We start from the raw sequence: 258,624 nt of genomic DNA, 5'->3' as shown, positions 1-258,624 counted from the left end.
CCACAATAATACTGAAAATTTGTTTTTGGGGTGTTTTTTTACAACATTTTCAGATAGCTTTATAAAATTTTTGCCAGTAATTTGTGTTTATTTGATAGTTATACAGACATAGATTAAGGAGACAGTTGTATTTTGGGGTTCAACCCAGATCAGTGAGAGGTTGTGTCATCACCTGCCCTGTAGCTCTGGGTGTCTTAAATGCACTGCTGCTGTGGTTCACAACCCGGACACCAAAAGCAAGCAAACAAGCATGCAGTTCCCTGAATATCTGTGTATGGTGCAGCCCTGATTCAGCTGTCTAACTCTCACTCACAGCCTGCCTACAACACAACACAACAGCCCCAGACTGCTCTCTTGCTGCCTTAGCTACTGCTTGCAAGGTAATCACAACACACCCACTCCCAAATTTCTCTAAAATCATCTGCCCTGAAGAGTCCAGCTCTCTCTTGGAACACTCAGAGAAGTAATAAGGTGTATTGCTCCTTAGAAGAAACCACTGCAGCGCAGCTTATTGCTTTAGCTGGAGTTAACAATTCCTTCAATTCAAAGAAAACAGTGTGTTGGTATTTTGGTTGAAGAAATGTGTTCATTTGAAGAGCAAGAATGATGGTTCCAGTGTTGGTATTCCAGTGTTGCCAATGCTCATGATTTTGTCATGAGTCTCCTGATAATTATTGTTTTCCTTAAAGTCCCAGCTTCTGGAGTCAAGTGGAGATGTGATGATTTCAGCCTTCATTCTTAAAGAAAAAGTAAGTTTCTAGCTATTGTGGTTGTGCAAAAGGCTTCAAAACATGGCCCTCCTCAGTGCACCCTAAAAGCTCAAAAAGCAGAAGGCAAATAAAAAAACACCTACTCTATTATTTTTACATAATCTCATGATTTTAAAGCCAATCTCATGATTTTTGGTGATCCTGACTCATGCTTTTTTAACATTTGGGGTTGGCAATATTGTGGTTCTGAAAACAGCAGGGCTCCCACGGGAGATTTGTTGTGAAGGAGGTGCCAGGAAGCCCTAGGGAAGATTGTTACAAGTCCAGGATCTGCATGACTGCAGCTTTGTTTCCCCGTGGAGCATAGTGCAGGAGGCAATTTACCAATACCATTTGCTTTTCCAATGATGATAGCCATCACACATGATATACCATGATCTCCAATGTCAGATGCATAGAACATGCAAATGCACCTAGCATTCTCTGAAAAGCTGCAGTAAGATAATCATTTTCAAAAGTATTTTAAAGACTTTCTTTTCCAAGCAGAATCTTTGTGCAGACTGATTTGACAATTAACATGAAATGGGCGATGAACCCAGACCGACTTACTTGTTCTACAATGTATGTGTCGGATACTTAGGATATTAGTCACTTATGCTTTTAAGAAATAAGCACAGGGACACAAAAGTTGAGGGAGACACAGATGGACTCTCATGTAAGATATGCCATTACAGGAAATGGAAAGAGGCCAAAGTTTGAGAGCTTCCTCCCCTTTTCCCCCCACATCAGCATTTGTCAAGGTGAAAGGAAGCTGTAACAGCAAAGAACATCATGCTTTTTATCACACCCAGGTCTTTTTATAATGTTAATGTTTAATAGGGTGTTTCCATGCTTTATATGTTTCAGATAACAATGCATGTGCTGGTAGGCATCACTATAGGTTGTAATTCAGCGGCAAAGTCTTGTGATGCATATGAGCTGCTTGAGGTTCAATCTCCTGGTTTATTATGTTATCAGGACTCATTGATTGAATTACAACCCTATAATAGCTCGCTTCCTCTGCATTATCCTACTATTATTGTAGCTGTTATTACCCTATCTCTGTGTCCTTCTCAGGGCAAGCACACAGAAATTAGAGAAGTGTGGATGTTTAATTTATTGGCCCAGTTTCTAAGAGAAATGCATGGATCATTTCTCTGAGCTGCAGATAAAATGTCATGTGTCTACACAATAACATTGGGTCACCTGGGGTTGATTCTCCCCTCAGCTTGTGATGGTGGGAGGGGGGGAAAGAAGCTTTGTAGAGTGAGGAGCAATGTGTTAGGATTCCCTCGGCAACCTTTTGACTCAGCTTACACAGAGCACCTTGTCCAATTCTGGAAGAACGCTTCATCCAGCTCTCTGGGATCCAAAAAACTCAGTTCAACTCCAGCTTGTCACTCAGGTTACTCTACGAGGCAAGTGACAGCTCTCCAGTCCCAGATACAGGGGGTTTAGGTATGGGCTGATACCACAATTCCAATTCATGTCACACATTACACAGTTTATATTCATCTTTCCTACTACTAACTAACATCTATACTTCTTGAATTTAAGGACCTATTGCTTTACAGATTGCGGAGGGCCAGTTACTTTACAGATTGCGTAAGGCAAGCTTATCAGTTCAGGTTGCTTCTGTCTACTTTGTTGGCTATAAACATACCCACAATATTTAATTTTGTTAGCTTCTGCCTCCTTTATTTACTATAAACATAATCACAATAGTTACTTGTTCAGGCTTTTCTTGTCTTAACGTGGGCCACTCCACAGTGCTTACTCCCCAATCCTAGGCAGGGATGCCCCCAAGAATCGATATAGCATGAGTTCAGGGGCAGCAGATCAGAGGTGAAGGTGTGTGGAGGTATGACATTAACACCATTTAAAAAAATGAATGGTCTCCAGGCTAAAGTTCTCACATAATCATTTCCCGCTGTCTGAACTTGTCCAAGGATCATGCAGTAGGTTCTCAAGCCAGTGAGAGTTTTGCCTGAGAAAGGTTTTGGCTCTGTGTAATTAAAGAATGAAACTGTAGTGGTTAAGAATCAGGTAGTATCCCTATAAATAGTCTGGGAACCCATAGTGGGCCTCTTTGTCTTCTATTACAGAAGCCACCAGAACTCTACCAGGGCAGTAGCTGGGCCTTGTATGTTTGTGTATAATTAGTAAACATAGTTCTTTGGAACCCAACTTTGTCCATGTGGTTTCCTCATGTTCTTAATATTGTGTAGAGAGCAAAGAGACAACAATTAAAAGGATCTATTAGCACACATCTTCATGCCATCATGGGCCAAGTCTATACTGGGGAGCAGCACCTGTCAGAAAAGGGTGCTCTTGGGAAGGTCCATTAAAGGAAATGAACTCAGGACAGTGCTTGCATAATTGCTTGACAAATCTTCAGAGTGATTTTCCCATCCATCCAAAAATACCTCTTCTTTTCGCTCACCTGACCAGTGTCTACACTTCCCAGTGTTATTCCCTTTTCCTGTAAAACCCCTTTGATAATAAGCATCTAAAAGCAGATGGGGATGTGCGGGCGCCTTTGTTAATTTAGTTAGAGATTATTGATTCAAGCTGCCTTTGGCTGATGTACTTTTATTATTATTAATAAATGATCAGCATTTTCCCATCCAAGCTGCTCACACCCAGAGGCCTCCAAGGGCCCTAGCAAAAGTATTATTAAAACTAAAGATTTCTACAGGGCTCCACTACAGCACGGCCTAATAATCAAAGAGAGTCTGCAGCTGACGTGAAAAATACCCCGATTTGGAGAGTATTTTATATAAAACCAGATCGGTTCCAGCCTTGGCAATAGTTAAAATTCATGGCACTCAGGGCTGTTTTGTAACAATCTGGTTTGCAGAATGCATTATGTTTCCGATGTGGTTAAGAGCTAGATTCACACCGGTGGCCACAAAGGAGTGGAAGTTGCTCCTTTGTGAGCCCATATAGGGTGCTGCGCCAGAGGGGAGCATGAACCTCACTCCCTTGCCTATTCTCTGGGAACGTATCTGGGGATTGTGGCTCCACACAGGCTGAGGCTGCCTGTGAGATGCACTGAGCCAGCTCATCATCCACTCAGCTTGGATCTGACTCCTTCCTGGCCAGGTCTGCCGTGTCTAGGGACTGCACCAGCCAGCCACAGGACTCATACAACAGCAAGTGTTGCAGGTGGCTCTTATTGCTGCATCCCGCTTCTTGAGTCCAAAGCAGACTGTGAAGAGTTACAAAGGCAGCTCACGTGACTGGGCCACAAAAGGGCAGATGAAATTCAATGTTGATAAATGCAAAGTAATGCACACTGGAAAACATTATCCCAACTATACATACAAAATGATGGGGTCTAAATTAGCTGTTGCCACTCAAGAAAGAGATCTTGGACTCACTGTGGATAATTCTCTGAACACATCCACTCGATGTGCAGCAGCAGTCAAAAAGCAAACAGACTGTTCGGAACCATTAGGAAAAGGATAGATAATATGACAGAAAATATCATAATGCCACTATAGAAATCCATGGTACATGCATGAATACAGTGTGCAGATCTGGTCACCCCATCTCAAAAAATATATATTGGAATTGGAAAAGGCACAGAGAAAAGCAGCAAAAGTAATTAGGGATCTGGAATAGCTTCTATATATGGAGAGATTTAAAAAACTGGGACTGTTCAGCTCAGAAAAGAGACCACTAAGGGGGAATATGATAGAGGTCTATAAAATCATGAATGGAGTGGAAAAAGTGAATAAGGAAGTGTTATTTACCCCTTTCCATAGCACAAGAACCAGGGGTCACCCAATGAAATTAATAGGCAACAGGTTTAAAAGAAACAAAAGAAAATACTACTTCACACAACACAGAGTCGATCTCTGGAACTCATTGCCAGGGGATATTATGAAGGCCAAAACTATAACTGCAGTCAGAAAAGAATTAGATACATTCATGGAGGATAGGTTATTAGCCAGGATGGTCAGGGATGCAACCCCATGCACTAGGAGTCCTAAATCTCTAACTGCCAGAAGCTGGGAGTGGACAGAGGATAAATCACTCGATAATTGTCCTGTTCTGTTCATTCCATCTGAAGCACCTGGCATTGGCCACTGTCAGAAGACAGGATACTGAGCTAGATGGACCATTGGTCTGACCCAATATGGCCGTTCTTATGTTCTTCCACTTTATTTTCTGCTTGTAGTCAGGGATCAGAGTAACCCAGGGGCAAATCCAGCACCAGGCACTTCCCACCCCTGTTGTGGGCCCAATACTTCAATGACAGCAGGATCCGGCCCTTACTCTCCTGAGCACTCAAACACATTGCTGAGGATATTCACCTGAAAATAACCCCGTGCTCATGTGTTGAGGATGAAATAGGAGCTCTGGCTTGATAATACCCAGGATAATCCATGTTTCAAACAGGGCTTTTGCTGACCGTTTCCTCACAAAATCTGATCTGACTGTAAATAAACAAAGGCCTGAATCCCTCTCATTATGAAAGAGCTCCATCCCCAGAGGGTGTGTCTGGGTAATAAGGGGATCTCTATAAAGGAAGTACCAAGATGCCCAAGATCCTCACATATTTGTTCACCTCTGTGCCGTACCTTGGTCTAAGTATGGCCATCCTGAAGGTTTTGCTGCAGTACCTGAACACCAGCTCACTGCTCTGTTTGGCAGGAGGGCTGGTGGCTCTCATTTATTTTTTGATCAGCTCTAAAAAGTCAATTTGCAGTTTGCCACCGGGGCCACCTCCCATTCCTCTCATCGGGAACTTGAATGTGGTGGATCTGAAAAAGCCGTTTCAGTCGCTGATGGAGGTAGGCTAGAAATGACAGAATAGACACGCTGAGCTTTGCAATATTTGATGATTGGGAACTGAAAGGAAATCTAGTGAATGAGGGTACTGTTGTATCTACGTTGTGCCATTGTGTGGAAACAAAAATGAACAAATTTAAGTTTTTTATCGATAGATATACCCCCAACACCTACATCTATGCTCCAGTCAGAGCCATATGAGTGGACCTGGAGCATGTGACAATTCCATTTACTCCAACAAGATTCTGTGTGGGTGTAAGGTACATCTCTGTAGATTTGATTGCAGGATCAGGATCACATACAAAATAGACACAGCTGTACCTCCTTTTTAAAAAAGATATAACCCCAGACAAGGTACAGAAAAGGGCAACAAAAATGATTAGGGGTATGGAAAAGCTTCCATATGAGGAGAAATTAATAAGACTGGGATTTTCAGCTGGGAAAAGAGATGACTAAGGGGGATATGATAGGGGTCTATAGAATCATGACTGGTGTGGAGAAAGTAAATAAGGAAGTGTTAGTTACTCCTTCTCATAACACAAGAACTAAGGGTCACCCAATGAAATTAATAGGCAGCAGGTTTAAAACAAACAAAAGGAAGTATTTCTTCACACGACGCACAGTCAACCTGCGGAATTCTTTGCCAGAGGATGTTGTGAAGGCCAAGACTATAACAGGGTTCAAAAAAGAACTAGATAAGTTCATGGAGGATACGTCCACCAATAGCTATTAATCAGGACAGGCAGGGATTGCTGTATGCCAGAAGCTGAGAATGGCCAATGGGATGGATCACTTGATAATTTACCTGTTCTGTTCATTTCCTCTGAAACATCAGCATTGGCCACTGTTGGAAGACAGGATACTGGGCTAGATGAACCATTGGTCTGACCCAGTCTGGCTGTTCTTAAACATAGACAGACTTGCTCATTTTTACATTATTTCCAGTGTTAGATATTTATTGCTAGGGCAAGTGCAAACTCATCTCTTCCCCTGAGCCAGTGTTATTTAAATAGGGCTGGAAGGAAACAAGAAATCTGCTTGCAAAACACTGAAAGAGAGAAGGAGGGGGGAGGGGAAGAGGGGACGGACGGACGGACACACACTCAACCCTGGAATAGCCAATAGTTAGGGTACTCACCTCAGATGTGGGAAAGCAGCTTCAACGCCCCTGTTCTGAATCAGGTAGGAGTCTTCCTCTCCTTCCATTGACTAATTCCCAACCAGGTTTATATTTAAGATTCTTGTTCATGATTTTAATTTCATCCCATTTGGGCAGTTACTTGGACACCTTTTTTTCTACAGGAAAAAGAAAAGCTTAAATATATTTAAATGTGATCGTTTCCTCGTTTCATGAAATGACAGCTGTGTTCACAGCAAGGGCTGGGAACAATTCAAATTCATTTCAAAGCCGTTGTGAAACCCACAGCATGCTGACCCATTTTGCTCAAGCCACCAAGCGGTTTTCCTTCTTTCAAATCTGCCACATGGAATATGAATGTGCAGCGACTACAAATCAGATTTGATGCCAAGGAATACTCATGCAAAGAAGTAACTGAAGGAAAGTTGGGAAATTACCATGATTGCCTACTTGTGGTGTGGTGCTGCGTTGTACAGTTTGCAATTCTGCTAGGCAGCAAAGAATCTCCCAAACTGTCAAACCGTCATGAGACAAAAACAAAATTCAATTTGTCTTGCATAATAACAGGTGCCTCTTGTGATCTGAAATGCAATTTACAATGCATTGCAAATCGTCACCTGGGCACATATGAAACAAGATTAAATTTGGAGCAGATGACTGACAGTATGTTTAAAATAGATATAAAATTCTGAGAGAACCATTAGATTGTCAAAGCTGCTCTGGTGCGTAACAGATTCATTCTTAGCTTGCTATTAAAGCCCAGAGCTCCTGTGACATTGTCTAAGAGTATATGTCCTGTCTGATGGACAACCAATAATCCTAGATGTGACTGAAACACTAGCCTCCTCCAATGACTGGAGAGACAAGTGCCAAAAAAAATTTTTTTTTTCTGGAATTGTTTCTTGCAATGGTTGTGGATTGCTCTCAAATGGTATTTTAATGCTTTACACACAAGCCCATTGGTAATGAGTAAGTTGTTATAAGTTGACAGGACCCCGAGCAGTTCATCTTCCACTATAGCATTTTACAATGGTCACTGTGTGCAAGCTGCAATGCTTCGGACTGTTATTGTAGAACACCGTAGCCCTAAAATGACATCTCTCACCAAGTCCTTCTCGTCTAACATGAACAGCCTAATGAAAACCGTGGGCTTTGTCGGCTGAGTAAGGCAAACAGGACATGGTCCTCCAACAGGAGCAGAGACATTAGCACGGGCTGCTAATATAATAATAAATATCTATTTGTCAATTAAAAACTTGGCCCGAATCCCAACCTATGACTGAGCTGTGGACGGTCAATGCAGCTCAAAAAAGGGTTGCAAAGATGGCTTCAAACCATGTTTATGCCACCAAACCTTGGGGCTGGACCAGTACCTGACATAAATTAGAGCAGACGTGGGTTTTGCTCTAAGGTATGCCTCGTTGCACATAGGTTGTTCTGTCCATTGGGTATTGCCAGGTCATGGGATGTCTTGGCCAGGTTCCCTTCCTGCCATTATTTATTATTTGCATTGCAGTAGCACTTAGAGGCTCCAATTAGGAGCCCTGTATCTTAAGGAGTGAACCCACATAAAGAAGACACAGTCCCTGCCCCAAACAGCTTGGGCCCAGGTCCTCAAAGGTATTTAGGCCCCTAAATCCCATTGAAATCAGCCCTGATCAGCTGTAACAAAGGCACAGTCCCCTGTAGTTGCGGAGTCTGACAACACCTCTTTTGTAGAGAAGAGGCACTGGAATTTTTATCCATTGGATGATCCAATTAAGCTAAACATTCTTGGAGGCTTTTAGAATGAGCACAAGAAACGCCTCAAGGCGTCTGTGGCTTGCGGTCTCCTCTGCAGAAAATATTTAAAAGCTAGAAGGAAAAACATGTTCATTTTGCAGTGACTGGGTAAATTCTTCACATACAGTGCCAGATTATGCGTGTAGCCAAGCAGATGCTGTGTGTGCTACTGTATACAATGGTTAATCGTCTGGTTAATTCAGTGGGAGTAACACACCTAAGTGCTTTTGAAAATCCCCCCAGGTGCCTCTGCAAGTGTAGGCCCCTAAATACCTGTAAAAATCTGTCCCTGAATACCTCCCATTCCTACCGAAGACATTGCAAAGTCCTAGAGAAGTCAATGGGAGTTAAAGGTGCTCACAGAACTGAACTCTTTGTGATCTTATTGGGCCGGATTCTGACCTCAGATCTACATAAAGCTGTTCTTATTCCATGGGTGAATTCTGAGGACAGAACGCGGCCCACTGGGTGTGACTGGTGAACCAGCCTTAGAAGATTGTGGGGTTATTATATTTCTATGAGCCAAAGGCAGTGGCTCAAACAGTGTGTACACAGATGATAGCACACAGTTAGCGACAGCCCAGATCCAGACCTGATTCTGAATTAACATATTTACTTACATGTTGAAGCTCTCTGAGAAGTATGGCAACATATTCACTGTGCATTTTGGACCCAGAAAAGCAGTGGTGCTGGCTGGTTATGAGATCATTAAGGATGCCCTTTTAAATCATGCTGAAGAATTTGGAGACAGGGCAGAAATACCTATATTTAGGAAGACAACACAAGGAAATGGTAAACAAGCTTTTGTTTTGTTTTTTAAATTGATCATAATTAGTGCTTTCTTATGAAAAGGAAAAATCATCCTGTTCCTACACATTTTCATATATAGAATACTTTGAAAATACATCGCAGTTTTCATACAAGGAAGTAAATGTACTTTACAAGCATTCATTAATCAAACTCATAACCAGTGTTTTCACCTGTATTTTAGGTATAGCTTTCAGTCACGGAGAGTCATGGAAAACAATGCGAAGATTCACCTTATCTACCCTACGGGATTGTGGGGTTGGAAAGAAAACCATTGAAGTGCGAATTCTTGATGAGCTAAATTGTCTCATTAACTATTTTGAATCCCACCAGGGTGAGTGTTACGAATTTCATCCTAAAACAGACAGTTAAGCCCCAGGTCAGAAAGGTACTTTAGCATGACCCCAACTTTAAGCATGTGGTGTCAATGGGATTTCTCATGTGCTTAAAGTGAGGTGCATACTTAAGTACTTTGCTGAATTGAGCCTGTAAGCATCTCAAAAGATAGCCCTGGATATTACTGGATGGTGAATTTGTTTAGCTTTAAGAGTTAAGGACAACATTTTCAAAGGAAACCATAACCAAGCATCTGATTTTGTGTTCACACTCACTTGTATGTGCAATTTTGCAAACCATTACCTCAGAATGTGCAATAACTTAGTCAACTACTCTAGAGAAAACAAAATCTAGATATTTCCACCTGAGAGAGAGAGAGAATGCACTTCTGTATGGCAGACAGAAACTGACATTTTCTGCACATGAATTGTTTTAAACACAGGGAAACCCTTTGATACAAAGATGATACTGAACAGTGCTGTGTCCAATGTCATATGCTCAGTATTGTTCGGTGAGAGATTTGACTATGAAGATCCCATATTTCTAACTTTGCTGAAGTTGTTAAGTGAAAATACCAAACTGCTGGGTTCTCCTATGGTGCAGGTAATTATTTTTAATTCAGGGGGTTTATTAACACATTGCCACTCTTAGGCCTAACTGCTGGATTTAATAGCTAGAAATGAACAGGGGATGGGATAGGTTGTATGGAGAGGGAGCAGTCATCATAACCAAGCAGCGATGACCAGAGGAATTCTTTAGAATAGAGCCGTTGCAGACAGAATGCCTCATCTGTCATTGTGAGACCAGGCTCTACAGAGACACAGAGTTCTCCTTTAAGAAGAAATAGCATAGTCCTAACTCCTCATCCCTCCAACCCTTCGGGCTTCTACTGCTGGTGCTCCAGGAGTGCTCACCTCAGCATTCTGGCTGCCTCTTCCAGATGGAAAAGAGGCTCCCTGCACCCTCCTCCCAGACCAACCAAGAATCTGGTGCCTTGAATCCAATGCAGAATCACCACCGATTTTCTCACCTCAAGCCATCCTGCTGCATCAGCTGCTTTTGCTGGGACTTTCAGTTGCCCCATTTGTTCTCCCTGCCTCCTGCACCCTGTTCCCTGGGATGGGATGGGGCTGAGCTGTATGCTGGACATTTAGCTGGTGTGAAGGATGCTGGTGATCTCTGATTCCAACAGGGCAGGTACTCTTTGGTCTGGTTCTATGCTCAGATCCGCACCCTCCATGTTGTTGGCCCTGGGTGTCCAAGGCAGGCAGCGGCAGAGTGAGTGTGTTTCCGGTTTAATTCCTTCTGCTGCAGACATAAGGATGTTCCCTGAAAAGGAGACAGCAGATTAATGGGGAACTTGATTGAGATGGACCAACTCGTGAAGTGACAAGGGGCCTTTCCCCAACTCACAACAAGTGACATTCATTCTACCCACATAAAGACCCAGCAATTGAAGGGCAAGAGGCAAAATAGACCCCCCACAACCTGTGGTCTGCCCCTGAGGCTGCTACCTCCAGCCAGTGGAGGTCACTTATACCCTTTGTGCTACTCGGGTGGGGAATCAGAGCCATTGCCTCCTCATCAGACAGATCCCATGCCTCGGATCACAGGGCCACCAGTGCTGGCCCGCCTGAGACCAGTGTGAAGAGCCTTCACCCATCCCCACCAATGGGGTCAAACCTTAAGCCAGACCTCTGCACCAGGGTGAATTTCACCTAAGACGACACACTCAGAGAAACGGAAAAGCGGTAAAATAAAAGGAAAAGCTTCTCTATGCAGCACATAATCAAACTGAGTGATCTGCTGTCTGAGAGGGACTGAGAGCAAAGTGGAGGGCTGAAATAGAAAAGGCATGGCCGCTTTATAACCACTGATGATAGTTTGGATTGTTCAAGCTAAGGCATGTATGCAGTGACCGTCCAATCTTGAGGCTTCAGGCATCAGTAGTTCACATGTGGTGGGGGGAGGGGTGAATCAGGAAAGAATTGCTTATCAAAACTGTTACACAGATTAGCTAAGTACACCTTGGGCGTTCTTCTCCACGCTCGGAGAGAATCAAACTCTGGTCATTGCTGGACCCCACTAAGGTACAAATGGTGTGACATGGAACGCCGACTCCACCCCCTCTTTAAAGATGTCAAATGGGTTCACCACAATGCCAGCGAACAGTAATCCTTCTGTTTTCCCCAGTTATATAATTTCTACCCGTCTCTTGGATTTCTGTTCGGCGCCCCGAAGACCGTGTTACGAAACGTAGACGAGCTGAACGTTTTTCTGGAAAAGTTCTTTAAGGAACACAAGCAGGAGTTTAATGAAAGCAACTTAACAGGTTTTGTCGATGCATTTCTGATGAAGCAGCAGCAGGTACGTTAAAGCTAAGTCTCAGCTTAACTTGCATCTTTCCGTTCTGTTAGCTTTCACTTCGTTTATTAATGCTGAACATCTGGCAAGGAATGGGATGTGTAAAGACACAGCTTTGAGATGATCTGAATACACTAGAGCAGGGCTAGAGTCTGCCACCCATGCTCACACTGAGTAGTACATTAGTCCATGAGCAGGCTTATTGAAATCACTGATGAAGTGACCTAATTAGCAGAATAGTCACATTGAAATGAGTGGGACTAGTGGGGAAGTAATTTATAACTGAATATGAGTAAGAGTTGCCGAATTCTAATCCTTATAGCTAACAGTTTGATGTTTCTGTGATATCCTTTATTGAGATCACTGGGGGTCCACTAATTGTTTAGTATGACAACACAAGCACTCCTTGTGTACTTGCAGCTTGACCAGTTCTTTTATATTCCAAGGTGCTTGGTCTACAATATACCCCTTTCATTCCCTAAAACTAAAATAACTAAAGAGGTAAACTCATAATAATGTATATATCCGTGCAAAGCTGGGACACAGATGAAAAAAATACAAAAGCAAAAGTCATCTGTGCAATTTGCTGTAGAACTAATGCTCATGTATTGTGTTTTTTGAAGGAGTCGAAAAACTCTCACACACACTTTCACAATGAGAATCTGCTGTTCTCAACACTGGATCTCTTTGCTGCTGGCACTGAGACTACCTCTACCACTGTCCGCTGGGGTCTTCTTCTGATGATGAAATACCCAGAGATTCAGAGTAAGGCTAAGAATTAATCACTTACAAAATTCTGTTAAATATCTAATCAAGCCTTCAGTTACAGAAGGGAGTCAGCAGGGTTCCCATATAGTTGAGACTGGATTAAATAATATTAAATGTCCTAACTTAGAAAACAACTAATGGCTTGATAAAGAGGTTTCATTCAGCTAAGCTTAACTGAAATGCACAAGCAAACAAGAGGCTGAATTACATACAGTTCTGTTCAGTGACCATAACACCCCACCCATCCAAACTCTCTTAAAAGCTATCAGGTTACAGCAACACAACAAACTCATTGGTTTCCCATCTCCTCTGAGAGATGGTGGGCTGGATTCTGCTCTGACTTCCACTGACGACTATGGAGTTACACTGGTGTGAGAACAAAATCAGGCCTGGAATTTACCATGATACCCCCTAACTCTGCGTTGGCACACTAACAGCTCTGAAAGAAGCATGTCATCTACTGACCCACCTGCACTAATTTCTGCAGCATGCAGATTTTTCTCTTGAGGGGGGGCCATCCAAATCCTGGCTAAACCCAATCCTATTGATATTGCAAGGTAAAGTGAGATCACAGCAGGTGGTAACGTGTCCTCATCATTCCTGGAAAACTGGAATCCTCCTTTTCTCTTTTCAAGGAAGGGTTCAGGAAGAAATGGATCAGGTCATTGAACCAGGACAAATGCCCAAATTGGAGGACCGGAAAAAAATGCCTTACACTGATGCAGTGATACATGAAATACAAAGGTTCTCCAATATTATCCCAATGAGTGTATCACGTTCAACGTCCACCAATGTACATTTCAGAGGTTATGTGATCCCAAAGGTAAGTTTTGAGGTTGGTAACTGAAACGGCAAAACATTTATGCAGGTTTGTGAAAAACTAGTAAGAATCTAAATTTAAGAAGTTCTGGTGTTCAGTCTTTCAGCATTTAATCCCTCCCTCTCCCATCTGTGCTACATCCAGAACGGGTGGTTACTGCTATGGACCAGATTCTACTCTCACTTATAGCCACATACATCCAGAGAAACTGGACTGCAGTCAGTGAAGTTACTCTGAGTTTACACCTGCTTATCTGGGCATAGAACGTTTGCTGGGTCTTTGTCTGGAGAGTGAATGAAAACATTTAGGAAAGAAATCATTTTTTATTTTATGAGGTAAGGAGGGAGAAGTGGAATATTAACAGGTCTCAGTATCAAAAAACATGTATTCTGCACACTAAACATCCACAGATAATGCTCATAGCTTCCTGTTCTGATGTTTATTTCTATGCACTTGAATCTGACAGATTAAATATTCCACAGAGCAGGGAAATATCCTGTTGATCTAGTTACTCCTGCTCAGTGCTATTTGCTTCTTACATGAAAGAGCGAGTCGAATTTGTGAGAGTGACCACCTCAGACCATTTACTGCTGCACCTGCCAGTTTCTCTTATTCCTTCCAGGGAACAGAAGTGATTCCTCTGCTGACCTCAATTTTGAAAGACAAATCGTACTGGGAAACACCAGATCAGTTCAATCCTTCCCACTTCCTTGACGCTGACGGGAGCTTTACTAGGAAGGAGGCATTTATACCATTCTCCATAGGTAACGACAACTTCCTGCTCAGTCTGTTTTTATGCTAATTGTACAGCACCTATTGACTCTAGTGGGAGCTGTGGGTGCTCAGAACCTCTGAAAAATCAGGCCAAATTTGTCTGAAACCGAGCGCCCAAAATTGAGACTCTCCAGATTAAATGGTACTTTGGGAAACTTGGGTATAAATCATCCACAGCACATGGGTAGACAATGACATTGCTTTGTCTGCAGTCTTCCAGACACTGTACAACAGTCACAGATGCTCACAATCTTCTGAATGGGCAGAATAAATAACCCTTTAAATATCTAGATTGTGTGGTGGGGGGGGTGTCTGCTGGCTCCTGTGGCTGTGGTTACAGATTGTATGTACATTTCAAAAGATCTCAGACAAAGGCACTGACCAAACTATGCATTGCTGACTCTAGTCCCACATACCTCCATGTTGGTTAATTTTACAGGACGAAGGGCTTGTGTTGGAGAAGGACTCGCCAAAATGGAACTTTTCCTCTTCTTTGCCGGTTTGCTCCGAAAATTTCTTTTCCAGCCCCCTCCAGGGGTGGCTAAGTCAGATCTAGATCTCACTGCTGACGTTGGCTTTACCTTAAGCCCAATGCCTCATCTGATTTGTGCTGTGCTCCGTAAATAACTGAAATGTCACTGAATGCAATAAAAATGGTCAATGGCTGATGTCTGAATCTGAATCTTTGATTGCAATCACGCCACAAGAAGAAAAAAAAGATTGTTAGTGGAGGGGAAAGAGTGATTTATCGTACGACGGCTTATCCTCTAACGTGCCAGAACTGCCGTGTTACACCAACAGGGGGTGCTATTTTGCAGCTGCAGACTCAGTCAGAGTAGAGGTAGAAAAGACTGAGGGCCAGATTGTTCCTGTACACACAGCATGGTAGGGTTCAATCAGTCTCTCCCTCTTGCCAACCTTGTTTAGGGCCAAGGTCACTCACGGTGCCTGTACTTGGCGCTGATCCTTCTGTGTGCCACTGGGGCCATGGCCCAACCTTCCCATCCCCCCACAACTCTGGGTTAGCTCACAAGCTGGTTAGGCACACGGTGGGAACCTGCTGCATCTTTCTTATAACCAGTGCAGCCTGCATGCTTCCCCTACTCACTTGCTAGCTCAGGGAGGATGGAGCTGAGGATCTGGCCCCGTTGGCCTTTTGGAGAAGGAGAACATGAGCAAATGCTGATTGGGGAGCAGTGCCCAGCCTGGAGATGGCAGTGTGAAGATAGACATGAAAGCAGGAAGGTCTGTAGGAAACACAGGGAGTTACTAAGATTAAAAGGAGTACGCTAATAAAGCAGCCCTTCTGGTCTCTACAAAATGAAAGCCAGTTGCTCCATCAAATGCCAATCATTTTCCAGCACCCCTGTCTGTAACAATGGGAAATACTAATGGACTAACTGAAATAACTGGAAGTGTCCAGTTAGCTCCTTTCTGCAGATAGAACTTGCTGCAGGCTGGAAAGATGTGCTGGTTACCCACAAGCATTCAAACCATCAGTCATGGTTGTGCCAAGAACTCTCACTTTTGTTTTAAAGAACTTTCCATCCGATTGTAAATGGTGCCTCCATAATTGGTTTTTTTTTTAAGCCCAAGCTCCTGGAGTCCTGTGATTACTTGAGAATCTCAAGCTTCCATTTAAAAAAAAAAAGTTTGTAGCTTTCAGGATTGTACAGACAAGCCTAAAAATGTGGACCTAGTACATGCTAAAGACGTGGAAACCAGAAGGCAAATAAAACAAAGCCAGCATTTTATGTTTTAACCTTGCGATTTTCAAGGCAATCTCATTATTTTGGAGGCCTGATTCATGATTTTTGAATGCATAGAGTCAGCAACATTGAAACAAAGCACACAAAGACTCTATACATCTCAAGTGTACCTGTCTCCACTGACTTCATTCCATTCCTTTCATGCCGTTACTTCCACTAAGGTCAGATGTGTCCCCTCTCCTTCATATCATTCTTTCCAAGAACTCTCCTGGGTGTCTGCAAAGTACAACTGGGTATCAGAACCAAAGCCAAAAGACATCACCAACTAATAGAACTTGGAAACAATGGGATCCGTTGTTGGAATGGTACCTACACACTGGCAGTAATCAATGGCATTTTTAATCCAAGGAATGACATTTTTGTGAGCATTCGCTGCAGAGGAAACCGGTATGGACTGATTGTCTCGTCAGACTCTACCTCTGGTCTTTCAGAGCACATAGCAGAAGTGTCGCCCTGATTAGAACCCGTCACTCATGGCTCCATTGGAGCATAGCCAACATGTAACGAGAAATATTTGATGGGTTTAAAAACCTTCTTGAGACATTTTGGGTCAGACTTTCAGCTGTGCCTCAGCTTGTTCTTCCTTTGCGCAGGCACAATCTTGCATTTCTGTTTCTCTGTTAGTCCCAGCTGCACTGGTTTCACATGCGGTTATTACTATGATCTGCTCAGTGTGGGTACAATTTTCAAAACCAGCTAAGTGGCTGCATCCCATTTTCAAACGTGACTGAGGCACTTGGCTCCTAGATTGCATCTGAAAACTGGGGCTTATGGGCTTTTGAAAATTCTGTCCTTTCTGGACAAGATGCTTAGCCCATGCTCCAAGGAGTTCAATGTTTACTCTGTCTCCGAATAGTTCCTATTTCAACACTAAGCAGTAAAGTCTCCAGGAAGAGCAACGTTATAGTGTCTGGTTTCCAGTTTACCAGACAATGAGCTTGACTTTGTTTGATGTCAAGCAAATGCAACTGCCATTGACTCCAATGGAAGCTACAGGCCCTCAGCACCTCTCAGGATCAAGATATAAGGTAGCAAGAATTGGGGCCAAATTCTGATGCATGCAAAAGGTGCAATGGCCCCTCAAGCAGGGATCCAGGTATGCTGCAAAAGCAGTGTCAATATAGGCCCATTTTCTATCCACCAGACACCTCCTCCTACCCACACACATGACCTCTGTGTAATCTATCCTACTAAGAGAAGGACTTTGTTTTGACAAATAGACACCCCTTCAGAAATACTATGCTTAGCTCAAAGGAAATAATGTAATCTGAAATCAGAAAATTGCAAGTGAAAAGGCAATTATTGCAGATCTTCTCTGTTATTTATCAATCATCACCTTTAAATGTCTCTCCTATCACAAGAATATGTAAATTCAATTCATATATACATGGTTTAATCATGTAATGATCCTGGGAACTTGGCAACGGTATAATAGTGATGCCACACCTGGTCTCACCCTCCCACTGCGTAACAAGGATTAGAAAGATTAACAGTATTTAGAGCTCAGCTCCTGGTGAAGTAGAGGATACATTTATATGCGCTGGCCGTTCTCAATAAGATACAACAGTGTGATTGGTAATAGAAGGCCTGTGCAAACTGCATAGACCAGCCCTAGTCTGATTTGCCTCTACTGCCAGTGTAAGAAAGAGAGGAGAATCAGGCCCAAAGGCCTTAAGAAAAATAAATGGTATCTGTATATTGAGAGCCCAATGAAGAATGCATATGCCATGATCATTGGACAGTCTTGCACAAGAGACACTAGCTGCCCCAGGCAGTCACAGTGTCAGAGTGCATATGGTCGAATGAGCCTCCAAAATATTTCCTTGGAAAAGTTTGTGTCGTGTGATATCAGAGACAACAGAACTGGGCAATGCTCTGACGTCCGACAGACACTGAAACCCGCCATGCCCAGAACCAGCCAAATCCACATGTTTGGAAAGTTGTTTTTTGGTCAGTCAGGCTGGAACCGTGGCTGTGGAGTTATCAGGGATCTGGATATGCACAGCAGTCAAGTTGTTTGGGTACCTAGATCTATACATGGGGTGTCATACTTCTTGGGCATTTGGATTCGTGCAGTGGCTGCCAGGTAGTTTGGGAATCTGGATTGGGACTCAACAACATGTGAGAGTTCAGATTTGCACTAGAAGGCTTGAGCATTTGCTTTTCTTGGGTTGAGCTCTTTGTGTGCACAAGTAGGGGAGCACGTACCAAGCGGCATGGCAGGGTAACACGTAGCAGACGCATTATCTAGACAGGAATTTCTTGTCATCACAACCACCTCCTGTAACCTTGTCATATCAAAGCATCACACCCAAGGGCCTCTTTCCCAAAGAGATCTTTTCTACGGCCATTTGAAACTATTTCTGAAAAGTCCCTTTTTATTGTTTAAACATTTAACAAAGTTAGGGCAAAATGCCAGGCAGTGGGTGGCAGCACATAGCTCCATAGGCTGTGGGGTGTGACAAAGCACGAAAAAACCTGCAGGACAACACAGATTATACTGGCTTGATGTGTTAGGAGTACATTTGACTGTTTCTTTCTGAAGGGAACAACATGCTTGCTTGGTGGATGGCAGCGTATGCGGCTGGTGGAAGAATGCATACAAGCCTTCTGTCTCATACTGCACCCTTTCTCTCAAAACATGTCCCGGGTGGTCATAGAAGCATAGTCCAAAGCGCCACAACAGCAAATTTGGCACATTCCCTGTGTACCATGTCAGGAAGCCATCAGGATTTCCGCTTCGTGTGCATTGTGCCAGCAAAGATTTTTGCACCTCTTTACACCCTTGCACAAGCAGGATTTAGTCTTATAACACATTTTTAAACCAGGACTTTCCATGAGTGAATGACCACTATAGGCAGTTTTATAAAAATTGCTTCCAGACCTACAAGTATCGTATAACCAAAAATTTAGTTTGCATTCTTGGAAGGGCTAAAAAGCACAATGAATTTCAGTGTTCCTACAAAACCCAATAATAATGCTGCATATTTTTGAGCCCCATCTACTAGTACCTAATCTAATTATTTCCATATGTACAGTTATAGAGCACATGTGTAACATGGATGTACGGGAAGCTGCAGAGCATTTTTTGGAAATGAATGTAAAAAACCCAGAAATGTTCACGCTCAAACATGACTGCCAGGTCTGAAGTTTGGCTGACTGCAAATCAGAGTTCTTCTTTCAATCCCATAAGGAATATGGGGTATCAGTAAACTCAGTTCAGATGCTGCAGATTCATGTCAAATTGTTCTATGCCCTGCCATCATTTTAGAATGCTGGTGGACATGCAAAGAATTTTCATGCAGGGCAAATGTTGCCAAACTAATGAAGCAATTGCTTTTGTAATGTCAAGGATTAACTATTCCGTGTCTTAAGTTGCTGTCATCCTTGGGAAGATCTCAGTTAAAGACTACTGCTTTTAGTTTACTCTTTCCACAAAATCCTCCCTCTATATCACTTCCACTCTTTACTGGTAAAGCTATATACTGACAACACATGAAGGCGACTTACTGAAGGGTAAGATTACATCATATTTAAGGCTATTGATTTATAACCAAATTTTCAACTATCATGCACTAATGCACTTGCAAAATTTGCTAGTACACACATTTGTACTCAGACATGAATTTGTGAGTGCAAACAAGTATTTTTGCAAGCAAAATAGGAAGTGGTGCACAACGACTTGCTTCGTCCACACAGTTGCACAATTATTTCTGAAACTTCTCAGCTACATGCACAAAGCTTTACAGGCTCAGAGAAGTTCAAGAGCAACATTTATAGAAGATCCACTTGAAAATGTGACCCATAATATCATAATTCTCCATATTTCATTAAAATCAGCAGAAAAAGCATTGGTAAGATTGCAGATTTTAGCACACTTCTCTGAGCCAGCTGTTCAGGCTCCGTAGTGTTTTACATTCACTTTGCACAGGCAAAAATGACTGTAGAAGGTGCAAAGCAGAGCAGAAATGGGCCCAGAGTTTCTACCTGAACAAATGGGAGAAGCATAATGAGCCACTACACGCTTTTACTGAGGTGGGCATGGTAACCGTTTGCACGAACGGGGCCTGAAGCATTATAGCCAAGTGCCAGTCATTGTCTATTCCAAAGGCTGGATCAACCACTCTGACCTTGAGCTCCAGTGACTATTTCTTAAAGGGTCCTGTGGTTATGGCACAAATCTGGACATCAGAAGTGTTAGGGTTTGATTCCACACTAGGAAAATGGCCTGATGCTGACAGTACTTGTCAATGACAAATCCTTTTGTCCCGCTTTCAACAGGCATTGAAAATGGTCTGTCCACACTAGGGCATTTTGATCCCACCTTCACTAGAAGCTACGCCATTCTCAATCCAGATGAGGATGCCTCACTGCTGACAATTCAACAGGCCATTGTCCTAGGGTAGACAGACCCCTGGGTTCTATTTGTGTCTCTGCAACTGACTTACTGTGTGCCCTTGGGCAAGTTACTTCACTTTTCTGAGTTTCTGTTTCTTCATCTGTAAAAAGGGGATAATGGTACTCCCTATCTCATTGAGGTGTTTGGTGGGTTATATCACTGCTAATAAAGTGCTTTGAGATCCTCAGGTGGTAGGTGCTCTAGGGATGCAAAGCACTATCATCAGACACACACATTCTTGCACACACTTACACAGGTTTGAAACCCGAAACCCTCTTTATTTCTGGACAGATGTTGCAAACTGCTTAGACCACATTCTCCAAGGTGTTTAAGGAGGGTGGAGTTTACAATATTTACTTAGGTATTTTGCAAACCCTGATAAGAATAGAATACTTGTGGCAATCGCAAAGAGCAAATATAACCCCCATGACTAGGCTCTGAACAGTGCCACCACCACGGTTGTTTGTTTTTATTGCTCCTAGCCCAAAAACCAGATTACAACTAGAAAAAATGGCTTTTTTAATTCCATTTATTTCTGATCCTGCATTAATTTGTCTGCTGTGTGCACTGCTTTTATTAGGTGCATTTTATTTTTCAACTGGCTTTAAAAATTCACCTTTTAAATTGCCTCCTGGTCCACCTCCTCTTCCGATCATTGGTAACCTGCATTTGCTGGATATTAGAAGGCAAGATAAATCACTTATGAAGGTAGGAAAAAAACAAACAAACAAACCAACCCCTCATGCATTTTATGACTACCTCAGCTAAATCAGTGAAAAGACTTTGTTGTTGTTTATTAATCTGAACTAAATTTCAGAGCTGTAAAAATTGTACTGTAATTTTGTCTCAAGCTTCTTCTAGCTTCTGTCTATGTAGAGGCAGTGTCATTTCTGATCAACCACTAAAAGAGGGCCCCTGGGTAATGTGAGATTTTTTTTAATGTAAACTTGATAAGGTACAAGAAGTATATAGGGCTTATAGGATTTTAAATCTGAATTTGACAGCTCCAATACCCAGCAGACTTTTAGTGTCTTAGCAAATAACAAACATGAAAAAGAAAATCCCCAGGAAGATATAAGAGGAGTTCACTATAAAGAGTCCAACAGCCACATAATAGAGGGTTAAATACAGATGTTCTTAAGCCGCTGTTACTCTATTCCTAAACAGGCAAATTCCTATTGAAATCAATGGAGCAAGAGTAAAACAGGGTGGAACAGCTGTCAAGTAGCAGGAATAAATACCCTGTACCTCGTCTGTTAACTTGTAATTTAAAAAGTGATAATTGTTTAAGGAGATAAGCAGGTCTTATCTGCAAGATGATGTTGATAAGGAGCCTGTCGGGTTAGTGTCATTCCAGGAGCTTTGCTTTTCCTTACCCAAAGAGGAAAGTTTTGCAAAACTTCACCCTGGATGTCCAAGGATGTTTCCTTTCTGCCCATCCAGTTCTGCCTTGGATCTGTTTCTGCCAGTGATTAATAAACAGAGCAACAAGTATTTGGGATCCCAGTGCATGAGTAAGGCTCGGTGATACAGTAATAGTAATGGCAGAGATGCACCCCGTGCATAGTGTCTACTGGTTACTAACATGGGCTATATCCTGAGTGCATTGACCTCACGCAGAGGGGCTTGCAGGGGTCGGATGGGCTGGGATCCTCCCTTCCCAGGGCACAAATGCAACGGTGCTCTAGCTGCCATTGTAACTAGTGGGCTGCGGATGAGGCTGCACCCTGCCATCTAAGTTTAGGGTACAGGGAGTGAACTTGTGTCACGGCCACACATTTCCGTGTCTCCAATCCCTGTCTCGGTGCTGGCTAGAAGCACTGGCGCAGCAACTTCATGTGCGAACTGTGCTTAAAGCCTTCCACAATCGCGTTCTTGGGGGTGGGAGTCAGAATACACCCCATGTGCTTAGACCCCACTTTCTCCCTTACCATTTGAAATGGTTTGATATGCTTCACGGCATGAAAAATGAAGTTTCTTTGCAGGGATCACATTTTCAATGCAAGGCACAGATCAGCATGTGTGCACATGCCACCCTCATGAAACAGGGATCCTCCCCCCAGGGTGTTATGCGACATGCAGAGTGTCTATGGGAGTCGTTAGCTAACATGTTTCTTTACCAAAACATGGAATCTGCTCCCAGCACAGCTGCTCTGTGGACATACTTATGAAATTAGAAAAACCAGGTGGGTGAGGCCAACTTACCTTATTGACCCAGCTTTGGAGCTGCACAGAGCTCTTCTTCAGGTCTGGGAAACGTTGGAGTGTCACAGCCAAATACAAGATTGAACAGATAGCTTAGCATAAGTCGTTAGCACATCTTCATTCGAGGTGAAGTGGCCCGTTAACACCTCTGCAGTCATGGGACAAGAAGGGGAGGCAGGGGTGATGGGTTACGGATTGTTGTAATAAGCCATAAATCCAGTGCCTTTGTTAAGACCATGATTTTTAGTGTCTAGCAACATTATGGATTCAAAAGGCTTGTCTTTGGAAGGTGTTGCGCAGGTTTCCTTTGGGGATGAGGACTAACAGGTCAGATAGAGAGTGAGAGTTTTGTGAAAAGTGTTCAGCTGCAGGTGATAGGGAGTTTTGTCTTTTATCATTTCCCTGTGTGAGTTCTCAAGAACAAAACCAGACTATTCGCTTCCTGGAGGAGACCTGAGTCTATTCTCTTGTGGCACTGAGCCTAAGCCCACAGTGTAAGTGTCTTTATCAGACTATCCTTTTAATGACTGTATTTCAGTTACCTGTCATTGAGCTTTTTTTTTCTTTCTAACTGCCCAAAATTGTTACTGGAGCAAGAACAGACATCAGTGACTTTGTAGATTTTCATTAGCTACCTTAAGAGAAATGCAAAGAGTAAACAAAGTGCATAAATACTGGGGATTTAAATAGGATTTATGAATATCTCCTTTTTAACATTCAAATGTATGTAAAAGTATGAGTTTGTTTACAATAAACGGGGCCAGATTTCCTGGTCTGAATGCCACAGAGCTAGAGAATGGGCATAGAAGAGGATCAACGGGTCAGCTCCACAGGAAGAGGTTTGTGCTGAATTCATACATATGCTAGTCAGAGTAGTGCTAGAAACAAACACACCAGCATGTGAGATTGGCATCCCTTTGTCTGCGAGAGATGGTGGAAATTGCAGCCTATGATACAGATGCTTTGCAATGTCTCATGTGACTAAATAGCCCAATCTGAGATTTGCATAATCTTTGGCAGTTGTTGCAAACATGTGTCTTCATTGGAGCTGCTTGCTTCCTATAAGCTCTTTTCTACACCAGCATAAGCCTTGGTTAAGAGGAAATAAGTGGCTTGTTAATGTGCTCTCTCCATTGCTGGCACTAACACCTTGCCTCTTTTTCAGCTAGCAGAAAAATATGGGCCAGTGTACACCCTCCACTTTGGGTTCCAGAAAGCTGTTGTACTGACTGGATATGAAGCCGTGAAGGAGGCGCTTGTGAACTTCACCGATGAATTTGTAGACAGACCACCTATCCCGATATTTGAACAAATCCAGCATGGAAATGGTACTAGCCACTGGAGACCCGAGTGTTTCAAAAGTGCCCCACATTGGCCTAACTCTGCTGCAGGTGCCATCAGTGCCTGAGCACTTTTGGAAGTCCTGCCCCAGTCTGTATTTGCTCTTCCAGTCTATTTACAATTGTTCACAGCTCTTTTCACTGGCGGTAATTACTTTGGCAAACAATTTTGTGGCCAGGTAACATCCTGAACTTTAAAAGGTGAGGGCGGAAGAAGTTTAAAGGCACAACGGCAGCTATGTGACTAGCTCCCATAGGCAGCCGATGTGAGTTAGGCGCCTCACTGCCATTAGTGCATTTTAAAATCTGTCCCTCCCCCCCAAGATATCAGTCTATGAGAAATAATCCATACTGGATTTGGTACTCAGGTATTTTGCCTCTCTTGCCAGTTGGTGCTACCATTTTGGATGTATTTATTCCAGAAAGTCCTGCCTCCAAAAATGGCCCTTTGTGGAACAATATATTACAGGTTCATGTGTTATGGGGTTCATGGGTTCATGTGTTATGGGGTTATGGGCTGAATCTTTGATCCCTTCCCTTAAACAGCTCCATCATTTCCCAAAAGCAGCATCTCCATCCCCATATCCACAAACGGCTTAGAAAACATTGTATCTTGTTCCTCCCTTTGTTTCTTCCACTCTTTTGCTCAAAAGTTAACTAGGCGCTCCAGCATCAAGTATCACACAGTGCTCCTTGATTACAATAAGTGATAGTCAAAGCCACTGACCCAGCCATGCTCTGAGAGCTGACCTCAGCGCTACAAACCGACAAATCAATGGAAGGAAAAAAAGAATTGGTCAGAGTCAGTATATCTGTAACATTGATATAATGTCGGGGAGAGGAAGGGGTGCTGGTAATGCAGCAGAAAATCTTTCACATTTAGCTCCTAGGTCAATTCTAATCCTGACCAGCAGCTGTACGACTGGATGGCTTTTAGTGATCTGGGTGAAATGAGTTTCCCAGGGGGATGCCGTATCACAAAAGCCATCACCGACACCAGCACTGACCATCTTGTTGGTAACCTCAGCACAGATGCCAAGGATTCAATAAAGGCTTGGACACCGCGCTGTCCCTTGACCACTAGAGGTGATGTCAGATTTTGGGCTTTTGCTTCTGCTGCCCTTTCAGCACCTGTTGAATGGACCAACGGAGAATTTAGGTCCCCAGGGCGGTTAGTCTGGCACCTTACAGCAGAACTAAAGTCTCACAAAAAATGTATTAAAAAACCTGAGAACGCTAAATGCCTGCTTGCCTCCCACATGAGAGTGTGATGGCAAAGGCTGAACTGGGAGGCAAGGTATTTCCATGAAGTAAAGGTGGCTGGGGTTGCTGGACTGAGCTAGGAGGACAGAAATGAATAGCAGATGGGATAATAGGACAGGAAGGAGAAATGGAAAGAGAGAAATTGTGGAGATCTTCTCATATTCTTTTGAGTAGAGTAGGAGCCCACTGAATTCTACATTCTCAGCAATCACATGTACCTCACATATACCTCAGGTGTATTCTTTTCTAATGGATTGCTGTGGAGAACAACACGAAGATTCACAGTATCGAGCATGCGCAATCTTGGAATGGGGAAGAAACTGATAGAGGAAAGAATTCTTGAAGAGCTTCATTTACTTGCTGAGATGATCAAATCTTTCAAAGGTGAGCTGGGGCGTGTTAAGGTTAAATATTACATTGCTCATATTTTTCAAGCACTGCTGTAAGCACTAGTCAGTTGCGTGGCTGTTACATGACACTTACGCTTTTGTTCGTTCCTATTACAGGTGAGCCGTTTAGCCTCAAGTCATTTAATGCTGCTCCAACCAACATCACCTTTCTTATGCTGTTCAGGGACCGGTTTGACTACAAAGACCCAACCTTTGTCACTCTGTTAAGACTCATAGATGAAGTCATGGTTCTTCTTGGATCTCCATTCTTGCATGTAAGTAACTCTTGAAGTGTATTTTGAGTCATACAGGCTCCCTGATCCAGCACAGCAGATCTCACCCCTTTAAGAACTAGCACATCCCACCTAAAATGCAACAGTACTTGGTGTGCAACCTTCATAATTATAATCAGTGTAGTTTAAATGGAGTCTGATCCTCATACTGTATTTTAAACCAAGCTATATACTTTGTAATTGCCACCCATCTACCGCTATTTACAAACCATTGGTCTAGCAGACTGAACAAAAAGATTGTGAGTTAGGAATAACCTTGTTATCCAGGGTTGGATTCACTCTGAGAAAGGACAGGAAGCAGCACTGCAAGTTTCCCCAACTCTCAGCCAATGTGCTTCAACCGTGATATGGGAGGTAACCCTTCTAGTCCCAAGAATGGAGTTCAGGCTCTGTGTCCACTTGGCTTCAAGGCTGAGATTACCAGTGAGCGTGGAAAATGGCATCAGCTGCATTCATGGATTTTGTAACATGTCCACAAGTTTGAAACTCCAAGCACATTTTGTGTGATGACTATTTTCCAGATGAATTAGTGACCTGTACAGAAATATACTTACTAAACAGAGGTTATCTACATTGCATCTGTAACAAGAAAAACCTGTTTGAGTGGAGGAAATCCACTAGTTGGTTTATAGCTCCAAGACAGTGTCACAAATCCACAGTTTTCCTGAGTGTTGTAATTTCCATTTGGATCATTAATTCAACTGGAAAAAAATCACATTTCACTAGACAGCTCCCTCTGTTGTTCATGTGAGGATGGCCACATGCAGGCTTTCCTTCCAGCCACTTCATGGCATATATCACACTAGGAAACTAAGGTGATAGAGTAGCAGTATCTTAGTACGAACTGCTATCACAGTAATCTACTAGCATCAGCTAAGGTGATAGGTAATAGTGCAGAATAGGATATATTGTGTCATGTAAGAAGCTTACTAACATGCTAGTTTCGTGCAGTGATATATGAATAACTGGTGCCTGAGGCTACAACCTACTAGTTCTTGATTTATTCTCTTTAGCACAGACAAGAGCAACAGTTTTGTTACTAGGCTACTGATAGCCTCTATGATATACAGAGTAGCCCCACTGAGAGTTGCTATCCAGTGTGGATCTGAGATGAGATTTACGCTATAAGTATTTTAGCCCTGTATTGAATGTTGGGTTTTTTCTCCCAAATTTGAGATTTTATCTTTTTAATTTATTCTATTTATTCTGAAATGTCATTTCATTGTGCATGAGCGTGCAGCCTTCTCCCGCCTCATTCGTATTTTCTAATCATAGTTTGCGTTCAGAGACTATGTGTATGTCAAACATGCCTCATAGGAGAAAGCTAGGAAAATTATACTATATGCCAAGCCATTGGACCCAGTTGGTTCTTCAACAGTGACATAGGTAAAATTCCCCGTGATTCAGATAGAAGGGCTTGGGGGTAGGTGGAAGGGTTGGCCTGACTCAGAAGTGTAGAATCAGGCCACAAAAAGAGCAGGTTTACAAACAAACTAAGGGCTAGATTCTGTCCCTGGATCGACACGGGTGGATTCCTGGGTCCATGCAGAGTCCTAGTGAAGTCAATGGTGTGCTGCAAAAATGCTGTCTGCCTGTATAACAGCAGTCATTGGCTGCAGGGATTGAACCCATGACCTCAAAGCATGAGCCTCTACTAGCTGAGCTGAAAGGTATACCTCTATTAACCAAGACAGCAGCAGGCTGATCAACCTCGATATTGTGGCCCAACCACCACTAGATGAAGACAAAGCACCATGCTGAGTTGGTCTGGCTTCGGCCCTTCCGGAAGAACATAAGAACGGCCATACTGGGTCAGATCATCTAGCTCAGTATCGTGTCTTCCGACAGTGCCCAGTTCCAACTGCAGCCACCTTACGTTGCAGGATCTGGGTCAAAATCACTAATACAAACTGCTAATCAAACAGAGTAAAAACCCTGCTTATATACACCCAAATTTAGGAAGCACTGTTCTACCTTTAAATGCATTTATGTCCCCCCCAGCATTCTTAACTCAATTACCCAGTGCTATCAGATTTCAACTGTAATATTACAGCTTAAATGTAAATTTAAGTTTGAATGAGATGGCTAGACACTTGAACAGAAGAACTGAATGAGCTGCACCTGATATTAATTGCTATGAAGTGTGTTTGCACTGCTATAAAAATGAACTTACAGGGCTAAGCCAAATGCTGTTGTCTTCACAGATCATTTCACACACACCCTTCATTTCACTCCTTCAGTTATGGAGGTCTTGGATGCACTCCCAATCTAAGTTGCCACTATCTTCCCGCCCTGCTTAGAAATGTCTTCAATAATTTATTCTCTGAGGCTTTGAGTCAGCAAAGCACTTAATCATGTGCCTAGCCCCACTGAAACCAAAGGACTAGATTTTGTGGCACAAAGTGGACTTAAGGTGGCCAGAGGAGAATTTCCTATGTGCAAAGGAACTCTCAGATGGCTTAGCCATCTCCTGCACCATCCTACCCACAGTCCAGCATAGGGGAAATAGGGTCAACATATCAGGGCATCTTGGGGGGGATGGGCAGGCATGGTGGAGGAGTACTCTGCTACATCCAATTCATATCTAGCATAAGGTTTCCGAGGGACCCTTCCCCAGTGGTGTAAATTAGAGCTGCTTCCTTTCAGCTTTAACTTGTTCTGAGACCTGGTGCTCAGAATCAGGACATAATTGGCTCCCTTGTGGTCCCATCCCAGATGCAGTAGAGAATCTGCCCCAAAGGGACCACTCATATACTTATAGCTAGGCATGCGTTTAAGAACCTCGCTGAATCAGGGCCTGAAAGGTAAGGCCCAGCCCTACCTTAGAATCTGCTAGCTTCACCCATGTGGAATCCCAGTGATATGAGATGTCCTGGTTACAGTTACAAACCTCTACTGGACAATGTTACAGATCTCTAACGATGGGCTGTCCCAGCACCCTTGTGCGTGATTCTTTCTGTATCTTAGCACTTTGGGTTTAACACATCTTTTTTTTTTCCTCATTAGTTTTTTAATTTCTACCCATTCCTTGGATTATTTCTCAAAACCCACAAGATTTTACTTAAAAAAATAGAAGATGTGCGCATCATTTTAAGGAATTACATCAAGATCAGCAGACAAGATATCAACGAGAACTCACTGAGCTACATTGATGCATTAGTGTTCAAGCAACAAGAGGTATATGACTGAGCTGATCCATTTTACAATTTACTCTGAGGTTTTCAGCAGAAACACTTAACAGGATTCTGATCTCAGCCACATCAACTTAACCCTCCTGAAGTAAATGCAGTTATCCAGATGTAACTGAGATCAAACTCTGATCCCTTACTTTTGCAATAAATCATCTAATGAATGTTTCACCAAAATTGGATGTGAAAAAGACGTCACCACACTTTTGAAACATCATCTCACTTTATAATGTATGGTCAACTGTTTTTTCCTATAGAAAAATCAATGGGGCTTCATAAAGGATGAATCTGACTCTCTCAGTTAATAAAGAAACCAATCATTGATCTCATTGTTCTAAGAGGAATAATACACTCAAAGGAAGTCGGTTGTTATAGCACAGCTACATGTCCTGGCCCTGCATTATTCCTTCCATCCGGCCACTCTGATTTCTAAGACAGATTGATCTCAGTGTAATATGAAAACAAAAAAACATTTAGGCTTTAAGTTTTTCTTCTTTCAAACAGAGCTGGGCTACGTATGCATATTGGACCTCCTAGCCACTCATACTGACCTGGGTTCAAGGATCAACATGGTCCAAATGTCTGGTAGGGAGAATGGTCACAAAAAAATCTTTGCATACGTTCCAACCCATTCCAACTGGGCAGGTAGAGTGGGGCCCTTCAGGAGGTGTTTCTTGGAGGTTTGAAATAGTTGAACGCAAACCTCCAGCTGCACACAGAAGGGATAGTTATTTCCAGTCACTGCAAATTGAACTGCATCCAAAGCGGAGCTCAGCCCTGCTTCAGATTAGAGATGGACCCTGAACCAATCACTTGTGTTAAAACACCTCTAGCTTCTGGGGAAGTTCAGCTCTCCATTCAGATCTACACTCTGTGGCTTAGACCCAACTCTGCACTTGACTCTGAAATCCTCTCCTGGCTTCTCCTTGGCCCACAAACCTAGAAGAATGCCTGGAAATGTGATGGATGATTTCCCAAGCTTACTCTATTCTAATGTTGCCTCGGTCAGAGTGAAGAAGAGCCCTTTCAACACTAACTCAAACTTGTGTGTTTAAAGGAGACAAACAAGAAAGACAGCCTGTTTCATGATGAAAACTTAATAGCATCTATACTCGACCTGGTCATGGCTGGAACTGAGACAACTGCCACAACATTGCAATGGGCCATCCTACTGATGATGAAATATCCAGAGATCCAAAGTGAGCCATTCTGTGATTTCACTCTTTGTCCGTGTCTAGTTTTAATAAGAACGTCAAGCTAAGCTTCTGATGTGTAGATGCAAATGTGGTTTTTGACACTAAAGCTGCATCCCATCTCTTTATTATTATTTATTATTTGTATTGCAGTAACATGTCGGAGCCCCAGTCATGGATCAGGACCCCAATGTGCCAGGCACTGTATGAACACACAACAAAAAGATTGTCCCTGATCCAGAGAGTTTACAATCTAAGTTGATTAAGGCTCATTTCTGCCTTCCAAAAACTGAATTTTTCTATTTCCTGGAGGGAGCTCCATAGAGAAGGATTGTGTGGGTAGAATGATAGAAAACAAAACAAAACACGCATGCCTGAAATACAGAGAGATTTGAGGTGACTGAGGAAGCCAGGTTTAGGGTTTGCAAACTTTCTTTGTTTTTTTGCCAAAGCAAATTCAAAATGGGAGGCGAGAGCTCTTCCAATGGGATACATTTGTGTTTGCTTCTATTTTTTAGGGAAGGTACAAAAGGAGATCAGGACAGTTGTCCAACCAGGAAGTCAGGCCACTTATGAAGACCGGAAAAACATGCCATTTACAAATGCGGTGATACACGAAGTGCAGAGATTCATCACCCTACTGCCACATGTTCCACGGTGCACATCTGTTGACACACATTTCAGAGGCTACTTCCTCCCGAAGGTATGTATCGATAACAACACGGTCCTCCCTTTGCCAACAGCAATGAATGGATACTTAGATGCTAAGGGCCAGATTCTTCCATCCTCCCGTGAGCAGTTCTTCACTCCAAGAGCAGCTCTGTTTAATTCAGTGGGGCTGTTCGCGTAGTGAGATGCTCTGAAAGGCTGGGATGCGGGATCTGGCCCCATGTTCGCAGTTTCTGAGGCTGGGGATTTAGCCATCTCCCACTGGCTAACGGCTCTATGCTGCCTTGAAAATCTCAGCCTTTATCTACAGTGCTCTGAATGTAAGGATTCAAACTACCTATGCAAATGCACCTGGTAGAAACCAGAATTAAAGATGGACCTTGGCACAGCCAGCAGGTCAAATCCAGGTTCCAGGGAAGTCAATAGCAAGAGTCACATTTACTTCAGTAAGGCCAAGGTTTGGGTTACAGGAAGAAGCAAAGCTTAAACAGCAGGGTGGAGACTGACAGAGAGATCAGTGGAATTTAAGCATCTTTTTGGACCAAATCCTCCAGCCCTTTCTTGCCTCAGTCACCAGCACTCACGCAGATACAACATCCCTGCCCGTGTGAGCATGGCATTGGCAGCATCATGTCCTACTCTGGATGTGGTTATTATTATTCTTCATTATTGCCATTTTGGTAGCACCCAGGAGCCCCAGTCAAGCGCCTGTCGTGCTAGGTGCTGTACAAACACTGAACAAAAGGACGCTGTTTGCCCCAAAGAGCATCAAGCAATGCACCCCAAGGAGAATTCTTCATGATCGGAGTGTCAGTTCAATTAGAGGTTTCTTTTTGCTTTTGGATGTATAGGGGCTTGTAGAACCAAACCCCGTTTTAGTTTGTGCCACGTTGTATTCCAGGGAATAACTGTGATTCCTTCGCTCACCTCGGTGCTGCTGGATAAAACACAGTGGGAGACCCCGAATGAGTTTAACCCCGGCCATTTTCTTGATGCTGATGGGAATTTTATAAAGAAAGACGCTTTTCTGCCATTCTCCACAGGTAAATAAGGAACAGAGGGTTCTCAGGATCTGGGAGGGTCAGGACCTTTGTCCTAGGAAACAGGGCATTGATCAGGAGAGAGCTATTTCAAGATTTCAAAAAGGACCAAGCAAACCTAATACTCAGCCAATGAATCTGCAGCAGAACTGACTGATCTCAGGGCATAAGCCTTCCCTCTAAGAAAAGGGATCAGTTCCCAACGGATACAAAGGTAAGGAAAGAAAAGGAAGGGTATCGGCTCCAAAAGAACAGGAAGCCCAAAAGGTGCCAAGGATAGGCTAGCCAAAATAAACAGGACTTGAAGGGTACCCTAAACCAGATACACGAGACTGTACCATTGACTGACTGTGTGACCCTGACACATCACTGAAACCTTTTCGGATTTCAATTTCTTCATCTGCAAAATACAGTCAATAATACTCTGTTACAAGGCGTTGGGGAGGCTTAGGTGAAAGACGCTAAACAGAAGGGTAAAATACTGACCTAGTCCACCCCCTCACCGCATGCATGCACACAGCCAGGGTGGAATAAAACAAACAAACAACCCGTTTTAAGATTTGAAATTAAATTTTGAGGGCAAGGAATGCGGCAAGGTATTAAGAAATTTCCTGTGAAATTCCATCCTAATCCCTCTTTAGTGAAGAGGTGTCATCTAACCAGTCTCTCTGCTGTGACACAGCAATAAATGTTCCCAAATGCTGTTTATTTCCAAAGCTGCCTGCTTCCTGGCCTGCACGTGCTGTTATCCAGCAGGGTGCATTACAAGCGGGCACAGCTGCAAAGAGAAGCTTTACTGGGAGTTTTACAAATCCCAGCACTGCAGGAATCCTAAAGTATTGTAGGGGGAGATTTCCTGCAGAATCTCTCAAATCCTGCCTTGTAACCCTACACTTTACAGCTGCCTCTGTAAAAAGTCAGCCCTGGGAGCTGGGTTTCTGGAGTCCAGCTGTGATTCTGGACCCTGCTCTCCAGCATGGAATTTGCTGCTATAGCACTGCATCAGCCGTAAGTTTGTATTTTTGACGCAAAAATCATCAGCAGTGATTTTTTGTCAGAAGCCACAGTCTCACTTTCCCCTGATTTCTTCATGAGATCATCTTTCAGAGACTGTCTTTCTGGGGCAGAGAATCCAGCTGAAAAAGGAAGGCCGGCAAGAACAAAAGACAGTCACCAAAGTGGAACTGGTTAAGTGATAACCTACAAGTCTTCAAACCATGCCACCTTTGAGAAAGGGAACATTTCTCTGGCAGGTTGAGTTTTAAGAGAAAGGGGTTGTTGGAAAGGGCTCAGGGGGTCAGGATAAATCCGTGGATGATGTCTGTGGACTACTGTTGCATCTCGAGATCTCATCCTAGATCCAGAACTCCATTGTATCAGGTGATGTACAAATACACAGCGAGAAACAGTCCCTGTCCTGTAAAGCTCACAATCTAAACAGGCAAGACAGACACAATGTGGCAGGGGAACAGACGCACAGAGGAAGTGACATCATACCCAGGGTCACACAACAATTCAGGGGCTGAATTCAGATCTTTAGTTATGTCCTAGCCACTAGACCACATAGCCTGCTAGGAAAGAGGGTGCATAATAAATGTATATATTACATAGCCTGGCAATTTGCCATTGGATATCACCTCCTTGCTATGTGAATGTGCCTGACAAAGGAATCAACATGCATATTGCGGCAACATGAGCTACTGGCATAATCATCTGACTACAACACAGATTATTTTGCTGAAACTATATGTCAGTTCAATTGGCTACAATGGTACATGGAGATTGATTTCCATTACTGCTCCTAATAGATCACTTGATAATTGTAACATTAAGATACATCACCTCTGTAACTATTTCTCTGAGAGTTAAATCAATTTAATTATGACATTGCAGGGCGCAGGAATTGCATTGGAGAAAGTCTGGCCAAGATGGAGCTATTTCTGTTCTTTGTAGGGTTGCTGCAGATGTTTACTTTCCAACCCCCTCCAGGGGTCACAGAATCCGACTTGGATCTTGCCGTTCCTCAGACTACTTTCACATTAAGACCACAACCTCAGACAGTCTGTGCTGTTCTGTGTGAATAAGCAGGACAGTATTAGGGAATCATTCCTTTGTATTGACTTTGAGTGCACAGGACATTTCTTCTGGGTGCAGCAGACAGAAGCCAGAACCTTGGCGAAACGGTCAATGTGTTTCAGATGAGATAGCTATTGCATTACATGCACTGCAATCACTTCATATTCTGCGTCTCATAGACTTTAAGGCCTAAAGGGACCATCATGATCATCTGTCCCAGTGGTTCTCAACCCGCAGCCCAAATGGCCCAAGCGGCACACAGCTGTGGCCCATGTGACATCCTCAGGGCCATACAGGTAGTATATATAATGTGTGGATGTGGCCTACATAACACAGAGAGAGCTGCATATGTGACCCACATTGGTAAATAGGTTGACTACCACTGATCCAGTCTGACCTTCTGCTCATTGCAGGCCATGGAACCTCACCCACCCATTCCTGTAATAGACCCACAACTTCTATAATGTATAGGCTCCTGCACTTATGGAATGAGCTGTGTTCTGAATAAGAATATTATGGGAATCTGACTGTAAAAGCAACCTCTCTCATGAAGACTAGAACACCATTTATCTGTAATAGGCAGAAATGCTGTAAGGGCCTCACACTAGAGCCATCCAATAGGGTCCAGTGAACTTCTTCAAGGTGTCTGTAGCCATCCATAACTTCTACCCAAATTCTCCTAGGTTACCCTCCCAGATATGTGCTCGTATTTGCCTATTAACTACTATCGCCGCATATCCATTATTACATCAGCTCTCAATGTATATGTTTCTTTTTATTTGGTCACCCAATAAAGTTTTAACCCCAGAAGTATATGTACATTGCGTATGTGATGCTAGGCCAGAAAAAGACAAGCAACTTTACAAATTGCATGGCCCAAATCTGACCTTTAAAGATATATTACAGGAAAATACAATGGTAGTGAGGGTCATTCCTCATAAGTAGACTAGAGCTTTGATATGCAAGTGTATTGTTGGTAGTTATTTGATGTTCTTTACATATCTCTTGTTAGAGGTTAGCAGTGTAGATAAATTGCTTTCCTGTCTATCACTGTTCTATTGATTTAGAGTTCAAAAGGAACATATGAACATTTAGATGGAACTTTGAATGTAACAATACTATTGATTGTATTTCTCTTTGAAGTTTAACTAGTAAATATCTGTAAACAGTTGTAAGTGGCCAATTACCTTATGTTAATGTAGCTACTGGTGTGCACAGGACATAGGAGATGATACTTCAGAGTACCAAGTAATCATCTAATAATTGTTCAAAGACACACTTTCTGTCAATAAAATATTGGCCAGTCTGCATGAATCTATAAAAGACTCTAGTGGACTGATCCTTTTTACCTCAAATCTGTCCAAGCTTGTCAGGGAAAGTCTGAATCGCAAGATTGAGATCCCAGCACCAGCCTGGAATCACCCTGCTAATTCTCATGGGAGAATTTGAACAAACGCTGCACATGGAGTATTTAGCCTTCATTTCTCTGGACTGGATTTCTGACAAAGCAGCTCTAAAGAAGGATTGAAGACCTCCAAGCTGTTTGGGTAATTTCAGAGACTTTGCAATTCAGTTATCATCTCTATTTTGAAACTGATCTAAGAGCGTTATTTTCATCTGTGTATGTTTTTAACCATACTATTTTTAACCATTTAACCAATTTTAACCATTACTCTCTTTCTTTTTTTAATAAATGTTTGCTTAGTTAATAAGCATTGGCTTTAAACATACATTTGGGTAAGATCTGAACTATTCATTGACCTGTTTGGTAATGTGTCCAATCCTTTGGGATTGGTAGAACTTTTTTACGTATGATGGATAAAGATTTTCAGTAATCCCCATTATATTTGACTTGGCTGTCTGGGTGCTAGCCAAAGGGCTGGATAGTTTTAAGGGAACTGTGTTTTGTCTACTGAATGAGCAGTGAGGTCATCAGAACCTGTTTGTTGCTGGCTTGGTATATCTTATGGAAGAAAAACCACCAGTTTTTAGGGCTTTGCCTTCCCCATTCTTTGCAATTTGCCCTGTGTAAGCTATCTCAATAAGGCTCCCCTGGAGGCCAACGTCACAGCATATAATGTACAGAACTGAAGTCGTTTAAACAGGAGGCAGAAAATTGCTTGGAGCCTAGCCTAAGGGAAAGGGATTTGTCCTATTAAATAGAGCCACACTAACAACCCAAGTAATTACCCCAGGTCCTGGGCAAGCTTGTACAGCCCATGCGGCCGTGGGGTCATCGCTACCAGGATCCAAGCAAGGTAGATTAAAGCTATACAAACTACAACCACACCCTGTGATTGCAGTGTACACACATCTTCAGATTCACAGATTTGACCTTTAGGATCATCTCGTCTGACCCACGTAAGAGATGCCAGAGAATTTCAGCCAGTGTTCCTGCACGAAGCCCATTCTTCTGGCTGAACTAAAGTATATCTTTGGGAGAGGCATCCACTGATGTCCAGTGTTCAGTAGGATGCCCCCAGCATTCTGCACCAAGAGTGAGCATGCTAGGACTGAATCGCTTTTCCCTTTCACATACCCCAACATAAATTCTCCCTCCCACTCCTGATGAGGGACTTTCCTTCCTCTGAATACATACAGGCCCCTCTTGTACCCTGCCTAAAACCTCACCCCCCGCAGGCCCTGAAAGAAAAAACCTTTCTTCCCAAAAAGACGAACAGCCTCCTGCTTCCCATCAAACTTTTGCTGTTCCTGAAGATGCCTCCCTCCTTGGATCTGCAGTGGGTTCTGTGCCAGTCGCTCTCAGCTGTTAGCAGCTGCTCCTGGCCTGCACCACTTCTCCTGGGCTCGTGGGAGGTGTCAGAAGGAGACGGTCCCTGGTAGACATCAGGTCGAGGGAGAGAGGCCAGGTGTTCTTGAAAGAAGGTAGCCAAGTTAGGTCAGGAATCACTCAAGCCAAGTCCTAACCCATCCCTGTCCCCTCAGCTTCCACAACGGCTCCCTCCCTCCCTGCCATAGCGTGACGGCACTGTTTAGTGACATCCCCCAAAACCCACGCTGAAATCCTGGCCCCATTGACGTCTATGGGAGTTTTTGTCATTGATGTCAGTGGGTCAAGATTTCACCCCTGGAATTTAGTCAGTTTCCAAGTGACATCCATCTAGGGATGCACGGGTCTCCAAAGGGTGAAGAGACAACACTGTTTAGTGGCTAGAGCAAGAGATTGGGATTCAAAAGACCTGGGTTTTTTTCCCAGCCAATTCGTGATGTGAGACTGGTCACGGAAAGGCTCCGTGACTCATTTTTGCCATCTATAAAATACTTACCTACCTTCCCAGGGTGTTATGAGGCTTTATTTGTTCTCGTCTGCAAAGCGCTTTGGGAGCCTTGGGTTGGAAAGTGAAACGATTATTTCTCTCTCCTATCCTGAACAACAGCTTTCACGTTCTGCGGAAGCCAAGGCATCGCCTCCCACGCTTGTGCCTTCTGATGGGGAGAGAGGAGTCTGGTGAGATCAGCTGTTTGTAGAAATGTTGCAGATTAGGTGATGCAAATACATCAGAAATGAGTGAGATGGAATATTACTCAGAGCCAGCAGATCAGCTGCTTGTGTCAGGGGCAGAGAACAGGCTCTGACTGACAATTTTTTAAAAAATGCGTCACACTTCTTATGCTTGTCCCTGCATCAGCATATGGGTAGAATAGATCACTACAGCACTCAGCGAATCTGACAGCTGGGTACATCTCTGCATGAAAGAAAGACTCCTCCTGTGTATCTGTCCATCCAAATTATGGAAAAACATTGACTCTGACTCAGCTATAGATCTGACAGAAAACACCTGCTCATGAGACTTTGAAGTGGGTATAAATACAATCTCCACATTCTTCAAGGAACTTCAAATTTTCATCTCCACCTGCAAAGTTTGTTGGTCAGAGGCTTGTGCCCTGCTTTGCAATAAAACATTTCTAGGGAATATAGTTAATCTATTCCTCCCTTTTTGGCCACAAGATGGCACCAATATCCTATCACGACATCGACTAAGAGAGTCCAGTCTTGTAGTCCTTACTCAGGCAAAACTCCCATTGAGTTCTGCAAATAAGGCTTTTATAAGGACTGCAGGACTAAACCCACAGGGTTTTAGGCATCCTTTGAAACAAAGCATATACAAATTAGTTTACATGAGAGGAAGGGTAAGAACACAAAGTCATATGTCCTATTTTATCAATAACCAGGAAAAACTCAGACATTACTCAGTAGGCAGGATCCTTTACTTCTTTGTCTTATAAATCGACCACCAACAGGAGAACTCCTGTCCCAAGGAATTTGCAATCCATGGGCTAGACTGTGGAGCCTTTCCTCACCCTGGTGAATATTTATTTGCACGAGTAGACCCACTGACTCCTCTATGGCTTGCACAACCTAGCACTGAGTGAGAAGAGAGCAACAGCGGATGATGTGGGCCAAGGGATGAAAAAGATCTGCGAGGTCATCTCCCCTAAACCCTTGCATGAAACAGAATTTAAAAAAAAAAAATTGTTGTGCATTGGAACACTCGCAATTTTGAAATTTCCGACATTTTCTTTCGGAAAAACTGAAAATTACATTTTTCCAAAGGAAATTGATGAGGCTTCCTGAGCAGTCTGGATCTCTGGCTTCCTGCCTGAGTGGCTACCAAGAAGGTAGTAGCCTCGAAGCCCTGACAACCCCAGCTTAGGCTGAGCTGCGAGGCTCTGTGGCAGGGAAGCTGGAAGCCCTGTTCAAGATGTTGAGTGCACAAATATTTGGCAATAGTGGATATTGAGGAATAATATACTTTAATGTGTTACTAGCAGTGGGAAATAGTAAATATTTGAGAATAACACAATATTTGTGTCTGTGTCACTCCTTACTCCAAATAAAGGAATAACCCAGAGCTGGGTTCCCATTCTTTCCCAGTCACTTAGAAACCAGGACAACATTTTGTGCCATATATTTGATATATAAAGAAAATTAGTGAATGCCCTGATATTTTCAGTAATTATCTTGCTGGGATTTTCAATGGGAACTGGGCACCTACCTGTCTGAAGTTCCTTTGAAAATCCTAGTCTGTGTTGTCAAATACATGTTATACATACCCAGTATTTGCAAGGTGTAGACTGAAACTGCCCATGTGCACCTATGGTTTGTTGGAGGATCTGGTTTCTTTTTCGTGGAGCTAGTGGAAACGTTCTATGCAATCTAAGATAAAACAATAAAAAAAAAAAAAAGATTTTTTTTAGTAGTGTCTCCAGGTTATTCACTTTGAGGTCGTGATCCAGCCTCAGCGGCTAAGTGCAAACCAGATTCTGTGACCTCAGGCAGGGGCTGAAATGGAAACTTCTGGAGCAAGCCTGGGCAGAGCAGAAATAACTCCATCTCGGCCAGGCCCACTCCAATGCAATTCCATTATCTGGTAACCATGCAGAAGTGTCTTTTATAAACAACCAAACAGTGCATCTGGGGGTCTTCCCATGTGCCACTCTAGCCAGGTTACTGCTTCCAGGACTGGATAACTGAAATCAAAGCACTGCTCCCTAGTGGAGGGGCCATATTATCTCTAATGTTGAAAGTAATGAAAGGCATGTAAATGCAGGACATTTCCAAACTCTGGTGCTGACGTGAGGCTCCTAAATCCCTATTTAGGCCCCTAGCTATCTAAGGCAGTGGCATAGCTCCTGGTGCCATAGTAGCTGAGTGCCTCACAATCTTTAGGCAGATTCCTCCTCACAACGCCGCAAGAGGTAGGGCAATGCTGTTATCTCCTCGTACAAAAGGGGAACTGAGACCATGTGACTTGCCTGCAGTCACACACACAGTCTAGGGTGGAGCAGGGAACTGTACCCAGGTCTCGCGAGTCCCACGCCGGCACCTCAGCGCTGAACCACCCTTCCTCTCTTGAGCAAAAGTGCCCTGATGTTTAGAGAGGCTGAGCCCTCCCAGCTCTGCTGACATCACTACATAAGTCCTACAGGATCAAGTGCATTGCTGTTCTCGCGAAGGGGGATCTGGGGATTTGTATTTAACTATGACAGGAATTTGCTGTGAATATCTCTAAATTATTTCTAATATAAATATATGGCTCCTTCTTAACATAGGGCCTGATCCTGCCAGAGAGGGTACCTCTCCCTGAAGGGTCAGGCCCTTTTAGTTACCTGTGGAGAAAGACAGGAAAGCTTCTGTCTTTACAAACTTCCCATCATCAAGAAAGTGACTGGGGCTAAACTCATTCAGTGTCTCCCATGGCATTTTATCCAGCAGCATCAAGGTGAATGAAGGAATCATGGTTGTTCCCTGGGAGAAAACACATTGTTGATTAGCAGGTGTCAGACTCACCAACTTCAGTTATCTTCGCACATACAACAAAATAACACCGCCCCCTCCCCCAACAAACTCTACCAAGCTGCAGGCAAACCTTTACCACTGAATTATAAGCTCCTGGAGACAAGGGCTCTGGGACATGACACACCCTTGACTTAGTGGCAAAAACATTCTGCTCCACTGAGAAGCTTTCTAATTCACTGGGGTTATTGACATTAATGTGTTATTATCAGATGTATTATTATTTATTACTTATTCTGCAGTGGCATCTAGAAGCTCCAGTCATAGGCCACGATTCCACTATGCTAGGTGCTGTACAAACACTGAACAAAAAGATGGTCCCAGCCCCCAAAGAGCATACAATCCAAGTGTAAGACAAGACAGAGGTAGGCAGGGGAGCACTAGGAAACAATGAGACAATATTGGTGAGCATGGTAGGCCAGGGAGTGGTCTCAGCACCCCAGCAGCCCAAACTTCGTCAAGATTTTTGTAAGCATCACGGCGAAGGAGCATTTTAAGGAGGGCTCTGAAGAAAGACAATGACGTAGCCTTGTAGATGTTTATGCAGAGCGCCACCCAGGCTTGAAGGGCATTAAACAAATAACGGAAGGTTACTGGAGGAAAGAAAGGAGCACTCATGTCACACAAAATCAAGATGTTGAGAACAAAATTAATCAAGACACAAAAGAGCATGAAGAGAAGAAATTCTTTAATTGCCTACACTAACGCTAGGAGGCTGGCTAATAAACAAGAGGAAATGGAATTGCTCACACATTCTGAAGGCTCTGTTTCTGTGTTCTTCGCAGAATCCTTTGCTCAAGCAACCTTCACCTCCCCCCCAGCACTGATACATCGTCTTCATCATGTGGCCTGATGGTCCTCCCTCCAGTTCCCATGATTACTTCTCTTCAAAGGCAGCAAGGCAGGGACCTGCGGCTCATCCCATCTGCAAGGCAGGCTCCACAGACCTCTTCATTGGACTTCATGATTCCCTGTACAAATGCAGTGGTATTCTGGGATGGCCCCAGAACTCACTTCCCTGAATGCACACCCTACTTCTGAAATGTGTGTGCAGGCAGCGAAATTGCCCTTCCCGCCCAGGGCCAGAGAAGGAAAGATCCAGTCATGGTGATGAGTGGCAGTAGAGAACCCTAAAACAGATGAGAATGGGTTTCATGCCCTCAGCTCTATGGATATATTTTCACATGGTCAGTGTTGCGAGAACAGCAACTAAAGTGACACAAGACAGATTTTGTAGGTAGGCAGCATTCCCATGGTCATGTCAAGACCTAATATCGTATTTTCTTTTCAAAGCAAAATTACGAAGGGATCAAAGATTAAAACCAAACAGGCTCACTTGGAGTCTCTGGATATTTCAGCATCAGTAGGATGACCCCCAGCAAGGTTGTGGAAGTCATCTCAGTTCCAGCCTTGAGGAGGTCAAGCATGGACGCCAGCATGTCTGCATAATGTTAATAAGGTTTGGTTTTTGTCTCCTTTAAAATAAAAACAGCAGCAGTTATTGTAAAAAAGGCAGAAAGTGGTACAGCAGGGGCACACCTGCACTTCCGTTGGACAGTCAGAACTAGAACTGTGTGAGCATGGGAAATGGCATACAGTCTGCCATGTTTTACAGGTCTCGCCAAGGGCTCTGGATTTATGAGACAAAGGTCGCTGTAGCCGGGAGGGGTGGTCCCCCTCTGAGGAGGAGCCAGAGAGGGAAAAGCCCAGATGCTGCTCCCCGCTTCCAGGGGCACGTCCACAGTTGCCTAATGAAAGCCACTGGAGAACATTAAAGACAGACGCGCGCGCACACACACACACCAAAATTTTTCTGACAAAACTTTTTTTTATGGAAAATTCAGTTTTTGATGAAATGAAGTATTTTTGTGAAGAGCGTTAGCTCTCCTGGTGCACCTTGGCCACATGATTGCTATGATGTACTGCCTCCCTTCACCCAAGAGGGGAGACCATGGGAGATGTAGTCCAATCAGGAAACCCAGCCTATGGTGGAGAATGAAAGCCTTGAGTGCTTAAACTACAACTCCCATGAGGCATTGCAGTGGTCTTTCAGAATTGAAATATTTCGGTGTTTGGCCAAATATTTTGATCTTTGATTTTCACCAACAAACTTACATTTTCAGCAGAAAAAACATCAATTTTCCAACCAGCTCTGATACACACATATAGCATTCTCTGTCTTGACTCGGCCCAACCCTTGTATCAACCATATGCTACAAGGTTTAGATCTGTCTCTAATTACTGTAGAAGCTGGGAGGTAGGAGGGAGTTTGTCATTGGTGTACCAGGGGTCTCGGGTGCCTAGGGGCCAAACCTGCATTTGTGTCCCCCTGCCTCATGCACCCCCCCTGTGCAGGGCAGGTGGGGTCCCAGCGCTGCCCCTCAGCTGCCCCAGACGGGGGGTGTCTGTATCTGAGGGAGGGGTGCAAATGCAGGCTTGGCTCCACCGCACTCCCACGTTTACCTGCCGTGCGGCGCCCGCCTCTCCCGCTCCAGCCCCGCAGCCCAGTTTGGATGGGGGCGGCCATACCCCCTGGCGTGGGGGGAGGGTGGCCCTTCATGACGTGGAGGGGGGGCGCACAGGAGCAGGAGCAGCCACTGCTTAGCCTCCTGTGTCCCCCGCCGGTCGTGAAGGGCCGGCACCCAGGGGCCTGGCCTCACCCTAGGCCCACCACTGGGTCTTGTTGTCCATCAGTGTTAGTGTAAAGAGCTGGGATATGTCAGGACAGAGAATGTTATGCAGGAATTGCAACAAGGCAGGGGGTGAGTAGTAGTGGATGGCTAGCGTGATGTGTGCATGTATCGCTACCCACTGCTGGATAAAACTAGAAAGCAGTGTGTTATAGGCCCTGTGCTGCTAACAGCTAAAGGAGTTTCTTATGTAGCTCAAGCAGCTTAGGCCCTGTGTGACTTTTGGATCAGGAGGACCTGTGTCTTATTTCTGTTGCTCCTATGAAGTTCCAAGTGACCATAGTGGGCGGCATAGTTACACTGTGAAGTTCCTAAAGGTGGCCACAGATGTTTTGGTTCTGCTGATCTTTGCTCTATATTTCTGGACTGTAATTGAGGGTTTCCTGTATTCTCATGAAATCATTATCTGCTGATAAAAGCACTAAGTGCAAGTAAATATGTTCTCATGAGCCAGTATAATAAGGCACTTTCATCTCTGTGTAACTATTAAACTGATCTCTATTCCAGTGTCCTTACACAGGTATGTGATGGTCTTTAATGCATGGAAAAAACGACATGCATTGTCTCTGCCTCTCCAATAATAAAGGATACCATCTGAGGACAAGTTTTGTACAGTTATGTCACATGGCATAGTAAATTCTTTGGGTCAGGTTATCCAATTTCATGCTTTTCCTGCAGTGCCAAATTTTAACAGCTTGCAAAGATATCTGCTGGTTGTGAAAGAAATTTAGGTAATGTTTAATTATTTTTATATATACCTCAGTAGGACATACTCATTAGATAAACTACCCTCCGAGTCTGCATATGACATGTTAATGGAGTAGTAAAACACCTACTGTTTGATTACTTAATGCATCGATGTAGCTCCTTAAATTGTTTTCATTAATATCTTGTCTGCTTGTCTTGATGTATTTCCTACAGACCACACATATCTCTTCTACTTTTCTGCATATCATCTTGTGGGGTTTGAAAAGAAATCTAAGGAATGGTAGATATTAAATAACTAAAAACAAAACAAGATCAAAACAGAAATTAGATGTGCCAATTATACTGTAAAACTAAAGTGTGCTGATAGAGAAACCATTCGTATGGCCGTCAAAATGACACATTACTGAAGTTTTGTCTGTTTTGGTAACTCAGACTTTCCATGTATAAAGTTTCTCCTCCTAGTAAAGAATCTCTAGAGAAATGAATGACTTGTCGAGACATAGACTATAAACATTAATTTAAAAATACAATTAAGGGAAAGTGACAGAGAAACTGGTGAAACAATGAAATTACATTTTAAAAGCGGTAATAAAACAAAATGATAAAGCATCGCACTTTATCAGGGAACCCCACACAAAAATATCTTAATAGCCAAATGTTATGTTTTAAAGTTGTTAGATCATCATTTTTAACTTTCACTTGAATTATAAATCAATTACACTCAATTAATCAGAAACATTACATTTCGCCTCACAAGAAACGGTTACGTTTTATACACCATATGGCTATATTATAATAAACCAGGCTCCAAATAAAAATCACAAAGCTCTTGAGCTACCCTTTGCTGACTGGTTATCATTTTTGCTGTTTGCTGCAGAATCCAAGCCTGTGGTAAACAAAAAACAAATCCAACAAAAATGGAAGTTTCTAATCTTTTATGCTGCAACAAACTTTCATACACAAAATGCTCTAACACCATGTTTGATATGGTGAATCTGTGTGTCATTCTGCAGAGCTCTCCAAAAGAAAAGAATACACCTCCAGGAGCGATCCCATGTCATACACTCAGCAGGACTTCTACAATAATATTTATAACATAATCCAGTTAGCTGGAGTGTTTTACCAAGAAACTCATTACAGTAACATCCTTGGGAAATAAATTGAGAGTTATAAAGAGGAGTTGTATCAATAATAATAATAATCTTTATGCTTTTATTATAGGTGGAGCCGATAGCCCTGCCTATAGGTGAGATTGACACCTGACACTTTTCATTATAAGGCCCTCTTTTCAGTTCCTTATAACTTTGCTAACCATTTCAGGCTGAAATTTTCCTTGCTGCGTGACTGCGTCAGGCTGAATTTCTTTTGTGAAAGTTTTAGATTCAACAGTTCAGATGTTTCAGAGAACAAGATACGGGGAAAATGCGTTGTTTTGTCATGTTAAAAAAAATCTTATAACTGTTTGAGGAATTTTAGCACCTCCATGCTTTCGAACGTAGGCCTGACATCTGGCAGTGGAGCTGCCCTTCTAGCAGCGGGTCGGGGTGCCTTTTGCTGTCCCCATTAAAATATCCCCAAATTTGGCCTACGTGCAGCCCCTTCAACATGCTCCAGCACCTCACAGTTCCTACCTATGACAGGACTGTGCATGAGCCAACCTCATAGACCAAACGAGCATGCTCCAACTCAGGTCTTGAGCCGGACTTCCCCTGCAATTGCTTCTCCTAATTGTCAGAGGCTGATGTGCTGCCAAAGACGTGAACTGAGAGGAAGGAGACTCTCTTTCCTGGGCTCTTAATGCTCCCGGTTCTGGCACCCAGGCAGTTTGGAGGAGGAGGAGGAACCAGCTTGATTGAAATGCAGCCGGAGACATTCAAAGTTCGCATGTTTAAAAGCAGGCTGGGAAGGTGGCATACTGAACTTCTCGTAAGATGACCATAGAATCATGGAAATCAGAAATGGAGAAGACCTATGTATTAGGTTATCAAATCTGTCTCAGTGCAGGATTGTTCCTTCCAGTGTTTTCTTTCCTGCTTTCCCCAATCTAGTTTCAGGCAATATATTGCTTTTTTAACGTTCACTTCAATGACAAGCCGGAAACCCGCTTACAGAAGTAATTGTTTAAAGTGCAAACAGTTAAGCACTGCTGCAGTGCTGCTTATTTCATGATTTTATTGTGAGTCTTGCAATATTTAGCGTTTTTCTTAAAGCCCCAGCTGCTGGAATGACCAGACTGAATGCGAATTTCAGCTTTATTTATTGTTTTAAAAGTACGTTTCTAGCCCTCATGAGTGCCGAGAAACTCTTGAAAATGCGACGCGGGTGCATCAAACCCAAAAGGCAAATAAAAAAGCCTCCAAAATGTATTATGGCTTAAAAATAATGTTTTAAAAAAATCTCATGATTTTTGGGGAGCTGACTGATGATTTTTAAATGTTTGGGGCTGGCAACACTAATTCAGACAATACATTTTAGCAAAAATCTCAACTTCCTTTCACACCTCTAGTACTGTCACCATGCTGGATGTGACGGAATAGCTGTATAAGTGGCCTGTCTGTAATGCTTACAAGTCCTTTTTTTTTTTTTTACTGCTTTACAGCCACTCAGCTGTAAGGTCATAGCCTTCTGTAGCCCAAACTGGAGTGAGAACACTGGGCCATATTCTTCTGAAAGGTGGAAGAGGTGGGCTTTGAATGTCAACAGTGGAAGCAGCATGGTTTAGCCACGTAGGGACCAGACAATCTGGCTCAGGAGCCTCTGTAGACCCACTCATATTCTGACATATCCAGATAGCATGATCCGGTGTGTTCAAACAGGCCAAGCCCACCAAGACAGTTGCAATACAAATGACAATCTGTGCTTCTTTAGCAGGCGGACAGGACAGCTGTAGACTAAGGACTGCTGAATTAGTAGAGCTGTAGTACCCCAGACTACCACAAGAGGATGCAAGAGAGCCAACTCTATGCTAATTTATTACAATAAAAGAGTTAAGTGTAAGCATGGCTACAGTGATGCAGATTTTTAATATAACTCAGCAATGACTTACACACGCTAAAGCAGGCATAACACATTAAATACTCTTCTGAGGCCATATAAGGAAATCGACAACAAGCATCTATTATTCACAGTAATAAACTGAATTTCCCAGCCCATCTGAACAGCAGAGGGGTGTGCGTGTCTATTGTTAAGCAATAAAATTTGGTATGCCTCAGTGAGGCTTACGATCCTAGTAGTGAGAGTTCTCTGGAAGGTAACTGGGAGGCTCACAGGCCTGATCCCATTATGCCTTACAATGATGTAAATAATGAATTAAGTCAATGGAATTACATCAGTGTAAAACTAGAGAGAGACCAGAATTAAGCTTTGGACATCTTGTGAGAAGAGACCAAAATCTAGCAATCTGATCCATCTAAGGCCTGCTCTACGCTGAGAGCACGTCTCTATGATACCTTGGTGCTTGGCATGCTGGGGTGTGCATCTCCGAACTGTCCGTGGGGACCCTGCCCGTGCGCACTGCAAGTTCTCTAACAGTTACTGTGTGTGGCTCACTGGAACATGGTAGATTTACACCCTTGCTTGCCGCATGATCACTCACTGTTGTCTAGACATGCTCTGAGATTTTAGCCACCAGTGCAGCTGTCCCAGTGCAAGCTTGCAGCGTAGATACGGTTCACACCGGTGCAGTGCGTTTGGCACTAGTTCAGCATGCCAGAACCTGGCTACACATGGCACTGAAACTTTCATTTACATTATAACAAAAGCAGCTCCCGGGGAAATTATTACAGCCATTTGGTGAAAATAAAATTGCAGCTGATGTCTCATCTACTGTAGCGTGTGGGTTTTTAAAAACTTTCATGATGAAATCCCTTAGGGGATTTTCTACTTCATATCAATTATTTGCTCATGCCTTAAAAGGCTTCTGGCAACACAGCTGTCACATCGCTTTTCAAATGCCAGAACCCCGGTATAAAATGTATTGCGTGAACTGTAATGAAAAGGAAATATCATGTGTGAAAAGAGTCTGTCTGTGAAAGTGTAAGCGCTCATATACAATTATGTGCATTAACTGACGAAGGGCGTAGTTCTGACACCTTTTCTCATGCTGAGTAATTCCTTACTACACGAGTAGATGCAAACATTTCTGGAGGACTGCTGACAGAGTAAAGCACTTCACAACAAGAGTAAAGATAGCAGAATTGTCCCCTTAGGTTCTGATCCTGCAAAAGACTTACGCACGTACTAAACTTTAAGCATACAAGTAGTCCCATTGATACAGGACAACTCATGTGCTTACAGTTAAGCATGTGTGTAAGTCTTTGTAGAATTGGGGCCCCAAAAATTACCAGAAGAATTTGAAACCTTTAAAACTTATTACATTTTTTAAAACCACATTTTGGCACTGCTTGGTCACTTTTCAATTGCACCAACTGATAGAATTTTAAATCAGTAAATGTTTATATTTAAAGTAAGATACATTTAAATACATTAATTATCCTATCTTCATTAGAGATTCATTGTGCCTTTTAATATCCAGCAAATGCAGGCTACCAATGATCAGAAGAAGAGGTGGACCAGGAGGCAAACTTAAAGTCAGTTGAAAAATAGACTGCAGCTAATGAAAGCCGCACACCCAGCAAATAATGGCAGATCAAAAAGCAGTGCCACTGGAAGACCCATGATTAGCTGCTGGTTAGCTTTGGTGAGAGCAACCAGAAAAGCTGGTTGAACAGTTCATAGAAAGTGGATTTTGTATTTGTTCAAGATTATTGATGTCAAGTTTTTGCACTTTATCTTAAATTAGGAAAAGCTTTGCACGACACGTAAAATTTACACTCCTCCCCTCTTCACACGCCAAGATCGTGAGCTAACTTAGCAAGTTGCAAAAAGTAAAGTCCGAACACAACCAAAGGAGGCTTAAAACTACAAACTCACAGAATGGAGATATGGGAAAGGCCTACTTTATTCCCAGAGTCTAGTGAAGAATTATTCTGTCTGCTCTACACTTCAATAAATTGTCCAACATCTGTGATTCTACTTTTCCCCCCCCCGACTCTCACACAGTCTAAAAAGGAGATATTTCCTGATGGGAACCTAAAGTTTCCATGCTCATTTTCATCCCATTACATCTAATTGGTCTTTTCCTGAGCCATAAACAATTCTTTCCTTAATGTGAATTCACCTCTACACACCTTCATCCATAGGTTCAACACACGCTCTACAAACATTAGCCACACAACGGCCCTGAGAAGTAGGTAGGCATAATTAATTTGTTCTACTACTCACAGGAGAAGACCGAGGGTATGTTTATACTGCAATTAGACACCCATGGCTTGCCTGTGTCAGCTGCCTCTGGGTCTTGGGGCTCAGACTAAGGAGCTGTTTAATTGCGGCGTAGATGTTTGGGCTTGGGCTGGAGTCTGAGCTCTGGGACCCCGTGAGGTGGGAGGGCCTTCAGGTCTGAAGAAGAGCTCCATGTAGCTGGAAAGCTTGTCTTGCTCACCAGTTTTACTGGACAGAAGTTGGTCCAATAAAAGTTATTACCTCACCCACATTGTCTCGCTAAACTATATAAAGGGATACTACCCTGGTCCTATACCCCACCTTTTAAACATGTGTGTGGGAAAATACCGTTTGCCACCTTTCGATGGCTTTCTACAAGACAAATATTGTGCATCACTCTATTATGACGTAATGAAACTATGTCAGCCTAGAAGATACTTTGGGATGGTTCCAAGGTCCTGCACACTTTGCTATTACATCATGGGGCTTGTCCTTAAAATCAGGACCATCCCCCATAAATCAGGCTGACTGGTGACAAGTAGTGTGGAATCTCAGGGCAGAGGTCTGTAAACCCCGTTTCTTTCAGACGTAATACTGCTTTGAAATATCACATCATGAACCCATTCCACCCGTGTTATAAATGACAGTGTTTTCTAGTGGTTAGAGCAGGAGACTACGAAGCTGAACATTTGGGTTCCAGTCCTCACTTGGACAATGACTCTATATGTGACTTTGAGTGATTCACATCAGCACTCTGTACTGTACTGCTCTGGGAATGAATCAGGGTTGTGTAGTGAATGAGGAGATTGTGTTGTCTGTAGGACCCCTGCCTAGTTCGGGGCTTGACACAACTCCCATTCAACTGATTCAAAGGTGCTTTGAGATCTACAAAGGAAACACTCACTGTAAGTGAATAAGTAATAATTGTCATTTCACAGCATTCGAGTTGCCAAGATCAGTAGGTTGAGAAATGCCAACTTTAGACTGAAAGCGTGTTTCTAATTATTAAATGGGAGGGACTAAGGGAGCAATCAGATTAACTAACAACGGTGCCAACCAATAGTCAACCATCTGTCAACCTATTACCCTCACTGGCTTCTCCCATAGCCATATGCACTAGGAGAACAGACTGATCACTACCCACAGAATAAAATAACCCATGGAAAAGAGAAAGCTGAGCAAAGATCAGAACACCTCCTTCAACTGGCGTTTAAATACATTTTCACTTAGGGATTTAAGTTAAATGTTAAATCAGAGAAAATTAATCTTTACCTGGAAGTCAATGACTCTCATGAAAAATTAAACATTGGCAATTACTTTAGTGCCAGGCCTTTTACAGAGATGCTGGGAATGTCACAGAAGGTGAGGTATAGAAAGATGAGTCTGTAAAATGCCAGACACGTTGGATCAAATCCAGCCCAGGACACAAATGGCGGGAAGTCATTATCATCTGACAGCCATTCCATGACCCGTGTGTCGTGAGCATGGAGATCTTAGCTTAGCTCCCTAGAACCAGCTGCTGTTGGCAGTAATTGTCTCAGCAGGGCTTATGGGACAACAGAAATTGATCTACTTTCTCTCATCCCTTGGGATTTTCCCTCTAGGTCCGTTGGCAGGGAAGCTTGCACTGCTGCATTTTGCACTGCATCCTATGCATAAATCAACCTCCGGTAGCATTCCTCTGGCAATTCTTGGGAGCACTCAATCCATACCAAACACGTAAAATAATCACCCAGACAATAACCCAGACAAGGCAGGAACTGAGAGTTCACATGAGCAGGCGTTTTAGTTGCACAGCGGATGCTGTCTAGGTACTCAGAGGAGTCCATGCAGTACACAATTGTTTCTTTGCTGGGAGTGTGTGTTTCCCCCACATTTACAGCATTTTGCAAATGCTGCCTTTTTTAGGCTCTCCCTGGCTTTGCATAAATCTTTAGAAATCAATATAAAATTGAATTTCACATCAAGAGGAAAATGAACTAGGGGACAGAAGCCCCCATTAGAAATCAAGCTCTTCCTCATCTTTTTTTTGGGTCATATAATTTGTATAGATTTCCTTGAAGTGAGGACAAAGACTGTATCCAGGGGGGAGTCATATTGCATCCCCTTCCCTAACAGACCTGCTCATCTGCTTCCAATCTGATGCTGCTTTGGCTCAGAAACGGGAGCCAGCAGATGTGTGGTTACTTTACAGACCCGGGTCTCAGAAGCGCGCTTCTCATTTTGAACTCCCTCCAAAGGCTTCTGAATCCCTCCTAATCCTGAGGCTGAGCGTCTCCTTCTGCCATTGTCCCCACCAGCTCTCTCCAGGCCAATCCCACCTGGAGGGCATTTTGAGCGGGAATCAACATATGCATTTTAAATAAACTTCATCTTGTCTTCTGCACCTCTGCCCATCTGCCAAGCCCCAAAGCCTCCACCCCACTTTTTATCTGGAGTTTAATTATGAATAAATACCACATATTGAAAACAAACATCTTTCTGGCAGGAGATTTCTACTCCAATTAACCCTCCCCAAATTCCTCAGCCTCCCTGTGCTGATCTCCTCTCTGCACCCACTCCTGAGAGCCATCTTCTCCCGATGGCACTGTATTCGCCTGTGTAGTAAGCTCCTTGGGGCAGAGACGCTGGCTTATCAGTAAGCTTGGTTGCCATCTATGGAATTATAAAAACAACATTTCCAGCACCAGTCGTCCAAAGATTTCAAATCATGTTATCAATTTGTCCTCAAGACCTCCCCAGCAACCAGGCTGTTATACTCCTGTCATACAGGAGGAAGCTGAGACAGACAGAGTTACACCCAAGGCACTCAAGAAAGCACAGGCAAAGTCAGGAACAGCACCCAGGGCTCCTGTCCCCATAGTCCCCTGCTGTTTGGTAGCTGAGTTACTAGATCTGCACTCAAAAATCCATTCCTAGAAGGCCGGAGGTGTTTGCCTTGCTATGTTAGCTTACAAGACGGTAGAGACAATGGTGTCAGGCCTATAGGCAAGGCAAGCCCTGGGTTTTAGGGGGCCCTGTGCAAACTGGGACACACAGCACTCTTCTTTCCCACTTGGGTGTGCGCTTCCCTCTTTCCACACGCCCACTGCTAAGTGAACTCAAGGCTGTTGAGGGGTATAGAGGGAAGCTTGTACTCCAAGAGGGCAGTAAGTGAAGCAGGAAATGGGCTAGTGCATAAGCTAGCTTGTAGTACTAGTATCAAACTGCAGCTAGACAAGGAAGGAGCTGGGGGAAGGGGGTGAGGGAGTAAAAGGCCAATGTGATGTGGGTGGTCTATTGGAACTTTGAATGCTGGCACAATCAGCTGTTTGGTGGTTGGGCGCGGTGCCACTGGGCAGCCGCCACTGCTTATAGGTTTCCAAATAAAACATTCAAGACCATTTATGTTTATTTTTCTTTTGAACTATGTTTTGAGTGTTATTTTGAACAGCCCTTTGAGCAACGTGAGCACACTTGGGGCCTTCTTTCGGAGCCTTAATTAACACTCGCCATCAGCTGGGACACAAACAAGCATAGAAAAGTTGTTTCATCACCCTTAACGTCTCTCACTGTAGCTAGAGAGGGGCCCAACCCCAAATTTCGGATTCCTCAAAGAAGTTCTGATGCAAAGTTTGTAGGCTCAGATTCCATCTTTTATTGAAATTAGGTAGCTACCGCAGCACACGCAGGGCTAAAGTACTTTTTATTATGGAAATCCGTAGATGCATTCCACTCTTTAAAAAAGCAATGACTTCTTGCTAATAGAACTGATGCCATACTGGGGACTCTTCTCTGAAAATAGGGCTCAGGGTCCTGAATTATTATTGACAGGGTTTGGTGGGGGTTTTAGTTTTGATTTGAGAATTGGTTGCCAATAGTTAACTAAAAGAAAATTGAAGCTCTAGGGCCAGATTTTCAAAGGTGTTTAGGCACACAAAGATGCAGATAGGTGCTTTATGAGGAATTAACATATGCAGGCCCATGGGAGCTAGGCATCCAGGCACTTTTGAAAATCCCAGTAGGCACTCATCTGCATTCCTAGGCACCTAATTAACTCTAAGCGCTTTAACGGTTTAAGTTGCAGACTAGTTCTTCAGTTTCCTTGTAATGTTTTCCAGAACTAAACCATCATTTTCTTTAGCATAATCTCTCTCTGAGTCCCATGCTCCGCCAGTCAGCTCAGCCTTTTTTGTTGTCCTTGAGTGATGGCACATTATTCTTTATTTAAACACAAAGTGCACGCCAGTAAGGAGGATGTTATTGTCTCCATTTTACAAATGGGGATTTTCAGAAAGAAAGGTGAAGTGACTAGTCCAAGACCACTCAAATCAGGATTAGACTCAGGATGCCTTCTAATAGACACAATATAAAACTAGATGGTATTGTAAAATCACCAACTAGGACTGATGTCCAAATGTCCCCAGGAGATAATAGTACAAGCTAAACTGTTATGAATAGGTACATTTTGCCAACTGGGAAGAAAATTAAACATGTCCTGGAGTCACTAAACTATTCCATGTGTCAATATCCCTGAAACTGGACAGATTACATGCCAATGAGAATACAGAAGAGAGCACTATTTTCCCTTTTTATCTCAGAAAGATTAATTTTTAATCAATGTCTTCAAGTTAAACTGTATCAAACTTAGCAAGCCAAATAAACAGTGGGTACAATTACCAAGTCCAAAGCAAGAAAACAAGGGGTTTACCTGCCTTTCCATAGAATCCTAACAATTTCCAAAATTTCTCCCCTCTTCAATGTGCTTTTAGGTTCTACCTTAGCCTTCAGGAAACAGGCGATAAATCAAACGTTTGCTTCATAAAGCGTTAGCTTGCAAAAACTGAAACGGTCACAGAATGCATGAGCTTGGTCTGGGCAAAAACTGTGGATTAATGCTTGCTCATGTGGTAACAATATTATTAGCCTCACAAAATTCAGAGACATTTCAGAATTTTTCTGTAGAATTTTGCAAGTTGTGTCATTTTACTGTTTTCACCAGGGAACACACATTTTTCTGAACTGGTCAAAATAGAAGAGGTGAAAGTTTTGCCTGTGAAGAATAGCTTTTTGACATCATACCAATGGTTAATATTTTCACACAAATATACCAATGTCTTTAAAATATGGTGAAATGTGGCATATTTTCACCAGGAATCAGAATCTTTTTGCACCACTCTATAGCCTTTAAATCAGGAGATGATAGGAAATGAATCTAGAAAACAATCATTGTACAGTACACAGTGTAGTTTTAAGTTTCTGACAAAATAAATCTATTTGTCTGAATAAAGTTTTACAAATCATTGTTAAAGTGTTTGTATTTTTATAATGCAGAGCCATTTTATAAACACCGTAAAATATTCTAAGCAGAAATTACTTGGTCATTATCACACTTCTTGAGTGATGGCCATTCACAACCAGAGTGGGACAAAACTACATAATTTAGCCTGAATATTACCCCAAATCCATGAGCCACTGGGTGTCACTCCCATATCACTACTGAATTATTCAGTGGTAGATACAAGACGCATGTCTTGCAGCAAGCACCTCTTAATTCTAAAATTGATGAAATCCTGAACACTTAGGCTGTGTGTAGTTACCTACAGATATTCCCTTTTTCCTCATCCTGTTTACCCAGGCCTCTTCTGAATGGGGTGATTTTGAGAGAAAAGCTGAGTTCATAAAACGTTGAATCCTGGGATGAAAAGCTACTTTAGGGCATGTGTCCTCAACTTCCATTTGGCCTGATTCTGTTCCTACTGATGGCAGTAGCAATTTTGCCACTAGTTTAAATGTGAGTGAGAGTAATTCCACTGACTTCAACAGGAGGTCAGGACATGCAGCACTTTGCAGGAGGCACTATTAAAAAACGCTGGCTTCAATAACATTAACTTACTTTTCCAAATCTTGGGTTCAGAAAGGGCCCTCTGGCGAAATGAAATGGACTGACCGCTTTGTTCACGTGCATATTTACACCTTTTAATATTTTTGGTATGCACAATGCACAGGTTAGCTGGTGTGGTGGAACTCTGCCGAGGATATTCAGTGACTATGGCTAAAGTGGGTGTTCTTTATTCATGTGAAGATTTGATCCATAATTTGTGGTATTATCGTTCTTTCTTAGCCACACAAGAGCAGGTGGTTAGGTATCTTAAACTCCCATAAAAGGTAATTGCTTTCTAACGGCTACTCATATAAGTGATTGGGGCATTAACTGTGCACTTTCTGCAGAGGGACATGCAGCTGAATTTCAAATTCCAGTTTCCCTTTTGAAGTTTACTCTGACTATCGTGACTTTTCACGATCAGAATGTGGTTTAGCTACTCTTTGATACTGAGTCTATGTACAGCATGTAAAAATACATGAACATAGAGCTGGGACAAACCAAAAGGAACGGACTGTGGCATTGTTGGCTACTCTAGTTTAAAAGAGGAACAGGCCACGTGGCTGAAATGTCCCTTGGCACAACTGGATTCCCCACTGCATTCTGGCAATTTATCTAATGCTTTCATTTATGTTTGATTGCTCCATCCCACAGGGCTGTGAATTACTTGGATTTCATGATTTGGTTAAAATGCCAACATGTTTTCAATTCCCAGCTTCAAGTCTGTGGTACGTTAGAAGAAAGGATACTTTTTAGAATACAATGTTTTATAAACATTTGGTTTGATGACTATCATGACAGCATCACTTTGAGCCTCTTTAAACATAGTAATCACAAAGTATTTTGAATAGTAGCCTACAGCTACTGAATAATCTTTAGTCTCAGAATAGAAGCAAACCTCCTCATCTTCTGTCATGGCCTTTTGGGCATTCTGAGGTTACGGTGGTTCCTTCTGGTTTCCTTTTCTGTATTTAGCAGGCATGTCTCATCTGGATGCCCAGTCTTTGGTCTGAGTGCCAATCCGCCATCTTATTCTGCAAGGAAAAGAGTCAAAAGGCCAAAATATTAATGGGGAAGCTCCCAGGAGGATAGGTTTTACATCTTTGCATTTACATTTTTAATAAGGCAGCGTGGTCTAGAAGACAGAGAAGCTGGGAAGTAGAAGTTGGGTGACCTTGGCAAATCTTAACTTCTTTCCCTCTCTGTAAAATAGGGATAATAAGATACAACTTCCCATGTAAGGCTTGGTAAACTCCTCAGACGAATGGTGACAAGTACTAATAATTATTATTATGGAGATCACAGATATTCATACTTAGCTTAGCTATACTGTCCTTCTTTCATGCCTGCAATTTTCACTGATGTTAACGGAAGTGACATATTAATGGGAGAACAGGCCCTCTAGGGCACCCTTCTTATCACATCTAAGCACCCTTGAATCAAAAACAGGAAGAAACAAGCAGCCCAGACAGAGAGAAAGCCAGAAGTAAAGGATGTATTACAAGACAAAAGCCACAGTCCTCAGGCCAGATGCCCCAGCAGGAGTCAACTTCCAGTTAGAGCAAAGAAGGGAATGAAAAGGGATAACAAATACAAAAAGGAAAATCTGTGGGGGGTGGCTCCAAAAAAGAGAACCCTTCAATACACACCAGAATTTTGCCTCTCTTATTTACTGACAAGGGGCTCGATCTTGCAAGGTAGCCTGTTGGCCCCCGTACAGCAAAGCGTAAGCACAGGCTTAACCTCAAACACATGCACAGTCCCATTGAAATCATGTTGAAGGGCATTGCTGTTCAGGCCAGACTGCTTGGCACCTTGTGGAATTGAGCCTCCACAGACCTCTTATCACATCACTCCTTGTTCTTGGCTATGCCACGGATGCTGGCCTCAATGCTGTATTTGTCCTCTCCTCCCACAACATCACCTTTGCACTATTCCACACTGCCCTCCCCTACCACTGTGCACATAACTCCTTTCTGGAGCTCTTCTGCAAAGCCACTCCTCTCTGCACCTTCAAACCTCTGCGAACACTACAACACACTTGCCAGTCAGTCTTCTGCTTATTCATTCTAGCCATTTATTTCATTTATTAATACTATTTCTGTGCTTCTTCATGCCATGTGCCAGCCTTGCTGAATAACCACATATCTTACTAATGTTGCCACATTCTATTGTCACCTTGCATCCTATCAAGAATTAGCATGTAAACTCCTTGGGGCAGGGACCTTATGCTATATTCATTTTGAGACGTGCCTAAGGACCAAGAGCAGACACCATCGGCCAATCAGATTTGTTGTCCAGGGCAATTGGGTGAGAGATGACCTGTCAAATTCTTAAGGCTTGGATTTCCAAGAATTTTAGATACTAAATCTAAAGAATTATATGAATTACATGCTTAGAATAATGACAGCCAGAGTGCAGGCACAGCCAGCTTGCCTCCTCGTATCTGAAAGAGAGATTGAGCAGCTTTCTGAAACAGTTACAGTTTCAAGGGAAGCCCAGTTTGGATTAGCACATTACAATAGTACAATCTGGCTGTGACAAAAGGTATGGATGATTAAGGGGAGGGTTGCGTCCGAGAGCAATGGCAGGATTTCCTAGATAAGTCAGTTGGGACATCTGTCTCCTCAAAGACCATTTTTAATTTCCAATTATTAAAACGTTGTCCTAAAATGTTGCAACACATTCTAATTTAGGAAACAGCAGGAGGTAATCCAATTTAATGCTTCATCATTTAGGTATCTTGGGAGCAAAACTTCCACAGGAACAACAAATATCCTCCTGTAGTTGACCAAACTGGAAAGATTTTTCTGCTCTCGGGGGGGAGAAAGAGCATCAGCAGCTTGCCACCCAGTAACAGGGATTGCATGCTATAGATGCTATTTTCAACCCAGCATCACAGCAGTTCAACATTGCAGTGAAGTCTGCACCATATTAATAGGTGCAAGTGAACCAGGTATTATTCCCTATTACCTGCATTTGATCACCTGACACCAAGAACTAACGTTAGATTCCAGAGAACCTTCTCGAAAACATTCCTGCAGAGAGAAATTCAAAAGCTCTCAGCCCTACAGCAGGTCAAAAGTTTAATTTGACTATTGAGCAATTCTGTGAGGAAACCAAGATCCACTGCCAATGTAATGATGCAACCAAGGTTGATTGATATAATCTATTGCATCAAACACAGTTCTACTAAAAAGAAAACATCAGCACGAACAGACCAGATGAGAAATATTCCAGTGAAATATTTTTCAAGAGCTTTTGTCATGTTATCATTATTTTTGTGTTTAAACAGGAGCCTTCTGTAGTACTTCAGCAGGAACTGGCACCTGCCATCTCTTACAGAACGTTCTCTTCCATTGTGATAAGTAAAGAAAACCCAGCTACTCTGTGTTATCTGGGCAATCCAATAAAATCCACTATTTTCTCATGAAACAATATCAGTGATGTATTGCTGATGTCAGTGATGTATTGCTGATCTCTTTGCATTAGCAGTTTTGGTTTTTGCTTTGTTCAAAGACAGCTGAAATAATATGCAAATGAATTTAGACAACAAAGTGGGGGTGCCCTGAAGATAATAGAAGAAAGCCATTTAACATTTTCTATGGCTCAGCCAATCTCTGTAAACAATTGTCAAAATAACTATAGTTTTCATAGCCTATTCTACACCAGAGCCTGTTTTTTAAAAATAATAAAGTAACATGATTTAATAAAATGCCAAGTATTATTTCGTGACAAACTGCTGCATAGATGGTCACTTTTTGTCTAATTTTTTATATAACGATCACAAAGATTTGAAATCCAAACAGCGATCCAGGCTATTTTGAGACTGAGGCCAACACCTGCATTTAATGCTAAGATTTTCTCTAACTTTGATGAATGGTTTTCATCCTGGTTTTCTATGTTAATTCACTTAGCTAAACTTTTCCACATATTAATTAGGATTAACTGTAATTTGCTTAGGAACTTCTCCTGCAGGAAGGAAAGCAAGGACACAGAGCAATCCATAGTGTAACATTTGTAATGCAATCATCTGTTTATTGAAGATTTTTCATCGTTTTGATACAAAAAGCGCATTGTGAAAAAACCCCAACCCTTAAAATTAAAAAGTTTTTAAAGAGTTTTTCTTCTGTTAGACACAAGAAAAAACAAAGTTTTTATTTGTAACAGGCAATGAAAGCTACAAAGAGGATTTTATTAGAGGCAACTGACTAACATTTGGTTGCATTTATGCAATGGGCTTCACCACTTGACAACCGACCACAAGCTGAGTTCTATGATCCGAGTCAAAGGCATGCACTCCGACAAAGCTCCTCTGGACAGCCAGAGCATTTTGTTTGAGTGAGGACTGCAGATTTGGAGTTGATAGCATCTAGGTGTGTTGTGATTGGAACAAGAGCATGGTGACTTGTGGAAGAGTCTCAAAGGAAAATTTCCCGTCTCCACACTTTCTAATGGTTTACCTTTGTACCCATCCAGAGAAGACAAATCTGAAAGTAAACAGATCTCACCTCAATGTGGTCTCCTCTTTTTCCAATACCAGAGCTTATCTTCTAGCACCAGCTCTTTCTCCACCCGTAAGTCATCCATGATCTCCTTGGGCTGGCTCGTCACATGACCATTGGGAAGGTGGCTTATCTCAGCTGGGCTGGCAGCTCCACTTCTGGCAGCAGGGCACAGTCCACAGGTATGATGGAGTCTGTGGATTAAGGAATTATGCTCCCACAGAGCACAGTGAAACTGGAGTTTCACTTCGGTTTGAACCAATGCAAATCCAGAGCAAATCCACTGAATTAAATTAAATTACTCTAGGTTCTAGTCCAAAGAAGGAAGATAGTCCAATGGTTAGGGCTCCAGCCTAGAACTGGGAGCAGGGAATTGAACCCCACTCTCCCACCACAAATTTCCTTTGTGATTTTGGAGAAGTCACTTAGCTTCTCTGTGCCTCAGTTTCCCACCTGTACAATGAGGATAAGAGCACTTCCCTATCTCACAGATGTATAGCAAGGATAAATATATTCAAGACTGCATGGTGCTCAGATTCTGTGGTTATGTGGGCCATATAAGTACCTTAGATGATACTCTACTACAACGGGAAGCAGAATCTGGATGATGGATAAGAAGTACTCACAGATGACAGCTGATACCTGCAAAGTGCTTTGAACATGTAAATACATTGCAAGAGCTAAATATTATTGCTATAGTTTGGTTAATGTTACTGTCAAAGTGAATAAATACCTCTGCATTCTTCCCCTTTGGGCTGAGATGTCATGCAGGAGATAAGTCGGCTTTGTGCTTCTATCAAGGCTTAGACACGAATTAAAGTTTTTCACATGTATTCCACCTGTTTCACAATGCTTTGTATGCAAGATTCTATACAAAAAGGAACAGTGCTGTTTTTAGTTGTTTAGGCCCTAAGAGGGAACTGCGGACAGAGTTCAAAGAAGTTACAGATTTGTTCCTCTCTGCATACCACAGAGTACAATTCAACCAGGACAAAAACCTGTCTCATGTAATATGGAGACTTTTTTTTAAAGAGACATTATGGCAACCAAGAGTCATGACAGATGGCCTTAACCATAAACATGCAATTTCAGGTTATATCCCTTATCCTCATTCCTGCCATCAAGCATGTTTGATGCCCATACGTCATTTCTTGGCTCCCAGAAATCATGTCTATGTGTAGCACGTAATTGTGCCCACTCACAGGCTGAATGGTCCATTTTAACAGGGCAAAGGCAACAAATAAATAGGGATGCAGGTGGGCATCTTTTAGCATTCTCCAAGACCCTCCTCTTCTGCAGGTTGTTTGCACCTATTCATGCACCCTGAGAACCCGCCCAATAGCAGGCTTAGTTTTGACTATGGGCACACAGCATGAGCGCCAGTTTTGTCCTAGCCACTTTTAGCCTGTGGACAGAAATAGTTTGAAACAACTGGTTGTGACTAGCAGCAGCCCAAGCCTGAAAATGGGCATTAGATTCAAGCAAGAGACATGGCTTGTTCTGCTTAAGAGTTCTGAGTTCTTGCTATTGTGACTCACGGAATTCCCCATAGATGGATGGCCCAGTTCACTCTGCCGTTCAGTAAGCAGTACTGTATCACCGTACTGTGTTGTGGCAATTTCATGGCACTTAAGGAGGTCTGGCTGATTCAAAGGATGCTACCAAAGACCTAGAGCTCCACTAGAATAGTGTAGACAAACATCCAGTTTCAAAGTATTGCTTTGGTTCCAGACCAGCCCGATTGCAGATGATTATTTCAACAGTGCCACAGGTGTACATGGACACTTACAGTCAAACCACAGACAGCTTTCCGCCTTAAGAAGCTTAAGAATTTTATTTGGACATAGCACAGTGAGAGATGACATACACAGGGTTGAAAAAGGTCGGTGGATACGAAAGGTGACCATTACAACAATAAAAGATCATGTGATATTTTACTTACCCGTAAATCTGATGCTTCATTTAAAAAACTCTAATTTGTGTAATTATGGGGAGATCCCTCAAGGTTAGGTTGCTTCACATTTTCCATTATAAAAGATTGTTTATTTGAGAAACACTCACCCCCCCATTGTTTACAGTGGTCTTTGAAATTCAGCAGGAAGTGGGGGCACTTGCCCCAGGCAGTGTACCAGTGTCCTAGAGGGAGGTCATGGGACACTGGGGCCATGTCGACATCTTGAAGGTGGAAAATACAGAGCTTCACTGATTAAAAATGTTTGCGATCTGTTTTACTCAGTGGGAAAAATAGTATGTGATCAGTAACGTGCACAAATTTGACACTGGAGGGTTTTTTTAATGGCTGTTGCTCTGTTCTATTCTATTCTATTAATGGTGGGTGCAAGGAAGATTAATAATTTCTAAAGTAACTGACAAGATATGAGATCATATTATGTCCACCCTTCTTTAAAATTAATCTAATACCAATAAAACAGACCTATCCTGCAATGGATAAAAAATAAACAAGAATTCAACATCTACAATCTCTGCTTCCTAAATGAGGATGGAGAATCCATTTCCTCGGTAATTTTACAACTCTGGCAACAAATTAAAAGTGAGGGCAGACACTAGATAACGAAGATGCACAACACACAGCAAAGATCATCCAAATTAAAGAGAACTCTTCTACATTGTCAAATTTTTAGTAATTAGTCTCATCATTAGAGGCACATCTCCAGCTGTAAGCAATTTTGAGTAATTAATGTTTTTATATTTTGCATGAAAAGCACTGACTTCAGCATTTTCCTAGCACACGAATTCTCCTAGTCAGAGCCACACACTGCAGATTAATTCACTTGAAAGACAATTAGACTAAGCAGAAGAAGATGTAATTTGTCAGTCTGTACAAACTATTACTTTTAGCCTTGGATTTGATTTTTATTAACAATACAATTGGCTGATTTTAATAGAGGCAGACACATGATTTTGTCAATTCATATGAACACATTTGCTGAATACCTAAGCCACAAGTGCTATAAAATATTTGAAAATTTTAAAACAACTAAACAGACAAAAAAGCTAAACAAGTGACAAATCTTAACTCCCTGGCAAAGGCGAGAATGATTACAGGATTTTAATTAAAGTATAGACTTTAGAACTTAAAATATCAACGAGGAGGCCTTGCTATCTGTATTAAACAAATATTAAAAATAGTGAATTGTGCAGGAAGTTGGAGCATGACTTAGTGGTTAGCGCATGGGATTGCAAGTCAGAAGTTCTGAGTTCTGTTGCCAGATCAACCACTAACTTTCCACAGGACCTTAGGCAAGCTCGTTGGCTCAGATCCTCAAAGGTATTAAGGCCCTTAACGCTGAGCTTCTGAGTCTGAGACTGCTCATCTGTAAAATGGGGCTACCAACATATACCTCCCTTCCTATGGGTATTCTGAAGATTACTTGTTCGCACATCAGTGTGAGATTCTCCAGTGAAAGGGTCTGTAGAAGTGCAAAGTATTATTAAGAGATTCAAAGACCACAATTTGTCCTTTCCTGTTTTAATTGCAATGTTAGACATAAGATGGAATATAGAATACTTCACTGGGGAATTCAGAGCCCTGGTAACTTTAAGCTAACAGATACACAGTAGCAATACAATAATGAAGTTTTAGGTGCCTGTTATCTAATAATTGCTAGTGTTGGGGATTGACTTGGAAGATGCCAGTATAAAAGAGGGGAAAGGGAAGAATGAGATCTGGTGGAGATGAATATTTCTGCTCTCATATGAGGCTATATCAGTTGTTTCAACATCACCATTGGTTTGACGAGAACCCAGAAAACACTTTCCCCCACTCTCCTAAGCCTTCAAAATTAGCCACACTGATTAATCTAACAACAACAACAAAAAATGACATGCCTGATTCAGAAGAGCGTTAATCACCGGTTCTTTCTCATCTTTCTCTGCTGAAGTATGTGGTACCTTGGTGTTGGCTGCATGAATAGCCAAGTCTTTAGAATTCAGTCAACCCCATCATAAAAGGGGCATGTTTCCTGCCCTGAGCCAACCCTACTGTTATTTACCCAGCCCTTATTACCTAACAGAACTGTTAGTTCCTTAAGTTTCTTGTGTCACCACCTGCTGTTCTGAACCCCATCTCAGCCAGTTGCTTTTCCTCTCAGTCATTTACTAAAATTTTGTGAATGACTTAATTCAGTTGACTGTGGATCTCCTCGCCTTCTAGACAGCCAACAGTGCTCACACATCAGCCTCAGGCCAGCTGGCAGCACATGCGTATGATGGCCTCCTCTGAGACATAAATGATAGAATTAGATTAAGCAGAACAAGCAGATCGCTTTGAAAATTGCTCACAGCGGTGCTTCTAAATGCATGCAGAACTATTAGTATAACGAAATGACTTCCACCCAACTTGACCCTTCCGAAAGCAAGTAGATAAAACAGGCCACCTAAGCACTGCTTGGTGACTTGGGATATGGTAGTAGCAGGACTATGTGTACCGCTAGGGACATTCCACCAGCAGGTTTGGCCCATATTGGAATTGTATTGGTCAAGACGCGGACAGTGCTGGACAACACCATAGTTGGCCTTCCTCAAAACAAGTCTTAGAGAATGGTTGTTAATGCCTGTGTGCTTTTAGGAGCACTTTTGCATTTGGATGCGAGGTGTGTTACAGGCATGATGAGGAAACAGATTTCTGTAGTGTAGTTAAGGAATACATTTTCCCCAAGCGTCTAAGTGATTTGAGAGAATAAATCTTCAATAAGTTTCAATGAGACTTAGTCTCCTACGTGCCTAAGTCACTTTTGAAAATGGGACTTTCACTCCACCCAATCTGCTTGTCTGCATTTCCCCTCTGTAACCAGGCCTGTCTCCATGTCTTTTTTTCATGCCACGAGGCCCCTGTACTTTCATTTACCTAATTGGCCATGCAGCCATTCATCTACAGGTAGGCCCTTTTCAAGACTCCGTCACATCATATCCATCTACAGGTGAAAGGGCTCTTAAGAAACAGATGGAAATGAGGGACCTCTCACCCTTATGGGGGCGGGAGGAAATCTTGTGACTCTGTTAGGGTCAGGAGAATTAAGTGAAACAAGGGAGAACCTATGTTCTAAACCAGAGACTGATAAAAAACAAGCCTAAAAGGATTTCTGCTAAATTCAAAGTAGTTTGCCTATCTACTCATGCAAACGGAACTGCTCCTTTACATATTAGCACAGAAAACACAGATCATTATTTAATATTCTGAATGCTACTGTAAATATAGTCCATGTGATGTTACAGCCTTCACATAATCTTGGATGATAATCTACACTGATTACACCAGTGCACATCTGACAAGGCAAAACAAGCATTTAGGAGATGAGGATATCTTGAGCTTCCCATTTTATTTTCCAACAGAACTACATTTTGGGGTGAAAGCATGGAACCCTTCAGGTTTTTTTGTTTTTTTATTTTAATTTTAATCAGCTGCTGCTTATGCTTGTAATAAAAAAAATTGAGAAAGGACACTTAAATGAGAAGTGAATGGGACAAATGCAAAAAAGGAGGAAATGAAAGAAAAGAATAGAGATGAATGTATGGCAAGAAGGGGAAAAATGAGAAAGAATGAGAAGGAAGACAGATAGCACAACTGGTAAGTAAGAAAATGTTGATAAGCAACATGTGTCTTCTCATTGTTGCTGCTCTGGGGACCACTACAGGCACTCTCTGTTGTTTTGTTCTCTCTCTTTATTATACCTTGGCTCATCCATTATATTAAATTCCATTATAGTTACAATATTAGAACAGCATATGTTAGATCACTCAAAATGTTTAGCTCCTAACATAATTGTCTTAAAGAGGTCATTATAAAAGCATAAGCTGCTTTTATAATTATTATGTATTTCATTATCCTTTCAAGAGTTACAACAATTCACGTATGTGTAGGTTGTCAAAATCCAGCCAAATGCTGTAATTACAAAACCTTTTGAGAATCAGGTCATGAGTGTTGGCTGGGGAAAGTGCTCAATCAGTATTGTTATCAAAGTGAGAGCTCAAACTTTTGAGTAATTAATGTCCTTGTTTTTTGCATGAAGGTCTGGTCTTCAGCATTCTCCTAGGATACAAATGTCCCCTAGTTGAAGCAACTGAACACAGATTAACTCAACTGGAAGACAGTTACAAGAGAAAGATGAAGATGTAATTTGTCAGGCTGTACATAAAATGTTATAACACAGCACTTCCTGTGATGGATAGCATCTTATTAAAGGTATGATTGGCTGATTTCACAATGGACATCTGATTTGCACTATTCACATCTGTACATTATTTGAATACCTAGCTATTGCCATAAAGCACGTGAAAACTTTAAATATCAAAAAGAAAACTAACAAAGCTGACAATCTCCAGATCTTTGCTTAAACTGCTAATAAGCAAATGTGTTATAAACCCCATGTTCGACAGACTGAAAATGATCTTTCCCAAATCCAAATGACATGCTGCTAAAGCTGAGAGTGATAGATTACAGCTGGCTGAACAAGCACTGTGCTTTACATTCACTCTTAAAACAACCCTTTGTGAAAGAACCTCCAAGCTTTCTGTTGGTTGTTTTGCTTTTATTAGGAGACAAAAAGCTCCTCTGATCAGTTCATAGCAATTACATGTTGGTATTGAAGAACTAAAGTGAGACGGATGTTTTCACTCATTTCCAAGAGATGTAATAAAGTTATTTGACAGAGCCAAAATAGAATGTTTAATAATGGGCAAACACCATGGTTTGTTTTGATTTCAGTCTCCTTATAAACTGTTTAATGATTGACTGAAATAATATTGTACAATAAGCAATGGAAACATGAAATCTTATCATAATTACAATTCTTAATGAAAATACAACTGTATATTTACATACATTTTAAAAGTTATTTGTTACATTTCACCAGCTCTCCATACAGTGCTAGAGACAGACTAATCTAGAAATCTAATGACAAGATTTACATGCTTTCATGATAATAGCTGTAGAACTTTTCGTATTCTCTCACACTTCTCCAACAGACCTGGATCTTCTGTATCAGAATTGTCATACTCTTTCATAAGAGCTTCAGCTTTCTGCATGGTTACATCTCGCGCGCTGCCTTTAAGCCCCTCCAGATAATCCAATAAAACAGAGAAATATTCATCTGGAACCTTTTAAGAAAAGAGACATTGACAATTAAAGTATGTGATGGGAGAAAATCTCCATTGACAATTAAAGTCAAATGATGGCACTAGGATGAATAAATACCAGGCTGAGTCAGACAATTACCAGGAATACATGGTTATCAGATTCAAGCAATTCTCAGGTGAAGTGGGGATATTTATTGACAGTGTGTTAATCATTGTGCGAGACAATCATCACAGGTTTGCTCTGTGCTCAGATCTATATAGGTTTTAGGATAAAACTCTAAGCAAAGTGCAATCACAACAGAAGCTGAAATGCCAATTAGTACATCCCTCCACTTACTGACCAACATCTTAACCCTATAAAAGCTGTTGAAGGAGAAAACAGTGGACCAAATTCTATCCTTGGATACATGAGTGCAAGTTCTACTGAATTCAGTGAGAGTTGCAGGCACATATCTGAGGAAAGAATTTGGCCAAAGAGCTCAGTATGTCTAATAATAGCAACTCTCTTCCCTCCGTGCCCAAAATGACCTGAGCTGCCGGGAAGGACTACCACTCACTGTCAAACAATGGATTGTAACTTTGACAGAATCACCATACAAGGGGCTAACGTTTAGTTTGAAAAACAACAGATAAATTCAGACATATGGAAACCATTCTTAGATCACAGTGTATCAGACTCCGATAGAATCATATAACTAAAACATGCTTAATGTGAAATACTGTAATCATGTCCAAGCACCCCATCTGTTTTTTCTCCTTTCACTTCCCTTCTCATTAGTTAGTTAGTAATAGGTTACATTTTAGCTTCATCAGATAGGATATAAAACTGTTATAAACAATAAACTGTATTTACATTACTGAAAATCCAATAAAAACATTTTAGAATGTTCAACATTTTAAACCATAAAGTAATGTATTTTCAAAAATATCATATAACCTGATCTTCTACAAAGCATTTCTTAATTTTATGTACAATTTTTATGACAGCAATCCCTGTTATTAATAAAGTATTTTTCCTGTGATTCAGAAGAAGCTAAAATGACCCAGTTCTGCAAATATTTATGCACATGTTTAACTTTACACAGATGACTTCAACAGGACTACTCGATATGTATAAAATGAAGCACATGCACAAGTGTTTGAAGGATCAGGACCTTAATTAACAAAGGAGTGTATGCTTTTATTCTACCTGAGAAGTACATTTTTACAGAAGAAAGAATTTTAACAGATAATTAATTTTATAAGTTATTTCTGCATTGTCATCAAGCACAGTAACTTCGCTGATTGAAAGTTTTATCATTCCCAATACACTGAGAAAATGACACTCCTACAATGTAAATTAAGAGTAATACAGAACATTAAACCAAAAGCAAAGTCTTTATTTAGCCTTATAATTTATCCAATAGGGAAGCCAACAATCATTCTTCAACTATAACACTCTTGTTAAAAACCTACATAAACAAAAAAGGAAATTAAGCAGAGGGATAGTGATGAAACTGACTATGCACAAAGTGCTGCCAAATGCACAAAGCAAACATATTGAAAAAAATTAAACAATCTTCTTGTTTTCTAATCTGTTTCACTTATAGTAAATTTGTAACAATAGCAGACAAAAATGTTGAGACACAAATATGATTTTTAGGTTGATAATGTCAATTTCATGGAAATAATTCTCTCTATAGTGAATGTTTGAACACAGCAGCATCTACGTACTCTGTAAATTAGCCAAAACATCCATATATAATTTACCCTTCTTCTTACCAGACTTTATTTGTGTAATCATACCTCATCCTGTATAATTATATCTATTGTTATATAATTAAAGCAAAGTGCTTAAAGGGGAAATTAGTAGTTTACGCTAAACTTAAAATGTATATGTGGAGAGAGTCATGTGGCTGCCTTGTTCATAAGGCTATAAAGCATTTAGTTTTCAGCCTCAAAGAAAGGTGAACAAAAACCTTTGAAACATTTCTTTAATCTAGCTATATAATTTATTCCGAGTAAGAACCTACATTACACTAACACGTTAACTATACAGGAGTCTATGTATTGTCCCCTCCATTGAATATGCAAGAATGGTATATGTGTTTAATGGATTTATGGTTTTGTCTATCATTTCCACTGCCATTTATCTTGGCATTTGTTTCATTTCCTCTCTTCCACACAGCTTCCATGCCTGTAGTCTCGTCTGCATATGCCTCTGGAGAATGGTTGTGCCTGTAGACTTACTGGGTCTATGGTGCATATGCATGCCAACTGGGCATGGTAGGAAAATAAATAAATAAAGGCAAATGTCACACATCTTTCCTCTGAGTTTAGATTGCCAACAAAACAATATTTAAAAGCTTCTTGTTGAAAAATTAAATGTGCACATCACAGATTTTTTTCTTCAACAAAACGGTGCCATGGCTTCAAAGGACAGTTTGTTGTACACCATTCAAATAATTACTATTAATAAGTGGAAACAATTTTTGCAGACATTTCTTTTAATGGTGATCTTCCTGATGTAATCTGAATTAGGCCCAAGACAACATTCCAGCAGGCTGTAGATACCACAGGTATAAATCAATTCAGTGCACACTGTCCAACAGTGCAATTTAGGTATGTAGGACCCAAATATATTAAATGGAAATATCTACCTAGAAGTGAACCAAGTATTGTCAATTCTTGAGTGTTCAACGGTACTGTGTAATTGTGAAGGTGTTCAGCATTTACACTTAGCACATGCCCCCACAAAGAAGTAAACCAGAAGGCTCACACCTCTGAGTGAAGTCTTTGCAAAGGCCAGGTTTAAACTTCAGTGAGTCTAAGGGGTCAGACTCAGTCAGGTAACAGGAGCAAGACAGTTTGACTGCAGAGATCTCAGCTCTCAGGCCGGAGTGATGCACTCCAAGAGTGCGCCCACCAGCTCGAAGAGTGGGGCTATGGTTGGACTCTGTTTGGACTCCAGAGTCTTAAAACACACAGGATCTAGCAGCGGGGTCCCCTCACAGCAGTCCAGTGAGTAGCCGAAAAGGCGTGCTCAACCCGACCTATGACAACCATCATCTGGATTTTAGAGGTCAGCCTTAATTGATTTTATAGACAGAAGCAAGTACACCTTCCTCTCTGAGTCCCACTTTGCCCTACTGCAGGACCTCCAGTTATCAACTGGGCATCCCCACAAGTCCAAAGATGGAGTTTGGGAAGGAACAGAAAAAGTACTTTATTTTGTATTTTATTCGTGCCTGGAACTCCTGTAGATTTTATTGGCTGAAGGGAAGGGAGCAGAATTTAGGCATAAAAATATATTCACCAACTAAGTGGTCCACCCTCACTGAGGATCTGATGCAGGGAAGTACTTAAGTATGTGCTTTACTTTATGCAATTTAGTAGCTCCTCATTCAGACTCACTGAAATCAGTGCAACTACAAATGATTTAAAGCAGAGATTGGCAAATATGTCTTGCCAATTGTTCTGGAAGGCTACAGTAACAGATGATTTATAAACACTGCTAATTTGAGAATCAAATTTATACACTGCACAGTTGACTCCTCATCCTGATTAAATAAAAAATTACAAATGTGTTTGGATACCAGAGTAATATTTGGTTAATAAAAATTAGGTGTAACTACTTTATAACTACTTGCTCTAAGTTATTATTTCGCTAAAGAAAAAGTAATGTAAATACAAACCTTCTCTTTATCATACATGTGCAACAGAAGCCAAGTCTGCCTTGTCTTTTGAAACTTCCACTCATTTGTTTTTTTGGACCAACTGTAACAAAATAAATGAGAAAAATAATTGCTCAAATAAAATATTGGATAATAAAAATATTCAGCATTCAGGTAACACTTTTATATAATGATTCAAAGTGCTTTATAAACATTGCATTAATTAAGCCTCACAACAGCTTTGTGACAGGGGTGTTAGAATATATATTGTACAGATGGCAAAAGTGAAGCACAGAAAGATTAAGTGGCTTGCCCTAGAGGTCACACAAGTCACTGGGAGAGCAAGGAGAAGAACCCAGGAATCCTGACTACCAGTCCCTTGCTCAAAACATAGGATAACGTTGCATCATATTTGAAAAATACAGTATATTTCAAAACTATTTTAAAAGCATGCAAAACAAATACACAATGTCTGCAAATACTGTCTCTGAATGCCTCATATGCATATGTAAAAACTGAGACGGGATGTGTGCAATTTGTGTATAGTCAGACTATGATTTGAAAGCTGGTATATTGTGCTATAAACATAAAGAGGGAAGAAAGCAGGTTTGAGAAAATTGGTATTTCTCCTAAAAAATCAGCAGAATAATTTGCAAGTAATAAATCTCACTATGAAATGCACACTGCTTTTTTACCTCTAAAACATAATACACAGAAAGCTAATATCTTAATATGAAACAGTACTAGTCAATACACTGAAGCATTATTACAGATATAATAGCCCAATAGCAGGAAATAAACCAAAATTATTAGATTTTACTCTGAAGAAAAACAACTCTCTAGAGGTATGATGCAAGTCCATCTTTAATGTTCCACTTTGTTTTACATCGTAATATCGAGTATAGAAATCAATTGGAATGCCATTTGGGCAAGAGTATTAACTTTGTTCAAACACTGTCAAGTCTAATAAAGCAAAACAGCCCTCACATTACATTTCTTCTGCACTGGCAAATAAATTGTTCAGTGAACTCTGTGAAACGGAAAGACCAAGTGATCACAAATTTGTTCAGGAGGGTTTCATGAGAGCTTTTGTAGAAACATACAAGTGGACAAAATAAGCACCCTTTTAACTTCAGAGATCTCCAAATTCAGAAGGGGGACAGGGAGCCTTTCAGTGTTTTCACTGGTAAATTAAAAGGAAATCTGCCACAAAAATACAGGGTAAAAAACAAACAAATTATAATAAAGGGGGGGGGGAGGGGAGAAAGACAAATGGTTAACAACCCAATGCACTATATTTTATAACATCAGTTAAAGGTAAATCTGCAAATTAATAAAGTCAATCCATAGATCTACTATGGGATATTGCAGTTAAATAATCAAACTATTAGAAAACAAATATTACAGACTGAAACTGAAAAAGCAAGGACACTGACATAAGCTAAGATCCAAACATTATGGAATCAAATATAAAAATGAAAAACAAAGAAATCAAAACTCTTCAGGTAATCATGATTCAAACTTTTGTGTTGTTCAAGCACCGAGCAAGAGTGCCTGCTGTAAAAAGAATGGCTATCACCAGTATCGGATCTGTGGAGAATAAAAAATTAACAATGAACAAGAAGGCAAAAAAATTAGACATTCTTCATTGGTATATCACGTGCACCGACATTCATTCATTTGCATGCAACTTCTCTATGCATCCAAACAGATACATTGGCTGCAAAACGGAAAACCGGCACTCATGCGAACATAGATAGTTTTACATCAATTGACTAACCAAAGTCTGTCTATTCTTTAAAAAAATGAAAGAGAGTATGTGGTATTCTCATGACGTTGATGGAAACCATGTTTGCGCCTTTTATACTGGACAAACTCTTCATGAACAGGTCATTATAGTGCATCCTCTGCACTATTATGGTCATGATCAAAGTTAGCTGTCATTTAAAGAAATTGCGTGATATGACAGTCATGGTTTCCCACATATAGGTTATGGGTGCATTCACATTTTCAGAAAACAATTCTACATTTTTAAACTAGCGTTTTTGGCTTGATTGTACTGGTTGCACTCATTCTCCCAACTTTGTTGCATGCCGAACTCTGGTCCCATTCTGTGTCAAAGAACCCATAATCATGGATATAGAGTTAATATAATTTTCATAACAGAATTTATGTGGTTGTTCCACATAACAAACGGCGCACTACTGCACCCACACCAGTTATAAGCTTTTAGCATACACAGCATAAATACAGTAGTACCTCAGAGTTATGAACACCTTGGGAATGGAGGTTGTTCATAACTCTGAAGTGTTGGTAACTGAACAAAACGTTATGGTTGTTCTTTAAAAAGTTTACAACTGAACATGGACTTAATACAGCTTTGAAACTTTACTATGCAGAAGAAAAATGCTGCTTTTAACCATCTTAATTTAAATGAAACAAGTACAGAAACTGTTTCCTTACCTGGTCAAATTTTTTTTTTAAGTAGTTTTCATTTAACACAGTTATGTACTGTATATCCCCTCCAGCCCCCCTTTTTTTCACCTCTGCTCCTGCCTGATTGTGTTCTTCTAGTTCCAAATGAGGTGTATGGTTGACTGGTCAGTTTGTAACTCTGAGGTTATACTGTATTTCATTAATACAGATGGCTGAATGAGGGAAAAAACTAATAAATAACATCATCACTGCTGAGATCAGTAAAATCTATGGAAAGTATCGCTTCATGAAGTGCCGTGTGTGGAAGAACTCTGTTAGAATTAGATGTTTATACATTCACTATTTTCTTAGGTTGCCCTATCATTAAAGTACAAATAAAGGTAAAAGCCTTTCAGTACAATGTAATACAACAGGTCAAATGCAGATTATCCTGGTCACATGCAGAGATTTTGTTAAAGGACTTCAAGTTTTCTTGACATATTACAGCCCTAATGCAGCCTTTTTATCTTGAGTGATTTAATATATAGTATAAATAAGATTAACTACACTACACTTAATAACAAACCCTCTTTATAGACAATCACTCCTTTTTTCATAGCTATATCCAGCACAATGTCCATATCTAATATAAGAAGTTATGGCACTAGATGGAAATATGTACATGTAAATATTTGCCCCATTATGCCTAGGGTGAATTTTTTAATACATCATACAGCCGCTAATTACTCTTTTGTATACAGTTAATGTTTATATTTTTATAAGCACAAGCTGATTGAAAAAACATGTAGCTGACTCAAATTTAATGGATCTTAAACTGATTTTCCAATGTAGCTTTAAAAAAGAAAAGTAGAAGACACACAGGAAATTGAGTTCCTCACAGCTTGAATCAGACAGTCCCAGGACTTTGTTGGAAAATGATAGTCTCATGTGGGAGGGGTGCTCAAAACCCTCAAGACCCATCCACATTATCAGTACAACCATGATTTTCAGTCAGTTTATCAGGTCTCCTATGACTGTTATATAAAACACGTTTTGAGTTGTGTACTCACAGCAGCTCTTTTTAGAGCACAACCAGGTGTCATCCACACTTTACAAGCTACTTAACCATGTTTTTATCCAGAAATTCTGGGAAAATCTAGACAGCTCTAATAGCACCCAGAGGGTATGAATACAGTGACCACTGACAGCATGTGGGGACAATGCATTTTGGGATGTCCTAGTATGCAGAGAACTGAGAGTAAAGAAAACCAGTACCACAGGCGCAGAGAGACCAAGTCACAGAGCAAAACAAAAGTGTTACAAACTAGGTACAGGAAGACAATCAAGTGCCTGCTTAGACTGCGGGCCAGGGCAGAACGCTATTAGCTGCCATGGTTATTAACCTAATATATACAATACAGTGTGTGAAAACAAACTATGTTCAGAGCCAACCATGTCACAAACTGACTGACAAGGTTTTAGTGTGGACAGGGCTAAAAAGACAAAGCCCAAGGAAACAGAAAAAAATAGAACTACCCCCCATGACTGTAAAGACATAGGTGCACCCCAGGAATACAGGGATGGGCTCAGGTAGTTTTATGTTACCTTTGCATCCTCCTAAGTCTGGGCTGTTCGGGGGGGCCAGTGTGGATCCTGGTATAATTTAGCCAGCACCAGGGGCTCTCTACGTTCCAGCAGTCTGTTGCTGGTTGCTTATGGGTGGCAGAACTGCCCAGAATCTCCACAATAGGTCCCTATGCCAGGGCATGCAAATTTGGTCAGTCTGTGCATTAGGGGAATTCTTCCAGGGTCAGGAAAGGGGCTTTTCCAGACCCTCAAGGGGCCAGGCTGGGGACAGGGGGAAATCCTTCTACCTGTGCTTCCATAAGGTCCCCCCAAAGGGGGACCTTTCGTAGTATTCTCCCTCAGGCTTCAGTGAACCCGAGAGAATCCCACTCCCTGTGATACACCTGTTGGTCAATAGGTGCCACACCATTACATTTACCTGCAAAAGTTAGTTTACAACAGGGGGTTGCACACTTTGTAGTTTCTGTAGGCCAAGTGCATTGCACGCATCAGTGGCTCCTTGTATTCCTCCATTCCACCCCATAAGCCCCGTGTGCGATCCTCCCATGCCCCTCAATTTTAGGGACTCCCCCTGTCTCATGCCAGGAGCTCTGTGTGCCCACCATGACCATATCCCATACCATTGTCCCCCATTCTCTCTCCTCTATCCCAGGAGCTCTGTGTTTCCTCCCACTGCTCCATACCAGGGTCATCCTCCATTCTCCCTTCCATGCCAAGGGCTCTGTGTGCCCAGGGCTCTCTGTGCCAATGTAGGGTTTCTCTTTGCTGGGCCATCTGAAAAAAATACCAGAAGTCAACCAGAATCGAATAGGAAGCAGCACTTTCTTTTCAGGTTTGACTCAATCTAAAATTGTATTCTGTCATACACAGAAAGCGCCAGCCTCTTACCTCCTTTATTTACTATACTGTACTTGACAGTGCTGTTCAAAATGCTTAGCTGTATGCTTTCCAGTGTATTTTTTGGTAAACACATTTATCCAAGTAATATAATATATTATATATGATACATTGTAAAGAAAGATTATCACACTAAATATATTCATATACTAATTTAAAACCAACTTTCATAGGCAACCCCTCATATTATACCATCTCTTCAAACAATTGCCAGTATTTCTGGCACAATTTTGTTGAACTTTTAGTGAAACACCATCTCTATCTACTAAGACACCTTCAGTTTCCCTGAACAATACCACATAGAGAAGGGCTGGACTTGAAGATCTGATGATACTGTATCAAAATGACATTTGAAAAGATACATTGTAACTGGTCAATAGTCCACAGCAATGTTACACAATTGCCTTGCTTTTTCCACCCTGTATTTTTCTATTCTGATCCATTTAATATTTAATTCTATTCAAGCCCTCACTTTACACATTGCCTGCATTTTCCATAGTGCTTGAGACAAAGGATGGTCAATGGCTGGAGTGTGGGCCTAAAATTTGGGAGACCTGAGTTCAAATTCTTCCTCCATCACAGACTTCACATTTGACCTTGGGCAAGTCACTTAGCCTTCTTGTGCCTCAATTTTCATCTGTAAAATGGTGACAGTAGTGCTTCTTTAGTTAACAGCAATCTTGTAATGGACTTATTCTCAAAGACTGTGAGGCTCAGATATTATGGTGATGGGGGCCATAACTTAAACAGACCAAAGAAAAAACAAAAACAAACCTCAATGTTAAATAGAAAAGTTCAATGTCATATTTTGTTGACTTTCAAAACAGAAACGGAATCAGTTTTTGTTTTGTTCATTTAGACATACATACCCTTCTTGGTCTTAATTTCTAACAAAGAAGAAATTAGCAAAGAAAATTAAGGATGCAGTAAAACAAAATAAAGCACCTTTTCTTATAATGACCAAGCCAGTTGAAATTCTGAGGACCAAGATTTTTCAGACCCCATATGTAAATCTTTTTATAATTTTAAACAAATATTGTCTGCTTTTCTTTTGGGATTTACCTTGACATTTTGCCTATTTTGTGTTGCCAAATCTGAGCTTTTCCAGCTGGTCAGGAGAATACAATCGCTCTCTTTAGGAGGCAAAGGCGTTAACTCAGTTAAGCACAAATATATTTTCTATAAAGAGCTTAATTAAAATGACCTAAATCCTTACTCAAATCACTGGCACTTCAAAGTGACTTGTTCAAACCAGCAGCTTACAATACAATACATAGTATATAAATGATACCCACACACTTGTGCATCCTATCTTACTGCATTCATTTGGAAGTTGGGTAGCATTTGTGTATGTCATGATCAATTTAGCAGGTAAATTATGGAAACAGTTACTACACCAACACTTCAGGCCAATGGGTCAGCTATTATGTGGCTGGAAAGTCCCAGGGAGCTGGAGAGCTTGGCTGTGCTTGCCAGAGGCAACTTGGAGGTATGAGGGAGTTTGGGACAAGCTTATTTTTTGTGGAAGAAAGGCATTTACATGTGGTTCGGCTTTTACAAATACGGTACTTGGACTAATGGAACGAGCAGTCCCTACCCCCCTGTACTATACATAGTGCATCTAGCACTTCTAACGTTTTCTCGGGCCACATCATGTGAAAGCATTTAAGGGGAAAATACTTGTGTTATATTTATTTATAGTTTGGTTTATTTATTTTGTGTTCCAACTCCTTTCAGACTCTCTTATATGATTGTGAAAAGTCTCTTTCTTTTCAGTAGTTGGTTTCTAAATAATTTATACTGCTAGCACCAAATCCAGATCACAAAGAGGAGCATCTTCTGGAGCAGCTCCTTCGGGGGGGGGGGGGGAGGGAGGGGGGAAAGAGGAGATGCTAGTGGAAGTGTAGATTCTGCAACGTGGGGAAGGGAACTAGAAGAACCCTATGATATTTTCTGTGGGATGGGAAGAAATCTCAGTGACTGTTCAGCTTTAAGTTTAAGTTATGCAAGTTTGCCATGTTTGAAAAAGAAAGTCAAAATGTAAAGTATGGATACATTTTCAAGGAACTGAGTGAAGGGCTGAGACCCTCACAGCCCCTAATGCCCACTGGCATAGGGTACACTGTCTCTTATCATACCCAACCAACTCACTACATCCAATGCTGTGTTGTCATGGTATTTGTCCAAAAGGCATTGTGTAAGGTATCATATAAAAGCCAATGTCATACTGGTTATTAATATCATTGTAAAATGCATGTTTTAATACAATATGTGAAATTATGAATTTCCTCTGTATTATGTTACTAGAACATGTTTAAGGCAAGACAGCCTAGCCTAGGTAATGGTAATAAACAGGTCTTCCCAGGTATGTGGGTTTACCTCGATTTACATATTAGCAGTGAACAAAGATATCGAGCTAAACCAGCAGTGGTTATCTCGGTCCTGAATCCAAAAGACAGAGATGAGAAGGGTGTCACTCAAAGAAGAGAAGGCTACTTGCCCTGTGCAGTAACTGAGGTTCCTCAAGATGTGTGTTCCTGTGGGTGCTCACCGTAGGTGTCTGATGGGCATTGCAGCTGAAGATCTCCGATCCCAGGTGCAGGGGGTGCTGCTTCACCTACAGTGGAGCACTCATAGGGACATCACTCGAAGAAGAACTAACACAGTTCCTGCACCGCAGAAAGACACAGAAGACTGACTCCCCAGGAGGCCTCCCCGACTTGAAAGACAAAGGTAATCCCTTTGTGGATATAAAAAAGAAAGAGACACTCCATTTTTATCTTTCACCTTAGGATATAAAGAAAGCAAGTGATCTGATCTCTATGATGGGTCCTGGCCATTACAAGCTGGAAAGAAGATGGTGAGTGAGAGAAAACACCTTGAACAGACTATTTTGCTAGATTAAGTTTTAGACTTTTTAAATACGTGTTTTCATTTTTATTTGCTTGTAACCATTTCTATCTTTAGATGTTTTACTTGGTATCACTTAATCCATGCTCTTTTGTTAATAAACTTGTTTTGCTTTCATTATAAATCATCAGTGCTGTGTAAATTCAGTGAAGTGTGTACTCTGAGAAAGCTAACACGTTGGAATGTTTTACTGTCTCCGGAAAGTTCATAAGAACAGCCATACTGGGTCAGACCAATGGTCCATCTAGCCCAGCATCCTGTCTTCCAACAGTGGCCAATGCCAGGTGCTTCATAGGGAATTAATAGAACAGGTAATCATCAAGTGATCTATCCCATCAACCATTCCCAGCTTCTAACAAATAGCAATCCTTGCCTATCCTGGCTAATAGCCATTGATGGACGTCAGGGTGAAGCTTGTGGGTTGCTGGCAAGCTGTCAGAGTTAGGGCTCTGGACTAAAGCTGCACAGTCATAAGATACGCAGGGTTACAAGGCAGATGGTGACTGAATCCCTAACTGGCTTGCTGGGTGAACCCCAAAACATCACAAGGATCATGTTGTGAAATCCGAGACAATACTTTGAAAACGTAGGAATCACTTAGGGGAGGTAGAAGAACAGACACAAATGTGTCAGATTTATTTAATGTACTAGTAATTTTTCTTACATTCTGAATGATTCTTTTTGGGCTTTTTTTGTGTGCGCGCGCGTGTGACATTTTTGGGAAAGCGAATGTGCTTACAATGCTATTCTCAAATCCAATGTGTTCAGAAATAGATGGATATACTAAATTATGTCCCAGATAAGGTTTCTCCATATTTTTTCAATGACTGAAATTAAAAAAAAATCATTGTTGGAGCTCTTTTGCCAGAAGAGAATTTTTTGAAATTGTCAACAGATCCTAGAATCAATACCATGTTTTTGGCAGAACAGCTATACTGGCAACAACATCAACCTGTGGTTTTAAAAACAACTTCTAATATGTTCTTCCATCTGGTTCAGACACAGAATATGGCTAGAGATCTGTGAAGGGGGAAAAAAAAGTTTACTGACTCTTTTTTTTTTTTTTTTGGGGGGGGGGGGGGGGGGGGGGCGGCGCCGGCGCAAGGTAAACAACACAGAGAGAAAAAGAAACAACAAAGCTGTCAAAAATGCTTCTTCTAGTATCTCATTTCTGCCCTGGTGTCTAGTAAAAGGACAGGTGGTACCTGCACAGCAGACTGAGCTAAGGCCCAGAATTCTCCAAGAAAAAACAAACCATTATAAAGAAAAAGAAAGATCCTGAAATGCCATAAGGCAAAGACTATGATTATGTTTGTAGCAAGATAAAATGTGCATCAACCAAACAGCTTTTTGTGCATACAGCAGAACCCAGCTTATCCGATCTAATTGGGACCAGGGCCAGATCGGATAATAAAAAATTCAGATAATCTGGAGAATGGGAAAATGCGAGACTGCAGCGCCACCTAGTGGCCACAGAAGCGATCGCCTACTTTTGGACCTGTGCGCACTAGTTGTTCGGTTAATATGGAGAGCCCGATAACGGCGGGTCGGATAAAAATATACAGTACTACCCTGCTTATTATTAGTATTATTAATTCTTTGTATTACAGTAGCATCTAGAGACCCTAGTCAAGACTGGGGCCCATTGTTCTAGGCACTATACAAAAACAGTGAGAGCCAATCCTTACCTTGAAGGAATTATATTTAAATAGACTAGACAAAGGATGGGAAAGGAAACTGGCCTAAAGAGTTGACATGACGACTCAAAAATCACAGCAGGTCAGTGACAGAGCCAAGAATAGAACCTATGTCTCCTGAGTCTGAGTTAACATCCTACCCACCAGACCACACTGCTTCTTCTAGTAGTTTTTTTTTTTTGTTACTTTTCATTCAAAATGCTGCAAGCAGCATTACACTGGGAAGATTTGTAGTTGATTTTGAATAGATCTCTTTTATAGTGCAGCTAGTAATTTACTGGTATTAGTGAGCCTGCAAAAAATATGTTTTGATTCTAAACATGTACATAGTAGTAGTGATGTTTAGAACTTATTTTGTTCCTTCCTGTAGTAATAAAGAACAACTAGTTAGTAGGCATCAAAGACCAAAGGTGATTTGTATGATTCCTAACATGTATCAGTGTACTTTGCCTACATATATAAACAGGAGAGGCGAGATTAGAACAGCCTCACAAGAAAAAAGTGTAACCCATTTTCTTCCTTCCCAATGCATTTTCTTTTATTCCATAAAAGCCCTTCAGAATTTTGCCTGTCTATTGTGCATCCTGAGATTATTATGCTGTAATGTCCTATCCGGATGATTTGCTGAAGTCCTATCTTCCTATTCAGATATCAATCTTTTTCTACACATAATTCTGATCACCCTGATGGCTAAGATTAGCAGTGACAGTATGTACAGTAATGGGAGAGAAGAGAAGAAAATAATGAACATTCTTTCCCTCCCATGAAGAACATCTTGGGGGGTTGTGAGGAGGGAAAGGGGCCCCATTGTTGGCATGAATATAACTCAAAAAGCCAAATGCCAGCAAGATCATTTACAAATGCTGTCAGTAATCTGTCTCATTTATACAAATACTTTATAATGATGAGATGAAGGCTACATTACTGACCCCAGGAAAAGCATAATAAGGTCTAGTTTTCTTTTTCCCCTTCTCGCCTTCCCCCTCATTACCACACTGTCACAAACAGTCAGATTCCCATACTATAATACTCCTGGTGGGGTCTGATACCTAGCTTGGCTGGAACTGACTGCTTGTTTTGGCAGTTCTGGATTGATCAGGGGGTTTTGGGATTGGATTCACTTTATGTTCTAAAACTTGTTAGCCTCTGTTCTTTCCTAGCCAGTTTGGGATCCAGAGGAGGAATGATGTGGCATCTTCTGTGAATCTTCCATTAAATACATAAGAGCAAAACTGAAAATAATTTGTTTTAAACCACATACTGTTCATCTGGACTGAAACACAACATTGCTCAAACACAACATTGCTCAAACACAACATTGTTGTTTTCTTCCTTCATTTCTCCACTTCAATAATTTTTAAATCAAGATGGCATGGTCTCTTTTAGGTCTTAAGGGCTATGTCCACAAAGGGACTTAGACACTGAACTGTCACTTTAGTGCCTAAGTCCAAAATTTAGATCCTCAAAACCTCTGCTCAGCTGCTGCCTAATCCTGTGGGAATTTAAGTTTCCACTGTTAAAGTCACTATGACTCCAAAACTTCTGTCAACGTGCATGCACAAAGCTGCCTAAGTCTTGATCCTGCTGGGCTGCTTGGCACCTAAGCTCTGGTGGTATTCTCAAACTAGGCGCTCCCCCCACCTGTGGGGCCCAATCTGGTAGGTGTGCTCAGACCATGCTAGAAGGAGGTGGAGATGTCAATGTAACGGGCATGCTGCTGCCACCCCTATCCCCATTCCCCACCCCTTATGCCAAATAGCTCAGTGGATTGTGGTCTAGCACTCACCTAGAAGGTGGAACTTCCCAGGTTCAAATTTCTGCTCCGCCTGATTTTGAGCAGGGAAAGAGTGAAAATGACTCTATGGCCTACAGGTTAGCACACACACTTGGGTTCCAGTCCTGGCTCTAATGAATAAAGTATTTTATAAAAAGCGAGACAGTTCAAACAGGAGAGATTGAGAGAGAGCCACCCCAGGTTACCCTATAGTTCAGTGATTAGGGCACTCACTTTGAAGGTGGAAGACCCAAGCTCCAGTGGCACCATTTCAGTTTTTTTTTTTTTTTTTTTTGGGGGGGGGGGGGAGGGAAAGGAATTCCGGGCCCATGCCTGCCCCCTGCCACATGCAGGAACCCTGTTCCAGTCCCCGCTCATCATCCATCCCATCATAGAATCATAGAATATTAGAGTTGGAAGGGACCTCAGGAGATCATCTAGTCCAACCCTCTGCTCAAAAGCTGGTCTAACCTCAGCTAAATCATCCCAGCCAGGGCTTTGTCAAGCCGCAGCTTAAAAACCTCTAAAGATAGAGATTTCACCACCTCCCTAGGTAACCCATTCTATCCCCGCATCCCTGCAGGGAACACAGGTCTCCCTCGGCTGGGGAGTCTCCCCTTTCTTTTACCCACACAGTGCATGAGCCGGTGCCACCAGCAGTCGAGTTCTCAGTAGACTCCCCTGTGTTCTGATGTACAGGAAAAGACTCCTCATGTGCTACGTTCCAACACCCTTGGCTTGGCCACCTTGCCTCCTGTAAGGAGGGGGGACCAGGTCACATTTTAATAGTTTTGCAACCACACAGCCAGAAAAATGCTCTGGATCGTGCCAGCAGAAACCACACTGATTTAGTAAGGGATCACTGCTCAAAAGTGGTCGGGTCATGGCCACCCTACCACTGCACCATATGGTATGTGCAGCAAACTTGTGTGGGGGCATTTGCACTCCATCATTGGGTTCAAGTTCCTGCTCCAAATCAAGTTGGGATTTGATCCTGGTCTCCTACATCCTGGGTGACTGCCTTAATGACTGGACTTTTGGGTATGAGGCGGGAGTGGGCGGGGTGGCGTGCGCACAGGACACCAGCACCTTCTCCTGCATTTTTTTCATGAGGAAGGCCTGACCTGGTTTAGGCACCTAACTCAAGGAGGGTTCATTGCTGTGAATCTTGAACAGAGTCAGGCACCTCCCTCTGAGCCAGACTAAGGCACTAAAGTCCCTGTGAGGGGTGGAACTTAGGCCCCTGCATCTCCTTGGCATTTCCTATTGGCTAATTTAAGTGATTCCCCATTCAGCTTGATAGCTTCTGTGAATCCTATTTTTAGGTGCCTATGCCATCCCAGGCCTTGTACAGGGAGCTTGGGCACCTAACTCAGCGCTGTGAATTCTGCTGGGTGGCCTGGGGCCTAAACATAGGGCATTCCAAGGCTGTGCCTAAAGTCCCTTTGTGGATTTAGCCCTAAGTATTACATTGGATAAGATGTTATCTAGTACTTTCTGGAAGACAGATGTAAAATGTCTACAAAACTTGACAGCCAAATGGAGGAATCTGAGCAGCATTTATAATCTGATAAAATTGCAATCACCACCTGTGAGAACAATAGTTTGACAACTAGTAATTTTCTAATCAGATGGTCAAGAGATTCCATAAAACTGAGAGAAGATTAGAATCTGTGATGGATCAGGCTGGAGCCAAGAATCTTCAGATTTTAATGCTCAATAGAATGGAAGACCTAGATTCTTTCAAACTTTCTGGTAAATCCTTTGATAATCACCTGGACATCAAACTGGAACCAATTTCACTAGGTAGTTCTGCAAGCTTGTAAAAGGACATGTACCAGTGTGGATAAAGGTAGGGATACATCCAATTGGCCCTGATCTTGCTCAAATTATATCAATTTAAAATCTCCCATGATTTCAGTGGTGCAGGATCTGACTTACAGTGATTATAGTTAGTGTGTGTGGGGGAGTAGTGGGAGGGAGAATGAGAGAAACTACTAGAAGCTGTTATGAAGTTGTATATATATTAATTAAAAAATAAAATATATAGTCATCTGAGCTTTGCTACTTTGAGCAGAAAAACTTGCAGTGGTTAAGAATATCAACCAATAATAACTTTTGCTAAGGAAATACTGAGGTCATGGCTTTGTGCTTAGTGAAGCTGAAAGTGCTGTCAGAAGAAAAAACATTAGCTCAAGAGTGAAAATCCATCAATGAAACTTCCTGAGAAGGGAAACAGGAATGAACAACTTGGAAAAGAATTTGGACACTGAAGCTTTGGATGAGTGATTTTGCTATGAGGTAGCTAGGATGCCAAAGTATCAATTTATGGCTTGATACAGTTCATTGGAAGTTTATCATCACCTGGCTATTGTGCATGAGCCTTACAGCAAAGAGATATAGTGAAGCTGGCACCAAAAGGAGGTGTGTCACCCAGCTGAGCCCTTAATCAGCAACACTGTTGAAAATGGAGTGTTTCTTCCTGACTAGAGGTTTTTAATGTAGCTTTGATTTGTGTATTGCTGCCCCCCTTAGTAATTAGCTATCATTGTGTATCCCACCTCAGTAATGAGCTATCAGACTTTTATTGCCAACAAGATACAAAGTACTCATCTCCAGTTCCAGCCTCTCACTTTATACAAGTGAATTCTTCTGAGATGATGTTGGAGAACTGATATTTATCAACACTGATACACAATCCCTAGATACTTGGGCAACTATGAAGATTGTGGGATTTTTTTTTAATAGGTCCAGGGTTGCTATTCTGATTGTTAATAGCTAACTGGAGATAGTTTTTATGCACATTATTTATTTATTTAAATATTTTTTTAAAAAAGTCTATCCAACAATCTAGGCACCCTAACATAACTACAACACAATAAATCCCAGCAGCATTAAAGAATCACTTTGCAGAAATGATTCACTTTCACACTTACAGGAACTCCTTTCTACCCCCTCATCATTATGGGAAGCATGCTTTCAGCCTTCTCCAAAAACCCCATCAAAAAGATGATTTTACACCATGCATTTGGTCTATTTTGGACTAGAGTTGGAAGCAAGCTCCAGAGTCTCAGGGACTTCACAGAGAATGACCTGCCATCCACCCAGTCTCATAAGGAGGGGAATTCAGGCCTTCCTACTGACTGTAGCTGTGGCAGCATGGAAAGAGGAGAGAGATGACCCTTGGGGTAGGCCAGTCATAAGCCAGTTAGGTCTTTATAGTTCATAACTAATATCTTACACTCCACTTGGAGACCAATAATTCACCCTACTGTTTGTAGAGACAGATGACTTAAAGCTGACAAATACAACTGTCAATAAAAAATAATCTAAGTGTACCTGGTATCTGAGCAATCTCTCTCAGATTTTACCATTTCTGCCACATACCTGGCAAAATCTTCTATTGTGCTGGTGCATGAGCGTCCAGGACAGCATCAAATTTTTCTCCCTAATATGCTGTGATGGGCATTGTGCAGCTGAGATTAGATTTCTGCCTCAACAATATATGCTTGTGGAAACTGATTCACCAATTACTGCTTCCTGCAGATGGCTCCCATTCCAATTTTGTTTTATTCATCTAAAAGAAACAACATATACCTTTTTAGCATCATCATATTAATAATAAATGTGTGAAGTGGGAGTCTACTTTTATTAAGAATCTGGTTTTATTTAAAAAAAATATATCTTGTTATTTTAACTTTGGTCGGGAGGTCATGATGCCTCCCTGGAGCTAACTGATTAATAATCACTGTCAAATGCATTTTAAATTTTAACTTTGGCTTTGTTCAACTACCCTAGACACTTTCCTGAAGCTAGGAAGATGCTCTTCACTGTATTTTAAATACTTGGACCTTGGCTGAGTAGTCTTCATACTTCCTAGAAGCCAATGAGAACTGTTTGTTCTTTAAAAGTTTGTCTCATATTTTGTGACAAAAAGATATGAAATCATGTATGTACACACCCCACTATGTTTCTCTCATGTCAAGAGCACAACTAAACTGAGTGGAGAAAGGTGGGTAGGGGATAAAAAGTATGTGCTAGAATAAATAGAAAACAATCTGGTCCAGAAGCACTGTCCTGCAAAAAACCTTCATGGCCAAAGTGTGGAAGACCTGCAGCATATCAACTCTGGAGACTAGAATGTAACAGCTGTGCTCCATGGATCCTGAACATGCATCATAAATAAAAACCCAAACGAGCTCTCATGTGAATAAAACTGGACTGATCTATACAATCTAGTATCAAGGACGAATAATCAATAGCTAGGATATTTTGGTAAGTTTTGCATATGACACCAATCTATAGTGTTAACGGACAATAAGCATTTTCCTGAGTTATAGAGATAATAATGCACTGATGATAATGCATGTTATGTTTGAGAAGGGTATTTCATTCATTTTTATTACTCTGTTTTTATGTTGACTTGAAAAAAAGGAAAGTTTTCCTCATATCTTGTGACTAGGAAAAGGTGATCCTATGAGGTGCTGAGCACCCACCACTTCAGTGGGAATCGAGGTACCCAGTAACTTGCAAGATCAGTCCGAAAGTAGGCTGGCCTCACACTGCATATTGCTTCTGTTTCTGCACCTCTCTATGGTATTGTGCAAGTTTAATAAAGGTCTTTTCAACTTTTTCAATTAAATTCATTTGGAGCAGCAGGACTGGATCCTGGGTCTCCCACTTCCCAGGTGAGTGCTCCAACTGTCAAGCTAGAGTCATCCCCATGTTGGCTTTCTCTGTCTCTGGTCCAATGAGTCTTTCATTAAATATCCAGAGTGGAGTGGCTTCAATAGAAGAGACTGAGGGAGCCCCTCATCAGAATATCTCAGAGCTCAGTGGCTATGGCACTCAACTGAGACGTGGCAGATCCCTGTCCAAATCCCTTCTCCGACACAGGTGGAAGGGAGGATCCCCCACATCCCAGGTAAATACCCTAACCACTCGGCTAAAAATCATCAGTGAGGACCTCCTTTCCCTCTGACCCCTGTCCATTTTGTGTACACTCACCTTTAGGGGCCCAATCTGGTAGGTGAGGGCTGAGCAAGAGTACCAAATCGGGCACCGAAGGCAAGTTAGTCGGAGGAATGCCTATCTTCCTCCAGTTTGTACACCACTCTGGGGCTTAGGCATCTGGACATCTGGAGTGAGGCTGCAGCATGCATGTGCAGAAGCAACTTTTATTGAAAAAATGCAGGCAATGTGCAAGTTTAGGGTTATGTGGCAGCTAAATGGGATTTTGGTGAATCCCAGTGGTGCCTGAATCTGGGATTTAGGCTTCTAAAGTGGCAGTTAGGCACCTAAATCCTTTTGTGATTCTGCCCTTATTGTACGGTAAATAAAGCAGATGGAGTATGGAAGTCAATTAGCAAACATATCTAATGACTACATTTAATAAACTGTAATAAACTGCCAGGAAAATTCATTTATGCCAAATTATATTTTGCTGGAAATGAGAGTCATTAAGAAAGGATGCATTCAATTTTCTGAATTAAGTTTGCAAATTAAGCAGTTTCTTTACAGGAAAGACAATTCGGCAGAGAAACGAACTATTTTGGCCAAAATATTTATGAGTGTAACAACTGTAATGTATTTTCCCCCCATCTGAAGAAATACTTTCTGCAAGATGGTCAACTTCACTGTTAATACATTTTAATTATATTAAAAATATATTCTATTTTTATATATACACACACACATATATTATCTGAGAAGGTTTATGATGAGCTTTAAATAGCCTACTGAAGTGAAAAAAATAGGCTTGAAAAAAAAAATCCATTCACCAGCAGTGAATGGGAAACCTTCCTTGGTAAGCATGGAAGTTTTAAAGTAAATTCCTTTATAATTATGAAGATAATCCTGCAAACATGAACTGATGTAGTGTTGTCTTCTCTAATCTGCAGGAGGACCACTACAGTGCTTCTACTCCTGTTTATAGATTTGCCAAGCATTGACAAAGTAAAATTAACAAGATTCTGGTCAGTTTCACTATGCTATTTAGAATCCCATAAGCAACATGGAAACTTTTCAAATCACATTAATTTTACAGGGTTGCTACAGTAAAAAGCTATGGAAGGTTCTATGCAAAAGCATCATTACTATGTCTTGGTGGAGGACATTACTATTAAAATAATAACAGAAATCCACTTAATGGTAGGTAGTTGGCTATATTATAATTTTGACAGTTGATTCTGGACTCAATAGATGTCATATCCAAGGGACCTAAGATTTTGTGTTAATGATACTACTAAATATAGTACTGTCCCCAAAGAGAATGTCTGAACCAAGAGATTGTGTAAATATTTTGACAGCTTTGCTTCACACTGACATAAGGGTAGGAGTGTAGAGAGACGGGGGGTTCCAAGTAAATCGCTCTGCTGCTTTTACTGAAATATGCTTTGAGATTTGTAGTTGTGACCCTCCATAAAATAAATCAAAGTTGCACAGAGGAGAAAGAATTGATTACAAACTGTAAAGCGGGATTTGAGTTTCTTATTTTATTTCTCCCTTTTTGTAAATTGAGTGACCATTTATGGTTATGGAGATTATAGGAAGAAGTCTTTTGTTTTAGCCATAAACTAAACAGGATGATGGGCCGATTTAGCAATATGAAAACAGCTACTGATTCTGACAGCAATTTAACAGGGGCAACAGCCTCTACAACTTTTTCCTTTCTTTCTTAAGACATACATTAAGGCTAGGCAAGTGGTTCAGTGAGCTAATCCAAACCTGCTCCATACAAGAGGTAGACTGGTTTTACCTAAAAGAATATTAATGACTGTATCTTAAAAGGTTTGGTTCAGATAAACATCCACAACTCTGACTGCTTCTCTGAATTGAATTAGATGAACCACTGACATCCACAAAGAAAATCTCACAACAGGTGAGATTCTGATATTTCTTCCTTCTGACTGGGTTGGAAATACCACAGAACAATTGCAAGATGTCAGAACTTCTGCTTCCTGTCCCAGCTAGAACCCAGAAGCTAAGAGACTCATAATTAGAAAATGCTGGAGAGTGGGGGGCAGTGTGTGTGCATGGGGGGAAGTAACCCTCACATTTCAGACAATCCTCTTTCGTTTGCTTCTGGAACTGAGCAAAGGTTCAGTTGTACCCTTTGTAGATAGGGAAGAATTCTTATTTTCTCCCTAAACTAATTCAGCCATTCCTAAAAACAAACCCCATTACATGGATAGAGTTTGGATTCAACTGCCAAATTATTTACTGTACTGGTCATATTAAATTATTTTACCAGTATTATTATAGCTTAAAGTGGACTCAGCTGCCCAAGAGTGCAGACCTGGTTCCCAAAAATACAGAGCCATGAGATGGGTCAGTCATTTGGGAGGAAGCAGGTACACAGTAACCATCATCATCTTTGGCATGTTTTCTTGATCTTTTCAGGACACGATGCTACTAAAAATAGGGCTGTAACTCCCACATTCGTGTCCACTTTAGGTTGGAAATTAATCTGATGAGTTCAATCAAGTTTCCCTTCTAACATTTTAAATCTTTGGGTTTGGCTGTCTTTCCATTTGTCTATCAGGAACTGCAGTCACTTAGATGATGCCAGAAACCTGTGAATCTGTAGATCAGTTCTGGATTCAATTTCAGGTATTGCTGGAATTCAGCCTTTACAGACATAGTATAATGCAGTTTTTAATTCCAGAAACCTGTTTTGTCAGACCTAGAAAGCCTGCCATGCAAACGATTGCAGGGCCCAGGAGACCTGACCTACCTGCATTGGAAATTAGAAATACCAAGAATCATCCAAAATTCTTGACATGTGCCTAACTGAAAAACCAAATAGGAAGAGAGAGGAGAACCTGTTAGGATAGAGATGGCTGGGGTTATTGATTATATGATTTTGCGTACCTGGAAGTCCTCATCAGTTTGCAGAATACTACAGGTGTGACTGAGGTAATTCACGGAATCCTTGATAAAAAATAAGTATCTATTTAAAGTTCTTACCTTTGGTTGCAGTTTTCCAATGAAGCAGTAACTAATAATATGGGAAAAACAAAACAAAAACACCAGTTTGTTGGATTTAGTTTTTGTCTGACAGCAAATTTCCCTTCAGATAAAGGCACTGACTGAAGTAACCTCACCATCAGGATTCATATTCACACCTGTTGAAACAACACGTTTACAATCCTAGGAAGTTTGGAGATGTATATTCAATTTCCCCCTCAACAGCAGGTCATACCAAATGGCATTAAGTACAAAATATCCTTGCTTGTTGGATGAGAAGCAAGAGAAGCCATTTCACCACGTAAATTCCAGTAAGAATCCTGGAATAAATGAGATCAGCTGGAGCAGAAAGCTCATTTGCTCAGCATCAGAGAAAGAGATCAGCAAAAGGTCTAAATTTTGATAGAACTGATTCCTTACAAACCACCTACCGAGACTCAAAGAGACTTGATGGATTTACTGAATTACATTTTTTTTCTCAGGAGGGTTCTGTAGAACGCACCCCCATGATGATTTGTTTATTTTTTAGTATGGCATAATACAAAAATGAAACTAAATACAAAGAAAATTAAATGGTTCCCAGGCATTGCAGAAGTTCATAATATTGATCCCAAAGATGTAATTGACACAAACACAGCACAGTAACAGGGCCAATGTCATTGCTAGATCTGTATCAATGCAGACTTTCGTGCAGGTTCCCAGCAATGGAAAATCCAGTCAGAGAGGAGACTTTGGCGGCAAAGAGTAGCTGTTACCTATGTTGAGCTGGAGAGGAGCAGGAGAGGGCCTGCACAGCTCCCAAAGTGAATGGTGCTGGATGAGAAAGTGCTGCTTTTGCCTGGGCCCTGAGACCCTTCCTCTTCGCCAGGTTTCAGAGCTAGAGCTCTAGCTCAAGTGGGAACATCTACATAGCGATGTTTTATTCCCAGAGTGTGAGCCTGAGTCAGTTTACCTGGACTCTGACATTTGCTGCAGTGGGTTTTTTTTTAATTTTTTGCTGTCAAGCTGTATCCTGAATGGCAGCTTGTGGATTAATGCACCTGGCCCTCCCTCTTGGTGAATCCTATTTGAGGCCCAGCCTGAACAATTGATTCACTGCCAGTGTATTTAGGGGTGGACAAAGAAACAAGATATACATAAACCAGAGTAATCTCCATGAGCCTAAAAAACAAGGGATGTAGATGTGAATGTGTCTGTAGTACTGCAGCAAACATGTTATACCACAAATGGAAACAGCAACTACTCCATCTTGTAGTTACTAATCCTTCTAAAGCAACAGTTGTACAACAGCTGCACAATATTCCTGCAGCAGGACATTTTGAGGTTAGGAAAACATTGGCTTGGGTCCAAAAGCAGTTCTTTGTGTCAGCTGCCACTAAGACACAGAAAACTGAATCCAGAAGTGCGGTGATTATATTTATAGGGCCAGAAAATAACAAACTGGTCTGCAGTTAAACATCTTGATGAAATGGGCAAAAGTTATGTGCTACTCTCTACCACTACTGGGAGTGTAAGATGACATTCATCACTCCTCAACTTACAGTTTTGAAAAGCAGATTAAGAGCAGAAGACTATCACCCAACGATCTCTATATATTAATATGTAAACCCATCTCTGATTACTCCAAGCCAGGACTGTTCGTGATTTTGCTAGAGCCATGTTGAAATGGGAAGTAATAACTCATTTGAACAACAAGGTGGGTGAGGTAATATATTTTATTGGACCAACTTCTATATATTAATATGTAAACCCATCTCTGATTACTCCAAGCCAGGACTGTTCGTGATTTTGCTAGAGCCATGTTGAAATGGGAAGTAATAACTATTTGAACAACAAGGTGGGTGAGGTAATATATTTTATTGGACCAACTTCTTCTGTTGCTGAAAGAAGAGAGAAATTTTTGAGCTTACAAGGAGCTCTTATTTAGGTCTGGGCTGTGTAAGCTTGAAAATTTGCCCCTTTCTCCAACAGAAGAAGTTGGGCCAATAAAAGATATTACTTCACCCACCTTGTCTCTCTCATATCACGAGGCCAACATTGCAAACAACATTGCATGAACAACACAGAATGTAAAAAATTGTGATGTTCACAGCTGGTAGAGGGTGCTGAGGGAGTTGGCAGGTGATTTCAGAGCCATTGGCTATTATCTTTGACCAAGGGGAGGTCCCTGAGGAGGAAAAAGCAAATCAACCGGTCAACCTCAATCCCTGAAAGATTGCTTTAAGGAATCCATTTTAAGGCACTGGAAGAGAGGAAGGTGATCAGGTCTCTGTGGATGGATGGATGGATATACCTTGACTCCATGAGTTCTTATCAGCAAGTTAAAGAAGTATGGGTTGGATGAATGGACCTTACAGGCATTGATCTGGAGGATGGGGTAGATTGCCGCATTTAAGCAAGGTAGGGATAGGATACAGTGGCCAAAAGAAATCTAATGAGGTTCAACAAGGACAAGTGCAGAATCCCATGCTTGAAAAGGACCTGGGGGTAACGGTGGATAAAGCAAGCAGTGTGCCCTGGTTGTCAAGAAGGCTAATGGAATATTGCCACTGGGTGAGGCCGCATTTAGAATACTGTGTCCAGTTGGGGGCTTTATGGATGGGCAAGCTAATACTGTCATTACCATGAGAATGAATAATCATTAACAAGACCAAAGGGTTATAGTGGACAGCATATTAAACATGAGCTTACAATGCAATATGCCTACAAAAAAATCAATTGTTTTGTCCAACATAAGCAAAACATCACACCATAGAGCTATGAGGTAATATAACCCTCTATGACGTGACTGCGCCTAGAACAGTGTGTTTAGTCAGGGCCCTACTCTACCAAACAGACTGACAAATTGCAGGGAGTTTAAAAAAGAGCAACAAAAATGATCAGTGATCTGGAGGGACTGATGTGAGAGGAAAGACTAAAATATCTAACAAGTGTACTTTCTCTTGGGTAAAGTGATGGTTAAGGTGGGAAATAACAGTATACAAATGAAAGGGTATAAACACCAAGGAGGGGAGAAATTATTTATTGTCGTACAAGGGGGTATAACTAGTAGCAAAAAAATTTGGGATCAGTTACAAGAAAAAATAGGATATGGTTTTATATGACTAATTTACTGGATTTCCTCTTTCTGCCTCATCATCTCTTCCTTCCCACCCATCCTATTTCAAATCCCCATTCCAACTCTTTTATGCTGGATAAAAGGCTGGGAGCCGCATATAGGGATCCTAAATTCCCAGATCCAGTTTGGAGAGGATTTTCCCGGCACAGGAACTGTGGAATAGAGCTGCAAGGACATCCCTTGTGCAGAACTAACAGTAATGAAATTAAATTGAGCAAAGGGAAATTTCTGCCCATGCTTCAGCACTCTACACCTCTCAGAGACTTTTGATTAGTCATGTGTTTGGGAATTTAAAACATATCCTTCACTTTGCTAGGCACCAACCTCCCAGCTTGGTCAGCAGCAGCATAGAAGAATGCCATGGGATTGCTACAAGTTGGCATAGGAAGTGCACCAAGGTTGAAGGAGTGTGTTGGGGAAGGGCCGCAGCTCTTGGCAGAGATGCCAGTAGGCAGCTGCAATAGGCAGGAGGGGACAAGCTAACCTAACTTAGTCAGTCCCCCAAGCTGTCTAAGTTATGCAAGGGGTCACAGAACAGCTCAGGACTGGCAGGACGTAAAAGTGGCTTCAAGTCAATGTAATCCCCCCACCCCTTATGACTGTGAGTTCTGTGATGCACCTTTAAGGGGTGCAGCACAGGTACTGCCAAGTGCTCAAAACTTTAGTCACTGGGACAAATTTAATATACTGAGCCTGGTTTTAAGTGAGACTACTTCTCCCTGTCACAATTTTCCTTTAAAAATCTCAAACACATATTAAAACATCAACATCCATTTTATAATATTCTATTTTACACGCACTGTCTTAGTAGGTGATTTATGCTAGGGATGTGATGAATTCCCATGTTTAAGGATGTGTAAGATCCCAGTTGCAGACTAGAGAATCTGGATTGCAAAGAAAGTAGCAGTTGTGTCCTGAGAGGGAGAATTGCAGCAGGTTTCCAGCACCAGAAGGTATAGCAGGTGCAAGTCTCTGAAGTCAGGGTAGAAACAAAAAGTGGTTTATCCAAACTTAAAATGGTCACTGCCTCATAGCAGTACAGAATGTGAATTTATCACCTATCTGGCAGTGTTCATTTAAGGTACCTGGGAATTGTACTGATTATCATCTGATTTGATGAATCTGACAAAATGGCCATGTATGAATAAATTACAATTCATCACATTCCTAATTTTTCCCTACCCTCAAAAGCTTTCCATTAAAATAATAATAAACAAAAAACCTTCAATTATTAAAAACAAAAATAGCTCCCATCACACAATTTCCTTAATCTATGAAGCAACCCTGATCTTTCAAGTCACTTTAAAGCCCCAGTTTTTGAAGGGAACCTCCATCCAATTCCTTCCTAATTACAACAGCTCTTTGCTTCTCTTAAATCAGTAGAAAGCATTTTTTCAGAGGTTTATTCACATTCCATTTTAGCTATGAGCTAACTGTGACACATAATCTGAACAACTCTCCAGCGATCTTTATGCAATTCAGGATAACATACAGGCTTCTACATACACTGTATCTCTTCTCATAAGAGGAATTCCCTGTCTTGTCTAGTTAGAAGTGTGCAATGAGACATTGCTGCTCTGTGTGTTAGAGGCAACATTAACCCAAAGATGTCACAAATTCTCTAGCCTTTCGAACGTTACATTATTCAGTAACTGCATTCTGGGGAGACAGGCAAAAGTCAAAAGAAATCTGGATACAGAGATATGTTTAAGAATTTGCTAAAGACTTCTTGAACCTTAGATGTCCCATGCATTCGATTATGGAGTGGCTTGGAATTTATGGAAATGTTATAATGACACACACTGGTATAAACACTTGCCATCATCGTATATTTAAAACTTTACTATTTATATATTTATGCCTAAAATTATATGATTCTTTACGATTATATGGTAGATCCTATTTATTTTGACAGCTAAGAGTAATAGTCAAGGCCTAGAATTTAAAATTCTCCATAAAGAGTTTTCTTGCTGTTATTCTAAGGAAGAAAACCTATCCCAAAGTTTTAATAACATTTGCATTGGAGTCTGAACATTGTTTTGAACTTAATTTTCATGACATCCATATTATAGATTTTTTTATTTTAACACCATGGTGCAACATGGAGTATTTCAAAGGAAAGGGGGAAAATGTATTTTCAAAGTATTTTTTAGGAGTAGGTGATAGAGGACATCCCAGGTAGGGATAGTTCATAGCTGTATCCAGTGAGGGAGATTAATACATCTCTTTTTTCAATTCAGATGTGTAATGAAATCAATTTTGGCATCCTACTTTTGTTGGTTATATGTGAGTGTTCACTACATGGCTTCAGTGGGCACTAGATGAGGCCACATGGGCAGATCCATGTAACAGCGCGTTCCTAAATCAGACATGATTCCATGGATCAAATGAGTTGCCAAGACAAAGCAAGTTCTGCCTGACATTTTAGTACCATGGAAAGTCAATCAGGTTATCAATATCTCTAATTAGCACTCCCAGGAGTTGCAATATCCTTTTCCTGCAGCCAAGTAGCATTCAGAAAGGTGGGAATTTCCCCCCAACTTCAAAAGCTTCAAAGAAATTAAAAGAAGTAATTTCTAAACTCAGCCTTAAAACAATCCTCATTGATCATTATAAATGAAGAGCAGATACATCAGCATTAACAGGATGGCTTTTGAAACTAATATTTGATCCATGTAACCAAATGAACCCTATAATGAATCATCCTTTCTTTGTTCCCTTTTCACCCCTTTTATTTAATCTGGCATACTCCTAGTCTGTTTTCCTATAATTTGGTTCTCTTCTGTTCCCTATGCTCCACCTTCATATCTGTTTCACTGCACTATTTTCTCTTTCCCTTCCCATGTTCTTATAATCTCTCCACCTCCCCTCTGATTCCACATTCTCTCCCCTCTAAACCCCTTCAAATCTTTTCCAGGTCTCCTTTGATGACGAACTGGTACTTGCAGATTACAGACGTGCTGAGATCTCCAAGTTGAAGAAGCCAAGTTGGAGGGAGTTGTCAAAGCCTCTATTCTAAGGGTGAAGTGAAATGAGATAATAATAGAGGGGGTGGGGGCAAGGGTTTCTTCTCCCCCTTTCCTCTTATCAAAGGCCAGGGGAAGGGGAGATGGAAAACAGCCACATAGCCGTTCTTCTCCCTCTTTAGGAAGCAGACTGGAAGGAAGTGGAGGAAGCTTTGGTCTGCTATCTGCTTGTTCTGTCTGGTCTCACACTAGTGAACAGAAAGGAATCCAAATCTTATGGTGTGCACTGGGCTTTGTAAACTTATCCAAAGGACCAGCCAATGAGACAAATACCTGGGTTATCCCAAATCCAGTTTGGGCATAGTGTTTGCTAGCTGACACTAGCTTGTGACTTTTCCTTTTGGAACTGATTTGTCTTGACACGCAGCCATTGCATAAAGCCCCATGTACCTGTATAATTGTCAGGAAGGTCCATATTTAGATGAATCAGCAAGTTCAGATAAAATAATTACCTGAAGTTTTTGGAGGCTAGGAACAGTTTGGTTAACTTTTTAAAAAAAATGTTCATGCCTCTCTAACTTCTTTATTTCATCCAGAAGCAGAAACAGAAATATCAAAACACCAAAAAGAAAAAAAAATACTTTCATTAACCTTCTACTGCACCTAAAACCAAGACTAGGAAATCTCATAAGAAAGTCAGTTCTTAGAAGATTTACTGACTAATTTTTAATCAAACAAGACTAGATATGTTCAGCTGCTGAGCTTTGGGATGCTTTTGCAAAAGAAATATTTTGGTGGCTTCCCCATCACAAGCTCATACTATCAACTAATACTAAATATTGACCAACCTTCAAAGCTGCTACCTACCAGGGTAGTAGTACAAAGTGATTTTATACCTTATCCTTATAAGATACTATGACAATTAAAAACTATGCAAAAAAAATTTGACACAAAATTCAGTTGCGACAAAGACCAAAAATATTCTGATTAGATCTACATCATGCTTGGTTTTTATTTTTAGACATGGCAAACTAAGGATGTAAGCTGAGCCCTACAGCTTTCAATTTCCATGATGTTGTCAGGGCAGAGGTGTGTCACATCTGATATTATTTAAATACGCACTTAATTTAATTTAATTAATTAATTAAATTAAGTAATTTAATTAATTAATTAAACTGTTCCTCTTGCTAATGTGACTTACAATCCTTCAATTACAAGGTGGTATTGTCATCTGAAATCACTTTAAAGTTTCTGGTCAACTAAGAAGCCTTTTAATGAACATCCTTTATAGTTACAATGGATTTTCTTTTTGAAGTCAGCTGAAAAAATAGTCTGCTTTAGAGAATATTAGGTTAATTTCCTGATGATTTGTCCCTATTGGCTAACATATGAACAGTGAAATGATTAATGGATTGTACTTCCCGGGAATCCATCCCAGACAGAACTGATTTTACCTGGCTTGTTCTTCCTCACGTTCCCATTTCATTTTGTGCCCCTTACCCATTTGTGAACGTAGTCACCTATCCTGCTTAGGTCCGGGTTCATGACAATGCTGATCATAGTCATAGTCCTGCCTTTCATCAGAGCAGACCCTCTGGTGATAAAAATTGTGATTTACACCACCTGAGGATCTAGACCATAATATGTAATACAGTGGTATCCCATCATTGCATAGTATATTATGTCCCCAGGACCCAGACTTCTCTAATTCCTCCGCCCCTCATTAGTAACAACCTATAGTTCAATATCTAGCACTCTGTGCCTAAGTAGTACAGAACTTTCTGCAGGCAGTCAGCCAACAAGTGTTAATGTGGGAATTGGTGGAGGGACACATGCAAAAGCACAAGTTATTTCTGCCATGGAAAGTCACGTCTTGTTTAGTCTTGCTGTGCCATACTGGGTATTATTTTTAATGCAAGTGCGATTTTTATTGTTGGTGTTAGAGGCATCAGGAGATAAAGTAACCGATCAACAGATGCTACCTCCCCCATCTGTGCATGCTTTGCTCCCTCTTATAAATGTTATCCCTTCATTAATGCATCTCACTTAGGAGGATGAGGCATGTCTTGGGGAACAGATTCTACACACCAGAAAAGAAAGAACTCTAGCCTGCGGGCTGAGTGCTACTACCATTTTATTTTCAAATGACCCCATATAAAGTTGCTCCTGATCCAGTGGTTCTCAACCGGGGTATGCATACCCATGGGAGTATGCAGAGGTCTTCCAGGGGGTACATCAACTAATCTAAATATTTGCCTAGTTTTTTCTTTTTTTACAGTATCATTTGAAATGGGTTCACCTATCTCTGGTGAGGATATATTATTTACTCAGACCCACATAGTAGAACAGCTAAACAAAAGAACTAATAACTCTTGGAATATGTAAATAATCCCCTCTCTCCTAAAAAATAACAACCTAAATGTTCCCAGGCATCTCTGGCATATAGATCTGTATATGAATTTCTCACTGAAGGTTTTCTAATATTTTCCTCTGAATTCCTTAACTTGTCAAAAGAAGCTTCATACTGATTTCTCTAGGTGAATTCAGAAGCCAGAACCTGATGTGTTGTCCTGTTCATGAATGTGCTGTAGCTAATAAACTGAAATGACAGTCTCAGTCCTCTGTGAGGACCTGAAGTTCTACTTGTTCCGTAGAAGATTCACCCTGTACTTAGATAGTTAGGTTTCCATCTCGTTTAGCAACTATTTTATCTATGGTAAGTCATATTACTAGGAGGGTCAAAACAAACCCACAACATCCTTCTTTTATTTCAAATTTCATACAGCTCTTGTATCTGCATTACTGCCTTGTCTTCCAATATATCACTTTCTTCAGAAGATGACTGTAGGTATTACAAAACACAGGGACTGAAATTCTGGCCCTACTGAAGTCAGTGGGAGTTTTGCCATTGACTTCAATGTGGCCAGGATTTCATTCTAGATTCTCTTGAGGGTTAAAAACTTAGGCATATTCCTTTGCGACTGATTTAAATTCAGGTTGCGTGTTTTGTTGCCCATCTCTAGGGTTTTGGAAGCTTCCCAAATGAATAAAGATTAGGCAGATTTTTCTATACAGTAATTTATAATAGTGCACGATAATTAAATGGAGTTCAAGGTTAGAAACCTACATCGACATGTTTTCTCTGCAGTTCAGCATCTTACATTCTCTTTCTGTCAAGTTTACTAGACACAAGTCAGTGGTTTATGCAATAATCTGTTTGAGATCCTATTGCTGTATATAGCCACAAGACTCCATCTACTTATTACCTTATTACTACTACCAAACTGTGTATCAGCTGTACTTTGACAGCTTCAAGGTAATTTGGTATTAGGTCAAGTGAAACACTGTAGCCAAATTGATTTAATTCCAAATAAAAAATACCCTCACAAGGTGTCATAATGTACCACCTAAGAAGGCAAAAATCCACAAAGATAATACTAGAATATTAACCAAAAAACCCACAGCTTGTTCCATTGTTTTCCAATCCTGAAAACCATTATCTCCATATCCACCACTAATACACACACATTCCATAGTACAGTTGGAACAGATGGTAGCTAGCTGCCAAACCAACTGCAATTCAAAACAATAGTGAAGTATCCCAGCTGTTTTCCAGATTGAAAATATTATTGTCATTTAGCTAACACTCCACGATGAAATTTATGTAACAAAAATGCATGTGTCCCTCAGTCTGGAATGCAATTAATTTCCTCCCACCCCACTGAGAGTTGTAAGATGTAAGTAACCATTCAGACTGTCTGAGAATTTCAGTTTTAAGCATCATCAGAGACAGAAAACTAGGGCTATTCCAAGTGGTAACCTATTCTTTGTAACATACAAACTTCTGGAGTTTTCAGAGGCGCAGAGTAGTTTGCAGCTTGGAAAAAAACACCAGATACTACTTTCCTGTTGATCCATAATGTCTAATTGGCTGTAGCATGCTATGACAGTTTCATTGCATTTCTTTTTATTGTAAGCACAGGCTTTGTTTTATGCTGGAATTTTAAGTCTTACATACAGATATGCTAACTACAGTAAATAACTATTTGCAGTCTGAAACCAATCACTTAACTTGGCATGTAATTATGAACCTTTGGTATGCTTTGTACTTTACAAAGTTTAGTGAATCTAATTTATAATTTCCAAATGTCATAGATTGCTTTGGGCAAAATTAAGTAAGATTGCATGATCTCAAACCATTTAATGTAATTTCATTACATAGAGAGTAAAAAGCAACTGTGTCTCGTTTAAAACAACAGACTAAATAAACAGACCAAGTTCTCCCAATGTAACCCTTTTAGTGACCTTCGTTAGTAAAGATCTCAACAATCTCTGAAAGTGCAGCAATTCTAGGAATATTTATAACAGATTGTAAAATCTTCAGGGTAGTGACTGCTTTTTTCTTGTGTGTTTGTGCAGTGCTCAACACAGCTGGGCCCTGATTAGGACCCCGGGTGCTACTACAATACAAATATTAAAAGGGGATGGACCAAGTATGTCAACTGTGATGAAACATTAATTTAATACTTACCTGTAGGAATTTCTTTTGAAGTACTTTTGTTTAGTTCAGCCGGGCCTGGATTTCTAATAAAGTCTACAGATTACTTTACTAGGGAGCTTTGTAGGGGTTTTAGGGTTCTTACCTGCTTAAATATTCCAGTGCCAATTCAGCTCCCGATGGCTTTTTGGGCTCTTCTTTCTTAGCAGCAATTCCAGCTTCCCGCATTAGTTTTTTTTCTTCCTTCTTACGCTCTTTCTTTAGTTTTCTTTCCAATGTCCTCTTTTTCTCTGTGTTAAGTTCATTCGCCTCCTCCACCTCCTTTTTTGTTCTCTGAAAGAAAATACAAGAGTAACTTTAATTGAAGAGCTCATGAAATAGTTCATACTAGAAGCCTCAAGGTGGTAATTTTACTGTATGTTCTTCTATCAGTCTCCTGTACTGTCAAATGCTACTGTAAATAATTATATTTTAAAAGCACCAATCTCCACAATGAGCAAGGCTACAGAAGAATTGTTCTTTTCTATGTAGACTTTTATACCATGCTCATTACCACATTATCTGAGTGCCTTCCAGTAGTACATTAAGTTACATTACTAACATCTGTCACCTGCTGTTAGTTCTCTCAACCTCTCCTCAAGGGGAGAAGTATGTGCAGTGAAGTGTTTTGTTTTGGTAGGATTTATATATATATATATATATATATATATATATATATATATATATATATATATATATATATATACACGTTGCTATTAGGGATGTAAAAATTCCTTAATGAGCAATCCCTTTAAACATTCTAAATATAGACCTTTAAGTGGTTAAGCCTCTGAGAGCCTTCCACTGTGAAGTTCAGTTGGGGGAAAGAGAAGCTAAGCAGAATCATGTGGATTTGGCTCTTGGAAGGGAGACCAAAAGACGTGTAGGTCAGCCTGTTTAGCGTTTGCTGATTTACTGCAATGACCTGCTACTTTTGTAAGCTTAAATAACGACACACATTGCATTCCAGCTTCATAAATACTTTCTATTGTTTAAAAATTAAAAGGAAAATGGTTAAAAATGGTTAAAGATGCATAAAAAATTCTTGCATTACATTTCAGCTTTATAAATAGTTTTAAATGTTTAAAATTGAAAATGAAATGGTTAAGAATGGGGGAATTAAAGAGTTGACATGCCGATGACTGGGGGAGTTACTGACTAGTGATTTGTGTGTTAATGACTGAGTTGCTCAGTTAATGAAGGAGACCAGCAGCTCCTCCCCACAGCACAGGGTCTCTGAGCTGCTCTCCTGTTCTAGCCAGCCCAGCGGTCCCCACACATGCTGGATGAGCAGCCCCCTCAGCTAGGTAGCTGGGGCTCTTGGGGATGAACCAGATCAGCACCCTCCTCCCCACACATGCTGGCTGAGTGGGCCTGTCAGCTGAGTAGCTTGCACTCTCCAGGACAAGCCTTCCTGCCACCCTCTCATTTAAATGTTTGATTAATTCGCTAAATGGTGAGACTGCTGCTCACTGTTTAAACGTTTATCCTGTTACATCCCTAGTTGCTATGTGTTTATATTCGAGAGGACAGGGTTGAAAAAATGTGCCTTGCACTCGGGGATGGAAGATAGAGATGTTCGTGATGATCCTTAGCTCCTGCGTGAGTTCCTTCCACTGTCTTGGAGCAGCCCCTCCGAAAGTTCTGTCTCCTGCACAGATGAGCTTCACCCTTGTTGTAGACAGTTCTAATTTGGTAGAGGAATTGAATCATCAACTATGGTCTTCATCCTGAAGCTTTAGGCAATGTGGATATCCTGGGCCCAGACCACTGAGTGCCAAAGACTTTGCACCTTGTGAGTGATGACTGAGAATTTGAACCTTGTTTGTTTTGGCTTTTTTTCATCAGAGGAGAGAGTGAGAAAGAGAGTGTGCCTGTGTTATATTTCATATATTTCATGTATGCCAAATAAACATGTTAGCATGTGGTATACTTATATATTTGGTTATTTATAATTATTTCATCTTCAGTATGAATAGCTGTTCCACCTGCAAACCTAAAGAAACTTCAATTTCCCCCCAGCTTGGAGTTTCATTAAGTTTGTGGATGGAACTACTATTCATACTGAAAATGGAATTACTAGAAGTGACAAAATACTCACATAAGCATACCATATGTTAACATATTTATTTGGCAACCATGAAGTGCATGAAATAGAATACATTGTACTAGCTAGGGAGAATCTAGTATAAATTCACTTACAGTGCACGTAGTAAAAATATGTTATGTGGCAAAAGATGAGACTTGTATAAAATCCAAGAATATTATGACATTTTGGTCCATGACAAACTTATAGGCAATAATTCCACTGAAAGAACATACCTAACCTAATCAGTTTTCTTGGTTATAAACTAAAGGTGTGGGAACTTCCAGTTGGTGTAATATTACATCATTAGTTACCCCCCAAAAAAAAAAAAGTTTCAACATTTTAGGAAATTTTTTCTTCCTGCATGGAAATTCCCCATTGTCTGAAACTAATAAGGATTGCTCATTCTCCCTCTTCTCATGCAGGGACTGTATCCGGATGTCTTTCACAGATGTAAACTATATGATGAGTAGGCCCTACTCACCATAGACACATAATTACCTCAATTCACATCTGATGGAGAATGACTGAAGATGCTGTGTGACAGCCTGTAGCAAACGGGAATTTTTTCGCTCTATGGCTTGTAGCAGGGTGGCCTCAGTAACATCGCAATTTTCCGCAGCTCTGATCTCGGCCTTGAAAGTACTGCAGGATAAGTCGTGAGGTGTTTGTGACTCTCACAATGATAATGCAAAGCTGAGAGGGCTCCATGTCTCTCCGGCAATGGTGTTCGTGCGACAGAGACTGAAGGGTTTAGAAAAACGGTGCGAAAAAGCATTTGTCCGTTTGTTTGGGACAAGAAGGGAGGGGGAGGGAGCACGTTGCATCATAGGACGATGACAACCTTCCCAAAAGCCTCTGCGTCTAGTTGCACTGTGGGATAGCTATCCACGGTGCACTGCTTTGATTGACTTGCTATCCACGGTGCACTGCTTTGACCCAAACACGGCAAGTGGGATGCAATATCCCAACACAATGAGTGTGGTGTGATTACGCTCCTGCGACTTATAAAATCTGGCAGGTGAAAGTCGATTTAAAATAAATTGACTTCACTCCACAGTGTAGACATACTCTGTGTGTACCCTGTTTGTGATGTATAACAAGCTCCTGTAGAGAGGGGGGTGTTTCTAAATCTTGTGGAGAGCTAACACAGGAAGAATCATCAACACATCTAGCAAGGACTTTGGACTTGCTAATAACTCTTATTCATTAGCCCAACACCCATGAAACAGTAGTATTGTGCACATGAACCCAGCATGACTGGGGTATGCGGTTTCATATGGGGATTTCATGGCTATGTTTATAAGCAGAGATGTTTCTGGATAGAAGAGGCTGACCACGGCCAACAGCTAGAGGGACTTGATACAGGGGAGACAAGGGACTTTCTGCCTAGCCTGTACATGGACAGTCCTGGGACTCAAACAGAGATGAGAGCTGTCTAACGGGTGGGGATTGTGTTCAGCTGTTTGTTGTTTTGCCTAGATCTGTAACTCTCCTGAGCTGTCAAACGTAGTGTGTGAATTTAAGAAGTTCATTTGCAAAGCATGTGTTCCTTACTGTAATGTATCCCCAAAACTTAGACTATAAACCAGAGTGCCCACAGGGATAGAACCCCGCGGTTGGCATACATAAGCAACTGAGAAAGTTGGTGGAGGAGGGGTGGGTTTCAGTATTAATTCCAGGGCTTAGGGGAGTTGGACTGCAGAATCCCATATCCCAAGGAAAGGGGCCACACAGTGAGTCTGCATCCTGGGAATATTCCTAATAGGCCAGAACTAGAGACTGTGTCTGGATTCTGCCCAGGCCCAGCTGACTTGAAAACATTTGGGATTCAACAGTTAGGTCTGATTATTACAGCATGGTGACCATACAGTAGGTGGACTCAGCCAAGTCTGTAACAGGTCCCATAATACCCCTTTTAGCTTTGAGATGGCATTTATAACAAGAGAACACATTTGTTAAAAATGAATCCCCCGTGAGGAGAATTTCAATTATGTACTGACAGTTTCAAAGTACCTGTGGTATCATACTTCAAAAGCAGGGGAAAAAAATTCCAAGGGATATTGTTATCACAGCATCAGGAGCTCATGGAGGCAAAACTGAACTCACACACCAACAATATAACTAACTATTCTCTCTGCCTCCTCCTTACCTAAGACTGCAACCAGAATTGCACAAAAAGATAACCAATTATAATAAAGGGCGGGTTGAATTACACTTCCTTATTAAGGACCAAACCCTTCATGGGTCAATCAATGAATGTTTATGAAGTGCTTTAAAATGAAAATCACAATGTAAATGCTAGAGTATTTTTATTATAATAATAATTATTATTTATATGCAGAGGGAAGGACATGTTAGATCAGTGGTTTTCAACCTATTTACCATTGTGGGCCGCACATGTAGCTCTTTATGTGTTATGTGGGCCACATCCACACAATATATATATACTACCTGTATGACCCTGAGGATGTCGCTTGGGCCGCAGCTCTGTGCTAACTGGGCCACAAGTGGCCCGTGGGCTGAGAACCACTGTGTTAGATTAAACAATACCTGTATGCAGCCTAATTTGCCAAAGACACCTGCTGAGAACCAAACATTTTTCTGTCTGGATTCACGTATCATCCATGTTTCCTCTGACTCATCTCCCCAACCTGGTGTTTTCAAAAACTAAACTGATCTCAGCAAGGCAAATATTTGAATAAACAAGGGAAATTCAAAGAAAGGAGATTTGCTTTGTTCCCAAAATATTTTCTTGAACAGAGGTTGCAGCCAGCATGCACATGCACAAACACTTAGAAACATCAACAACTCGAGTATGCACTGCGTTTGTATTGAAGAGGTTTTGTAACTCATACCGAAAAGAATTAGTATCTGGAATGAAGGCAGGAAAGTAATTATTTTACAGGAAGAGACGTTTTCACTTGATAAGCTGCTGTAGTATTTACTGAAATAACAATCCAGCCATGCAAAATCCAGGAAAATCACAGAGTTTAGTCATTCCTAAAATGTTTGTGAAAGATTACTATAGCGGCTGTCCAATAGAGGACACACTACATTTAATCTTCTTTTAACAATAATGTAATGGATGTGTTTACTTTTCTCCTTGAGCCATGAAGCTTTCAAATAAAGTGACTGTGGCACATCATTAGAATAGTTCTGATAAAGAGACCTCTTGCGTCCGCATACTTCCAGTAAATATGCATCTCTGTACCTTCTCTTCCCCCACACATTCCTCACATTATCAAAAAGCTCTTTATCCCTCTCCCTGCTGCTCCAGTAAAAACAAAACAAGTTGCTGCATCCCTATAACTAGATCCAAATACATCACTGACAACACTTGTTTCAAGCATAACAATTTTTGCTTTTCTGTGCCATCTGAAACAAAAGCACTGTTCTCCCTTTAGACTGGAATTTATCCTGTGTTAAGAGAGTCAGGGTTTATACATCAAGGTACCCTTCTGGCAGAACATCCTGTAATCCATTCTGATTAAAACATGATCCATCAAGGCTTCTGTTCAAAGTTCCCAACACATTCACTATAAAAATGCTAAGAATTTTATAATTCACAGAATCGTTCTAATTATGCTGAGCTTTACCTTTCCTACCAGCTTAATCAGTTTTTATAAATATATTTACTGTGGAAGCCAGGAGTTTCAGTCTTGCTAATGAATATTTGTATGCAATCTAGCTGCACACCATACATTAGATTTAAGTATCTAAGAACGAGTGCAAGCCACAAAATCATAGACCAACATTTTTCAAATTACTTTCAAGGGTCATCCTGCCCTTCAGCCCCATCAATACCTCCACTGCCCGCCTCCAACACTCCCATTGCCCCCTCCAGTCCCATCAAAACCCTCACTGCCATCTTCGTCTCCTCAACTAATGCCCCCATTCAATCTCTCTGCTGAGTATAAGGCATCCAAAACTGAAACCAGAACTGCACACAAAGATAATCAATTATAATAAAAGGCTGGTTAAATTACACTTCCTTGGTGCCAAGCTCGTAATATGTCATTCTATGAATGTTTGTGAAGTGCTTTAAAATGAAAATCACAGTGTGAATGCTAAGTATTGTTGTTATTATTTACATGCAGAGGGAAGGACACGTTAGATAATATAACACCTGTATGCAACCTGATTTGCCAAAGACACCTGCTGAAAGCTAAACATTTGTTCTTTCTGGATTCACATATCATCCAAATTTACTCTGACTCATCTTCCCAACCTAGTGCTTTCAAAGACTAAACTGATCTCAATAAGATAGAGAGCCGGGGCTGTTCATCCTCCCTGAATACCCCCATCCACCCCTCCTTGCTGCAGCCATGGCCTGGGGAGGAATAGGTCATGACCTGCTCCCTGACATAATCACCCGCCCCCACACCTACTCTGGGACCTGCCTCCATCTCATGATGCCGTGGCTCTCTGTGACACCATTGCAGCCTCACATTTCAATTCTCTCTCCTCCCTCATTGTCATAAGTAGAAGCAGAGCAGGGGTCATTTACAATACCCAGAATCTGACCCATATGATTCTGGATAATGTAGTTTTTATGCGGGAGATAACATTAAATTGCAAATGAGAGTCTCCCTGACATACTGGAAAACTTGGTCAGTCTGCACAAAGCTTGGATTTGAATCCAGCTTCCTCAAAGTTTGAGGAGTGTTCATATCCAGGGTTTTGGTTTGATCTCATCTTTACTTAAAGAGCAACAATAAAAATAAGTCATGACTTCACTTGTTTTATTTAGATCAGTGATTCTCAACCTTACCGGACTACTGTACCTCTTTCAGGAGTCTGATTTGTCTTGCGTACCAAGTTCCACCTCACTTAAAAATTACTTGCTTACAAAATCAGACCTAAAAATATAAAAGTATCTCAGCATGCTTACCGAAAATTGCTTACTTTCTCATGTTCACCATATAATTAAAAAAATAAATTGGAATAAAAATATTGTACTTACGTTTTAGTGTATAGCATACAGAGCAGTATAAACAAGTCATTGTCTGTATGAAATTTTAGTTTGCAGTGACTTCACTAGTGCTTTTTATGTACCCTGTTGTAAAACTTAGCAAATATCTAGATGAGTTGATGTCCCCCCGGAAGACTTTTGTGTACCTCCAGAGGTACGTGTACCCTGATTGAGAACCACTGATTTAGATTATAAATATTTCAAGTTTTCTTTTTCCATCTTTGTAATATGGCATGGTAATTTATGGTCTATGTTTTTTGAAAAATATAATAATTATAATGTAATCCATATATGAGAATGTGATACATTTGTTTGTTGATTGATAAATTTGAAACATGTGCAATACATTTGCTTATTTGCAAAGCCTGCTGCCAGCTATCATACCACCTTAGGCTGTGAACTCATTAGATCTCAATCTAAACAAAGTCAGGCTAGGTCAGTGTTTCAATGAAAAACATCCAGAGGAAACCCAGTGGGTTTTGTGATAAAGGAGGTAGCACTCTCTTCAATTTAGAGTTCTTCCTGAACCAACACCCTAACAAAGTATTAAGGGGCATTTTGCCAGCACATGTGCCATCTTTTGAATAAAACAGACAAAAATTCCTAACCAGTTGTGCTCATCGAAGAGCCACGTCACTTTCAAGAGTAAGGAGGGATGCTAGCTCTGATGTCTTCACCAAATTCCTATTTGGATAAGTACTTTCTGTCTATTGTAACTTAAAACTCCCCTTGCAGTTACAGTTTACTTGAAGTTGTCTTTATTTCTTCATTTCTTAGTGTTGTTGCACTTGTTTCGCTCCAGAGGTGGGTACATTTCAATGGTGGGCAAAGTGATTCCAATATATTACTATAAAATAACTGCAATATTTCTAGATAACAATACTATAGTAATAAAAGGCTTTCAAAAATTATGCACTGGAATATTATCCATATAAAAACCAGTGCTGTGAGTTTGGCTAATATCATGTACTCCCTCCTAATTCAGTCACACACTTTCAGAAACTGCTTCAATCTATACCACATGACAGCAATCCTAAACTTTGTTGGTGAAAATGAAAAAACTGTATATATAAGAAAACCATAAATAGTAAGGGACTGGCTAGCTCTGGACACTGATAGCACACTAAGGAACTATATATTTTTAAGTCATTGATTACAATTTGAAACAGGTCTAACAACTAAAAGTCCCTACCCTCCGATAACTATTAATAGGCTTTGATAAGAGAGTTGGTGGTTTCAGTTTAGTTCCTAGCTGTCAGATATTTACATCATAACAGGCATCCTTACTGGCTGACTAAGACGACAGGTTAAGGACTGAATGGGAAAAGAGACACAAAAATACCCTCACCCTCATAGAGATGGTCCTTCTAGGACAACACTGAGGAATATTGGCTGGGCAGTGTGGGGAAGCTCATACAGAACCATTGTTCATGCGACATTTATCTACAGAGGACTTCAGTTTCTAGGGCCACCAATAGTTTCCAGGTCTTTCATCAATATGAGATTTCACACTAGCTACACTGAAAATAATCTATTTTAATATTTTAAAATTAAGTGTGTTCTTGAAATAAAATATTAAAATACATTTTATAAGAAGATCTGGTAAAAATAATTCAGGTTACAAATCAATGTGCATCAGATACAGAAAGGGGATGTTGAAACACCGGAATTATTTACATTGAGGAAGGTCATGCACCACAAAATGAATAAATACATAAAAACTACAATTTTGCTTTCCTAACAGACACTTTTAAAAAATTAAGTACCTAGTGCAATAGCAGGTAGGAACTCAGCAAATTACATAAGGCCATCTACAAGGGTTGGCATTAAACCACTTCCTCTCTACAAGAACAACAAAGAGATGGGAGGCAGGAGAGGGGAAAAGGTAAAAACCATACATGTATGTTTCCCATTTGGTTTAACTTCTTATGCATAAGCCAGTCAGACATGGGCTCTGGTGGTCTGTCAGGGAGAATCAGTTTCAAAAGTCCTCAGCTGAGGAAGCTCTGCTCCTTACCAGAGTGCATAAAACCAGGAATCTACAAGAGCCACCTAGATGATCTCAGCTGTCTCTCTTCTAAAACTTTACTACGCAATCTTTCCAACAGCCAGTTGGCAGATCCATTAGGGTTTCAACAATGATCACCAGCACCTTAGACTGCACTCAGAAATGAAAAGGAAGCCAGTGGGAAGATTTGAAGTGCTCATAGTGGCTCCCCCCACTGAGTGGGGAGACAACAAATGGGGTTAAATAAAAAGCTTTGTCGACAGGAGCAGCTGCAGTTTTACAGCTGTGAAGCAGGAGAAAGTCAGAAGTGGTTGTCTGTTCATGTCAGTCACTCCAGAGCCCAGTTACACTTCCATCAAAAACTAACGGAAGGAAGACCTGGCCAGTAAGATTAATAACGTCCCAGTTATTACCAATTAGGCTCTGGGCCACAACTGTCTTAAGGCTGTGTTCTTTGTTACCTGTTCTGCTTGCCAACCCATTCTAAGCAATGTCCTTGTTAACCCCTGGCAATAAGAAGCACAAACTGAGCCAAGTGGCCACACATTTGGCTGCTCCATTGTGACCAATGCTGCAGAGTACTGTGTCGGGGCCCCATTAGGAACGTGGGAGAACTACTTGTGGCCCATTGACTGCAATTCGGTCATCCTTACACAATTGGAAGTGACTACAAAGAATGGGGAGAAACAACACAAAGGAATCACACAATGCTGAAGACAAGAAATAGCACCACAAAATGGTATGAAAAAGGGAGGGAGCCAAATTCACCATTGGTGCAAGTGGATCCAGCTCCACGAAAGTCAATGGAGTTGCACCCTTTTCTGTTAGCATACAGCAGAAGACAAAAGGGGAATGGAAGACCATGGACAAGGATGAAGAGATATGACAGAGTTAAAGGAAGCAACAACAAAAATTCAGATGAACAAATCTTAACATGATTAACAGTGACAAATATACAGATTTCCCTAAAAAAGACAAGAAAGGACTCTCACTTTTCTCCTAGCAGAAGCATTATATTGCCTTGGTTTTTGGTTTAAGTCAATGTAATCAGAGTTATTCCCATTTTTACAGTGATGCCAAAAGGGGCTTGTTCACACAAGTGACCAAAAATATGATTAATTTCATTTTAATAAGAAGTCTTTTGACCCCAGTTTTAAAGTTAGCGTACCTAAAATATTCAATGTCTTCCCCCGCACTCAAAACACCACACACTGACAGATTTGTGGCCACTTTCCAACTAAAAAATTCCAACACCTATAAATATAATTTAAAAGCCGCAAAGAACCAGGCCAGAGTTACACAACTCTCAAAAGCAGGGTTAATAATGAAAAGGTTGATAGATGATTTATTAATTGAGGCTTTGCCAAACAATTACGTTGTAACTATAACTACAGAAACTAAATAAAAGAACTCACAATCATACAAACTTCTTTAAACCATTATTTTCTGTAGTTTACCATCTTATGAACAGAGAAAGTATGAGCATAATGATCATTTTACGTTTCTTGAAGATACAGAGAGCTGACTTGAAATCAAAGTAACATTTTCCCACAATATACGCCTTTCAACAGATAGACATTTTAAAGGATGCATTTCACATAATACAAAACTTACTTTATAAAAGTACTATAAAGTAATTTGTTTTTTACTGGATTTTTAGGCCATCATAATATGCTCAGAATCCAATAAATACATATAAAATATACAAACAGTATCTGGACAAAAGAATAAATATTTTTAAAGTGACACACTGTACAAAGAAATAAATTGTTGTTTCTTTAAAAATAATTTTCATAAAAGCTAAATTGTTCTTACAATCTTACAACTCTTGGCAACAGAAACAGTGAGATGAAGTTACATTAACTTGATTTGGAAAGATTTCTATAGATGCAATTCAGGCAGAAAAACCTCAAGTAAGTTCTGCATGAAGCCAGATTTAAATGAGAACAAGCTTTTATATCTTTCTGATCCAGGAAAGGATTCTTTCAGCTATTGTATACGTGACGGGGGAAAAAGTGCATGTGTACACACAGAGACATACAGTATCTATCTCCCAAACACAAGAGGCAGGTATCATTTGCAATTAAAATTGAATTCCACAGGCATGCAATTTTACTGGCATCAAAATGTAGCAAACTAAAAGCTTAAACTATTTCATACATCTACATACATGCTTGTGAAGAGTACACCAAATGTTATCAATAAAAAATGCTGAATAAGAAAACGATTTAGTAAATTTAAATTAAATAGAAGAGTTTAAGTGCAATGGGAGAAAATTATTTACAAAAACTATTATGTCAATTAAATTCCACTAGAATGTATGTTCCTTTGAAAGTGATATGCACTGAAACTAATCAAGTTCTAAAACATGAATTTGTATTTCATTTCTCAATTTCTATTGGCCATAATTCAGTGTCATTATTCTGAACACAACACAGATCTAAGGAACAACAACAAGCAGTCTTGCTAATACAGTTTGCTTATCCTGTAACTATGGCACTGACAGGAATCTGTACATCTCTGCAGTACTATTTTACTTATTCCCTTAGCATGGTTTGCTTAATTAAAACATCTCATTCAGATTAAATAGCAATGCAGCAGAAGACAGAACAAGATCAGAAAAACTAAGAAATCACTTTTATCCATTTATTCATACTTCCATTTGTAAAAGTACTCCATCCTCTGCTAGCCCCTCAGAAGAACAAATGAACAGAATGATTTTAAATAAAAGGAGTCCGAGATTGTTATGGGAACATTTGAATAAACAGCATAGCATTCAGTACTTGAATCATCATCAACAAAGTTCTCTCTTTAAGGGTGCGGATAAAATTATCCCAAATTTTGAACAGCTTTAGATATAGGAAAGGTAGAAACAGAGAATAAGATGTTTTGAAGTCCTTGTTGGAGAAGAAAACAAGAGCTTGGTCTCCTCCAATGAAAGAAGTACCACAGAGAGTAGGCAGGTTGCCAGGCAAGCTCAGCAGCGTGACCACACTGCATTGAGTTTCTTTAATGAAAGCCAGGAAAGAACACATTACACAGTGTTTCTTCTGAGAACTAGCTAGCCTCCAGTGATTGAAATCAATAAAAACAGTCGGCATGGGGCCCAGTGGGGGAAGAGAGAAATCTCTACTACAGCGTTCAGTTTGCTCTCCACTTTCTCCGTCTCCCTAAAGTTAAACTTTGAACACCAAGACAAACTACTTCATTTTCAGTACTCAGAAGATTCTGAGGGGGGTGGGAGGAAGATAGAGTTTTAATTTTCCTTCTGTTTTCTATGCTCCCTCCGCTAGCTCACGGAGTTCAGAAAATGAAAGAGTTGTACTTAATTTGAAACCTACTCGGAAGAACTTCTACAGACAAGTGCATCATCCTACACTTCAGAAAAGGGATGAATTTTACAATAAAAAGATGTTAAGTGGTGAAAGAAGAAAGCAAAATGGAATCTTATTCAGCAAAAAGTACACTTACTGGATATAACATCAACCACTGCTGTGAAGATTTTTGAAACTGCATTCAAAAGAGTAAGACCGGTACAATACACAGTCTAAAGCAGCTGAAACTTATAAAAATACATGCTCAACGCAACAGACAGGATCACAAGGAAAGTAGTGGTAAGTTGGAGCTGTTTTTAATTATTTAGTCTCTCGAGTTTCAAATCAGCAATGCACATTTCCACTGTAGTTTCTATAAAAAGTTTTAAGTGTTTTCTTGTTAACTCAACTCTTTGAAGACTGAATATTTAAAGTTACATAATATTTAAGCAATTTGATTTATACCATTTTAAAATTCTGCTAGGTCACTGATCTTCACAGAGAATTATCAAATATTCACAGAATACATTTCCTTTGTATTTTTTGTTTAGTTTTGTTTACTGACAAGGTACAATCATGCCATTACACAACTCCACCCACTCCATGTTCTGTGCTCTAGGTCTGTTTTGCTATTTTAATTATGAAACCCTACAGAGTCCACAAGCTGAAATGGAACTGGATTTGAGAAACTGCCAGTAATGAAGTTTTAATATGGTATATATTTATCTGTTTTACAGAGCACGTAATCACCATAGCAGCTACACTACGTACCTAAACTGAGTTTGGTGTGCTGATTTAAACAATAAATTATAGCAAATTGTATATATGTTGGTTAGTCTTAACTGATACAGAATGTACACGTAGGTTATCTTTTAAAGACATTTCTTAATAATTTATTAATACACCTAAGGCGGCTTTTTTTTGGTATATTGTTTGGAAAATGTTACATAAGTATGCTCAGCACTTAAACTCCAGCCATTATACTAACGACATAACATTTCACAGGCAACTACTAGTAGAAAGTGGTACAGCTAGATAATTAATGCAGCAAACCCTTCCATGATATTTCAGTCAATTTTAAATAAAACTTCTCATTTAGATTATAATGAGACTACTATAAGGGATAGGTCCTGTCCACAGCAAGGATGAGTGAAAATACTGACTGTGCATCTTCATAGGTTCCAGCTAGGGCAGGAATGGAGTGAGAGAGCCAGCATACCTTAGTGTGGGGATACCTTTTGAGCAAGAGCACCATACATGACCCTCTGTGCTGGCTAGCACGTGCTGGTGACAGCAACATATATGCTGACCCGTTGCAGATGGGGAGGGGAGCAGAATTGGGTTCCTCTCAAGCCTCCTGAGGAATGTGTCGTGTTGGCTGGTGCAATAAGTATTTTCACCTCCCAGAACAATCCTGTAAGTTATAGAGAGAGCATGCCTGAATGATTGTAGGGGTGGAGGATGGGAAGAAGAGACTTTCTGTGCGTCCCCACTTGTGCTCCAGCAGGCAGAATTCAACCTTTTGTGCTTAAAACACACATTCAAAGCAGAAGCCTCATTTATGCCAGGGATAAATTTTAAGGAATACTTCATGTTATAAAGAAGTTCACTCTAATTGTTGGAAGCCACTGAAAAATGAAAGTTTGGTATTTTAAATCCTTTTGGTTAATTTTATTAAGCTAGGAAAGAATCACATTGGTGACAGTTTTGAAGAGCTGTATGATATTCTCAATTATCTTTTACAATCTACTTACGGATATAAATATTTGATGATCCACATTGAAAGATCACTTCTTAAGTCAGAATTAGCTCAAACTTAAGCCCTGGTCATTTGTACAGTCATATTGTTTGCATGCAAATGAGGTAATTATATGTGCAGATTAGTAGCTAGGTGTGCAACTGTCTGCTTTGCTTGCACGATTGTGGGATTTTATTGGTAAAACAGGTGCACGAACATTGTGCAGGTGCACCCATTGTTCCTGCTTTGGAAATCCGGCCTTTTATTGCCACTTAACTGTTTCCATTACATGGAAATATAAAAGACACTCAGTTTTGCAAATTACCAGACTAACAATGGAATTGGATAAAGTCACCATAACTGAATTGAGGAGCTGTTACTTGTGCATAAGTATGTACTTAAATATTTTTAAAAGCATATATTTTTTCAATCAAAATAATAATTTCAATCAAGGTAATAATTTTGGAGGTAGCAACACATTTTAAAAATTATTTTCATAGTTCCAGTATTTAGCACCGTAAACAAAAAATTTACTTGACAGAGCAAGAGCTCAACATATAATTAAATGACATCAATTAAACATAAAAAGAACAAGGCTACAATTAATGAAAGTGACAAAATATTGCTAGTTTTTTTACATATGCCCCAAATTCCACTCTCTTTTCCCCTAACCACTCATCTGCTCATCCAAAAATGTTTTCCTTGTTTTGTTCTTCGCCTCCAGAGGCCACTCTGAACAAATGACAATACCTAAGGTTTGGGAATGTTGACAGTCACTCCCACAACAAATCGACTAGCCTTTTTTTTTTTTCTTTTTTTTTTCCTATTCTTCCAGCAAAATACATACCTATGCAGAGAGATCTATATGCCACATACATCCTGCTTAAGACTTCAAAATAGGGCTTAAATGTGACTTAAGTAATACAGATGGCTTGTACTGGCCCTCTGTTTGAGGTGAATTTCATATACCCCAAACTAATGTCCTTTCAAGTAGAAGAACAAGAAATGGCTTCTAGTTCCTAGAAAAGTCTATTGACTCTATTTCTGTCCCCGGTAGAATTTCTCAAATGACAGGAGGCTCAGCAATATTTCTTCTATATTATTACAGTTGTCAGACTGTTTCTAATACAACATATTACATTTCTGTGCCATACAAAAAGCATCAGGCATCTAGTTAAGAAGAAAGGTCTTGAGTGGGGATGATACCTCAACAGTCATACCAAAAGGCTGAACTTTATATGGATTTTCATTCACTCCAATAGTAAGAATCAAAGACAATTCCCTCCAGACCGACAGCTCCACCAGCAGCAGTCCCAATTCACCAACCCATAGTCATACTTCAATCAAGAAGGTCTGGGATCTGAAATAAACCTACTTCTTTTGTTGGAGTAGATATAGAATATAATCCTTGGACTCTTGTGTTTCTCCTATTTCAGCGGCCTTGGAAATTGCCATAGCACCAGAAATAATTTGGCTCCAGTTAACAATTCTGTTGCGTAGTCCCTCTCCCCCTCCCCCACCCCTTACCCTTATGGAAAAGAGCAGTTTAAAAAAAATATAATATTTTATAACAATCAGCAAACCAGATCAAGGATTTTTTCCAGGAAGAGAGGAGGAAGAATGTGACAATTCTATTTTAGTCTCTCATATCCACATTTTTATGAAGGAGCAGATTTGGGGATATGAACACAATTTGAATAGGGTGTTAAAAAACAACAAAAACACACACACACAAACCTAACCAGCAATTCATTAAAAAAAGTGTAGATCTTGCTCCAAATATCTCAGGCACTTACCTACCCATTTAAAGAGCTGGATAACCCAACTTGGCTGAAACATTATATCTGTCTATACTGGGTAGAGAAAGGATGTTTTAGTCTCTCGCAGATAAACACAATCCGACACTTCTTGAATTTCAGAAAGCCTTTGGCCATCTTGGCCCAGCTCTTCAAAAGATATTGAGGCATCTAGCTCCCTGGGAGTTAGATGCCAAAATACCTTTGAGGTCTGTGCCTTCCTACTTATACTGGTGGTTCATGCTGATGGCATTAGATGGATTCAACTGAGCACTTTCAGTTTGTCCACTGATGTCATTACCCAGCTGATGGACTCAAACTGATTGGTTTTCAGTAGATTATCTACTTTAATATACAGACAATCTGTAATCAAAAATGGGTTACCGAGGACACAATTTTCTTCTACAAATTGAGAAGTTAATGGAGGCGTGGGACTCTAATTATTAAATGAAAGATGATGGGCAGTGTTCTCTAGGCAAGATAGTTTTCTGCAACTGCTATATACAGAGTCCTGATATTTCACTTAGGGAGAAATAAATTCTTGTTGTAAAAGGTAATGAGTTTCACAATTTTGCATACTTTTAAAAAAGTATCTCCTTAATTACTAATCTGTTGTCATTAGTGTCGGCTCGAGAATTCAACAGAATGTGCATCTAGGAGAAATTCATGTTCTGGGATTCATTCGCTACCTTCATCTCTCTAACCGTACATCCTTCCACATAAATTAAGATAAAGGATTACCTAACTGGAGAGTGACAAACTACTAATTTGAGAGAACCAGGACCTCTATAATTTGATATATTAGGGACCTTTAAATAACTACTTAAATATTCTACCATTTAATTCTTATAATTATTATATACATATATGTACTTCTATTTGCCATAGCTCAGATATTGGACAGAGATCCAAAATGGACTAAGAAAACAAATAATGTGGGCAATGTTAAATTATGGGAATTCATTTTTAGCATAAATAACTTGTTCTATAACCTCCCAATTCACTAGTCTATATCTCAACACGTATATTTCTCACAATAATAGCTAGAATGCTATGGACCTGATTTTCCATTGCCCAGTACATTCAGACCTGTGCAAGCTGAGCAAGATATGCTATCATTCTGAATTGGCAGCAGCATCTCAAACTTACTTTGTACACACTTTACAATGGGATAAATGTCTGCCTGTGGTCTAGCAGGATCGGTTGGGAATGGAGGCAAATTTTAATCAAAACAAGGAACTACTGTGGGAGCATGTTCTGGCATTTACATTTGACTTTGAATATGTCTAATAATAACTGGATACAAGTGATTCAGCCTTTCTATGCCCATAGAAAAATTAACAGAGAGGCTGAATCACTTGTATCCAGTTATTATTAGACATATTCAAAGTCAAATGTAAATGCCAGAACATGCTCCCACAGTAGTTCCTTGTTTTGATTAAATTTTGTACTTCCATGGATTTCAATAGGAACCTTGTAAGCTCACCTGAGAGCAGAATATGACCCTGGAACTTTAAGCTCAAGAAAACAAACAAAAACTTCTCCTTATTGCTCATGCACTGTTCATATTGCTAGTGTCTCTGTTTCAAGAAACTATGTCCCAATGAAATACAGTAACTGTGCAAGATTTCTAAGAGTCCCTACTAAAGTTTCTTAGATTTTCTAGCTTCTTCTAGATCTGTTATTCTCTCATGCAATCCAAAATTACAAACTACAAATGGTTACATCTTATTAAAAGAATGATTGGTGGCAACTCTATAGCTAATGCAGATTCCGAATACGAGACAGCACTAGAGGCACTGGTTCCAAAAAGAGATTCCTAGACATTTCAGGACCTGAGTAAAAGCTCCATCTCAGAACAGAGGTACAATTCCTGCCTTCTTCCACCATAAAAGAGGTCTCTCTTTGAGGATCTCATATGAAACTGCTTTAAAAACATCAAGACGGCAAGAGAAGAACTGAATTATCTTCATGTAGAATTTGAACAGATTACTTCTGTAGTACGCTCACCAACTATGAGAGAAGGTCTCCTTGAAGGCCCTCAGGAAAAATATATCCATTTTATTCTGTATTTGAAGAGACTTTGGAATTCAAGGGTAATTCAAGACTCTATTAAGTCTTCAAATGTTTTCTGCTCTTGTTAGCTCTCTGATAATTGTCTGTGACACTAACCTGTAAACTTTCCACATTTACTACACAACACTAAAATGACATCTGTTTTTCATAGCATCAGGTGTACCTTCATTTGTTTCTGTGAGGCAGAGCAGAAAATTGAAAACCAATTATGATTTAAGACCTCAAATTAAAACCTGTCGACTGTTTAGTAAAAATACTCTATAAAACTTTGCTTGCGTTTCAAGAGACATACTGAAGTAGTTTGCAGTGTTGTTGTAGCTGTGTTGGTCCCAGGACGTTAGAGAGACAAGGTGAGTGAGGCAGTTTCTTTTATTGGACCAGCTTTTGAGCAACACAGAACTTGCTCTCTCTCTGTAGCTCAAAAACTTCTCCCTTTCACCAACAAAAGTTGGTCCAATAAAAGATACTATCTCACCCATCATGTCTCTCTCATTCTGAAGTAGATCATTTTAAATGCAACTAGCATATAAAGCAAGGATTTATAAAAACAAACAAAACCAAACCCACAACCAAACCCCCACGAACCACAGAACCAAAAAGAATCAGTCTTTTTCAGACTAACAAATTTATTTGGGCATAAGCTTTCGTGGGCAGAAACCCACTTCATCAGATGTCTAGACTAGGTCTGAATAGAGACTGGGAGTGGCTAGCCCACTAAAAAAAATAACGTTCCCTCTTTTGACATTCACACCTTCCCATCAACTGTTGTGAACGGCCTCATCCACCCTGATTGTATTAACCTCATTAACACTTGCCCTCCTCACTGTGACTCACCCATCCTTACATGTGTATATATACCTACCAAACTCAAGTTTCCACTTCATGCATCCGACAAAGTGTGTTTCTGCCCAAGAAAGCTTATGCCCAAATAAATTTGTTAGTCTTTAAGGTGCCACAGAACTCTCGCTGTTTTGCTAAAAACAGACCAACACGGCTACCCCTCTGGAACTCAGACTTTTTTAGTTACTCTAAAACTTATTTTACCATTAAAGGTCTTCTACATCTCTACAGTACATTTCTAATTACAAAAAATAAATCTTACTGAACTTACGCAGTTCAGTATGATAGACAGTGGTCTCAGCACAGCAACTGCCTATTTGTCAAGCTTTTTGTAGGCATCACAGCAGAGTTTAATGAGGGATTTGAAGAAGGCTACTTTGCAGATGCTTATGGGTAGCTCCTCCCATGTCTGAGGAGCAGCATAGGAAAAAGCACACAGATGCTTGTTAGAAAATTTAATTAGTGGGTGAATGAGGCTGACATTATGGGCTGAGCAAAGATAAGAGTCAACATTTTGATAGTGAATGAGAGTTGAGAAAGGCTGTAAGTTGTACGGAAAGAATAAGCAAGAGTTAGACATAGCCTGGATGTGAAAATATAAAGGGAGGTCCGAATCAAAGATAATGCCATGTTACAGGACTGAGTCACAGGCAGGATCATGGTGTTGTCCGCAGTAATACAGAAAGGAGGTAGTGGGGAGGGCTCAGGAGAAAAGATTAGGAGCTCTGTTTTAGCCATGTTGTGCTTGAGCTGATGGCTAGATATCCAACAGATGTCAGAGAGAGGCATAGATTTTAATTTGAAAAGGACACAGGTCTGGAGTAGACAGGTAGATCTGAGAGTCATCAGCATAGAGATGGTAGTTGAATTTGTGTTTGGGAATGAAATTACCCAGAGATAAGGTGTTGAGAGAGAATAGGAAGGACCAAAGGCAGAGCCCTGTGGAACCCCCAGAGAAAGCTGGAGGGCAGATAAGGAGGATCCTCCAAAGGACACAAGGAAAGAGTGATTAGAGAAGTAGTAGGAGAACCAGGAGAGGACAGAGTCACTCAAGGGAAGAACATGGTTGATGGTGTCAAAGGCATGGGACAGGCTAAAGAAGATGAAAATGGAGTACAGGTTCCAAGATTTAGCTAGCAAGAGGAGTGCATGGGGCAGAAACCAGATTGGAGAGGGTCTAAGATGGAACTGGAGTAGAGGAACTCCAGACAGTGATGGCTGACACCATGTTCAATAAGCTTAGAGAGAGAAGAGAGATGGGATGGTAGTTGGAGAGGCAAGTGGTGTTATCTTTTTTAAGATGAGAAAGACTAACACATGTTTCTGAGCAGGAAGAACCAGCAGAGTGAGAGATTAAGGAGAAGAATAAGGCAGGGGATCAGACTGGGCATGAGGGAGATCAGGAGATCACATGGGGTCACTTTGGCAAGTGGTGGTGTTAGAGGAACAGAGTATATAAAAAATTCTGCATCTGTGACAGCAAAGGTGAGAGAGTTGTAGAAGGGGAAGGGGGAAAGTAAGACAAACTCAAGGGAGAAGGAAGGCCATGCTGTCTATTTTGTCAATTTTTTCTTGGAAGAAATTAGTGAGATCCTGTGCAGAGAGAGAAATGGTGGCAGGAGTAGGGCAGGGTTTGAGGAGCAAGTAAAGGCGGTGAAAAGGCAGCTGGGGTAGTGAGGGTGGGATTCAATAAAGCTGGAGAAGTAGAGTTGTTAGCAAGGAATGTGGCATAGAGAAGTGGCAAAAACAGGAGAGGAAAATCCCAATAACCGCACCGACATCTGATCCATGGAGGGGCATGTGACAAAAGGAGAGGTCTCCACAAAAAAGGGCAAATGCAGAAGCAGTGTCAGATGAAGGGATTCAGGTCTCTGTGAGAGCCAAGTGACAGAAGTAGTGAGATACGAAGAGGATGACTGAAATCATTTGAGAGACTGAGTGGGTATTTCAGATACAGCAAGAAAAGGGAGGGAGGAAGAGGACGAGGAGGGGGATAGGTATGATGTTAGGAATGGTGGCAGGAGAGGGGCGGAGGTGGTAGCAGAGACAGGTATGGGAGGTGGAGATTGAGGGAGCCCCATGGCTGGGGCAAATGTCATCAGAGGTCAGGAGGCAGCAGAGGGTGTGCATGTGGGATCTGCATTTATGCTGGTGGGAGGAGAGGGGAAGAAGAGCAGGTGGAAACTGGTGATGGTAACAGGGATGGGGAAATGGAAACAGTAGGTGGTAGGAAGGAATGCTATGATGCAGAAGAGGGATGTGGTAAGAGTCATGGGGGAGTGGGCAGATGGGAAAAAGGAAAACAGAAGAATATTGTGAAGGTAATGCTAGCACAGTTGTCCTTCAGGTAGCTGGAGATGTGTTGTCTCCTGCTAGGGAGGAGAAAAAAGAAGCGGGCAGGGCTCCACCACTGGGAGGAGGGGAACAATGGGAAGCGGAGCAGCTCACTGGTGCACAAGTTAGAGCCATTTTCATGCCATATAAACCTCACGTTTTCAACAATATTACATAAACATTTCTTCTTATACCAAGGAGACAAACATATTATTTATGAATGAAATCTATTTGGTCTTAAGTGATTTGTTTGTTCAGTTCTTTTCTTCCTTTAGATGATATCCTTTGGCAGCTGGAGTTGTAATTTCCTGGATCACAGGGTTTAACTATTCAGCAAATGCACTGACTTCCTGCCCAAAGAGAACTGCAGAGCAAATCCAGGAAACACAAACACTAGCAGCCAGGGAAATAACTAGAATCCAAGTGGAGTTCTAAGCTTTTCTAACTGTGTCAATTTATCTTTGGAATGGCAAGATGCTGGTCTGCTTCCTATATTTTAAAAACGGGATTGTGATCAATAAAACCTCCACCCTACCCCCTGCCATTTCTGCTCTATGTAGTCAGCAGATTAAACAAAAGAAAAGCACCCATCAGAAATAATCATTTCTGGTTTTGTTCTTTAAAAGGATTCACACCCTTGATTGCTACTTTCAGGAGGCTGTCTGTGGAACCAAATAGTTAAACTGAAGAATACTGCAGTGTTTAATCATTTAAACAGACTGTATGACTGGATTCAAAGTAAATTTGACTTTTGTTATGAGAGGGGAACATTACCAAAGTAAACTAAAGTTTTTAGTTGATAGACTTCCTCTCTTCCTGCATTTAGAAGAGCACGATTATACTAAACTGATGGATATATTAAACTAAAGTAGCACTTCAATCCTCCCTTGAGTATTTTTTGTGAGTAAAAAAATTTTAATAGATCTTACACATCTAGTTTTTTTAAGCAACACCCATGGCTTAATTTTAGTAAAATATGATATAATTAAGAACATAGCCCAATAGAGATAATCTGATATTTACATATACTAAAATACATCAGTATATGTGTAGTGCGACTAGTTAGGTGGTTAAAGTTACTCTCTTCTCCATTTACCTATATGTTGCCATCCTTTGGCTTTTCCCCTGTGCTTTGCCTTTCATCTCATTCCCTTTTAGCACTTCAGAGATGGAACTTCTCTAATTCAGCTCAGTATACTATTGGAAGCCAGAGGCAGTGCCAGGTTGACTGAGGTTAAAATCAAGTAACAGGTTAAAGATGCTGCATTATATAAACAGAACATGTAATGACTATTGAACTGAGGAATTAGAATGGATCCATACTTATTATTTACTGTGCACGTGCAATGTGCTTTCTGCTGTACAAAACAGAAGAATATAGTCCTCAATACAATCAGAGAGTTTGAAAGATGTTACCCATAGGAAATGTATTATATATGCATCTATATTTCCCACTTTTTCTTGCTATAAGCTGCTGGCTTTCTTTTGAAATTCATCACACTGATCTGAGGAAAAGGTCACAGTTTCCCTTTAAACAACATGAAACAAATGAGAGCAGGACTACATCTATCCCATCAAAAATCTATAATGTTTTGAGGGATGTTCATCCAGCTACCTCGTGACTAGACCTTTCAGGAACTGCTGGATGTTAGTTATTCCTCTAAAGGAATGACATAATATTTTCATCTTTAGCTGTTTTGTGATTAAGTCAGTGTCAGGATGATAGAATATGAAGTAGTGACGCACTGGGCTATAGTTACCTTTCTGGTCAAAATGCACTCATTTGGAGATGTGTTACCATAATATGAAAATGATGTACAGCTGCCTGAAATGCCTGTTTAAAGTATGGAAGTAACCCAGTGAATCAATATATCTGTTGTACAGCCAAAAAATCTTTAATATGGGCTATTTGTGTATCTTAGGGGAGGGAAAGGAGTACAGGGAAAAAGATATTAAAAGTGGAATACATACTTTCAAAGTCTATTGGATGTAATAGTTCATGCAGAAAAATTAATATTTTCTTCAGTAAATAAGATGGCCTCGTAACTGAATTTTGTTTTATTAACTGCTCTAAAATAACAATGACTTATAAATATATATTTTTTCATTTAAACATATTACATTAGGCATATGCAACTGATTTCATCTAACTTTGGCTAATGAATGGAAAATTGTAATTGTAACTTTACTTTATATTTCCCATTTCTTTAGGAAAAAAATGCCACATTTTTGGTATTAAAAGGGTACTATAATGTTATTAGGCTCTTATAAAAACCATTAAAAACTGGAATATACAAATATATTGTTTTAAACATCTATGCATCTGGTAATGGGCATTATTAAAAATTGCACATATACATTTATCAATCTGATTTTCATAAAGAGGAACTTATGTTTTGTATAAAGTGCTTAGATGAATTAGTACAGACCTAATGACATAGAACAGAAAGTGTTCAGGTACAAATTAGCCAATTCCTCAAACATTAGACTAAGTTTTTTCTTCTAACATTAAATCAATATTTGAACAGTTGAGCAAATATTTGAAATGCAGTTAGTTACCTATTGCAGGGAACAAATTTAATTAAATGTTTTCTTTCCCTAGAAATGCTGAACAAAATCTGGATTCAGTTCACAATATTTTAAAGAATGTATATATTTTACTTTACCCTCAAATTAAAACTCCTGTAAGATATTATTTTTATAGCACATTGGTGTACAGGGTGCTTAGTCATGAAGGAAGATGCACTTCCTTCGCTGAGGATCTTGGTCTAATTTGTACATTCAGGTTACAAGATCTGCTACTACAAAGTGCCCTTTACTTAGCAAGATCAAATGAATAAGCAGCAGCAGAGCCAGTTCAGCCAACGCTGCCAGACCAGCAGCCACAGAGAGCCTCTGACTCATGAGTGTACCATCATATCAGGGACAGGTTGAAATCAGAGAATCTTAGGGATAGAAGGGACCTCAGGAGGTCATTTAGTCCAACCCCCTACTCAAAGCAGGACCAACCCCAACTAGACCATCCTAGCCAGGGCTTTGTCAAGCCACACCTTAAAAACCTCTAAGGATGGAGATTCCACCATCTCCCTAGGTAACCCATTCCAGTGCTTCACCACCCTCCTAGTGAAAAACATTTTCCTTATATCCAACCTAGACCTCCCCCACTGCAACTTAAGACCATTGCTCCTTGTTCTGTCATCTACTACCAATGAGAACAGCCTAGCTCCATCTTCCCTGGAACCCACTTCAGATAGTTGAAGGCCGCTATCAACTCCCCCCTCACTCTCCTCTTCTGCAGACTAAACAAGCCTAGTTCCCTCAGACTCTCTTCATAAGTCATGTGCTTCAGCCTCCTAATAATTTTCTTTTGTTAGTAAGATTTTTCCTACTCATGCTCCAGTGCTGTGTGTTGTGGAGTATAAGCTGTTTTGTGATGATGAAGCTCTGCAGTGTTAATAACTTAATGTCCTGGGGATCCCGATTTCTCCCTTTTTATCACGACCTGGCTAGGTCACACTGACATTGTCCTTCTAATTCCCCCATTTTTCTGTTTAACAAGAATCCTCCATCCCCTATTTCCCTAGTAACTCCTTCCCACAAACACATGCAGCATTTCTGGATGTATTCTATCTTCTCTCCACCTTGTGGAGCTGATACCCTACCATAGTTGCTAGGCACAGAAGTTTAATACAGGTGAGGTAGAGATCACACAATGAAAGCTAGACTGTTCAACTGGGAGCAAAAGTTATATGACATAACTAGATTTACATGGGCCAGCTGTGAAAACAGGCACAAGAGCAACAGCAGATAAGCTAACAGGGATCATTATTTGAAGGCAAGGCAAAAAGAACGGGCTTAAGTTTGAAAGAGAAGAGGACACACATCTCAGGCATTTGTTATCAAAATATAATAAAAGCTAATCATCTGGATGAAAATAATAGATAACTAGTATCTGATCCGAGTACAAAAGGAGTTACACCTGAGATTACAACTACTGTTACTATACTTGCAACTGACAGCAACAGATTAATTTATAATATTTATTCAACAGCTAACAAAAGAAAGCACTTGTTCAACAAAGGATGCCCACAAACAGTAAAATACTTTAAAACTGAATTTTATAATGCTTTGATAGAAAATAGGCTATGTAAAGATGCAAAGTAATACTACAGCTCAGGTGCAATTGATACATTGTGCAAGTTTAAGAGTCCATGAAAGTTTCCATTAAATTCAAATGCTACAAAGAACAGAGAAACTTTTCACTGGTGAAATATGTTATATAACGTCAGTTTGTTTGGTTTTGTTTTTAAAACGGTGGGGCAAACTCTGACTGCAAAATAAAATGAAAGTAGAAATGTTCATACTAGAATCTTAACAAAATATGATAAGTGTGCGCCACCGAGACGGAGGGTTTGTATTTTTAGATTTTAGTGATGGGAAGGAACAGTTGGACAAGAAAGTGCCCACACAGCAGTTAATTTTATTCAAGCAACCTTTTAATTATAAGAGTTACTGATCTTTACAGACTTTGCATAGGGGCCAAATCACTATTGCCCAAGATGTTAGGGATATAACAAGGATGCTTACCACAAGGATTGCTAGGGGGCTCATGGGGATTACAAGCCACAAGGTATTGCGACTACGCCCCAAGCCTCCTACGCGGCGAAGAAAGCGCTTACCAGCACGAGGGTGAGGAGGTCCATTCTTCACCCTATGAAGCGAGTTGCAACCAGGGAACCAACCCACCCAGGGCATCCGCTAGCGCCTCGACGGATCCACGGAGAGCCTCAGACAGGGTGACTTCCGGGGGTCCCTAATATACCTTTTCCCTAAACCCTGCAATAAGCTTCACCTAACAATAGGTGACGTGTATCTCAATCCACTTAGGGATTGGGCCTTAATATTTGTTTTCTATTAGTCTATTGACAGTTAGCTAAGGATCACCCCAATAAGCTGACAGTTATTTCATAGCAGAAGCTGACCTTTAGCTGGTCTAAAACTGGCCCTGTGGTTAGATGTTTACTGCTGATACTGCCCAGGGTCTTTCCAGACTGGCAGGTAGTTTTTTTTTATCCAGGTAGTTCCTCTTATTCTCTCGGGGCTTTCCAGAAGGTATTTCCAAGCCTGGCCCATAAGGGGCCTGTTAGTACTCATAAAGCCTGCTATAGTTTTTAGGGCCTAGTTTTGCCAAGCTAAGCTGTTCTTGCGTTACAATAATTTTGCGTGCCCTACAATAAGATAGACAGAAAATAGATAAAACAAGTTAAAAGTGTAATCATCTCAAGTACAGTTTAGCTCCAGTTTAAGGCAGCACAATCACAAGAGGGGAAAACTATTGTCTGTTAATTCTGAATGAACAGTGGACTTGAAACACCATCTAAACTAAACTATTAGGATTTTAAGGTTATTAGAAATCTAAAGGGAAGGGGACCCCAATCCTTTCCAGTAAGATCCCAGATTCCCCTTACAACTTCAATGTCTAGGTTACTTGATCATATTTAACCTACTCAAGGAGGTACAGTACTGCCATGACTGGTATTTTGTTTAATTCCATTTGTTCATCTTTTCTTTTAAATAAAAACAAGGACTAAAATTTCACATCAAGACTTCTCAGAAACACTACTGGTTCAAAACTGCACCCAGTCCCTTCTCTTCTAGGCTGTCCTATAACTCCCTTATTGTTTCTTTGATAATCTCATCACTTCCCTGGTAGTTGTTAGAATAAAGTTTTAATTCCCAGATTGAAACGAGAACCTAATGTTTCCAGTATCATAAAACTTTCAAATATTTTTCACAACCCTGATTGAGAAATGAATAGAGAACGTTTTAATTGTTAGCCAATATCTCTTATATGCTAAAGTAACTGGGGACTTTCTCCAGTTATATTAGTCAAAATTTTGCATTTTGTTGGCTACCATGAATTTCAGGGTACTTGGTTGTCACTTAAAGTATGATTCAACAAACTCTTTCTGATGGAAGAATTACTTTAAACAGTTACAGTATGGAATCTGATTATTCTGCAATGCTGATTAGAATTACTTATATAAGTATGGGTTTGCAGACTGGGCCTTTATTTTGCCACTACCTGTAGTTCATCTGTTATGAATAAAGTTACAATTTTTTCATGGAAAATGTTAATAAATGTTATATTAGAGGTGTGGGTAAACAAGGATGTGTCACAGAAGGAGGGAAAGTGGGGGACTCATGGGAGGGAACAGCGCTGGAAAGCGAACCCATAGGCACTCATCCCACTGTGGCAGCTCCTATCTTAGGGGACTGGGCCCAACTCCCTACTTCAGGAGTTGCAAGCTGGCTGGTGTAGTTACAGTGCTGCTCAGGTTTGGCGTGTCCACCTCTTCACAGATGAAGAGGATGGGGCAGAGGGTGAACTCTGATTGGCATTATGACCATATGGGCCAGTTTGCAACGTCAATCAAATTTGGCCCTCCGCCCCTCCCTGTATGTGTGGCAGGAGGATGGGGGGCGGATGCGCCAAGTCGCACAGCCAGGACAGGAAAGAAGACGCTATGGTGGAGGTCACAGACTTTATTCAAATTCACTATTACCATTAATGCCATGACCTTCATGCCAAAATCATATATTTAATTATGAACTCTAACTTAAGTCAAGTGGAATCTTGAGTCTGTAAAACTAATGATTAAAGATGCAGTTCAGTAAATGATGTGGCAACATATGCTCTGAATAGATTAAAATATCTTTGAAAATGGAGGCATAAAAAGATATTATGAACTCAGGTTTGCTTTTGCCAAAATGCAAGAATTAGTGAAAAAGTCTGCATGTAATCAATACTGAAAACATGGAACCACAAAACCCGTTGTAATTATTACAGAGACAGGAAGTCATGCAGCAGTTCTATGGCACTTTCTACTGACTGCTCACCAGAACTAAAGAAATGAGGGGGGAATAAAATGTACTTAACCTACAGTAACGGTGGTTCTTTGAGATGTGTTGTCCACAGGTTTTCCACTTCTGGCATGCACATGCCCCATAAATACAAGATCAGAATCTTTTTGAACAGCAGTGTTCATGGGGGTCACACCTGCTCTCTGAGTGACAGCCAGCAAGCTCTAGCTGAGGGCATAAAGAGCAAAGTGACTACAAACACCCTTCAGTTCTTTCAATAAAACAGAATCCATTTGACCCAGGACTGTGCGGTAGTAGGGAAAGAGTGCAGGTTGCAAAATACATGCGGACAACACATCCCAAAGAACGGACAGTTATCGTGGGCTAAGTAATTGTTCTTTCTTCTTCGTGTCCTGTAGGTAGTTGTTGAGAGTCTATTGATACAACAACTGTAAGACAGCTCTACCAAAGTGGATGACCGATATGGAGCCCTCTATTAAGGAGGCAGCAGCGATTGAAGGTGTGAACTGAACTCCAGGAAGCTGATCTGCAAATTTCGGAGATTGGAATGCCCCACCAAAGCTGCAGAGGCTGGTGGAATGGGCCCTGCTCTGCCTTGCAGATCCAAGCAAGCAATCATATAAGCAAGTTCTAATGCAGTCTGAAACATTTAGATAGTCTTTGTGTGGATACAGGCTGACCTCTCATCCTGTTGGCAAAGGTCAGAAACAGTCTAGGAGGATTCCTGAATGGTCTCATTCTGTTCAAGTAGTCATGACATCAATTTAATAATCACTACAATTGGGTCAGGATAAACCAATTGGAAAGAGCACTAGTTTTATATTTTTAATTTATTAAAAGATCTGTTTGATTTAATTTACTTTATGTATGGGCCCATATTCTCTGGGTAACAGGGTCTGGAAGAATGGCATCAAGAATTGCTAGTCACTTTTACGTGATCATCTTTGTCCACTCCTGTAGTGGTTTTTAAGCTACAATTGGGTCAACTTAATATGGGTTCTTGGGTAGCTGAGAAGGAAAATAAGGGATGCGGATGGTTCTCTCTCCCACAAATTAAGTTATAATCAACTGAAAACATCAACATGTAAAAAAAATACCCGATTTGTTATCCCAAGAATTTGCATAGGTAAAAACTGCCGTAGTACTTTAGTTTTGTTTGTATATATTACTTATCCAATTCACAGGAGATAGTATGCAGTAAGGCATAATTTAAAATTGTACATCAAGAGGCAAGAAACATTTGAACACAAAATCACAATCATAACTATTGTTTCAGTTTATAACACTGTGCCCCCAAATTTTCAAATTTTCTCACATTGTTCCTCAAGGTTACTCTTGTTACTTGCTAATAATGAAAATGTACAAGACTAGAAGCAAACTAAAAACTCTTAGAACTCTAGGATCATCTGCATGTTCAATCATACGCAGCTAGATAACCATTTAAAAACACAGAAAACTGTTATACTGTATCTAGTTTGGATAGCAAAGTTTAATTTATTACACTGTGGCTAAAAAAATGTAACAATTTATATGAAAGAATTCATGCATTCTAACAAAGAATATCATTGAGGCCCAGTTTTTCCTTGGTACTCTGACGATCAAAGCTTATTCCAGTTAGCAAGTTGAGAAAGGGAAAGGAAACCGTAGCAATTTTCTACTGTAAGTGACAAAGAAAAGAAAAATGCCATTGAATGCTTCTCTGTTTTCAACAAAGGACATATTATTGCAACCTCCTTTCTAAAACTGTTAGCCCTTGATTACTTAAGCACTTGATTACTTAATGCATAAAGAAAATGTATTGAGACAATGTGTGAATTTACTTCCACTATTCCCAGTGATGACTTATTATTTAAATTCAAAACCAAATTGAACAACTTTTTGTAGCACCAAATCTTATTTTGTCTGTTTTTAATTTTCAAAATTATTCCAGATGTTCACTTTATATTTTGTAGGAAAACTTTGATCCCCATGCAGGGTATCTTGCAGTACAAAAATCCTAGAAATTACATAGAAGATAACTATGTTTTTATCATTTAGCCCATTTTTGCCAGATTGTTCCCACATTATATATTTTATTGTATTTTCCCAAACTTTAAAAGTTCCGAGTGTGGGGGATTCCAGCACTCTGTTTAGAACACTATTCCATAGTCAAAAAGCTATTATACATAGATTCTATAGAGCTCGCAGGACTGATCTGTATTCTGCCCTTTTAACCTCTAAAATCAAATGCATGATCTCTTAATGGAACCGGGGAAGGAACTAACATCACACATGCGTTTTAAACATACATTACACAAATGGCCATGGGGGAAAATACTCCACAAATGAGGTAAAGATACTTGCATAACATACGGTACGTGGAGCATTACCTTTTCAAGTGGAATTTGTGTTTTTAGGCAACACCCTTTGCTGTGGCATCTGGATGCTGTAACAACTATACACAACAGTTTCTCAATGAGAGGCAACCATTTTAACAATGTCAACCATGGAGCATGCCATAACATCTAAAAGACCAAACAAACAAATATGTCTCCTGCTTTCTCTAAAGCTTGCTTTAGCGTGGGCTTGTATGAATTACCATGTTGGGGGATGCAACAGGATGTGGGCTCTGAAATGAGAATGTGTCACTTGTTCTGGACAATGAAACTACAGGAACAAACAGGAAAAGTAGCCCTGCATAACTACCATAATGGGACATTAGGGCCCTACAAAATGCATGTAGAGTATTTAAACAAAGGTTTAGATGTTTATTAAATCAGAAAGTATATTATTATTTGAAACTTTATATATCTACTCTGAAACATTCAAGGGCTAGAATCAGATTTCATGTAGGAATAAAGGATTGCGAGGAAAATTACTGTGACTGATCTTGACACCGCATAGTCAGTAATAACAATGAGAGTTCTGTGGCACTTTAAAGACTAACAAATTTAATATTTGCAGACATAAGCTTTCGAGAGACTTCAGCTCTCTTCTTCAGATGCAGTAATACAGAAAATAGGTAACACAGAGGCATCTTATAGATATCCAGGTGCATTGAGAACAATGGGGGAGGTGGCGTCCGGTACTTAAGACCTAATGACGACCACTGAGTAGGAGGTGAGAATGGGTGAGCAAAGTAATTTACCTTCGGAAGTGAGATGGCTATCCCATCCCAAAATTACTTTGCTCACCCATTCTCACCTCCTACTCAATGGTCGTCATTAGGTCTTAAGTACCGGACGCCACCTCCCCCATTTAAAGTGCCACAGAACTCTCGTTGCTACCCCTCTGGAACTATAGTCAGTAATGAAATTCTGCTATAAATGTGTAACAAATAATCAACAATATGAAATAAGTTACATCAATGGTATAATTTGAAAAAGAGTAAAGGGACTTTCATTATTACAGAATGTGTTTGTACAATGCCTAGCACAATATGGCCCAACCTGGTAGTAATCTCGTCGTGCTGCTGCAATATAAATATTGATTGGACTGGCTCTTTTCCTGGTGTAAATCCATGAAGCTCCATTGCCTTCACTGGAGCTACGCTGATTTATGCCAGTGGAGGAGTTGGCCCATTATCTTGTCTACTGTCTGTGCCATATTATTTATTCATTGTGCTTATACAAGAAACCTGGTGATTGCAATTTCTGTAGTTTTGAACTACCCCTTAAACCATATAATTTCATAGGGTTTAAAGCTTTGTCAAGATTTGTAACATACAGAGTGGCATATAGAATGCTTTAACAGTATCACATCACAATGTTGAAGCCTCTTGATTTCATATAATTTGAAGAGCCTTGGAGACAAAACAGGGCCAATTTAACATATCATCATGAATCAGCTTTATACAGCAACATAACACTGCCTATAACTCAGTTCTGGGGATACACTGTCTAGTGATTGTATAATCTAGAATACTTCTTCTGGGCAAACTCTACAAACTAGAGGCAGTACTGCATTCTGCATTGTCAAACGCCTAACGGGAAATGTCACAGTTATGATTTCTAGGCACAAGTGATAATTGGATTGGAAGGCAAAGTTCAAGGAAACAGTAATGCTCTTGTGTATTAACAGAAGGCCTGTTCTGCTCTGCATCTTGCTAGCCAAGACTATTTCCTTCCTTAATATTAAAATTCTAATCAGCCTTCATTTCATCTGCAGAAACGTATGATAAACTAAGTCCTGCATGTAATTTTTCAAACAACCACAACAACCTGGATATCAAACCCAGCATACTGTTGTAGAGCATAAATAGATTTCAAATAAAATCAAACTATTAAAAACTGCATGGGCACAAGTACAGAATATCTGGAAAATATCAAGTGTCTTTTGAACAACTGGCTACACAGTACAATAGTATAAAAGACTGAAAAGTTTTAATTTCTCCATTTTAATGAAGGAGACTTGAGAATTTTAATACCACAGAAATAAAATGCAAACCTAGAAATGAGATTAGATACACTATGCACTAGAACTGAATTGATACTTTTAGAATTTACAAGAAGAAGGGGATATGTATCAGGCTTAGCCAGTCAGTGGCCTGTATGAAACAGAAAAGAATGCTCTAAAATTGAAGCTACTCAAAGGAGATGCATCCCAAAGAAACAAAAACTCCAGTAGGTGGGAGAGTCTTTAGGATTCTCAGGTCTGGAAGAAGAATCACAGAACTATGAGGCTAAAGCAGAAAACACTGCTTAGAACCAGAATACAAGTCTGCTGCAGTGACCTGGAAAACATATTTTAAAAAAAAACCAAAGCAAACAAACAAACAAACAAAAAAAGAACGTAAGTTTCAAAGTAAAAAAGGCAAGAACAAATACAAAGTTCTAAGGAAAATATTACATTAGCCTCAAACCACCATGCCTAAGCACCATGGCAAATTCCCTAGCACATGGAGGTGGTGGATAGTTAAGGGAAAGTGCTGTAGACCCAAGGAAAACTCTGCAGAACTGGAGCATTCAAGACATAATGAGACTGAGGCAGTGTGTCGAAGTACGGAAGCAAAGCATCAAAAGACCAGAGATAGGGCAACGCCTCAGGTCTCAAAACAATATGCTCCATCTCCACAGGGTTGAGACTTTTTGTGGTTAGAAGGGCAGAGCCACAAAGCCAAGCCTTGAACAAAATACTAAAACATCAAGATCACGCTCCAAAGAGCAGGAAGGAACCATGGCATCTGCAGGTCCAGAGGCCAGTGTCCAGTCTTCTGTTTAGTACATGTAGAGGGTCACAAACTGCTAACTTTAATTTAAACCATCAGCCTGGAAGAGAGGGACATTCAACAAAGATGACAAATTGGAATGGAACACAAAGTTGGGACTGCAATGAAGCAGTTTTATGCTTCAACAAACTACCCTGGTCAAGAAGGAACTGACTGGAATGTTCAAGAGAGAGTGACGAAAGATCCAGAGAGGCATGAGAACACTGTTGGGGAATATGGCTTGTATCCCTGGCCACTAGTTATGTCTGTAGAGGCCAAAAAAAAAACCAACCATGTACAGCATGGGGAGTTCTCCGATCTCATACTAGGAAGCATATTGACAGCAAATTGAACTGTTTATTTAAAAGATTTAAAGTAAAACATGCCCCATGGTTACTACAGGATTTTTAGTATCTGAATGCAGTTTGTCCAAGATTCCCCATGCTGTAAGTTACCTTTCATATTCAGCAGTAACTTTCCACACATACCATGACTCGTCAGTCTGCAGACTAACTGAACAAAAGTCAGATTTCTGATGTCCCCCCTTTAAAAACACGGTACATACTGTACTAGCAGGTGCTACTCAAGCAACTTATCTTTTCAGTCTGCAAAGGCAGTTTGGCTGATTTGCCAACAGCCCCAAGCTATACTTTGAAAAGTAATATTTCAACACTTGACCACTTTACATAGATCTTCTCATGTTTATCAGAAAGTAAAGCCATTGTATCTTCAGAAGTACAATTACAAAATGATGATTACAAAACAGTTTATCTGGGTTTCAAAGTTTTGAAGTCTAACTTAATTATAAAGGACATCTACAAATCAGGATCTGCAAAGGGTTTCTCCATTTATGCAGGTTGCAACAGCAGCAGCTAGGTTTTTAGGACATACACGAGTGATGCTTCAGGTTCTGCATGTGCTATTAATTACACAGTGATTAATCATCACAGGAGTTACATGGCTCACTAACACAGACATAGGCTTGAAAGGATTAGATTTTTATTGGTAAATGTCAATAAATGTTGATTTTACCACACACATACAAACCCATGAAAAAATATTTCATCTTTAATAATAAAAATCTATAGACAAGCAAAATAAGAAAAATGCTACTTGAGAAATTAGAGTTTGATTTAAGGATATTTACTTCGTATATTTTGAAATGTGATGTTGATAATTAATAAGCTTTAACTTTTTGAGTCTCAACACCTACTGTCATTAAGTAATTATTGTCTGACTTGTTATTGACAGATCCCCACCACAATTTCCTGCAAGAAAATTTAAAATAGATAAATAATTTAAAAAATGATTAGCTATCCATTGAAATCATATCCAAAAAATTGAATTCTGCCAAACCTACCTATAGAGCAATGGATGAGTAGTAAATTTTCCATTTTTCTGCAACATCCCTGCTTTTTGGTAATTTTGCAAGACTGCTTCTCCTGTAAACAGTAATTCTATACTGAGGATTTTCTTTTACTTTTTGTGTGTGTGCTGTTGTTGTTATCAATACATGTTATCCTATCTCAGCACTTTGATTCAGTCAATCACCTTTGGGCAGCTACCATGTATGCTATTTGTGTTGCAGAGATATGCCCAAAAGATCCACCCCGATACCTGCTTTGCCTTTAGCTAGCTCAAGAGATCTACGGAAGCAGAATTCCTCTATGTTTCAGGAGACTGCTTACTGATAAGAATGAGATTGTCAGGAAGAGCTGACACACACACGTCATGTCACACACATCTCATAATGAGAAAACCAGCACCCTTAGGATTTCAATGGTACAGTAAATTAAGCTTGAAGCCACTCAACCTGACAATGATGTATTGGTTGAATTTTTATCTATATAGAACAGACACAACATGGCCAGCAAACATCTTCAGCAGCATCTGACAGTTTCTTATAGGACAGATTAAAAGAACTGTCTCTTCAATTCTATGTACAGAACAAAAAAAAGTTAAACTCTAACTTACTTGCCATCCCACATATTTATTTGATTTGAACAGGGCCAGAGAATGAGAACTCTTTACAGATCACTGGATTCCACTTCAACCCAGAATTTTGTTTCTAAACTATTACAGTACTATGTCAAAAGTGAAAAAAATTAGCTTTATTACACTGTGGAAAATGCACAGAAATCCAAAGGGTTCCAAAGTCAAACTAGTTACACCAGCTTCCATTACAAATCTTGTCTGCAGCAATACTTACGTTTGTTTAGTTTACTGCCTTTAACTGAAATATATAGTGTAATTTGGTTTTGATCAGAAAGAACTATCCTTCAGAGTCACCCTTTCTTTACTGACAGTAAATACTTTTTTATTCATAAAAATCTGATGTCCTGTATTGCTTGAGGTTTATGTTAACAGAGTATTTTCAGAGGGGTGAAAGTTGAAAATTGCTTCAGCTTACTTAGCAGACGATTGTTTTTGCAAGTTGGGAGGTGCTCGCCATTTATCTGCCCAAACCAGAACTTGAGTGAATAATATATTCAAAAGAAATGCATCCCATTAAAGTGAGGTCACTAGTGGTTCAGTTGAATCCTATGGTTAACAGGTTTCAGGTTCTAGCTAAGGAAATAGGGGTTGTGCCATACTGCAAGCTGGGAGAAGTGCTGTTCATAAAGTGTGATGTTAAATCAAGTCCAGTCTGCCAACTCTGGCAACTACTCATGTTGAAATTAAAGATCCCATGAGAGCATTAAAAAAGGGAACACTTCGGTATACTTGCCAGTGCCAAACTTCCTTCTCTCAATGCCACCAGAGATTACCTGCTTCCAGAGCAAACACTCATGGAATTTTGCTGCCACATAATGGCTACCAATTTGTTTACACCCAATCACACAGAGCAAGAATGAAATATTTTGTAAAGCACACTGGAAATCTGATTACACAGGATCTTAGCACGTTTTCGTATAAATACCAAGTATCTCAGCTTCTGGGATATTTTGAACAAAAAAAGTGGCACAGAGCAGGTCTAATTGACATTGTTTCTCTGCGTTAGAATTCTTCAACCTCCAACTTTGTAACATGTTGCTTCCAGCATCTTTAGAGCTTTTTGTGGATACAATAAGGACTGACAAAAAATACTAAAAGGTGTTGGGATTTTCAAATGTAATTGCTTGGTATGAAAAGTATTAGACTCAGATATCTAGTAGTGGGATAACACTAACCGGCAAAGGTGGAGGGAGTATTCATTGCTCCCTAGAATCTCTGGGAGTATGACAAAAGATAAAGTTAAACTTGAAACACTCGCATTGACAAGAGGCACTATGAACCGGTCAATATCGCACTCTGTGCATACAGTGATTCTGGGGGTACGCACAGGTCTTCCAGGGTACATCAACACATTTAGATATTTGCCTAGTTTTGCAACAGGCTACATAAAAAGCACTAGTGAAGGCCGTACAAACTAAAATTTCATACAGACGATGATTTGTTTATACTGTGCTAAATACTATACACTGAAATGTAAGTACAATATTTATATTCCAACTGATTCATTTTATAATTATATGGTAAAAATGAGAAAGCATGCAATTTTTCAGTAATAGTGTGCTGTGGCACTTTTATGTCTAATTTTATAAGCAAGTAGTTTTTAAGTGAGGTGAAACTGGGGGTGGTATGCAAGACAAATTAGACTCCTGAAAGGAGTACAGTAGTCTGGAAAGGTTGAGAGTCACCGCACTGGACAATTGTTGGAAGTGGTGAATTCTACACTTGATCAAGTGATATGATTCACATGGTGAGAAAAATGAGACAAAAATAACCCCAGCCAGAAAGGCATTTCAGATCCATTAACTACTATTGAAAAAACAGATGGATTAATTCATTAATTGGATGGCCTTAACATTCTATCATATGAAGAGTCCCAGGAGTTTAGTCAAATAATAGAGCACAGACTTTCTCTCTTTCATGGAACAATTGGCTCTCAAAGTATTCAGTTAAATAGTCTAAAATGAGAGGGCATATACAATCCCCCTTTGTGAAAATTAATATTTCTCAAGGCAGGATAATCAAAATGTCACTCTTCGATATAAGACAACTTCCTCATTACTCAGAGATATGACCCTAGTTCTTGTACCCTGCACATAAAAACATAAATACACAATAGCCATTCATATAGCCCTCTCCATGTTTAAAGCATGTTACAATTACTACCTAATCAATCACTCATAGGTCACAACTTTTTTTTTTAATCTAGACTTCAGACATGGCAGATAGGCAAAAAACAAACCATAAAACAAACAAAAACTTCTTGTCTGATAGGGATTTATTCAAAAAGGGGAAGAAACTTCCAAATTCTTCCAGGATAAACTGAGACCTAGATTATGCTGGCCCCTGCATTGGCAGCTACTAAATAGCCATAAAGGCAGCTTAACCCTACCTGAAGACTCCCTCTCTGCAGGGGAAATCCCCAGGTGTCATAGGGTCGCAGATCCTATGCCACTTCTCTTCAAGTTCTTGGAATATGGGTACAGCTAGACAGCTGCTGCATCTGGCTGAACTCCAGCTGCTCCAACTGCCCCAGGGTTCTATGGACAGCCAGGCATTCATCAAAACAGCCTCATGCCAGAGACTCACTGGTTGTTAGCCTTGGCATTAGAGAGAGTATAATGGTGTCCTAATGCCACTTTTATGCTCACGCTCAGCACAGCTTGGCCAGATCCTGGAACCTGGTCCCGAGTGTCCAGTGCAGAGCCAATAGCTACATATTCTTTTTATTTTTCAATGCCATGAAGTAGATGTTTCACCAGATCAAGAACAACAACAGAAGCAAAAAATCTTGGTGTGGAAAGAAGAATCAAACTGGAACCCTTCCAACAAAAACAAAAAATTATGAGCATTGGAACATGACTGGAAAGGAATTGTTCAAGTGGATTGTTCTTTTTTATTGAAAATAATTGTGTGAGTATTCTTTTACTTTGTGGGTGATTCTCAAGCTATAAACTGACCTGTTTACATCCACTCTCACCCAGAAACAAGATGGAATATTGTTTTCCCTTAGTTTGAGCTGGGAATATCCAGGTATTGTTCTGTTTAACAATGGATATTTGCCACCTACAGTCAGGATGAAAATTAACTCCTTTTTTGGCAGTACAATTGCTCCCCTTTATCCTCCTTTTTAACAACATAATAGCAAGAATTTATTCTGTAATTTGATGTGTAAACTTGTGAAATGCCCAGAATCTTCAACTTTCATTGATATCTGTGGGATTTGATAGTGCTTAACACCACTCAGCTTGGGCTCTTTCTGTTACCCTAATGCATGCAGTGTAATATTTTATTCAAATATACTGTAACATACCTTCCAAAATACCAACAGATTATTATTAAAAACCCTTAATTTAGGGTCACTGTAAAGAAGCAGTTTTAAAAAGAAAATTTTGATAACATAAAATTTAAAATTTTATGTCATGTCCCAACATGGAAAATTTAAAAACTCTCATAAGAATCAAAACTACACGCTGCCTTTAATTTGTCTCTAATACGTACTGTATTCTTCAGCAGATAAAAATTATATGCATACATTGGAAATGTAGTTGCAGCACTTACAAACTGAATAACCTGGTTTTCGGTCCATGAAATTTGCTTATGTGAAACATCTCACGAAAGGGCTACTTTGCTTCAATAACGCTTCCGAAAATCAGTTTTATAAGTATCTAGACAGCAAAATTCATTATTTGTCTCTATCAGTGTAAAGAAATGAAGACTAGCATGTAGCTTAGCATTTCAGTTATCATCCATTTGCTAAAGAATTTCCAAAATATTAAGTCTACTAAAGAAAGACATTTTGTTCCTTCAACCAAAAGATGTCTGATTTATAATGCAAGCAAATTAAATTAGTCTAAGGATGGGTGATTCTATCACTCAGAGAGACTGGTAATGAAATACATGTTCATCAGTCTGAATCCAGTTTAGGTCTGTAATAACAGAAAGTTACTATTTGAGGGCTGTTCAATGGTTAATATGAGATGAACTGATGTTCTCAGTGCAGTTCCTAATGAATTGTGTGCACATAATAAAATCACAGGTTTAACAATGTAATAAATAATAAGTGATAATATTTTGCACTTCCTTTTATCTGAGGTCCTAAAGTGCTTTGCAAACATTAATTTAGTCTTACAAGCACCTTTGTAAAGTATCTCCATTTTACAGATGGGGAAACTAAGGAACAAAGAGTATATGCCCAAGATGACAGAGCAAATTAATGGCAGAGCTGGGGAAAAAACCCTGAAGTCCTGATTCTCAGTTTAGTATACACTGTCTCTTTATCTATGATTAAGGCCCTACTTGAATTCTGGGATGATTGTCAAAAAATTGTGGCTGAATTGCAGACAAGACAGGGAAAATTGCAGAAGAGTAATAATGGACCTTATTATTTACAGTAATAAAATCCATTATTACTTTTCCAGGATTTTCCACTGTTGGCCACCCAGAGCTGAGAGCAGGAACCCGCAGCTGAAAGCAGGGGCTCCTGCTGTTGGCCGTCTGGGCTCAGAGCAGGGCTCACACTGTTGGCCACCCGGGGCTCCCACCGTCAGCCTCGTGCATGGTGCGGTTTCTGCCGTCAAAACTGCCGTGGAAGTCTAATATTGCGGAATCTGCTATTTCCACAATATTGCAAGTTAAGTAGGGCCTTACCTATGATTCCTATTATAGAGAAAGAATACATGATATCAAAAGGTAACACTATAATTTAAAAAAAAAATATTTCTAACCACTGATTATGAAACAGGAGTCGAATGTTTATAAGCGCTTGTGTCAATTTACCAGAGGGCCTTCTTAGCCACAAGCTTATAGCAAAAGGCCCCAAAGCATATTTGGGAATGGAAACTTTCTGAATTCAGCTCTTACATTTCCAGCCCACACTATGTTTTTCATTAGTCTACATGGTGTTAAAATAAATGATGCACTTCCTTTTTCACTTTATGCTTTGAACATGACAGTTTTTCTATGAATGTTTTGAGTTACTGAACCACACTAATCTAAGAATCTATTTTATGATGAAAGATTAAAGAGACAGATTAAAACATGAGCATTGCTGACACAAATTACTAGTTTAAATTCTCCACTGGGGCCCAACCCATGGCACATGTCAGCTTCACAGCTTCACGGGGATCAATACTTATAAGGGCTACACTAACAGAAGGCCGCCAATGAGTGCATATTTGAGAAACCTATTCCCAGAGCATAGAGAAGATGACTTCCAGTTTACTCCCCATATAGCTGGCCTAGAAGAATTCTGCTTTCAAGACAAACCCCCAAGTCATGCACCTGCAATCCTCTCAGCTGCCAGACCCTTTAACCCCACTGCACAAATGTGTAGAGTCTGGAGATCTGCCTTAGGCCCCACACATCTGATTTGCACAAGGGTCTTTTTGCATCAGGGCCGGGCCAGCCCAGCTCAACTTTTGTATCAACATTTTAGTAAATATGAATAGTGGGGAGAATATCAAGGAGGCACGGAAGGAAAGATATTTAAGAGCAATTTAGGGCTCTTAAGGTTTACAAAATGTATCAGGCATTACATAATGCTGCAGTGTTTTCCCTCTTTATTTGGCATCTTGCATCTCGGATACCAATCTCAGGATAAATAGTAAACTACATACTACTTTCTTCTGTTAAATATAGATTTGGTCATATTAAATGCAGATTGAACTGATGTTTTGCTCCCTACAAAATACACCAGATTCTAAAATAATATGTATTGTAATTGACAGAGTAGACTGGTGCTAGGATGTAGGCCCTCAGGCAGGATAACAAGATCCCTTGTCCCCTTGTCCACAAGATCTCTTGTCCCCACAAGAGTAACAAATCCACAGAAATGTCCCCTGTCTTGAAGGGTAGGGAAAGTCAGCAGGGAAGTGGCTGCACCAAAGGACATTCATTATACTCCCCAGGAAACCAGAGGAAAGGCTGGCAGACATTACTATAGCCTAGTTGCTAAGGGACACAGGGAGAGGGGTAGGGCAAATAGTTCCAGGGCTACATGGCCGCTTGCAGATTGCCTTGGCTTCCTGCAGATCCTGGGGAATCTGTTAAACTGCAATCATTCTGTGTGGGGCTCAGAAGGGGCAAAACTTTCCTCCGCTTCCAGTGAAACAAGCCCAGAAAACCCCTACAAGGACATCCTGGCAGTTTTTCCTCCTCCAGTTCTGCATCCCATGGGCTTTTCCACAGGGGGGGGGTGACTGTGCCCTATTTAGTCTAGTAGATTACTACAGCTCCCAAAATAATTGCACTTGGGCTAAAAAGAATAGTTGCACCACCCATTCTCATACCATATTTTCTGATGTTGTCTGAACTGGAATGTTTACACTGTCAGATATATAGAGGTAAACAATTATTTTGCTTTATGAACTGACAGAATCAAATCTCTGCAATTGTGGTCAGAACTGAATACGGATAGTGATGACAGCTACATTTTAAATTAAATTAATTCTATCCAGAACATTTAAGGTTTTAATAAGAGGAAAGTGATGAGAGTCAAAGGAAATACCCAGATTTGACTCAAATTCTCTCTAATTTTTGTTGCTATTTATTATAACAGAGACGTATTGTTTTACTAATATTGTGGTAAAATAAATTAAACAAATAATCACAGAAAAATAGCTGTGGATAACATATAACCCAAGAAGACAATAAACCTCAACTGAAATCTTGCACTGATGGTTATAAATACTCAGAGTGGATTGATTTAAATAATCAATTTTAATCATGATTTATATGAGCAAGCAGGAACCTTGATTTAAATCATGGCTTTTAATCTTGTTTTGCATTTATACTTTTCAGTTATTTTCCTAAAGAAAAACTGATTCTCATTGGCTGGTAACCATTAAAACATGATGATTTGCAACTAAATATAGACTAAATCTGGTGCTTCTTTTTGCTAACCAGAAGGATACACTATAGGGATATATATGTGTTTAAGCAGCAACAGAGCTTAATTTACAATTATTCAGATTCTTAATTATTTACACTTTTTGTTAGGTCAGAAAATGGTGACTGACGCATTTCTTATTTACTAGACAAATAATTTCTTTTTAATTGTGATGTGTCAAGTTCTATTTGGATAGAATTTCAAATTTAATTAAAGATTAACAAAAATAGCATTTAAATGTTTTTTATTAGTTAAACAAAACTACCTTAAGTGTGCTGCATACATAAGAAAAAAGTTTATCAAAAAGTTGCTCAAAACATGTTTTACATTTAAAACTAACAGATTTACTAAACAAAGGCAGTATTATCTGAAGTTAGGAAACTGAACTGATTGTTTTTGGTGACCATATCCCTTCAAGATTTTAGAACTACTGTAGTAGATCTCACTCTCTCGCACCTAGTTTTCATTCATAGAGGCAAACAAGCTTTTGCTGCTTGTTCAACTCCTAATTGGTTTCTTAACTTTGATTGAACTAGTCACTGAACTGAAGTAGCTGAATAAACTGAAATGAAGAAAATGTTCTCTCTGCACCTGCAGAAAAGGCTACTGCTGGCAAAAGTTGGTTTGGCACTTCAACAGACTCTGGTTTCAGGAGCTTAGCCAGGGGCTTCTATCAGTTCAGTGGTTTGACTTTCTGTAAAACTTAGAAGCAAACGTACTGTCTTTTTTTTTTTTTTTTTTAATTTAATTGAAATTATTTTAATAGATATTAAGTGTAGGCCTTAATATAGGTTGTCATAATTTCACATTTAATTCCAATTTTTTTTTAAAAAAACCCCCACCTAAACCCATATTTAATTTAAATAAAAAATTCAATTTAAATTTAAAAATCCTTTTTTATTTAAAAAAAAAAAAAAACCCTCAAAAACCACCACTGATTGTTATCCACTCTATAGCTACTTGAGACGACTACTGTAGCAGAGAAGAGTGAGCATAAGGATCTACCTTGATAAACTTCACATGTGCTAAGGACATCAGCTACTATTAAACTGCCCAGTGAAATACACATGTCAAGGTTAAAGGACTAGCTGTACCTCTGACTCCTCTTCTGGTCTTGCTGAGTATACATAGATTTTAGGCCTCATGCACTTATGTTTTCTGACACTTAGACTGGGTCCTAGACAACAGAACCTTGCATATTCACTACGCTTACCAAGCAGGCCCAAATGGGTACCTGTTTTTCTTTTTTTCTTTTCTTTGGGAGCTTATGACCAATGGATTACAATGACCCAAACAGTTTCTTAACTTTGAATGAACTAGTTATTGAACTGAGCTAGCTGAATAAAACAAAACAACAAAAATAGTCTCTCCGCACTTGCAGAAGAGTCTACTGCTGTCAAAAGCTGGTTTGTCACTTCAACAAACTCTGGCCCAAATGACCCAAAACAGTTTTCTTAAAAATACTGTTTGATCTTAATTGTAGGAAAAAGCATAGCATAAAAGACATAAGGATTTTAGAACAACAAGCAGCCTACATGAATGTCTATCTTACCTACAGTTGTATGCAGATCTATCCTACCCTAGACCTTGGCTGGGGTCTAAGTCTCAGCCACAGAAACCTCTTTGCTGCTTTTGAAGGAGTGCACATCTCTTTAAATCCAACCAAAGTTCGTTGTTCCAGGGGCTCACAAGTGTGGACCTGCTACCCAAAACCAGTTTGGTGAGCTTCAGGGGGGTCGGAGCCAGAGAATCAAAATGAATACCTCATGCACTGTCCTCTCAGGTGTTTGCTTTGAAAAACATATCAGGAAACCTCCCCTTTCCTGGGTGCATTTCCTAACAATCCTGCTACTGAATTAACTCACTATATGCACACAGTAAACATCACAATAACCCAGTCAAGATTAATTATTACACAAGCTCCAGATCCACCACAATATGTATGAAAAGTTATAGTACACCTCGTAATCTATCTACTTAACTCTGGGTTTGCATGTCTTGTTTTTTTGTCTATGTGCCTTCCACCTCCTTGGCTGTTACCCACTTGCCTATGATATTAAAATTCCATGGCTCCACAATCAACTGTTGAAGAGCAGCAGCTAAGGAAGTGGAAAAATAAAAGAAGAAGAAAATGTTAACAATTAAAAGAAAGACAAGGTTAAAGATTAACTTTAACTTCTTGCCTCAGCAAAATACATACATTTCTGGTAAAATTCTCTTTGATCATATGGGCTCTGTTCAATAAGAGGTGCTAATGGTGTTCCCTCTAAGAACCTTCCCAAATGACCGATGAGTACCTTCTCAGCAACATGGAAGGAGTGCAGTCCTGCTTTGGGGCATTTGGGATCTTCCAGACATTTTTCTGCGTGCAACATACAATAAAACTGAAATGGGAAGAGCTGTGGGCCTGTGTCTGGAAGGAAGGAAAGTGAAGGCCAAATGCTGCTTTGTGTGGTCATGAACAATGGAGAGAGAGATGGTGACTGAGTTAAGTAAAGGCTCTGTGATTGTAAGACCAAGAAAGCTAATGAATCTGTATCCATTGCGTTACATTTAGTACTATGCATGTGTCTGACACACTCTGATGAAACATATTATATTTAAAAGTTAGTAAATATTTCATGACAGTTCATATGTTCACAATTTATTCAAAATGATACTTCATTTTGTAGATGATAAAACTGGCTGAATGAAAAATACTGCAACCACAAAAGGAATGTCCAGATTAGGAAAATAGGTTGTGTTTTAAAACATGTTAGCTACACTTTTTAACTAGCAAGATTTTAAACAAGTTAAACACCGATAATAGACATGGTAAGTCATGTTTAAAAACATATTAGTGGGTCAGGGTTAATTTGTCATGACCAGCTAACAAACAAGACTTGCCCTCTCTACACTAGCTGTATATCCTGTTTTAAATCATGTTAATTCATTTTAATTAGTAACACATTTTAAAACAACCTATTTTCCTGTTCTAATCATACTTAAAATTGGCCTTTGGTCCCACACTGTGTAGGCAGAAAATGCCGCTATTGTGCCTGACAACTGACCATTCTCCACCAGGTTCTGGAAATTTTTGTCTATTAGGAAACTGTAACACACATTTATCTTTCTCCACTGTACATAACTATGTGTAGCAAAAGAACACCTCTCCTGGGCAGACAGCATCAAGAAAACTAGGGTATATTAACAAAAAAAGTATTCCAGTCAAAACATCATAGTGTCCAGAATACTGTCTTTCATGTATAAATCTTTGATGTTTAAATGGATATCAGTTCAAAGTACAGATTAAACACAGATACCTTCTACTTATGTATGTACAGATCATCATTTAATTATACTCTTTCATTTTGGCTTATGCAGAGAGAAGTTTTCTGTGATTACCCAGCAGTACACTTTAAATATATGTATTAAAGAATAATTAAAGAGTTTTTGCCAAAAAAAGAAATGGGCCATTATCGTGTCTGAGATTTGAAGTTTAATGCTGCTGATCTGTCATATACATGGTAAATAACAGAGTCAGCTGAAAAACAATGATAGTACAAAAATAAGATACAGTTCACGGCCCTGCAAGCAAACCTGTGTAGGCAGATCCCTGAGCTACCTGGAGCTCCATTACTGTGGGTGCTTTGCTTTCCTCATAAACAGGCATCTACTTACACAAACTTAGTTGCAGGATCAGGGCCTAAACAGGTAAGTAAGAAAGGGAGCCTTACAAGCTGCAGTTGCAAACATTTTCAGATAATCGATCTTCCCCCACAAGGCTTCAATCCGTTAACAATATGGAGGATACTCCATATCTCCATCACTCTGTCCACATTTGGGGGGAGGGAGGGTGTTTCCCCTCTGAAACAAAATTAATCTCTAATTTTATTTTAATCTAGTGAAAATGCATGACTATTTTGTTTTAATGTATAGGGAATTTAGGTGACGATTTCAAAAGTTATTTTTGGATGGGTCTCATTTCAAGTAGTCAAATATTTGCTATAATTTCCATTATAAATTTTCTCTCTGTATTTACTGGTGAAGTCTAGTTATATTAACTTTCAGTGGCTACAGAGGTGATGATTAGAAAGTGAAGTTCTGCCCTCAAAGGTAGTGGCATACATTGCATTATGGTTTTCCATATTCATTGCATCTCATAGATCAAATTTCACTCTGTCTACAAGCATAAAAAGATGTTGTTTTCTAATTGGCAGCCCCACGAATTCCCCCTTGACTCTTTTCATCTCATGCATCATCACATCACAGAGATTCTACTGGCTAAATTAGTTCTTTAGCTACACCAATACAATCCCACTGTCTTCTGATCATGTCTTCAGTGGCACCTGTATAACCCAATTAACCTCAAATGAGTTTGCACAGGTGTCACTGCTGACATCCTCTGAAAACAATGGCATTGCAGTAAGGGTATAATTTGGAGTACAGGACCTGTAGTTTGGTACTTGAGTGAGAAGTTGCAGAGCCATGACTAGAATTAGGGGGATTATTACCTATGGAGGACATGGTGGGGGAGGAGGTTGTGGGGTGCAGTGTGCATTGTCTCAGCTGGCTAAGGAGCTGGTGGGGGCATATTGTAGAAGGCATAGCTGAAAAGCACCTAGAGTCTCAGCTGGCAAATCTGATGATCAGCTCGGGGAACTGTCCTGACAGTCCAGACTTTAAATGGCTTAAGGAAGCCTTAGTATGGATGTAAGGGTAAATTTAAATCATGTAGGGTGGTTACCATGGATGAATAATTGGTTGTGTATCCACTGGTGAACAAGACCCAACTGAGCAAGATGAAACCTCTGTTTTCCCCTTTTATTTTCCTATGCCTTTTTTTTTGTTTTGGTTTGGGTCTCTGTAGCATTAACTGCAGTGTTGTGTTACATATAGAATGGATGCAAAATGAAAAGTGATAGGAGCCAACATCTGTTCTACATTCATTAACACTGGTGTAAATCTGGAGTAAAGACTTCAATCACAGATTCAATCACAGATTCAGTGTAACTGAGAGTAGCATTTCTCCCTAGACTTCTGATCAGTTTCCATTTGCAAAACATGTGTAAAGATTTACCTTTAGCCACAAAGAGAAAATTATTTATTTACAGGCAAGCGGATACCAAGGAAAAATTATTATTGTTGCACCACTCTTTAGTTTCACTTGCAGGTAGCTGGTTGTTAAGAGGCTAATATGAATGGAAACTGACTAGTTGGTTTCCCTCTGCCTGTTCTTTACACAAGAAGTGCAAAAGGAAACTGACTGGAATGCTAAGCAGTTTCTTCTCTGTTATTCCTTTGGGTGTTTTCTTTTGAAGTGTAGCCCTAGGTGGCTGCTTATGCACAACTTTTCAGGTCACCTTTAAAATGACCCCCTTGCAGTTACTGAGTATAAAAAAAACAAAATTCATTTAATTGAATCAGTTGTATACCATTTCAGGCCTTTCTATTTCTGCTCAAAGAATCTTAGACTCTTCTTGACTCTAAGATGTAGGTATTCTTTGTACTAGGATTTCAGGCTACATTGCAGAAAATGCCAACATTTCATAGTTTGAACTGAGGTAAGATGATTTGTATAACATATGAACAAGCCATGTCTGAAAAAGCCATTTATCCATAGCTTAAAGGAAAAATGCATTTTACAATTTAGAAGCTAAAAAAATTCAAGCTCTCGAATAGTTCCAACTAGTTTCTAACATTTTTCTTCTATACTTAGTCGATGAGTTACCCCTCCTCATTCCACCATACATACACATACATAATAAGATTTGTCAGTGCCACATTTCTTCTTCAAAGACATAAATCTATATGTAAAGTTCATATGGACTGATTCACATTAGTCTAACTTGCAGATAGAAAGATGAGCCACTTTTATGCCAGGCCACTATAATAAAACAGTATTAAACCATCAAATCACATGCAACAGTCTTCCAAATCTAACATAAAAATGGTAAGTATACAAGTATCACATTGGTGGTTCTCAATCTTTTTTATATTATGGACCACTTCTTAAGACAAGGACCTCTTGTGGACAGCTTCCAGATCTCCTAACTACCCCAGCAACTATAGAGCTTGATTACCAGCCTCACACCCCACCCCCACCCAATTAATTAATATTAAGACAAAGTGAAAAGATTAAAATAAGATTGCTTTAATATGATGACCATGGCTTTTGGTTAGATTCCCCAATTCCCACTTTGTATATGTGCTGTTTATTGCCTTTCCTTGGGTGAAGGACTTTACCGTCACAATTATTGAATTTCCTCTTACTGCAAACAGTCCAATTTTAATCCACACAGGTCAATTTGCAGTTTTGTTTCATTTTTCCTTCATCTCAAATTCTGGTGTTAACAAGAAGTGTAACCCTGGTTGAAATTACACCACAGAAACACCTGTCAAAGAGAGACATGAACAGACTGAATTTCCTGTTCAGCAATAGTCGTAAGAAGCAACAGCATAACTTTTGGATGACTTGTCTGAGAACTGCAGCTTTAACTCTATATTTCTTAGGTTTGCAATATATAAAGGTTTCTTTAACACCCTGGATATGGAATATGTACTCAAACCACTGCAACTCAAAGATTTCTGTGGGGGAATTTTCTGCAAAAATTAGGAGACTATAAGAGGAGAGGCTCAATTCTGCATATTTTAGGAAGTAGGGGGAGGAAAGGCACTTTGGTCTGTTGGTCATGAAATCCTGCTAGCTAATCATAATCTCCAGCCTCCCGTCCTCATGCCATAGACCACCTATTATGGTCCATAAAAAGGAGTCCCACCCCCACACATCTCTGTGGGTACTGCTGCACTCCAGGCTTCATAAAAGGAGATGACAGCAATGATGAGCTCCTTCTCTTCTCCCCCAGCTTCAGGTACTCCTCCTTTCTCATTTCCCCTGCTGCTCCAGGGCCTTGTGAAGGGAATTCTAGTGACTAAAGGCTCCCTCCACTGCTGCCTGCCATGGTCTCCCATCAGGCAAATATATAAGAAAAGATGACCTTAACAGAGGGCTAAATGTTGTAAGCCCCTAGCGGAATAATAGTTATAAGAAATAATGATCATGATCAATCAAGAACAAATTATCATGGATCAGTCAAGAACAAATAATGTCAAACCAAGCTAATTTCTTTCTTTGACACAGACATGGGCCTCATGGATGGGGGAAAGCACTATATCTTGATTTCAGTAAGGCTTTTGACACAGTCTCACATAACATTCTCATAACTAGGGAAATGTAGTCTAGATGAAAGGAAGACCATACTCAAAGAGTAGTTATCATGGTTCACTGTCAAACAGGAGGGATGTATCTAGTGGGGTCTGTGCAGGCTCTGGTACTATTCAATATTTTCATTAATGATTTGGATAATGGAGTTGAGAGAATGCTTACAACACTTGCAGATGACACCAAGTGGAGAGGGGTTAAAAACACCTTGGAAGAGAGGATTAAAATTCAAAACAATCTTGACAAATTGAAGAACTGATCTGAAATCAACAAGATGAAATTCAACAAAGACAAATGCAAAGTACTTTACTTAGGAAGGAAAAATCAAATGCACAACTACTAAATGGGAAATACTTAGTTAGGTAGTAGTACTGCAGAGAAAGGTCTGGGGGTTAGTGCATCATAAATTGAATAAGCCAACAATGGGATGCAGTTGGAAAAAAGGCTAATATTATGGGTGTATTAACAGGAATGTTGTATATAAAACCTGTGAGGTCATTGTCCCGTTCGACTCAGCACTGGTGAGGCCTCAGCTAGAATTCTGTGTCTAATTATGGGCACCACACTTTAGGAAAGATGTGGATAAATTGGAGAAAGTCCAGAGAGAGCAACAAAAACGATAATAGGTTTAGAAAGGACCTATGCAGAAAGGTTAAAAAAAGCGGGGCGCAGGGGTGGGCACAAGGCGTGCGTAGGGGGACATGGCCACCCCCCAATAATTGGCAGGGGCACAGAACTACTCCTGCCCCAGCAGGGAGAGCAAGCTTCTTTGGCCCTGGGGCCCCAGTGGAGGCACAGAATGTGCCCCTCCAAAAGTGGTGGAATTTAAATTCCAGCGCAGGGCTCTGTCTGGGCATGCTTAGTCTTGGGAAAAGATGACTGAAGGGGAACCTGATTCAAATATGTTAAGAGTTCTTATAAAGGAGACTGTGATCAATTGTTCTCCATGTTCACTGAAGATAGGACAAGGAGTAATGGGCATACTCTGCAGCAAGGGAGATTTAGATTAGATATTAGGAAAATTTTTTTAACTGTAAGGGTAGTTAAGTGCTGGAATAGGTTTCCAAGGGAGACTGTGGAATTCCTGTCACTGGAGGCTTTTAAGAACAGGTTAGACAACATTTGCCAGGGTTAGTGTAGGTATACTTGGTCCTGCTTCAGCACAGAGGCTGGACTTGATTTCTTGAGGTCCCTTCCTGCCCTGCATTTCTATGATTCTATGATCTGGCTTGTGTCTTCCCACTCTAGATTCTTAGGATGTTTATCTAAGCTACCCCCATCCCTGCTAACCTTAATGCATGCACCACAACTTCAGGAGGCTCTTCATCTCTAATAAGGCAAATCAGGCTCATTAGGCCTCTGCTGAACCAAAACAAGTTGAATTAGGAACTAAAAAGTCTCAAAAGTGGTGATGGGCCCCTAAGCTCATGAGAGAAACCAACAAGACAATAGGGGGTTTCCCTCAATGACTTAAGTCTCCCTACAGTCCCCTCTTCCCAGAAGATCTCCTAATGGCTGCAGGAGCAGGACATTCTCCCTACAATCTTCAGAAAGTACACAAGGAGGGAAGATAAAGGGAGAAAAGAAAGGAGATTGGTTTGGGGGAGAGGGGGCATTCCCCTTGTCCTGATCTCCTGAAGGTCTGCAGGAAACAACACTGGTGGCAAACCCTTTAATAGAAAAAGTCAGGACCAGTGTATTGTATTATACACATTTGAATTAGTCTAGAATAGCTAAATAAACTGATTTAACTTTTAATGACATTTTTAAGCAATAGCTAATATAATTACTAAAAGTATACAAAAACAAAGCCGCAAACTGAAGCACCATTGTAGTCCCCAAATACATCTACATCAGGAGTGACCTAACAGTGAACTTTAGTAGATCCCTTTTAACCACTCAGATTAGAGATCAAATGTAAATAAACCTATGTATAGGTTTTCTAAGTACAAGAGACAGAGATATTCATGTCTCTGGCCATTAGCACCACATCCACTTGTATGGAATGCAATAGGATCTTATCAGCTGCCACTCCAGCATAACCAGAAATTGAGGGTTTCAAATTCTTAGGGATACAACACAAGGTAAGGAAAATCTCATGCTTTTAAGAATTATGCAGAAACATATTGTTGCTTAATATATTAAATAATACTATTACTTAATCCTCCACATAGAGGTATTTTATCTTTATGTGAACCTGCCATTTCTATTAAAGAGAATTCAAATTGTTTGCATGCACTGAGAGGGAATATAGATCTGTTACTGAATTTTAAATTAATACTGGAATAGTTTATAGCAGTGTTTCTTAACCTGGGGTTTTAGAGGGGTTGCAAGTGCAGAGCTGGTAGTGGGGGTGGCAAGAAAGGCAATTGCCTGGAGCCACAGGGGCGCCATGAAACTAAGTTACATGCCTCAGCCCCGTGGGGGTGGGACTCAGGCTTCAGGGGTACAGTAGTTTGGAAAGGTTAAGAACCACTGGTTTATAGAATTATAAATCCTGCTCAGCTCTGGCTTTTATATTTATCTTGAGCACACATACTCATGTTTAGTAATTAGAACCAAATTGCCAAATTCAAGACTAGGCTAATTTCCATCATTGTAGTTAGCAGTACAAGGTGTTGTCTCTTTAGTAGTAACATGACTCAGTAATGTGTTGTATTAGGAGTAAAGCCATATCAAGGTGCAGTTCTGCACACTCTGGATTATTTGCATTCCACAACGATGAAATCCTTATCTTGCATAGACGGAAGGATGGTACTTTGTTTAAAAATACATATATGTGCACACAGTGTTTGCCATTTTCACCAGTTGTTTATGCACACCAAAAAGAAAGATTGTTTTTGTGGCTACAAACATGAAAAGACAAATATCGCTTTTTCTGCGTACTTGGAAAAACACTAAAGAGACAGGGTTTGCTTATAGTGGCATTTGAAAGTTCCCAGATAAAACTAAAATATGGAGAAGGCTCTAGATTAGCACTGTTACTTTAATATGTAATAACTATTAAATATGAAATTTGATGTCAGGGTCATAAAATGTTGCATGTACAAAACAAATGCATGCATAAACAAAAATGATCATATCTGTTTTAATGCAACTCCAATTAGGTATTTCCATGTTAAAAAGTGTCCTTGGATGAGCATCCTAAAGTTTTTTTCCAGTTAAAATCTTTCAAAAGTTAACAGTAGAGCAATTCATTTTCAGCTTGATCCAACTCTCAGGAAATCTGGAAATACTCCCACTGATTTCCAAAGAGAGCTGGACTGGGTCTTATTATTGCAGAATCATGCAACATACCTCTTCATATCAGAGATAGGCACTGAAAGCTTTCAATTACCAAGCAAACTGATTTAACAACTCTAAGTAGAATAGGGATTTACGTTTGATTTTTTCTTTTTTTCTTTTTCTTTTTGTTGAGCAGGGTGTGGAACAATGGACAGGGGGATTATTTATTTAAGGTTTTTATGTTGGACCAAATCCTGCTCCCCTTACTCATGAGAACTACCAATAAGTGTGCAATTTGCATGACTAAGAGCAGCAGGATTTTGTCCATTGTTGGTAAAGAGCAAAATATTTGTGTATAGCACAGACTTTACTAATAGAACCTCTCTTATCCATTTTTCTCACCTCTGTTATTTAAATACATGGTCATGTCCCTCAAGTGTTTCAGGAAGATTCAGAAGTCTGCTAGCCAGCTTCTCAAGTTAGCAGGCTCAAAAAGACTGAGGGGTCACCTATAACATTATAGGGAAACTGGTTGGGTTTCTATAGCGGAGGTGTTGGCCCTAAGGACGTCAAATCTTTGGATAATTAACACTGCACCACATGTCTTTTTCTTTTGCGTTTTCTAGCAAATCTTTCACAATTGTAATTGTTCAGTAGCTGAAAAAATGAACAAAAAGCCCCAAATATACTAGGTTATGTACTGTTATATTGAAAGACTGTTCCTGCTCTTAAAACCCCACAATCTAAAACTTGTAAATTAGTCTCATTCACGTGTGCCAGTTTGCAATCTCAGTTTCAATTTTCCTTAAATGAATTACCAAATTTGCTATATGGACATTTTTATGGCTGGATATTGATTAATATTTTGAATGCTCACACACAGATAAACCAAATACAAATTAATTAACCAGACCTGAATGGATCCAAATAATATTATTGTATTTATTATATCTCTTATGCGAAAGATATTATATTGTAAAAACTAGATAAATATCAACTAAAAGCATGAACACTAATGAGAATTACCACCATTCAGCTTTCCATATGTGTCAATAACTCACATTTGACATTTGTATAAGTTATACACACATATGGAAATGACACTATTGTATATGACACTATTGTATATCCACTAATTTACTAATGTTACATAGGTATATGGAAATGTAATGTATTTCAACACATGCACTTGAGTAAATATAAAGTTACATTGCAGCCACCACAAAAATGTTCAACGACTATGCCCTCGTTTTTCTTTAGACACCTGATGAATTTAACTGATTTAGTCATTTGAAACATAACTCAGCGGACCTAGGATATTATATTATATATATTGTTAAACATTCCTTAAAAACCTAATCTTTGAAGTTTATCATCATATTTGCATGAACTAAACCCAAAGTCCATACAAGATCGATTTTATTATTAAACATTTGTATACAAATACACACACCTAACTTTTCCACTGACTTTGTATCAGGTCTGTAGATACTCCAGAAGTGACTTCATTTGAACCATTACAATGCACTCAGTATTCAAGGTTCCACTCTAATCAAATAAGACATTTATGCTATCCATGTTACCTCTAATTAGCAAGAAGCAATAAATTTAGGAATCATCAAAGAGGACTATACCAGACCAACAGCATTGTTATATCTTATACTGTATATTACTCAAGCTAACAAACAAAACTGAAAATTGGACCTATGTTATACCTAGAAATTAAGGGTGAAATTTATGCTGATGAGCGTCCACAAAGTTCTAAGAAACACTTAAGCCCCATAATGCTTCTGCTTGGTGGAGATGGGTGTGGGGAACAGGGGAATGTTAGGGTACATCTACCCTGCAAAAAAATCCCTGTGGCAGTGTCTCAGAGCCTGGATCTACAGACTTGGGCTCCTGCTATGGGGCTAAAAATAGCAGTGAAGATGTTCCCCCTTGGGCTGGAGCTCAGGCTCTGAAATTCAGCAAGCGGGGGCGGGCCTCAGAACCTGGGCTCCAGCCTGAACAGAAATGTCTACACTGCTATTTTTAGCTTTGTAACATGAACCCAAGTGTGTAGACCCTGGCTTTGGGATACATCAACAGTGCAAAAAAAAAAAAAAAAAAAAAAAAAAAAAAAATCCTGTAACAGCAATTCTCCCTGTAGCACAAGCCAGAGTCACTTGATTTGGGCTCTGAGACTCACTGCTGCGGGGTTTTTGTTGAAGTGTAGATGTATCCTTAGTGTGCAAAGCAGCCTCAGAGGAGCAAAAACAGGCTGAAGTAAGAACTATTGGGGCATGATGGGACACTGGATCCAGCCTTAAGTGAAACTCTGGGTGGAGAGATCCGTATAGGGCAAGCTGTGGCCACTATTTCAGCTGTAGAATAAAAGATGCAGGAGCCTTGTAATCTGCCTTGGGAATCATTGCATCCCCCAACTCTTATATTTGTTGTCTACACAAAACCCATTTACTGAGGTTTATGAACTTAGGAGGTCTGAATTGCACTAATAAAGCATATTTCACTGAAATATTATAATTAGGGCCCTACCAAATTCACGGCTGTGAAAAACGAGTCACAGACCGTGAAATCTGGTCTTCCACGTGAAATCTGGTCTTTTGTGTACTTTTACCCTAGAGCAGCATTCCTTAAACTGGGGATCCTGACCTAAAAGGGGGTCACAAGACTATTGTAGGGGGGTCGCAGTATTGCCACTCATCTGCGCTGCCTTCAGAGCTGGACATCTGGCCAGCAACCACCGCTCTCTGGCCACCCAGCTCTGAAAGCAGTGCCGCCACTATCACCAGCAGCACAGAAGTAAGGGTGGCATGGTCTGGGGGGAGGCTCATCACTTTTCAGGGATGGTCGTCACAGCCTTTATATTTTGCCATTTTAAAATACATATTCATGTTTTGTTACAACACTGAAATTTAAGATTTAAATATCTGAAACCGTGACAATTCGAGATTTCAAGAATTCAAGATGCTATGACTGTGAAATTTACAAAATAGACCATAAATTTGGTAGGGCCAGGATTATAATCCCTACAACCATCACAGGTGTTTTTTCAACTGTAAATCACAACAGATCAATTTTTTTTGGTTTCAAAATACAAAATAAATAAAATCCTATCCACCTAATGGTTTAACCGCCAAAAAGTGTCATTAATAAATAAATACAAAATTGTACAAGCCATTTTAACAATAGAAAAAATCATTATCCAGAGCTGCTGAACATTTCTTACTCCATATAAATACTACTTTGGAAAAAAAATAAAATAAAATTTGCATCTTATCTAACAACTTAACAGACAACCAACAATAGCACATATAATGGAAATGCTGACATACATAACTACAGCAGAGCTGACAGAGTCACTACACTATTATATTTATTGTAAATAAGAAATGATGGGCTCATTCTTTTACCTTTTCTAATGTCTAATCTCCACAATAAACCATGACATTATTTAATTAGGCAATTGTGGCTTAACTGTATATACTGCTAAACAATTTTTAGCAATATTCTGCTTTTCAGTTGTTCACTCTAGGTTTATTTAAATGGCTTTTGTATCGTGAAGATTTAGTTTACAAGGTTGTTTAAGAATAAAAATAACAAGCAACTAATGATTTCAGGAACTGAAAAAATACATTTTGGGCTCAGTCTTGCTCCTACTGACTTCAATGACAAATTTCCCATTGACTTTAATGGGAGCAAAATCACTACCTTCTTCTGTTAATAAAAGGTTGTATTACACATTGCTGGTTGTTGCTTGGGGGAGGAAGAAGAACCTATATAAATTAAATTGCTCATTATGGTCTAAAGTAAAGGCAAATTATTTAAGGGTCATCTGAATCGAAGCTAAATAATTGGAATCAATGTACAATACACTCTTTATTCAAATACAACTAATTTAGATACCTAAAATTTCATTAGCTTAAAATAAAAAGTGTTTATAACTTTAAGTGAGTAATTGATATAGTCTTTCTCGAAGATATCTTATTAAAATCATGCCATATTTTTATGGAACGACTGAAAATGTTCCTAGAACATGCCATTTTACAGTAGTATAAACCACTATAAGTATGTTTTAAAGTCTGCATTACATTAGAATGGCTCTGATTTTTAGCCCTAATCTTGGTTATGCTCTGGATCCATTTAGTATTTGCTTTATGTTATGTAACTGTATTAAAGGTCTAACTGTTCTCAAACCATGATAATGCTTTTTTAATATGTGCTTTAAAAAAAAAAACACACACAAAAGTGTTCATGATTGTGTACACTGTTACACAGAATAGGCCTCAGAATAATGATCAGGCCCCATGATTAATGTCCCTTAGCCGTCCTGACTTAATCACTTAGAGATATCACTGGTGGAGGGGTTGTTTTTGTAATAGACCTCTCAGCCAATCAGGGCATGCAGCTAAAGCTTAAAAGATTATGCGTGTATGTATGTGTGGGGGGAAGTCACATGTATATACAGAGTTCAGTAACACTAACAAGAGTGGTGCAGTGGAGTCAGCGTTCCCTTTCTAAGCTCTGCTATTGTTTATTCTTTAATAGAGAAACGAGACATCGGAGGTTCTGCTGAACTTACTCTGAAAAGGTTCCAATATGATACGTAAAATGTTTCTGCCTGGTATCAAGAAACCCATTTGCTACAGCCTCAAACAACAGGATCATGCTTACCGGGTGAGTTTTTGACAAGTTCACACTGTAGCTTGCTCTCATTTTTCAAGAAGCCTACATAATAATTTAGTTATTGTACACATAAACACCAAGTTAGTGGAGTTGAATAGTTTCATCATCAGAAGACAATGTACAGCTTTTATGGTGCATCTCTAGAAATAGAAATCATATTCTTTAAATTTATGCATGTTACTGCTTTTATTATGGATTACTCAAAGGAAAAAGCTACAGTCGACTCTTGTGTGCACATGAATCCTCATTCATTTCCATGATAATTAAGTTTGATTTCTCAACTATTGTTTCTTTTTCATTTTTGTACTATTTTAAAAGCTAAAATTAATTATATTCTTAATTTTTACCCCATATCGTTTATTTTAAATATGGAGTTATGCCAGCAGAGAATTTAATCTGAAGTCTGTTCCTCTAATAAAACAGAAAAAAATGCCTCCCACTGAAAAAATAATGCTCTCTTTTCCAAAATATGTAATTCATAGTTACAATAGTAAAAATTACAGTAAACTGTGCTGTGAAATAAAATCCCAAAGTAGTTAAAAGACATTGCAATATACTACAGTCAGCAACTAAACCTATTAGTCATCTAACCAGCTATAAACCTGCTTCTTCATTTAGTCTGTATTACAAGTGAAAGTATGAGAGACATGATACAGATTTTCTTAGTACTTTCAGCAATAACAAATACAAAATATTTCAAATACTCATTGTCTTTTTTTATTTTTTAAACCTAATTAGGTATTTATACTATGGCTCATCACTATCTGTATTTTTTTATTTTATCTAAATGAAATTAGGCCCAGTCTACGCCGGGGCTTTTACTGTCCGTTGAACTTTAGGGTTCTCTTTATATATCAAAGAACCAGAAAAAAGGACAAAAATGCCATTTCCTTCGTCACCATAACATTCTTGTGATGCACTCTGTTGGCCCAATTCCATTCACATTAGAGTCAAAGAAAAGTCTCCCATTGAAATCAATGAAAGGAGGACTGGACCCTAAATTAGCCATAGGCAAATGGCAATCAAAAAATTTGGATTAAATAATGCCTTTGAATTTCTGTGTTCTCGATCTGTAATAATGACCTTCAAGAAACTGAACAGAGAACTGTACATATTTTGCAACAGCATGCGCTTAAATTTATGTACTAGTAGTCTCATCGTCCCTGTTGCTGCAATTCAGTACTGGTATACGTTTTACATCCCTGGGCTGTGTAAAAACAATTATCATCCATGCAATGAACTTGGCTCAGGGACAAATTAATTACTAGTCAATCTAAAGACTACAATGTAACTGAAAGTACTGGTATTTATTTCACTGCCCATCATTTTATTATTATATATTTGTAGTATGGTAGCATGTAGAAGCACCAATCAGGGATTATGGCCCCATTGTGCTAGGCACTATATACCCACACAATGGAAAGAGTCCCTGCCCCAAAGATCTTGCAATCTAATATATGATGAGAGACAAAAGAAACATAAGGAACAGATGGGGAGAGCAAGGTAATAGCGAGACAATTACAATAAGTAGTGGTCATAGCACACCAACTGCCTAGCCATTATCAAATATTGTGTAGCCATCCCTGCACAGCTGATTTTTTCAGAGATATTTCAAGGAGAACAACAGTGGCTTTCTGGATTTTTATAGAAAGCTTTTCCCATGCATACAGGGTGGCATTCCAGAAAGTACAAAAAACAACGTATGGGAAAAGTCGACTAGTCTCTACTTCGTACAGCAGTGTACTCATCACAATCGCATGGTATAATCTGACTTTTCGTTTGGTGTACAGAACTCTGTATGATCACATGTTGTCCAACCTTTCAAAGTGGTGTTTGCTTTTCCTAATCTCGTATGAATATCTTTATTACAGACACATTAAAAATGTCATCACACTCCCCAGATAGCAGAATTCTTCTACTTGTTTAATTTATTTTCCAGCCATATACACTTTTCCATCAGTTGTCCAGTTTCCTATCTTTATAAGATTGGTTTTTCTTTGCTTTTACTTTCAATCCAATTTTTGCTGTTTTTTCTACCTCTGATATAAGGGCCATTGCTTTCCATGTCATACTTAGTGAAGCAATACTGTTGGCAAAATCAAGGTCACGTAATTCATCTCCCCTAACCTGTTTGACACTGTCCACAATGTCTTTTGTTGCCCACTTGATCACTATTGCTAACTCAAAAAGGACTAGTGATAACGCACACCCTTGTCTGACTCCAGTCACAATATCAAACCACTCACTCAGGACTGTATCCAGTCTTGCTGTGCATCTACATCCATCATATATACTCCTTATTATGTTGATAAGCTTGTCTGGTGTCCCATAACTTCTAGCAATATTTCACATGGTCTCTCTGTGGACACTAATGAACACTTGTTTAAAATCTATAAAGTTGACTAAGAAAATGTGACGAACTGGGGTTCTCTCTGTACTGCTTCTGAAATGAAAATGATTTTATGAAATTGTAATATGGAAAGCCTATACGATGCGGAACCCCAGGAGTCAGCAGAGTTGTGTCATATCTCTGCCAGGCCCAGAGACAATGGTGAGTGATCAGCACTCAATAATGGCCTATTCAAAGTTAAACACCTTTGGACAATGGGTTTGCTCTAGCTGGGAGAAGACACAGTCTCCTCTTGTGAGGGGGAGGAGGGTTTAAGAGTAGTGGAAATTTACCAATCTGCTGAACAAAAGAAGCAGGTAACCCCCGCAGCAGTGTATAAAGCAACATGCTGGGAATGAGAGCCATTTTGCACCAGATTAAGATGAAGGAGGCTGCTGCAGGGGGCAGGGTGAGCAAGGGAATGGAGGACCCTGCCTGCCTGCAGGAATACAGATGCCCTCCCCAGGGACTCCCAATGGAAGCTAGTGAGGGATATTGCATTTAAAAAGGTTTTATTGTTTTGTCTGATCTGTACTCCTCCGTGCTTTACATGATTATATATAAAAGAGCATAAAAATGTTAGATTGTACAAACAGGGTGTGTGTGTAGACTGCATCAAAACTACTGCATGCCCCTGAGAGAGTTAAACTGTAAATTAGAGGCTTCAAATCTTTGGGGTGGAGTTCTGGAGAATTGTGTGTTTGAAGGGTCAGTGCTGTGCCCAGAGGGCATAGGTGGCTGGACAGTGAGTTCCAAGACTATGAGAGTATATCTACAGTGCAGGCTCTGCAGCGATTAATGCAGTGGCTCAGGGAGACGGGCTCTCTGGTCGACGCCCTTAGTCCACCTCTCCAAAAGGAGTAAGGCTGTGTCGACTGGAGGGCGTCTCTCACCGATGCAGCACTATGAAAAATCTGTGGGATGTCAACGTCAGTATGTCGACGGGAGATATGCAAGCTACATTACATAGCTTGCATGTCTTCTCCTGTCGACTGCCATCGGCAATGTAGACCAGCCCTGAGAGTGATGCCAGATATAAGGACTGTGCTTTGAGAGTGTGCCTAAGGATCCTGACACTGGAGCAGTGGCTGGACTCTGTTCAGGCTGCAGGAGCTTGAAATACCCGGGGGGTCCGAAATGGCAGAGACTTGTATTCCTCTCACAGATTGGATTCACCTCCACTGAGTGGCAAGGAAAGGACAATCTCTAGGATCTGTGACAGATAGGATTTTGCAAAGCAGTAGCTTTTCTGATGAACTAACAGAGTAAATATCTAATCACTGTTGGCTACCGTCATGCTGAATAGAATAAAGGCAGCAGTGGATAACAGGGTTACTTACCAGTAACTGTTGTTCTTCGAGATGTGTTGCTCATATCCATTCCAATATAGGTGTGTGCGCGCTCTGTGCACAGATTCCCAGAACTTTTTTCCTTTAGCTGTCACCGTAGGGTCGGGTCAGGCGCCCCCTGGAGTACCGCGCTCATGCCACGGTACATAGGGCGCTGCCGACCCTGCGGCCCCTCAGTCCCTTCTTTCTGCTGACTCTGACAGTGGGGATGGAGGGTGGGTGTGGAATGGATATGAGCAACACATCTCGAAGAACAACAGTTACTGGTAAGTAACCCTGTTTTCTCTCTTCGAGTGATTGCTCATATCCATTCCAATATAGGTGATTAAATAGCCATACCTTGGAGGTGGGTAGGAGTGAATGGTGCATTGCTCTGATCAGGACGGCCCTGCCGAATCCCGCGTCCTCTCTCGCGTGCTGCACGATGGCGTAGTGGGACGTGAAGGAGTGAACCGACGACCAGGTCGCTGCTCTGCAGATGTCCTGCAAAGGCACTCTTCCCAGGAAGGCTGCAGATGAGGCCTGGGCTCTGGTTGAGCGTGCTGTCACCGCTCCTGGAAGCGGCACCTTTGCCCGCTCGTAGCAGGTCCTGATACAGGTGGTGATCCAGGTGGAGATGCACTGGGTGGAGACGGGTGAGCCTTTCATCCGGTCAGGCACTGCCACGAACAGCTGCGTTGACTTCCGGAACGGTCTGGTCCGCTCAATGTAGTGGGCCAGGGCTCATCTGACATCCAGGGAGTGCCATCTCCGCTCATCCTCCGAACCGTGTGGTTTGGGAAAAAATACAGGGAGGAAGATATCCTGGTTATAATGAAACTGGGACACCACCTAAGGCAGGAATGCTGGGTGGGGTCTCAGCCAGACCTTATCTTTGTAGAAGACCGTGTAGGGGGGCTCCGAGGTCAAAGCTCTTATCTCGGAGACCCTCCTAGCCGATGTAATAGCCACCAGGAAGGCTACCTTCCAAGAGAGGACGAGCAGCGGGCATGGAGTCATGGGCTCGAAGGGGGGTCCTGTCAACATGGCGAGGATCAGGTTTAGATCCCAAGGAGGCACCGGGTCACGGACCTGTGGATACATCCTCTCCACCCCCTTGAGGAATCTGACTGACATAGGGTGGGAGAACAGGGTATGCCCTTCCATCAGCTGGTGAAAAGCCGAGATAGCTGCCAGGTGCACCCTTAGGGAAGCCAGTGCTAAACCCTGGAGCTTCAGGTGGAGCAGGTATTCCAAGATCGCCTGTATGGGCGAGCTGGACAGCGGGATACCCCGGGACTCTGCCCAACAGGTAAAACGTTTCCACTTGGCCCGGTACACAACCTGAATGGAAGGTTTTCTGCTGCCCAGCAGAATCTGCTGGACCTGCGTTGAGCAGGTTCTCTCTCCCTCCGTCAGCCACAGAGTCTCCATGCCGTCAGGTGGAGGGAGTCCAGGTCTGGGTGCAGTAGGCGACCCTGGTCCTGGGAGAGCAAGTCGTGACATCTCGGGAGCGGGATCGGCATGTCGATGGAGAGGTCGAGCAGCATGGTGTACCAGTGCTGCCGCGGCCAGGCTGGAGAAATCAATATCATGTCCACCCTGTCCCTCTTTATTTTCAAAAGTACCCTGGGCAGGAGCGGAATGGGGGGGGAACGCATAGTGGAGGGGCCTCTTCCAGTCTATGAGGAATGCGTCGGAGAGGGAGCCCAGCTCGCGACCCCGGAGTGAGCAGAACCTCGGGCACTTCCTGTTCCAGGACGACACGAACAGGTCCAGCTGGGGAACCCCCCCACTTCCGGAAGATTGAGGCTACTACCTCCGGATGTAGCGACCAGTCGTAGTGGGGTAGGAACGACCTGCCGAGGTGGTCCGCCTCGTCGTTCCTGAGCCCCAGGAGGTGAGAGGCAGACATGTGAAAATCGTGCCTCACTGCAAGATCCCAAAGAAGAGAAGCTTCCTGGCAAAGAGCCGAGGAGTGTGCTCCCCCCGTCTGTTTATGTAAAACATAGCCGCTGCGTTGTCCGTAAGTACCTGGACCAACCTGCCTTTCAGAAATTTGATGAACACCTTGCAGGCCAAGCGGACTGCCCTGAGCTCTCTGACATTGATATGGAGAACCCTCTCGTGTGGTGACCATCGCCCCTGGGTGCTCAGGTCCTTGGCCCCCCAACCCTCATCCGAGACATCTGTTATCAGGGTCATTGAGGGGGCCAAGTCTCTGAAAGGGACACCCCTCAAAACCTCCCCGGGTTCCCTCCACCAGTTCAGTGAGGATAGCACCTGGGCGGGGACCGTGACCATCTTGTTCAGTTGATGTCTGGCCGGTGCATAGACTGATGCCAGCCACTGTTGGAGAGGTCTGAGCTTTAGTCGAGCTGGTCTCACCACATAAGTGCATGCCGCCATATGCCCCAACAGCTGAAGGCAGTGGCTGGCTGTCGTCATGGGGGACTTGTGTAGATTGTTGATTATGGCGGCCATTGTCTCGAACCGAGTCTGAGGGAGGAAAGCTCTGGCCTGAGTGGCATCCAATGTGGCCCCTATGAACTCTATGCGCTGCACCGGAGTAAGAGTAGACTTCTGCTCGTTGATGAGCAACCCCAGTCTGGTGCATGTGGCGCACATAAGAGCTAGGCTGTTCCTCACATGGGCCCTGGACTTGCCCCGGATCAGCCAATTGTCCAGGTAGGGGAATATCTGGACCCCTTTGCGGCGCAGGTGAGCTGCTACCACTGCCATTCATTTCGTAAACACCCTTGGCGCCGACGAAAGGCCAAAGGGTAGGGCTGTAAACTGGTAGTGGCATCCAGCTACCATAAATCTCAAAAACTTTCTGTGACCTGGAAGGATAGACATGTGGAAACACGCGTCATAGAATCATAGAATAGAATCATAGAATATTAGAGTTGGAAGGGACCTCAGGAGGTCATCTAGTCCAACCCCCTGCTCAAAGCAGGACTAACCTCAGCTATATCATCCCAACCAGGGCTTTGTCAAGCCTCAGCTTAAAAACCTGTAAGGATGGAGATTCCACCACCTCCCTAGGTAACCCATTCCAATGCTTCACCACCCTCCTAGTAAAAAACTTTTTCCTAATGTCCAACCTAGACCTCCCCCCTGCAACTTGAGACCGTTGCTCCTTGTTCTGTCATCTGCCACCACCGAGAACAGCCTAGCCCCATCCTCCCTAGAACCCCCTTTCAGGTAGTTAAAAGCCGCTATCAAATCCCCCCTCACTCTTCTCTTTTGCAGACTAAACAAGCCCAGTTCCCTCAGCCTCTCCTCATAAGTCCTGTGCTCCAGCCCCCTAATCATTTGGGTGCCCTCCGCTGCACTCTCTCCAAATTGTCCACATCTTTTTTGTAGTGGGGGGCCCAAAACTGGACACAGTATTCTAAATGCGGCCTCACCAATGCCGAATAGAGGGGAATAATCACTTCCCGTGACCTGCTGGCAATGCCCCTCCTAATGCAGCCCAATATTCCATTAGCCTTCTTGACAACCAGGGCACACTGCTGACTCATATCCAGCTTTTTATCCACTGTTACCCCCAGGTCCTTTTCTGCAGAGCTGCTGCCCAGCTCGTCGGTCCCCAGTCTATAGCTGTGCATGGGATTCTTCCTTCCTAAGTGGAGGACTCTGCACTTGTCCTTGTTGAACCTCATTAGATTTCTTTTGGCCCAATCCTCCAGTTTGTTTAGGTCACTCTGTATCCTATCCCTACCTTGCAGGGTATCTACCACTCCCCCAGCTTAGTGTCGTCCGCAAACTTGCTGAGGGTGCAATCTACCCCATCCTCCAGATCATTAATAAAGATGTTGAACAAAACCGGCCCCAGGACCGACCCCTGGGGAACTCCGCTTGTGACCGGTTGCCAGCTAGACATGGAGCCATTGATCACTACTCGTTGAGCCCTATGCTCTAGCCAGTTCACTATCCATTTTATAGTCCATTCATCCAACCCATACTTCTTTAACTTGCTGATAAGAATACTGTGAGAAACCGTATCAAAAGCTTTGCTAAAGTCAAGGTATATCACATCCACCGCCTTCCCCACATCCACAGAGCCAGTCACCTCATCATAGAAAGCAATCAGGTTGGTCAGGCATGACTTTCCCTTGGTGAATCCGTGTTGACTGTTCCTGATCACCTTCCTCTCTTCCAAGTGCCTTAAAATGGATTCCTTAAGGACCTGCTCCATGATCTTTCCAGGGATTGAGGTGAGGCTGACCGGTCTGTAGTTCCCCGGATCCTCTTTCCTCCCTTTTTTGAAGATGGGCACTATATTTGCTTTTTTCCACTCCTCAGGGACCTCCCCCTGTTGCCACGAGCTTTCAAAGATAATAGCCAATGGCTCTGAAATCACCTCAGCCAACTCCCTCAGCACCCTCGGGTGCATTGCATCCGGCCCCATGGACTTGTGAATGTCCAATCCTTCTAAATAGTCTTGAACCTGTTCCTTCAGCACTGCGGGATGTTTGCCTCCTTCCCATTCTGTGCCACCCAGTACAGCAGTCTGGGAGCTGATCTTGTCTGTGAAGACAGAGGCAAAAAAGGCATTGAGTACCTCAGCTTTCTCCACATCCTCCGTCACTAGGTCGCCTCCCTCTTTCTTTAAGGGGCCTACACTTTCCCGAATCTTCCTCTTGTTGGCAACATGCCTGTAGAAACCCTTTTTGTTCCCCTTCACGTCCCTTGCTAGCTGCAACTCCAATTGTGCTTTGGCCTTCCTCATTTCATTCCTGCACGTTCGAGCAGTGTTTATATAATCCTCCCTAGTCATCTGACCAAGCTTCCACTTCTTGTAAGCTTCTTTTTTGCGTTTAAGTTCGCCAAAGACTTCTTTGTTAAGCCAAGCTGGACGCCTACCATATTTGCTATTCTTTCTGCACATCGGGATGGTTTGCTCTTGTGCCCTCAATAAGGTCTCCTTAAAATACAGCCAGCTCTCTTGGGTTCCTTTCCCCCTCATATTAGCCTCCCAGGGAATCCTGCCCATCAGTTCCCTGAGGGAATCAAAGTCCGCTTTTCTGAAGTCCATGGTCCGTATCCTGCTGTTCCCCTTTCTTCCTTTCATCAGGATCCTGAACTCGACCATCTCATGGTCACTGCTGCCTAGGTTGCCACCCACTTCAGATCGAGGGCAGCATACCAGTCCCCTGGATCTAGGGCAGGAATAATGGACGCCAGGGAAACCATACGAAACTTGGTGCGTCTGACAAATTTGTTCAGACGCCTGAGGTCCAAAATTGGCCTTAGGCCCCCCTTGGCCTTGAGGATTAGGAAGTACCTTGAGTAGAACCCCTTTCCTCGTTCCCTTGGAGGAACCTCCTCCACCGCACCGAGTGTCTGCTCATTTGGAATAATATGTACAATTTTGGTCAGCCATGTTCAATAGAGCAGTAGATTCATAGATTAATTTAGATTTGTACAAATAAAAAGTAAAACTGCAGTGAGTGTAATATTAATATATGTAATTATAATACTGAATATCAGAATATCTGCATACATTTTGGTTTGGTATTTTCTCAAGGAAGTTATACCTGTATAGACTCTCATTTCAGTTTTCAATATTATATAAACAAAAGTAAAAACGATCTGATTATGTGAAAATGATAATGTAGAGTAATAGGCTTGAAGCATTAAGCAATTAAAGGCATGCAGAGTTGCAGACTACAAATTCAGGTCCATTTGGCCATGCAGTGATCTGTAGCAAAGATTAACTTTGATGTAGTGGACAGACCGAGCCTATTCCTCAGTTTTGAATGGATGTATCCAAAGTTTGAAAAGATTCATTCTGTGCTTGTGGAACTTGCTGGACACTGCTGCAATTTCCTGGATTAAACTGCGTTTCAGATGGTATTTACCAGCACCCTGTCCTAACCTAGTTTTTCCTGGAAATTGCCAATCCTGCTTAGTTCTCTAGATTTTCCAGATTACTGTCTGTTACCAACCCCATTCCCAGTTAGTCCCAGAGATAATGCAGTTTAATCGGCAACATGCCCTTTGGCAGTTGTTATTGTGCTTTCCAAACTAATCAATCCTTTTGTCTTTCTCCCCTTAAACCATCTTCCATTTTATCGGGCCTATCTGAAATGTTCTCAGCATAGAACATTCAGCAGGAATGCTCATCTTGAAAAACCCTCCCCATCATTTATAGATTATGGTTTTTCTCTCTACCCAAATAATTATAGCAATGTCTTAACAAGACCCCACTCATGACTGGAGCCCCATTTGCCTAGCCCTGTACATATATAAACTCCCAGAGAGTTGACACTCTAAATTAGGACAAGGAAGCACAAGACAACTAGGGGAGAGGAGACAAATGTCACAGTAACAGAAATAAAAGGTTGCATGTATTTGCTGTGTGTACATTTTGGAGGCTTCATGGTTTTTTGTAAAAATAAGTGTCATGCAGTCATATAGTTTACAGCCAGAAGGGGACACCAGATCACATAGTTTGACCTCTTGTATACCACAGGCCACCAACACCACCCAGCACCTGCACACGAAACACAACTGAAATTAGACCAATGTATTACAGTCCACGGGAGACTAGATTATTCTTTGCCACCAGCAGAAAATAAGGAGGGACTGAGATGCACCAGTGTCTGAGACCCCAACAATGGCTGGGAAATGATTAAGTTAGATATATCCATATAATTCTGGCAAGTGACCCATACCCTCATGCTGCAGAAGAAGGTGAAAAAACCCTAAGGTAACTGCCAATCTGACCTGGGGGGAAATTCCTTCCCCATCACACATATGGCAATCAGTTAGACCCTGAGCATGTGAGCAAGAACTAGCCAGAGAGAATGCTTGATGCCTCCTCAGAGCCCTGTCCCACCCTGACCAACGTCCCATCTCCAGGGGTGGCCAACCCTTTGCTTCAGAGGAAGGAGATTTAAAAGCAGACAAACATGCATGGTGGAGAGAAGGGAAATCTCTGCCCAACCCATACAAGAGGCCGGCTGACACCCTTAAGCATGAGCTTTTTAGGAACATAAAACAAACTGGAAGTGAACCCCAGGGCTACTGAGCCCTACCCCCTACCATCATAAGCAACTCCGCCATACACTCGCACTCATAAATTTGTCCAGCTCCACAACTCCTATTGAGAGGCTGTTCCAGAACCGTACTCCTCTGATGGTTAGAAACCTTCTTCTAATTTCCAGCCTGAAGTTGTTCATGGCCAGTTTACATCCATTTGTTCTTGTGCCAACATTGTTCTTTATCTTAAAAAGCTCTTAACCCTCCCTGATATTTACCCCCCTAGTGTATTTAGAGAGAGCAATCATATCCCCTTCTCAGCCTTCATTTTGCTAGACTAAACAACCCAAGCTCTTCTAGTCTCCTCTGCTAAGACAAGCCCTCCTATTCCCCAGTCATCCTGCTAGCTCTTCTCTGCACCTGTTCCAATTTAATTTGTCTTTCTTGAACATGGCTGACCAAGATTGTACATATTATTCCAAATGAGGTCTTACCAGTGAATTGAAGGTGCTCAACATTTCATGAGATTGGGCCCAAACAAGTTCTGATTGCAAGAGCTGTGGAGAAATTAGTCTGTTGCACCTTGTGGCCAAGTCTGGCCTTTTCACTTGTATTTTTGAAACCTACAATATATTGTTAGATTCAATAGTATTTTGTGAACCAGATATTTGTGTCATTTGTTCTTTGCTTCTCTCATCATACTGCACTGAGTTCACTACCTTATACCACTAGTTTAATATACAAACAATTACAAGCACCTCACCAGTCAAACTGGTCACCAGCTGCACCATATAATCATAAATGACAGGTTTGGAAGAGGTCTCTTGTGTTACTGAGCCCCACACCCTGCATCAAGCAGGATTTTCCTCTACACTAATGCTAATGCACATTTTATCTGTACTTCTTCTAGGGCCTCATTGCCCTTATTGTTACAAGGTGTTTTATCTAATATGGATGTTTCCATATTAGTTTTAAACCATTCCTTCTTATATATCCACCTAACTATTATTCTGTTAATCTCTATGGCATAAGCATAAAATAAACATTCAAGAGATTCCTAGTTTTCAGGCTTAGAGATAGTGGCACTCAAGGTAATATCACTGTCTTCTCTCCTGATTGCCCTATCTTCTCGAATTACTAGTAAGGAGTCTATTCCTTGTGGGGTAACACTTTTACATTTGAAAGTAAAAGTGACTAGTACAGTGTTTCCCAAACTGTGGGGTCATGCCCCCAGCAGAGGTCATGAAAGGGTGCCAGGAAGATCATGAGACTGTCCTGCTTTGACCCACAAAACCCTGTTCCAGCTGAAGCAGCTCCTGACCCATGAGACTGGCTGGGTTCAGTTCCCTCCCTGATCCTTGGTGCACAGGAGTTGCATTGTTACTCAGGTTTGGTCCTGCCCCACTGACAGAGGTCAGCTACACCAAATTTGAGTGAGTGGCCACTAAGGGGCGACTGTGGGGCATGCTTGCTCTGCAACTCCCTCCCCCGGACTCCCAACCCTCAGCGGCAGCATCCAACCCTACACAACCCCTCCCTGGGCCCAAAGACTGTTGTGAGATAAAAAAGTGTGGGAGCCACTGGACTAGTGACTGGTAATTCTGGGGGGAAAAACACCATAATTACAATCAACAATACTTAGCATTTACATTCTCAAAGCATTAAACAAACACTTGATGAATTATCAGGCTAGGATTAAAGTATCAGTGCAACATTTCTAACAATTCTTTTTCAGTTATCAAAAACCTGGTCTGAAGAAATTCTATACAGTGCACTCGGGTGCTATGTACCTTCACCCCCATTATACAATAGTGTTCTTTTCAGTCTCTATAAAGCTAATGGGAGTTTAGAGACCTCCAAATACTGCACGAGCAGGTGGTTAATGTGCAAGAGTCCTAGACCTAAAAGTATATACAATTAATTTACTGGTTACATGTGATTGACAGTCCATATTTTTAACTTGTGAATGTGTGTTTTCAAAACTCACAGAGTCTGGTTTACTTAGCTATTTCATAAATATATGATAAATCTATAGTTTAAGCAAAAAAATATTTTCTAGACAAAAGGGTCTGATTGAGTATCTCATGGCTGAAGATTTTTTTTTTAAGTCAGATGAAAAATAATCAAAATTTAAAATGTCACTGTTTAAAAGCCTGTTTATCGATCTAGCTTATATAGATAAATAAATCCCTAAAAACAATGAGTGAAACTTAGCATCTGCAGCACAGCTATAAAGTAAGTGAAGACAAAAAGTAAAGTAATATTTTGCTTCTGGTTGATACCATCAATTAAAATGTACACTGAAAATCAGGTAATAGTTTCTTTTTTTACAGTAAATCCTTCTGTTCTGCTTCATCTGGGAAAAGTATTTTAATAGTCTGAGCAGCTTCTTTATATAAACAAAGGAATCGTTAGAGTAAAAATGCAGTAACAAAATAAATTGCCAAACCACAGTTCAGCTAGCATAGTTTAGCTCTCAGAAATGCTCAATTTTAAGGAAAATCTGTGTGTGTGTGTGTGTGTCTGTCTGTCCATACACAAGCTTGTTTCTCTCACCAACAGAAGTTGGTCTAATAAAAAGATTTTACTTCATCCACCTTGTCCATACACACATATTTGGGAGGTGAATTAAAAATGCTCTGAGAACATTCATTTTTCCATTTCCTGATTTTTTTAAAATTAGAATATAAATGCCTGCCCAAAACCCACTGCAACATGAAGTTATATATTCACTACTGTGTATTAAAATTTCATTACAATGCCTTTTATATTTCCAATCTCTAAAGTGAAAGTAAAGTTTCTGAATTTGTTCTTATTAGCTCATAATACATACTAGTTTTTCTGTATGTAAATGATAGTAACATTTGAACATCTTGTAATCTGTATTTAGATATTCTGTATTATCTACGAGGCATCTCCTACAAAAATAAAACTTTAAACTGAATTTCTCAATTATAGTTTCCAAAGTCAAACACTGCATATCCTTGAACAAAAGCTGCCAAGGGAGTTAAATCTTCCATTTAACAAAAAAGCAGTAAATTCTCAAACAGGGAGGAAAAATGCAAATCCAAACAAACTTGAGTGCTCCAAAAACCTTATATTTTAGAAGTAAACCCGAAGCCCTAAAATTTAGCAGTTTAATCCAACAGTCCACTCTCCTCTGAGCACAGCTTCTCATTTCTTGAAAATGGCTGTAAACAGGGAAAGGGAGGAGCCACAGCAGCTTGCCAAGTGAAGCAGAAACTTTGTGAGTAATTTACTAGAGGAAAAACAAGTGCAGCACACACGCACACAAAAATACCACGCTGTATGTGTTCTGCTGATAGGCGATCACAATGCTTTCAAAAAGGAACAAGACAACCCTTTTCAGTCCACTTCCTTCCTCTGAAATGTTACTTACCAACTGTGTTTGGACCTTGAAGTACAAAGGAATGTGCAACATGAACTGAAGGTAAGAATTTAAAAGGTTTTACAGCGACGCTAATGAAATAAAATTGGGCCATGAGAGAGTGAAAGAAACAGATATTTAGGGGTAGTGGGGAAGGAGTTGTTTTATAAAATCAGAATTGGGGTATTAAATTTAAATATATTTGATAAATATAAATTATATTAATGTAAAAAAGGAAGCTGGAGAAGAGGTCATTTGGGAAGACCGGTTCAAAATACAATGTATGGGGAACTACAGGATTTATTTATGCATGAGACTTGATCTGAAACTGACCAATAACTGATTTATATTTATCAAGTGAGACAACTCAATTTTAAGCATCCTAAAGACCCACTACAGTCTTTACTCACGCAAAGCTCCTTTTGAAGTGACCAGGAGGCTTGGCTGAATAAGGAATGCAGGATTGGGCACTATAATGTATATCCAATAGGTACAGTAGTTTCTCAGGTGAACAACAAGCATGTTTAAAACCAGGTACTTTTGTTCCTCTGGTATTTTAGACACTTTTTAACCATATATTTCCCCAGAATGTATGTTTATTATGGACTTTAGAATTAGTTCATTTATGCTCATTTCCAATGAGAGTTCTGTAATTTCACAAGAAAATTACTGGACAAAAAATAATCACCTACAGTTCCTATGATAGAAGGATGGCATTAAATTTAACTTCATTTAAATTACATAAACATAATGGTGTTAATCTTTAAACATTTGTAGAACCAAGTATTCAGATCTATAAAAAATTAAGTGCAGAGATAAAAATGGTATGAGACTCTTTTCAGTGTGAGATAATATAAAGGGAGAATTTCATGTCTGATGTCATTTAGTCTGGAGTAATGACTATTAGCCACTTACAGTTAGATCCTGCAAAATGGATTTGCCTGGGCAAACATGTGTCTATATGTAGCTCCACAGCAATCAGTGGGGCTGCACGTGCATGCAGGGGTAGACATGGGTAGATTCATGTGCAGTGTCTAGCTCTTACTTTGCAAAATTAGTTGAAGCAAGCAACTCACTGAAGTTTAATGAGTTAACTTGTGGTTGCTGTCACCAGCAATTATTTCAACATATTTAAAATAGTGTACACTTCCTGTACAAGAAACTTGGCTGCTTTAGATATTCAAAAATAATATAAAGCTTTAAGAAACAACATAAACAAAGCTAAGATACTGTATACCGTTGTAATTCTGTAGGAAAATAAGACTCCTTTAAATCAAAGATGAAGGAAAATTAGGATTAAACAATTATGAAATATTTACCTTGTAGTTCTGCTGAAAAAGATTATTTTTCTGAAAAAAGTCAGTTCTTAAAAGTGAGTTAAAAGATTCATTTTCCCATTCAAAACATTTTATTTTTGGATTGATTCCATGATGGCTACAGGTAACTGGAAATAACCAACAGCAATAGATATGAGGATTAAACCTTACAGACTCAGAGCCAAATTCTGTGCAACTCCTTTGACACTTCAAATGAGTTACACCTGTGAAGCTGAGAGCCAAACGTGGCCCAACTATATTTACCAAACTCATATTGTGTAATTCAATCCAAGGCAGTTCATTCGGTTAAATATGTTGTCTAGTGACATTCATTTCAATTGTGAAATCTTTATTACACATTTGATTAATCTTGTCTTCCTATTATTTCTTTTTATAAAGTGTGCCTATGTGTGCTCACATGCTCTCCTTCAGACACTAAAAACAAAGAATTTAAAATAATGCTGGGCATCTAACTATCACCCCCATACAGACTGACATTGGGGGACAGATCATGTCAACAGTCTTTAAACAGAGTTCCCCATTTACTTCAATGGAGCGTTCAGCTTAAAAACCGATGGCACAATATGGCCCTGTGGGAATACCATTGCTGATGATATAGCCATGGATGTTAGAGGGAGATTATTTCCATACTTTGGCAAACTCAGAGGTTCTGTTTAGATTTGTTTTTAGATTAAACTGGTTTCAGTAGAAAAGTTATCTTTATGTTTATTAAGCATGGAATAGCTGGATAAACAGAGTATAGGGTTCCTTTTAAAGTGTGCAAGCAATTCAGGAAGAGGATGGTGAACAATTCTTACCTTTCTGGAAAGAAGTTAGACTGTCCTAACACCCGGCTCTAATAACACTTACAACATGTATTTAGTGTCAGTGTATACATTTATTGATTTTATTTGAAGTGCTGACTTCAATATTTTCTTTATGTTGGAAATAAGAAGAGCCTTTCATGTATAATCTGTATGATTTAGGAAAAACAGAGACTTGAAACATGCATCTTAGAGATGTTTTTCAAGTTGCTGCACACCAAACCTTTCTGAACTCCTACTATTAGGTTTATCATGGTAAGTTAACAATCTTCAATTAATATTACTCTCTCCATAATTTATAAGAAATACATTACTTTTTTGAAGTAAACATTATAAATGTAATATAGTGCAATATTTGACACAAATGTGGAAAAGAAGCCATGTCTTTTGTTAAACTGCAGTAATTTCAATGTTAATAATAGGGGCAACATTCTGACTAAATCATGCTAAATGTGGAAATTGAGAAAGGAATATTTTAAAATGCAATCGCAAAAAAGCTTACTTATATTTTCTGAAATTTATTCTCTACCTAAAGAAGGTAACAATCAATAAATTGGGCTCCAATTCCCCAAACACTGAACCACATATGTAACTTTTCTGACATGTATAGTCCCACTGAAATCAAGTTCCCTGTGGCCTTGGTCCACACTTGGTCCACTGTAACACTGGCCTAATAGCCACCTGCTCCCACCTCCCATTCTGATCTATCTTTGCCTCATGTCTGGCCCTTTCTTACCATTCTCTGTTGGGGAAATCACTCTCTTAAAGTTCATCTTAAAACCTTCCATTTTTCTCTAGTTTATTAGTGGTTCATTCTGTAATATGTTTGTTTATTAAGGGTGCTGTGTAATAATAATCAAATGCATTGTACTATATATCTGTGCATAATGTTGTAGTTTATTTTTTAGAGGTATAGCTTATGGGTTAACTTCTGCTGAGTGCCCTATAACAAACTATTCATTATTTCATTTATAAATTATTAAGAATTCAGCACATCTACTAAAATTCCTAAAACATAATTTTGGGCCATAAACAATTTTCTTCTAGACTAAAAAAAACCCAGGCATTTTAGCCATTTATAGCACATAAAACGATAACATACTATGTGTCTGAGATGTCTTCTTCATTCTTGGATTCTATTTTATTTAGAATTTAAAACATGAACAATTTATTTACTTTGCTATTTCTCTCCCTTCAGAAAAGCTGGTAACCAGCAGAGGATATACAAAAGTTAAGATCACTATGTGGAGCTGTGACACTTTCAATGGTACCAAGAACAGCGAGAACCAGCATCTCTGCCATGACTTCCATCTGGTTCTTTACATCTTTTCCCTACTCTACCTCATCATCTGTTTTCCAGTTGGCTTTTGTTACAATGCCCTGCTGGTCCTAGTTAATCTCTGTAACAAAGCAACTATGACAATGCCGGATGTTTACTTTGTCAATATTGCAATTGCTGGCCTCATCATCAATGCCATGGCACCAATGTACCTTCTAGGACCTGCCAGTACAAAATGGGCCATTTGGAATTTTAACAATGAAGTTTATATTACATTACTCATTTTATTCAACATTTCAGCTTTAGTTATCATGTACTCTACTACATTGCTTAGTCTGGACTACTACATTGAACGTGCTTTACCAAGAACTTATATGTCAAGCGTGTACAATACAAAACATGTCTGTGGGTTCATCTGGGGAGGAGCTATGCTTACAAGTTTTTCACCTCTCTTATTCTACGTCTGCAATCATGTATCCACTAAAATAATCGAATGTTCCAAGATGCAAAACAAAGCAGCAGCAGATGCCATTATGGTTTTTATTGGGTATGTTGTACCAGCTATTGCTGTACTGTATGCACTTGTGTTAATTTTGCGAATACGTAATGAGGCTACACCACTGGACCAAGACACTGGAAGATTAGATCCTTCAGTGCACAGGCTTTTGATTGCTACAGTCTGTACACAGTTTACATTATGGACACCCTACTATGTAACTCTTTTGGTAAACACATTTATTAACGCGCAAGGAAAACTTACAGATGAAAATTACATCCGAATATTACCTTTTATCAAAGGTTTATCAAAATTCTTGGCTTTTTCAAGCAGTTTTGTAATGCCTCTACTCTACCGATATATTAACAAAAACTTTCCCCACAAATTACGACGGCTGCTTAAAAAAATACACTGTGGAAATCAAGGATGTTCTCATGAACGTATAGTAGTACAGCAAGTTATGACATAAGTATGAAAGAATCTCATGGTGCTCAGTTACTGCAGTAATTTGTATACCGTTTCAGTATGTGACAATGTTTTGCTGATTCTTAAAGATCATTTATATGGGAGCACCTAGCAAGGAGGCTTGAAAAGAGCTTCCATTATAACTAATGGATTTACAGTTTAAAAGTACAGATAGTAAAAATGGTTGCAAAAATCACTTAAGAGCCTTTCTACATGTTATAATACCTGTGACTTCCAATATTTTCAATGCACTGAGTCAGTTAAAAAGCATAAGCTTTGTCTTCACAGTTCTAATAATCCTCTCTGAAGAAATCACTAAGGGGTTAAATGAAGCCTTGATTGAATACACAGCACTTTGTTACCTTACACAGGAAAAAGTAGTATTTTACTCTCCATATAAAGGAACACAATTGTTTTAATTTTAAAAGTAGTGCTATTCTTGGTGAAGAAGATAGCATCTTTACAGTGAAAATGATCTCTGTTAAAGATCAGATTGTTCAATTATATAAGTTTGAATAATGAAATGTTAATTATAAGTTACTTTAGTATTTAATTAATTTGCTTCCTCTCACTTTCCCAAAGAAGGGAAGAGGAACCTAATATGCAATTCTATAAAAGGATATTCTCATGCAGATTTAGCTGCATTTTAACATCTTGGACAAGTCAAATTTTTCTAGATGTAACAATTAACAAGCTTTTATGTTTTCATTGCTCTATGTGCATCATAAAAACATTTCAATCATTCAGAAATATTTATTAATTATTTTAAGAGAATGAAGAGACATTTGCTCTGCATATTAAAATGAAGGATACAATAGTTCACAAAGTTAGATTGAAAGTAAAATGTACATAGTTGAATGTTTGGAGAAGTGTTACGGTCCACAAATGTTCATGTAACTAGAGTGAATTATCAAACAAATAAATATGTTTATAATGAACATTTTTCATTTTCAAGGGATATGGTTGTGACAGTAATAAACTGAAGTTTCTTTAATCATGGGACATTGTTAAACTTTTGGGGAAAAAGTTTTTGATCTAGGGATTGTTTTAAAATGGGCGAGGACATGGAGCCCTTTATAAGTCACTATTTTCCTTGAACAGAACAATGTGTTGCTTTCTTTAAAATGTGTCAGATTGAGTAGTCTTTCTTAAGATTATCACTATCTTACTTTTTAAGTACCAAAATTCAAGCACTTGAAGTAACAGGAAATGTAAAATGATGCAGAATGAAAAGAAAAATATACAGTTTATAGTATTATTAAACATACATTTTTAGCATCTAATTTTAACCTGTTGAAATTGCTTTGTTTTATTAAAGCAAGAGTAATTTGTATTTTATTTATAATAGCATCAGCCAAATTATACATAAAAGAAATAAGAAAACTAATCCACAATAGGAGTAATATTTAAAATGAATATTTATTAATTCAAACCAGCACTAGTTATTTGCAAAATATTTAGAAGTGAAACTCCTTGCAGCGTGACTCTAGAATGCACAGAATCAACTGAATGTTCTTAATTCACAACAGTGATGAAGAAATCCAGTACAGACTGCCAAATTTTTACAGTTGAGAGGGTATTTGAAAAACAGAGTACTGCAAACACAGACAGTGGAACCTCATTGACATGCACAAACAGGGAGTGGAAATTAGTGAGGTTTTGGGATTAGAAAATACTAGGGAAGAGCCCCTGAACCAATAGTTAATTCTAAGTTCCCTCACCTTGGGCACAGACAGCAGGGAGTCCAGAAGATGAACTGGTACTCTCCTATTAGCTTGTAGGGAGCATGACATCATCTACACGGGCCTGCCTCAACACAGAAGCACAATTCCATTGGTTCAGAAGTCAAATTGCAAAAACTACAATTCCACATCAGTGTGGATTTACAGTTTATCAAAGTGTGGGTTAGCAAGATTCTGCTGCAGAAGAAATGAGGAGAAAAAAATAACTTTAAAACCCCTTTAGTTATTAATAATACCATTTCATTGTACTCTTTGTCCCGCGTTTTTTGTCTCTTTTGGTATTGATAAACTATATGAACCAGGACAAGCAGGCTCATAATCCATTTATCATGTCTTTTCCTTTCTCCCTTTCAGTACTATTCCACTCAATCCTCCACACACCTGTTTCTGCTTCTCTTCCCTGGCACGATTATTCAGCTGTCCCATGAACATGTTGATGATCCTCTATTGTTCTCTTTCTTTCTTTATCTATAAATAAAATTACTTATTTTAATTAAGCCTTTTGCCCAAAATCATTTTACTCTTAATTCCCTGTATATTACACCACTTATTTATGTGGCAGTTAATCCACATGAAGGATTATTTAGCTCAATCATATTGATCTCTTTTATAGGTTCAATATGTTGGTGAGCTCACACAAAAAAAATCCCCTTCACACCAGCTGATGGGAATAAGCCTGACCTTTCCCTGTTACTGTGTCTGATTTACATTTCACCTGATTTTGAGCTAATACACTCTTTTCAGCCACATGATCATTCATTCTCTAAATACAGCATATGCCTTGCATCCCACTAAATATAATACAGTATTCTGTTTCTTACAATAGTTTAACAGTCATCTCTTCTCTGACCAACATATTAGACAACCTTTACATTTTGCACATGTGCAGTATCTGCCTCTATGTTTTCCAGTATTATGGAGCCTCTCAGTGCCATAGCTTCAAAAATCTTCCTTTAATTATCTAACTGTTTTCAAATGTAAATAATGAAAGGGTAGAGAGATTTATCAATGATCTCTGCACCATCTCATTAATAGCTTCTTTTTAGGATGGAACGCGCCAGTTAACAAGCATGATTCTCCTCCCTTAAATAATTTTTGCTACATAGCCAATTCTCTTCATGCTCCACTATCTCATCTTCTTGAAACTAATTTCTGAAATAGAACTCTACTAAATGATTTCTCTGAAAACACAGGCATAGGAAAACAAAAGCGGCTTTCTTTTTAGCATAGCAATTGCATCCTCTTACAACTCCACCTTAATTTAATACAAGATGCTCTTTCCCAAGACCTTGCTGGCTGTGTTCAATCAGGTGTACTATAGAGCTGAGACTAGCTACTTTAAAAAATGCTTCTAACTTTCTCTGCAGCATTTGTAAAGTCCTTAAGCTTTATTCTATTAATTTTCTGAAGATCTCTTTTAAACAATGGTACAATGTTATGGGCACAGAAAAAGATGGAGGCGATTTGGGACACAAGTGGTGCCAGGACACAAAACTCTTTGTGGCTTCACACTTGCGGCATCCCTTGTTGGAATAGTTGTGGCAGGGAGGCCTCCCTTGCTTCCCAGAGGCAGGAGAGACAACAGACATTTACATACAGCACTCTCAAAATTATCAGAGGTGGCATCAGATGTTCCCTCTTTCTTGAACAATGGGGGTTGGTACTTAACCTAGCATCTGAAGTGTATCAGCTTGGGTGAGTTGGGTGTATGTGTAGGCCAGGTCTGCTGCACTCTTTCTTCTGCCACACATAATCCTCTGTCAAACTGTTGGTGGTGGGGTTTCCTAAAACAATAGGTTTAGGATTTAACCTCACATTGAAATGAACAGCGCAACTCATACCTCCATGACCTGTTGTTTCAGGCTGTCTGCAGACTAAGGTTGACATCACTGCATCAGTTACACTCAGTTTGCAAGGGCCTATGGTGCCTGTGCTTTAACCTGGCCCTGTATGAGCATTTTTGCAAATCATTGGTTTCCTTTTCTACTCTGAGAACTTGTAAAAGTTGCAGTCTAGCTTTCTTTAATTCCTAACCAAAAGTGAACAGCTAATAAAACTTCTCTTATACCTGTCTAGCAGGATAGGCTCTCCTCTTCTTCCAACCAAAAGGAAATGCCATTTCCTGAAGGGCAACATTAAATCCAGCATTTCTGTCCTGTAAAAGTTGTCACAGAAATGCAGTCCAGCATCCAAGGAAACAATATCTAGAAGGAAGAAAACTGGCCTTACCTGGTGTGAATATAGATTCACACCAGATGGATTGCCTCTTTAAAACATAGCTCCAGAATTATACCTGTCATAGAGATTTAGCTGCAGTGTCAATTTTAACTCTCCATTATTTGCATTGCTTGCTCGCTTCTAACGTTATGTCCCCACATAATCTTACCCCTAATTTTCACAAACATGCAGCCTCTTCATTTGTAAAGAATAAAATGCCACATTAATTTCTATCCTTTTCCACTTAGATGAAATTCCTTGCTTCACACCATTGATCTTTTATAACCTCTCTTCAGATTATCATTTCTTGTCACTTTTAATGTATTGTGCAATTTGATTTTTATATTTCATTTTGCTAATCTACTCTCACACTTTATCCTTGCTACTATTCACTGTGTTTTAGCTTCACTAGCTTCTGTTCTGTTGTCTTTTTATGATGTTTCAGTTTTATTGAAATGATTTGACATTGTGATTCAATGTTGTCCAATACAATGAAAGATGCTATTTTTTAAGAAACAAAGAAAGATCTAATCAGTTTTCTTGAACATACTCTACAAATCTCTAATGAATACTGTTTTAAAATCCTATTGTGTGTGCCTGAAGTTAAGTATTTTTGCACATATCCTCAGAAATATTTTAAATATGAGGGTATCATCAATTGATTCCCTGCCCCACCCCGATTTTTGTTTCTGGATTAGATGGGGTTATTTTCAAGAGTGAACCTGATTTTTGGCTGCTCCATAGACACCATGCTGTGGAGCTGTCCTACTACTCTTCTAGGGAAATCCTGACAAGGCTTACTGTATTCGCACACATGCTCCACAAATATTAGATCAGTAGTGATTTTAAAAAAATAAAGAAGTAAACACTCAAATGGGCAACAATTTTGCAATGTTATACAAATATAAAAATATATGAGTACATATATTAGAAACTGTACTTGCGAAAAAAGTTAAATATGGAATAGCAAAAATATAAGGAGTTTAATAGACAAATACTGGATATGCAAAGTTCTTAAAACATAGCAAACACCAGTATATCAAAAGTGGGGCCTTTCCATTTCAATGCCTGAAGGTTTCTGATTGCTTTGTAAATATGAGCCGATCTGTTTTGCATTTGAATTAATATTGGTAAAGTACTGTATATATTCAGAAAAGAGTAGCCTGCTGATGTAAAAAAATTGCAAAGAATTTATTAAATTATTTTAAAAATAAGATACAAGTCTACCACCATTTAAATGTAAACTTTTCAATAATTAAAGTGTACTGTATAAGTTTCTATTTGTATACACTGTACATTAGAAAGTCAGCACAAGAAAAGTGCCATTATTAACAGTATTATTTTCTCACAGAGTTTAGTATTTTTTTAGTTGATTTAAGGTTTGTAGCCCCTCTGCTTTCTGAAGAGCCAATTATGTCAAAACAATAAATTAACAAAATTGTTCACCTCTGCATCCGCTTATGTTATTGCTACAGCTAGACAGAATTGTGTTGGCTAATCTGATAAAATCATTAGCTTCCATACTTTTTACGTATTTCATACACCAGAAGCAATCATAGTTCCCTTATACTTTTCTCTTGGTTTAAGTACCAACATTTTTCATTATATCAACAAGAATTTTCAAAAAATTGAGGATAATATTTATTAACAACATGAACTCTAGCAGGTGCAGCACACCCAATGCTTGCATGCACACCCAAAGGGTGATTTTGAATTTACTAGTTTCTCCAAGATTTGTAGTTTTAAAAACCAAAAATATATTTAAAATCATTTTTACCACTAAGAGTTCTTTGAAATGGAGACCAAACACTGACAAGAGTAAAGTGAAACTGTTCAACCTGGATTTTAAAGCATTTGATGGCTTATAGAGGTTAAGTAAAAACCAGAAGTAGGGGGAATCAATTCCAACTTGGAGTCCTGGATAGAAAGCTGGTGGGAGAAAAGAGTAGGGAGGTTTAAAGGAAGCAAGTCATCATGGAGGAAAGAAACAAGGTGGATCCTAAAAGGTCCAAAACTGGAACAACTTTGTTTAACATTATGGCTAAAATTTTCAAATCTGGATGGCTAAAATCAGGTTTTCAAATGCATATTAACCTTATAAATAGAAAAAACAACGAGAGTCCTGTAGCACTTTAAAGACTAACAAATTTAATTTGCAGAAATTAAATTTGTTAGTCTTTAAAGTGCTACAGGACTCTCGTTGTTTTTGCTGTATACAGACTAACACGACTACCCCTCTGGAACTTCTAAATAGAAGTGGCCTCATTTTCAGAGGTGCCGAAAACTGACAAATCCTAATGAAGTCAACAATAGTCACTGATACTCCTCACCCTGAAAAATCAGGCCCATTTTCTTTAGCTATTTAAATACAAATTTAGAAGCCTTATTTTAGGCACCCAGGTTTGACAATTTTACCCTGATTAAATTGATCTTGGAGCTGGCACAATGTTGCATTTCGAAATTAGCTGATGAGAGTTACAGGGTTTTTTTTAAAGTTTGTTTCAGTATTAATTTGAAAAAAAATTAAACAATGTTCAAATTAATTCTAGAATTAGAGCTAAAGTAATATCAAGGCCTGGACTGAAAACTCTTTAGAAACCCCATCTGGTGGTCACCTGCTGAATATTCTTACAGTTCATAGTAGTAGTTACTTTTATTTTTAAATTATATTTTATTAAAGTATATTGTTAAAATATTCTACACTAGATTCCCACTAAATCTAGACAGACATATAAATAGTTCTTCACACTAGAATAGGGTTGCCAGTTTTGGCTGGACGTATTCCTGAAGGTTTCATCACATAGCATAATCTTTAATTAAAGATTAATCTTTAATTCCTGGAGACTCCAGAACAATCCTGGGGGGTTGACAACTTTACAGTAGAGGCTCATTTGTAACAAGAGAATCAAGGAAATCAGTTATAACATGGTTGTCTGAAAACTGCCCTACAGCCCTGGACAAAGCCAGACTGTTGAAATAAAGTTACATCTCAACTATAAGACCACATAATTAAATGCTATGTCAGGGAACAACTCTGCTGTAACCACTTTCTTCAAACACGATTGTTGTAGCAAATCCAAGCCTTGAAAGACCTATCCTAATCAGGTCACATGGGCATTTGGAAATAACCAGATACCTTGCTATAGCAGCCTGAATAAAATGTTCTGCAGGTCAAAACAGAAAAAGAGGAATTACTACTAATATATTTTTAAAGTAAATCCTCCACTTCCCACCTACTGGGGGAACTTAAGGTCTTATGCAATATATTAAAATAATAAAACACACCATAGTTAAAGTCAGTAAGCAAAGACAGGGCATCTACAACAGGAGATACATGTGCTAAATGAAATCTCAGAGAGGAAGGTAATAAATACAAGGTCAACAGCAATCATGTTAAAACGCACCACTGGAAAAAAAGTCTTAGGGTTTTTTTTTAAAAAGGAGAAAGGGACATATAGGTCAATATCCAATGAGAATGAAATCCATACATTAAGGCCCATCACAGTTAGAGAATAATTGCTGATTAAAATACTACCGTGCTGCTGGATCCCCAAAAGGCAGGTTGCATGTGAACACAGAAACCAGTCAGAAACAAACATAAGGACGAGGCCTCACATATAGCCAGGGCCTACGCCACTGTGAGATCTGAAAACCCAGTCAATGTAAAAAACACAGGGCATGCAACATTTGATCATAGGTGCTCAAAACCATGTGAGCCAACACATTGTTGCTTTCTGCACACAATAAGGAGCTTTGCTACAAGCCCTATTGGGAGGGAATGAAAATAATCAAGTATTTTAGGCATGAGGGCACACACATTGCTGTTGCAAGGATGAGATGAATAAGGGTGAACCCTCTTATAAAAAAACCCTTAAACACAAATGGATTTCATAGAAAGAACTTGAATGAATAACAGCAAACTATTTAACCTGACTTACTGTTCAGAGGGAGATATAGATTAAAAACCATTAATCCAAAAGATTCAGGAGTTTCTTGCATCTTCCTCGGACGCATCTGTTGCTGCGCTCTGCTGATGACAGGAAGATTGACTATATCAACCCTGGGTTTGATCCAGTGTAACAAATCCTGTGTCTGTGCACTGATATAGTTAAAGCAGCGAAACCTCCCTTGCATGGAAACTCTTACATCCTGTTTCAGTTTGTCAAAAATCAATTTATCTTAAATAATATTTTTACAGATTTTTCACTCAATCAATATAGGGCACTCAATCCAAAACAGGTGTCCGCACAAGGGGTCTGCATGGATTTAACTACACCAATTTAAAAAAACCATGTAGTTAAATCAGTGCACAAACTGTGCAAACAGCAGCCCTAGGTGCAAGGCAATTTGACAATATCAAGTTACCTGAAAGAGATGGATAGCAAACGCTTTGCTTAGACAGGATTGCCTAAACATGGTCAGTGAATGGTTCTTCTGAACAACAGTTCTCCACTACTCAATCAGATAAAGCAGCCAATAGAAAGCTCCAGCATGGCAATCTCTTGGTACATAATCAAACCAGACATATTACCTCCCCCTTAATATATTACTGTAGTAATATATCTTTCTTTTATCTTTCTTCCTCTCTGATTAAATAGCAGCCTGAGAAGCAAAAAAATTAATAAGTAAACAAAAAAGCAAAACAGAGAATTACATCTCAATCACCTATTAAAAACAAGTTAGTCAAATATTTCCTGTACTCTGATTAGTCAAGAACATAGCACTTGCTTCTGTGCTGACTACAGGATATTATGAAACACATGGCAGCTGTCATGCGAAAATCTAAGTAGTGGTGGCAGTACACAGGCACAGTGGTTCTTAATTACACTGAAGCCCCAAAAGAACAAGAATATATAGTATGTTAAATCAACAGCAGAGCAATCTAAGGGAAAAGCTCATGTTTCTCATGCATTCTGAACCAGAGTTATCCACTTAATAACAACCACCAACAATTTAGAGCTACCCAGTCCAACTATAACCATAACCCTGCTGCCTGCCTCGGTCATCTCTCCCTTTGATGGTGCCCGTTTGGTGTAGGTAGGAAGACAGACAAAGACATGCCATCAAGCTGAGTATTAGGCCTCACTTGGCTCAGCAAATTAACAGGGTCAGCTATAGGCCACAAAGGATTAGAGGACAGGTGAACAAGCCAGAACTTTCCATCTCTCTGGTCGCTTTTACTGAATATGCCCCAGGGCTAAGAGTGGATTAGAATAAAGAGCTAGCAGGCTTTATTGTTTTAGTGTCCCACTCTAACTAGCAGTTCTGAGCTGTATTTGATATAGAGAGGTAAGTGATGTGATCAGTTTTTCTCAGATCTGGTGGTATCAGTGTGTAATATCATAAAGGAGAGAGCTCCGTTGACATACTCAGATCTGCCTCTCAGACACCATCAGTAATACCAAACAAAGAAATGATAATCTGAAATCAAAATAAACAAAGAACAAACGTAGCAAGTCTGTTTTAAATGGAATATTATCATCAACCATAATTTGTCGGCTCCATTTATTTTGCCATATGAACAACAAGATGTGTTTTTTAAAACTGTCAGATTCACCTGCAACAGGTTGTTTGCCTTCTGCACCACTTGGAATTCTACGTCACCCACAGTCCTCAGAGCCTTAATAATTACCACTGAACCTGACAACTGCTTACCTACTGCAACTTCCACCTCACCGGCCTTCACTCTACCAAAAATACCATTGCTAACAATTAGTCCTACATGCCTCAAGAGAATTATTCAATTAATCAACATAATACCAAAGTTATGTATCATCCTACATGTACAGCTCCTTAGCAATCATCTTTTGCCCCTCCTTTACCCACAAAACAATAAAGTTTGTTCTTACTGTAGTCATATGACTGCATCCTGTGATCATTAAAGTGAATCACACTGAGCTGACTTGCTGTTATAGTGAAGCCTTAGTTGAGAAGAATGACAATTTCTTTCTCCTCTTCTCTCAGTTTCCAATGTCAATGTGATACAACAGTTACAGTGACTAATTGTTTATAACATGTAATGTATCATGCAAATTTATACTGATTATGGTATCTCTGATAAAAGGCTTAGTCTTTACCATTATCACAGATGAGCAAATCTGATTTGTTTAAAATGTAGCATAATCAGCACACATTCAGCCTCCAAGAAATGCAGCTATATATATGGGAAGCAATTGTGGTCTACAGAAACATGGAATTGGGATTCAAGATCTTCTGAAATCTAATTGAACTACATCTGACTTATTCTGTGATCTTGGGGAAATCGCTAACTGAAATCAGTTACTGAGTTTCTTCATCTGTAAAATAGGGATAACAATAATTACCTCCCCTCCTTCCCCCAGGAGTGTTCTCAGAATTAGTTAACATTTGTATAACACCTAAAAATATATAGTACTACTTAAGTGCTTGCTATCATTGATCTGAAATTAACTGCACAGTATTGGAAGTGTTATTGCTCTCATAAGACAATTTAATAATAAAACCTGTATATTCAGTAATTCAAAATACGTGGTATATTTTCATAATGATTATAAGTTTTAAGAGGCAGGTTTTTTAAACCACCTTCTTCTCATCCGAAAGCATTTTTACAGACATAGAGAGCAATACAGCATTGCCATTCATTCTTGTCCATGCCTATTCCTCCATTAATCCCATCCTGGTCATGTGCATGCATATGATGTCCTGCCACCTAATGAGTGATCAGCCTCTAGGTCTGTGACAGTGGTTGCATTTTTGCATTATTTTCAATGGCATCCTATCATCTGTTTGTCTTCTACAGTATCCCCATCACTGTAATCCTTTCAGCTGCAGCCAGTCCCATATCCTGATTTCACATGCTGCTCTAACTTTTTCATTTGTCTCCAAATCATTCCACTTTACGCCTGCCACCTCCCGATGAACTCTCATCTCTACAGTCTCTAGTCTCTTCTGATGTCTGTTTCCTTTAATGTAACTATGTGTAGACCATTGAGTAATACTGTTAGTATGCTGGTTTGATAAATGCTCACTTTGGTACCAAATGTAATGTTTTTATCCATCCACAATCTTATCCATTTCTATGCATCACTTGCAGCTAAAGCACATCTTCTTTTAACCTCATTCTTGATGGAACCATTGGCACTGATCAAGCTTCCTAAATACACATACGCATATGGGCAAGATAATGGAGCAGCTGATAGGGAACTTGATTAATAAAGAATTAAAGGAGGGTAATGCAATTCATGCAAATCAACATGGGTTTATGGACAACAGATCTTGTCAACTAACTTGATATCTTTTTTTGATGAGATCAACAAGTTTGGATGATAAAGGTAATAGTGTTGACATGATATACTTCGTTTTCTGTAAGGCATTACAACACGACATTTTGATTAAAAAACTAGAACAATATAACATTAACATGGCACACATTAAATGGAAGTTTTTTGAAATCCAGATACAGTTGTTCTGTGAAGCTGCCTTATATAAAATGTCCAGGCTCTTATTTTCAGATGGTTTTCTTTAAAGCATGTTAAAATGCATCAGGTATGGAGCACCGCAAAAAAATAGTGCTGACCAAATGCAGGCCAGTGAAAGTTTTAGGTCCTGTGCCTCTAGTTATTGCAGATTTTCAAAAGACTAGCATAACAAAAATGTTTTTTCCTTGCATGTACTGATTTGAGGGAAGATACTGTGACTAACAAATTCTAAGCAGTGAAGCCGTATATGCTGGAATGAGCCAATCCTATTTTTTCCCCATTTATACACTATGAAATGCTATCACTAAGAACACTGCGCTGCTGACTCAGACACAAAATACATTAAGGGCTCAAAATCCTGCACTCCCAACACATGATGGGCATTACACTGGGTCTTGGAAGACAAGCTAGTGTGCACATGCAATATCTGGCCTTCCAAAAAGCCAGCATTCTATGAATCAGCAAGCAGGAATGCATCCTAAATTATTCATTTTAAGCAAAGTGCTCAATAACATTGTCTTTCGATGACACTGAATTTTATTTGTTGATTTTTTTGTGTGCATTTTTTGCTTTGACTTTTTTTGTTATGTTTTATTATTTAAACCAACACACTCCTACAAATGTAATTGCAAAGGTTGGCTAATATGAGTAGGATCATTTCATGAACAGAAAAACATCCAAAAACAAAATTAGAAGCCACTGGATGGCCTCACATACTCATAAATGCTTGAGGCAAACACTACTTTCTGTTTTTGAATAACTCACTGTGTAGGACAATTTGAACTTTAAAGTCACATGATTAAACCATTGGTTTTCTAAACATGCAACGTATATGGTTTGCATGACTTAGCGGAATTCCTGTTTCCCCTGCAGAACTGTAGGTTTTTGTAGTCTGTGACTGTCTGGGATTTCTAGCTTGATACACAGCAACTAAAGAAGTGACTGTTTATGCATGAACAGAGTACGTATTTCAAAAGAGTTATTTCCTCCTAACAGTTATAATATTTCATCTCACCATTCACTGCGAAAGTCTCAGCCACTTGGCATCTGTGGAACATTTCTTTGCAGAGGTAAGTGTTTTATTTTTCTTTAAATATGTAATGTTTTAATCACCACTAAAGGATCGAACTATAAAGTTTAAATTAAAACATTTTTCCTTTCATCTACAGCATTTGGATCATACAAAGTACAATAAAATACCACCCATCTGGAAAATATTTTCATAAAACTAATGTTTAATTATAAAAAGGAACTTTAAAAATAAACAACTTTAGAGACTAAGAGAGCACTCAGACCACTTTATTAATGGTTGGGAATTATCATGCAATCTTAGATACATAACAGGAAATGTTATTTAAACAGACAGGAAACACGTCAACTGATTAAAGTCTAAGCTGAGAGTTACTGAAACTCTCCGGTTACATTCCAGAGAAGAAGAAGTGTAAAGTTTCAGTTAGACAGAAACTGATGAACTTTTAAAAACTGAAGCATCTGGCTTCTTGAACATTCAGAATTCCACATAAATTCAAACCTGAAAGATTTGTGTGGAAATTTCAATTATTCCTACTACCCAAAAAATTGTAATAGAAGACAAAAATTTCAGTAGGGTATTTTAGTGTTTCATCATCTTACTGTACAGCAGCTGCAGCCTGTTATATAAATTTGTCACCATCTTTTAACATGGCAGAACCTAGTAGTAGGAAAGCTGATCAGAGTATACTTTATTTAGAAAACCTAATCTGCATTGCTCTCAAGTTAAAATTGCACATGCCCATCATGGGCTGAGAGCTGGTAGCCACAGAAATCTTATGTACAAAGATTTCTGGTTGCATGAAAGGACATTTTTCTGGTGGTTGGAAAAAGAATGCAGGACAAACTGTCCTCCTAATTTTTATATACAAAAATAGACTGGTTGCTAAGGAAATCATTCCCAAATTTAGATATGCCCCTTTGAAGGTTTTAAATAAGTGCCAGTTTCCAGTAAACCACGGTTCCAAGTCTCGGGTGCTTAAGCAACCAAACACAGGAAAAAATTGGTTTTGGACTCCACGCTCTCTCTCAAATGTGTTTTCTTTTCTCTTCTTGCAGTTCTGCATTACCTCCTGTGTATTACATTGACTTGCTCTGCTCCATCTGTTGGCAGTGAAGGATAATTTATTAGCTGTGTGCCTGTGCTTCAGAGAACAGAAGTCAGACATGTACACCTTCACTGCCCACACACAAAGCATAACAGACCAGACTAGAACAATGTAGTGCCAGGAGGGGAAAAAAAAACCCTAAACAGACTGGGAAGGGAGAGACAACATGAATCAGAGGAACAGTGGACGGAAGAGCAACTTGAGAATGGTGTTGAACTACAATGAAATAGAGGAGCACAAAGGCAAGGAATGAGATATTCTAAAGAGGTGTAGGAAAGAAATAAGTAAGACAATATCAAATAATTAATACAAACAGAACATATTGAGGATGCTTTGAGGCACAGGACTTAAATTACATGAGATATGGGATCAATTCTGGGCTCTGCCACGGCCTCCATGTCATGTCCAGTGCCTCACTTCCCCAGATGCAAAATGGGGATAATGTTACTTACGTAATTTGCGAGAGCATTGTGAAGAACAAAATCAACGTTTGCCAAGTGTGTAGAGTTTAGAATGATAAGTTCCACAGAAAAACACTGAAGGACATACAGCATAACCAAGCAGAGCATAAACTATGCAACTGTACATGAGTACATTGCATGCCATTGCAATAACGTAAGGATCAGCAGCAAACTTATGAAACACCAGAATTTATCAGAGAGAGAGAGTGAAAGCGAATGTTAAGTCCTTCATTTTTTCTATACTGGAAGCTCTAAGGGTATGTCCACACAGCAGCTGGGAGGTTGCTTCCCAGTACAGGTAGACAGAAAGCTAACATGCTACAAAAGAGCAGCACAGCCACAGTGGCACAGGCGGTGGCTCGGGCTAGCCATCTGAGTGCATTCCAAGAGGGTAGGGTGAAAACCAGACACTGAACGCTGCCACCTCTCCTGCTCTCTGCTCTGCCTCTTCCCCCAAGACTCCCCCCCCCCCAGCTCCGCCCCTTCCCTTAAGGCCCCCCCCCCCCCCCCAACCATGCTTGCTGCTCTCTCCACCTCCCTCCCCCAGCCAGCTGAGCAGGGCTCTAGGGGTGGAGGGATGACTAGAAGAGGATGGGGAGGGAGAGCTGCACTCCTGGGATAGAGAGGTGACAGAGGCAGGACGGGAAAAGGGAAAGCCGTGCTTTATGAGAGGAGGGGAGATTGAGGCAAAACAGGGGGAGGGAGAGCTGTGCTCCAGGGAGGAGTTAGTGGGGCAGGACCGGGAAAGGAGAGCTGTGCTCTGGAGGAAAGGGCTTGAGTGGGCCAGGACAGAAGGAGGGAGAGCCATGCTCGGGGGGAGGGGTGGAAGTGGGGCAGGAGGAGGAGCTGCGCTCTGGGGATGGGAGGGGAAGTGGGGCCAGATAGGGGGAGGGAGAGCCACACTCCAGAGGTGCATGCCTCTGTCTACCCACACTGAAAAGCACCTTCATAGCGCTGGGTAGACATACTAATGTTTTGAGTAAATTTACAGTCTGTTTGACTGCATGGATTTTCTGGAGTGGAAGGGATGTGAAATAATTGCCTACAAACATTCTGCTGTCCCTCCCCCAACCACACATCTATTTCCTTTCAATGCAATAACCACCCAATCCAAAGCAAATATAAAGATTTATAAAAATGTTCAAGGATTTTCATCTTATTTTAGAAGAGATTGTGTAGGAATCCTCAAACACAACTGATAATATTATTAGGGCATACAATCTACCAATATGCATTCATAAGAACATAAGAATGGCTATGCTGAGCCAGAACAATGGTCCATCTGGCCCAGTATCCGGTCTTCTAACCATTGTCAGGGCCAGATGATTCAGAGCAAACAAACAGAACACGGCAATTGTCCAGTCCCAGCTTCTGGCAGGCTGAGGCTTAGGAATACCCAGAACATGGGCTGCGTGCCTGACCATCTTGGCCAATAGCTAATGATACAATTTAGTCATGGAGGTCACGGCAAGTCATGGATTCCGTGCCTTTACCGCACCTCTGTGACTTCTTCGGCGTCAGCTGTCAGCGGCTGAAGCCGAGGCCAGGGTTGGGGCTGTGCGCCGCGCCCCACTGTCATTCTCCCCTCCTCCCAATCCCCACACTGCTTCACCCTCCCTGTTATTTTTAGGGAAAGTCACAGACAGATCACAGCTCCATGAAGTTTTGTTTATTGCCCGTGTCCTCTCCGTAACTTTTCCTAAAAATAACTGACAAAATATTACCTTACTAATAGCTACTGATGGACCTATCCTCCATGAACTTATCTAATTCTTTTTTAATGCAGTTATACTTTTGGCCTTCACAACATCCCCTGGCAACGAGTTACACAAGCTGACTGTGTGTTGTGTGAAGTACTTCCTTTGGTTTGTTTTAAATCTGCTGTCTACTAATTTCATTGAGTGACTCCTAATTCTTTTGTTATATAAAGAGATACATAACACTTCCTTATTCACTTTCTCCACACCATTAAGGATTTTGTAGACCTCGATCACATCCCTCCTTAGTTATCTCTTTTCTAAGATGAACAGTGCCAGTCTTTTATGCTCTCCTCATATGCCAGCTGTTCCATACCCCTAATCATTTTTGTTGTCCATTTTTGTACTTTTTACAATTTTAATTTTTATTTAGATGGGGCAATCAGAACTGCATGCAGTATTCAAGGTGGGGCTGTACCATGAATTTATATAGTGGCATTATGATATTTTCTGTCTTATTATTTATTCCTTTCCTAATGGTTCCTAACATTCTGTTAGCTTTTTTTGACTACCACTGCACCTCAAGCAGATGTTTTCAGAGAACTGTCCACCATGACTCCAAGCGCTCTTTCTTGAGTGATAACCACTAATTTAGACTCAATCATTTTGTATGTATAGTTGCAATTATGTTTTCCCAATGTGCATTACTTTGCATTTATCAACACTGAATTTCATCTGCCATTTTGTTGCCCAGTCACTCAGTTTTGTGAGATCTCTTTGTAACTCTTCGTAGTCGGCTTTGCACTTAACTATCCTGAACTATGTTCTTCTCTTGGACCAAATCCTGTGTGCCACTTAGTACTAAAGCACTGCCTCTTCCCTTGAGGGTTCCAGGACTAGCTGCTCCAAGAAGCAATCACCGATGGTGACTGGAAATTTTATCTCTACATCCCATCCTGAGGTGACGTACCTAGTCAATAGAGGGATAGTTGAAATCCCCCATTATTTGAGTTCTCTGTTTTTGTAGCCTCTCTAATCTCCTAGAGCATTTCACCATCACTGTCATTCCTGGACAGGTGGTCGATTGTATATTGCTACTGCTATATTCTTATTATTCAAGCACAGATTTTCTATCCATAGAGATTCTATGGTACAGTTTGATTCATTTAAGATTTTTACTGTATTTGATTCCCTGCACCAAAAACTTTTCTGACCAAATGGCCTGAAAGTTTTGCATAATACACTACCGTAAAAGAGATGTGGGTTCCAGAGGGATCTATGGACTCTATGACTGCAGGCCAAAAGATCACATACATCCTACACAGAAGCCTTGTTTGAACCTCAGGATCACAGTTGTCTAGTATACTAGCGCCTTCTGACAATGAATTCACAAAGCAGCATTGGTTTCAGTTTTTAAATATTCTGCTCATCCTAGAAGTAATAACTATTAGTAAATAATGCACAGAGGCTAAGCTATTTATCCAAGGTCACACAGGGAATCAGTGCAGAAATGGCAATAGAGCCCAATATACTTAGACTCCCAGTCCTGTTCTATAACCACTAGAGAACATGCTTCTCCACTGATCTTGGGAGGTGTTGCTCAGCACCTTTTGTAAGGTGTTACAGATCCTCAACTCTCTTTGAAATCAATTGGAGTTATGGAGGCTCAGCACCTAGCAAGTTCTGTATGTCTTGTAGGATAGAACTGAAGTAAGAAAAAGAGATTTTGCAATAGTGTCTACCAGAGACAGAAGCATGGCTCTAAATATTAGTTTGTGTCTCCTCCAACAGTATAATGGAGCATGGGTAGTGAGTCCCTTGGACTGAACCCACACTTATGGAGAGCTCTGAATTCACAACTGACAGCATATGTTCTCCTTTTTCAAACACACACCTGAAAAGATATCAAATGAAAAGTCAAGGCCAACATTTGTATGTTTTTTAAAACTACTAGCAGGAAAGAAGCTCCCAGGAACAATTTATGAGAACAATTAACACTTAAAGTACTCAGTTTAATCATGCTAATTTTTTAGTTTAAAAATATTCAAGGACACACCACAAGCCTCTAACTACATTAAAACACCATCTTGGGTCTATATGTTTATTTTTCTGGGGTGGACCACACATTCATGAGTTCAAGCAAGCACTGTGGATTTACTGAATAAGGATATGAACAATGTAAACAGCTTGTTGTTTTGGTAAGATCTCATTAATATGGGGAGTTTCCCTGGAAATTTTTTTAGTACAGTACATTGCCAGGAATAAAATAGTAAACAATCAGGCTTTATCTACACAGGAAAGTTTTACCAGTTATATTGATATACAGGTATAATTATACCAGTGTAACAAGCCTGGCCCTCCCCGCCCCAATCCCAATCTAGACACACTTATTCCAGTGTGAATGCCTTGCTACCGTTTAGCTTAAACCTCTTACAAAGTGACAAACTAAACTGAAAAAACATTTAGTACATTGGAATAGAAGTGTCCACATGGGGAGCGATACTATTGTAAATCCACACTAGTTTAAATTCATATCTTAGGTTTTACTGGGGGAGGAAGGGAGAACAGGGAGGAAGAGAAGAAGAAAAAATGTGTAGACAAAGCTTCAATTTTAGTTTTGTTTCTGGCATCTTTCTTGGTAAGTGAGAGAAAATGAGGCCTAAACAGATTGATAGTATGCTTCTAATATTGTGAAACATACATATTTCCTTTATGTCACTGTGCACAAAAGCAGCAGGATAAGTCTACACAATAATCAAGGGGCTGCAACTTGTTAAGGCAATAAGTTGTAATTTCTGCAGTTTGCTGCTCTAGGTCTAATCTTCCTTGTCTTGTAGTTTTCTTGGCCTTATGCTTTGGATATTCAAAAGAGGACTTAGATGCAAATATGAGTGATTTGGCTATGGTCAAAAGATGGAGCTAACATCAGTACCAAGGCCAGATCCTGACTAAGTTAAAACATTCATCAGCATTATCATTGGTTTTTCGATAGCCTGATGCCAATATTAGGCCAATATTATTTCCAGTGAAATCTAAAACTACATTCTTGTTTCATGAGCAATGATACTACCATAAAAGTAGCCTGCTATGAAGCTATACTGAGATTCCATGTAAGGGAACTGGACATGGTTACTTGACAGGGTTACTTGGCCAGCAGTCTGAAAGGAGTTGAGAAAAAAGTAATGGAAATATTTACAGAGCCAGAACTAAACTACAAATGCTCAGTGCTGTCAAACAGCTGACAGGTCCGGATGAAAATATCACAGGAGGCTGAGGTAAAAAAGCAGCCTAACCATAGAAAGAACATCTCATATATATGTATCAGCCTTCCAATGTCTTCGTGTGGGATGATTCCTTAAGCAAGTGACAACCTTCCACCACATGCCCAGCTTCTCTTCAATGCCTCACAGTCTAGCCTCTTTGGCCATGCCTACACCACAAACTTTGGCTGACACAAGTTGGCATTAAGCCTCCAGAATTAGTATATTGCTCATGCACATGTATATTTGGCTCCTTGCATTGGCGCTATACATGCTCACCAGGAATGCTTGTCTCAATGCACAATGCAGTGCACCATGGGTCCACCACGTACAGCTTGCCCTCTTCTGGCACACAGACTTTTGGCAAATTTTGGCAATGCATAGTGGGGCAGAAGTGAGTCATGCACGGGTGACTGTGACCAAGAGGTCAAGTTCCCAGCCAGCAACTTCCTGCATCCATAATGCCATCCATATACCATAGCTTTCTTCCTTTTTAAAATCCCTGAAACCTGTGTCCATCATCTTTGACTGAAGCATGGAGCCCACACAGCTCTGCACTACTGTCATGAGCATTGCAAACAGGATGATTGAGCCTCCGATATTTCCCCGGTCGCATGACCCCCATCCTCCTCACTGTTCATGGCGGGATTTGTGTCTCAGGCTGCACCCAGTTGCCCATGGTGCTCTGTGGGATGCTGCTGAGGTCTCTGCCAAGTATGACATGCAGCTTGTTGTAAAAGCAGCAGGTCTGCAGCTCAACACCAGATCAAAAATTGGCCTTCCGGTATCCCTGCCACAGTTCCTTTGCTTTCATGCAGCACTGCTGCTGATCCCAGTCACGTAATTTTGCCTGCATCCTCATGCAACTTGCTCACAGATGTCCACGTTTCCATGACTGCTCCATAGCTGTGCTTGCACAGCCTCTTCTTCCACTTGCCTGAGATCCAATACCTACTGTCTACTTACCTACTCCAAGGAGGAATGCAACTGGAAGATATAGCTGTCATAGTCAGTTGGGCAGCTGCACACAACAGTGGAGAGCTGCTAGGTGTGCTTGCCAAGCTGTGCAATCTGGAAAAGGCATTTCAGAAATACAAAGGGTTTTTAAAGTAGGAGAGGGCGACTTCCAGTGTCAGTGACCCCTGGGCAGTGGAGTTCACAACTGTAACCAGATCAGCCAGTGTTGAGCATTGTGGGACAGCTGCTGGAGGATTGTTAGGGTCAATACAGGCATGTAGTGCCTACACTTGCACTGCGTCGATCACAGTACATCGATCATGGCTCAATGCCACCCAAGGAGATGGTGTTACTGCGTCACTGTAATGGAGCACTTACATCAGCAAGAGACAAATTAGAGCAGAGACACATGCACAACTAGGTTGATGCAAAGTGACTTACATCGACCAAACTCTGTAGTGTGTGTGGACAAGGCCTTTCAATCCTCTCCCGAAAGAGCTACCATACCAGCTTAGCAGTGTTTACCTAAGGATCCCATCCTACCTGAAAAGTCCAAAATTTGACCTACTTTGACTCCCTTCCTTCACTCATGGGTTTTCTTCAGAAAGTTCAAGGGGAGAGGGATTGGGGAAGCTAGTATTTCATGACCACTGGGGAGGTTCCTAGGCAGCAAGAAAGGGAACAAAAGCAGCAAGGGAGAGACAGGGGCAAAGGCAGCAAGTCAGGCAGGGCTTGTGCTGCAGCTGACTGACTGGCCTGCAGTTAACAGTTGAGAGAAGTTGTACCTGACTGTAGGTCAGCATAAGGGAGTAGTTACAGCCAAGAGGATAGTACTGTACCATCTGATTTTATGAGGAACAATTTCTGGATTTTATCTAATCTGGTTTCTTTTTTTTTTTACGCTTTAAAGACTCCCATGAGAAACTACAAGAATGTATCCCAGCCACATCCCAATTAATGCATGATCTTCCTTTGTTCTCCTGCTGCACAAGAAATGGAAGTTAAACTTTGAAAACTCAAAATTGTGTTGACACAATCCAAGACTGTCTGCTTCTTTCTTTTGAGCAGAGTATGTTATCAAAATTCACATGAATCCAGAACTTGTCATCTCCACCACTCAAAATAAAGCTTGTAAAATCTAATTTGTTGTTTTAAAAGTAATGCTTTCAGGTAGTCCAATATTTGAAAGGGAAGGATGTATGATGCTGAATACTCCAAGGGAGCAGATCTACTGAGTAAGAAGTTGCCATTTATAGATAGAATCATAGAAGTGTAGGACTGAAAAGAACCTCAGTAGGTCAGCTAGTCCACTCCCATGCAGTCAAGGCATGACTACAAAATACCTAGACCATCCCTGACAGGTGTTTGTCTAACCTGTTCTTAACAACCTCCAATGACGGAGATTCCACAACCTCCCTTGGCAATTTGTTCTAGTGTTTAACTACCCTGACAGTTAGGAAGTTTTTCCTAATGTCCAACCTAAACCTCCTGGGCTGCAGTGTAAGCCCATTGCTTTTTGTCTTAGCCTCAGAGGTTAACAAGAACAAATTTTCACCCTCTTCCTTGTAACAACCTTTTATGTACTTGCAATCTGTCATGTCCTCTCTCAGTCTTGTCTTCTCCAGATTAAACAAACCCAATTTTTTCAATCTTTCCTCAGAGGTCATGTTTTCTAGATCTTTAATTATTTTCGTTGCTCTCCTCTAGACTTTCTCCATTTTCTCCACATTCCTGAAATGTGGCAACCAGAACTGGACACAATATTCCAATTGAGTCCTTATTAATGTGGAGTAGAATAGAAGAATTACTTCTCGGATCTTGATTATAACACTCCTACTAATACATCCCAGAACAATGTCTGCTTTTTTTTTGCAACACTGTTAACTCATATTTACCTTGTAATCCACTATAACCCCCCGATCCATTTCCTCAGTACTCCTTCCTAGGCAGTCATTTCCCATTTTGTATGTGTGCAGTTGATTGTTCCTTCCTATCTGGAATACTTTGCATTTGTCTTTGCTGAATTTCATCCTATTTACTTCAGACCATTTCTCCAGTTTATACAGATCATTTTGAATTTTAATCCTAACCTTCAAAGCACTTGCATCCCCTCCCATCTTGTTATCGTCCGCAAACTTTGTAAGTGTACTTACTCTCTATGCCATTATCTAAATCATTCATGAAGATACTGAACAGAACCGGACCCATGACCGATACCTGTGAGACACCACTTAATATACCCTTCCAGTTTGACTGTGAACCACTGATAAACAGGGATCCTAGTTTTCTGTGATAAGAAAACCAAAATTCTCTGATAAAAAAAATATCCATAAAAATCTGTGTTTTCCACAATTAAAATGAAATGCTGAACTTTAGTTTCCCTAATCACAATATATATAGGTATAAGTTAAACACAATGTTTTATACACAATTAAGCTGACAGCCGCTGTCGCCACAGGGTAAAATGCCACGGGTCACGCGCTGCCACGAGATCTGTGTACTCTGGCGGCAGCGTGTGGAGCACTGTGTGCACGAGATACAGCACTCCAAAAGGTGGGAGAGGTACAGTGTGGTCTTGGGGCATCGCGCAGTACTATAATTCTTAATCATTGATCGATACTTTTAATCGTAAAATAGTAGTAGTTGTAGAAGTGAATTTACTGCAGTTTTTATATCGCTGATATCTAGCAAATAAAATATAACACTACATAAAAATGGTTGTGCCTAGTATTTCAATTTATGGCATGTACAGCCCACCTGAAGTACATTTAATTCAAATCTGGCCCGCCATAGCAAATGAGTTTAACACCCCTGATCTAGGCTATATTTCCCTAGTTTGTTTATGAGAAGGTCATGCAAAACAGTATAAAAAGCCTGACTAAAGTCAAGATATACTGCATCTACCGCTTCCTCCCATCCAAAAGGCTTGTTACCCTGTCAAAGAAACCTTTCAGGTTGGTTTGACATGATTTGTTCTTGACAAATCCATGCTGACTGTTACTTATCGTCTAGGTGTTTGCAAACCGATTGCTTGATTATGTGCTCCATTATCTTTTCAGGTACTGAAATTAAGCTGACTGGACTGCAATTCCCCAGGTTGTCCTTATTCCCCTTTTATAGATTGGCATTATATTTGCACTCTTTCAGTTCTCTTGAATCTCTCCAGTCTTGCATGAGTTTTTCAAGATAATTGCTAATGGCTCAGATATCTTCTCAGTCAACTCCTTGAGTATTTTAGGATGTATTTCATCAGGCATTGCCAACTTGAAGACATGTAACTTGACTAATTACTAAAAGTAATTTTTAACTTGTTCTTTCCTTATTTTAGCATCAGATCCTACCTCATTTTTACTGGAGTTCACTATGTTAGATGTCTGATTGCTACTAACCTTTATGGTGAAAATTGAAAAAGTCATTTAGCAGTTCTACCATTTCTACATTTCTATTATTGTCTTTCCCCCTCATTGAATATTGGGCTTACCCAGTCCTTGGTCTTCCTCTCGCTTCTAAGGTATTTGTAGAAAGTTTTCTTGTTATCCTTTATGTCTCTAGCTAGTTTAATCTTATTTTGTGCTTGGCCTTTCTAATTTTGTCACTTTTCAAAGTCGAACAACACTTTTTATAGACTTTTATACACTCTTGTCAGTGGTACATATTTAGAAACCAGTTAGCACAAACATTTCCTGAAGTAGAGCTTTTATTTAACACTTTTGTCCTTTTTGAGCAACCCAATTGTATTTCTCCCCAGAATCATCTTTGAAAAGACTTCCATTCCAATTTTCTCCACTTTCCTTCCACTCAACACCTAACTTCAAAATGAACCTGTCTGTTAACTAATAATTCAATGCTTTAATTTCTCATAAATGGCTAACAATGTAGTAGGCATGTCCATTCTGCTATCCATGCTAAATAACTTTCACTCTCTCCTGACTTTTCCCGTCTCCAGTTTTACTGTCCTCTGTATATCCTTCTCCATTCCCCACTAGGGCCAAGATCTTAGGTGAAAATTTCAAAAGCACTTAAGTGAGTTAGGCATCTAAATCCCACTGAAAAATCACTTTTTAAAAGGGAACTTAGGCTTCTAAATCACTTGGGCTCTTTTGATAATGTTACCTAAGCTCTTTCGTCCATCAGCCTCTACCTCTAGCTTGTGTTCTGGAGTTGAAATCTTGGAGCATGCAAGATGAGGTGAGACAGGTGTCCTCTTAGACCAGTTGGCTCTTCTCCCACTGCCTATACATCTGTAGCACAGAAGTCTTCTGTTTGCACAAGCTATTCCTGCAGTGGTACTTTTCCCAGTCATACAATCAGAACTCCCAACAACAAAAATGGTCTAGGAGGGAACAACTACTGCTTTTTAAGAGAACAAATACCATTAAAGAATCAATCATATCTAAGTCATAAGATTATAATTTTGTATCTATATAAAAAAAATCAAAATCACATACAGCTTTTGGAATAGAAATAATATTAAAACTCAGACTAATTGGGGAGTGATTAGAACTATCAGAAATGTGAAGTGGTGGGGGAGGAAAGGAAAAAAACATGAGACACAGAATTAGGAAGATTTGATTTATCTATGAAGAAAATTAGTAAACAACCTACGTAATATACACAAGTTAAGGTTATAATTTTACTAAGAGGTTCTATCAATTAAAAAAAATCTTCACATTAAGAGTTTATGTCACCAGAAGTGCTTATGTAAAAATGCCTTATGTACAGTTGGTGGTACGTTATTCCTGTCATTAACATGGGCTACATGGAACCTTCAGATAAGGGGGAAAAAATCCAGTGTGCTGCCATATCACTTGCTGATTCATTGTCTACAGACACTGCTTGAACAGATCAGCTTTACATACAGTTGAGTGAAGTGAAGACACCTGCATTAAAACTATGATTTAGTGCAAAACTAAAATGCCTGTATGCCAAGAGAGTGGAAGAAAAAAGCTCAGAATATTGCACGCTATGTTTTTAAATTGTAGATATGCTAAACCATTTTTCAATGCTAGTACTATACTTGATCAATAAAAGCTTAAAACTTGCTAATTACAAACAATAAAATATTTCAGTTCATTATCTACAGCAAGGAGCTGCTTCAAAATTATATATTCATCTTATGCAACTAAATTACCTATCCAATGAGAAAAAAGTCCATATTTTCCAAACCAGCTGACTTACCAATATGAAGTGCATGGAAACTACCTTTTTGATGGTGAATTAATCATGCTTTTAGGTAGTCTATAAAATTTATATATCCATATTTATTGCATTCAGTTTCTCTTAAACAAACAACTATTATGTTTTCCTACACAGTCTACTATTTACTTAAAAGAAAAATACATTTGCATGGTAGCAGAATTATTATAGCAACATGTGATAGACCTATCACCAATTAACAGCCTGTCAGCATTACCTGTAAAAGCCACTATCTTCAGGAATTTATAACTCAGCTGTAAAACACATGCTTCTGGCTGAAACTTGACAAATAGGAGCATAATGTATCAATGAATATATGCTAAAATTTAAGGGATGGAAATTAAATTTTGTCAGTCTTTAGAGCATAATGAGTTCTAGGCCTCTGTAGTATTTAAAATAAAATGACCATATTATTAATGGATGAAGATCTAATACTATGAAAGAACAGTTCTTTCAGAATAGTTCTCGAAAATTAATTCCCATTAATTTTAAATGGCCTACTCAGCATGGACTGCGATTATGAAAAAAGCTAATCATAACAGAAGGAATCTAAAACTTAAATATAAAGGAATTATGTTCTTTCTCCATATTTTATCTATCTTTGCATCTCCCAGCACACAGCCTGAGTACAACAGGCTGTGCTCCAAAGAGGTCAGCAAGGACCAAATGACAGAATTTTCATCTTGACCACAGCACTGTAAGGAAGGCACTTGTGACTACTACTCTAGCCTACAGGCTGCAATTGACTTGCATATTGCATTCATCTCCTTTTGGCAAGATGGTGAGGAAGACTGATTCCACATAGCAACAGATCCAGTCCTCTTGTCCTTCTCCAGCACCTTACTGACCCCAGCTCTATGGCATACGGGAGCGTGGGCTCACTGAATTCTATCCATCCTCATAGTAGAGCTGCACTAGTTTCACATCAGCAAAGAATGATGGCGAGAAGGAGAAGAAAAGGGGAAAGTAGAGCACAGATAAGAGTAGAGAGGTCAGGATTTGTCTGGCGAGAAAAACTAAATTACATAAGCTACCTGGAAATTACGAACATGAAAAATGGTAATGTTTATAAAATATAAAAAAGTGACTATCTTCAATTGAAGAAAATAGGTTTGAAAAAGAAGAGCTCAGGAATTTCTGGCTATAAATAATCTAAAAATGTGAATGAATGAAAATGTAAATTGTATTTTTAAAGATGCGTTTTACTTTTATTTTAGGTTGCAGTTTCAATCTTCACAAAAAAGGAAATTGCACTACACAGAAGGATGATTTCTCACAACATGACATGGATAAGATATCCAAGCAATACCTTGGACCCGTCCATCAGAATAGACGACCTTATAGCGTCTCAAAATGTCATATCAAGATTTATGCACTGCTACATTGCCTTCTTTGTACCAACAGGTTTAATAGCTGGCATATTTATCCTGATCATCTTGATAAAGAACTATTTGCGGCCTAGTGTTTTGGAAAAATTAGACATATTTCTTCTTGATTTCACCATCAGCAATATTGTAATGATATTTTTTTCATTTACTGTCATAACTAGACCTGGCTATTTAAGGGCAACCCACTTAGGGTGTGGAGCTCTGTCATTTTTTTTCAATGTGAGTTATTTCAATTCTCAGTATCTTCTGATTTTGATGCTTCTTGCTTTTTTACTTAATAGATTCCCACCAAGGACTGTTTTGATGTCCAGAGCAATTCAAAGTCCCATGTTATGCGTCGGATTTGTATTAACATGTGCCTTCTGCAAATCATTGGTAGCGGTGGCACTGCTAGGCACAGATAACTACCACAAAGAAACACAGTGCCAGTTAGATCCACTATTCGCATGGCCTGAATATGAGATTTTTAAATTCAGCTTTGGATTTGGAATTCCATTGTTTTTCCAGATACTTTTTTTTATTCTATTCTTTGTTAAAAAAGCACAACCAGAAGGTCCAACCCTAAGAGAGAATATTCAAGCTTATCTGGCTGTGCTGATTATAAGCATAACAATGTTTGCATGCCGTCTGTTTTACAACATTATGATTCTCTCCAGGACCACATTAAAGATATACAAAAGCTTTGGAACGCCCAAGAATGAGCTAATGATGAATATTGCAGAGATAGTGTTGTTTAGTGAGAGCTGCATTAGTTTGATATTCATACTTTGTCTTCATAAACCATGCCAGGCTGGAATATTGAAAATCATAATGAATCTCACAAAAGTTTGCAGAAAAGATACTACCAACAGACCCCCTGAAACACAAGTAGCATTCGTGCACGGTGAAAATGGGTCTCACTGACTTTTTCCCTTTCAAGTATGGAAACATTTTCACTTATTTTATCATGAAGAACTTTCCATTTGTTTTGACCCAAGACTTAACCTACCTTACAAATATCTGAAGAAAAATGTTGTTTGGGACCTATTTCTTCTCCTGAAGGTCCAATCATCAAGGTTTTGAAAATGAAAGGAACTGATTTATGTTGGGATTCTCCAAGCCAAAACAAAAAATCTTACACATACTTATGCTTTCCTGATTACTTGGATGCACAAGCATGGAAATAAACAAAAGCACTGCAAAAGCATCTTTACCAAAGACAAAAATCAGGAGGGAAAGACATTTTGTTTTCACAACTGTATTTCCATGTAACTGGAATTTAGTCTATGTCAGTCTTTATGTATTATACAAATAACTGCTAATTTAAAGGGCAATAGTAGTAAAATACAGTTAAAGATTGGGAAAAGTCTTGAAATTGTGATATTGGCAGAATTGTGATATTGTACAGTATAAACAAAAGCACTGCAAAAGCATCTTTACCAAAGACAAAAATAAAAATACTGTGCTGGAACCTATGTCAGTCTTTAGAACAAATAACTGCTAATTTAAAGGGCCAGTTAAAGATTGGGAAAAGTCCAGAATTGTGATATTGTACAGTATACCTCCACCTTCCCCCTTGGAGCCAGTCAGTATTTTGGAGATTTTGGCCTTAATTCCTCCTGTGGACAAAAAAGTCTTTTGAGTGAAAGGAGGAGAGCCCCAAGACTGTCGGTTTATCCACGTGATAGCCTTTGGAGAAGTGGACAAGTTACAGTGTCTCAAATAAAAGGAAGCTTTGGACCAAAGGGAACACTTCAGGATCTCATGAGTCACAGAACTGGGACAGAGTAACAGGATGGCAGATTCAGCCCTTGTATAGGAATTGTTGAGTCCTCTGAGGCTCAGGTGGTATAACTTTGCATTAAGACTGAGGATAATTAGTGATTAGTTTCATGGGCAGATAGATCCAATTAGCTCCATCTAAAATATAAAGGGGGGTGAGAGCGTCTCTTTGGGCAAGGAAGAAATAAAGATCTAGGGTAGTGAAGAGCCAACCTTAGGAAGGAACCTTAGGATGATGTTTAAAAAACAATTATAAATAAAGGTAGATCCCAAAAAGGGGTGAATTTGGACTCTAACTCAGGTTCTGTGTATTCTGCTGACAAGGTAGGGACTCACATTTGGTACTAGAAGTGGGATTTCTTAATATCCACTGCACAAGGAGGTAAAATGGAAGAAAATCTGAAATGGATGTTGGAACAGCAAGTATACTAGCAGCCATATCAGAAAGCGCCCTTGCAGCATAAGCACAGACTGAAGTCCAATAGCAACCAGTTTCAGATACAAATGAGGCTTACCTGATTACTTATAAATGGGTAGTTACTGCAGTTCAGTGGGACAAGGAGTCATGAACTATATAGTTAGCCCTTTTTTTTTGACAGGGCAGTGCAAGTTTCATACAAGGATTTGGACAAGGAGGTGGCCGTAGATTACAACGCTATAAGGATTTATTTTGGACCGACTGGGAGGTCTCAGAGGAGACTTACCAGCAGAAGTTTTGAAGTGAGCTCTTTTTGTCAGGGGTGCGACAACATACTTTTGCTCAGCACTGGATGGAATAGGAACTCATTGGCACAGGTCTGACACCCAGATGGTAAGGAAACGGATGGATTTTCTAATAATGGAGCAGTGCTTGGAAAGTCTGCCCAAGTGGGTGCAGGCTTGTGTGGACAACTGGTGCCAGTGCATGCTGATACAGGGAAGACAGCACACAGAAGACTAACTGGAGGTTAAGCCACTAGAAACAATTACGGACACATTCTAAAAAAGGAGGACATCAAGCCAGACAAATGGTAGAATTGCCCCATAGAAGAACAAGGGAGGAACCAAAAAGGACAAGGCGGCTTGCCTAGAATCAAGTAAATATCCAACACCCTTGACTTATCCATTTCCAGGGTGGCCAACATGCACATATAAAAAAGTCTGCCATTTCTGGAGCATGACTACATGGAGATATGTGGTCTCATTAAAGCCACAGGATCAGGGCTTCTGAAAGGAACACAGTGCCAATACAACCAGAAGGTGGAGTGTATAAGACCTAACAGACTTGGGGTGACCAAACATAAATTAGGAAGTCTTAGTCAAGAATGAGATACTACAGGCAGCAGAATCTATTAAAATCATGGTGTCAGCATGGGGCATGACTTTTGTTGCCTTATTTAGGAGTCATTTGAATTGATTCTGTCCTCCTCATCACCATCAAGAGGGAAGACTAGAGCATTGCCCTGTAATCCAGGGCATGCACTGGGACTGCATGGGTTGAACAAGAGAAAATGAAGGTGAGCATGCTAGGGAAGAAGTGGAAGGTATGTAATAGGGTGGTGGACTAAACTCTGTATTGGAATACAGAGCTCTATTATGTCATCCTAGAACCAAGTGCTCAAAGCTTCCATTAAGATTCAGGGTAATCATTACTGGAACATGTTAGCAAGAAGGTCCATTTAGTTCCAAACAGGATATAAAGAGGTAGGAAATGTCTCTTTGGGCTAGAAGGAACTAAGACAGAACTGGTCCTGTAAGGAAACTCTAGGAACAGCCAAGATGGGGAAAGAAACTTTGGCTAAAGTTTATATGGTTATTGTTTTTAAGTTATCACTAATGGAGATGGGGGTAAAGACTCAACCTATTTTTCCTAAAGGCTAGTGTGCATTTTCCTTCCCTTACCAGCAATGGCTGTTAGCTACCCTTTCTCCTGTCAGACTTCACCTATTTGCTGAGAAATAGTCCACATTTATTTCTGGCCACATCACCAAAAATTAACCAGTGGAATTGGTGAAAAAAGTCAAAGGTGGATATTATGTGTAATATGGACACGTGCTCTTAGGCACCCAGTTTGCTCTGGAAAAAGCCTTGTCTTTCATCGGAATGCAAGAGACATGGGCTTCTGAGTGCTGGGGGTTTGAGTGTGAATTTTAGTGCTGATGAAAAATGGAATGGCAGCACTAGAGGCTAAGGGCTTGCCTTCACTGCAACACTTAGCTCAAATTAGCACATGTGATTTACTCCACTCAAGCTAGTCTAGCTTGAGTGTTCATACTGCAAAACACTGGAGCGCCAGAGTAATTTAATTACCAGCACAAAGTAATTGGATTAACAGTTGAGGAGTTGTAATTCAAGATGTTGCATCCTCCACTGCATTCCTAGCTGTGTCAACATCACTTGAGCTTCAGCTCACACCTGTTGATGGACTAGATAGTTCAAATTTAAAGTACCACTTAGTTTAGCTAGAGATTTTTAAGTGTGGACATGAGTTGCGTTGGAAGCAAAACTTGAGTTATACCACAAGCTAACAAGGCAGCAAGAATGAGCCCTGAAGCCTTCTACATATTCACAGAACATATACACTTTAGACATTAGCAACATATAATTTCCCACAATGTCCCACCAATAAACCTAAACTTGACCTGCAAGGATCACCTCTTAGTCTTGATTCCTTAGTTGTAGGCATTAATTGGCCAACAATGGGGCCAATTAATGCCAGTTATGTGGGTGGGTTTTATGTTGACACATGACACAAGGGGTATGTCTGAGAAATTAAACTGATGTATCCAGCAAAGCCTGCTAGGCTCAACTGGGATTTCCAGAAAGTGTAATTGTTTCTTTGGATGGTGGGTTGTGTTTTTTGCTTTTTTAATTTCTTGTTCTATTTTGATAGTGATTTCAATATGAAGGATGGATAATTTTTATGGGGTTTTAATGTTTTGCGTATTTTTTTTAAAAAAAGTTTTAAAATTTGGGATACTAAACTCAGTTTTTTGTAACAGATATTTTAACAAAAATAAAGCTTTTACAAAAATAATTTACTAGTGATCCAGATGGTCTTCCATTTGAGAACAGATTTCAATTTTTTAAAATTGCTAATAAGAGAAACGCATTCACTTGCCAATAATTCCGGAAAAAGACGGTCCATAAAATACACACTATTAGAGGCTTTCCATACTTCCAACAGGCATGGAAAACAGCTACCCACTCCAACTCAGATCAAGAAGTCTTCATTGTTAGTAACTGGGAGAAATTACCAGAGACTGTCTGGGGCTGTGGAAAGGCTGAGGAGTGCATCCAAAGGGAAAGGATGTCATCTAAGGGTTTAAAAAAAAAAAAAAAAAAGTAGTGTTTATGTCAGGAAAAAAACAGGGAAGAATCTGGGAAAGGAGAAAAGAACAACTTACATCCAAAAATAAACTATATACTGTGCTTAAGCATTTCAATTATATCAGAAGGGTAAACATCCTACTTTATATTCTCTACAGATTTACACTTAGTTAATTTCTGCAAAGTTATGGAACACGATAACAAATTCCAGTTTTTCTGCATATGGAGACATTACTTTTATATCTACTTCAGAGTTTTGCTGTTCCTTCCACTGGGTATAGCTTCCCTTCCAATTGCCATGCTCCAGCCCCTGCTACACCAGTCCTGTCCTCCAAGCCTCAACTACTGCACACCTCCCAGTGCTGTCCCACACTCCTCCTGGCAGACTTCAGCAGCTAGCAAGTGCCAGCAAGCTCCTCCACAATCTGCAGGAAAGGCTGCTTTGCTGGTAGCATGAAAGGTGGACTGCATTGCTGGGGTTCCTCCTTGCCCTGCTCTCACTTAGGCTCTCCTATTCAATTATAAGTCCCCCTCTTTCTGCATCATAATATTGGGGATACAGGGGTAAAGCTGCAGTTGCCAAATTATGTGAGAGTGACAGCTGCTCTTATATATTTCATCTGTAAAACTATTACTAATACATGAGAACACACAGAAATTGCAGTCACTAAATCCCGTATGTTAAAAAGTACACAAAATTCTTAAATACTATTTACATACTTTATAGAAATATCAAAACAGTCGACTTTTTATAGTCACAAATAAGCCGCTTGAAAAAAATCACAGTTAAGGAACTATTTCCATTCTCATTTTCACATATCCCTATAGTACAGAGGTACCAGTAATTATCAAGTGCACTCTTAGCAACTATCAAGTTGATGAGGTATGTCAGGAGGTACCATCAACTTCAATAATGTCATTTAATATGGGTTGTTAAGATACTCTTTACTATCAAATGTGTCTGGAATATCAGCAAAGCTAAGGAGATAAAAAGGGTACAATGTTCAATAGCCACTAAAATTTGTTTGAACCATTTTATATCCCTTTTTACTATGGCAAGGCTGAATGCTAAGATGCCACTGGATTAATCAGTAACATTGATGCTACTGCTGGACAAATAATTCTACATTCATATCTGAATATGTTTTCAACCTTTTTTGTGAAAAATGTTCAGAGAGATTTCAATAGAGCAAAACATCTTCAGACCACAAAAATGTGCAATGAATACAGAGCTTATAAAATTATAATAAAATAATGCTGTGTTTGACTTTTTTCTGCTTTATGAAAAAAAGGTACTTAGTGGCTATTTTCAAAGAAAATATCTTGGTCATTTAAAATGTTCATTTTTTCCAAAATGCCAAAAGAATGAGTAATTTTGTTTAAAAAAAAAAAAAAAAAAAAAAAACCTATGTATTTTAATATAAAGCCAACTGATGTACAGAACTTGGAAAACAAACATCTAAATAGAACAACGTTGGTTTTGGTGACACTGCCTCCTCTACAACTGATCACAACACAGTAAGGCAGCATTTTTGCTGCAATGGGGCTAAGAAATGCCTGACACCCACTTATCTCCTCTGTGCAAAGCTCTTTTAACTCAGTTTTACACAAGAAAACAGGATTGGACCTTCTCTTACTTAAAATAAAAATTAGACTCCAAAACAGCTCAGGGAATTTTAACAATGTTTTGTAAACATGTAAAAAAGGCATCATGCTGGCTACTTCTACCCCAAGTTTGAACCTGTAATTTGAACTTTTGAAAATCTGGAATACAAGGATACATGCCTAACAAGACCTTATTCAGCCTACCTTAGTAGAGTAGCTACAGAATACCGTATAGAAGTGCAGCAATGAGTGGCAGGTTACAATAAAAGTCAGACCATAAATATAAAAACAGAAGAACAATAAAAGCTCTGAACACTGTGCATATGAACTTTAGTTTTGTACTTTCAAACGTGAAATAAGGGTTTAAAACATTTATCTGGTTTAAAATGTTCTTACACTTTCTTTCCAGTTATGATAGAACAATTCTGACAACCAGCAGGTGGTGTTTGTGCATTTGTCAGCTAGTTCCCTACACCCCTGGAGATGAAATGCAAAACTCCACCTGCAATACTGGGGTTTGGAAGCAAGACTGATTCTCCAAATCAACTGCATCATTAAGCTTATTTCATACAGGTGGTTTTGAGCTGGACAACTAAGCAGTGTCAAGTTGAGGATACATTTTGTGCATGTGGAAAATGAAATACAAATGATTAAGAAAGAAATAGGACTCACAAAGAGGGTAGGAAAATTGTATTCAAGTTGTCATCTTATTCATTAAACAATCTTTTTTAACCTACTATTTTTCTAAAGTTCTAATATTTCTTTTTGGACTGTGAAAGTCTTTTTTAGACTCTTAGATAAACTGAACTATTGCTATAGATCCACAGTAAAATATGTTTAGTTGGTACCTGAAATTAAATCTTTGAACTGGTGCTCAATGAGCATTTGAATCTACAGTGTTATCCTCCCTCAAAAACAAAGGGAGGGTAAAATGAAAGATATGTTAAGCACCATAAAGATAGTTGATAGATATGAGGAAAAAGGTTTATGTCTAGCTCTGGTAAAGAAAAGAAACCAGCAGAAATAGGGTTAATTCTAGCCTTAAAAGGAAGACTGTTCAACACCACTTCAAGTGAACACAGATTAGAATGACCCTGGGAATCTATAAAGCCCTGTTTTATTGCCAAGGATCTTCAGTAAGATCTGCATTTGCTGTCAAACAATGACAGTCATTTATTTAGGATGTTTAACAGAATATGCTTTTATATGGATTTTTTGTTCCTGAATTGTTCAACAGGTGGCACTCAGTGCAGCTTGGTATCACCTAAATAATATCAGAAATTTTGACTGTTTGTATAGCTGAAATTAACATATCCACTAACAGTGTATCTGAATATAAACCAGCCTTATGGTGTTTGGAAGAAAATCAGATCCGAACAAATGTCTATGGATGGACGCACAGGAATTAAAGGTAAATTCTAACACTTTACATAGCTACAAACAATCTAATCATTGAAGGTAATGGTTTGGCTTTTGATGGACTTTTATGCATATTTAGATTAGCATTACAAATCTACCTTTCTGAAATATTAATTTTTTAAAAACATTAATTTTCCTTGCATGGCATCTGAAGCAATTTATCACCTCATTCAAGAATAAAAATTGTTTGCATTATGAATGCTTCAGAAAAGGCAATAATTCAAATATCATAGCATGCTTAGATGTCTAGTTGAAAAATCAAAATTACCTCTGATAGGCATTCTTGTGAAATTTTGCTTTTGTATAAACAAAGACGTGCATTGCAATAATACCTCAAAATATATCGTACTAACTACTAGCAATAGCTGGAATTATTTTAAGTCAAAATATATATATTTCATAATGGAAGATATCATATTTCTGTCCAGATCTAATAGTCTGACCTTTTTCTCCCCTGGAGTGTGCACCACCAGTAGTTTAAATCACTATGATTTAAAAATAATCAAAAGATAAAGCACCTATTAATTCATATATTTACTCAAGCATATCTTTGCATGTGTTTTACAGGTATATATTTTCACTTTTACAGAATAGTACAAAATAGAATGTAATTATCTTACTATTAACAGGTTTATTATTTTTAAAACAAATCATTATATAAAATCAACTATAAAAATATTCAAATTTACCATTTTCTTGCCCTTTTTTTTTTTTAAACTTAGAAACTTTTGCCAAGATTTTAAGTTTACATATCTTTACATTTATATAAAGTTCTTATTTTTCATGTTGGTGTGTCATTTTCAATTCCATTCCCATTATGGAAGTTAATACAGTATAATTTATTACAAACAAAATAAGGTTAAACATGAAGACGATGTAAATTAATACAAATTCACATTATCTTGAGTTCTTAAAAGATGTCTTTTCCGTCTCTCTTTCTCTGCAAGCAGAAGGTACCAACGGTATTTCATCTGTCTAGATTTTTTCTAACATTTTTGCAGCCAAAGCCTATGCTATTTAATAAGCTTGCTATTTGACTATGAAAACAAGGAATATGATACATAGGAAAGTTGCTCTCTTCTACTCCAAAGATTAATGGGTCAGCTTCACTGCCTTATCCCCCTCTCATATTTATCAATGTTAAGAGTTTCTGATTGGCACACGACATTTGATCAGGTTGCTGCTAATCTCTCTCTCTCTCTCTCGCTCATGTATATTAAATGCTTTTTTGCTGAACATTTGTTTATATGTATTCAAGCATCATGTTCCTAAACACTCATTCGTGTATAGAATAAGTATAAACCCACGGTCCATATACAATTGAATGTTTGAGCTTTAAAAAAAAATTAAATAAATTATCTAGGCATTGGATTAATACTTTTTCATTTACTAATTGCAGGTCCAAGGATATTCAATAATTGTTAATAAAAGGAATGAACGGACCTAAAATTCTGCCACTTTCTAATGTGCAAGAAGGAACATTTGTGAAGAAACACTTCCAATTCAACTACCATTAAATTCAGAAAGATCCTACATGATCTGACATATTAATTTTCTCAATGCTGTGTGCATGGCGTCTTACAAATAGCAAATTTCTTAAACAATTTACTTTTCTATAACTGATAAATTTCAGCCAATTTCAAGCCTAATTGGTTTGGCTTCCATTCCATTTCCAAAGAGTTTAAACATTTTATACAAAAAAAAGTAAACCTCTTTCCAAAACCTTAAAATGCTTGCTGTGACTCTCTTTGGAAATCCCAACAATTTAACCATTTTGGCACTGAAAATCAAAGTGTGAATTCTGATGTAATCTTTCCAGCAGAGATCCTAACCATGGAAGCTTACACAGGAGCAATATCACCATTTGTTTGTAACAGCACATCTTTTGAACTAAATGGATCACATTTGTGTAATGAAAGCTTGCCTTCTAGCTTGGCTGATAAATCAGAAGAACACCAACAATACATTATTGGGCTTTTCTTATCATGTCTTTACACTGTTTTCCTTTTTCCTATTGGCTTTGTGGGAAACATTCTGATTTTAGTTGTGAACATAAGTTTTCGTGAAAAGATGACTATTCCTGACCTGTACTTCATAAATCTTGCAGTAGCTGATTTGATTTTAGTTGCTGACTCCCTCATTGAGGTTTTTAATCTTGATGAAAAGTATTATGATATAACTATTATTTGTACCTTCATGTCTTTGTTCCTTCAGATCAACATGTATAGCAGCATTTTCTTTTTGACATGGATGAGTTTTGACAGATATATAGCACTTGCAAAAGTAATGAGGTCCAACATATTTCGCACTATGCAACATGCTAGATTAAGCTGTGGCCTCATATGGATGGCATCTATCTCTGCAGCACTAGTGCCATTTACAGCTGTACATTTGCAGCATACTGGAGAGGTCTACTTTTGTTTTGCAGATGTAGAAGAAATCCAGTGGCTAGAAATAACCTTGGGGTTTATCATCCCCTTTGTGATCATCGGTCTTTGTTATTCATTAATTGTTCGAGTTCTTGTAAAGGCACATAAACACAGGAGTCTTCGACTACGGCGCCAAAAGGCTCTTCGAATGATTTTTGTAGTTGTCTTGGTTTTCTTTATCTGTTGGTTACCTGAAAATGTCTTCATTAGCGTTCAGCTTCTTCAAGAGAAAGGAAAGCCTCTCTCTTCAGGCAACCAATCTTTTCGGCATGATTATCCCCTAACAGGACATATTGTAAACCTAGCAGCCTTTTCTAACAGCTGTTTGAACCCTCTTATTTACAGTTTTCTAGGTGAAACTTTTAGAGACAAATTACGGTTGTATGTTGAACAGAAAGCTAAAATGTCAGCGTTCAGTCGTTTTTGTCATGCTGCCCTAAAATCAGTCATTCCTGACAGTAATGAACAATCAGAAGTTTAATTTAGTAGTGCTGTATAAAAATGTAACTGAAAACTGCACAAATATAGAACAAAATGCTTGCTACTAACAGGAAAATATATGTATAAATACCGCCCTGTTGAGTATTGAAGGTTTATGCTCTACGTATTTTTAGGACACGACTAATGTGGAAGAATACATTTTAGTCAGAATTGTATTTAATTATCAACAGGATTATTAAAAGCTGAATAATAAGGGGCTTTTAGTTTGCATGATACATGCATGAATGATAATAAAAATGAAAATGTTATCAGGCTAGAAAGAGTCGAGATAACTTGATTATCGGGGAATAGCTACTTTGCTGGTATATGCTAGGTGTACCCATTTAAATAAAGAAGCTGTCACAACAGTGGGAAAACTCATTACAACACATTGACATGGAGACGCAGAAAAAAGTTATTGATTTTCCATCAAAATATAGCAGTTTGACAACTTTGCTAAGAACTACTGTGCTGTACACAGTACCGTATATGCTTTCTGTTCTAATATCCATTTCAGGCATTGATTTTTTGTTTCTCTTCATGTAATATGGAACTAGGATGAAGAATTTTTCCTAGTTTGTAATCTGTTCACATCAATACTTCATCAAATCTGAAGTCACACATAGTATACATTATTACGTAATTTTATACGTATATTACCCTCTCATAGAATCCATCAAAAGAAAAATGTACTGCTTCATTTTATTTTTGAGGATTGACCATAGGAAAATCAGGGTCTTTTGTCACAAGCGCAAACTATAGATTAAAGTGTCCTAATTAATGAAACTACTGCTGTCTTCATTTTAATTATTTGTGTGTGTGTGTATGTATACACACACAAACACATTTACATCAGTCGCCACATTCAAATTAAAATTGAGATATTGTAATATTGTAACAATATCTGTCTTGGTTGTAAGAATGGAATATTGTTTTTAAAAAATACTTGCCTTCTGCAAAAAATGGGTGTAAGAAGCTCTAATTAAAATGTTCGAAGCCTCATTGTTTTTGGAATCACACAATTTCTGTAACCGAGAAAATGATTAACCATCAGGTCTTTTTCCAAATCCACTGGCCTTTCAGGATCTTGGATGCCTGCTAGCTTCTTTGTGGATTTTCCCCTTCGCAGAAAAGTCATATCAAGAAGAAAAAAATCTTAGAGTCACACAGTGGATTTGGGGGTGAAAAACGGAGGGGGGAGGCGGGGGGGGGGGGGAGGGGGGGGGGAGTTTTCCACATTCTGCCAGCCTGGAAAATAGTAACTGAGTCTTGAACTCAGATGCCCTTAGGATGTAACAGATTACTGCAAAGCCTTCACGCAAGGTGCTATCAAGTCTTAAAGATCATCTTAGGACCACTAAAATACCCCTAAAACATTAAATCAGAGCAGCACTGAAATATTACATATGTCCCTGAAATGCACATATAATCTCATCTCTACGTTTAGGCAGTTACGCATGCAAATCTCTCCACGCTGAGATAAGACCCCATCATCCTACTTTTCATGTATTCATGGGTAATTTGACATATGAACAAGAGTTTTTTAGATTATTTTAAAGAACATTTTTCATAAAATTACATTTCTTCTGAAATACTTGAAAAATTACTTAATGGAAGCTGAAGTCACAAAGGACTTGACCTATAGGTACCTAGGTACCACTGGGTGATGGGCAGATTAACAACATATTTAGCTAGACAAATATTCCTCAGACTGATTTACATGAAAACTGTATGGTGATGTTCTCTAAACCTATTTGTTCTTTGGTGATATTTGCATATTTTCATCATCCACAGCATCTGAGGAACAATTTCACTTTTGCACATCTTTCCCGTGGGAGTGTGAATCCATCTCCTCTCAGGGAGAATGTCTGCTTTATGATGCCTTCTATGCGTAGAATGAGTTGCTCTACAACACTTAGCAACACATCTCCCATATTTCTACTACCAAACATGTGGTGTTTTGCCCTTTTCCCACCCACTTTCATCTCTGCAATTAACCAACATTATTCACCAGCTATTGATTGTCACTGTATATTCACTTTACCCTGGAAAGATCAGCATTTCAAATGACACAGAATCAGAGAACTTCTCTTACGTAAGCACTGCAAATGATAGAAGTCAGCCACCATCCATGCACATACAAAAATCCTGGATTGTTCCTGGCAAATGTCAAGATTACACAAAATAAATTATCTGTGGTCAAAAAAACCCCAAACCAAACCAAAAAACACCACCACAGATCACTGATTTTTTTTTTTTTTTTTAAATAAGAGGACTGCCTATTCTGTTTTTGGAGGCACAAAGGAATGTTTCTTCTGGTTATTGATGGATTATATCTATTGGATCTGTGTTGGAAGAAGGTCTTTTAATCAGCACAACCAGATTATACAAAAAAAAGAGAAAGCATTTATGTTTTGAGATATACCATGATAGCAGATATTAGCAGAACTCCCCTTCCTATGAAGTTAGCTGTTTCTACATGTAAAATATATTGGGATATCACAACCCCATACTATTTACTCACCCAATCCCAAGATCTTGAATGTTCTACATATAATAAACGTTTAACTTTGGAAATAAGTAATTTTATGACAACGCATCTTTAAAACTATGACAACTTTTTGTAGTCAGCTATTGTTAATGTCCAGATCCCACAATGACACCTAGAAATATCTAGGCAGGTTAGATTGTTATAGAGTGAAAAAACAATGCTTAATATCAAGAATTACAAAATATGCAATTCCTCCTACTGAGGTTAATGTATCACATTTAGAGCCAAAATTACAAGCATGCCTTATCAGGATGAAGAGGAGGCATTTCCTGCTGCCTACACATTTTAGCTTTGAGTATAACTGTGTGCTGCTATCCTAGCTATAGTTCTTCAATTACAGCTAATTACTCACTAAACAAAGTCCTCTGCCAAGGTGCTGAAACAGCTCACCTCCTCCCACCACTTTTCTCTTATTTTTTAAATTCATGTAAATGAAATAACAGTCACATAAATGCCATTCAACTTCTAAGTTTACTTTATCATCTATAGCTGCAATTAAACACAATCCACGGACGCCTTCATATATGATATCAACTTGTCTCAGGAGTTCGTTTACAGAAAGGACAATAATTTGCCAAAGCAGGTTTTCCCTACCTTTCTTTGAAGTTGGAAGGTGTACTTGTCATTAAATATGAAGTGCTTTCGTGGGAGGGCAGAAAAGGAGGTACTCTGGGTTGTTCTCCCATTTTCTTCCTCAACATCACTTTTGAGTCCCACCTACAATGACCTGCTCTTTAGCCATGGAAGGTAGGTCAAATCAACCACTGGAGACCAGCCATTAACATCATTCCAAACGCTACTAGATCATTTAAGAACAGCATGCCTCCTATTTGCTTCCAGTTCAAGTTCACTCTATCTACCAAATCCTGGAAAAAGAGACTGGGTTTAGTATTCAAATGCAGGTCTCTCATATGGCAGGAACCAAAGACTGGAACCAAAGATAAAGTTATCAGTATTTTCCATCCACTATTGAGTCTGAAGGGAACTTTTACCCTCAGCAAAATACCAGAGAATTTAGAAGTAATTTAAAATGACAAAACACTATTAAAACACCATTATTTTGAACTAAACCCATAATTGGACTGCAATATTTGTATTGCCAATTGTTTGTTAATCCTGACACAATTCTTTGTCATTGGACAGACCTATCTTTTGTTGAAAAACAGTTTTGCTTTAATCTAAATTAATTTCATTAGTAACTATTTCTAAGAATGATTACATTTAATTTTAATTAAGGCTTCTTAAAAATTTAAATGCATACCAAAAAGTACTCTGAATAATTACGATTTCCACTGGGGAAAAAAAAAAAGGATGTCCTAACGTAGTGAGTATTAATGATCAAAAAATAAAATTAAAAAAATTAAAATATAATTTCAAAAGGTAACCATTCAAAGTTCTAATTAATTTAATCTTAGGAAAGGACTTTATAGGCATTGCTAAAATATTAGGTGGATACTGCACAAACACTGTATATAAAATCTGTGTATGTATACTGCAGGTGATTAAATAGCTTACTGTATTGGGGTCTATACGAAGTGACTGGAGACATGAGAAAAATACAGTATTATCACTAAGGGTATTATTTCAAAGTACCCAATGAATTAGGAGCAAGTCTCACTGAAAAAAAATCAATGAGACTTATACTCCTAAGTCATGTACATGCTTTTGAAAATCCCACCTTACATTAACAAACCTGTTTCTTGAATATGTTCAGTATTATCAAATGCCAAATAAGGAGATAAATCCAAAGACTGGTCAGCACAAATGAATGACACCTTCAAATGTGTTGTTTCATGGGAGATTAATGAGAGATTAATAACTATGTATAAATCACTGGTTTGAATCTGGGTGACCAAAAGCAATTGCCTCTGACAGCTGTGCACAGATCGATTTGAAAAATCAGCTCTCAGTCCACTCCCAACAGAGAGTTGTTTTTATTAAAATGCTAACATTTGAGCTGGCACTCTCTCTCACCCTTTTAGTAGTCTCAGAAGAGACACCAAGGGCTGAATGTGCAAGAACAACATACTATCTTCTCACACCTTCAGGTGGTACCTGTTCAGCTCAGGGCTGAGAAAGAACAGTGGGAGAGTGTGAGGAAACTTCTCCTCCCACTGCCTTTACTATGCCTGTTTTGTAGATAATTAGAAGTCTAGTTTCCAGGGCTGTGAATCTGGCACCTTTGAAAAACACTACGTTCATTTTAAATTAAAAACCAAATACAAAAAACTTAAAAGCACTGCTTCCTTCACTACTGCTTCCACAAATATAGGCTGTTACACTACAAGGTGTGATTCCCCTGCTCACATACACATACTCACACTAGCTCTCACTGAGCTAGCACGAGTGTAAATGGCAGTGTAGCCGCAGTAGCACAGGTAGCGGCAGTGTAAGCACAGCTGAACTGTGCCAAGTATCAACTTGCCTGAATTTCGTGGATATGTACTTAGCACAGTTCAGCTGTGCCTCCGCTGCTGACATGCAATAGCTGCTACACTGCTATTTATACTTGCACTAAGTATGAGAGCTAGCAGGAGTATGCATACACAAGCAAGATAATCACACCCTCATTTGTAGTGTAGATGTAGTCTAAGTGGAAAAAGACACAGAGTTGACCTTTGTTTTTTAATTTCCTCAGTGTATCTTGACGAAATAAAGCGCTTATCTTTGAAACTGGTTGACTGATGTATAAATTCAGTCCTGCTAAGCTTCCAGGTAGACAGACTAAAAATGCCAATGCTTTCACTAAAAGGAATTCCATAAACATTTAAAAAGAAAAAAAAATCACTTCTATCTGAAAACTTTGATCTTACTATTGAGATAGAGAGCACTGGTCACCTGGTGCTGGTTCTACATCTTTTTTCCAGCTGCTAAATTGCATTCAAGCTAAAAATACATTAAATACTTTCCCAATACTACTTCCTATGTAAGAAATTGCTACAGTTACCACCAATGTTATAGGACAGCAAAAGGGAAGTGAGGTTGTCTGTGCAGTTGTGAATGGTAGAGGAGGTGGATCCATAACAATCTCTCTATTAAATAGTAGTCCACACTACAAAAAAGTATGAGAATCCATGACATACAGGATATGATTTAAGAATTTAGGATCAGCTCTTTGATAGCCAACTAAAAAAAACTGAAATGTGTATTAAAATCTAATACTATTTGATAGCAATTTGTACAGAAATGGGGAAAAAGCTGAAATTTAAGTACAGAAATCAGCTGTATGAAGCAGCCAGTTTTGCCTTTTAATAATTATCCACCACGGTAGCCCATTGGATTGGGTTGATTTTGTTTTAAAAAAAGCCAAATGAAACCAAACTTTTTATAAAAACTTACAGCAAAAGTACAGCAATATACTGTATAAAAATACATTTCAGTGGTTTTAAAAGATACCAAACATGGCACAACGTCTTAACAAAGGTCAGTGCAGCTACATTTGTCCACAGCAAGAATAGTGGTGGAAAGGAAGTTCCATTCCCTCCTACTCCACCTGAAAACTCTTTCTTTGTTACCCATTCTGGTCATCAGCCACACACCCCCATTCTTGTCAGGGCTGCCTACAGCAGAACACAAATCACTGCTGCAAGAGAAATGCACCATTGTTGGCCAGCAGTGAATTTCATGCCTGCAGTTTGATTACATTCATGGTAGCCTGTGGCCATGTAACTAGCTGCATCTGTGCCTTGCTATATAGGGCATATTCAGCAGATAACAATGGGGTTTTTCTGTTTACAGTTAACAAATTTGTTGCCAATGAGCAATTTACAATTATCCTGTCCCTTTCTTGTGTCTCACCTGCAACAGTAAGTACGGGATATTTTATTTTTCAGTTTAAAGGTGACAACTCCTGCTTAGTCTTAGGTTCTGCTGTCAGGTTTTCAATCATCATGTATGCATCTCTGCTACATGTGAATGAGCTAGACATGGGACTTCAGAACATGAACAATCTCCATTCAGATTTATAATTTAGGCATTCTTTTTTCAATGGTGTTGTCAAAACTATTTACATTGGCATGTCACTCTCAACTTTTAATGCTTGGCTCTAGGCTTCTTTTTAGCCTTCCTTCCCATCATTCACTGATATGACAAAACCAGCAGCTAAGAACAAACAGCTACCTGCTGAGCCAACCACCGTAGCTGACAACTGCAAAGCACTGCCAATTCTGCTTTGTTCTGAGAATCTGAGATACCACAGCTTCATCTCATTACTTCCATCTCTGCCACTGGGATACCGCAAATCTGCAGTGTGCTTTGATGAACAGCTGTGGTGAATTTTGTAGTAGCATTAAAGATGATATTATGAGCCTCAGTTTTGGAGACTCTGAAGTAGCTTTGATAGTCTCCAGCGGAGCTGATGAACTCCAGTGCCCAATCCCATAGGCTACTTTCCAACCAATTTTTTTCAAATTCTCATCTTCCTCCACATCATATTTTTAGCAACATGTTCTTTCTTATAACAATCTTATGATGTGGTTGCAAAATATCTTTTTCTCCAATGCCCGGATACATTTTTTGGAATATTTTTAATATACAGGATTTTCACTTAAATGTTGAAAGTGACTTAGAATATAATGTTAACGTTTTTAAAAAAAATATGTTGCGATAAACAGTGTGATTTAACAGTTTGAGGAAGGCTCTTAAGAGGCACGATTAACTAGAAATATTTACAATAATGCTCTGCAAGTTACAATTGAAGATCTAAGCATTGGGTACAATCCACTATTTAAAGAAATTCTGCTTAGCTTTTTACTTCTGTATTTACTAATAACTACTGTAACAATTTGGGAAATCTGTCTATGCACAACTTATAATTTCTGGTTGATGTTATGAAATTGCTGTATCATTTGTGGAGTCAGCCATATTCTGTCAAGCTGTGTCAGGTATCTCCCAGACCAGGGACAACAGAAGGCAGTTAAACCTCGATGGCTCCCATTCAAATTGGGAGTATTTTAAGACAATGGGATGGCCACATCCTAGGTGAAGCCAATTTTTTCCCAACTTCTCTGAAAGGGGACGGGATTAGGAGAGTGGAAAATCCCCAAAGATCAGGTATTAACACTGGGTTAAGAGCCTCAAAGGCGGGAAGGAGAGAAAAGAAATCAGAGCAATAGTTCAGCGATTCAAAAAGACAAGGAAGCTTGGGCAAGAGAGAAGAACAGAGGTGCAGGCTTTCATAGACTTTTGCTAACTATAAGCTGATAAAGGAGGAAACTGGCTGCAGAGGAAAGAGACAGTCCGTGATTCAAAGGAGAAGCCATGTGCACAAGTGGAAATACTGGTCTCCTTAGAGGACTCTGACCTGAGTCCAAAGAATGCACAAGAGTGGTGAGGAAATGGGAGAAAAGGAAATGTGTACAGGTATTTTACTGTTTTTGTCTAGATCTGTACATTCTTATGCTAGCTAAAGTAAAGAGTGATTGTTTTTTGAACCTCTTACAAAGCCTGTGAATCTATGTGCTTCCACTATTACATGTACAGCAGCAGTCTTTAAAAGCTAACAGAATGTTAGGAACCATTAGGAAAGGGACAGATAAGACAGAAAATATCATAATGTCTCTATATAAATCCATGATACGCCCACATTTTGAACACTGCATGAAGATCAGGTCACCCCATCGCAAAAAAAGATATATCAGAATTGGAAAAGGTACAGAGAAGGGCAACAAAAATGATTAGGGGTATGGAATAGTTTCCGTATAAGGAGAGATTAAAAAGACTGGGAATGTTCAGCTTGGAAAGAGATGACTAAGGGAATATGACAGAGGTCTATAAAATCTTAACTGGTGTGGAGAAAATGAATAAGGAAATGTTATTTATTCCTTCACATAACCAAGAATTAGGGATCACACAATGAAATTAATAGGCAGCAGATTTAACACAAACAAAAGGAAGTACTTCTTCACACAAGTATAAAACATATTTAGCTTATTGTATTGTGATTTAGAACTGGAAACATGGAAAACCAGCATCCTGTGACCAGTCAGCTCTTTGCAGACATCCAATAAGTGCTTCATGGACCATAGTTTGCAAACCACTGGGCTATAGTAATGGAACTTACACACTGCAAGAATTTCTCTGGACTAACAGCATCTGTCACTTTGCAAGCCTTCAAAACCTTGATATCCTTGCAACATAGTTCAAATCACATCTTGCAAACCATATGGCTCTATTTCCTTCTCTCTGTTCATCCTAGCAATATATTATATATAATACTTCAGGGCTCTAAAATGAGGACATTATGGTATTTTCCACTGACATGTTTGCCATTTGCTTCAGTTTTCCATCATTATAAATACCGTCATGGTGATTACACACCATGCACCTTTTTCCCCTTTCTGCTTTGGTTGCAGCCTCTGTTCTGCTGTAGTGTCTGGCAAAGCTTCAGGATTAGATGGCTCAACATTTTCTAAACCTCAATTTGGAAAGATTGAAATAATGTTGACTGGTTTATGACGTGTGTCTGTGATGCTTATAGCAATTTCCAGGCTTCAGGCAGTCAGCCTTTGCAGAGGGAGCATGAGATAATGAAGTGCAGCAGCAGCCAAGGGCAGGCAGCTATGGACAAAAATGAGGGGGAAGGGCTCACAAGTGTGGGAGGCTACTTGACCTAATCCAGACAAATCTTTCAAGTTAAAATCCAATGTCCCTCTTTAAGGAAAAACACTTTTACACTGAATTAAAAAAGCTACAATTCTTTTAGAAGAAATCTTTTAGGAAATCACAGAACTACAAGGCTCCATCCAAAACATCTGGAAGAATAGACATGAGCATACCCCTGATTACAGTATCTTTATTAAAGAGGAAAAAACCAGCAATCTCTCACCTGTTCCAAAGATAATCAGGGAAAATGACAAAACAGCAAGTAACAAGAGGACGGCCTGATCCAAAGTCAATGAAAAGACTCCCACTGACTTTAATGGTCATAGGATCAGGCCTAAAGTGGTAAATATGAGAGAAAAAATTTCTGTTCTTTAAAATATAAGAAAAATGTTTGAACTAGGCAGAATGTTATTAGCTATTAAAAGCATATAATTTTTCACATGCTTGACCATACTTCTCTATTCTGTATATAGTCTCTCAGATTATTCTTGAAGGGCTCTGGTACTACCTCTTAACTACAGCCTCTTGACAAGTTGTCATGCAGGGGTAAGTCTTCCTCTGCATGTTTGCTCTGCAAGCACTTAGCTCATTGCAGGCACTACCATAACGCAAATAAAACAACTTAATCCACACATGCAGAGCCATGTTCTTCTCTGATGCCACACAGAGCTTCCAAGGAATCAACTGGCACTAGATAAAGGCATTCAAAGGTATAATCTGGCTCTTAGTAGCTCTTAAAGTCAGATATTCCTTTCCTCTCCCACACCATCAAATGTGATATCCTAAGAACATAAGAATGGCCATATTGGATCAGAACAACGGTACATCTACCCCAATATCCTATCTTCAAGCAGTGGCTGGTACCAGATGATTCAGAGGGAATGAACAGAACAAGGCAATTATCAAGTGATCCATCCCCAATCATCCAGTCCCTACTTATGGTAGTCAAAGGCTTAGGGGCACCCAGAACATGGGGTGTGGCCCTGACCATCTTGGCTAACAGCCACTGATGAACCTATCCTCCATGAACCTATCTAGTTCTTTTTTGAATCATTACAGTTCTGGCCTTCACAACATCCCCTGGCAACAAGTTCCATAGGTTGGCTGTGCTCTGTTTGAAGAAGCAGTTCCTTATGTTTATTTTAAATCTGTTGTCTGTTAATTTCATTAGATGACCCATGGTTCTTGTGTTATGTGAAGGGGTAAATAACACTTCCCTATTCACTTTCTCTACACCATTCATGATTTTATAGACCTCTATCATATCCCCCATCTGAGTATCTGGTGCAGCTTCTTAAACAGGAATCTGAATTTAATGTCACCCCTTAATTTTGATGATGAATCCAAAAATCACTACATCATTCCACCAGGAATCCATCGTGTTAAATTGTTTTACCTTTCTTAGGAACACCTGTAAAATAAGTCAGAATTATTTCTGCCTCCAACTGCTGTTTCCTCAGACCATCTCTACTCTTACTAAGAGCTGGTAAATCTAGTACTCATAAAATTCCTGAAAAAGCAGTTCTGTTCTACTGACCTGCAATATATAACAGATAAACATTTGGTAAGTATTCACTACCTCTGCTTGGTTCCAAGGCTACCATCTGATGCACAAGAGTTATTTCATTTATCTACCTTATTATTCATTAATAGCTAAAACAAATATGACCCATTCTTTTCATACTACCCATGTTATTTAGTTTATAGATGCAGAATTTTTTCTCTGCCTTCTCGGTGGATATCAAATTATATTTACATATCAAGGGAAATAGTTTCCCATGGGTTTCTTATTTATACTATGGAAATTTTCCAGTCTCCCCTTCCCCTCAAAACTTTTAAAACATATAATTTGTCCCCTATAAAAATTCTTAATACAGATACCCATACAACTCAAAGATAAAATATTTGTGGGAGGAAAAAAATATGGTCTTTGGTAAAAATCAGCAAATTTGAAATCTCTTAGTAAGTAAACGACATTAGGTTGTTGGCAAAATAAAATGTAAACAAAATTGTATCAAGAGTATAAGCCAAGCAACAAGAAGATTCTGGCTCATACTACCATGTCTTACACTGAGTATACCTCTAAGTCTCGAGCCTGATCAAGGAAAACTGCTTTTTTGGTATGCCAAGCTCTCCTCACTTCATCCTATGCTGGGATGTGGCATCTTGATTGCCATCTTTTTACTCTCCTCTAACAAACTTACTGCTTAGGCCAACTCTCCACTAAAAACTGTGATCAATGCAAGTTACATTGTCAGACAGCCGCCAAAGTTTGTACATCAGTTGGGCGCATACATACTTGGCTGCTTGAGTCAGCACTGCATGTATGCACCAGAAGTGCTTGTATCAATGTAAAGTGTGGTGCACGATCGATAGGTATACTAGTGTGCCACGTGCTGCTATCTGGCACAATGCCTTTTAGTAAATTTGCACAAGGCGCTTGCGGGATACAAATGACTTGCCCAGTGACCTCTGAGTGCTTGGCGTCAAGTTCCCAACATGCAACTTTCTTCATCCCATAATGTTACCCATATCCCATAATTTTCATACCTCGCCCCCTCCTCCCCAAAAGATCCCACATCTCTTACAGAAGCCTGGAGCCCGCAGAGCTCTGCATTATTCTCATACATTGCAAATACAGGACGCATGTGTTTGCCGACCTGCAGGAAGTACCCCAACACTGAGGGACATGACAGTTATTTTTAAGGACAGTTTGCTGAGGGACATAGCCAAAAATAATGAAAGGTTGTTGATGGCATTCAGAGTAGCTGCAGACACCGGAACATCACCTCTGGGCCTTAGAAATGACCACGGACTGGTGGGATTGCATTGTAATGCAGATTTGGGATGATAAGTAGTAGTTGTGGAACTTTCATACGCAAATGGCCATATTCTGGATCTGCATACAGAGTTCACCCCAACCCTCCAGCTTAAGGACATAAGAATGTGAGTTGCACTAATAGAGGAGTGAGTGAGTGGCAGGCAGCTTACAACTCTGAATTGCTACTGGTCAGTGGAAAATCATCTTGGAGTTGGAAATCCACAGTGGGGGCCACTGTCATGCAAGTGTGTAGAGCCATTAACCATCTCCTGCTACAAAGGACCAAAAGTCTCAACAACATGCAAGAAACAGTGGATGGATTTGCAGCAATGGATTCCTGAATTGCTGTGGGACGAAAGATGGTGTGCGTATCCCTATTTAGGCACCAGCCCACCTTGTCACACAGTACATCAACAGAAAGGGCTACTTTTTTATGGTTATGCAAGCACTGATATTGAAAGTGTCCCCAGGGATCTACCAATGTGAGCTGGTCAGAATGTGCATGACAGGACATTCTTTTCTGACCGATGGATTACCATTAACAATACTGAAATGCCACTAGTAATTCTAAGGGACCCACCTCACCCCTTGCTCCCCTAGTCATGAAGCTGTACACTGGCCTCCTCAACAGATTCAACTACCAACTCAGCAAGGGCAGCATGACAGGTCAATGTACCTTTGGTAGACTGAAGACACTCTGGCAGTGTTTACTCACAAAACAGGATCTCAGTGACAAAAATATCCCAATGGTTATAGCTGCCTGTTGTGTCCTACATAATATCTGTGAGGCAGAAGAGGGGGAAGCCACTGGAAGGCGGAAATGGAGCAGCTATCTGCTGACTTTGAACAGCCAGATACAAGGGCCATTACAAAGCCCAATGTGGAGCTGTGTCGATGAATGAGGCTTTGAAAGAGCACTTTAAACAGTCATAGTATTGTCCTGTGCTGGAGCGTTATCTCAGTGCTGTTAAGAACCGTGTAGTGCTCGCTGTACATTTACAAATAGGACAAGGTATTTTCCTGCAGTTATAAATTACATGGTGCTCGGTGTGCATTTATAACTTCTGTTTGCCTTGACTACCGCTGCAATATTTGTCGTGAACTAATAAAGATTGTGTGGCTCTCTAAAACAAAAATTTTATTGAGTGGGGAAAAAACAGTGCACAAAAGTAATGTGCAACAAATACTGCAGGCAATGTTATACAATTTTTTAACATAAGGAGGTGAAAATTTAAAATTAGAAAGGAAGAAAACATATATGTCCATTTGAGTACACATATGTAGTCCACTGTGGCTAAACATACAGCAACCATGGTTCTCACAGGTCAGTGTGGTGAAGTTGTGATTTCCTTTCTGTCCCCCAGCATGGACTGGTAGGGGTACAGATGCTCCCTATGATCTCACATGTTATGTTGGGGAGTGTAGGCAGCAGTGACCAAGGATGGAGTTCTCCCAGGACTGCAGAAATTTTTGGACTTGGAAATCAAACAGGATCTGCAGCATTTGCGTTTGCTGCCTGAGAAGACCCATAATGTCCTGGCGTGTTTCCCTCTCCTTGTCCAGCTAGGACTCCTGGAACTCTTTTCCTGTCCTCTCTTTCCTTCTCCATGAGGCCAGTCATATTGGCCCTCCAAGAGCTTTTATTCACAGTGTTATGCAGCACTGATTTGCACGATCTTGCAGAACATGTCCTCCCTCATCTTCTTCTTTCTCCTCCTCATCAGGGTCAGGCGTTATACTGGCATGGAGAGGGCCCTCCCTCTTCAAGGCTGCTACACCAGAAGCTGTGGACAAAAACAGACAGATGTGCCACTGCATTTACAGTCACAACAGAAAAGAAAGATAAGTTTTAGAACTCCCTTCCTTTATTCCCATAAATACCTTTTATAAATGCTTATTGACTTCTCCAGCACCAGACTTAATGAGTATGGCTCATCAGTGGTGGTGGTTGTGGGGAGAGGGATGACTTTCTGTTACATGAAACAAAGTTTCAGTCTCTCTTCCATGAGTGCGAATATAGGGCAATGGGGCACTGAGTACTGGCACTATTTTCCACAGGCAATGTCAGCTGATCTCACTCCTAAGGGTCACAAGGACATAGACAACACAGCTGCTACTAGCAACCCAAACCCACCCTGGAACACGTGCCACTAGCCTTTTTACTGCAATGATGCCAGCCAAAGTCATCACAAAGTAGTGTGGGGAAGTGCCCACCCACAGAGGAAGAAATAACTCAGCCTCACCTAGAAACCTTCAGGAGGATTACAGAATATCTCCATGAAAGTTTCATCAAGATTTACCAGAAGGATAAAAGGGACATCCCTATGCACGTAAATAGAGTGCTATGCATCCCCCACCCCCTTGCCTAGCCAAATGGGGGAATGAAAAACAGATACCAACTCCACCTCTATTTGTTGTACCTCTACCTTTTCTCATACAAATAAAACAATGAAAAGTCAATACCTCTGTCTTGTTAACTTGGGGATGGGCCAGGCACCAGCTATAAATTTAAACACTGTAAGGAAAAATAGATGCACACTTACCCGAGTTTCCTTCCCTTTCCCCAGGATCATCCATGCTCTTCTGACAGGACTGATTAAACTGTGGCAGTCTCAAAGAGATCCTGGCTCACAGCATGGCTGGTGTCCCTTGTCACTTCTCGCTGTTTATGGCAGGGGTCTCTGTCTTGGGCTCCTCCAAGGTATCCATAGTGGTCTGCAGAGTGCTGGTGTGGCTGGCATGGAGCTCCTTGTAGAAGTGGCAGGTCTCTGACGAAGCACCAGATCTATCGTTGCGCTCCCTGGCCTTGTGGTATCCCTGTAGAAGTTCCTTTGCTTTCATGCAGCACTGCTGCTGATCCCTGGTGTACCCCTTTACTTGCATCCCCCCTGTAATCTGCTCAGAGATGTCCATGTTTCTACGGCTGATCCATAACTGTGCTTGCACAGCCTTTTCTCCCTACTGACCCAGGAGATCCAATATTTCCTGTCTACTAGAGGCAGGAGCACATCTAGTACATGGAGCCAACATAGTTGGTTGGGCAGTTGCAAATACCAAGGGTGAACTCCTAAGTTTGCTTGCCAAGCTGGGCAATCAGGAAAAGGCATTTCAAAAACATGAGTGGGAAGTTAAAAAGGGAGGGGAAAGGTGGCTTCCAGACTCTGTTACCCCTGGATAGTGGAGTTTATCCGAATGGTCACTGCTGCAGAGAATGCTGCTACAGGACTGTTAGGGTCACTGCATGTGTCCACACACACCCTCTGTCAACCTCAGTAGGTCGACCATGGCTTGATGCTATTCAAAGACATGGTTTTACTGCAGCACTCTAGTGGGACACTTACATCAGACAAATTTGAACGTAGAAACATGCACAAATAGGTCGACACAAGGCAGCTTATGTCGAGCTGACTTTGTAGTGTAGACCAGGCCTATGTCTCTTGCAGAACTGAGTATCTTTTGCCAGTTTAATCATCAGGTTTGCCATGTTTTTGTTGAACATATATTTACTGTTCATGTGTATTGGCCAATTTCCTAACTTATATAACTTGCACTTCTTCATGGATTTTTTTCCCCCACTCTTAAGTGTCCTAGAACATTTATTCACATTATAAACCAAAAACCATCAGCATATCAACTCAAAAACAGAAAGTGTTTTTAGGTCAAGAATACAACATGCTCAAGTGGCTGGGGCAGGGGATTGGGAGTCAGGGGACTTGGATTCTAGTTCTCTCTCTGCTACTGGCTGACTAATACTTTGGATCCTGGATGGGCTGCCGTCAGTTAAGTCCAAAAAGGAACCTTAACTGTTCAGTTTCAACATGGTGAAAATGTCTGCAGCTAAGCCCTGACAATAGGGATTTACAATGGAAACGATGACAAAAAAAATAATCAAATGGTGTAAACAGCACCATTATAGTACACAGCAATACTTGCTGTTGATGGTTAAAGCAGATAACAAGAAGGGAAAGCTCTCACCACTAGTTAACCAAGGGAAGCTGTGAGCAAGTACTGCTTACCCAACCTGAATGGTGTAGGGGGAGCCTTCCTTCTGTTTATAGCAGAGAAGGGGGAGCTGTACACCTCACTCCCCATTATTTTAACCACCCGCTTACTGGCTACATGTATGAAAGTAAAGAGAAAATTAAACAAACATGATTAAGAGAAAATACCTGGTAAAATGAAAGAGATTTTCAGTTAATATCTAATGAGGAACGCTTAACTGCTTTAAACATTACTAAGAAGCAAGCACACTAAGTATATTTATACCAAAAACAGTTGGAGATGTGAGCTGTTTGCCTGGGAAAACCATCTTCAAAGTAGCAACTGTTTTCCCAGCTGTGAATACCCTTTTCCTGGGAAATATCTTCATACCATTACATAAATAATTTTCAAAGGAATGTAAAATTATTCAGACTAATCTACGCAAAGCAGTATTTCAGACAGGTTTTTTTTGGGGGGTTTTTTTTGTTGCACTTTCTTGGACTTGTCTGTTTATAAAAGGCTTAATATTCTTTATAAAAACTTTAGTGTCAATGAGACCTTGCACTTTTAATAAATAAATGTACTGTGAATTAATTTAGCAAAAGAATTTAGAAGGTTTTTTTAAAAAAATAACCCTCACTTTCTCTCTCTCAGAGCATCTGGATTGCTCCACTACTTTTTTTCTCCCAAACAAAAAAAAAATAAGTTCAAAATGAGAGGAAGACAATATTAAAGCATACACTACAGGATCGAGAGTGGTAGCTGATGACTAAGTGAATGAAGGAAGAGTTGGAACTACTATCCCTATACAGCAATGCTTCTAAAGGTTTTACATGTGAGCAGATATGTAGCCATCTATCAGTATCCTGGCAATAGGAACCTCACCTTGCACCATCTGACTTGTAGTTATTTCTTTCTGTAACAAGCCATAGAAGGGGAAACACTTGTTTTAAAGATTACAAGATAAGCCTCATATTAGAGGGGATAGAATAGCTGAATACGAGAATTTTAGATGATTTGCAAACAAATTAATTAAGCTGTCACAATGTTTTTTAGTATGAATTAGTGAAGTGACAAAGGACTGAATACACTCTGACAGAGTACCCTCACACTGAAAGTATAACCTTAATTGTCTGTCTTAGATTCATTAAACATGTTCATTACTCTGCCACTGGTATTCTGCCACTGGTAACCCAGGGTACCTGGTCACTGACAGAATTTTAGACACCACCACACAGGTAACTTTTCAGCCATCCACCAATATCATGCCTAACAGTTTTATTTCACAGCTCAATGAATATAACTTTATACATGGATCTTTCAATCATTATACTGGAAATAGTAACATTAAACAAAACATGGTGGGTTGGTTTTTTTGTTTGTTTGTTTTTTTTTGTTATTGTGCTGCTATTTAATAGAAATAACTCTCCACTGGCCTTTGCCAGGAACTTCCTCAGGAACTTGAAAATAAAAATGTTTTCCTTACTGATTTTGTCCCTTTCCATTTTGGAAATAGATTTCTCACTGTTTGGTCACCTGCATGCTATTCCACTGATTAAAGGGATACCACTACTTGTTTATTCTTCATTGTTTATATTTCCCATATGGAATCTTGAAAATAAAATTCCTTTCCCACTGACTTATCCTTATTTGGGGAATATGTTGATTCCTCCTTCCCCATCCATTTGCAGTGCAGATGGCAACAACTCCCTTCTGTTTACTAAGAACCCGATCAGATTATAACAGTGTTATGATGGGACAAATCTGGGGCCCTACTGTAACATATAGTGTCCCTTTACCTACTTGGAGAAGAATTTGGATTTTAAAACGACTGACATCTCTTACTCAAGTCTGACAAAAGGTTATGATGTTTTCTAGACTAAAATGGGGGCAGCATGAATATGACTTTTTAATCAGATCTTAATTTAAATTTTGAGCGTTGAGTGACGATTGATTATTTCCTGCCAAATTTCACCTGCTTCTATTGGACCCTATGAATCTGCAAAGAATGTTGGAGAATCATTGTCTTCGCCATCATTAAACTCAAAAGATTAATACATACTTTGGATACAGCAAGGTCTCTCTTAATAGAACTATAAGATCCATCAGAGACCACAAAGTCAAATCTCTAAAGTTTCATACCTGCACAATCTAAGTGCCATAGTGTTGCTTTAGAACCTGTTCTTGCAGTGGTGTGCTGAGGCAGCAAAGAATGAAAGTGTGTGTGTGGAGGGGGGGAAAAGGGAGAATCCATAAACAGAAGCAACACCTGGATAATTGAAAACAAGCACTTCAAATGCCCCTGACAGAAATATGGCTGGAATAGGAAACAGTACTGTGGGAAGAATGGCAAAGCCAATGGAAGCCACAGGATGCTAAACAGTATCAAAATCAAACTAATTATACATTGAAGATGAAGAGATAAAAGAACCAGACCTGACAAATTACAAACACTCAAGGAGATATCTGTAATAATAAATTTTGGCTAGCTCTGAATGTCCAAGCTCGAAAGATGGTTCCTTTCCTCTTCCTCTGTCCAAGCCACTGGTAATATTTTTAACAAAGTACTAGAAAGGTCAAAAACCATTTTCCAAAACTTTATTTTCTTACGTTGAAATGAATGCTCTTCCCTGAAAAGCATTAGGGCCCATGTAATCTCCTTGATGAACCTCTGCAGCATTCAAAACTAAGGAATGAAATTCTTTTGTTTGCTTTTGAAGAGCAACTCGATTTCATAAGCAAGGAGGTATGGCTGATTTCTCTTTCTAAGTCTTCATAACAACTACACAGATTTGGGCAAATCACTTTTCATGATAAGCAACTATACATATTTATGTTAGAAGTGGTACAGTCACCCCTACAGAAACTGACAAAAGACCACTGTGACAATTTGGGAAATCTGTATATGTACAGCTTATGAATTCTACTTTGATTTTATGAACTGTCTGTACCCTTATGTCTTATAACTGTCTTTACTGTGTACTGCTGCCTGCACCTTGTGCCAGCTGATCCCAAAACCGAAAGGCAGAAAAAATTTCACACTGAGCCTATACAGGCTCACCTCAAGTGATGCAATCAGTTGAGGTCCCATTATCCCCCCCCCAGGTAAATTGCCAATCCAGAATCCCTCAGTGAGAAATTCAAAAAAAAGCTAGTAGTCTAGTGGCTACTACAAGGGGAGAGTCAGTGGGGTGGGACTGTATCAGTGGTGTAGGACTGTTGTCACCACCTGCCTCAACAACACATCATCAAATAATCAAGTTCAACAACTTCAACAAGGAAAGAACAGCCCAGCCCAGCCCACTGCGGTGATCAAAGCAGCATTACACCTATGTGTGTCATGTGCCTGCGCTGGCCAGGCCGGCTGCTGACACTGACGCAGCATGCACTCACTGCCCTCCCTGCCCATTGAGTCACATGATCTGCAGCCAAGCCAGTGGCGGCAGCCAGCAAGTAACATGGCTGATTCTGAACTTCCGGTTGGAACCGCTGTCAGGCAAGTAGCGGCGAACTCCCGCAAAACACACAAAAACCAGTGAGGCACAAAGCAGGGGGAAGAAATTCAGAGGACTCTGTAAAAACCACAAATTTCTGTGTAGTTCTTGCTTTTGTGGTAACCCACAAGTCCGTCTTTGAAAGAGATTGTCTTTACGGGTTATTAACTAGTAAACAGACTTGGCCCAGACAGAACAACAAGACAGCTGAAGGCTGGAGGAAGCCAGTGTTTTCCAAGTTCTCGGCAAGAACCTGGTTTTGGAGTGTAGAAAATCCTCAAAGAGCAGAAAAAAGAAAACAGGTGTCAGCAAAGCCCTTTAAGAGCACAAAGATTAGGAACTTGGGGAGAAGGCTTAGAGAGATACATACAAAGCTTAGCCAGAAGAGAGAAACAGAGAAATGAATCTTGTTCATCTATGAGACTAGCCAAGGAACAAGGAAACTGGAGACACAAGAGAGAAAGACTCCATGAGTCAGATGAGAAGCTATGTGCAGGGGAGGGGAGGATCCTAGATTCCTTGGAAGGCTCTGAACTAAGCCCAGAGAACACTCTAGAGTCATGACGAAATGCAGGCAGGGAAATGCATATAGAGGTTTTTTTATTCTTATCTGGATCTATATATCTTTTGTGCCATATAAAATAAAGAGAAATTGTGTTTAGAAACCCTCATAAAACATGTGTGTCCATTTGCTTCACTATCAGATGCCCCTGAAGAGGTGAACTGCAAACCCAAGTGCCAAAAAGAATAGAGCTCTGGGAAAGGGTGTGCATAAACTACCAGGAAGACTGGTGGGGGGGTCAACACTTGCTACAGGAGAATTGGACAGCCAGACCATGGGCCCCCCTTTCTGGGAAGGTGTAAGAGATGGATAGCTTGTGTCCAGGGAGTGTGCTAGAGAGACCAAGGGGAAAGACTGTGCTCCAGCCAACTCTGTCCAAGGAAAGCTTAGGGGAACACTGGTCTAATGATTTGGGACCTAAACACAGCAGCCTGATGAGTGTCCAGCCAGGGGAGCTCTTCCAGGGCTTTGTGAGACAACCACTTTTCTCAAGAGTTAAGAGCAAGTTAAAGATCTCTAGTGAGTGCCTTGAGATCCTTAAGTTGTATGAAACTGAGGGAAAGTAAGGACGTGAAGAAAGGGAAAGGTGAAAAGAAAGAAGAGAAGGGAAGGTGAGAGAAAACTGTAATGTCTTCCTAGAACAATACATGACAAACTACCACTTTTGATTTGTTAATAGCGTGCTACAAGAACTAATTTTTAATATTAAAAAATAAGGGAAAAGCAGCTGTGTAAGTGCTGTTAAAAACCATGCCTGAATTTAAATTTAGGGGATGGGTTAAATCATATTGCCCCCTTTTGCTAACACCACAGCTGCCAAATATGGCTCCACTGATCATTATGAGGGCATACTCCCCAAGATTTTCAAAAGTGACTAGCTATTTTGGGTGCCCAATTTGAAACACCTTTGCTGGGAATGAGAGATGGATATGTGTACTTATGTGATATTATCCTGCCTATCTGCAGAAAGGCAAATCAAAGGAGATTGTGAGCTGGAAACCAACAAAAAATGAAATAATGGCAAAGATAAAATACTCTTATAGAGAATGCCAAGCGTCTATGGGGAAACAATTAATTGGGGGATATCTGTGCCCTGACGCCAAGTAGCTCTTCCCAGGTCAAACCTAGGATCAAAGGAGATTCTAAACCCTTAAAGATGTTGGCCTAGAGAAGAAGAGGGGTGGGGTGTGTTGTCAACAGCTGTCCAGGGGAGACACTGACAAGAGACACAGAGAAAGAGAAACCTGGGAATTGCAGCGAGCAGGCTTTCCCCCACAGTCTGGAGATGGAAGTAACTGGGCTGAATGTAATTTACAAAAATCTCCAAGGAAAGATTAAGGTTTAATTAAGAGGAAGTAGCTGTATAAACCTTTAATGTTTTTATCCTTTGCTCTGCATGCCATGTATCCTTGGGTGAATAAATAATACTATGGTTTGAAGAAGTTGGTTTTGAGTCACTTTAATTAGTCATTGTCACAGGCTCCTGGAGGAACAGTGGCTTACTGCTGCCAAATCCAGTTGGGCCCGTCATGTTTATGACAATTGGGAAATGGGATTTGCAACCCAGAGAGTTAGACTAGCAGTGGCAGAACCACATGATTCCACCCAGAGAGGCACAAAGGTAGTGAAACCTGTCCCCAAAGGTGTTCATTTTAGAGTGACTAAAAGGAGTCTAAAAGCACTGCTCGCCCTGTAATTGACAGTCTGAAAGAGGCCTGATTTTCAAAAAGTGTTGAGCACACCTCTCTTGAGAATCTAAGATTTCTCAAATTGGGCATGCAGAAATTGAGGCAGGCAAAATCAACAGTAACTTTTGAAAATCCTGCCGACTCTGTGTATTTATATAAAAAGAGAAACATTCATGGTAAGTGATTTGTGAGTGATCTGGCACTCTGCAGTAACTGCCACAGAATATACAAATACTTGCTATAGAAATCTAGGCATTTTGCACATGTATAATGGATTAGCCATCCTTCCTCTCTGCTTGCCTGATCCATCCTAGTGAACAAGTGGGGAAAGGACACACATGATTGATAACATGAGCATTGCATGTTGCATCAACTAACTTAAAGCTGGCATATTAAACTGAAATCCTTATTTCAGTAGACTGAAATTTATCTGTATCAGAGAGCTTAAAAAAGCTAATTGTGAGGAAAGGGCGCTTTTAAATATGAGTGTCAACCTGGAATGCACAACTTAAAATCCATTTTCCCCTATGTCTATTATTTCTATATTATGTGAATATAGACAATGACAGAGAATGGCAGAATGACAATTTCAAAGTAAAAACAGTTTTAAAATATGGTTATATTGATCAATTACCAAAAAAATAAATGACTTGTAAAGTTCATGTTCAGGTAAATTAAAAACAATAGGTAAATGCATGGCATTTACTGCTAAATATTTTAATAAAATGGTAACATGATAAACTGTTAGTAAAAAACACAGGACTGAACAAGAGTAAACACATTATTATTTACCTCCACTACAGAAATGCAAAGTCATTTAGAACTTTGTAGTTCTAAGAACATTTATGAAAACATTTATATTGGACTTGAACTGCTTGTTACCATTTAATGTAAAAAGAGGAAACAAGTAGATGAAAATCAATAAAACACAAAGATTACTCTGAAAAGTAAACAGAATGCTTTACTCTTATGCTAGTAAGTACTTTTGGAACAAATGTCATGAAAGAATGATCAATGTAATACTAAATCCAGTCACTTAAGACACATTTTAACTTGCCCTCCTGCAGCTCTACACCAAAATCAAATAGAGATTTACATTTTCCACTTTGCAGCCTGAAAATGTTCTGCTGGAATAGCTAAAAGTAAATCATGGGTAGTGACTTAATGAACCAATGAAACCTCTCCCGTGTCAAAGGTAGTGTATTATTCATCTGTTAGCTTTAAAAGACTAAAGTATCTTTTGTCTTTTTTCATCTCATACAAGATTCTTTATAAGAACCTAGGAAGAAATTGTACCCTATCTGTACCTTTCTGCTTCAAGAATGCAAAAAATTACATTTACACTTTGAATCAAAGTTACTACATTAAAAGACAGTCACTCTTCATTAGGCTTTATTCAGTGCTCTTTTGGAATTCTTGATGATCCCTCCTTTACCAACATTTAGCAATTCAGCTCTTTATTTTAAAGCAACACTAGATTTAAATTCAGATACAACTATATCCAACAATCCACCTATGTATGAAAATCTTGCATACCAACAGACTAAATGATTTAGTAGGTCTTTCCCCATTGTCCATTTCTATAAGGAGTTAAAAAAAATGCTAGGTTTTTTTTGGAAAGAACATACCTAAACAAAGTAAACCTCCAAGAAAAAAACCGGCGTGCAAATATAAAAGACAAACACAGTAAAAATGAGATTCCAGGAAAACACCAAGAAAAGAACATTTCTAAGTTGTAAAACAAAAAAATCACTGACAACACACTTTTAAATATATAACATAACAGTCATAGAAAATTTGGCCTAGAATTAGTTCTTACGGCCAGAGAATTCACTGTCTTGTTTGATGGCATTTTAAAAAAACAGGAAGATAATATCCTTTAACAGTTTCTAATTCAGAATGTCAAAAAAAATGAGTTAACAGATTCATACATTAAGACCAGAAAAGACCAGTATAGTAGCTTTACCTCATATTTGCTACTAAACTTTGCATACCATCTGACAACATTTGCTGAGCAAAGGTATTACTTGAGAATAACCATCATAACGAAAGTGGTAACTCCCCAAAAATAAAGCCAGTAAACAATTCACAAAAATATTCATTAGCCATTTTTGAAGCAAAGTGTTAAGATGTATCTCACATTTGTTACTCTCAAAAGTAATTTCAAACACAGTAAAAATGTGGTTTACTAACTTATGCTTTCTCAGCATCAGCAGTTACAGTTTATAATGCTGATGCCAAAAAATAGCTTGGCACAGACCTTATATGGTGCTCCATAAAACTAACACTGCGTACATATCTAAGCAACCCACTAACTCCTGTAATTCTCATGACCGTTATGCTTAATGATGTTCTTAGATAGCATTCAAGGATACTGTTCTTTAATAAATATTTCCCTCCATCCACAGTGCAACCAGCAGACACTAACTTTTGTATCTCAACAATAAATCAGACAAGACATCAAACAGTCCAGAACGGCTCTACATTGTGAAGGTTTATAACAGTGATATTCAGACTGAGGCTCATGAGTCTCCTATGGCTCTTTGCAGCACGATATTAAACACTGTATGATTTAATTATTAACCAATCTAAGTTATCATACAATCAGGATGCTTTTACTATGTTATTAGCCAACTGTAGTTGATAAAATAATAATACTTGGTCAGTCATTTTGCTGTGAGAAATAAATAGAGAGATTTTTTAAATGAAACAATGAATTCACACTACTATAGCTCTTTTGGGTAATGTCGATTGCTAATTTGGCTCCTGAACCACTGAAGTCTGAGCATCACTGGTTTATAAGGTCTGTTTGGAGGAGAGGGGGTTGTTTTACATGATGCTAGCTGTGCAGACAGACTATAGATAGTTAAAATTCTATTAAATTGCCTTTAGCATTTTCCCTTTAATCACACACAATCAATTTTTTGCCTGTAAAGTTAATTCCATCCAGCTCTGGAGTTACTTTCCTGTTCATTCTACAGGGTGTTTGAAGGAGGTTAAGGATCCTCCTAGATCCCTATAACACTTTTGGGATTATGTGGTGTGAAGACAGAGAAGGAGGATTGTCTCTTCATAATCAAAGATCAAGTTTAATTGAAACTATGACCCCCTTTCTGACCTATAAATTCTACACTCCCTAATTTTGCTTTCAAGGGGATCCCACAAAAGGGAGCAGACTCCTCACTGTCTACCTGGAGGCAGATCAATTGACTTAAATCTGCAAGGACTTCACAACTTTTCTTAGATGGTTTCTAGAAAAATAGATCTTCACTATAAACAAGGAGACCGCTAGGATTCAACCTTATGAGCACAATACTATAACCTCTGTGCTGCAGCAGCTGTATTCAGACGAGCTGAAGACATTTATTTACAAATGAAGAAACTCTCTTAAAATACTTGTCCCACTTGCTAACTGAGCATAAATAAAAACTGGCCAAAGATCAACATCCCCTAGTTTTACTGGATAATTTCAAGTGCGCTATATGTCTAACTGTAAATGATGACAAGGAGGAGTCAGATCAATGCTACCTAAAACCCTGACCTTTAAGCATGTGCACAGGTGTCTGCAGGATCAGAATTTAAGACTTCAAGAGTTCCTGAGGAAAGGCAGGAATGTTTTTTCCTATTCTCTCATCTACAATATTAATACACTTCACATCTGTGTAGTTAAGCTTTTTAATTGATCTCTGGTCATTTGATAGGCAGGATCTGAACGCTTTTACATAGATTTTCAGATCTATATTTGAATATTTCATTCACATAAGGCACCTAACTGCAGAGACAATGAGCACTAATTGATAAGGGTAAGAACTTGAACTTTGATGCCAGTTCTTAAAGTGCCACCAAAGCCATTAATTAGATTTTACTTCATTACACTTGAAGTATTGCTTCTCCTCATAATAGCTGAATAGAAATGCCATGTTGATATACCATTCCTGCCAAACAATTCTGTAATTCTGCTTTTGCAAGAAATGATGTGCAGTAATAAGCTAAAGACAAGAGATTCCAGAGAGTAGGGGGTTCTTTCACTGGAATATGTTATGCTGTTAATTTCAGTTCCTTTAAAATTAATTTGGAAGTGCTCTATAATGTGAAGAGGGTGCTGACACCTTCTGGTCAAGTAAAGTACAAGTTTCCATGACTGTATTGAGCACAAATACTACAACATGATTTTCTAAACAAATATTTCTAATTTTTCCAAAATATGGTATCTAGGTGCTCACAAATGTGTGTAGTCTTAGGCTATGCCTATCTTGCGATCCAATGTTATTTTGGGGGAAATCACAGTCACTTGGCTCCCATTTCACCTTCAGACACTATCTGACATCTTTCATATTATAAACACTCCACACAGACAGTGATCACATACTTAAACCACTGTTACACTCTTTAAAAACATACGTGCCTGGAAATCAGCTGCCCTCAGATCCATTTATGTTTCAACTTTGTTTCACCATGGATGCATCATGGACTCAATCTAATAATGCAGTCAGATCTCGTACTGTACCTCTATTTCTGTAGTGTTGGGAGTACCAACATACCAGTAAATTAAACAGATATATTCTTGGGAACTTACCTTCAGGTTTTGTTTCTTTTTCTTCGGTTCAGTTTCATGGACTAGTTGTTCCTTTTCTGCCACATGCCGCTTTAATTTTTTCCTCCTTTTTTCTCCCTTCATTTCTATGTTTTTCTTACTCTTTTCTACTCTGAAATAGAGCAATTGAAACACATTTGCTGATATTTTTAAAACATAAGCATTTCTTATGTAATTAGAAGATAACCAACAACCTTTCCTTTGTCGAAGACAAACAGGAGCTATACAGACATAGCATATCTGTTACACTGATAAGAAAATGATTTGTGCTCATCATACCACTTTGATTTCAGCTGCAAGCAAATATACAAAGGGGTACAATTTCAATCTATTTTTCAAGGATTTTCAACTTATTCATTATGAATGCAATAAGATAGAGGTTATGTCTACACTACAGCAGCACAGGTGCACCAATACAACTGCACTGCTGTTGCACTTCTGGTGAAGACGGTCTAAGCTGACAGGAGAGAGCTCTCCTGTGAACTTAGTAACTCCAGCTCTCCCTCCAACATAGCACTATCCTCACCGCTGCTTAGGTCAGTATAACTTACGTTGCTCAGGAGTATGGATTATTCACACCCCTGAATGACTTAAGTTATACTGAAGTAATTTGTAGTGTAGACATAGCCTAAGACACTATAAATAAGAATGCTATTCTCCTGCTGAAAACCCAGGGTCTGGAATGACCTCTGCCCTTCAGAACTCAGTACTAGGGGTGACACTTTGATCTTCCTCCAGCTAAGCAAGCATGTGTGAAGTAGGAGATACAGTAGGCAGTTTCATACCTCTTACAAGGAGGAAGAAAGGCATGAAGCATAGGCTCCCTCTTTCACTGAGTAAGTTTTTTCTAGTGCCGTCTGCTGAGGCTGCAGGAGAGGAGTCTACTGTTAATGCCATTTGGAGAAGCATAATGTTCTACACAGGGTAGGTTCAGAATCTGTTCAACTTGCAATTTAAAAATTTTAAGTTTAAAAGATAAAACAAAATTCAAGGAAGTTATGGTAGAAAAATGTCTTGAACTTTCCAGGAAAAAAAAGGCTTAGCAAAATATCACTTTCTATTACTTATGTCATCTTTCTCTTCTCCAGTTTATTTCCCATGCTCCCCAAATACCAGACTTTCTTCTGTCCCATCTTCTTACCCTTTGCCCTGGAATGGCATATCTGACTAATTTTCTCACTCTTTTCTAATTCCCATCTCAAAAATGCATCTCCAAATACTTAATGCTGCTGCAAAACAGTCAAATCCTCCTCTCTAAATCTCTCATCTTCTTTCCAAAAAGGAGGTCATTTTATCCCCCTTCACTTCTATAATTGTTATCTATATGTTATATTTTAACCTACAATTTTATTTACACATGTAAGCAGTAACTGCCTAAAAAGGACTTCATGATCCTTTTGTCCAAATGCTACAGCAAAATTAGTTGACAGATACACAGAGATACGTATCAGCTACAAGTCAGTCTGAGCTAATTAATGTACAATACTGGAAAAAACACTGTGGAGTTAATCCAAATTTTTACCCCAAATCCATTTGTGAAAGACATTGCATCACAATGCATTGCATCAAAATGGCAGTAAATTGTGGAAGTCAAATCACAGAAGAAAGGAGAATAGAATATAGAATTTTAACATTTTTTTAAACATCTGCCACCCAGCCAGCCCTACATCAGTCAGGAATATTATTTACTATATTTGGAATTGTTTGGTCAAACTTCATATTAGGCAAAGTGTTGAATGTGCAATTAAGTTGGCTCCAGTTAGGACTGGGTATTTTGAAAAGTACAAAATATGATAATTAATAAGTAACAACAATTGGATATGTAGCGGTAGGTCGAATTACTAGACTGGTGAACGTAATTGGGTTTTTATGTAAAAAACTGCAAGTTTTTCCAGTTTGGATGATGTGAGAGGGAAAAGTTTGTTTAAATACAGAATTATATTGTATGTATTTTGCATTGAACTTCATACAGCTTGTGGAAGGTGGAGAGAGGGTCCAAGATAGCCCTGGATCTGAAGCCAGACAGGCACTTGTCAGGTCCTCAAGAATTGCTCTAACTTACATTTTGCTACAACCACCCCATGATGCATTCACTGTAGCTGAGACTAACTAGAACCCAGAGGCATTTCAGCCACATCATCAACCTGAAACACACAAGGGCTATGAAGAAAGATAGAGATGCTGGATAGCTCTAGGCCACTTAGGAAATACACAGCCTTTCTGACAGCCTTTCCACTAAGAGGTTCTATCAGTTCTGCACCAATTTCTGTGTAGAATAGCATTTCAAAAAGTTACAGACCTGTAAATCTACAGAGAGATTTATTTTGTGATCAAATGGCCACTCTTGAAAAATATTTACTGTAACTGGTTTCAACTTAATCTAGTATCAACTGTAACTTTAATACAATGAACTGCCAACTTTATTTTGTGGTCAGCAGAGTGGCATGAATAGACAATATCCAACCACCCTCAAATGGTCAACTTCTACAGTAATTATTAATGATTTTAATTACATCATGCTTATCAGTCACTTGTTTGTGATGAAGGCTGCTATGTATACTATGAAGTACCTTTATGGTGAGCATGCACTGGAAAGAGTGTGAGAGAAAGTTTACAGTTGTATGGTATTTTGTCACAGATTGAGCAGCAAAACCTACTTGCAACAGGATAGAGTTTAAACTGTTACTCATATGGTTACTTTCAGTACATAGGCAATAAGAGCTGTTGTCACCATATCAGAACGTACCAGTACTGAGTGTGTATCAATTACAATACTTCAGGTTTTTTGCACTGACACCGCTAGTCTCATTCTCTCTGCATCTGTGCTGGACCCCAGTATACCAGCACTGCTCACCTCCCATCCCACCGCGTATTCTAACCAGGGCCTGAGGTGTAATCAGCATATGCAACCGCGGGGGGACGGAATAATTCGCTCTTCCGAAATACCACACAATCCCCCGGATGCTATTGGAGCCGAGCTGGGTTAGGAGCTGCGCATCACTGGGGCCGCCCGCCAACCCCCAACCCTCTGCTCCTCCGGCACCGACTCAAGGCAGAGAGAGCCTCCTGCAGAGCTGTGGCACTACCCGGAGCTAGGGGGCCGCCGCACCGTTATCGGAAACACAGGGGAGTCAGGGCCCAGTACGGCTCACTCTGAGCACCCCTACCCCACTACACCCCCATGAGGTGCCCCTCGCCCTCACGTCACCGGCACTGCCGCCCAGGGGAAGGGATCCCCTCCCTCAGCCAGGGATGTCGGGGAACCACCCATGCTGCCCGCTCAGGGCGTGGGGAGCAGGACGCAATCTGAGTTGAGGGAGCAGCCGAGGAGGCTCCCGTCCAGCGAACGCTCCCCGGGCCCCCAGGCGGGGAGCTCTGCCTCACGCCTCTCCTCAGGGAGGAACCCAAGGGCGTTCTCTCTCTCTCTCCCCCGCCCCCCGTGGGCCTTCTGCGAGAGGTGGGGGTAGGAGCCGCCGCCCCCCGACACCTACTGGGGCTCCCCCAGTTACCCCACCACGCACCTCTCGGCTCACCTCCGGCGCGCCCCACCAACACATTTAACTAAGCCCCTCGCTTGGCGCTGCAGGCCGCTCCTTCTCGTTCATTGGCTCCCGAAGGCCAGCGAGGGAGCCTGGTTGGATTTCGCGGTGTCAATCACGACAGTGGCCAGTAGAAATCCACGTTTGCCTTAAATCCGCCTCTCGCCCCGGACGTGCGCGCATGGGCGCTCCGAGAGGCCGGCCGGCGTGTGTGGGGCGCACTGTGTTGACGTCATCGCCGTGCGCCGAGGCGGGACTCAGAGCCGGACGCGCCTCAGGGACCTGTCTCCGCCCAGCGATTGAGATCAGCAGCGCGGCGCTCTCTGTGCCCCGCCTCCGCCCCGGCCGGTCCTTCCCAAACCGCGGGCCGTAGAGCTGCCCTGGGGTGGAATGCTGCTGCCGAGGCCAGAGTGTGTCCAGCGCGCGCCCCCTGCTGGCACCCCAGTGACACGTGCCTCTGGGCTCAGGCTGCTGCTGTTCCAGAGGCTGGAGCAGTGTTTCCCAACCTTTTTAGCGCAAGGGCCGCAAATATCATTTTTACAACCCAGAAGGGTCACCAGTCTGTTAACTCATAAAAAAGGTATGGATGGACCCAGGCGGAGCGCTTTGCTGGGCTCCCTACTACAGCCAGGGGGAGGGGAGCGCTGATCTTCTGTCCCCTTGGGTGCAACAAAGAGCCCGCACCCCTCATGTAGCCCCCGGCAATGCGCTCCGCCTGGGTCCTTAGGCATCGGCTCCCTTCTGCAGCTACCGGGAGGGGAGTGGCAGGCCACTTTTGGCCCCTGGGCCACAGGTTAGAAACCACTGGGCTAGAGCCTCTGCACTTCCACTAGGTGAACGAGGGAAAAGTGACTGCGTTCAGTGCCTTGGGAAATATATAGAAGATGCTGGCTGGACAATGGCTGGTTTAGCTTCTCTCCGGCGGAGACCAGTGCCAAAGAACAGCAAGTTGCCCTTAATAGGCTTAGGGACAAGCTCTGTGTAGGTGGAACGCTGGTCTCTCTCACCAATAGAAGGTGGTCCCATAAAATCTATTACCTCACCTACCTTGTCTCTTCTGAGAGGCTTAGACATGTTTACTTGTGCACCCCTGCTTGCTAGTGTGCCAATCTTAATCAGCCTGCAGATCTGCCCTGTGTCTGGGAAGCAGACAGAGTTCACTGAGAGGCCATATTTTGTATGGTCTAGTATCTGCTGCCACCTGGTAAATGATAAAAGTACTGCAGTATTTACCTTTCTCCTGAACTTAAGGCACATGGTCGTCCATCATATAGGAAGCTCCAAGTTTACAATCCACATATGGACACTGATGCATTTTCATCCATGAAACACAGACTCCCTCATGACCAGTGAACATGGAGATGTGAAATTACCTGTTAAATAATTTCGACTCATTTTTAATCTGTAGATTGTAGTAATTGACATTTGAAACCTTTGCAGGATTGGTAAATTTTGATTAGCCACACAGGGAACAGAAACAGATTCTGTGGCCTGAACACATAATTCTTAGAATACCAATGCAAATACTTGTTTACACATTTTTGCTTTCCACAGATATTCTTCACTATTTATTTATTCACCAATATTTTCTGTTTCCACAATCATTCCTAGCAGGACGCTCATTTGCTAGAATAATATAAAACAATACCAAAAGGAATATGCATTTGTTTTCACATTTGAATGAATGGTCAAAGAAAACTTTTCACCATAGTATAGTGTATGTATAGGAAATAGAAAAATACAAGCTGAGCCCTCCATGGGTCATAAGAGTATAATATAGTAGAAATACACCAGGGTGTCATATTCTAGAGCTGTAATTCAAGCCTTTTTAAATCCATATCCTAGATTCGAGTAGCAAACCTAGAGTGTTTTCAAATCCTACAACAACAAATGTTTCATAATGTGTCCTATTCTGACATCCTGTGGTTAAATGGGGTATTACAGACACAATGAAATCACTTCCAATTTAAGGAGTTAGTTGTTTAACTTAGTTCCAACATGGAAGCAGTTTCTCTGTTTGTGAGACTGGCTGCCCTAGAGAAGTTTGTAAGGGAAATGGGGGAGGAAGAGAATTTTACATTTGTTACTTTTAAGCCTGAATGATCAAAGCCACTTTAAAAACAGATTATGGAGGAATGGGAGCAACTCTCTAAATTAAGGTTGTAGCAGGATTTGTTTAAAGCCAACTTTTAAAAGTGATCTAAAATCCCTAGGTAGAGGGCCTTGAAAATTGCTCTACCATCTAAAGACCCAGGGTTATTTATAGTGCAAATCTGAAGGTCATTTGGTTAAAGGGGGTCTAAGGTACAGTTCTCCCTCAGAGAATTGTGCACACCACACCCATCCCTATCAAAAGCTACCATTTTCTCTATCCACCACAGTGCAACTCAGGAGTGGGTCCATACTGCTACCTGGTGATCACATTGGAGAAAAAGGCTGAAAGAGGAGTAAAATACTACAATCTCCCTGACCACCCCCTCAGAACAGAGTGGACATGGTAAGGTGATAACACTTGGACTACACCACTACATTTCCTGGTTTTAAACACTTGTTTTTTTCTTGTAACACCTACATTCTTGTGAAGGACCTTAATTAAAATCATAGTCTAAGAGGGATACAATAAGTACAGAAGACAGTACCTACAGTGTTAGCTGTCTATTAATAGAAGCAATTGTGTGTGAACACACTAGACATCCCTTTTATACCTCACTGCTTCCTCTAGAGCAAAAGACAATTTTTCAAACAGATAATCCATTATTCCAGTTATTGGTTCAAAAATTTATGCTGTGAACCTGCCCTTGTCACATGCTAAGCAAGATTGAGCATGAACTCATTGTAGCTAGTGGTGATTCCGTAGATAGCAATGGGCTTCCATTAGTTCTAAACCAATACTCCAGCACAATAGCAGGAGGTCACACATTGTTAGTAGAGAGGTCAGGACCTCAATTTCATGTCTCATTGGAACAAGGCCACTTGGTATCACATTTAAATGTGTGGCCTACTTAGAGTCCAGTTCAGGTAGTTATATTCTTTATTAACAGAGCCCCTCCACTTCATGTGGAACACTAATTTTCAATTCCTACAATACACTGTTGTATATTGTTTAAAAAAGTCACAAAGCAGACTAAGTTCAAAATCTTTAACAAGCTACTTGGACTTTGCTTTTTCACTACTTATACACAAATTATGCCACTTTCAAATGAAAAGCTACTTATATACAGTGCTCTACCCAGCTGTTACAGGAAAAAAGGGTACAAAGATTAGCAACACATTCCACATCCCCTCACCCTCAGCAAACAAATCAATATCCCACCCTGAGCACACCCCACTTTCCTCTTACACTAAGCAATAGAAGATTGAGCTTTGTAGCACATCCTGAAGGTGAACATAGTCAGATTTCTAACCACGGGAAAAGTGAGTTTCAGAAACATGTTATGCTGGAGCTCTCCCACCTCTGCTGAGCAGCTTCCCTGAGGGAGGCCCTGTAACAGTCAGTGGCAGATGCCTGAGCTAACTTCCTCTGTGGAGTCACTGGACACGACACCTTGCAGCTACAATAGATGGATCAGGTGACACGTTAAACTGTTTAGTGTTAACTACAATTGGTTTCCCAAGGGATTTAAGATGTATATTGCATTAGTGCAGGCTTGGAAGTGTAGTATTAGTACTGAGTGTAGTTTTGTTCACTGACTTCAGTGTTTCCTTTTGCTATGTGCATACAGACTTTTCCTTACTCCTTGGTGTTACAGTAAGAAAATGCTTGCTATTCTATTCAGACTTGAGGTTTTCCAAATACAGCGTAGGCATTAAGACCACCTTCAAAGAGGAAATTTATTGGAAATTGAGATTAAGATAAATAATTTAGTTTATTTGCACTGTAGAAAATATATACATGTTTTAGGCAATACAATTACATTAGTTTAAAGGAGATGCATCTGGTCCAGCCATGACTGCCTCAGGTCATCAGCATCTGAAAGAACACAACACATTAGATTTAGGCTAGAGTCCTGAGGTGATCAACTCTAACAAGGAAGTCTAAATAGCTATTACTTTAGTTCAGCCATGACAAAGACCATTTCAACACTTATGATGCAGCAACATGCACTAGTCACCCAATATTGAGTTCCTACATCTTTATCATGTCAAGTGCTGGACTGAGTCAACTACTAGTGCACTGTAATAAGTGGAAATGAGAACTGTATATTTACACACTATGCAAGGATTGTTTTGCCACTGCAGCAATTAACCATGTCTTGGGGTGTAGGGGGACAGGCATATAACAGTCCATGTATTGCTCAGATGTCAACTAGCAACTATAATAAAGTTTAGAAAGGAGCTCCAATAGCAATTCTACATCTGTACACAGGGTTTTATTTTATGTCATTTTGGTTTGCTAATCTCACAATCAAACTTCAGTTTATACCTGTTATGCTGAGGATGCCAGTTAGACGACATCTTGTTTGATCCTGTTAGTCTGAAGTTGGATTCAGATGCTCTCATTATAGCTGCATATCTACAAGGAAATAGAACCATGCTGAACACTTGTTTATTCCACCACCAATCACACATCCTTTCACTTCCAGATTTGTGCAGAACTGGTCACCCAACTGTTCTAGAATCCTATTGCATGGAGCAAGGAAGGTAGCTGTTCCTAGAAGAGACACGTTACTCCATTAGAAAGGACTCAGGTTTAAACTCATGGTTTCCTACTACAGTAACACTTGGATACTAAAGGACTTGGTGCCTTAGAAGTCAGAAATTCAGTAAAAGTTGGTGAGCCTTTTGTATCAGACTACTAAGAGTCAGTCTTCTTTTTCCTTCCAAATGTGTTCTCAAATTGCTCCCAGAAGTTAACCCTTTAGTCCTGCAAGGGCATTATGATTAAAAAAGCAAAATACATCAGTGAAATAGCTGATCAACTGTGCCCTCCCAGAGGGATAGCAGCTGCAATAATTTGAGAGAACTCATTTATCTGCAAGTTGCAGAGATAATGGTATCTTTTCCCATTGGCTCTGGCAGTTGCTTGTCTACCTCAGCCTGCGTTTCCTGCACCATGAAATTTAACATCCTTACCCTGCTTTGGAGATGGAGCGACCTTTGCAATCATGATCCAGAGGATGCCGATGTTTTATACAGAAGTTTCCATGGCATTGGTTACAAACAAGCTTCATCATCTCTTTCCTTTTGCACCCTTCCTTTAAGCACTTGTTTGTAAAAATCTAACATAGAACAGTTGCGTTAGTTCAAGTAGCAAGTACTTCCACACATTTGCAGTTTTCTAGTCTACTAGCAAAATCGTGCCCAAACCTCTCCTTTCACAAATTAGATTAACCTGAAACCAAGAGCACAATTTGAGGGAATAATAGGATTGCTCTAACTCCTCAAATGCAGAGTTAATCTATTCTCTGATTACTACACTATGATTATACTTTGCCCAGAGCAGAAGTGACAGTCTCTGGTCCTGGCAATAATATCTAATTAGCACTTGCTAAAGTCAGAGATACGAAGCTGTTTTGGGTATTGATTAAGCCTTATAGCTAGGACATCTGTTCAAACCCAACTGGTCAGGAGAGGCAAATGAACATAGATAATCAATTTGCTGATCTGCAATTTAGATTGTTCTCTACCTACTAATAATTGGGATACTGCTCACATCATTATCAGCAAAGTCAGGCAAAGAATTAAAGTGAGCTTAAGTATCTTCTCAGAGCCTTCCAGAAGAAGTTTGAGGCCTAGTGTCAGGGTAGTTAAGTGAAGCTTGCACTGCTGCTTCCTGTGTCATACTGTTCAGTTAGAAGGCCTGTCTCTGTAAGCATCAATTTAGATTTCAAAGGGAGTTTCCTTACCCTCTGTTTCTGCTGAGCAGAATCATATTTGCAGTCCCTGTCCATGTGTGCTCCAACTACCATGTCTGGCATCTCTCCCCTTCTCACTGGGATGGGAGTATTACATAAGGGACATACTGGAACCTGCACATCCTGAAGACAGTGAAATCAAATGAGAAATGGGACAAAGCAATATTTCAAAAGAAACGAGACTCAACTCAGATTTCCCTCCCTTGCCTTTGAAAAGGGAGAAAAATTTTTGGATCGAATGACCCTCCATTTCTATAGCAATTTCTCTTCAGAACCTCCAGCACATCCACTTCAGCAGTGCTGGATTCCTCATTTCCAGTTATTATAGGAAGCCCATGCCAACATCATTGTAATTAGAGCTAGCCAGCTACAGTTAAAAGCAAACTAGATGGGATTTAAGATCATATGATTTCTTCCCTATTCCTAAATGGGAAAGTGCTTTCGTTGCATTTCCCAGGTGTGGTGTACAACTGGTTCTAGAACCACAAGCAACTGCAACAAGAGAATACAGAAGAAAGTTTGAAGACAGCACAAGAACAGCACATTTGTTAATTGCATTAGATGAGTTTCGTAAAATCAAGTCAGATTCTGAGCCTAGATAAGCTGACATGTTTATTTCAAATAAGGCTGTACCTATTTTGTCCAGTAATTTTATATTGCTAGAAAGCAAATTTGAATGCTGTCTTGGTGTCCCAAATTCCAGTTTTCATACTGACCCATATTATAGCCCAATGTTATTACTAATCAATCTTGTTTTTCCATCAGTCAGGTGTTCTGTTTGATGTTCACTGCCATATTTTTTTTAAATCAAGTTGAAAATCTTAGAGAAAGTTGAAGGTTCAAGTGAGTTGACAGCCACTGCACTGCTGAGTATGTAAGGCACTGCATCTGCACTCTTTATGGGAGCCCAGTTTAAGTGCAGCATGGAATCAGATTTGCTACAGCTTAGAGAAGTTTACCATTTGAACTTTTAAATTCAGCTGTAAACTAAACCCACGTAGGCTGGGCCTCCTGCTTGCAGTAAAGCACACTACAAGGAACTTCTATTCAGGTCTCAAAGTTGGCTTTCATCACAGCTAGAGGATTCCTTAAGTGCAAGCATTTGGAATTACCATTAGATACTTACCTTCTTATATGAAGAGGTGCATTTGTGTTGGTCATATGTGATGTGATCTTTACAGAAAACTTCCTTACATGCATCACATTCTAAAGGAAGGAAATCTGTAAGAAGCAGATAACATTTTAGGACTTGCAGGCACATATGGGGAAGATGTAATCCTTTACCTTTGAAAGGGGTTACTAAAACAGTCATTGTGAGTAAATTCCTCATGCATTAAGTAGGCAATACCCAGGCAGGCAGTCTTGAATGCTGAGTAACCAGACATCTTCACATGGAACTAGTTTACGCCATTCCAAGAGGTATATTTTACTGAGCAACATGGAAAAGAGAAGCTTCTCTCAATTTGAAATTACTAGGGTATCCTCACTTCTGCCTTTTAATACACTAATTACTTGCAATAAAGTGTTAAACCACTCATACAGAGGGACAAACAGCCCTGTGTCCTCTCAGCTGCTAACAGTTCAGGGGACATATTAGTCAGAGACAATAAGAAACTAAGAAACCCAGGTCTCAAGTCACAGCACATTTGCTTTAGCTCACTTTATTATACCCAAATACCAGAGTCTCCCGGCTGTCAGATGCAGGACTCAGATGGATAGAAGTGTAGCTTTCGCATCGGTTCTTCAGGTATCTTTAATGAATAGCTGATCTACATCCGATGAAGTGGGTTTCTGCCCACAAAAGCTTATGCCCAAATAAATTTGTTAGTCTTTAAGGTGCCACAGAACTCTCACTGATTTGATCTATATATAGTAACTGGAGTCATTGCATTACATCAAGGAATCTGGATCTTTTGACAGGCATGTTGTCTACCTGTCTTGCCAGAGTCCAGAATGAGGTGCTTCTCTGTATTCTAGGGTTTCATTGATGATTGGAGGTTTGTTTCAGCTCTGGTTGTAATTCTAGACATCTCAGATGCAGACTGACAGATTGCTGCAATAGTTTAGTGTAAGACAGTTTGTATAGAGTAGAGCTACATGCTTATTTAGCTCCTCTCTTCTCCAAGATCTGTACTAGCTCTTAACAGTTCATTTCAAGTCTTGGCCACAATGAAGACCATTTCTTCCTGTACTACTATTACAGAGATCAGATGTGATGAGTCTAACAGTCCTCTAGGCCTTGGGATAGCAGACAGGATTTTCTGAGTGTATTACTGATGTGTGACTAGACTATCTTAGTCCTATAAAATGCACCCTTCTCTGGTTTCAAGTCCTGGCAGTGAAAACAAATGCACTACACTCTTCAGGGATCTCACTCTCATACTTCCAGTCAGGTCCCACAAGAAGGGGGAAGCCATAAATGCCAACTTTATGTCAGGGCACCACTGCTAGTCAGAACCAAATCCAGACTTGCATTCAACAAGTCACCTCAGCTTCTGGAGCATCCCTTGTCTGATCGTTAGCTTTGCATGAACCAAATTATCAACCAGACCAAAGCTTTTATTTTAGTTCACTACATTCTATGAACTATAACCAGTAGTTGCAGTCAAAGTGCTTCTTACCCAACTGTTTGCAAGTTGTTTCTGAACAATGCTTGCCCAAGTCTGGAAACTCCATTATAAGAAGGCTAGCAGATCCCCTAAGCTCCTTGGCTGCTGCACTGAGTCACCTTCAAAAACGAAGCTCTGGGTTAATTTACTGCAGTATCTGCCTACCCCCACCTCAGCCCCAGGAAGCAAAGCATACGGCAAGGGTGAGGTTTAGATCTTAGAAAGAACTGGATGAAGGTGTTCGGCCAAAGGGAGTTTGCAGCCAGCTCGAGCGCTGCAGACCGAGGGTGAGGCGAGCACTCCCCACCTCCCACGCCCAGCGACCCACAACGAGACATCAGTCAGGAGGAAGCACAGTGAGGAAAGACCAAGTCACCATCTCCGCCCCAGGACGTCTGGCAAGTAAGAGAGAAGCCCAGCGGGAAGGGAGCCAGAGGGTGCCTGGAGCAGGCAAGCCGCAGGCTCCTGAGGGCGAGTGGGCAGCGAGAATGAGCAGCCCCCGCCTAAACCGTTTGTCTCTCTCCGCCCGGGGCAGCACCGCGGTGGGGGGGATCACAGCTGCCATTAAAGCCCTTCTCCGCAACGGGCCACAGGCTGCCCGGCAAGAGGCCAGGGAATGGGGGCAACTCTCAGCCCCCGCGCAGACGGAGGCCATAGCCAGGCTCAGCCCCAAGAGAAGGAGAGGCCCAGACAGCGGAGCCCGTCAGCGCCCAGCCCACAGCGCTGACAAGAACAGGCGCCCCGTGCCGTTCGCACAGCGCCACGAGCACTCACCGCACGCGCCAACCCCGTCTCCGCTCCTGCTGTCGCCGGCCGGCACCTAGGCAGGTCCCCCCAGGCTGCCGGGCCCTTTATCCCGCCCTCTCGCCCAGTCACGCTCCGCTCGGCCAATCCCGTCTCTGCCGAGTCATGCCTGGTGCGGGCGGTTACTGATGACATAAGAACATCCCGAACCAATCACAGTTCTCCCTGGGCGCGTTCCGCAGATCTACATCGGCACGCGGCCAATCAATGGTCCGCATCTATGCTGAGTCAGGGGGCAAAGGGCGGGCTCGTGCGGCACTTCGGAGGTGACTGTGCAGGGCTGTGTTTTTTCTAGAAGAGCCTGGACTAGACCAAGGCCCCAAGAGCCCTAGAACGGGTATCTTAGGGGTAGGTCCCTACAGATCGTGGGGGAGTAGATCAGGTCTCTTTCCCTCCTCCCCCCGAGGAAATGGTAGCTCACTATTAGGGCCCTACCCAGTTCATGGTCCATTTTTGTACATTTCACAGTCTTGCATGTAAAAAAATCTTGAATTTCATGGTTTCAAATATTTAAATCTTAAATGTCATGGTGTTGTAACAAAGCATGAATATGTATTTTTAAATGGCAACATGTAAACATGTAAAGCCCTTAAGACTCAGCATTTCTCAAACGAGGGGTCCTGACCCCAAAGGGAGTTGCAAGGGTATGGTAGCGGGTGTTGCGATATTGCCACCCTTATTTCTGTGCTGCCTTCAGAACTGGGCGATTGGAGAGAGGCAGCTCCCCTCCCTACAATAGCCTTGCAACCCTCTTTTGGGTCAGGATTCCAAGTTTGAGAAACACTTTACACTGTTGTGTGCTTTTACCCTATATTATAGGGTAAAAGCATGCAAAAGACCAGCTTTCATGGTCCGTGATGCATTTTTCACAGCCATGAATTTGGTAGGGCCCTACTCGTAATGCTGGGGAGGAGGGGGGAGGTAGGGATCAAGACAAATACATCATTTTCCCCCTCAGGATCTCCAGGCTGTTTATGCAAAGGAGTGCCTCTGTCCCTTTTGCCACCAGTGCTGTAGAGGTCAAAACATGTTCTGTAGCAAGGCGGGGCACAGCAGGCAAACTCCATGTAGCATCAGGAGATCGATGATATCTGTGCAGTACAGACAATATCTTAGCTATTTGTCCTGTGGGATTTGTATATAGCCACAAACATATAGACAGACAGTGCTCTACAACAGACTTGCCTGTCTGAACTTGATGGGCATCTGATGAAAGGGTTCATCCAAGGGACCTGCTGATAAGCCTATGTGGGACTCGTTTTATCTGCCTCTAACTATGCAGATGTGACACAACCTTCCTAGGATTTGTGCCTACAAGTCTCGATAATTTAGGCATTCCAGCCAAGACTTAGATTGCTACACCCTACATTTAGATGGCAATGTTCAACCCAAGGGATCCCACAGCTCTAAAGTAAACCAACTGCATGCACCCAGGTAGAGGCAGTGTTCTTTAGTAGTTAGAGCAGAATGCTGACAGGGGTAACTATTCCCAACTCTTCTGCTAAATCCCTCTCTGGCTTTGGGCAAATCTTCTGCGTCAAAATTTTCAAAAAAGACCTCTGTTTTTGGATGTCCAGCTGTACTGCAAGTTAATGGAAGCAGTGAGTGTTCAAGTTGGACATGCACCCAGAAACTGTATGCACCCAAAACTCAAGATCTACTTTTGAAATGTTGGGTGTTTCCCTCCCAGTACTTTACTTTCCTCACTATTCAAATGTGAATGATACTTAGCTCTCAGGAGATGGTGAGGATTATTAATTAACTAATGTTTGTAAAATAGGAGTGTAGAAATGCAAATTATTATTGTGTCTCTGATACTATTCTCTAGATAACCCCTGAATAAATACCCCATTTTCCCATATAGTAATAGGAGTTGCATGTGTAGAGTGTGATCATGGGATCAGGGAATCATGTGCTCATTTGATGAGCTTGAGGAAGGCATGTGGTGGTTTGGATAAAGGTGACTAAGGCTGATTCATGCTGTATACACAGTGAAAACAGCAGATGGTGATCATGTGACTCCCTCATAATGCTGTTATATCATATTCACATAAATCACTCTCTTATTTACACCACGGACAGACAAGCCAAGCCAATGCTAGAGCACTCTTCTGAAAGTACTGTCTCTCTGCCTGAAATTATGTTGCATTGTCAGACAGCCACTTGTTCAGTAAAGGTTCCAATCTGATACATCAGAAATGCTGGTCATAGTGAGTGCCACAAGATGCCAGCAGACCAAGAGGAATGATCCAGACATGTACTTTCTTGGAAATGTGTATGAACTAGGGCTGTCAATCACAGTTAATGCATGCGATTAACGCAAAACAAATTAACTAGATTTTTAAATGTCATGATTAACTGCACTGTAAAAAAATAAACAAAAGAAATAGTATTTTTCAGTTCACCTCATACAAGTCTACTCAGTCCTATTTCTTGTTCAGCCAATCATTAAGACAAACAAGTTTTGTTTACATTTATAATGTAATGCTGCCCGCTTATTTACAATATCACTAAAGTGAGAATAGGTGTTTTCATGGCACAGTTGAAGCAGTGCTGCAAGGTATTTACGTGCCAGATATGCTAAACATTTGTATGCTCCATCATGCTTTGACTTGTAGGCTCTGAAGTTTTACATTGTTTTGTTTTTGGGTGCAGTTATGTAAAAAAATTTCTGTGTTTGTAAATAGCACTTTCACAATAAAGGCATTGCATTACAGTACTTGTATGAGGTGAATTGAAAAATACCGTTTCTTTTATTTATCTTTTTATACAGTGCAAATATTTGTAATAAAAAATAATACTATAAAGTGAGCACTGTACAGTTTGTATTCAGTGTTGTAATTGAAAGCAATATATTTGAAAATGTAGAAAAACATCCAAAAATATTTATAATAAATTTAAATTGGTATTCTATTATTGTTTAACGGTGCGATCAAAACTGTGATTAATCAGGACTCTTTTTAATCTTGTGATTGATTGCAATTATTTTTTAAAATCGTTTAACAGCCCTCAAATGAACTAAACTCACATTAGTGACTTCCATGCACAGCAAGGCTGAAGATCTGCAATACAGGAAATTATCTGAAATTGTGTTGGAGAAGTGGGGTCTCTTCCGTATTCCACAGAATTATTGCAATGCCAGCACCCACTGCAGTTTCTCTCCTACCCCCTCAGGCCAGCCCCTGATTTCTCCTTCATTTACAACAGTAACAGCATGAGGGGTGGTAGAGCCCTCCTCAACTGAAGCTGCCAAGAAGGCAAATGACAAAAATATCTTTTCATTTGTGCTGCTGTTGACTTCTACTCCCTTCCTAACTGACTCAAAAAGTGGATGAGGTGGTAGGCAGCACAAAACTGGGTAAACAGGGTAGTGTCAGGAGAATACATAATAGGACAAAACTGAGAAACTCCTCAAGGAAGCTGGGAGCATGAGAGATTGTTGCTAAAAGCAGGAGTCTCTTCCCACAAGCAGAAGACTACATTTTTGCAGTTCATTGTTACTTTGTGACATTTTCTACAAATGTCAGTGATCATGTAAAACTGCTGTGTTTAAATATCAAGAGTAACAGAAAGAGCCTGGATTTTTAACCATGATACGTAACAGGAAGGAGATCATATTACAGATGAAGAAACTGATGCACCAGAGAGGTTAAATGATTTACCGAGTGTCGCACACAAATCAGTGGCACAGTTGGGGGTACAATCCTGACTCCCAGTCCTTTACTCTAATCCCTAGAGTATAATCTATCCAAGAATTGGACAGTGATGCGATAGGCAGCCAACTGAGGCATCTTTCTCAGGGGTACTAGAATAGTGCTGAGACTGTAGAAATCATTCACCTCCAGGCAACCAGGTGCCAAATAATTCCATTTCTGATGTTGTTACACTGCTGCCCCACTCCAGCCTCCACCAACCTTGGTTACACCTGGCAAGATGACTCAAACACAGCCCAGTCCCGAATTCTCCCAAAACTGTGTGTTCTGCAATGCTCAGCCCACTCCTGGACTATTCAGATAGATATTAAGGTTCATTTGTTCCTTTAAAGATACAATATCCAGCAGCTTGCCACATTAACTGGAGTTAATATTCACTTTAAACCCAACACAGCAATGGGTAGGTTTAGATTAAAAGTAAAACAAATTTATTAGCAAAAGGAGATAGGATTTTAAGTGAGTTCAAGTATAAAGGATGGAGTTAGAAATGGTTACAAGCAAATAAAAGTGAAAAAATGCTGTCCAGAGGCTGTAACTTAATTAAACAAGCTACAGCCTTTGTTCAAGGTAGTTTCTTTACTCATCTACTTTACAGCAAGATGGCTGACCACTCCTCTGGTCATGATCTTCCACAAAGTCCAAATTGTTCGGTTCTTTTGTCTAACGTGATAACTTGGGATTCTTTGCCCCTCTCTTGTATAGTCCAGTGCAACTTTGAAATGTGTTCTTCTGAAGGTTACCTCCAAAGTAAAATTCAAGGAAACTGTGAGGAAGGTGACAGAGTCTGATGGTGAAATAAGTTCCATGCTGGTTTCTTTCCCCACTGGTGTCTGCTAAAATGCAAATTGATTGTTTTCTGCAGTCTCTTTCCCTGCCATGATGTTGAGTGGTTCTCTCCCCTTGTTGTCTTGAAGCTTCTGTTTATCTTCTGTATAAATTGCATTCCCATTGTCTCTTAATGTACCTTGGAAATACCTTCAAGGTGACAGAACTACATTCTTTTGCCTAGGGTGAGGTAACTTTAGGCCTTCCTGGCGGACACATTTTGATAACATAATTTTCAATATGTTTGTAATTTTGAATTTGTCCTCCTTACACGCACCACACAATGATATGAATGATCATGGTGTTGTTAGCTTTCTATTGATATCTTATATGTCGCCTTTTAGATACAGGTATGATATCTATGAGTTGGTTATGATATTAATGAACTGGTCAGGCCCAGAGAAACTCATTTCCAGATACCAATGAGCCCCTTGCCTTCTTGCATTGGGATGCTGTTAGGGTCACACGCAGTGGGTCCTGAGTGTGTCCCCCACGCTTGTTTAGAGTGCACATAAAAATGGCAGCAAATAAAATTCATTCCTTTAAAACCAGCAAAAGGACCACAGAAGTCCATCTGGGCACGTCAGGGATGTAAAGAGAAATATAAGTAAGTGGGGGTTTTATAAATATAAAAAATATCATAGGGAAATCTAGAAAAAGAAAATCAGGCACAGGAATGTTAAATAGATAACTATGGAACCACCATTACACAGGCAATAATGAATAAACAGTTGCAAATCCTGCTAACCCCACAAATGGAGCAAGAATTCTGTAGAAATGGATGTGTTCCTCTAAATTCTGCATTGAGCCAAACTGAATTCTGTTCCTTGACTTTCTTATGCTGGGTAACGGTGTAAGGTGAAGAAGTGTATGTTGCCTTTCGTGTGCACGTTATGCAGCTTGCAGGGAGACTGTATATAAGGAAACAATGAGAAAGAGAGGTTTGTTAAGACTCTTATATGTTAAAGAGCTTGCAAAAAACAAGGGGAATTGGCAGATTAGTTTGCTGGTTTGGAAATATAACTCCGAAGTAAAAGTAATTGGAAAACATCTTTGGACTGATAGAACCAGCGCTCTCCCTCCACCCATAAGTTTTTTTTTTTAAATTCTGTATTATGGGAGAAGCAAGTCAAATAAATACGCTTCACATTTTTTCTGAAATCCATGAGAGCTGTCCCATTCTCATATGTCTTAGAAGTGAGTTCAGCAGTCATGGAGCCTGCACTCACGATCCTCGCCATTGTCACTAAGAATCCTATTGGGTCAGTGGAACGTAGCTGTAGTGGGTGGTCCTGGACATGTAGAAAAGAGGTGGTTCATTGGGGGAACCTAGGCCAATCACACAGAAGACTTTGAATCTCAGGAGCAAATCCTTGAATCTGTATGCCACAGGGAGCCAGTGCGGAGAGCAGAGCATTGATGCTGTTGTTTTCTGAATCAACTAGACCTTTTTCAGGGTTGGCAACTTTCTTAGATATCACGAACTGCAATAATCAAGCCTAGGCATCTTGAATGTGTGGAACGGTATTAGCAAATTAGGGACTGATAAAATAATGCCAGCCAGAAATGCAAGTGAGTTGTTTAGCAGCCATGGCTATTTGGGCATCTAAAAGTAGC

At 40.0% G+C, this 258,624-nt stretch overlaps 6 protein-coding genes across 14 annotated transcripts; 4 read left to right on the top strand and 2 right to left on the bottom strand.

Moving 5' to 3' along the window:
* Positions 1-5,350: 5,350 nt before the first annotated feature.
* On the top strand, positions 5,351-14,965 carry LOC137155277 (cytochrome P450 2K1-like). Its single transcript, XM_067551479.1, has 9 exons — positions 5,351-5,551; positions 9,099-9,261; positions 9,461-9,610; positions 10,055-10,215; positions 11,806-11,979; positions 12,600-12,741; positions 13,380-13,567; positions 14,187-14,328; positions 14,778-14,965. The coding sequence occupies exons 1-9, from the start codon at positions 5,351-5,353 to the stop codon at positions 14,963-14,965; spliced, it is 1,509 nt and encodes a 502-aa protein (XP_067407580.1).
* A 6,051-nt stretch (positions 14,966-21,016) lies between these two features.
* CYP2W1 (cytochrome P450 family 2 subfamily W member 1) lies at positions 21,017-34,170 on the top strand. Its single transcript, XM_067551478.1, has 9 exons — positions 21,017-21,214; positions 23,877-24,039; positions 25,549-25,698; positions 25,821-25,978; positions 29,003-29,173; positions 30,242-30,383; positions 30,896-31,080; positions 31,948-32,089; positions 33,980-34,170. Exons 1-9 carry the CDS (start codon positions 21,017-21,019, stop codon positions 34,168-34,170), a joined length of 1,500 nt encoding a protein of 499 aa, XP_067407579.1.
* Positions 34,171-66,235: 32,065 nt separating this feature from the next.
* CUNH7orf50 (chromosome unknown C7orf50 homolog) lies at positions 66,236-243,314 on the bottom strand. 5 transcript variants are annotated; one of them, XM_067550894.1, is made up of 6 exons: positions 243,184-243,314; positions 239,645-239,774; positions 207,363-207,422; positions 100,251-100,438; positions 70,297-70,378; positions 66,236-66,643 (listed from the first exon to the last, which is right to left on the bottom strand). In XM_067550894.1, the coding sequence occupies exons 2-6, from the start codon at positions 239,744-239,746 to the stop codon at positions 66,461-66,463; spliced, it is 615 nt and encodes a 204-aa protein (XP_067406995.1). In that variant the 5' UTR covers positions 239,747-239,774; positions 243,184-243,314; the 3' UTR covers positions 66,236-66,460. The 5 variants fall into 5 exon arrangements, with proteins under 5 accessions (XP_067406995.1, XP_067406996.1, XP_067406991.1 ...); XM_067550895.1 differs by having other exon boundaries at positions 243,196-243,309; XM_067550890.1 differs by lacking the exon at positions 243,184-243,314 and adding an exon at positions 240,448-240,528.
* GPR146 (G protein-coupled receptor 146) lies at positions 112,265-181,228 on the top strand. Of its 3 annotated transcripts, XM_067550888.1 has the most exons (4): positions 112,265-112,827; positions 128,595-128,695; positions 157,237-157,365; positions 174,811-181,228. In XM_067550888.1, exon 4 carries the CDS (start codon positions 174,855-174,857, stop codon positions 175,854-175,856), a length of 1,002 nt encoding a protein of 333 aa, XP_067406989.1. In that variant the 5' UTR covers positions 112,265-112,827; positions 128,595-128,695; positions 157,237-157,365; positions 174,811-174,854; the 3' UTR covers positions 175,857-181,228. The 3 variants fall into 3 exon arrangements, with proteins under 3 accessions (XP_067406989.1, XP_067406988.1, XP_067406990.1); XM_067550887.1 differs by lacking the exon at positions 128,595-128,695; XM_067550889.1 differs by lacking the exons at positions 112,265-112,827; positions 128,595-128,695; positions 157,237-157,365 and adding an exon at positions 170,963-171,535.
* GPER1 (G protein-coupled estrogen receptor 1) lies at positions 210,196-214,042 on the top strand. Its single transcript, XM_067551477.1, has 2 exons — positions 210,196-210,451; positions 211,859-214,042. Exon 2 carries the CDS (start codon positions 212,293-212,295, stop codon positions 213,367-213,369), a length of 1,077 nt encoding a protein of 358 aa, XP_067407578.1. The 5' UTR covers positions 210,196-210,451; positions 211,859-212,292; the 3' UTR covers positions 213,370-214,042.
* A 2,744-nt stretch (positions 243,315-246,058) lies between the features above and the next one.
* On the bottom strand, positions 246,059-252,564 carry ZFAND2A (zinc finger AN1-type containing 2A). Of its 3 annotated transcripts, XM_067550885.1 has the most exons (7): positions 252,440-252,544; positions 251,678-251,784; positions 250,183-250,277; positions 249,048-249,179; positions 248,275-248,420; positions 247,625-247,714; positions 246,059-247,171 (listed from the first exon to the last, which is right to left on the bottom strand). In XM_067550885.1, exons 2-7 carry the CDS (start codon positions 251,730-251,732, stop codon positions 247,165-247,167), a joined length of 525 nt encoding a protein of 174 aa, XP_067406986.1. In that variant the 5' UTR covers positions 251,733-251,784; positions 252,440-252,544; the 3' UTR covers positions 246,059-247,164. The 3 variants fall into 3 exon arrangements, with proteins under 3 accessions (XP_067406986.1, XP_067406985.1, XP_067406987.1); XM_067550884.1 differs by lacking the exon at positions 246,059-247,171 and having other exon boundaries at positions 247,567-247,714; positions 252,440-252,556; XM_067550886.1 differs by lacking the exon at positions 246,059-247,171 and having other exon boundaries at positions 247,713-247,852; positions 252,440-252,564.
* Positions 252,565-258,624: the final 6,060 nt, after the last annotated feature.

This window comes from Emydura macquarii, unplaced genomic scaffold (genome assembly GCF_026122565.2).
Source record: "Emydura macquarii macquarii isolate MOO-44397 ecotype Brisbane River unplaced genomic scaffold, CSIRO-AGI_Emac_v2 contig_1348, whole genome shotgun sequence".
NCBI classification, from domain to species: Eukaryota; Metazoa; Chordata; order Testudines; family Chelidae; genus Emydura; species Emydura macquarii.
The sequence above is the reverse complement of the archived record's forward strand: the minus strand, read 5'-3'. Positions and strand labels throughout refer to the sequence as shown.

Bases quoted from the DNA above. Each gene is read 5' to 3' on its own strand.
- LOC137155277 (XM_067551479.1), top strand. From the start codon at position 5,351: ATGGCCATCCTGAAGGTTTTGCTGCAGTACCTGAACACCAGCTCACTG. The intron at 9,611-10,054 runs GTGAGTGTTACG...TTTTAAACACAG, and splicing joins CTATTTTGAATCCCACCAGG to GGAAACCCTTTGATACAAAG. The intron at 10,216-11,805 runs GTAATTATTTTT...TGTTTTCCCCAG, and splicing joins TGGGTTCTCCTATGGTGCAG to TTATATAATTTCTACCCGTC.
- CYP2W1 (XM_067551478.1), top strand. From the start codon at position 21,017: ATGGCTTTTTTAATTCCATTTATTTCTGATCCTGCATTAATTTGTCTG. The intron at 25,699-25,820 runs GTGAGCTGGGGC...TTCCTATTACAG, and splicing joins GATGATCAAATCTTTCAAAG to GTGAGCCGTTTAGCCTCAAG. The intron at 30,384-30,895 runs GTGAGCCATTCT...TCTATTTTTTAG, and splicing joins GAAATATCCAGAGATCCAAA to GGAAGGTACAAAAGGAGATC.
- GPR146 (XM_067550887.1), top strand. From the start codon at position 174,855: ATGTGGAGCTGTGACACTTTCAATGGTACCAAGAACAGCGAGAACCAG.
- GPER1 (XM_067551477.1), top strand. From the start codon at position 212,293: ATGGAAGCTTACACAGGAGCAATATCACCATTTGTTTGTAACAGCACA.
- CUNH7orf50 (XM_067550890.1), bottom strand. From the start codon at position 240,479: ATGCTTCATGCCTTTCTTCCTCCTTGTAAGAG. The intron at 207,423-239,644 runs GTAAGTTCCCAA...TTAAACCCTTAG, and splicing joins AAAAGAAACAAAACCTGAAG to ATGACATCCTTTCCCTTTGG. The intron at 70,379-100,250 runs GTAAGAACCCTA...ATTTTGTTACAG, and splicing joins GCACTGGAATATTTAAGCAG to TTGGTCCAAAAAAACAAATG.
- ZFAND2A (XM_067550884.1), bottom strand. From the start codon at position 251,732: ATGGAGTTTCCAGACTTGGGCAAGCATTGTTCAGAAACAACTTGCAAA. The intron at 248,421-249,047 runs GTAAGGAAACTC...GTTCTATGTTAG, and splicing joins CTGCTCAGCAGAAACAGAGG to ATTTTTACAAACAAGTGCTT. The intron at 247,715-248,274 runs GTAAGGATGTTA...ATTTCCTTGTAG, and splicing joins CGCTCCATCTCCAAAGCAGG to ATATGCAGCTATAATGAGAG.